This window comes from Pogona vitticeps, chromosome ZW-PAR (assembly GCF_051106095.1).
Source record: "Pogona vitticeps strain Pit_001003342236 chromosome ZW-PAR, PviZW2.1, whole genome shotgun sequence".
Taxonomy (NCBI): Eukaryota; Metazoa; Chordata; class Lepidosauria; order Squamata; family Agamidae; genus Pogona; species Pogona vitticeps.
The window spans coordinates 4,483,472-4,769,828 of NC_135800.1; the positions used below are offsets into that span (position 1 = coordinate 4,483,472).

The 286,357-nt window shown below is 43.0% G+C and overlaps 10 protein-coding genes and 2 long non-coding RNA genes across 24 annotated transcripts in view; 7 read left to right on the forward strand and 5 right to left on the reverse strand.

The window, feature by feature from the left end:
* The first annotated feature begins 4,917 nt into the window (after positions 1-4,917).
* Positions 4,918-24,210, forward strand: ZBTB34 (zinc finger and BTB domain containing 34). 3 transcript variants are annotated; one of them, XM_078382837.1, is made up of 3 exons: positions 4,918-5,067; positions 11,066-12,735; positions 13,362-24,210. In XM_078382837.1, the coding sequence occupies exon 3, from the start codon at positions 13,372-13,374 to the stop codon at positions 14,863-14,865; it is 1,494 nt and encodes a 497-aa protein (XP_078238963.1). In that variant the 5' UTR covers positions 4,918-5,067; positions 11,066-12,735; positions 13,362-13,371; the 3' UTR covers positions 14,866-24,210. The 3 variants fall into 3 exon arrangements, with proteins under 3 accessions (XP_078238963.1, XP_020656543.3, XP_020656549.3); XM_020800884.3 differs by having other exon boundaries at positions 11,066-11,156; XM_020800890.3 differs by lacking the exon at positions 11,066-12,735.
* Positions 15,538-27,123, reverse strand: LOC144585173 (uncharacterized). The gene is made up of 2 exons (XR_013539693.1): positions 24,905-27,123; positions 15,538-24,717 (listed from the first exon to the last, which is right to left on the reverse strand). It is a non-coding gene; the product is annotated as an uncharacterized LOC144585173 (long non-coding RNA).
* A 4,339-nt stretch (positions 27,124-31,462) lies between these two features.
* On the forward strand, positions 31,463-181,454 carry RALGPS1 (Ral GEF with PH domain and SH3 binding motif 1). 5 transcript variants are annotated; one of them, XM_072985169.2, is made up of 22 exons: positions 31,463-31,602; positions 52,643-52,723; positions 57,301-57,377; positions 57,641-57,767; positions 60,794-60,901; positions 61,425-61,475; positions 69,074-69,157; positions 70,518-70,607; positions 73,553-73,645; positions 88,498-88,624; positions 139,089-139,226; positions 140,037-140,130; positions 151,779-151,846; positions 167,714-167,840; positions 168,614-168,765; positions 170,200-170,251; positions 173,179-173,259; positions 174,948-175,053; positions 175,484-175,576; positions 175,796-175,901; positions 176,561-176,652; positions 177,321-178,153. In XM_072985169.2, exons 4-22 carry the CDS (start codon positions 57,711-57,713, stop codon positions 177,348-177,350), a joined length of 1,749 nt encoding a protein of 582 aa, XP_072841270.1. In that variant the 5' UTR covers positions 31,463-31,602; positions 52,643-52,723; positions 57,301-57,377; positions 57,641-57,710; the 3' UTR covers positions 177,351-178,153. The 5 variants fall into 5 exon arrangements, with proteins under 5 accessions (XP_072841270.1, XP_072841269.1, XP_072841271.1 ...); XM_072985168.2 differs by lacking the exon at positions 57,301-57,377; XM_072985170.2 differs by lacking the exons at positions 57,301-57,377; positions 173,179-173,259 and having other exon boundaries at positions 177,321-181,454.
* ANGPTL2 (angiopoietin like 2) lies at positions 93,536-113,461 on the reverse strand. Its single transcript, XM_020800903.3, has 5 exons — positions 112,972-113,461; positions 105,839-106,685; positions 97,615-97,808; positions 95,878-96,148; positions 93,536-95,240 (listed from the first exon to the last, which is right to left on the reverse strand). The coding sequence occupies exons 2-5, from the start codon at positions 106,638-106,640 to the stop codon at positions 95,041-95,043; spliced, it is 1,467 nt and encodes a 488-aa protein (XP_020656562.3). The 5' UTR covers positions 106,641-106,685; positions 112,972-113,461; the 3' UTR covers positions 93,536-95,040.
* LOC140702990 (uncharacterized) lies at positions 181,076-188,044 on the reverse strand. Of its 2 annotated transcripts, none has more exons than XR_013539695.1 (2): positions 187,788-188,044; positions 181,076-182,013 (listed from the first exon to the last, which is right to left on the reverse strand). It is a non-coding gene; the product is annotated as an uncharacterized LOC140702990 (long non-coding RNA). The 2 variants fall into 2 exon arrangements; XR_013539694.1 differs by lacking the exon at positions 187,788-188,044 and adding an exon at positions 185,800-185,934.
* LOC110082930 (beta-1,4-galactosyltransferase galt-1-like) lies at positions 185,724-192,613 on the forward strand. The gene is made up of 2 exons (XM_020800906.3): positions 185,724-186,312; positions 190,855-192,613. Exon 2 carries the CDS (start codon positions 190,914-190,916, stop codon positions 192,237-192,239), a length of 1,326 nt encoding a protein of 441 aa, XP_020656565.3. The 5' UTR covers positions 185,724-186,312; positions 190,855-190,913; the 3' UTR covers positions 192,240-192,613.
* Positions 192,614-196,932: 4,319 nt separating this feature from the next.
* Positions 196,933-200,243, forward strand: LOC110082929 (uncharacterized). Its single transcript, XM_072985179.2, has 2 exons — positions 196,933-197,013; positions 198,118-200,243. The coding sequence occupies exon 2, from the start codon at positions 198,156-198,158 to the stop codon at positions 199,500-199,502; it is 1,347 nt and encodes a 448-aa protein (XP_072841280.2). The 5' UTR covers positions 196,933-197,013; positions 198,118-198,155; the 3' UTR covers positions 199,503-200,243.
* A 2,043-nt stretch (positions 200,244-202,286) lies between these two features.
* Positions 202,287-205,784, forward strand: LOC110082931 (uncharacterized). Its single transcript, XM_020800908.3, has one exon. It carries the CDS (start codon positions 203,505-203,507, stop codon positions 204,810-204,812), a length of 1,308 nt encoding a protein of 435 aa, XP_020656567.3. The 5' UTR covers positions 202,287-203,504; the 3' UTR covers positions 204,813-205,784.
* Positions 205,785-206,410: 626 nt separating this feature from the next.
* On the forward strand, positions 206,411-213,489 carry LOC110082964 (uncharacterized). Its single transcript, XM_078382840.1, has 2 exons — positions 206,411-208,562; positions 208,707-213,489. The coding sequence occupies exon 2, from the start codon at positions 210,658-210,660 to the stop codon at positions 211,960-211,962; it is 1,305 nt and encodes a 434-aa protein (XP_078238966.1). The 5' UTR covers positions 206,411-208,562; positions 208,707-210,657; the 3' UTR covers positions 211,963-213,489.
* A 1,848-nt stretch (positions 213,490-215,337) lies between these two features.
* FBXW2 (F-box and WD repeat domain containing 2) lies at positions 215,338-223,796 on the reverse strand. Of its 3 annotated transcripts, none has more exons than XM_072985178.2 (8): positions 223,657-223,796; positions 222,421-222,526; positions 221,348-221,765; positions 219,924-220,118; positions 218,626-218,759; positions 217,640-217,726; positions 216,855-217,024; positions 215,338-216,211 (listed from the first exon to the last, which is right to left on the reverse strand). In XM_072985178.2, the coding sequence occupies exons 3-8, from the start codon at positions 221,553-221,555 to the stop codon at positions 215,923-215,925; spliced, it is 1,083 nt and encodes a 360-aa protein (XP_072841279.2). In that variant the 5' UTR covers positions 221,556-221,765; positions 222,421-222,526; positions 223,657-223,796; the 3' UTR covers positions 215,338-215,922. The 3 variants fall into 3 exon arrangements, with proteins under 3 accessions (XP_072841279.2, XP_072841277.2, XP_072841278.2); XM_072985176.2 differs by having other exon boundaries at positions 221,348-221,857; XM_072985177.2 differs by lacking the exon at positions 223,657-223,796 and adding an exon at positions 222,721-222,859 and having other exon boundaries at positions 221,348-221,857.
* Positions 223,797-223,976: 180 nt separating this feature from the next.
* Positions 223,977-238,192, forward strand: SLC2A8 (solute carrier family 2 member 8). Its single transcript, XM_072985174.2, has 11 exons — positions 223,977-224,110; positions 227,321-227,482; positions 230,312-230,474; positions 231,406-231,612; positions 232,265-232,364; positions 232,805-233,016; positions 233,356-233,502; positions 234,805-234,913; positions 235,379-235,555; positions 236,198-236,343; positions 236,802-238,192. Exons 2-11 carry the CDS (start codon positions 227,385-227,387, stop codon positions 236,940-236,942), a joined length of 1,500 nt encoding a protein of 499 aa, XP_072841275.2. The 5' UTR covers positions 223,977-224,110; positions 227,321-227,384; the 3' UTR covers positions 236,943-238,192.
* Positions 238,193-245,384: 7,192 nt separating this feature from the next.
* Positions 245,385-286,357, reverse strand: part of GARNL3 (GTPase activating Rap/RanGAP domain like 3) — a 71,471-nt gene continuing 30,498 nt past the window's right edge. For 3 of the 4 annotated variants that reach the window (XM_078382838.1, XM_072985079.2, XM_072985078.2), the window contains exons 3-29: positions 272,713-272,787; positions 272,207-272,306; positions 271,866-271,984; positions 271,069-271,133; positions 270,191-270,254; positions 268,935-268,961; positions 266,229-266,304; positions 264,390-264,488; positions 263,479-263,582; positions 262,537-262,645; positions 261,290-261,335; positions 260,360-260,466; positions 260,091-260,206; positions 259,763-259,867; positions 257,607-257,681; positions 256,871-256,982; positions 256,175-256,273; positions 255,456-255,569; positions 254,737-254,915; positions 254,013-254,171; positions 253,031-253,097; positions 252,258-252,365; positions 251,389-251,507; positions 249,683-249,818; positions 248,665-248,889; positions 248,020-248,131; positions 245,385-246,876 (exon numbers count right to left, since the gene is read on the reverse strand). In XM_078382838.1, the coding sequence (XP_078238964.1) occupies positions 246,723-246,876; positions 248,020-248,131; positions 248,665-248,889; positions 249,683-249,818; positions 251,389-251,507; positions 252,258-252,365; positions 253,031-253,097; positions 254,013-254,171; positions 254,737-254,915; positions 255,456-255,569; positions 256,175-256,273; positions 256,871-256,982; positions 257,607-257,681; positions 259,763-259,867; positions 260,091-260,206; positions 260,360-260,466; positions 261,290-261,335; positions 262,537-262,645; positions 263,479-263,582; positions 264,390-264,488; positions 266,229-266,304; positions 268,935-268,961; positions 270,191-270,254; positions 271,069-271,133; positions 271,866-271,984; positions 272,207-272,306; positions 272,713-272,787 (2,871 nt within the window). In that variant the 3' untranslated portion in view covers positions 245,385-246,722. The remainder of the gene's footprint in view (positions 246,877-248,019; positions 248,132-248,664; positions 248,890-249,682; positions 249,819-251,388; positions 251,508-252,257; positions 252,366-253,030; positions 253,098-254,012; positions 254,172-254,736; positions 254,916-255,455; positions 255,570-256,174; positions 256,274-256,870; positions 256,983-257,606; positions 257,682-259,762; positions 259,868-260,090; positions 260,207-260,359; positions 260,467-261,289; positions 261,336-262,536; positions 262,646-263,478; positions 263,583-264,389; positions 264,489-266,228; positions 266,305-268,934; positions 268,962-270,190; positions 270,255-271,068; positions 271,134-271,865; positions 271,985-272,206; positions 272,307-272,712; positions 272,788-286,357) is intronic. The other variant, XM_020800916.3, reaches the window with a different exon arrangement.

Sequence of the window (286,357 nt, forward strand, 5' to 3'; positions counted from 1 at the left end):
CTTATTCCCTCTTCCCCCTAAAACAAATGCGCCATCTAACAACAGTCCCTGGATGCGGATTATTGTCCACTCGCCATTTTGTTTTATCAGGTGGTGAATTCGTTAAGAGGGATAGGTGTGCGGTAAAAGACAAAAGGTTGAGAACCACTACTGTAGGTCACACTTGTATGTGTGTTTGTGTGTCTGTGTGCACGCTGTAACACACCAAAGTTTCGTTGACACAGGCTTGTGGATTTGATGATAAGTGGATTGTGAGTTGGGAATCCTCAAATATCTCGCTCAAAAGCCCAATGTCAGCCATTTGTGGCTCTCCTTAAGCTTCATCATCCTACCGTTTTGCCTCTGAGCCCAGTTCGCAGGAACTGGTACTAATATCTAGGGGTGCAGCCACTCAAAAGACTGCCTGTGGGTCTGATGACCTGACGCAGGATTGAAATCACAGGTAGGGACCGTTTTCCACATGTACCTCCTCTTCCCTCTGACACAGTAACCTACAGTTGATTTGGGAGCCTTTATTTTTGGGGGGGTCCCTAGTTATGGCACACATCCCCCAAAAAGGTGCCAGCATTTCTATTTTCTCAGGGCTAAGCAGTAAACGAACATCCTATATTTACCCAGCCATTTAAACAGATTTCAGTTCTTTAAAAAAGATTATTTGTCTTTCTCAAGGAGATACCTGCTGCTTTTTAATTTTTGTAGTGCTCTCTTGTATGGTTTATATGTGTCGATTGCCCTAAACCCTTAGATGAGGGTGGCGTACAAGTGTTTTAAACAAAAGAACAGTAGAGGCTAGAGAAAAGGCGTTGGAATTTAGACGTTTTGGGTGCTGGCAGTGAAGAATCAAATCACTGCGCAACAAAAAGTGGAGAGAAGTTTCACAGATAATCAAGGCGGGCGACTCTGAAACAATTAAAATGCATATTTCTTTAGTCGTTGAGCAAGATAATGGGGGGAAACCAGTTTCAAGCTCAAATTAATACAAGGAAAATACAATCCTATCCCAAATCCAGTCTCCTATTAGAGTGTGAACGACATGTAACTTAACCCTATAATCACACCAGATGGAATTTAATCTCTCCTTCTACCAGAGCATCCACATTCAGACATTTATTTTCAAAACATTTAAAAAAATTATCCATTCTCAACATCTTTGGCCTCCAGGCAGCTGTCACAACTGACATGTCTTGCTATGGACCTGAGAATGTTTGCTTTCCAAACACACATTGACTTAAAGCCGGTCATTTTGCTAAATCCCCAGAAAATTCAGTATTATCCATACAAACCTCCTCACCTTACTAGGCCATTTACAGATACTTGAACCCATTGATCCATTTGCTTTTCTGTGTGATTTTTTTCTTCCAAAGAAAGGAAGCAGCAGCAAATTATCTACCATTTTTAGTTAATAGCTACGGAATCCAGTGTACTTTGATCAAACCTGTGGGGAAAACCTAACATTGAACTGATGTGTAATAAATGTGAACGTTTAATACTTTGAGCGTGTCATACTTCATTGCGTTGCATTGCTATGTTGGTATAAACAAATCCAGAAGCAACATTGCAGATTTGTCCTTACGTTGCCAATGGAAGCTCGGTTTTCATCTCCTTGTTATCCTCCTTTTGAAAGCAAAAGCTTTATTTAGGATCACCTTTGAAAACTTGACGGCCCATCAAGGACAGAGTTTTACGAGGACATGCCAGTTCTATATCTCTTTATTCTTAAAGTCTTACTAGAACAGATGCCTCAAAGTTGCTTTGATTTTAATTGCATTGTGATACTTTAATGCTTTTATTTACTCTCTGATGTTGTTCTGTGCTATCAAGTTTGAATCGACTTACGAGTGACCTTAATCGGGCTTTCAAGGTAAGTGAGATAATTAAGGTTATGGTTTTTACCAGTTCCATCCTCCGGTGAGTTTCCATAGCCAAGTGGGGATTCAAACCTGTTGTCCGGAGTTCTAAGCTGTCACTCTGTCCACTACACCACACTGAGTATTGATGGTTTCTTGTGTTTAAGACTATTCTAAAGCTGCCTTGAATTCCAGTCCTGGGGAAATGGCAGCATATACCGTATTTTTCACACCATAAGACGCACTTTTTTCCCACAAAACAGGAGGGTGGAAAGTCTGTGCGTCTTATGGAGTGAAGAAAACAGATTATATTTTCCTGTTTTCTTCTAAAAATTTGGTGCGTCTTATGGAAAGGTGCGTCTTATGGAGTGAAAAATACGGTAAATAAATTGTAAAAATTATTAAAGAAAGAGGTGTCAAAGTTTGCAGGGAATCCCAACATTTACAGGATGAGTACGTATATAGCTAGTTGGGTGGCTGGCCAGACAGAATACTGAAGCAACGTAATGTGGATTATAAAAGGCTGGTGTTTGCTTTGCTTCCTATATTTTTAGAAATGCAGTGATGTAAATGGAAAGACTTTTGAGTGTTTCGTAAACACTCAGAAAGGAAATACAAACATAGCTGTAGAGAATATTGAAACCATAGAAACTTTCCTGTCATTTTACAACTGTAAGAACCTCATCTCCTTGAAGTTCTTGGATCTGATACATCAGAGATGTTAGGGTTTTCGCTCCATAAGACGCACCTTTCCATAAGACGCACCAATTTTTTAGGAGAAGAAAACAGGAAAATATAATCTGTTTCCTTTGCTCCATAAGACACACAGACTTTCCACCTCCCTGTTTTGTGGGGAAAAAAGTGTGTCTTATGGTGCAAAAAATACGGTAAGTAATATTGAGCAGTGTGAAAACCTTGCTTTACTCTCCATAATAAGGTATAGTCTAGTGGTATATATAGGGATATTTTATTTCACATTCTCTAACATAGGATTGTTGTGGCAGTGTTTATGTAAAGCCTACAGCTGCTAAATGGAAAGATTTCTGAGCCCATGGTAAGACATGCTGGTTTTAATCAGGATGCAGAATATATGATTGCCCTCTTCCAAAAGATAACAAAGAATTGACACAGCACAGGCCTGCAATGTAAACAGCGACAGGACGATTCATTTTTTAAGTCGTGATCTTACTAACCTCCATCTCCCATGAGAAACGAAGGAATCACGACGAGTTTGTGATTATAAGAATCCGACGCTCAGCTGAAACAGGTCGTAAACTCTGGACCTCAAAAGTGGAAGCCGTTTCAATTAGCGTTCCTTTTCACACAGGATAAGAGGGTTATAGATTAGATGTCTCAAATTTGCAACACATGCCGAACCGAGCTGTACGCCGGATAAACATTCAGGTTATGAGAGAAAGGAAAAGAGGTTTGCCTTGTATGTATGGGAAATATGCATGAAATAAGCTAAGCTACTCGTTATGGTTATTATTCTGATTACAGGAAATGTAGGTAGGCCAACAGAAAGGAAGGCATTGTCAAGTTGATTTAAATTTACTGTAGGATATCTGAATGTTCATTATTGACGGGTTCTCTCTCCTGCTCACGGGGAAACCCTGGGTTTCCTTTGGCCTATTATTCCCCCCCCCCCCAGAGCAGCCATTTTATCCCTCACTGTTGAGCAGATTTGGGGAACTTGGATGTGCTACCTTTCCATCCCACCAGCATTGGCCTGGAAAAAAAATTCTCTATGACTTATGTCCCATCCAGTAAGGCTGTGCAGGATGTGACCCATAGCCTGATTGATAGCAGCTGTATTTTCCCACGTTCACATCTGCTGAAAAGTGTTTATTCTCCAGCTGTAAGTTGCCATACAATCAACTCAATAAACTTAGAACCGCAGAGCTGGACGAGACCCTATGGATCATCAAGTCTAGCCCTCACAAGGCGGCACCGTGGGGAATCGAACTCCCAACCTAAGCCATGGAGATATCCAGTAGTTTGTTGACTATTATCTGGGTTATGGCTCCCTATAACCACCTCCTTTGCTTTCCAGTGTTCATCCTCAGCGGGCTAATTTCTTGCCTGCCCTGCCTCTGTGACATCACGAGGGCCCGCCCCCTCAGAGATGCCTCAGCCAATGGGAAGCCGCTGCCAACGCAAGAGACAGGAGGAAGAAGGGTCTCCGGAACAAATTAACAAGTGTGGCTTCAACCTGGAAAAGATGGGAGCAGGAAAAGAAAGAATGTTAAGGGGGAAAATCACAAAGAAGGGGATTGTTTGGAGATATTCAGAGATCGGCGTCTTATATTATGCAAGCCAAAAAGTAAGACTTTGAATTTCGAGATACAAATGAAGTAAAGGCATAAACTGAAAGCAGGACGCTTTTCTGGGAGAAATAAATTTTGTCTAATCATGCAAAATGCTAGCCATACAAAATATGCTAACCCACCCCCCAAGCAAGGGGCTGTTGTGGTGACTTAACCTTATGCTGGTGCCAGTATTTTTTTAAATTTTTTTTTATTTTTAATTAATTTTAAAGCAAAAAAAAATTGCAACAACAAAAATTCAAAAATACAAATAATAGTGCTGCTTAAGGCTACATTCTAACCTGCCAGTAATGTTACAGTACTGTGTTAACACACACACACAAATATATACGCTCATACATGTATATAAAAATGTATTTATTTATTTATTTATTTATTTATTTATTTATTTATTTATTTATTTATTTATTTATTTATTTATTTCCGCGATCCTCGCATTTCCCGCCCTCAGATCTGTCTTCCCTCTGAGGGCCAAAAGACACCTTTTTAACGGTCATTCCCACGCTGAGGGGCCGCGAGCGGCAGCACTGCGCCTGCGCGAAAGCCTCCGCCAGCGAAGGCGGAGAGGAAGAGTACCTTTGCCGCCCGGAGGCGAAAGTGGGCGGAGCAGTGAGAGGAGAAAGGGGGCGTGGCCCGCCGGGGAACTGGGCGCGGCTTCGCGCCTCGCCCTCTTTCGGCCTTTTTTTTTGTCTCCGCCCACCGCCCCGGTAGCGGAAGTGCCCCTCTTGAGGGAGGGAAGGAAGGAGGGAGTCAGTCGCTTCCGGGTGGTGCTGGCGGCGGGGGGCAGAGCGGCGACGCGGCGTCGGCCGGGGGGAAGGGTGGCCCCTCGGGCCCGCACCGAGCTCCCCCTCCGGCGGACCCGCCATGTGAGGAGACCCCCGACGCCCCCTCAGGTGCGAGCCGGGGTGGGGGTGGGGTCTTCCCTTAGCTTCTCCCGCTTCCCCCCCCCCCCCGAAAGGGCCAGGAGGGGCTGGGCGGGAGGCTTTCACCCTGCCCGGCTGAGGGGGTTTCCTTAATAGGGGGCCTGGGAAGAGTGGGGCGAAGGAGGGCCTGAGGTGGCCCTAGATAGGGGATCTATATAGGGCCCAGGGGGAGGGGGTGGGTGTTTGTGGGGATCCCCTCCCCCTCTCCGTGTGTCTGGATAGGGATTTTTTTTTTACTCTATTTTATAAGGTAGGTCGGGTTTTTTACGGCTGCGGGATTTCCCTCAGGAGTGGGGCTGGAGGGGTGCGAGTGAAGGAGGGTCTGAGGTGGCCCTAAATAGGGGATCTCCCTTTTGGAGACACCGGGGGGGTGGGAGGGATTGTGGAGGGTGTGGATGGACATCACTCTCCTTTTTCTTGAGAAGATGTTTTATTTCTTTGTTTTCTGGGGCCAACCCTATAAGGTGGGTCGGTTTGGGGGAGTTTGGGGTGAGTGAGGTGTTTTTATTTTATTTATTTATTTGTGGTGCCCCTTGGTAAGGATCGTCCAGAGAGGGTGGGAAACCTAACACAAATTTCCTGTCACACACTTGCTATTGAGGAGGGTTTTTGTGTTCCTGGTTTGAAGCCCTGCAACTCACTGGTTGACTCTTGAGTCAGCCACTTCCTGTTAGATTAACCTATTTGTGTGTGTGTGTGTGTGTGTTTGTTTTGTGAGGGGAAAGCGTCAGGGAGACAGATGTGCTGCCTTGAGCTCACAGAGGAAAGGTAGATTTAAAATACGAGTATGGGTTTATATTTATGTGACCTGCAAGAGAGTCACTGTGGTGAAGGGAATAGAGTGTCAGACTAGGAGACCTGGGTTCAAATCCTCCCTTGGCCATGGAACCTTGTGGGTGGAGCAACAATAAAGCCTCCCTTGAACATCTCCTTTATCTTAAAAGCCTCGTTAGAGTCACCGTTAAGTCAGAAATAATTTGCGGGTACGTAGTAATGCATGCAAGAGAGACCTATGGAACAGGTTGACCTGTAAGGCTGTGGGAGAAGGAATAGAATAGAATTTATTTATTATGGTCAGGCGACCAGCCCACGAAACATATCCATGGCTAAAACACACAAAATAATGTGGGAGAATGACATCTGAGGGGAGAAGAAGAAATGGAGCTGGCGCTAATTTTTGTTTTTATTTTTTGGGGGGGGGGGAAATCACTGCTTCTAGTGACATCATCGGCCTTATTCTGCAAAAATTGTTCCGCAACAGGACTCCAGTCACTGGGTGGTATATGAGCTCTGGATTTTGTCATGCTTGGTGCCTCAGGATACAAAGGAAGCCATTGTTAGATAGAGAGCTACAGTATGGATGGTATGTGGCGTCTATGTTAGGCTAGATCCTCTCTTTTTAAGTATTAGTGGTTATCATAGAACACAAACATGCTTGGTGTGTTCAGTCCGTAACATTTCTATCCTGTTTAAGTGTCTTGGTTGTTATCACCAGGGAAGATCCTCTGGACCACTGCTGCTGGTGGGATATTATGCTATCCTGATCACTGGGCTGTTTTGATATGAGGCAACATCCTTGATTTATATAGTGTAAGTTTTGCAACTTATTGGGAAGAGACTAAGTTCTACGGACATCATGCTCTCTAGTTGCAGGGCAACACCTAAAATATGGACTGAGCCTGGGGTAGGAAGGGTGTTACAGACATGCGGTGGTGCAAGCACGTGGTAGGTGTAAATCCCAGGGCAGGGTCTGCCAAAGGAATGAGCAAATGGGTTTGAGAAGCAGCTGGCAGCAGTGCAATTAATTTTGCTCCCTCTGGAGCTGACCTCACGTGCGTCCTCCTGCAATGTGTCTTGTGCTAAATCCCCCACTTTGCGCCTCGGTTCTGCTCTCCTGCCGAAACATTGAGCCTATAATTTCATTTTGTGTACTTAGTGTAATTTTAGGCTCTCAAGTGGGAAGGACGTTGTTTTGAAAAACAACACCCCATGTATAAATAGCAGGCCTTTGAGTGGGAGTCTGTCCGTTATTTTCATGACGTGCCCCAAGATGAGATTCCTCACTTTTATAGCAACCCAAAGTTTACAGTGCTTGCTTTTTTTGGTATTAGCAACATGCTTATGGCTCAGTTTCCTCAGACCATAATGTTTCATGGCATATCCTTCAGTGGTGCCCAGAATCAATAGGTCACACCAAGAAGCAGGTAAAAATTGCAGTCAGTCAATTTTGTGTGGTGTGTGTTTTTTTTCAACTGCTGAAGAGACACACACGTAATCCATGCTCTGAGATGACCAGTCTGTCTTTTATTATGCATATCTCCTTTTAATTTATAGCAGGTTGTATGCATTCCATAAATCCGGGGGGGGGGGGACTTCATTACCTGCCTTGACTTCATGTATCTATGGTAATAATTTGTTCCATATTGATAGCCTGAAAACAAGAAAGGGGGTAGAGACTGGTTGCACATCACTCTGCTTGGATGTCTGGAAGGGATTCTTTCTCCCAGGGATGGTGAAGCAAATGAATATTTAAATGTGTGTTGGTTTATGGGATGTGTGAGGAATGGCCCTTCAGATATTGTTGGAATACAACTCTCAACAGTCTTGAGACACCAACAACAACAATGAAGAGTGATCCTCTAGTTCAGTGGTCCTCAGATGTTCTTGGACTACAGTTCCCATAAATCCTGGGGAGCACAGCTAGCTGCGAAGTCTTCTGGGAGTTTTAGTCCAAGAACATCTGGGGGGAACCAGATGGGGGAATCACTGCCCTAGTTTATAGCCTCACTTTTGGGCTGAGGTGTTGGGGCCCAATAGATTATCTGGTTGCTAGATCAGAGCTGGGTCCAAAGGTAAAATAAAACCTACTGGTAGATGATATGCAGTGGAGGGTTGCTGACTTCTGAGAAATGTTTAACAGGGCAAAACTAAAAATACTCTTCCCTTTAGCGACTGTTTTACAGCTGAATCCAGCTGGTGGGCTTTACGGTTCTGGTATATACACCTTAGACAATATCTTAGAACTGCAGAGCTGGAAGGGACCCTGTAAATCATCAAGTCCACCCCTTGTCAAGGAGGCCCGGGGGGGGAATCAAACTCCCAACCTCTGCCTCCATAGACAGAGATTTAAACTACTGCGCTATACAGCAGTTCAGTATTTTTGCAAGTGATATTTGCTCATTGCTAAAAGGTGAGCTGTTAAATAAAATAAGGGTGCATCTGTTCAAGGCTGCCTTATCTGCTGTGTGTATTTTATTTGTTGATACTGTCTCTGCAAGACCAAAAGGAACTGTTTTAAGCACATCCTGCTTAATCTGAGAAGAAAAAAAAGGAACGTTTTTGTAGGAATAGGGTTGGCATAACCGTAGCATATACTGTTGTACATACGGTAAGATAGAATGAGGACTTTTCGAAATAACGGCTTGATTAATTTTGAGCTAAAGCTTCACAAACGAAGAGAAAGAGGGTTCAGTTGAATGCAGCAAGGTGCCTTAAATAATCTTTTGCCCCTATTGGTTTGGGGGCAGTGCTATGGTAAGGATTGTGGGCGTTGAATCTAAGACTTTGGACGGGAGCAAAGACTCGCTCTCCCGTGCCTTAAGGCTTAGGGGATAATTCTGTTCCAGTGTGAAACTTGGATTCGCAGAATCAGTTTTCAAGCAGTGACTTCATCACCTCTCATCTTTCCTTCCCCAAAAGGAAGAAGGACTTGTGAGGGTCATTTACATGGATTCAAATGGTTAACTGCAAGCTATGTGATAAACATAGCAAGTGAACTTACAGTGAGCAATCTGGAGCAAGCATTGACAAATGCCCACATTGCACTTGTGTGTTGTAACTCTCCTTGGACAGCGCTTGGAGAGAGCTTGGGTGGTGGGATCGCTGGCAGGACACAGAACTCGATGGAGTTTAGATGGAGGGATACCATGTGGGTCAGCCTGACAGATTCCCATCTCCTTTTTCAAACCACAAGTTAAAGGATAGTTGGGTTGGGCAAAGGATGCGCAGGATTTGGGGCAGCCAGATTCCAGATTGGGGAATGGACATACACACACAAGCATAAATCTTCAGGGGTCAAACAGCTGGGGGATGGTGGAGGTGGGGTGCAGTGAGGCTGAGCACCTTCTGCAGCTGCAGAATGCTGATTGACTAATGGTGGAAGTGGGATGGAAAGGGAAAAAGGATAGAATGTTCAGAGCATTGCACACTGCAACATTGTGTTGCAGTTCCTATTCTTCTGGTTTAATGACTTTCACAACATGTCAGACCAAAGAGTGTTAGCTTTTTAAATGGGCAAATTTTCATTTCTTTCTTTAAGGAGAGTAGACTTGGGGAACATTTGCCTCTTCCTGTCACTCTTCAAACAAACTACAAAGCGAAATGAGCTAATTATTTTATTTCTAATTATCTGGCTTGGAAAGCTTGAGCGCTTCTTAAGCCCTGTGGCCCTCGAGGGAGACTTCCACCCATACTTGACTCATTCTTGAGTTTTAAAATTGACACACCCGATTCTCCTACTCGGTTGAAGGTTTCATAATACTGCAGAACACCGCAAACAGCATAAATCCTTAATCCTCCCTGGCTTTGACTAAACTAGGAAATTATCTTTTCTTTTTTTATTTGGTCATAGTAATATCTAAAAATAAATTGGCTTTCAGTCTACCTCCTAAAATCTTTTCCTAAATGGTGGTGTTGATTTCGGCGTACAGGGTAGATTGTACAAGGGCGTAGAGGGCCATGTTTTTGGCCCCGGGTGCTGTCCGCTGATTGTACCAGTCTGTAAGTGGCCAAAACAGAGGAGAGGGAAATTAAACCATCCACTTCTAGTTTTATTATGGCAAGCTTCTAGGGAGTCCTGTGCCCTCACCCGTTCAAGAAATATTGCTCTGGGATATTTTTAGGCACTTTCAGGGAGGGGGCCGGGTGGGTGTTTTTTAGGGGGAGGTAGAAAGCTGGCTGGGAGCATGTAGGGAAGGTTTGCACACAGGTCTGGGGTACCTTGGGAGCCCATTGATGGCTCACGGGCTGCCTTTTATCTGTCGTACTATATGGAAGCTACTGTCATGAGGCTCTCCCGCCATCACAATCGCCCTACATTTCTGTTCCTACTCCTCTGTCGCATTGCATATTACAAAAAGAGAACAAATCCACCAAAAAAAAAAGCTTGCCTATTGATCATGTTCCGACAAAAAGAGAAAATGTGCATAACTTAACTCTTACTGCACAGCTTGCATTTCTGAGGCTTAAGTATGGCATGTCGATTTTTAAGAAAAGCGGTTGTTTGAGTGTAATAATTCAGCCTCTTCGCTATTACAGCGAGTACGAATAACTCTGGTCTTTGTGTGTCGACTGTGAAACTGTTGTATACCTCTGGGGATCATGTACATTTGCCTCTAATTCCTGGGCCGCCAGATGGTTCTGATACCGCATGGCCTTCAGTGGGGACAGGAGCTAACTCTGCAAGATGGTGTCTATGCATTCATCATGCAAATCTATTTGACTTGCGTTCTGGATTTCTCACCCTTTTTCCCCCCTCCTCCTCTCTCTGTGTGCATGAGGCCGATCCGTTTCTGTATGCCATATGGACTAACCATATAAGATATTTAAAAACCACTCTAATAAATGTATTCTCGGAGGCACTCTAATAAACATCGGAAGAAAAGCGATAAGACTTAGGCTCGCCCTGTTGCCTGGCGGGGCCAAAATGAAAGAAAATGTACTGAGCAACGAGGGATCACGCCGCTTTGTTCTTTCCCAAGGAGGTCCAACTTGGACACGACCGATTTAATTTTTCCATTAGTAAGAAAAAGCCATGTATTAGCACTAAAATTAGGCTTTATAACACCAGCTCTATGCTTCCTTGAGTTCAGACCTGCTGAAGAATAAATTTCTGACAGCTTAGTTAATCAGTTTGACAAGATGGCTGTGTTTTCACTGATATCCATAATCTTCTCTTTGCCATTTGTAGTGATTTTTGAGCTCTTTGCGCAGCCGAACGCGACGAAAAACTGCTCGGGTCGTCTAGCAGCCGAGAAACAGGTGAAGAGAGAGGACATCATGTAGGTGTTTTCTGTTCTGGCTGAAAAGAAAGCATTGTTGCTTATAAATGTGTATTTCTGTTCTGTTTTGTGGTTAGACCCTTCATGCAACCGTGTATATGAAATTCCTGCTTTTCCTGACACTCTTTCTTCCCCCCCCTTCAAGTCTTTTTGTTTACCTTGTTTTTAAGTTTCTGCCCCTTTATATGTGACCATGATTTCCAAATGTCAGATTCCGGGTCTCATAATGAGTTCTGACAGCGTCTGAAAACCAAAGGCTGGAAACCAGGATCTATGGGCAAAAAACTGGGTTTCCTAGTGCTCTTGGCCTGCCTCAGCCTGTTTGATTATACTGGTGCTGTCTCTGGCCTAGTTCTAACACTGTGCGTCTGTATCGTTATAGACCAGGGCTTCCCAACCTTGAGTCCCCAGATCTTCTTGGACTATAACTCCCAGAAATCATAGCCAGCACAGCTGGCGGTAAAGGCTTCTAGAACTGTAGTCCCAGAACATCTTGGGACTCAAGGTCGGGAACCACTGTTATAGATCAACCAAGCCAACAAGCTACATAGGGTGACTACAAGAGCCTTCAGAAACAGATGATATGTGTGATACCTCCCAGGTCAGGATCTGTGCTTTATTAGGGCAGTCAGTCAGAAGGAATCAAAGAAGGAAGGGAAAGAAATTGATCCACTTGTATCACTGACTGTTTATAATAGCCTTGCATCAGCTAGATTCCGCATCGATTTCAAGGTTCTAATGATTACATATAACCCTAAACGGTTTAAGACCTCGATACCTGTCAGAGCACCTTCTCCCACCTAGTTCTACCTGTGTCACTCGTTCTAGCCAGACTGGGCAGACTACAACTCCCAGTGTTCCCGAGCACTAGCTTGCTGCCTGGGACGTATAGGTGTTGGTGTCAAGAACACCTGGAATCCAACAGTAGGGAAGGCCATTTTCTAATATTCCAGAAAAGCAAACAGGATATTGGGGGGGAATAATGGAAGGTTAACAAAAATCCTCCCTATGGGGTTGTAGGAAAAGATATATTCAACGTTCGAGTGGAGAAATCCAGAGCTAGCAGCCAAATTCTGAAACCATTAGCGCTGGGTAGGAGAGAAGAGAAGTTTTATTCCTCTGGGGTTCTGAATCAGCAGCACAAGGCTACCTGTGCATACATACTGAAGTGTAAGGGTATACAACCATTTATGTCAGATATAATTCTTTCCAACAAGAAAAAGTTAAAATTACACTATCTAGTTTATAGCTCATTCTCTACGATTGCTATTTGACGTGCAATATCGTACACTGAGTGACATCTAGCAAGGTTCAGTAAGGAACAGTTGACAAGTCCTATCTCGGTGCCACAAAAGGAAGGAACCTCGGCGTGTTGCAAGACCTGGCCGTAATCTTCTGCCTGCTAATGTTGCATGACATGCTGGTTTACATCAGCATTACTTGGGGATCAGCAGTCTTGCTTAAGATATCCTTTCAAATTCTGTTTACTTGCAGGTTCAGCTCTGTGCGCTTATGCTTCCCCTGTGGCTTTCAGTGGCTTAATTCCAAATTTATTTGGATGAGAAGCTTAACTTAGCTGGTATGTTCAAGCGCTAGAATTTCTAGATCTGAAACAACGAACTCTTAATATTTTTCACACGCCATCCTTGCTATCTAATTCTAGATACTCACAAAGCAACGTGTTGTAGGTCAAGTCAACCTGATAACTGCCTTTGCACATGGAAGAGACCCAGTGTGCTGTTGTGCTTAGAGTGTTGGGACTAAGATTTTTTTTTGCAGATTCAGTTTCTAGTCCTTGTTGAGCCTAGGGACACTCCGTGACTCTCAAGCTCACCTCCTTCACGAGGTTGTTAGAAGCATAAATTGGAGAGGACAGATAGCCACGCTCCCCATCCTGAGCTCATTGTGGCCAAAGCGGGCTCTAAATGAAACGGAGAAAGATATTAATGATGCCACCTTCCCCTATTACTACAAGGGGGTTTACACTTCCAGATGTTTTCAAAAGCGGTTTTGCTGCCTGTAAAATAATTGTTCTCTATCCCTTACGTTTTCGTTCTCATCAACTTGCAGATCCTATGCGGTTCAAATGTCAAAGCTGCATTCGTGTCAAGGCACCGCTTGCTATTTTCGAAGCGGTGTCCTGTATTTTAAGTTCTGATGTATGTTAAAAAAAAAAAACTCCCACTTTTTTCTGCCCTGTTGCAGGTTAAGCTTTATGGCAGAAGTCATGGACAGCAGCAGTTTCATCCAGTTTGATGTTCCCGAGTACAGCAACACCGTCCTGAGCCAGCTGAACGAGCTTCGCCTGCAGGGGAAACTTTGTGATATCATTGTCCATATTCAGGGTCAGCCGTTCAGAGCTCACAAAGCCGTTCTAGCTGCCAGTTCTCCGTATTTCCGTGACCATTCGGCGTTGAGCACCATGAGCGGCCTCTCGATATCGGTCATCAAAAACCCCAGCGTCTTTGAGCAGCTGCTTTCTTTTTGTTACACTGGAAAGATGTCCTTGCAGCTAAAGGACGTGGTCAGTTTCTTAACGGCCGCGAGCTTCCTGCAAATGCAATGCATCATTGACAAGTGCACCCAGATACTGGAAAGCATCCACTCGAAGATCAGCGTCGGCGAGGTCGACTCCGTCACGGTCGGGGCCGACGACGCTCCCGAACACCACAACGGGGTGAAAGACGACAGCTATTTTGCCAACCCGGTGGAGATCTCCCCTCCTTACTGCTCTCAGGGGCGGCAGTCCGCTTCGGCCGGTGATCTGAGAATGGAGACGACGCCAACCAAGTCCCTGCGCAGACGTCTGCAGGAGGAAGGCCACTCGGACCGGGGAAGCAGCGGGAGCGTTTCGGAATACGAGGTTCAGATCGAAAGCGAGCACGACCAAGGGGACGTGGTCGTCCGAGAGAGCCCGGCTGCAGAGGTAAAAGTGAAGATGGAAAAGTCCGACCGGCCCAGCTGCTCCGATAGCTCTTCGCTTGGGGATGATGGCTACCACACGGAAATGGTGGACGGCGAACAAGTCGTGGCCGTGAATGTGGGCTCCTACAGCTCGGTCTTGCAGAACGCTTACTCGTATTCTCACGGCGCGTCCCAGGCTGCTGGGCTGTCCGAAACCTTTGAGAGCCTGAGGAACTCCAGCGGTTCGCGATCTATCCTGGGTTCGTTCAGAGGCCGTGGGCGTCAGAAACGGGTCTCCGCCAGCCACCTGCATAGCGATCTTCCGGGCCTCGTGCAAGGAGCCGACGCCGAAGCCGCCGGAGGTCACGCGGGGTACGAAAGCAGCCCGCGGGAGAGGAATTCAAGAGGCCACTGGTACGCGTACAGTGAAAGGCTAATCTGTATATACTGCGGGAAATCTTTCAACCAGAAAGGGAGCCTAGACCGGCACATGAGGTTACATATGGGGATCACCCCCTTTGTGTGCAAGTACTGTGGGAAAAAATACACCCGCAAGGACCAGCTGGAATACCACATCCGTGGCCACACAGACGACAAGCCTTTCCGCTGTGAGGTCTGTGGGAAGTGTTTTCCTTTTCAGGGCACCTTAAACCAGCACCTGAGGAAGAACCACCCGGGGGTGGCAGAAATACGAAGCCGGGTGGAGTCTCCAGAAAGAACAGAAGCCTATATGGAGCAGAGAGAAGATGATGCCTCAGCCCCGGAGACGCTGGATTACAGCATGGACGTGCACACCTCCGATTAAAAAGCTCCTCCGTGCGACCCGAGCAAAGCACACCGATCAATGCATTTCCTCCGTGTCCCTTTCTATCATTTTTATTTTTTTTGCAAGCGTTTGTAATAGCATTGTGATTTTTTTTCCCCAGGGAGGGCGGGAAGCGTTCATTATCATTTTTTGCAGATCTTGTGGGTGCTGTTTCTGGATAGAAGGCTGCTGCTTTGTTTTGAAGGAAGTAGGGTTAGTGTTGCTCTTGAAAGATGTTTATTATCAAGGGCAGAGTATTCTAGAAATGATGCACTTCGTGGTGGGGGGGCTGGCTCTGATGGTGGAAAAGGTGCTAAAATAAGACAGGTATTATTGGCAGATATACCAGGGCAAGAGTATTTCTCTCACACTGTCCTTTATGCATTGCAATCTTATTGCACGTATACTTTGGGAGTTGAGTCCCACTGAATTCAGTAGGATTTAAGGCCGAGACAGCGTGCTAGGATTGCGGCCGTAACCAAACAGAAGTTGTGTTAGGAGGTTATACACGCTTCCCAGTGACACACACACACACACACACCCTTTGTGTGTCATGCTAAGTGGTGGGTTTGGGTGGGGCTTTGTTTTCTTTTGTTTTTGAAGTAACTATTTTGATATCTTTGAATTTTATATAATATATATATTATATATAAACCTATATTAAATGCTCACTTTTTCTCTTCTGGTTGAGGGTGAATGTAGAAATACCTTAAGTGGAAAGAGGAAGGAAGAAGGCTTTTCTACAAGGCCTTCAGCTCGTAACCCTCTTTTTTAGGTTGGTGGGGGTGTTTCCCGAAGTTTTGCTGCTTTCTTTCATGTTCAGATCTTGTGACTCAAAGGGAACAGAGCTTATTTCGAAATAATTTCTGCTCCGTAACATACATAAGCCAAATGCCATAAACATATTAAGTTACAGTTGGGGAATCTCTTACGGAGTATTATTATTATTATTTTCCATTTTGTCTTTAGGACAAACTGGACAACGTGTGGTGCTGACCCCCCCCTTTTATTTTTTAATGAAAAACATATTGTCATACGCGCCATCCCGAAAGTAGCATTGTGGTTTAAAATGTTTTTATTTACCCTCAGAATCTCTACCTTCATATCGTACTGTAGAAACATACCAGGTAAATCTTACTTTAATCACTCTGAATATAGCAAAATCTACAATACTGTATTTCAGGACAGTGTTCCAGTGGATCTCGTCCAGAGAGCTCCTTTTCAGGTGCACAGTAACTTCATAGTTACCATTTTCCAGTGAAGCTGAAGCACTTGTGTTTTTACTTTTTGTAATGATACTATATGGGAATTATGAGCAATAATCTCCTATCATATTACAGAAGCATTTTGTTTTGTATCTTTGACTTCTCCATCATTTAGTGGGTTTTTTCAGTATTTTGTTGTTGTTAAAATGCCAACAAACACCTTCAAGCAGAACCATGTTTACTCTCCTCCGGATATTTGGTATTTTTCTAATGTGGTGCTAACTTTTTTTCTCTTCGGTCAGTATAGCACAGAAAATGTGAAATCTTAGCAGTAGGGGGAAAAAATCCCATATCTTTCCAGTTAAGCTTTTATTTGCCAGGACCAGACCTCAGAAAGCATGAACTGGCAAACGTTACTGTATAAAAACTCTACTTCCTGTCTTCTTATCTACCCCCCCCCCCTTGTTGTGTTCAAGCATATACTTAGATGATATATTTAGGCTTGTTGAATGTGATCGCTGGGATAGGAACTGTTGAGCGGGGCTAGCATTCGCTCGGTGAGAAAGATATAGTGGTACCTCACATAGCGATCGCTCCATTTTACGGCGAAATCGCTTAGCGACGCTGTTTTTGCGATCGCAAAAGCGATCGCTTTGCAATGGTCCCTATGGGTGAATTTCGCTTTGCGATGATCGCAGGGAAGTGATCATCGCAAAGCCCCCATTTTCGGCCAGCTGATCGGCGGTTTCAAAATGGCCGCCCGCTGTTTTCAGGCATGGATTCCTCGCTTTAGAGGCACCAAAATGGCGGTGCTATGGAGGATCTTCACTTAAAGGTGAGTTTTAACTCCATAGGAATGCATTAATCGCGTTTTAATGAGTTTCTATGGGCTTTTTCTTTTCGCTTAGCGATGCTATTGCTTAGCAGCGATTTTTTCGGAACTAATTAACATCGCTAAGTGAGGCACCACTGTACTCTGATGTGTTCTGGCTGTCTTGCCCCTGTCCAGTTTCAGCTCCTAGCGTGGATGATCTGAGTCTGGCTCTCGTGTAGCAACGACAGGAGTTCTTGGCTGGGTTGAGCAGACAGAGCAGTGCAAAAGTTTGGCATCAAAATGACAGCGATGCAGGAATGGGGATTCGGATTCTCTTTGCTTGGCTTTGTTAGGTTGGAGGTGGAACCTTGGGGAGCCCCAGCTTGTCTTCGGTCAGACATTGGGGCCAATTCCTCCCTCCGAGTCCCACACTGTTCCTACTCAAGCAGATTTTATTTTTCCCTCGCAAGAAGCAGGGCCGAGTGAAACAGAGCCCGGGAATCCATTGAAACCTCTGCCCGATGAGGATCGTGCGAATGTGTGGGTGTTTTGCTGACCTCTCGCCCGTTTATTTAGATATGTTTAAGCGACGACACTTTGAATCTGAGCCTTTGCTTTAATTATCGTGGGATTCCCTGAGATTCTCGCGACTGTGAATTTTGACCCGGAAGCACATCGCTTTTCCTCTGCGGGATGTCCTCAGCTTTCGTCAAAATCCTCATTCTCTTTTTATGGGGTTTTCCGGGTTTTTGAACACTGAAAACACAGCTGTGGTTCTACTGCAGACGGGTGATTAACCTAATGCGAACAAGAGCTTGCGAACCTCCTGGGATGCAGTCAGCTTGTACAATGAACAACCCACCCGTCCCCTAGTTTTCCTTTTTCCAAACCGTTGGTAAAAATGTACGCTTGTGTGTTTTTTTTTTTTTTTTGGAAGGCTTACGGCTTTGTTTGACATCTTGACGATTCTAGTCATCCTGAAAAATAGATGTTTGCCGTATATATAGACTGAGCTTTTCGTTACTGTGACAAAACTCCATCACGTTGCTCCATTTGCAGTAGTTTTTCGTGATCGATAGGGGTTTAGCTAAACTTCGGTGTGCAATCAGCCTTTTTCATCCTAAAACTGCCTAAGATTCTTTCTGCCTCCTCCAAGAGTCTCTGATAGTTATCTTTTCCGCTGCTAGAAGCTTGGAGACCGGGGTCCCAAGGCCCATCCATGCACAGGGCTCTATGCCTGCAGGAAGCCTTTTCCTGCCGCTGGTCTCCGCTGCAGCTGTTCGTTTCCTCTTCCGATCCGATCCTGGAGGCTCGGAGACCTGGCCAGGGTGGTGTGCAATGTAGCGTACAAGGGGCACAGGCAGGGCAGAATTGGTGATACAGTACTCTTCCATCATCATGCACTGGAGATTTTTTTGGGGGGGGTCCTTGCACATCAGTGTGCACCAAGGGGGGGGGAAGTTGCATCTCTTGTTGGTTTTACATTCTTTAACACACGTTAAGAGAGACGTGGGTTTTACTGAACTTTTGCTGAAGTAGTGAAACAATTTTGCTTGCATTTTGGAGACCCCCCCCCTCCCCAGAGTGCAGAGTTAAATTGGACCCTTTTCTGGTGGAGCTGTTCTGCAGTGCCTTTTCAGCTGCTTGGCTTTCTCCATAGTGGTATGAAGTCACGACAGAAGGGAGGGTCGATCAGCGTTGTGTTCCTTGGCTTCTTGCCCCTGCCTCAGTCTTAAAGATGATTTTAAAGATGGCTCTTCTTTAATCTGTAAACTTGTTTGAGCTGGTTTGAGTTTACCAAAGAGTGACTTATCCAAATTCCTACATCATTTTGATTGTACCAGGTTTCAGGTTCAAAACATTGCTACAGGACTGTTAAAACAGCCTACGAGTTAATCACTCTGAGGACATCGTCCTTGAGATGTGTGTGTGTGTGTTTTTTTAATTTCTATGTATGCTTACTTGTGTCAGTATTTTATTTATCCTTCCCTACTGCCTACTGGAGTTAAAAAAATTATCAAGCCATAATATAGTACTGTAAAAGATCAGAAAGCTTCATAGGAATGTGCAGGCAAGCTCAGGGGTCTACTCGGGAGAAACATCAGCATGCTTATCTTCGGTTTTTGTGAGATCGAAGCATACCTAAAGGCCAGTTCACACAAGGGCACAGTTCTCCTCAGGCACCCTTTGGAGGCTGGACAAGGATGTACATTGAAGAACTAAATTACATCGCCACCCAGCCTTGGCTGTATGCTGGTATCTCATCCCAGCAGCCTCAGAGGATCGAGAATGATGGACACGGGGAGTTTACTCCCATTTTCTATCACAGCCCCATGTCACATTCTCTGTCCCCCCCCCCCAAGATAGCCTTGAGCCGCGGCTTCATCACAAGCATTCCCGGACGAAAGAGCAGGCTTTGATGCTGCATTCAGAGTGCGCCCCATTCCGCAGAGTTAGCAACAGCAGAAGAAACGTCTTGTGCAATGATTAAACTGCAGTATTGCTATGAAGACTCTGCTCACAACCTGAGTTCAATGCAGCGTATAGCCTGCATAATTGAATTGGAAATTCAAGAGAGCCAGAGAGCTTTACACGCTATGGGGCGGTATATAAGCAGCCGGCTTGGCTTGGCTTGATCGGAGGAACTGCTTGGTGAGGTTGCCGACGGAAGTGCTTTGCCTTTGCAGCTGTTCATGTGAATGCACCCAAGTTTGGGTGAGGAACGGCTTGCCTAGAGGAGAGATTGTCTTGTGTGAAGTCAGCCTTACTCGTCTTCCTTGCCCTAGAGAGCTTCCAGGGGCGCGTTGCGCCAGAGACTGGCAAGACGATGCGCTTCAAATGGGGATGCCACAGCATCTAAAGTGTGCCTTCTCGTCATGGTTCCATGGTAATCTTACCCATTTGAAATTCATATCTAAGGTCTAACCAGGTCCAAAGCATGTGGCGAACCATTTTAAAAGAGTCATTTGGACGAGGACAGGGAGTGGGCCGGTGGTTTACAGGTTTGGGTTAAATACATTTCGCTGAACAATAAATGCAGACATTGGGGAAATTCAGTGAGATATATGACACATTGAGTTAAAATATGTGAAATTATACAGGCTGGTTCATAATTGAGTCTCTTGATCTACCTTTTCAGTTACAGAGACAATGTGAAAAAAAAAAAACCAACCAGTTACAGTCCTTTTTCCCCCCTTTAGATGTTTTAACCTATATATAAACTGTGAAGACAAAATTTTCTACTTTTTGCTAATGTTTGTGGTTTTAAGCAGCTGTTGGATTTTTTTTCTCTCCCCCTAACCAATTTATCTTCTCTACCCTTTTCTATTGAAGTTGTAAATAGAACTCAGAAAATAGCTTTGTAAATAAAGTGGGTTTTCTAACTAGCTAAGCGATAGAGCGCCTCACGGTTGGTTCTGCATTGGAGTGTGAATGCTTTTAGTGGCAGAAAGGATACTGTTTTCTTTCACTGTTTGGCAAATTTTACTGTAAGCTGAAATCAGAGTTGCTCATCTTAAGATGAAACATGTGGAATTTCCTTAGCTCCACCCTAGCCCTTCACCCGTGTGCTTTCCGGCATGAGACATTGCTTGACTGGTTGTGTCTTGGTTATTTAGAACTGTTGTTGGGCGTAATGGACCTGCTTGTGGTCACATCCACACACCATAATAAGCCATGGTTTGTGTTAACTTTGGTTTGCTGTTTCAGCTACCAGCTGCACAGCCAATGAAGAGAAACCATGGTTTATGCCTCCTCCTCAATTTCTGGTTTATTTATCTTCCTCCCCTTTTGTCCACCCTGTTTGTTAAGGTAGCATGTGGAGAAGCAAGGGACAGATGTGATCGGCTGTGGTTTAAACAAGCTAGTGTCCAGAAGCCAAACACTGGCTCAGATTGTGGGTTGTGCCTGGTTACCAGTGTTGGGTTTATTTTGTCACCAAACAGATTTCAAGAAGCCACGCTTTGAGTTGTCATGATGTCTGCAAATCATTGTTCTGAAATCAGGAGGTGCCGACCTGTACCTTCCTCGGTGAAAATCCTTATGTGTGGATAAGACTGATGATATTGACTGATATGACCACATTTTAGGCTACTTATTAGGCATGAGATTTGGGGGATTTGAGAACCACCACCACCCAGAGCTCTGCAGGAATTCCCTCAATCAGACTTAAATCAATAAGCCACTTAATGAATTCACCCTCTGTCAGCCTTTTTTTTTTTTTTTTTTTTTTTTTTTTGGTCCTGCAGAAAAGAGAAGGGGAAATGGGTGGATGGGTGGATGGGGCTAAACTCCATGGGAGTTGCAAGGTATTACGGCCGTGGTGATCTTTGTGCATTAGGCTCAGCACAGCAAAGGTATTAAAACTACCAAACTCATAATCCCTTGTAGCTCCCACCCACCCATTTCCCTGTCTTCTTTGCTGAAGTCTGAATTCATTAGCTATAAATGTAAAGCATTTGCCAGAATGTTGATTAAAGCCCCCAGAAGTCTCACTGGAGGGATGAATTCCTGTAGACCTCTGAGTAGTGGAATCCAGTTCTGCAAATTCCTTGGCCTCTTCCTCTGTGTCCCTCTCCCCTTAACAGTCTTTGTCAAATCAGTTTGAAAATTCAGGATTTAGAGTCACGGCTAAGCAGATGAGCTTTGCCATGGTTAAAGTGGAAAGGGAAGACAGAACAGAACAATTGAAGTTTAAGCTTTATTTTCACACCACTCAGCGTTGTGGATAGAGGCCAGGGAGCCACATGAAGGGCTAACATGAAGGCCATCAGCCGTCTCTGACTTTGAGTGTTCTCGGCCTGAACTGAATTTTCCGGACATCTCCTAAGGTTCCCGGGCTAGATAATAGGAACACATGCAAAGGACTTTCCTGTATTTCTGCATAGGACTAAATTGTTCTCTGAAGTAACTCTTATAGGCAAATGTACAAGAAAAATAGCAGACTTTTTTTTTTAATGCTAGGGCTGGGGAAAAGATGATGGAACTTAGCTTTACCTTTACAGAAATGTGTATAATTTGAAATAATGTGTGTTTAGTTTACTGTGACAACTTCTTTTTTTCTTTTTTCTTTTTTTTGTCATCATCTGAAGGGGGTTTCACATTGAAGCCACTGCAAAAGGGACTCAAATATGCAACGCCTAATGTATTTTGTAAAGGGACTTTTACCCTTGAATGGTGCTTTTAGACTGGTCAGGGTTATTTATTAAATTTTTATATATTTTAAAGTATTTGGGAATTGTGTAAAATCCTTTATATAAATATAAATATATATATATGAATCTATTTAGTTCATGAATTGTAAGCAACAGAAATACTCAGCAGCTGGACCGAAAAAGTTCAGTGAAGTCATTCAGAATGTTCAGAGTTCAGCCGTCATGCATCGCTTTTCCGCAAATGTTCTTGCAGGCGTTCTGAGGCACCCTGTTAACGCTCAGACACGGATGCAGTTCTAGGCCTGTTGGCAGAACAGTGCTCAATTAGCATCAGGGCTGAGAATGTTGTTTTCTGCCCTTTCTTAGAGGTACACTGTGAAGAATCAGGGAGAGCGTTTTTGTTTATGACCTGTTCTAAAGACGCGGAGCGTGACTGTCTTGCTACCGGCGTGCCATAGTGGTTTTCAAAACTCTGTCCTAGAGGTAGATCTTGGATTCCTTGGAAGCTTGTGCCAAAGTCTGTCACCCCCAAAACGTTTGCCATTTCCAGTGTGCCAACCTGAAACGAGAAAGAGGGGGTTACTGCCTGGCTCTTGGGGTTCATACGAGCTCCGTATAGATCCAAGCCAGCAACCTGGCTGAACTTCGAAGGGTGTTATAGAACAGAAGTGGGTGGATCTCAGGCTTAGGGTTCTAGTTCTTTTAACTTAAAGAAACCAACAACTTTCAGTCTGAGATGCCCCAAGAAGAGGCAGGAACGTATGGCCCCGGGGAAGAGGGGGGCAACTGCCTTAGACACGTGGTGCAGGAGGGGCGGTGGTGGGATCCCCTTGGCCGCCCCTCCTGAGCCTCTCCCCGTTCCATTCCCTTGAAGGACAGAGCTGTGTTTTCTGCTCCACAGCCTCTCTACCTTCTAGGTTGGTCTGCCGCCCTTGGGTCTGAGCGAGGGGGCCTTCTCTCCTTGCATGGGTTGACGTTTGCTTGCCAGTCCAGGGGCCGCTTCCATGCATGGAATGGAAGGAGATGCCATCTTGCCCACCCTGGCACCAGCAAATCTTCCTGGGCCAGCCCCGTGGGCACACCTGGGGTTTGTGTTTGGTGCCAGAATTGAGCTGTGATCCTTTGGCCAATCTCCTCTCTCAACCCCCTGCTTTGTTTCAAGCAGCCCAGTGCTTTTTTTGTTTGGGAGAGAGCATAGCCTTTTCAGAATTTTCAGGATTGCTATTCTTCTCCGGCTGGCTGGATAGCTCAGTGGTGTAGGTCTCTGGCCAGAGCTTTGATTCCCCATTGGGCCTCCTGTGTGTAGAGCCAACCTGGGTAGCCTTGAGCAAGCTGCGTAGTCCCAGGGCACCCCCGGAAAGAAGAAATGGGAAACCACTTCTGAGTCTTGTCTACCTAGAAAACCCTGAAAAGCGATGCTATAAGTCAGAATTAACCGGATGCCACATTATTATTTTCATTATTATGATCTAACGGAGTTGGGAGCATTTGTTGATCTACTGGAAATCACCATGTATCTCCCAGCAGAACTTGATCTGGCCACCTTTTCCCCCCTGACAAGCTTCAGAATCCAAGTCCGATAGGGGAAAACAAGCTTCAGGGGTTAGACAGATTGAAAACCACTGGCATGCTGAGAAATCGGTCTTTGGACTTTGCTGAAGGCTTGTTTACACATTGTTTGAGTGGAAGAGAAGCTCATGACTGGTGTGCATGACATAGCTGCATTTGCTTTACCAGAAAATTGTATTTTTAAGTCAACTTTCTATCGTTTCTGAATAGCCTTTGTTTTCCTCATAAATATTTGAACACTTTGAATGACTTACCTCAATGTCACTACCTTGCAATATTAAACCGGTAACCTCACAAACTCCACACTTCATCATCATATGAAGTAAATGAAGCTAGCTAAAGCGGATGCTGTTTAAAAGCAACTAACTTGCCATTAAGGATTATTTTATAGCATGAAATATTTTAGAATATTTATTCAAATGATATTTTACTCTTGTACTCAAAAATTTTTTTTTTTTGTTGTTTCTAGATTTTGTGACATGGATATTTCAGTGCTGCTTTATTTTATTCTGATGAATTTCTCGTTTCTTGCTTGTAAATTGCCTTTTTTATGGTATAAATAAAGTCAATGGGATTTGCTGTTTATAAATTAAAATGCTTCTAAGCACACTGTCTGTCTGTCTGCCTTCTGAGTTTGTTTGTTGATGGGACCTATATCAGTGGTTTGGCATCACTGCTCCTGACGTGGATTAAAATTAAACCATATGGATTGTAAAATTTGGAGTTCTTCAGAAGTTGAGTCCTAGCTTTCTGGAGGGGCACAGGTTCCTTATATTGAGGTCTTTGACCAGCTACATAGCATCCCAGGGAGGAAAACTCTAAGGCTGGTTGGATTTACTTCTGAATAAACACACACAGGATTGCAGTGTAAATGAAGGTCAACAGGGGGGAAATCCCGGCTGCTCAACACCTCTTTCCAATATTTAAAAAAACAAAAACAAAACACTATCTGTTGGTAGACTTACCAGATCTGAGAATTTGCCCTGGTTTTATGAAAACCTGGGTCCAGTGCTCTTCAACGTTTTTAGTAATGACTTGGATGAGGGATTGCCAGGAATACTTACCAGTGCCAAAAGTGAACCACAGAGTTGTCAAGCGGTCCTGCGACATTCTGGGCAAAAGAAGGAAAAAAGGAAACACATCTGGCTCAGAGACAAAACACACACAACGGCAAGTGTTGTTGCTGCCTTTTGTAAATTCACCAATGTCTGCAAACTCATGGATGCTGAGTAATCCCATGAACTGTAAACAGCATATCCGGAAATAAAACTTCATACAGAAACTGAGGCTGGACTTACCACAAAGTTATCAGTTAAGGCAGCAGAGTCCAAGGGATGGTTGCGGCGTAGGATAGAAATATGCCTCGTTTCCCCAGAATTCTGGAGCCACCTCAGATTTTCATGGGAGAGAATGGCTAAATATTTGCCAGGGTCTGTTCCCATCCCACCTTTGTCCTACAAGTGGCCTCTAAACACACCCAGTTCTAATTCTACCCCTTCGGGATTTTTTTCCCCTTCAAATCTGCATTCTTGCATACCCTGAAGTTTTTCCCAAAACCACCTAAGAGATCACTGTTGCCCAGGAATGATGGGGTTTTTTGGGGGATGAAGGGTTGGCCATATAAGAATCGGTACACACGTATCAACTTTAGAAGCTGTGATAGACACAATTTCCTTTAAAACTCTTGCAAGGTGACAGTCATGGCTTCGTTTGCATGGAACCCAGCTTAAATCCTTCCCCGCTGCCTTGGGATCCATTTAATTCTCTTCCCACATCTTAGCATATCTGGAGAAGGCTTCTGGACGTTTTAGTCCAAGAACATCTGGGGAACCTATTGGAACCAGTTTTATTTCTTGCCACCAGAGGGTGCAGGAACATAAAGAATTAGATTTTTGTTGTTTCGTCCTTAAGTCGTGTCCGACTCTTCATGACCCCACGGACCAGAGCATGCCAGGCCTTCCTGTCTTCCACCGCTTCCCGGAGTTGGGTCAAATTCATGTTGGTCGCTTCGATGACCCTGGTCAACCATCTCATCCTCTGTCGTCCCCTTCTCCTCTTGCCTTCACATTTTCCCAACATCGGGGTCTTTTCCAGGGAGTCTTCTCTTCCAGCTCTGCCGTTTTGATATGTTTTATTGTTTTAATAATCTTGCCTGCCATTCTTGGTCATAAGATCAGCAGCCTATTAAAGCAAAAAAAAAACCACAAAAAACCAGTGCGGCTAATACTCGGATTGGATTGCAAAGCTTCTGATGGAGAAAAGAGACCAACCCAAGACCCACCAAAGCCAGAACAATGGGTTATGTCACTAAAAATGGCTTTTACGATGTTGGATAGTAAATCCATGGCATGGCAATTCTGCAGTTTATATGGCTCTATCTTATATCCTATGAACCACTGTTATTCCTGTTCTCTAGCTTGTGAAATAAGACCCACATAACTCCAGCACAGGTTCAAACTGAGATATTTTTTTAAAAAAAAAACTTCTGATTTACACAGCTTATCACACTTCCTGTTTGTTTTATGATTAAAAAGATCGATGCTGACCTTCAACACAGGGAGTGGGGAAGCACATAACTCAACAGCTTCCAAAAGCATTCTAGACGAGGCCACCCATTCTCCCATTTGTGTGTGTGTGTGTGTGTGTGTATTTCTGATTCAAATTGTGTTGCTTTAAATGCAAGGAAAAAGCCATTTTTCTCGGTTTTTATTGTACTGGATTCTTTAGTTCAGTTACAAGATTCTGGTCCTGGCCAGGAATTCTTATGGACCTCAAGAGATCCTCTTTCAGTCTATTTATACCCAACAGTTACGTACGGACGACTAACCCCAATCGCTTGTGATGAGCTCCTATACAACCGTTCAATGCAGGTAACTAAACGACATGTCAACACATAAAATCCACTATTTTTCAAAAGGGGCTGGTTCCTCGACTGCTGATTAGATCAAGTCACGGCTCAGTTTTTATTGCAGTGAAACAGACACAGTTCTGTTTCTGTTTAAAAGTCTTGTTTTGAAATTCTCTTTTAAATTATTTTTCCACGGGTCTTGAGCAAGACATTTTCCTCTAGCATTTCTCCCCCTTGTGCTCCTGTTTTTGTTATTTCCAGTTTTATTCACTTTAGAGATGACTTCAACAGGGAGGTTTGCCTTAAATGACCTTTGCTTGCAACAGCTTTCAACTTTTCTGTGTGTTCCTCTTTTTCAATTCTTCTGTTGGCAGGATGACATGCCATGATGCTGTTTCTTCTGTGGACTCAATAAACCTTTTATTTATTTTATTTTATTTATATACCGCCCACTCTACCCAAAGGTCTGTGGGCGGCTTACAACAATTAAAATTCAATATAATAAAAGATAAAATAATTGAAATAAAATTAAAATTGCCATCATCAGGACCCACAGTTGATGTTATTTCAATTAAAAGGAACCATTTCCCACAAATTCTTGAGAGCAGGGCCCTCCAGCAAGCCTGCAGGTCATGTTTTTTGATTTTTTCTTACTTTTCCTTTTTATTTTTACTGCTGTTCTTGTTTCTTTTTTTCTGCCCTAAAGCTGGGCACCTGGAATGTACGGACAATGACCCCTGGCTTTCCTGACTACGGCTTTCCTAACGACCTGCAAGAAATAGACGATGTGCGCAAGACAGCTGTCATTGACATGGAACTGAGTAGACTGCAGATGGACATTGTTGCCCTGCAAGAGACAAGACTGCCAGACTCGGGATCTGTCAAAGAAAAAAACTTCTCATTCTTCTGGCAGGGAAAACCATCGAATGAGGCCAGGGAATATGGTGTTGGCTTTGCAGTCAGAAACACTCTCCTGAGATGCATTGTTCCACCCACTGTGGGGAGTGAAAGAATCCTGTCTCTGCAGCTCCACTCATCAGCAGGACCAGTAACCCTCATTAGTGCATATGCACCAACACTGTCATCCACTCCAGAAGTGAAAGACAAATTCTACGACGATCTGGCAGCTACTATCAAAAAAGTCCCTGAAAGAGAGTCACTGTTCATTCTTGGAGACTTTAATGCTAGAGTTGGTGCTGATCACAATTCTTGGCCCACTTGTCTAGGCCGTTTTGGCATTGGAAAGATGAACGAAAATGGCCAACGCTTACTGGAGTTTTGCTGTTACTATGGTCTCTGTGTCAGCAACACATTCTTTAATACGAAGCTGCAACACAGAGTTTCCTGGAGACATCCAAGATCCAAGCATTGGCATCAGCTCGATTTGATCCTCACTAGACGTTCTAGCCTTCCTAGTGTTACGATCACACGCAGCTACCAGAGTGCTGATTGCGATACTGATCACTCCCTGGTGTGTAGCAGAGTAAAACTGCGAACAAAGAAATTGTATCACATGAAAAAGGAAGGAAGACCACGTATTGACATCAACAAGACTCGCGATCAAAGAAAAGTGAAGGAATTTGCCCAAGCACTCGAGGAAACCCTTCCAGGTCCAGCTAATGTAAATGCACCTGAACGATGGGAACACTTCAAGAACACTGTCTACAACACCGCCTTGTCCACCTTCGGCAAGAAGACCAGAAAGATGGCTGACTGGTTCGAAGCCCATTCGGAGGAGTTAATGCCAGCCATTGAGGATAAGAGAAGAGCTCTAGCAGCATACAAAGCCTGTCCTAGCGAGTACAACCTGCAAGCTCTTCGAGCCGCTCGTAGCCAAGTCCAACAGGCTGCCAGGATATGCTCTAATGACTATTGGCTTCAGCTTTGCTCTCAGATACAGATAGCAGCGGACACAGGTAACATCAAAGGAATGTATGATGGTATCAAGCAGGCCTTAGGTCCATTACAGAAGAAATCTGCTCCCTTAAAGTCTACTACAGGTGTGATCATCCAGGACCGAGCACAGCAGATGGAACGCTGGGTGCAGCACTACTCCGAGCTATATTCCAGAAAGAATGTAGTAACCGAAGAAGCATTAAATAACATTGAGTGCCTGCCTGTCTTGGAAGAGCTGGACAGCGAACCAACCCTAGCAGAAATAAATGCGGCCTTGGATTCCCTCACCTCTGGCAAGGCACCTGGAAGGGACAACATCCCTGTTGAAGTGCTGAAATGCGGTAAGGAGATCATCATCACCGAACTGTATGAAATCTTTTGTCTCTGCTGGAGGGAAGGTGGAGTACCACAGGACATGAAGGACGCAAACATTGTCACGTTGTACAAGAACAAAGGCGACAGGGGTGACTGCAATAACTACCGTGGTATCTCTCTTCTTAGCGTTGTAGGGAAGCTGCTTGCCCGTGTTGTGCTGAAGAGGCTCCAGGTGCTTGCAGACAGAGTCTATCCGGAATCACATTGTGGATTTCGAGCAAATAGATCCACCACTGACATGGTATTCTCCCTCCGACAGTTGCAGGAGAAATGCAGGGAACAACAACAGCCACTCTTAGTGGCCTTCATAGACCTTACAAAAGCATTTGACTTGGTTAGCAGGGATGGCCTTTTCAAAATACTTCCCAAGATTGGATGTCCACCTCGTCTCCTTAACATCATCAGGTCCTTCCACGATGGAATGAAAGGCACTGTAGTTTTTGACGGCTCAACATCAGATCCCTTTGACATCCGAAGCGGAGTGAAACAGGGCTGTGTCCTCGCACCAACACTTTTTGGGATCTTTTTTGCTGTCATGCTGAAGCATGCCTTTGGAACTGCAACAGAAGGTGTCTATCTCCGGACTAGATCAGATGGAAAGCTCTTTAATCTCTCTAGATTGAGAGCGAAGACCAAAGTCCAACTGAAATGCATGAGGGACTTCCTCTTTGCAGATGATGCAGCCATTGTTGCCCACTCTGCTGAAGACCTCCAACAACTCATGAACCGTTTCAGCAAGGCCTGCCAAGACTTTGGACTAACAATCAGCCTGAAGAAAACACAAGTCATGGGCCAGGGTGTGGACTCACCTCCCTCTATTACCATCTCCACACAAGAATTGGAGGTTGTTCATGACTTTGTGTACCTTGGCTCAACCATCTCTGACACCCTCTCTCTAGATGTCGAGCTGGATAAACGCATTGGGAAAGCAGCCACCATGTTCTCTAGACTCACAAAGAGAGTATGGCTCAATAAGAAACTGACAACACATACCAAGATCCAGGTCTATAGAGCCTGTGTCCTGAGCACACTCCTGTACTGCAGCGAGTCCTGGACCCTTTGTGCCCGGCAGGAGAGGAAGCTGAACACCTTCCATATGCGTTGCCTACGACGGATTTTTGGTATCACCTGGCAGGACAGAGTTCCAAATAGAGTAGTCCTAGAACAAGCTGGAATTTTCAGCATGCATACATTACTGAAACAGCGACGTCTACGCTGGCTTGGGCACGTTGTGAGAATGGCTGATGGTCGGATTCCAAAGGATCTCCTATATGGAGAATTAGTGCAGGGAAATCGCCCCAGAGGGAGACCACAGCTGCGATACAAGGACATCTGCAAGCGGGATCTGAAGGCCTTAGGAATAGACCTCAACAGATGGGAAACTCTGACATCTGATCGTTCAGCCTGGAGGCAGGCAGTACATCACGGCCTCTCCCAATTTGAAGAGACCCTTGTCCAGCAGGCTGAGGCAAAGAGGAAGTCACAAAGGAAGCAAAACCAGGGAGCTGGACAGGGGACAGATTGGATTTGTCTCCAGTGTGGAAGGGATTGTCACTCTCGAATTGGCCTCCTCAGCCACACTAGACGCTGTTCCAAGTCCTCCATACAGAGCACGATACCATAGTCTTTCGAGACTGAAGGATGCCTACTACTGTTCTTGTTTGATTATTATGTATTTGTCTATGTTTTATTATTTGATTTTATATTTGGAAGCCGCCTAGAGTGGTCCGGCGGGCCAGATTGGCGGGGTATAAATTAAATAAATGAATAAATAAAATGTTCTGGGTGCCCCAAGAGATAACACTGAACTACGTTTGGGTTCCCAATGAGGACATTGGACAAAGGTTGTTTCCCTCAGATTTTATTGGAAGTTTAATAAATTGGATAATGAATGGCTGGAGGCCCTTGAAGGGAACTAGGAGTTTAAATTCTGCCCTACAATAGCCAGCTGTGGGAGCGTGGCGGTAGTTCAACGTTGTCTTCACAGCAGCTTGACAACTTTACGATTTTAAGGCTGCTGCTGCTTTGTTCTGCCATACGTGAGGACAGGTTTGCGTGTTTACATTGCGTGTTTACATGCGAGTACTAAAAAAAAAAAGAAACAAAATAGGAATCAATCTATTCTTGGCACTTGAGGTGGCTCAGTTTCGAAAACTTTTTTATAAAAAAAATACGTGTTTTTTTTTTTTTGGAGGGGGTGTCCCAAAATAAAAATAACGTCGATGAGGCATCGCCTCACGGGAGTGGGGGGGGGGCACCTGTCAACGGCCGCTAGCAAGCACGCGCGCCTCTGGCCTCCCTCCCTCCTTCTGCGCCTGCGCGCGGCGTTCCAACCTCCCTCCCTTCCTCCCGTCTCGCTCGTTCTCTTTTTTTTTTTCCCCTCAAGGTCTGCCGCCGCCTTCTGCGCATCCGAGCCTTCATTTGCCTATTCCCCGCCCCCCCCTCCGGGGCCCTCCGGCGGTTGGCGGCCTTGGCGGGCCATCGCGGGCGCCCATTGGCGCCCGGGCTTGTCCTTCTCCCTTTCTCCCCGCCCCCCTTTTTTCCCCTTCCTCCCTCGCTCGCTCGCTCGCTCGCGCGCGCCCCCTCTGGCGCTCCTTCGTCTCTCCCCCCTCAGAGCCGCCGCCGCCGCCGCCTCCTCCTCCTCAACCGCCAACCCGCCGACGCCGCAGCAGCTCCGTCCCTCCTTCCCTCCCTCCGCTTCGGCGGCCGGGCTCGGCCTTGTCGCGGCGGCGGCGGCGGAGGCGGCAGCGGCACCACCGGCACCGTCGAGGGAGGGGCTGGCCTGGAGGAGGCACCACGGGCGGGCCGGCCGGGCAGCGGCGGTGGCGGAGGCGGCGGCAGGTGGGGGGCCGCCCCGCCCCCCTGCTCCCTCAGCAGGTGAGGAGAAAAAAAAAAACCGTTGGCGCCCTCCCCCCCTTTTTTTTTTTAGTCAGCTCTCCCCCCTCACGAACACACACACATATCATCCCCTCCACACGTATTTATTCTCCCCCCCCTCAGAGGCAGCCCCAGACACCCCCCCCCAAAAAAAGGCGGGCGTGTGAATGGCACCGCGTTTTATGGCACTGCGCGCGCCTCGCCGTCGTCCCCCCCCTCCGTGCCCGCCTCGGCGCCCGCCTTCCCTCACAGCAGGCCTTGGGCTTTTTTCCCTCACAGAGAGGGCGAGGGGGGCGGGGGGGTCTCCCCTCCGGACCCCCCCAACACACACACACACACACACACACACAGGGGAGGGTCTCCCGTGTGTGTGTGTGTGTGGGGGGGGAAGAGACACCAGCTGGCCCTGGAGGGATCCCAGGGAAGGGGGAGCCGGGGCTTGTGGACGTGTCTCTCTCTCTCTCCCCTGGGAATAAGCACGCCCAGGGAGACCCAGGCCCGCACACACGCACACATGCGTGTATGCTGGTGTCTTATGGATAGGTGTGCACGCACACCTGTATGCAGAGGGCACGTGGGGGGGAGGGTGCATCAACGCGCGCCTGTTTTCAGAGGGAGCTCTAGGTGGGCGTTTGTATCCGTGTGAGAGACGCGTCCTCCAGTGTGTGTGTGTGTGTCTGAGCGTGAGCACATTATTATTATTATTATTATTATTATTATTATTATTATTATTATTATTATTATTATTATTATTATTATTATTATTATTATTATTATTATTATTATTATTATTATTATTATTGCTGCATATTTGTGTGCGTGTACACATACTTTTGGAAGAGTAAGTGAAGAAAGCGGGAGCCAGAATGTTTTGTTGAAATATTTATGTTTGAAAATATACAGTATCCGTCTTATAAGCAAATAAATGTATATACACATGCAATATTATCACGCTTATAAGTATATACATGTATATATATGTATCCACATATCTCTCTGTCTTCATATATGTATATAAATACATGTATACATGTCTTTCTGTATGTGTACATGTGTTTGTGTCTGTGTACATATATATACATACACATACATATATGTGTTATATGTGTATACACGTTATTTGTATATATATATATATGTATGTGTATATGTATATGTGTGTGTGTGTGTGTGTGTGTATATATATATATATATATATATATATATAGAGAGAGAGAGAGAGAGAGAGAGAGAGAGAGAGAGAGAGAGAGAGATTCATATATGTCTATATACACACAAGTACATAACAGATCTGTAGTTGGCTTAGATCATGCATGCATGCCCACATATTGATGTAGGTATATATAAGGGTATTCATGTGTACAACTGTAGGTTTGTAGGTATATGTGCATGCATATTTAAGTACATAAGTATTTTTAGACAGATGCAGGTGTTTCCAAATGTACATGTGGAGATGTATACACAAATATAAGTATATGTGTATATACACAGATAGATGCTGGTAGGTCTATACATTGGTATTTCCATACAGTATGTGGAAAAGAAAGCATACACGTGTGAAAGAAATTATACTCTTCTTACCAGGTGTCTGAGGAGATTTAGAATGTAAATGGTATATACATGTGAATAAATGTATGCATATTAGAAACATTTAAATGCAAATTAAGGACATGTTATATGTCTCTATGTATATGTATTTACATAAAGGCATATTTTTATTATATTTGTTTATTCACTTGAGACATGTGAAAGGTAGTTACAGAGATATATATAATTATATATGCACTTCTGTATGAAATATATATAAAACTGTCAAGGTGGTTAAGAAAGCTGTACTTGCACAGATGTACATGTCTGCATATACGGACACAGAACTACTGATTTTATTTTGAAGGTGCATATAAAATTAATAACTTCCCATGAGTTAGTCGCATTAGTCTTTAGCAGCCAGAAGAACAAAGAATCTTTAAAACCTTTAAGAGTAACATATTTTATTTATTTATTTAATACCCTCCTTTAGATGCACAAAGAACTGTATTCAAGCCATAGTTTTATATGCATGCCAGTTCTGGTTATGTTAGGTGGGACAGAAGGAAATGAAGTGCAGAAAAATAACAATTGTGTTATTCATATTGTTTACAAACTTTCAAACAGCTGGTGAACATAAACATCCTGACTATATAGTAGTGTGGTCAGTTTCACAAGTCAGTTATATCTGTGGTATTTAAAGGCATGGTTTCTGTTTTTAGGAGAGTGCCTGTTTTTGCTGTGATCAGAAATTATCTGTTTTGTCTCATTGTTCTGTTGGAGAAATCATTTAAGCAATATGCAGTAGGGTAGGCTAATCTGTGTGGATGAGCTGATCAATATATGTAATAAATTAAAAGCCCTTGTCAAGCCAGCAGGTGAGAGTTGAATCTCTTGATGTATTCTTGCTCAGCTGTTTTCCTTTGGAAGCTGTCCTTGGAGTTTTTCTGTTCAAGGATAGCCAGCCTGAGGTCAGAGGCAATTTTATATGGGCACACCTACCATTCAGGTTTAATATGTGTTTATACACATGTGGTTTGTTTACCGTTAGAGAAGTGATATATAAGAGCTGTTATTGTTGACTTGTGTTTGTTCTCAGGAGAATAATAAGAACATACTGTACAAGCAGCCTTGTTGGAGCAGACCAAAAAGCCGTCTAGCCGAAACATTTGCCTCCCAAAGTATGATGCCAGATGCATTTGGGAAGTCTGTAGTCTGGGTGTTAAGACAACATAGTTTGCCCTTCGGCTCCTTCCCTCCTGCCATTGTCTGTGAATATCTTTCTTCATGAATTCATCTAATTCTCCTTTCACACTATGAAGATAATTAACAAATGCCTAACATTTGGGTGGTACCTCAAAAGTGTTTTAAATTTTTTTTAGCTAAGTTTTCTCAGAATACATGAAGGGACAAAGGAATGCACACAGTCTCTCAACCCTTTCTGTACAGGTGAATCATCATTTTTTCAAGGAGGGTGTTCCCTATCCCATTAGTCACAGCCAATCTGTATCAGCTGCTGTCTGCTCCAAGTTGTGACACACAAGGAGAGACCACAGTTTGCATTTACAAAAAATGTCCCACTCTGTGGTACCTCAGCCATTAGAGCTTTGTTCCTCAGACCCAACCATTCACGTATACAGGTGGTTATTTCTGTGTCAAGAGATTGCCTTCCAACTTTTTACTCCCCAGCAGAAGAGATTATTTGTTTTCCAAACTGGTCAATGTCAGAGCGAAAATAGTAGACCCCCCCGCCCCATCCATTAGACACCTACTTGATCCTTTTTTGGCTGTTGCATAATGCAGAGCAACTGGTGAGATATGGATCCATGCCTCTCAAACAATTACGATTCTGTCATCAGTATTTCTTTAAAAGGCGGAGTTCAGGCATTGTACTATCATTTCTATTCAGCTGTGTGTCAGCTCCATTTTGATATATTTTTAATATCTTCCTGATGTTGTCCTGCTTATAATAAGTAGAGATTTAGTAAGAACTAGTAAGTCCTAATTTTTTAAAAAATCATCTTCACTTTCATATATTTTAAAGCTCTTTCATGATAGCTAAAGAAGAACTTTTTATAATAAATAACTAACAGTTTGCTTCCTGCCAAAGTACCTAAAAGTCTGTTGCCTGAAGTGACTGCCTCATAGCAAGGCTATTATTGTAACCTTTGTATCTCAGTCCTCTTTTCAGCCAAGAGATCAGCTCTTTTTAATTTGCTTTCCATATTTCAATTTTGCAGTAACAGCAGCAAAGCAGACTTTATCTCTTACGTAGAGCCCCAATGCTATTCATCCACCTGAATCAACTGAGTCAGACCAGGGAAATGTAGCCTTCCTGATTTTTTTAGCTTCCACTTTCACAAGCTGTGGCTAGTCTGGCTAATGGTGAGGGAAGCTGGTACTGTATAGTAGTTCTAGATTGAGGTTCTTCTCTTACTAATAATTTATTGATTTAAAATATTTTTAACCCACCTGTCTGGTTAGAAAGAACCAAGGCAACTTATATCATTAAAAGACAATATTTAAAAGCTAAAAGCAGTATTTATACAAATATTTTAAAATAATCTAACAAATACCAAACTAAAATGGTAAACAAAACCCACATCAAAAAACAGATTCAAAGCAACAAGGCACAACTATACATTGAATTGAAAAGAAACACTACAGAACAATCCTTCAAAGGGACACATCTGAGATAAAATATATACAGATGTTGGGCACTCATCTGAAAGAGTTAAATATTAGTGAAGGGTTCTTAAGTCATTACCAAGTGCGCAATGCTGCAATGATTGTGTCAGCTTTGGCGTTCTTATCCATAGTCTGATGTTCTTTTACCAACAAACCATTATCACTTTGTACAGAGCAAGACTTCGAAGAGAAAAAACCCACCTAAAAGCACTGACTATCAATCAGAGGTCAAGTCATTACCAAGTGTGAAATGCCACACGGACTCCAAATAATTTGCAACTTATGTCTACTATACCAGTCCCCAACCTTGTGCCTCCGGATGCTCCTGGACTTCAGCTCCCAGAAATCCTGGACAACAGAGGTGGTGGTGAAGGCTTTTGGGAGTTGTAGTCCAAGAACATCTGGAGGCCCAAAGTTGGGGACCACTGTACTATACTAACCAACTATTGTCACTCTGCCCTTCTGCATCCCCACCTGCTCATGGGGCCATGGATAAATGATCATCATACAGTCTCATTCTTATTTCTGAGGAAGTCAACTTTATCCATTAAAGCTCACATTAAAATTTAGCAGTTAGTCTTTAAGGTGCCACAATGCTTTTTGTCTCTCTTTTCTCCCTCGTCTGATATGTTTGCATAGACTAACACAGCTAGCACTTTGAAAAATTAAATGAATTCAGATTATTTTGGTTTCTGTCCGATTAGCTGTACCCTCCGATTGAGATCCCTGTGCCATGTAGTTACTTTAGATGCGAGTTAGAAGAAATCGCCACATCAGTCATCATCATCTTAGAACTGCAGAGCTGGAAGGAATCCTATGTACCATCAAGCCCAGCCCCTGTTGAGGAGGCACAGAGCAGGAATCAACCGTTGGCTCTGCAGCTAGAGAACATGCAGTGAATGGGTTGTTGTTGTTGTTTTTTTTGTCAGTTCTGGAGAACATAATATATCTGCTTAAAAGCTAGCCAAGATTGAACACTGGTGGAGGTTTTCTGTGTGAGAGAATAGTGAGTGCTATATCTGATGCATCTTCGATGTGCAAGGGGAGAAAAGTATGAAAAATACGTTCTGACACAACAATTTGCAGGCCTGGCTGGTTTTCTAGAGTGTTGCTGTATTGTGTGAATGAGGATCCATTGCAGCCTTGATATTTAAAAAAAATCTGGAGAAGAACAGATGTGCATAATCAATATTGGCTTGTAGGAGCATACTGTGTATCTGTGAGCAAGCTGTCTGAATTATCAATTAGTGTGATGTGAAAATCTTTCTGGAGTCACGTTTGTGTCTTAGTAGCTTGATTTGGAAAAGAGTTGATTTTAATGGAATTAACTTCTAAGAGTTTTGCAGCCCACGGGTCATTATGAGACTGCCAGAAATGTTAGACTTCCCCCCTTAAATGTGCAGAATATGCTTTGTAACCAATGATATCACTTACTGTAATGCAAGACCCATTGCACAAGTGGTTGCAGATTTTCAGTTGCTACAAAGGTGGTGTCCAGTATAGGTTTAACGGTGCAAGAGCACAAGCACAATAATGGAGATTTTCATTGTGTTCCGTTGGTTTTAGATGTGTATGAAAATGCACTATACATATATATACGGTACTCTAATCTTAGGCATTAATTCTTAACATATTTTGATAGAACTGGTGGGACTTGTTTCAAAGAAGTATGTTTAAAACTACGGTGCTTAAAAATGTTTCCTATCTGTTTACTCCCAAGGTAATTTTAATTTCATGTAGTATTTGTAAACAGTGTTGGGAAATTGTTTGGCATTTTAAAAAACCCAGTAAGATAGTATTTATAAACAGTGTTGTAAAAGAGGCTGAAAATATGTGCACAATTTCTGGAAAGTTAAGTTTAATAGAATTCATTAGGCCTGATATCTAAATTAACATGTTAAAACATGTTTGCACTCTTTTAGGTTTGGCAGCCTTACTTAACTGAAGTTAAAGTGGGTTGGAGCACCTGGGCTTTAAGAAAGGGGCTGAGAGTTTAAATGCCTCACTGACTGTTTATCTGTGTGACTGATGGGGTTGGTTACATGCTATACTTTCTAGGTGGCCATGGGCAAGTTTTGAATACTTTATATCTAGCAAAATGTGATGGTGGCAGTGTGTGGAACTCTGAATTTACTTGATGGGATGTAATTAATATAGTGATTGCAATTTACACTTAATGCATTTCATAATACCTTGCTTTTCATATTGTATACAGTATTGTATTTTCTGGCAAAAAAATTAACTCACCCGTAGCTAGTGATGTCATTTGTTGAATAATAATAATAATAATAATAATAATAATAATAATAATAATAATAATAATAATAATAATAATAATAATAATAATAATAATAATAATAATAAATAGTGGCTGCTTTGTGCTGGCAAGAACAAGTGTTTTGAACCTGCACTATGGCCATTTGAAGTTAGAGAAAGATGCTGGTAATAGCTGAAGTCCACTAGTAAGCCACACTTAGAGGAGGCCTATTGAATCAGTGGACTTAATGGTGGAATTGACACATCAAATGTTTTAAGATTCAATGGGGCATTGAAGCATGATCTCTAAAGTAATGTTCTAGTTATTATGGACAATATTAGTTAATATTAAGACTCCTGGATATATTAACAATCTTGACTATTGTTTTCACAATAAATCCTATTGTTACATTAAATTTTGTAGTTGGGTCAAAAAGTATTTAGTCAAGTTCTATAAAATGGGGTCTAGAATTTTAAAATTACTGTATTAGAATAGCAAAATAATAGCTTAATCCTCAACAGGTTTGATGCTAACAGTTCTAATTAGCTAACTGTTTTAAAAATTGGCCAAAATTCTGTTTTGTTTTGTTTTGTTTTGTTTTGTTTACATTGATATAAACTCAGTTGGCAGAGACAATGGTGACAAATGGCTGCAAGTTAAGAAATTAGGATAGGCTGACTTGCCACCAAGATGTAGGCTAATTTGAGTGCCCCAGAGGATGAAACTGACAAGATTTCTGCCAGAGACATTCATGCTCAACAATCATTAAGAGTTTTTTGGCATTGTATTCTGGGGTAGCTGAAACTGTCAGCTGTAGTGGCAGGTTGCAACTGATTAATAAAGGCCCTGGTTGTGTGGCTTGCATGCAGTCATTGTCTGTGACCTGCACCTTGTCAAACAGCTGGATTTGCAACTGAAATTTATGTGATTTCACTTACTGTGGAGTAAAATTCCATTAGGGTTGTGGCCCATATATATTTAAACAACGTCCATCCTGGATTTCAGTGTGGGAAATCATCGTATTCAAATCCAAATGCTTTTCCACTGCCAAATCCCACTAATGTTTTTGGAAGATGACTGTCTTCAGGGTTTACCAAATCCTCATTGTATGTCTTCTTACTTTGTGCTCTGTTTATGTGTAGTTAGGGAGGTGTTCTGTGAACGTCAAAGCTGGTTCCTGGATGTGTCTGTGTTTTTTGTATATTAATGTTAGCAGCCACAGAGCAAAAAGGTGTGTGTTGTGTCATGCTAGGCGCTTCCTTCTTCCTACAATGAAGGACTCAGATTCTCTTTCCTGTTTTCTGTGTTGGGTTCCCTATGAACTCTTTCTTGTGGTTTTCCTCTTTTATGTTAATGCGGCCCTGTCCTTTGCACACACACACACACACACACACACACACACACACACACCGGTTCTCCACCCACAGATAACTGGGGAATTGTGTTGCTTGAAATTGGGCTGCGGAAGTCTCATCCTTCCCAGCAAACCCTTAAGGAACACCAAGGATTCTCCATAAAGATGACTGTGCCACTCTAGAAGACTGTAGGAGTTCCATACAAATTTCCTTTAGTATATTTCACTATAGAAACACTGGAGTTTCCTAGTCCACTTGACCTGGAGACCTGTATTCTTTATTTAATCACTTTTTATTTCAAACTTTTATGCACAGCCTTATGTTCTGGAAGCAATTTTTCTAGGAAAAAAAGGTCACCAGAAAAGGACATTTTCCAATGGAAGCATCCACAAAGTGTAGAAATGCGCCTTAGCTTTAAATATTTGAGTATTGTCTATACAGGAATTATTTAATTTCATAAAATGCCTTGCATACAGATTTAAGAGTCTTGACTACACTGCTGCTAAAAATGATCCTTCTTGGCATCTTCCAGATTGCTTGGTGTTAATACATGTTAATTCCCAATTTTGATGCCTTTCAACAAACACCCATCCCGATAAATCTAGCATTTATTTTTAAAAATTAGATTTGTTTATTGATTGATTTCAGACTAAAGTAAATCTGGTCCTTGCCCATGCAATAATTGTCACTGCTTACGGATTTTCTAAAATTGCCGTGTTATTTAAAGTACCATATAGCTTTTGAGGAGGAGGCAGGTGTGTGGTTGATGGACAGAGTTTATGGCTTTGGGGTACCGTTTGGTCCCATCTAATGGAAATATTTTAAAGCAAAGTATTTTTGGTGCCAGCATCACAGTCATATCCACTGAAAACAGAATTATACTAGCAGCAAGCTGTGCATTGAACATGACTGTGCAAACCATATAGGTTTAGTGTTTGTCATAATGAATTTATCAGTCTTGGAAAATATATAATGCAGACATGGCTGTAGGCATGTTTATCATGACTGCTCTAAGGAGCTATCCAGCAGCTTGCCTTAATTTGCTTTCCCATTACAAAACCTTGCAGAAATGTGAGTATTTATTTATTTATTTTTCCAGCTTTTACCCCACCCATCTACATTCAACGAATCTAGAGTACGTTTTCCTTCTTACCCAAATTATCATTTGATTGGTAGACTTTTTCCCAGATCCTGTTTCAGTGTCTTGACTGGCTTTTTTTTTTTCTGTATAAAAAACCACAACTGGTCCCGTTCTTCAGCAGTTATCATTTAGCCTTATTTTTACTGCATCTTCCCCAGATTTTCAGTGTACCACTTGTCTGACTTACAGGAATGAAGACACCGCTTTCGCCCTTCTTCCATGGTCAGAATCCATTCTTTACAATGAAAGTAGACTAGATGCAGTTCATGTCGCTGTCAGTGATATAAATGGTAGGAGGTCTGATCCAGGCGGCTCCTGTTACAGTCCAGACCAGTCTCCTTGTGTTTGTTGTTTGCACTGGGAAACACTTCCTGTTCGTTCTAAGCTGTGCTTTCCCGTAATACAAACGGGAATGAAAAGGTGTAGGGATTAGGATTAAAGCATGAGGAGTATATGCATTTTCTTTCATGCTCCCATCTTGGCAGATTGCCTGGCCTTGACCTGCTAACATTGTGCACCAAGGGAAGATGTGATTAAGAGGAAATGCGGTTCAGGCTAATATATCAGGCCATGCCAAGGCAAAGGTTGAATGCACGGAGAGAGAGAGGTGTGATTTAGAATTTCCGAAGCGTTTTATGTATACTGTTATGGAATCGACTGTGCGAAACAAGGTTATTCTCTCCTATTGTTAAAAGGAGAACTTGAAACTATTCTGGGATATGTCCATTACATACATGTGCATCCATTTTACCAGGCCTTTGCATCATACATCTATCAGCTGCTATTGAAAATAGTGACTGTGTGTCTCATTCTCCCTCAAGATATAAGGGCTATATGGCACATCATAGGGCATGGTATTTTTTACCACGCTAACCCTAGTAAAAGTTAACCATAGGTAGAGGTAACTTGTATTTAATTTTAATCATAAATCAAAGGCATGCTGGTTGTGGAAGAAAGCAATTGGGAGCCTTTATTATGGCCTTGATTAGAAATATTTCAATATTCTTTGGCATATAATTACTACTGTCACAAATTACGGAATAAAACAGTAAAATAAGAATCAGGCTTGGGTACCGATTTTCAATAAAAATAGAGCCTGCGGTGCTGTAGAAATGTCAAATGTCAAATTCACACACGTATAGTACTGAGTGAAGCTAATACACTTAAACTTGAAACAGTAAATTAGAACCCATGTGAGGGATCAGGTGCAGGGGGCAGGATACTGGAAATACTGCATTTCTTCAACATAATTTCATTTGTCCCGTTATGGGTACTGCACCATTCAGTATAGACTTCATTTGAGAATATTAAATGTTCTTCAGGTCTTTCCAGTAAAACCTTTGATTAATTCAGTTTATCATCAAAGCATAAATATAAAGCAAATCCAGATGGACTTGTGATATGCTTCCTATGGCAAGATGAATTGCAAAACTATCTTAGTAATTTCTGCCTCCACAGCTAATTAACACTGGTATTTCAGCGAACAACAGCTTGTTTTATGTCTGTAGAAATATTGCAAAAATTAGTCTTAAACATAATTGTTTTCTTTTTACACATTCTGTTGATAATGGCACAATATTTTCCTTAATATTTTTTGTTACTAAGTGATGTTTTCTTATGTATACTAACTGAATTTGTTTCTTATAACATACATGACTGAAATCTGCAATATAATATCCAAAAGTTATGGATATGATCCCAAGGTATAAAAATGAGTCAGGATTTATTGGACGTTTCTTGTATAGAAGATTTTCTTGCCATGTTCTCAAGCAGGGTTTTTTAAGCTTTTAAATGGAGGGGAATAGAGGAACTGAAGATAACATACACACTGTGTAGGTTCTCTAAAAACAGTCTTAAAGAACTAGATCATTACAGCTTTTGTATTTTTAGTTTAGAATATATATTTGGAGAATGGAAGGGAAAAAAAAGACAAGCCCTGTTTTGCTTTATTGCTAGTAGCATGTCATTAATGATTATGCTGGAAAACTTGTATTAATTAATTATTTAATACATTACATACAATGTAATTGTAATATATTTACATACAGTGCAATTGATACACTTACATTCAGCCATATGAGTTGTCAACCTTGATTGTTTAGGCTTTAGAAATATATGTAGGCAGCTTGTGTGAAGTATATTTTATCAAAATTCATATTTCACTTTATAGTGGATTGTGAGGGAGTTTGTAGGATAGACATTGACTGGTTAATCTTGTTAGATTATCTCAATAGCATTCTTATTCTGCTGTAGCATGAAAGGTTTGAGTAACAGGTTAGTTACAAGATTTTGGAATTGGTCATAGAATTGGTCAGGCATGACAGGTGGGAAACAATACTTTTATAAGTTCTTTGGTTGTCATCAAACAATGCATGCATTGTCAGATAAATCAAACTGGTGTACAGTGTATCTTTGTTGCTGCAGATAGAAGATTCATTGTATGTTTGTTGATTTGCCTTGAAAAAGCTGATTGAATTTATCAAGAGTGAGTGGGCAACAGCTCTTGAAGATAGTCATAAAGCAGAATGGTTTTTAAAAAAATCATAGCCAAGCATAATTGATACCCACTTTTATTGATCAAGTAATTCAGAAATGTTTCCTGTTCCCATTAAAGAAAAAAAATCCTCTTTCTGTACTGCAGTGACAGAGTAACCCACACAACTCTTTGTATTGAAGATATGTATATTTGTTTCCTAGGTTAAGCGACAACCAAAATAGACTGACTTGATTTCTCTTTGCACCTCTTTTCAGTTCAGGAATAAGAGGGGAAATGTTGATGTGACTATAAAGGTTGCACTTCAAAATCAGGAGGGATGATTTTTGAGAAATACAGTAGAAACATATGCAGAAGGAAGAGGAAATTTGCCCCCTTGCCTTGATCTCCAAACAGCTAGGCAAAAAACATTAACCCCAACACACTCTCTCCCTTGAATTTTAATAATTATCATACTGAATGTATGTAAAATGTTTACATTGAATTATAAGAAACTGAGTTTTAAGCTGTTTACTTATGGCTACTCAGATTTTAGTTTGCCACAGGCAGATGCATTCTATGGGCAGCATGATTTTCTCCACTGTTGAATGAGTAGATTAAGGTTGTTTGCTTGAAGGATTTATATAATTGAATGAACATGTAGCCACCTGTGTACAGTACTTTTGAAAGGAAGAAGACATCTAAAGCGGTTCATTTTAGAGGGGCTGTCTTCAACATTGTCTCTCTCCCTGGCAGCTGTTCACTATGCTATTCATAGATCACCGCTGACACTAGCTGTACTGCTATCGTTGCCATAAATCTGCATTTTTCAAGCCATGTAAGGATCTGTAAATGTATTGGGTTTAATGAACTGCTCTTGCAGTTGTATCTTTAGATATTCCCTCCCAAAGCTCTATGAAAACTGAACAGGTGTGTGGTCATATTGTCTGTTTTTGATGTGCTCCACGGTGAGTCCTTGTACATTTTGAACAAATCCCAGGTAATTTGCTAACTTTTCAATTTCTTCAAAACCTTTGCATATATTTGAAATATCCACATCTAACAGTACGGTCGCAGTCTCCTCCAAAGAGATTTCGTCCCTTTGAATGATAATTGTATACCGGTTGGCCAGCTTATATTTTGCCCGATGAACAATATGGTTGCTTGCATAATGTTGGATGCCAGCCTTCTGCAGAAAGTCTTCCATTGTCACACTTCCTTTCTTGGTTTTTAAATCTATGTGTAAAAAATCTGCCAGATAAGTGATTATCTCTCTCTCTTCTACCATCTCAGCATATGTGGAACTAGATATTGCAGATGCATTTTCTGTGTCTTCTTCATTCAAATCCTGCTGCTGATTATTTTGGTCATTAACACATAACATTTCTGGGGCTTTCCTTTCTTGTGAGCTTCTGTAGATGGCGGCATTTTCTGTTCTGCTCTCGTACAGAGGTTCCCGTATTTCAGGAGCGGAACTGGCAGGATTTTCTTCAGCTGGTTGCTTCTGAGGTTCTAGTATAAGACTCCACTGTTGATTTCTTTTACTCAGCCACAGCTGAGCTGTTGCTAATTCATCTAAATCCGTGTCATAATAATGCTCCCTCTCAGTGACTATATCCAAGCATTTGGCACCAACAGTCAGCAATTTGACTTTACTGTCTTCTGTTACCCAGTACTTCTGATGAAGTTGAACTTGGGCGATTCGGGGGAGTTCTTGTGCTGTTTCCATATTCCTGCTGAGAAAAAGTATATACAAAGAGAAATATTCGTCTGTCGAGAGCCAATGAATAGAGTATTATATTAGTATTAAGGAGACCTGGGTTCAAATTTGTGTTTGGCTAAGGTAACTCTCATTGGAGTTGCAGTGGTAAACTACTCCTTGAATGTTTTGTATTAAAAAAAAACCCACACACAACCTACCCTGTTTCCCTGAAAATAAGACCTAACCTGAAAATAAGCCCTAGTTTGATTTTTCAGGATGCTTGTAATATAAGCCCTACCCCAAAAATAAGCCCCAGTTAAGTGAAACGCCGCCCTCCACCGTTGTGCAGCAACTAGAAGATGACATAACTGTAAAAGAAAACATCCCCTGAAAATAAGCCCTAATACATTTTTGGAGCAAAAATTAATATAAGACCCTGTCTTATTTTCGGGGAAACACGGTATTGGAATTTGTTTTATGTGAGAAGTGATAAAACAGCATATAATAATACATTTTACTGATTGTGCTTATCATACAAAGAATTACTTAACAACAATAAGAACAATCTTAGAACTGCTAGATAGCTCAGTGGTTTAGGTATCTGGTAGTTGGGAGTTCAATCACTCACTGTGCCTCCTTGACAGTGGCTGGACTTCCATATTTCATTTTTTTGTTACTTGAATATGCTGTTGTATTTTGCTCATCACTTACATGACCAGAAAAACTTCTTTGAGCCCTACCTTTCTCATATTTTTCTTATTAATGTTACAAAACAACAGTCAAGGGCAGAGTGAATCAGTGTTTCACATTCCTAGGTGTCTGATTTATTTGATTTATATCCTGCCGTTGTGCTACTGTGGGCCTCAAGACAAGTTACAGGATTGAAACAAGTAGGGATAGAAAGATACAGAACTTTATTCATGTTCAGTCAAAGCAACCGTTTACCTACGATTGAACAAACCAGAGTATTAAAACATTGATGATGTTTTAAATATCAAATTAAAAACAAATGAAATGACATTCATTACAGCACAACATGTTTAGTAAAAGCTTTTCTTTCAACAGCCAGTCAACTGATAAAATGAATGAACTGGCTTTGCAAGTCAGTGGAAGGACAGTAACGTGGCCAGCTTAGCCTCCCTTTGGAAAGGTTGCAGTGATAGGGAGCAAGTACTGAGGAGGTCCTCTTATCTTCTCACCAAACATGCCTGGCAAAAGTAGTGGGACTGAAAAAGGGCGCTAGGCAAAGAGCTCAGATCCCAAAAGTATAAAAGCACCATATGTTTATATAAAGGCACTATGAGATTGGCAATTATGTTTCCAGCTCCTTTTTTAAAAAGACTTCCAACACAGAGTTTGCATTTTTTATTGCTGACATTTTCATCAAGCAATCCACCATCACTTGATGGCACAGAATTACATTTACCGTTGTGATCCTCACTTCCACAGTGTGAAGAGATCCTTCTGGAATTCTGTATTGTCACTAGAGATGGGGTATTCATATTTGTATCCCTGGTGATATGAATATGAACCAGACTTTCCCCCCCCCCCGCCGCCCCAAACTGCCCAGTCCACTCATTATGCACAGTCATCATTGTTCACGTTGCACCAATTGCAGAAGTAGCCTGGCCAGCGCGTCCCACCTTCCTGAACTGCCAACCGCTCAGCAGCTGAGTGGACATGTCATCCTGCCTCCTCGCCGGAGTGGTGGGCAGTGTGGGAAGTGCCAGCCGAGCTACTTCTACGATTGTGCAGCATGAATGATGACAGCTGTGCACACCTGTGCAGCGAGCAATAAGTGGACCGGCTGGTTCTGGGGAGAGGGTCTGGTTTCCCCCGGGACTTGGCCTGCCAATATCTGTATTTGTACCCCCAGGGATATCTCATCTCTAATTGTCAATTAACTAAATAAGTTGCTGCTAGCAACATATTTGGCCAACACATTCAACCATAACTCCAGATTGTTTTAAGGAAAACATGCCAATCCCGTTCCGAGATCCCACACTTATCCCCTCTATTAAAAGAATGAGAATAACAAAAAATATTTTCATCTTTAAAGCGAATGGCATATCTTTTTAGTTTACTGTCCATCAAAGCTTAAAGCAGTAATAAATCAGTTTCCTCCTTGTTTTTATGCTCTTCCAACGGATTAATTCATGATCATTGTATAGTTCTGTTCATTCTGTCTTGCATTTAGCAAATTATGTTATCAATATTAACTTCCATTTAAATATATTTTAGTAGCCTACCTTATCATCTGTCCACCTTGCAGTGAAAGGGTGCACCAGATATTTAGGAAGTCCTTTTATTGATTTCTTGCAGGTATAAGCCTAACTTTTCTTGCCAGAAGGTCTCCTTGCTTCAAAGAAGCATACATAGATGCCTTATCCTGTTTATTTTTAGTTATCACTTGGGACTGCCATGGCAACAGTGGATGTGGCAACAGCTTGTACTTACTGTTTATAGATACCTGACACTTGACGTTGAGGTGCAGTATACAACATTTTCCCAAATACTTACTCTAGATTTCTTCGGAAGCAATCTAAGGCGAAGTATTTCAGTCTCTTTGGTATCACACAGGCACACTGAGAGAGAAAGAGGGAGGGCACACAGTTATTAATAATCACTGATCTTGCTAATTTAGAACTTCCCTGGACTAAGCTTTTATTATTTTTATGGATGTATTTGTAGAGCTCTAATAATTAGCCATTCAGACTTGATCATTTTTTGACAGTCATTCAGCCTTTCAAACTTTCAGCCTTTGTCCTTGTGAACCAAGGTAGAGGTTTTGCCCTATTCAGTTACTGATTGGCATCTTAGCTTGGAAGTAGCCTTGACAGTCAGTATCCTATCATTAGAGCTGTTTGAATAGACCCATTGATTCATTGGGGCTTATACTGTATAATGTTAGCTTACTATTCAGCAGTTAATCCAATGGAGATGCTCTAGCTGGAGCTAGTAATCGGATACTAACCTTAGAAATATATGTGGCAGTGGCTATAAATATACTGCATGTTGTTTTGCTTTCTCTTCCCCACTTCCATTTAATATGTACTCCAACTTAACCTCTGTCCCAGCACATACTATCATAGGGGCCGGGTAGGAGCAGGACAGTACAGTATATAACATTATGAATGCAAAACATGGTTGAGTTGCAGAACATCAAAGAGTTGTCACATTCACACCCCAAGCCAGCAATTACTAAAGTGCCGCTGTTTGTGATATGGGTAAGTTGCACCAGACATCAAGGGAGAGATGCATGGAAATAAACATACATCTGATAGAGTAGTTTTTGGTCTTGGTTTACTGCAGATTAAACTCACAACTAGAAGTGTTGTTTTATCCAATTAATTGAATAGACTTGGTTGATACATTGGAAAGAAGATTCCTATCTCCTGCCATATACAGTGTTAACTTCTGCTAGAGGAGTATGGAGGCTGGAGCCTTATGGAAATTAATAGTTTATGATGCATCTGCGGCCAGGCTCCATTGCCAACATTCTGTGAATGTATCCACCTTGATCGAGAGAATATGAGTGTGACTTTTTCAGGTGGCTGTTTGAGCAGTTGTTCCTAAAAGCAAACCTCCATGTTTGGTAGTTTTACTTCTAGCCATTGCTTCTAGGGATTGAGCTAGTTGTTAGCTTTGATCATTGCAAGCTTAAATGCATTTAGTTGTAAGTGGGCTTGTAGCTCTCAATTTTGGAAGTTTGCTTCTTTGTAAGAAAAAATACAAGATCTCCTAAGAAAGATACATTAAGGTTGTAAATAGAAGACATAGATAGCTTGGATCCCTTCTACAACTCCATCTTTGATTCAGGGTGATTCTGTAATAAAAGTCTTATTTAGAGGCAGCCTGTGTTTTGAATGAGACAGACTAGAAGTCCAGTTTGGTATGAAATTGGCGGTTGAAAATATCTGTTCTGACTCAAGCAGGATAACCATTTAAACTAAAGGATAAGTGAAATCCGCTTGTTTTCCTGCTAGGGCTATGCATGTGGCTGATGATCCTTTTTAGTGAATCAGGTCTGTTTTCAAAAAAGTTATTGACAATGATCAGCATCTAAACGGGATAGAGAACTGCATCTGGTATGGTTGCCTGAGGCTAGGACAATTAAACAAACACATGTGGAGTTGCTACCTCCTTTTCAAGCAGCAGGACACCATAAGGGTTCATAAACATTGACCCCAGAGAAAACATGTTGTGAAATATTCTCTTCTTACTTTGGCCAAAGTAGTTGGCCTCCTAGCAGAATTTTGAATGCTGGCTTGGAGGCAGGAGTTCGTTAGTTCAGTTTGGATGTTACAGGGAGGTGCTTTCAAACAGTTCATTTACATTAAGGTCTGAAGAGAACCTTGTTTCATTCTGACTTTTCATTTTAGAGGCATAATGTCTCATTATCATAGGCTGGTACTGTTGGAAAGTTAAAATGAGTGTGTGGAGGGAAATTGATTTCCCTGATGGAATAGATGGTGCTAAATGATAATACATCCGCTCATTGCCTGGAGGAGAAATTGGGATTTTCAGTTTCTAGGTATTCACAGGCATTGACATCCCATTTCTAGGAGCTTGAATAGTCAAGTGTTGGGGCTTTTTTGTGTCTTCATTTAAAAAGAAAAAAAAAGAAATCATAAAAATGTTTCCAGACTAAAGGGGAGTAAGTGCATGCACTTTTGGTAAACCAAGGAAGCCTAATGTTAATCTTAGTGTCTCCATATGTGACATCTTATATTTATAGCTTGCAGTATTGTTGTAATTAGTACCGCTGAGAAGCAGTATCCTGAGAACATTATAAGCCCAAACATACCCCCTATATTTGAGTTCTTGAAAGCTGATTCAGAAAGCCTTCACCCATGACTTTCTCCTTTAATTGCAAGCTGAAAAGCTTTGCACCTTGGATGATGACATATTATCCAGTTCACACTGAGTTTGTAAAGGCTCCTGTAGCAGCCATGAACTATTCACATGGTCATTTGTCCCTGTAAATTAATTTTCCAAGAAAAGTCTAACTGGAAGAGTTTATTCTGATTAATGAGTAACCATATTTAGTTTTACCATTATGTATGATAAGCTAGGGGATGTGGTGGTGCTGTGGGTTAAACTGCAGAAACCTTTGTGCTGCAAAGTCAGAAGACTGGCAGTCGTAAGATCGAATCCATGTGATGGAGGGAGCTCCCGTCGCTTGTCCCAGCTCCTGCCAACCTAGCAGTTCGAAAGAATGTAAAAATGCGAGTAGATAAATAGGCACCACCACGATGGGAAGGTAACAGCATTCCATGTCTAGTCGCTTTGGCCGTGTGACCACGGAAACTGTCCTTGGACAAATGCTGATTCTATGGCTTGGAAATGGAGATGAACGCCGTGCCATGGAGACGGGCACAACTGGACTGATATGTCAAGGGGAACCTTTACCTATGATAAGATAAGAGAAGATATTTCTCTGTGCTGTTGTTAGTTAACCCAATTAAGCGGTATTAGATGAAAAAGGTTTTAAGTCAAGGAGTTTGGTTTAACACCTATTTCTGGCTATAATTCATCATTTATCTTTTTGGAATGTCTTTTGGAGAAGAAATTGAATGACGTATTATTCAAAGCTGCATTTTTATAAACCATGAATCTATCTCTATCTCTAAACTTTTGTAATGTTTAAAATAACAGTTTTAAATAACAAAAATAACACTTTTTGTAACTATAACAGTTATGAAACTGATGGTTGGAGCATTTGTTTGGGTAGTATAGTAGTTCGCTGATGAACCACCCCATACGAGACTTATTTATTTCTGTAGTAGTCTTATTTATAGGCTGCCTTTTTCCCAACAAGAGGACGCAAGTCAGTTCACAGTACTTAAATTAAAAACATAAGATATATGTTGAAAACAATTAACTATAAAACTGATTAAAATGTAATTGAATAATTTAATACAGGTAAAACATTAAAAGCTATCTTAACTTCAAAAATAGCATCCAGGGACTCAGTTATGATTGTTGAAAGGTTTGCCTGAAAAGGTGGGTCTTCAGCTGTCAGTGGAAAGATAAAAGGACTTAAGGAGGGACTCACAGAACAAACCTGTGCTTGTTTATTGGGAAGTAAATCCCACTGTGGTCAATAACACTTAGTCCTAGGAAAGTATGTGTAAGATAATTGCCTCAAATAGCCTAATTATTTTCACTAATACCAAAGTCAGGTGGTGAATTCTGATGGGATTGAAGCCAAATAGGTCCAATAAGAAGAATAAAGAAGACACCAGCACACGAGTACGTGCATCTTCAGATGGACTGCCGGAACATCTAGACAAGATAATCTTTCAGACAGGAATTCATTCACCTACAAACCCCTCCTATCTTGCCAAGAATCAGTTTAGGATTATTAGTCTTCTCCCAAGCCCCCTTCTGCATCCAGGCAGTAATCCACAATCTGCATAATTCCACTTGCTTCAGATGTGACGCAAAAACAAGAGTTAGGTGCCATCAGTGTGCTGACGACACTCTGCTTTGTATCTCTTGATGACCACTCTAGTGGCTTCATGTAGATATTAAACTATGAGGATACGATAGGATGGTGTCCTGAGGCATCTGGTAGCACAAATGCCACCTTCTGAAACCTACCGTTCAATAAGAGCAGCATCACTGGTGTGTAATGCTCCCGGCACCCGACCTACTGAACCAATCTAAGGAGGATTTCAAGGTCAGAGGTCTCAAGAGCCATTGAGAAATCAAGCAAGATTGTACTCTCCCAATTATTTATTGACGCAGAGGATAAATAAGGCTGATTGAGACCCAGATGTAGGCCTCAAGCCTGTATTGAAGTGTGCTTGGGATCACCAGTACCATCCAAAAGTGTCTGCATTTGTAGCATCAAAATTCTCTTAAGGATCTTTTCCCAGAAGATTACGTATGCAATCAGACAGCAGTTATCAACAACCCGGGGATCTGGAGGGGAGTTACTTAAGAATGGTTGCACCATAGCCTCTTCCAGGGCAGCGGACAGCACTCCTACACATCAAGAAACATGCCCCACAGGCTGGACTCACCAAGACAAACCTCCTGGGCATGGTTTCATCCCCGCAAGAGGCAAGGATAAAGTGAGCCCATGGCAGGTCCATTGTTGCAAGGACTGTGTCTTCAGTCTCCATGGAACCAAGTCCAAACATTAGGGCTAGAGGTGATCTTGAACCATTTAGTTTGCCCTGCCACAAAGACTGTGCCAAGGTCACAGCCGCAGTGAGATGCCTTGGGCTCTGAAAGTTCCCGACCCCCATTTACCAGTAGGTGTTAATAATAATGCTTGACCATTCAGAAGAGCTCTTCTGGACGGCTGTATGAAGATGCAATCGACGCAGCAAAACAAGCCTCCTCTTGCTGTCCTCACTGCCACATAACAGGCACAATTACATGCTGCAACATGTGTTTGGTCAGCTTCACCGTGAGCTTCGTGCCACTCCCATTCCAGTCATCTTCCAACTTGTTTCGCTGCCTTTGTCTGTATACATCTTAGGTCCTCTTGGCATTTGTACAGAACAGGAGCTTTAGCTCTGTGACGATAGAGGCCAGCCAATTGCATCTGCCTTGTGGACTACCTAAATATTGCACACTACTGTGTGTATTGTGTCACTTGTGGTGTTTATTTGTTTCATGCTTGTTTTAATAAATGCTTTTGTTATTGTTATAACCAGTTCGAAATATTTTATCCTAAGCATACTTACTTAAATAAGTAACATAACAAAGCTGTATATATACATACAGTGGCAAGGAAAATAGTTTTACTGGTGGGGGAGTCCAGCATTAGAGCACTTCATGATGATTCTGTATTAAGAATGGTTGATTCTTATGCCTTGGAAGTTGGGGATATAAAAAGTGGATAAGAGCACTTATATGTTGCATCTTAATTTTTTTCCAGAAACATCCATTTTAAGAAATGTGCTGCAATGCCTCACTTGTCTTTGTCTGTCTTTAAAACTGGAAAAGAAATGCATTATGGGTAAGTTAATCTGCTTCCATTTTATTACAGAAAGGGAAACAAAAGTTTTGTAGAAGATTGACAGCATGGCAATGAGGGATGTATAGTATGTCACCGAACTAAATTCCTTGAGACCCAAAATGTGATTAGAATGTAAAAATCTGACTAAGATGTAACATACTAATATATTCTTCCTGCAAGAATGTTGGTTTTTATGTTCATTAGTCAAATCTGACAAGGTTTATAGGCTCATTGCATTGGAACAACCCTTGAGAAAGAGAACTAGTTGAATGTTTTGCATTTCAACTGCTGTGTAGCTGTGTAAGTCTGGAACAGCCTTTGGAGGACCACACTTAGGAAAACAACTGAAATTAAGCCTGACAGCTTTGAAGATGGGCGGCAATGTAGGGCAGCATGGGGGGAGGGAACCCTGGTTTGTGCTTTAGTATGAATGGATGCTCTTAATACTGGCCCTAGGCAATTGTTAAGTGTTCATTCATTCATTCATTCATTCATTCAATCTTTATTACGGTCATTGACCTAAGTGTAATGTCATTAAGGTAACAGTTGAGTTCCAGCATTTTTGTAGTTTGATCACTAGGCGGCACTGCTTAACAAGATATGATGTTAGTAAACTGTTTTGTACCTTGTGGCAATGGAAATTCTCATTTTGGGAAGTCAAGGGGAAATCTGCAGAGGCACTTTATGTGAGCAGGCTTTTAAATGTAAAATAGCTTTATTTCCCATATATAAATATTTACTTTTTTTCAAGGAGATGTTAAATTTTGAACAGCATTGGAAGAGGTTAGGGAAATAGCTCGTGTTCTTTTGAAAAAATCTTATTGGCATTGGGCATTGCATCAGAAATATTTCCAGTTGTCCAGGAAGATTGAGTCTTAGATATTGCATATTTTCATCATGCTGCTTTGTTGAACCAGAAAGCAATGTCTGACCTATGCAAGATCATCTGTTTTTCAGTTCTCCTTGAAGTCGCTGCTCTATAATTTTTTTTAAAAAGTGCTTAGGGTGACCTACTAGGGTTAACTTACAACAGCACAGAGAGATATCTTCTCATAGCTTATAGGTGTAAAGGTTCCCCTTGACATTTAGTCCACTTGTGTCCGATTCTAGGGTGCGGTGCTCATCCTCATTTCCAAGCTGTAGAGCCAGTGTTTGTCCGAAGATAGTTTCCGTGGTCACATGGCCAGCGCGACTAGACACGGAACGCTGTTACCTTCCCACCGTGGTGGTACCTATTTATCTACTTGCATTTTCATATTTTCGAACTGCTAGGTTGGCAGGAGCTGGGACAAGCGATGGGAGTTCCCTGCATTGCGTGGATTCAAACTCCTGATCTTACGATCTTACAACCCAGAGGCTTTGTGGTTTAACCCGCGGCACCACCACGTCCCATCTAACCCAGTGGTTACTCTGGGCAGTTAACAATGAATGAAAAAATAACAGAAAACAAGAACATAACAGTGCCAGCATAAAGTAAATAACAAATTAATTCGAAAAACCAATCAAGACATTTAAATCATGCAAACCATTATTAAAAGATTTAAAGAGGTGGCAACTAAGTGAAAGGCTAGTGCACTCAGATCTTAATTTGGCACATTTTGAAAGGCTTGACTAAGAATCATTCATGGCATATGCAGTCTCCATTTGTTTGGAGAGACTATCCAACCTATTTCATGTCAGGGTTCTGGAGCTGAAACCTTCTTTTGAAACAATCTGCTGAGTTTGAGGGAAAATTATATTGGTTCTTTTTCAACTGGTATACTCGTTAAGGCTTTAGTGATGCTTCCTTATATCATTTCCTTGGCTTACTTTTATCACTAAAAAGCCAGAACTGGAGTTGGATTAGGTACAAGGTCACATATGGAATTTTCTTTTACTTTCATGAGAGCATTATTTGCATCCTTACACACCAAAAATGCAGTCAGGAGGCGGACAGAGGAGAGTCAAGGGAGCACTTAAGGGGCCTGATATGAAAGCCATATTTTTAAGTTCTCCCAATTCACTAGCTCACTTGCAAGAGCTGTCTCATATATAGAGATAAATGTAATAAAAGTCCTCAATATATTTGTTTTCATCAGTTCTTACATTCCATTATATCTCTGCTGATGCCTTCAACTTCTTCAACCTGGTCACACCAAGTCATCTGAAGGTCTCCTGCTTTCTCGGTCTACTCTGCTGTTTCTCCCTTGCTGCCCTTTATGCCTGAAACAGCCTGCTAAAATGTATGCATGAGGTCATATCTTTCCTTAGCATCCACATTTTCCATGAATTCTTTGGCATAGCTTTCTAACTCCATGTTCTCCTGTAAGGAATGTGCCTAACTTTCCATTTGTCCAAGTACCAGTTCCCTTCTCATTCTCTGTTACCTCTCTTGTGCTGAATTTTAGTTCTCTATTTCAAAATTTGTATACTGACTTTCAGCATTAGTTTTCAGGGCAGTATAGAAAGTGCAAATATGTATTAAATGGGATGGGGGGGGAGAGAAGTAGGTTATAAATTCCCCAGGAAAGGAGGTTGCCATTTTATATTTTCTACTGGTAGTGGCATAAATATGGAGTAGAAATCCAGGTCACAAGTATACCAGTGATGTATATGTTAATTGTGTCAGTCTAAATAAAAATAGGGTGAGGAAATAGTATGAAAAAGAAGTTTTGCCAAGGCACAGACACTTGAGTTTTTTTAAACAGTTTTTTATTCACATGGCAAAACGAATATTTACATGCTGTGTAAATTTTGAAAGTTTAGAAATTGTATGGTCTCGTCGTCATGCATTTGATATCCAAATGGCAGATGTTCAGATTTTTAGCCCAGAGTCATTGTATACCATAGCATTATTTGGGAGATTGACACTGGGGAAAAGCTATAGACAGCTTACAATTAAAGCAACTCAATAGATAGTTATTGAGTGTCCAATAGAAAATATAATTCCATACACAGTATTCCAATAGTAGCACCTTCATAAATGTTGGAGGGAGAACAAAAGGTGGATGGAAAGGATGGAACGTGATGGAGCAGCGTGCAGGCATTTGAAAGGGTGGTATGGAACAGGACAGGAAAAAACATTGATGCATAGCAAGGATGCTAGAGGAGATCCGCATTAACTGTAGCAATGGATCAAAAAGGCGCCTTGGCGTCTAATTGAAGTTAGAGACTGAGGGCCAGAGGTAAGTCACTCCCCCCCCCCCCCCCCGGGACATGTATGGCTATTCTATTTAGAGAGGCAAGAGAAAGTCTGGGGGTGGATGGGGTGTGGAAAATAGAACATTGCAGACTTAGAAATGTTTCTTTCCCTGTCTTTATGCAAAAATATACAGAAGGTACAAAGGGAAATGAAGATGAAATTAAAAATGCCACACTAACCTGTAGCACAGAGAATGATTGAAAACTATGATTCTCATGACGTTTGTGTTTCTGCATGATAATCAGTATACTGTTATTTTAGGTGACCAGGTACATATGAAAAGGAACAGTCTTGTTACTAACTTTTATGGTATGACAGAACTAGTTTGGCAGGACTAAGATGATTTCTGGTTTTTTGTAGGGAAGCTAGGTTACTTCATCCTCCTTTTTTCATGATAAAGGTTCTATAAACAAGTGTCTTCCATCTTAACAATAGATCCCTAGGAAAGAGAAGTACTTGATCTCTCTCTGCCCTTCTGCTTCAAGGAAACAAAGATAATCGTATTAACTGTAGCCAGTTTAATATGAAAACACTTGTAAGCCATTAGAAAATATATTTTATCCTCTTGGTTGCCTTTTTATTTATGGACTTCTGGCATATTAGGCATGAGATGTCATTCATTCATTAATTGACTGTTGTCAGTGGCTAGAGTCTAAATGGATTTATGAACAGATGCTATTGGCTTCCCAACTGCAACAGCTGTGGCAAATGTGAGACATCTCTGGCATTTCACAGAACTGAGACTGTTGTTGCAACATGGCCATTAATGGTGAGCATCTTAATCTGCACAGCCAAAAAACAGTGAGATGCTATATCATTATGCAGAGTGTTGTTCAAGAGTTTGGATCGAGATAGGCTTCCAGTTGGTTGAAACAGCTGTCCCAAGAAAATCTATACATACTTGATGTGTTAAAATTATCTCTTGTCCAACTGTGAGTGCTCATTGCTGAAGATAATTTGTGGTGTGAAACAAAATTTAGGCATGGAGAGGAATAAAAGCTTGCTAAAGGATGACCCAGATAAATTTCGTCCCTGTCTTCCGGAAATCTAGTGATTAGGAAAGGATGTTAACAATCTGAGTGTTCAGCTAGCAGGGCCTTTCTTGAAAAGAGTGTCTTTCGTGGAATGTATAACTTCTATAAGATGAAGAAGGTTCAAACAGCCAACATTATATGGTTATTTGTGCACACTAGATTTGTAATAAGTGGAATATATTTTAGTTTGTGAGCAGTTTGTGCTAAATATCATTCTTCAAATTTTTTTTTTCCTGTATCATCATCCCCAAATGCAGACAATGTTCTGAAATCAGTAAACACTGAAAATGCAAAGTAATTTAAATATCGCAATGCCTGCTTAAAATGAGCCATCATACAAAAACGCAATATGTTGTTTGCAGAAAATGACCGAGCATTTTGCAACAACAAAGGAGAATCCACAATGATGGAAAAGGCCTCCTTCCATGAACAGATGAAGGTAAAAGAATTTGTTCAGCCAAATCTGAGGAATACAATGAGAAGCTGGTGGCCTCTAAATTAAGCGGTGTATCATTTTATTGGTCAAAATAGCTTTAAGTCCAGCGTGCATTGGCAATAAAGCATGGCTTTTTGGCAAACTTTGCAAATTATTTTCTTCATCTCTCCTCAGTAATGATTTTGTTGTTCCCTACTGGTAGCCTCTCTTCAGTCATTCAGAGTCTTCCTTGAACCCGTTTCTCATAAAATCTTTTTGCCTTGCAGCGGTTCTCTATTCATCCTGTTGCGTCACCAGTGGTGGCTGAGCTGAATTTTCCTGCATCCTAAAGAGAGTATGTATAAAAGGAATGGCCTCATGGCCAACGTGACAGTGACCTCCGCCACTCCAGAGGTACCCTTTTTGTCTTTGCTTTTATTGCTCCAACAGCAAACAGACATTTTGGCATTGCTGTTGTGATTTGTCTTTTCATCCACACTATTTAGTAAGTAGGATAATCCTTAACAGTTCCCACCTTTCTAGAAAATAGACTCTGGATGTCCACAACTCTTTCAAAAATACTTTAGAGACAAGACAGACAGACCCAAATGTTCATATACAGTACCCTCAAAGATGTATACATGTAGCTGCACCTCGGGCTTCATTTGGTGGAGCCAAATTATGCCAGTGACCACTTCCAGGGCACTGTCTGCCGAACTTGATGGGATAAATACAATGGCTAGAATCTTACTGAGTTGCTACTGAGCAGAAGGTCTTGCCTGCATTGTATGATGGGATCATGTTGCTTGCATAAAGAATGGTTTCTGTGAAGAGAACCTGCCCTTTGCTTACCAGTAGAAAAGCTTGCAGAGGTAGGCATGATCCTGCATTCTACACTAAAAGTGAATATTATATGAGCTCTATTCCAAAATGGATTCCTCTAGAAAAGAAGTGCTCTTCTTATCTGTTTCTATCAAAAAAAGAGAGAGGCCTCCTAAAGCTCTTTCACACTCCTCCATGGAAGGCATGGCTAGTGAAATCTCAACCATGCCGCTGAGCTTATCAGGAAGTTCCAGAATAGCTTATATGTTCAACATATATGAAAGACCTTGCACAATGATGCAGTAGGAACCTGTAGGCATCAAAGATTAGTCTTTAGGTCATTGTTGGTTAGTGATGAGACTGATTTCACACCTAGAAGCAATGTGCATAAGCCTGCCTCTAACCTTGTTAGAAAAAACAGGTGCTTTATTTATTTTTATTTTTTCGTAACTTGGGAGACAGCATTGTTTTGTTTGCAAGTCTTAGGTCTCAGGCACACAGCACTGAAATATTCCTTTCCCTTGAGCTATAACATTCTAAGAAGCTTTTGCCTTAACATGTGATCTGCTAGGAGCACACGTCAATGAGTTATTAAAAAGAGGCTTCCCCTAAAAAAATTGAAGATTGGATGGAAATGATGTTCTTAGTTACATAATACGAAAAGAACTAAAAACAAAACAAAACCTGGAGACAGAATTGTAGAGTTCCTCTAGGAAACAGACTCAGTGGGACAGTAAATCTGGTGTAATTTGAATCCCTGTTCTTTTTCTGCATGGTTATAATGGCTACTGCCCATGCTGCTTTGAAACTGAGTGGGATGCAAATTTCAAAAGCAAAAACATTAATAAATAAATGCTGTTGATTAGTCTGTTTATCAGCCTATATTTTTTGTTAGTCTGGCATAAAATGTGGGAGTGCTTTGATTTTTTTTTTAAGAATTAACATGGTTTTTGGTGTATGGCAATGTTCTTTGTGTTCTATATAATTTTAGGAAGTCTTGTTATAGATTCAGATGCCATGTTGTCTTAACCTCTTATTCTCTCCTGTAAAGAAAATACTATGCAGGGGCCCCATGATCACTTGGTGTCAAGTCCTGCAGGCCAGAATGTAATTTAGGAAAATCTACTGTTACTTTTACGTACTAGTTTACAGCTCTTAGTATTTTGCAGGTGGAAATAATTTACTTTTCATATTTTCTCAGGCTAACAGAGTAATCATATTCATGTTTACTCAGAAGTAAGTTCTACTATATTTAATAGTGCTCATGTACAACCAAGTGTGCATCCAGTTACAGTTTTAAGTAATTTTCTGCCTATTCAGCAGGAATACAGCTATACAGGTGAAATTTGGATAGTGAGTTTGGTTTAGCGGTCCAGCCCCATTCATATGGGTGTTGAAAAATAAAGTCACTCTACTGGAAACGTTAGAAATAGGTATGAAATCAAGACTGGCAGCCTTGTGGTCGGGATTTCAACCATGACTCAAAATTGAAAGAAACTCCTCACCTGCTTTCTTTGGCATTTTACATAATCACTGTATTGAGAAGTTACAGTAAATCTGTAATGCCCGGCTTGCAGAAACTAGCATGCTGACTTTTGAGAAACGTTGCCTTCATGACTAAGTCTCTAAGTTCAGATTCAGCAGATCTAAGGTACAATTTTTATTTTTGCCTTAATCCTCACCCCCCACCCCAGTGTGATTTGAATGGCTCACCATAAATACTAAACATACCAGGAATCTGAAGGAAAAGCTCAAACTGTGAAGGCTTTCCTCTTTAGTATGACAGAGAATGAGCTGTGTCATTTCCAGTATTTATTTGATTTTCTAAACTTGGTTCTCACAAGAGCTTCAGCTATTTACAGAATAGTCATAAGCATATTAATTCGATGTGCTTCTTACTTAGTAAGATTTCAGCCTTAGATTTCTGAACTGGGTCCAGTGGTTAAAGGGTTTTGATACCTTCTTCTAGCCTAACATCCCTTCTACTGCCTTTGCCAATAATCAGTCACTATTGCCCATCTGGTTACGTTTCCCTTCTCCTGTCATTATAATGATGAAGCAGGTTTCTCTCCCATCCCTTTCAGACCCTCTAGCTCTAAAACAAATATAGTGCCATGGAAACGCTATTGTGTAGGAAAAATAATAGAGGAGGGGCAGCAGTGTTATCACTCCTGTGCTTCTTAATTTAAAGGATAAGAATGGGCAGGTTGGATAGCGTCCTCATATGCCTTTGTTGCAACTGGAGAAAAGTGTGGCAACAATTAGCAGTGGAAGTGGGTAGGATCTTTTACTCTTCTGCTCATCTATTCAAAGAAGAAGACGAACTGTTAACAAACTTCTACTATAGCAGCTTATATGGGTGGTATAGCCTAAACTTTAAAGTGGAAAAATATCCATATATTTTTTCTTGTATTTGCCAATATCAGCACTGTGTTCCACATAAGAAGAACCAGCTTGAAAATCCTCTGTCTTTGTTGTCGTCACTGTTTTTGAATAGCAGAATCAGTAAAAATTAAGATAATTTTTAGGCTTACCTTTGCCTTTTAAAATTTATAAATGTCACCTTTAGCTGATGCATTTTTGTTTCCAAACAAATTCATTTCCCTCTCTTTCCATAGGGCAGTAGCAGTTCTGACTCTCTGGAAGGACGGAGTTCAGATTATGCCCATAAAAGCTATGATGCAGTTGTCTTTGATGTGTTGAAAGTGACACCAGAGGAATTTGCAGTAAGTAGCATTGCTGGTTTTAACTTAGTGTTGGATAATAATAGTATGATTACAGATATAGTTCTCAGTCATATTCCTGTAATAAATTGGCTTTCAACAAGTTTTATGAGGGCTTTTTGTGATTGTACACCAATAAATTAATTCCCAGTGTAGAGTTGCTGGGCAACTGCTGTCTGGTTTAGTAGAGCTTGCTCCTCTATCCTGTGTTCCAGCTGCAGCACTATATTCCAGGCATGCAAATTAAAATGCAGTTATAGAAACCCATAAGAATTTGGTAGAGGGGCACCTCACCCTTTTACTGAAGAAATGTCAGCAGTGTGCCATCCTTGGCTGCCCTTTCCTTTTTTTATCCATTAAAGCAGTTTTTATAAAGCCATAAAGGCAGGTTAGAAAGCTCTTGAAGGTCATGGTCTTACCACCTGGAGCGTGGGTAACATTTTAGTCTTTTGCCTCAACTGTAAATACCTTGGACAAGCTCAAGTGTCTGTAAATTTACAACTGTTTTTCTTTAACTTTTTTACAGAGTCAGATTACATTGATGGACGTGCCAGTATTTAAAGCTATACAGCCAGAGGTATGTACCATTAACTGTTGTTACCTGTAATACATGTTGGGGGGGAAAGAATGGCCAGTTGGGGAGCCATGGGTACAGTGGTGCCTCGCTTAACGAGGATAATCCGTTCCAGCGAAATCGCTGTAGAGCAAAATCCTCGTTAAGAGAAATAAAAAATCCCATTGAAACGCATTGAAAACCTGTTCAGTGCATTCCAATGGGCTGAATAACTCACCGTCCAGCGAAGATCCTTCATAGGGGTGGCCATTTTCGGTGCCTGTAAAATGAGGAATCCATCCAAAAACACAGCAGGGAGCCATTTTACACAGCGGGCGGCCATTTTGAAGCCGCCGATCAGCTGCTTTAAAAACATAGTCTAGTGAAAAATCGGTTCCCGAAGCAGGGAACCGATCGTCGGGAAGCGAATTTTGCCTATTAAAACATCGTTTAGCGGTTTCGTCATTTAACGAGGCAATTGTTAAGCGAGGCACCACTGTATTTCAAGAGAAAGGTGCTGTTATTACTGTACGCCACACTCTGTGGCTCGCGTTGCGTATCGGGATGCCTGCATCAAAAATGGTAGTTTTCACAGAAGCAGCTGTGCTAGTTTATTTAAGTATATCCAGACAAAACAAAAAACAAAATATGAAAAATGAAACATTGAGGCACCTGAAAAAACTAAGTGACTGTTACGTTTGAATGTGAACTTTCATGGATACATTGACTCCTTCAGAACATTTCAAAGCTCACATTGAAATATAACAAAGTATAAAGTGCCATACCATTTTTTTGCTTTTTTTATATATGGATATGTGTCACAGTGGTCATTTTACCATCTGAGGAAAGTGTGCTTCCTATTATTGTTGTGGATGGCGACATTTGCTATCTCTGTCTGTTTTTGTAGCTACAACTGCAATAACTGATTTATCCATTCTCATTGATGCAAGATTCCATCAAAACAGATGCTCTTCCCCATCTATGAAATGTGTTCTCATTTTCTTCGTGACGTCTAAAATAAACTGGAATGCAACCAGCACAGCCCTCAGGCCTCTTCCTAGCTACCCCATATGTTGAGAGGTCAAGGTACTTTTCATAAGGCAAAGATGGGAAATGCAAGAGAAACTTGGTCCCCCAAAAGAGAAGGAGAATAGAGAGCCTCAGCTTCCTTTCTTTTTTATCACTTCCTGGAAGGAAAAAAGTTGGCAGGAAGGGGAAGATGAAGGCTAGAGCTGCAAACACAAGCAGTACATTTTTTTTCTGTTCATGTTGTCAAACATGGACAAAGGGAGTGTTTATTTTGGTATCACTGTAGCGTACTCTTACTTAAAACGCCAACATTTTTGGCTTAAAGCTCTCTGTTTTTCAGCAAATGGCTCCAGGGGCAAAACTCCACTTCTTTCAGGATGAGGACAGAGTGTAACTTTCCATGGTAAAATGGTGCTGGGTGGAAGTCACCCTTTCCTGCCATCCCACAGTTTCATTCAGAGGAAAAGGGAATCCAAATTACAGAGGGAAAAGCTCTCCTGGTAGACGCCTGCAGAGGCCCAGAGCTCCTCTACTTGATTTCGTCTGACCACTCGAAGCATTGCAGTTCCGAGCAAGCAAGTTGTCCTTTTTTTAGGAGTTAAAATAATGAAAGCACAAGCCTTCTGTAGGAATCCATGTAGATCCTGAGTTAAAGGTTGGCAGACAGCAAGGAAAACATGAAGGTCTTGGAATGTTGTAATCTATAGCTGTCCTACTCCCTGATGTATATGTAGAGTGACTAATTTTGTCAGATGTCTACTAAATGCCGTCAGGGTTCCGATATATAATTGCTTACATCTGTACACAGAGCAAGTGTGAGGTGGGCCAGTGAGACTGTCGCTGACGACATTGCTAACACCATTCTTCCCCCCCCCACTGCCTCTTTTAATGTGCTGAAGTTGAATGAAGTTCCATTGATACACAAGGAGGATATGAGGAACTCTGCTAGCTTATGCAAAATCAGACCATTGATTCTTCTAGATTAGTATTGTTCTCATTGACAGATAGCAGCTACTGTTTCAGACAGTTTGTTACTACCTAAGGATGCCAGCAATTGAAGGAGGGACTTTCGGCATTTTTTTAACACGTGAACAATCCTCAGTGCTCTCTCCCCTCTCCTCCCCTTTTTACTTGTAGCTGTATAACTAATAAATACTTGCATGTTAAAATATGTTAAAATATGGGGAAAGAGGAAAAAAGCATATATGTCATACGTGACACTTCCAAGTTGTAGTTAAAATGCAGACTAGTATTGCCCTCCCTGCCTTAATTCCTTTTGCTCGTCATTTGCTTTCAGTGAGGCAGGTTCGATCAGGGACTTCGTGAATCAATGCTCTCTGGACATGTCGGGGCAGAACGTAAAATCCCAACCTCTTGGCACCCAAACCTGTTTATTCAGGCCCGGAGATGAAAACATCATCACTCTGATCTTAGCTTTCTCTTTTTCAAATTATCACGGCGAATGAAACGTACAACATACAAGTGCAGGAGGGCATGAACTTGGATTCTGAGAAATTGGAGCCACAATCCATCCATGGCTTTCCCACCCAAAAACCTGTTAGCAAATGGCAAACGCAACCTATCGTTTGGCTCGAGGGAAAGGAATAGTAATGTTGTCATTTATTGGTCCAAAGCCATCTTGCTGCTTTTCCACACGGCACTTGTGCCATGAAGTTTAAGGATAACTCAATGTGAGCAGCCCTCCGCGCCGTGCTTGACCTTTTCTGATGTCAGTTTTATCCAGTGCTGAATGTACAGGCATTCCAGAGGACAAAGCAAAGTGTTGGATGTTTTACAAACAATAATGAGTGCCGTATGTTTGTAGATATCAAGGCATTTTCTTTTAAAATAGGAAAATGAACCGCAGCAGGCCAGTCAAATTTGTGGTCTCTTGGGCCACGCAGAGCACACAGACTGCATTAACATCCCACTAGCTGCTTAATATACTCCCTGGTTTTTGCAACTGAAATATTAGCGGATTGTGTTGTACATCACTGCGTCACAGTTGAAGAGCCTGGGTAAAATATAGTCAAGGCTGTAGCAATATTAAGCTACTCTAACCAGTTGGCAGCTGACTGGGTAGCGCATTGAATCGGGTACCTGGCTGCCGAACCGAGCACGGTCTCAGGTTTCCCCCGAAGAAGGGAGAGGTAAATCACTGCTAGGCACGCTCAGCATAGAAAGTCCTGGGAAGGGTCCCCGTAAGTCAGAACTGATTTGACAACAGCCACTTCCTCTAACCAGTCTGCACTCCCCTCCTTCCTGGGTTTCCCCTTTTCCTGTTTCCCATCAACTTCTAGGAGCAAGAAAAGGCTTCTGGGTTCTAGGACCCATGGGAGTGGCGCAAAAAAGAATGTGTAAAGAGAGAAATGAATGCAGTTTGCCACAGTGGTTCTGGTGAAGTCCAGTAGCAGGTTTGGGGAATCATTTACTTTGATGCGCCCGGAAAAAAAAAGAAACACATGACAATTTCTTGAGTGAACTGTGTCTTGATTCCTTGCGCAATTGTTTAGTGTAATTTATAGATATAACGGAGCCTTTTAAGACAAATTTGTTTGAAATCCCAGATGTCTGGAGTGATGTTGGATGGAATATTTTACAGGAGAATTTTGAACTCCTTGCAAATTAGGTTATGTAATGGGACAGCTGGTTTTCACATATGCTATAGTGGTGCTGGCTGACACTTCTCTCCTTTTTTTAAAAAAAAAAGAAGTATATAACTCAGTCAGAAATGTGTTGGTACATTTACATAACGCCTTGAACGTTTTTTCCTTCTAAATAGAAAAGGGGCAGCATAGATGGATTTAACTTTTAAAAATACATGGCACGACATTGCAAAAACAAACCTTTCTGTAAATTCAGCTTCTTAATTTAACTTTTCAGTAACCTTCTAAGGGAAATGTACCAGGTTTAGTTCCTGTGTTGACTTTAAAACATGTGTGATTTGCACTCCATAAAAGAAATATTAACCAACAAATCAAGTTAGCTAGAACCAATTGAAAAATCAATGTATATGCAGCTGGACTCATTGGAAACTGTATGTGCAATGCAATTCTCCACATGTTTATTCAGAGGTGAGCCCCACTGAGTTCGGATGTGTTAAGGATTTAGTCTTTCTTAGTCAGTGTGAGGCCTTAAGCTCAGTCATTCACAAAAATATGACATTGTGGAATAGAAATGGCCTTAGAAATAAAAGTTCTTGATTATCTTTCCCCATATTAGAGTGCATCTTCAGGACAGAGTGAAAAAAAAGTCAAACTGGGGTTGGTATTGGGTTGCATTACTTTGGTACATCCTGAGATAACTAAATTAATAAGGTTACTGTTGGGGTGGCATTGTGAGTGTCTGTGTACACACACAATGATTTGTTTTCCTGATACTCTAGGTCTAAGTCAGGATTTTTGCCAGATGTTTTCAGTTTTGCTCATGTGTAAATAAGAATTTTTTTGTTGTCCCCTCCCACACCTTTCTGTCCTGTCTGGTAATGACCATATGGATATATATGTATCTTGTATTCTGTCACCATCAGCTGAGAAAGTTTTCTGCTGACAAGCACAAAACATATTGGAAGGTTAATGAGAATACCACATAATTCGGAAGTTCCCTTTTTCAGCACAAGACCCATGGAACATTGCCAGGTAGTAGTGGGAAAATGTGTTTGTCACAGAAGAGCTGTTCTGTTAAAATCTGCCACTACATAATCAAGCATAAACTTCAAATGGATTTGCCAGGCACAGATACTCTTATTTTCCTGGCTTGTACTTACTGGAATATTAATTGTTCCTGTTGATATTTACAGGCATATTTTTACGGTTTTTAAATCCTCGCTCCCTCCTCTTCCCTGTAGTCTGATTTCAGTTGTAATGTCAAATGCTGGGGAGATGTCACACAAGGTCCTGAATGCCATATGCCACATGAGCCCATGTTTTCCAGGCCCACCTTAGTCAACCAGATACGTGCTTATCGCGTGGGGGAGGCAGGAGACTTGACGGAAGAACTGATGCCATTAGTAACAGTAAATGTATGTTGGACACTTGAATCTAGAAGTGTGGGTGGAGACTGGAAACACTTTCTCGTGTTTCCAACATGTGGTCCTTTGGAGCCCCGCAGGACATTCTGCTTATCGCATGTGCACCCAGTTTTTTGGAGTGGATATCTACTTTTCTGGCTGGTTTTCCTGCCTTGGGCTACTCAGTGTCTGCTGAGCTTATGTTGGGATAACATCCCTAAGAGACTGTCTTGAAGTCCTGCGGTTATAAAAAGAACAGAAAAGAGTTATTTAGAGTGTGTGTGCTCTGGTTAACTCATTTCCTGAATGCTCTCTATACATAGTTGGTTAAGTCTGACTATAAATGCTATATAGATTTGTGGTAACCTGAGCTAGTAAATTGTAGAGTTGAGCTGTAGAATGTATTTGGAGAAGCAAGAAAAATAACAATGTGAAATTAGCCATCATTTTCCCCTCGGCAATAATAAAGGGACTGTTCCTGTTTTGAATTATGCCATTTTAAATGCATGGTTCTAGGTGTACTTCTACATCCAGTTTAAAACAAAGTCAATCAAATACATCTGAGACAGTTTTGTTTCTGTGTACGTAGTCTCCAGTGTTCTGCACAAAGGAGCCAAAAAGATGCATGATCCCCTCAGCTCTGCGGAGAGCCAAGCCTGCAGAAGGTCGTGGCTACCTTTCCTCAGTTAAGAAAGAGTCACAGACAGCAGTGGCTGAATCTGTTGATGGCTCTTTCCCCCTGCTTCTGCGGAGAAACAAGGTTTCTGAAACCATGCTTGATTTATTACCCAAGAGGTGAAGTGGGCATCTTCAGGCAGTAGCACTTTGCAAATCTCTTCTCACTTCCCTTTATTTGCATCAGAAATGCCACAGTTCAGTTAAGAAATGCATTAGCTATGTCAAGAAAGGATTTTCTGGAAGAAAGTGATAGATAAGAGGTGGAGGAATTATGGCTAGTGATCCTCCTATGGTTTTGTCAGAGTTTAAATTAATAAATACCAAACTAGTAGTGAACTCAGTAGAACTGTGTCCTCTTTGCTGGTCCCTGTCCATTGGCGTCTGAGGAACCAGAGAGTGCGTGTCTACAGCTAAAAAAAATGAGTTTGTAGTACATTTAGGATATGACAAATGTATTTTGTGGGTTGTAATACATGTTGGGACATCATGTCGCTGTTAATAACCTTGCCAACTGGACTGTAAAGTTGATGTTGTGTTGTGATGATGCCTCCCTAGAAACATTATTTCTTATATTTCTCAGGCAAGCCTTGTCAGTAGATTTCCATTTTGGAAGAATCTGGCAGCATCATAGAGAGCTATTGATGGTTAGTGATCGGTAATAGGCTTTCCACGCTACTGAGGCTGAATACAGACATTCATTACACTGCCATTACTGTAATACCACTGCCCGAAGTCAAATAAAACTTCTTTCCGAGGATTTCCTCCTCATCACCTGAGAAGCTTTAGATAGGCATTGAGACAGTGTTTGCTGATACTCCCTAGTTATACGGAAAATAATCTTCATTAAAAGATCTCTGTTGAAGAAAAAAACCTGGTGAAAATTCCATCCAGAGAAAATGAGTGATATTGAGCTTTACGCCTACTTTCTTTTTTCAGTTGGGGCAACTTACCCTACCCAAATCCCAGCAAATTTATTCTCATCAGACTCGCTGAATGGATTCCGTGAATTGTGCAGCAGGTCCTCTGCAGCACAGTATTTATCAAGCATGGTCTTCTCACAAGAGCTGTGATGACACACAGGACAACTATAGAAGAGTCATACCGGCTTTAGAGTAGCCTCATATAGAAAAGAAAGCACAGACTAATCACGGTAGAATTGAGGACCATTCAATATATCACCATATCTGACTCATAGCGACTCTATCAATGATCTCTCTCCAGAGTGTCTTCAGCTGTCCTATTCAGCTCTTGTAAACTCAGATCTGGGGCATCCTTTACAGAGCCAGTTTTCCTGCTGCAAAATTGGGTTTTCATACTTTCTCACTAGAAGAATTGAAGCATCTATTTCTTCTCACAGAACAGGATTCTGCTTATATAAAACATGGGAAACACATTTGTTTTACTTTTAAAATTAAGGGGAAAATAAATCAACACATTTTCTACTGGTTGTTGTGGGTTTTTCGGGTTCTTTGGCTGTGTTCTGAAGGTTGTTCTTCCTAACGTTTCGCCAGGCTCTGTGGACGGCATCTTAAGAGGACAGGAGTAGCACTCTGTGCTCTGTTGCAGTTTGTTTGGGAGTTGAGTATTTTCTATTGTTTGGCTTTGATCCTGCGGTTATAAAAAGAACAGAAAAGAGTTATTTAGAGTGGGACAAGACTATCATCAGTATGTGATTGGTTTGAAGAGTGGCATGTGGTTTACAATCCCTCCCCCCCCGTTCTACTCTACCTCTGTTTTCTATTCTCTGTGTCATAGGTTTGGCCTGTCATGAAATGTGTGTTGAAAACATCAGGTTTCTTTGCTAACATGTTTTCTTTATGGGCAGCTTTACTCTTTTGCTTTTTTAAAAAAATTATGTAAGAGAAATAATATAGTTTTTCAAATGGTACCCTGTTGTGTTTTCTAGGAATTAGCAAGCTGTGGATGGAATAAGAAAGAAAAACACATCCTTGCCCCTAATATTGTTGCCTTTACGAGAAGGTTTAATCAGGTAAAAATTCTAATTAAAGCTGATGAACAAACAGGGATCTGTCGAGGACTGAATTTGTAACTGCAGCATGCAACGGATTACTGTCAGAGCGGCATCTGATGGACTAACAAATGATCAAGGAGTTGTGATATATTTTGTTTCCTATAGCAGTGATGGGCAGATATCTGTCTCGCCAGGGTTTAAGACCTCTTTTGTCTTTTTGAATTCTAAGATGTACCAATCAGAGCTTAGCACCCAAGTCATTTACTTAGAATGAAAGATTTCCTAGCCAGGGATGAGTTTAGAGTGCCAGAAATAAATAGAGTTTACAGCTGTTCCCCATAAAACTCTGTTCCCAGCTTCTCCAAACTTTCTTTGTTTTGACATTGTAATTAAGGGCGGGGCGGGTAATTCTGTTGTCTTATCGTTGTCACTATTGTTAGACAACTGGAAGTCAGAAATCCTTAATGTTGCAGGAAGTCATCTAGAGACATGCCAGTAGATCCAGGTCAAGCTTCTGTCCACCCCACTTCCCCAGCTCATTGTGTGTTTCCATTTGGAGAAGAAACAGTTTCTCAGTTGTATTTGGCAGTTCTGTAGCAGTCAGCTAGCTACAAACCAGTGGAAGTAATTTTTCTGAAGCTGTGTTCCTATAATTAGTTAGTAATCTAGAAAATCAGTATCACCCTGTGTGATCAGTTTTGAAGCGGTAGCCCTGTTAAGTGTGTTCAAGCATGTCCATAAGAAACACAAAACAAAATCAATAAATGACATCATGGCACCTTAACATGAACTGCTATGTTTTAGTGTAAGTTTTGTAGAACATATCCAGTTCATCAGGCAGAGCAGTTACTGTTTAAGGTGCCACAACATCTTTTTTTTTCTTTTGTTTTGTGTGGTTTCTCGTTGAAGTATGTGATTACTTATTCTTTTGCTTTTTTAAATTTTTGATTGCCAGATTTTTTTTTGAAAGCTAACTAGTCGATGCCAGGAGCTTTTAAAAACACCAAGCTAATATCAATATTTGAGGTCTTACCATAGTTAAAAGCACCTAAGTTACTACACTATATAAAATGCAAAGAAAATTTATAAAATCTTCGTAAAATATATAGACATCTGGATAGTATGAACAATAATGCACCTGGCTTATTGTACCTTCACAATGGGGGTACTCAGCTTGTACACATAAAACAACTTGTTAAACACCTCACATTCCTCTGAACACCTATTAAGATTTCCATTAGTAGGATGTGACTTGATGACACTTAACACATTTTAATGAATTGTAGTCTGAATTGTAATCCACTTTATTTTCTTTGATGGATAAGAGTGAACCATGTTTCATTCATGAAACTAAAACTTATGCATGTATTATTTACAGGTCAGTTTCTGGGTTGTAAGAGAAATTTTAACAGCGCAGACCCTAAAAATAAGAGCAGAAATATTGAGCCATTTTGTGAAAATAGCAAAGGTAAGTTTTCTTACTTTTAAATACTGCTTTCTCAGCTTATTCTTTTTTTTACGCCTATTCTCCACATGTCTTATACTATTCAAAAGGAACCTATCCCCTGTACAAACCGGATCAGCACAGGTAGCTGAAAAAAATATGCTTGGATTTATAACCTATCCAGATTGTTCAGATAAACAATACTGCACTTGCTAAGTCAAAATGTATGATGTAAATCAATTAATAAGAGAAACGTATATTTGTGTCTTTGGATTATAACTCCCAGAATTTTCTCATCGAAATTCTGAGAATTGTCCAAAGAAGAAAAAAAGATATGCTTACCTCTATAAGTAGCTGTTCTAATCTATCAGTAGCATCTTAGTACAGTTTTTTTTAAAAAGTATAATTAAAGAAAAATTCATTTTTAAAGCCCAGGCTCTTGTGATAATGCTGTATCATTTAATATGTGAAACAGGGCTTTCAGAACATAGGAATATAGGACACTGATTCTCTCTCTGCCCCCACTTTCCAGTTTCCTCTTCCCTAAACGACCATTCTCAAAAAGCAATAAATCTGTAAGCATATTAAAGTTTCAAGGGATGTGGTAGCAGCCCCAAACACAGCATTTCAGAATTACATTCATGGTGAAAGAGCCTTCAAAAGCAGCTTCTTGTCCCAAAAAGTAGTTCAGAAACATGTGATGGGCATCATCTGAAGTGAGTCCTCCCTACAGCTGTTCAGTTTTGAACTACAATTTATGTTTACAGTAAAACATTTTGTTAAATTAAGGAGGCACTTTGGGGAACTGGCAAGAAATTGAGTTAATAACATGAGTAAACAGAAGTTTGGATGAGTTACATAGCAAGCATAATAAATTGCAGTACACCAATGAAAGTTACAAATCCTCTCCTGTCAGTTTTCCTTAGTCTCCCCCCTCTCCCAGTTTTCTTTTCTATGCACTCTCCTTCCACTGCAGTCATTCTTATTTCTTCTCACTTTCAGTCTTGTGTTTGCGGGTGTATCCTCAGGTCCGCTAGTTTCCTACTCCTCTGAATTTATCTCCTGCTTTCTCAAGCTTAGAATCATTCTTACATCCTTGCCACTGAAGGTTATTACCCAAATCAAGCAAAAGCAGACACTTGCCCTTTATGCTTCCCTTTGGCTAAATTGAGTTTGGAGAGGCCGGGGCAGAGAGAAAGCAGTGGGATGCGCAGAGAAGGGGAGAGGGCAGCCTCCCACCGCCATCCCTGATCTTGCCGGTAGAGACAAAAGAAAGGAGCCTCCTCCTTTTGTACCTTGTATTGTCCACACCCGGTGTGGGGGGCAGAGGAGGGTGTTTGCTTGGAGGGCACAAAGCAAATTAAAAAGAAAAGCTGGTGTGTGCACCCAAACTAGAGGCCTCCCCTACAGGATCTCTGTGTCTGTGTAAAAACAAAAGAGACTCTTGATTCTCTGGCCTGCTCATACCAACCCACACCAAAAAAAGAGTGGAAGCCCCTGACCGGGGTTCAAAAAGATGTGGTTTGGGGTACCCTGGGAGAAGATTGGGGCAAATTGGTCCACTTGTACGGAGGCCCGAAAAAAGAGCAGCCCAATCCAGCCCAGCAATGCAGCAAACTGGAGGCCAAATGCTTGTCTGGATATGTCCTCAGGTACGAAAATACAAAGATTCAAAAACTGCAAAGAAATAAAAAGATACAAAAGCGGTTTTGAATTTAGCAAGCAAGACAGTAACTCTTATATACTGTACATTTCTATACATTTGCCAAACAACAAAATCCGGCTGGTCTGCCTGTTTACTTTTTCTCTTTGTTAAGTAACTTGAGATATTTTAGGAAGTAACCGTGTTAAATATTGTTCCTTCTACTGACGGTGGCTGGCCCAAAGTCACGTGATGGATTTTGTATCTCCACGGGGCACAATTAATTCAGCAATCTGACTGTTTTTTGTTTGTCCATCCACCCATTCTTTCCATTCATTCCCAGTGTTTCTCCCAAAGAGCTCAAGTACTTGGCTCTATTCCTCCCCACTTTATACCCACAAAAACAAAATTTTTATTTTGTTACATTTATGAGTCTCTCTACAACAAAATGTCAGACCAACAAGCAATAAACCAAAAAAATTAAAACATGCAATCAAGTTAAATAGCAGAATCAGCCACACCTAAACTGTGTATTTAGCAAGGATAGAAAACAGTCTAGGTATTTAGGAGCAGCAGCAGGAGAGAAGTTCTACATTAGAGGGTATATTTATCTCAGTCCAGTACAGGAGTAACTTCTGTATAGTAAACGGTGTTAGAACACACAATCCTTCATTGTTGAAATCAGTTTTTACTTTTCTGTCCACCCTGCCTCCAGAATTAAAGGGTCTCTCTCCTATGTTAGCAGGATGAAGCTCTTCATAAAAGAGACTCTAGTATTTGTAAGACAAGGAAAAAAGGCATGAGATATATCACATAAAGCGTAAATACTTCACTGTGGTATTTATCTAACCTTGCTCATCACACTGTGCTCTGCCTGCTATTTTTGTAGCATTAGTGTGAGGCAATGAAGGCTGGAGATAATTCATTTTCGAGTGCTCATTGACCACACTGGGCAGCAGGCAAGCCTCCAGAATTCAGATACATTCCCAAATGTTATTGCTTCATATTTAGCTAGCAGTGTTTCTACTGCTCCAAAAAGGCATGATTATTTGAACTATGAAAGCTTAATTTTACGATTTGTTTACCTATTGCTAATACCATAAGCATTTAAAAGGTACAATGAGCGACAAGATAATCTGTCTACTTGGTTCTGGTCTTTACATCTTGTAGTTTCACATCACAGTGAGGCATTATTTTGAATGTTCTGTAATTTGCAGTATAAAGAGCAAGCCTCTGGAACATCTATTATTCTGTTGAATGAGCAGAGACATTCCGACCACATATGGAAAACTCATGGTTGTGTTTTTGGTCTTCCTTCCTCCCCCAGAAACTTCTAGAACTGAACAACCTTCATTCCCTCATGTCTGTGGTATCAGCTCTGCAAAGCGCACCAATTTTCAGGCTGACGAAAACCTGGGCTGTAAGTTAATGTGGACTGTATGTTCCCCTTTCCTTCTATCTTTGAAGTGCTCTACCTGGTTTGTAGGTGTTTTCCATAAATAACTTACTTTACATTTCCTTACATGATAACAGGGCCAGTATTCTGCCATACTCCCCTGGCCTGTGATAACCTTCCACTGAGTTTTTGGCAAAGAGGGAAGAAAGCCCCTTTGCTACGTTTTCTGTGCCTTTTGCTCATTCGTGGAAATTCATTTTCAAATCCTGTTCTCTGATGTAGGTAGCATCCGAGAGAACATGCATTATGACTTAATTACATTTTATTTCTACTATACACCAGTTAGGCACAAACCTGGCTACAACTGAGTTTTTTACAAATTCTCCACAGATATAAAGCCTCCCAGAGAATGCACAATCCTTGGAGTCAAGCTTTTTATCAAGAGAAAAGAATGAGAGATTAATGAGCAGTAATATTACAGATAATTGTGTGTGTGTTGCATTAACTGATCTGAAAGGCATACTTGCACTATTAAGTGGGCTCGCCTTGCCACGAGTCACACTGTGGCATTTGTGGGTCATGGTGGTTTGTAGGCAGCAGTGAAATGAGTAAATGCCCTTCCTGGGGTTTTGTGTCCAAAGCACTGTATAGTGGCCATCTCAGAACTGCTTTAATTTGGCTATAGCTTGTGGCCCCAGTTTCCATTATTACTAGCTGATTTCAGCTGCGTTTGAAACCACTTTGAATCATCACCACCTTCCTTTAATGCACCTTTAATAAGCGATATTGATTCATGGGAATGAGGGGAAGGCAAGCTTTGATAGTCATAATGCCTTTGGCAGCCGTCACTCACTTGTGGTCAAATTTTGGTGAGCAGGACCTAGAAAAAAGAAGAAAAAATGTTTTATAGGCCTAGAATTTGAAAGCACCACTAGAGATAACGGCCTGGAATCTGTGTGTGAAAATCAGTCTCGCGCTGATTTAGAGTGCACTATGGAAGCACATGAAGGGTGTGCTGAATTCTCCGACTGGGGGGAACTTTTTAAAAGAATAAATTCAAGTAGGAAGTTGTGAAGAAGCAGAAGGTTTGACGGTTTACTCCCACCCAACAGTCAGTTGCACTTTGAGTCCCCTACCCTGTTTTACAGAGAATTAACGGGACATGGGCTGAGTTCTGCTGTCTCGGGGCCGGTTGTGACCAATTCTTGCATTGAAATGTGGCGAAATTTTATTGGAAACTGTACAAATTTGGGAAAAGAACCAAATAGCTGCAAATGGAGAGAAGGATGCCTTCTCTTTTCCCACCACTTGTCCATTGTTCTCAGTATTTGGTTGCAAGCAATAAACAATATAAACTGGAGCAATCTTATTTATTTTATTTATTTAGTGAGTGTCATTTGTAGGCTGCCAAGGCTGAGGACTTGGTAATTCTGAGGTTGCTTGCGGAATCATATGAATAAATGGTTTATTTGTAGTACAGTTGCTGCTTACATTTTAGAATAGGATAGGTCATATTTTAATTGGTTAAGCCAATTTTTTTTCCTGCGTAGCCATTTATTGAAAGTACATTTGCATTTTAAGAAACCAAAATAATTCTCTTATTTTAGTGGAGTTCTTGTGGAAGTTTTGGCTTTGTTTGAAGGAATGTGTGCTCACTTTCCATGACATTTTCCACAAACATTATTCATGGGCTCTTAGTCCTGAAAAAAAATGAAGCAGGACTGTATCTTGTTACAAATTCTTTCTGCAGCTTTGCTATACCGTGCTCCGTAGATGGTGTGGAATGTGTCTTAAGCTGGTTCTATATTCTTTAGTAACATAAGCTATTCACCATCGTTTTCTTCCTCGGTATCGAATCATGGCATTATAAAAATACCTTTTGTAAGTGCTTTGCCTTTAAGGGCCCATTGGCCCTCCTCCCTGGATGAGCCCATTGCAAGGCATTCAGGTTCAGAAACTGAAACAAAACAACCTCAGCAAAAATCCACAATTTTTTTCAGTAAGGTTGAGCAGATCAAACATTGTTTTCCCAGTCAGAAGGCGGAGCAAGGATGCCCCTTAGGTCTGTGTCTGTCAAATGTTTGATGTCACTTCACTTTTGGAAATCTAGTCAGAAATTCTTTCTCTGCAGAAATTCCTTAGTGAGGTATCACAAACACGTCCCATGTGTGCGCATGTTGTGCATGAACAAGGTAGAGATCTTTCTGCCATAATATATAATAAGTGGATTATAAACTTCTTTGAGAGGTCATTCTCTTTGAACACCTGGCCTGCCCAACCAATTTTCTAAAAAATAGATTTTGTAGTAGGGTATGGTATGGGAGAGCCGAAAAAAGAAGTTTCAAGTCCCCATGGGCACCCTGAATTAAATTGTTTTTAAAAAATTATTAAAGGACAATAACAAATAACAAAACTAACTTAAAATACATATTCAGTAAAAACTATACACAATACAAATTAAACCTTCCCCACCTGTGCCCCCCTCTCCCTCGGGACTAGGTAACCAATAATATCATTTTACAGTTTTTCACCCCATTCCACTCCAAAAATACATTGATTCTGTTACATAACTGGCATTACACCAGCAAGCATACATAATAGGATTCTGGCCACAGTTTTCTGCATTGATTGCCCAAGAATAAAGTCCCCCCCAAATATATACCTCTCAAAAATTTCCTTTTGGGCCCTTGGAGATCTTTGTCACATGATGGATGTGACATCACATCAGTTCTGTTGGCCATCTCAGAGAAAATTTTCAGTAAGTCTATTTCACCTCAACAACAAAAGTTTGGCGGGATCCTAAAGACCGACAGATCTACTGTAGCATGAGTTTTCGCAGATTACAATCCATTTCTTCTTCTATTTAGTGCTTCACAGATCATCACAGTAGAACGTACCAGATACAGAACTTGATTTATTTATTTTTTCTTAATACAGCCAAAAAATAACATGTACTTTTCGGTTCTTTGCTAATGCTTGCTTTAGTTTAATTCATGTTTTAATAGATTTTGGGGAGAGAGGATATGTGTGTTAAGGTCTACAAATTAGAAAATAATAGTCCTTTTGCTATGTGTATATTTACTGTATAGAGTTTTGTTTTGTTTTATGTTTTTATTCCAAGTGATTTGTTCTGGATATTCCACTAAGCATATTTGTGCTTGCCCAGTAGCTACTCTTCTGTCAAATATGTTTAGATTTTTTTTTTTTGTATCCCCTTTCTGCGTTAAAGAGAGAGAAAAATGGAGGTAGCTGCAGGAGTTCCAAGCAATCACGAAAACAAGGGAGAGCCAATTACCTCTTGGAAAAGAACATTGTTGGTTTTGGACTGAAGTGCAAAATTCAGAAGTCTAGAGAAGTTTTTTAAAAATCCTTTTGAATGAATGTTTTAAAACGTGTAACCTGAAAGGAACAATTGTACTTTCAGAGAAAGCAAGTGTCCCCAAAAGGATTGTTCTTATGGAACAAAAACTGAATTATTGCTCTCTGCTTTGTGTGGAACAAATAATATATTATATTATGAATAATTCTAGAATCAAAACAACGTTTTGTACAAATGGAACACTTGGGAATTTCAGTTTTGTTGTTTTGAAATTGATCCAAGGCTATAACTAAGATGGCATAAGTGGGACTCCCCCCCCAATCAAAACTTAATGATTGGTGAAATCTAGGGTGCTTTTTTTTTAAGTATAAAATTTCTCTTTTTTCCTTCTTCTGCTCCTTTTGAAGCTAGCACCCACACACTTGCCACCCCCCTGAATTGTGGTGGGGCAATTTGCTAGTGGAGAATGGGCCGAAACATAGGACTTACTTATTTTACACAACAAGATCTCAAATAGCATGCAAGAATCTTCTGTCAGAAGGATAATGGTCTTCTTGTAGACAAGGATACTTGGGCAGACTTTGGGGGTCCAGCAGTGGTTTGAAATACGTAGTGATTTACAAAGCCTTGCTAAATTCATAGTTCCACAGTATTCAGTTGACAACATGTTGGGTGAACCCAAGAGTTCTTAAGGCTCACAGGAAGTTTAAGTACATTCTTGTTCTGTTTTGCTACTAACTAGAAAGGAGGTGTATTAAGAGAGAACCGGGAGCAATTCTATTTTTACTAATGGTTTATGCACATTTTATGTTTCTAAGTGCTTTCTCAGCAGAGGAAAAAAATATACTAGAACAAAGCTGTAGTGTCTAGTTATCAATGAGCTGAAATTGTGGCAGTGGGTTTTCTTGTTCTGAGAAAAGTAAAGTGAACATGCAAATCATGCTTGAAGCTGATGCAATGGCAGTTCACACATGTGAAAATTGCATTTAACCTCATGCATGGGGCAATGGGGAGAGAGTCCACAAATTCCTGCCACCTTTTAATTAGGCTCTTACAATTTTGAGCTTCCACTAAAAGGCATGTCCTGTAACTTTGGCTCCCTCTCTCTGTGCAAGTATTACCATTGTGTAAGCAAAAGATTTTTTTGTATTATTATTGCAGACTGTTCTTGGGTAGCGTAGCATTTATTCAGTAGATATGCTCCTTCACTACTGGATAGTGGGTCTTTCAGCGGAAGCTCAGGGGGATACTGCCCCTAAGTGCTTTAGTTGCTGAATAGTAAGGCTACCAAGTTCTACTCTTGAGTCATGTTGAACAGTGGTATAGGAAGAATCTGCTTATAATAACAATGTGGGGGAAAGCCCTGGGTCCACCAGAATTTTTTAAGTTTAAGCAGAGGAACTGCCTTGTCATTTCACTGCCCTCTCTATGGGTTAGAAGCAAAATGGTTCTCAAGAATGTGGTGCCCATGTCTGTAACTGCTCAGGAAAGAGCAGAGCTGTCTGTAGCTGAGTCAACAAGGTTTTGGCATTACAGTTAATTGGGTGGCTGGCCTCTAAAAAAAAAAAAGGTTGTGAATCAGTCTTTGGATATAGATGGGCCCTTTGTAAGAGCTGTCACCTGATAGCTTCCCCTTGACTGATTCGCTGAGATTTCCAGTTGAGCTCCATGAAGACACTGGAAAGGGAGAGTCGGAAATGTGGCCACTTTATAAGAGGAGAAGCTTCAGAATTCGCAGTTGATGAAGTAACAGAAGATGTTCTGTGGAGTCAAGCACCAGTAGCCAGTACCACAGAACTTCATATTTAAATAAGTAAAATAAGGCTATAGCTTAGTTGATTGAAAAAGAAACACTAATAAGAATGGGCAATTTGTGTTGGTACATACTTTCTCATTGCTTATTTCATTCCTGTCCCATCCTTCCTTTGAAAATCTGAGAGAAGCCTATAATAAGGCTCTGCTTTCCTTAAATACTGTAAGTATATCAGACGTTAACCTCTATAGACCTCTCCCACAGTCCCTTCTTACAGTGGGATTGGACAAGGCAACCGCATTTGTCAAAGAGAAGGGGTTTGACCTGGAGAGACAACGCAGTATTAGCGGTGCTCCCAACTTTCCCCAGTATATTGTAGCCCTGCCTGCCTGCCTCTCTCTCTCTCTGCTGGAGTTGCCAGTCCACTGCAGGGACTTTTCACTAGCTAGATGGCACACTCTTCCCTCAGAGGTTACCAGTGGGAGGTATAAAAATTCCCCTATGGCAGAGAGGGTTTGCCCCTGCAGTGATGGCACAGTAAAATCAACCACATACACGTCATGTTTCATTTCCGGTTCTATCATGAACTATGTATTAAGCTCATTCTCCATCTGCTTACCTGGTTTGCAGGCAGTCCTAAAATAGAGATCTTACATAAACTGCTTTTAGGCCTTAATCCTCAGATTACACTGAGTTGCACAAAACTCCTGACAGTGTATGCAAGATATGCAAAAATTTGACAGGTAATGATATTAAGCTATAATTTTTCTTTATCTCTTCTCCCACCCCCGCCCCCATATTAGAGTTGTGACTACTTTATCTGTCTCTGTCTGTCTGTCTGTCTGTCCTGTTGTATGTTTAATGCCTTTTGCTGGTCATGGACTGTAATAATAATAAACTTTATAATAGGGTTATCTCATTATGTTCCTACAACAACTCAAAGAGCAGCTGACCCAAAGTGACAAAATTTATGCCATAGTTGACAGTGGATTTGAATACTGCAGCCAGGCGAAACAAAAGCATTTACCGTATTTTTCGCACCATAAGACGCACTTTTTTCCCACAAAACAGGGGGGTGGAAAGTCTGTGCGTCTTATGGAGCGAAGAAAACAGATTATATTTTCCTGTTTTCTTCTCCTAAAATTTTGGTGCGTCTTATGGAAAGGTCCGTCTTATGGAGCGAAAAATACGGTAATATGCATTCTGCAATTGAGTAAGGTAGAGGGCTACCATCAATGCTTATGTGAGACAGAAGGCCTTCTCCAGGTTTTCTCTTCATCAGCAAGTCCTTGACATAAAAAGCAGATCTCAGACCAGAATGTCCCAACTCATTCTGTTAAATTTGGATTTACAAACCAGGCCCTATTTTAAATTCACTGCTCACAGTTAGTGTCTCAACCTCTTCTCCATCATGAGAACGTTAAAAATGAGGACTTCCTCATAGGATAAATGCGGATGAACAAGGCAGAAGTTGCAACGCTTTTTCTTTGCTTTTGATAAAAAGCCAAATTTATAGGGAAAGGAGCTTGTCATGTATTGGTATACGTTGGAAGCTGTTGAGTAAAACTGGCTATTTGAGCAAAAGCGTTGCTCAAGAGGCTGTTTTAATGAGGCAGTCCAAGTGAGAGTGAGTAATCCTCTGGCACAATTTCTTAATGCTGGGAAACGGAGAGGAATTGTGGGCGCTTCCATTTCATCCTTTTGGCAAGGACCTTTCGCATGGGACAGCTAGACTATATAGTGACTGGACCTGCCATTGCTGTCATCTCTTGGCTAGGACTCAAGATGCGTAGATGACTAATTGTTTCTGCACTAATCAAACACAAGTCATCTATATTTTCAGGTTTGCTTGCCACCTTCATGTGGGACATCCTTGAAAGTGTGTGTGTTTCGTCCTGTCCTAGGTCAGAGACGATGCAGGCTTATGTTGGTCATCCACAAAGCAGGATAACTTGTCCAGATCATTATCAGTATTCCTGGCATGTGTGTCACCTTGCCACTCATCCAGTATCTGTGATGGGTAGGATCTGGTGTAAGAGATCTGAGTCTGTGGGTGTATACGTTGCACCGAGAGGCTCCCTGGACAAGGAGGTTCTTCTTGGTACTTCTCGCATGTCTGTGCATTTGAACTTTACAGAGAACTGGCTTAAGAACAACATTTCTGAACTATCCAAGCCATGAATTTCGACGAAATATTGGGAGGAAAAGCCAAACCAGTTTGATAACAGCTTTTGGACGGAGTTTACAGCACAATGATGTCTTCCTTCAGCTAAATTTTGATCATCGGAAACATTCCATTCTTGTGACATAGAATATTTTTAAGAGCATGTGTGCTTCCAAGTATAATAAGAGGGAGTCTTTTCTTAACATCTGGAGTCCAGCTAATAATTGCCGTAATTATAAAGAAGAAAGAGTTAATAGCATATTCTGTACAACAGATGTGCTAACTTTTTGCATTAGAGTTTGTTTTAGAGTTTTGCTGTGAGATGTTCACATTTCTGGAAGTGAATAGAGGCATTTGTGTAGGTGAGCAGGAATGGTACAAGGTGGTATATGCTGTAGATTTAAATATTTACATCATTAATGTTACAGTCAGTTTGGCACCTGAAATCTGTGTGGGGCTAAGTGCCTATAACTTGAACCCTGTGCTGCTTCTATACTCGTTCCACATGCAGCCCCTTCTCTCCATATCTCCGAGACATACTTTCCTCTCGGGTTTCCAGGGCTGTTGCTGTATGCCTAAAACGTTGATCTACTCACTTTAACAAAATAAATTAATATAGCACGAATAAAAGCATCACCAGAAAGTGGCTTGTTCTGTCTTTATGGCAACATGTGTCTGGTTGAAATCTCTTTTACAGTATATATTTTGATTGCATTAAAGACAAATAAATTCTTAACTGTTTCTGATACCAGCAATCTTCCAACACAAGTTCTAAAACCTGTTTAAGGACTTACAGAGGATTAGTCGTGTGCTTCTGTGTACTTGAGCAAAAGCAACACAATGTTTTGGTGCTTTAAAGACTAAAAGGTTTTATTTGGAGTATGCTTTTGTAGTTTTTTAGCCCACTTCTTCATTAACTTAAGGTGTTCTTTTACACAAACATGGCACATTAATTTACTAACTAATTTAGCCACTAATTACTAATGTAAATAGTTTATGGTATCAGTTGAGGTATAGAGGAGTTGTTGGCAAGGTCGGTACAGTAGTTATATATGTATCTAAAATATATAAATATGTGTAAGAACTCAACAACTCCTCTGTCAAGGTTTTTCCAAATCCCTGAGGATCAGGTTAATTACTAAAAACATATACTTATAAGAGTAACTAACAAACAGAAGTATTTAAGCAAAACATTTCTGCTTCTACCTGCGTCAGTGGCTCTGGTAAAAGTATGCATACTTTTACTGAATAATTTACTGATTGCTTGAGTTTAATGGCTCAGGACATTCTGTATGCCTTGTGATAACTAGAGTCATGTTTCAGGCAGGAGACATAAAAAAATCTTGTGTTTTGTGCTGTTTCTGCAACATACAAATAATCTGTTTAGGGAAAAGCAATATTCTAGATTACAAGTCCCCTCCCATCTCAAGGAAGGTTACTGTCCCTACACTGAACCTAATCTTTGTGATTTATGGCTTCGTCATGCTTATAGAGGAAGAACAGCCGTGCCCAATTGGGTGCCCTCCAGATGTTCTGAACTGTAATTCCCATCAGCCTCAGGAGCAATGGTGAGAGATCAAAACATTTGGAGGGCATTGGGTCTCAGAGCAGCCTGTTGTATAGCTGTCCCATCTCAAACACACCATTTGATTTATTGATGCCTTCCAGAATTTAATAAGGGGTGTAGGCTAGACTTTTGCGTTCCTGTAGAGTTCACAAGGATCAATAGTCAGTGAAGGAGATACAAGCCAGATCGTAGAGGAAGAGTATTTTAGACATACTCCTGATTTTTTTTTCCTTTCCTTTTCTGGTATATGTTATTCCTTGATAAAGCGACCTTTGTGGTCTTTATTTGTGCTTGAGATGTTGCTCACAAATGCTCAGTGTTTTAAATGGTGGTAACACAGACTTAGCTGTTCCCAGTTTAGTCTGTTGCTCCTGCAGAGCTTGCTTGAAAAGTGGAACCGCTAATGTTTACTTCCCCCCTGTTGTTTTCTTCCTGCTTGGAGTCGCTTGCATTTCCATTGGCCAACTCCACAGCATTCTTGCTTCCAAGAGAATTGCAATTGAAGCGTCTGTGCTATAAATGAGGGAAGGCACGCCTTAAATTCTGCTTTTTTATAAATTTCAATAGTCCTCCAGCTCAGAACAATATTCTTTTTTTAAAATCGCAATAAAGTATCCAGTTAAAAATCAAGCTAAGCTGCATTTAAATGAATGTTAAAAGTATTCTTAAATTCTTTTATTTTTGCAATTCTTTGCTTGGTGGATGGATATGTGCTTCCAGTTATTGTTAGCCACCCAGAGTAGTGGTTCACCGCTCGATGGGTGGGATATAAATGAAGCAAACAATCTTAGAACTGCAGAGCTGGAAGGGACCCTATGGATCATCAAGTTCAACTCTTGTCAAGGGGGCACAGTGGAAAATGGAACTCCCAGCCTCTGACACTGTAGCCAGAGACCCAAACCACTGAGCTATCCAGCAGTTCAAGCAAGCAAGCAAGCTTGCTACCTAACTCAGTTTGATCAGACTGAAGTTCTAGGTAGTCTACCTTTCTGATTCCCAGAGTGACCAACTAGGTAGCTGCAGATTGGCCACAAGCAGGAGATGAGGGCAATAATTGTATTCCTCTGGTGTCCATCCACCCAGTTGACATAAAGAAGCATGTTGCCCCTGATTCTAGGTGTACTTATGTACCTATTGGTAACTTTACTCTTCCATGAACTTGTCTAAACAGCATTTCAAAGCCATGTAACCTCACGGGCATCGCCACATCTTGTTGAAACAAAACATCCTGGATGAATAAGGGTTATGGAACATGACCCAAAGGAGGTCGTCATCCTGACTGCTTCACTTTCCATTTTTTTCTATTCCAATATTATCTTTGTAAGCATTCCAAGGATGGGACTGGTTTGTAGTTCAAAGGAAGAGATCGTCTTGACGATCCAAGAGATGGGGTGAGAGAGATTCCCCACTCCGCCAGGATTCTGTGTAGTATAAAATCAGTATAAGAAGGTTAGCTCAAGTAGCGGGGAAAGAGGTAAGAAACAGAAAGCAGGGCAGAAGCCTAATTGTATTGGACTTCCTTCGAGGATTGCTTTGCTGCTGATGGTGGTTACTTTTCCTTTTTTGGCTGAAGTGGTAATATTTATTTTCCTTTGTCAAATTTTGTCTTATGTAATTCCACTCTTTCCTGAGATAATACGCCTGTGTCTTCTGTTTAATAGCAACCAGTGGTAAGAGGCACGTGCGCATATACACTCCCTGATCGCTACCACTTGTGAGCAGGGCTGCCAAAACCATAGTCCTCCCTTCTTTTCTCACATGTCTTTGAAGATGCACAAAATAATCCAAAAACATGTCAGCCAGTGGTTTCTAGGAAGGCTTTTCTGTGCAGCCCCTCTATTATCTCATTTTGGTGCACAGACATTTTCTCTTGGAAGTATTTACTGTATAACATTATTTAACAGTACAGAACAGAACATTTGACTTCAGCTAAACAAGAAAATATGTTACTAGCCCACAGATGCTTATGCCATAATGTGTTTGTTAGACTTCAAGGTGTCACCAACAAGCTTTGGCTGTCTTTGCACTTTTCATATGAAAACTGTCTCCTAAGCAAACCTTAAACAGTAAACCCCACCCCCCCAAGGATTCTGTCTAATTTACTTACGGTAACAAATGATGAGAACAGCATATTTTCTGCCCTAAGAATCTTTGGGCAAATGGTCCACAGACTTCTACTTATATTTAAACAGGCAATTTTGATTTACTTATTTGCAGTTAAACTTACTCAGTTTTGGGCGGTTTTATGGGAAATCCTGGTAAAATTGCATAACAGTCTAGCACATCAAGGAGCTCCAGCTGCCACATGAATAAACGACGCGGTAGCTTGTCTTCAACCACACAAGCATATCTGCTGCTCTCTTTAAAGGTCATTGGACTGCGGTCTCAAAACCTGCTGTTTCTTCTGTGTTTCTCTGTGACACAAGGGCTCCGTTGAGTTTGAAGCCATGCAGATTGGAGAGGAAATTAGCACAGGGTCCAGTGGTGGAGGCGCCAGAAGGGTGTGGAGGTAAACATGCACTCAAAATATAGATTACTTCCAACTGTTAGGGGTCCTCTCTGAGAATCCTGGGAATTTTACTGACATATTGAAGATCCTTGAAGGCACTGAGGACTGTGGTGCGGCTACAGTTGCAGGAGTTCTCTGAGAAGAGGGGATGGCTGCTAAAGGATGGGTTTGCCCTTCAGTGTGTGGGAGCCTCAGCTTCAGGATCTGTCCTTCCCTGAGTGCTCCCTGGAAGGACAGATCCTGAAGCTGAGGCTCCAGTCCTTTGGCCATCTCATGAGAAGAGAAGACTCCCTGGAAAAGACCCTGATGTTGGGAAAGTGTGAAGGCAGGAGGAGAAGGGGAGGACAGAGGACGAGATGGTTGGACAGTGTCACCGAAGCGACCAACATGACTTTGACCCAACTCCGGGAGGCAGTGGAAGATAGGAGGGCCTGGCGTGCTCTGGTCCATGGGGTCACGAAGAGCCGGACACGACTGAACGACTAAATGAACGAACGTGTGGGAGCCTGGGAAGTGAGCTGCTACCTCTTCCACACATGTTGTTTTGAGAATTAGTAGCTTTTAGAAGAAAGATACTGCCATAGACATATTCACGTTGGGTGGAAAATATGGTGTACTTCATCATTTTGGGAGAAAGAGTAGCTTACATAAGTTACTTTACATATTTGAGGCAATCTACTGCCTCGTAGAACTGTGCAGTATTCTGAGTTTCTTCCGTATGAAGATAGGGAAAACTTTGCATGTCCTGAGAATATCAGTACTTTTGCTTTTTTAAAGCCTCATTTTTTCTAAATTAAATACTGTAATTCTAACCATTTTAAAATGTCAAGCAAGTTGTTTTGTATTAGCAACTTCAACTTGTTGCCAGTGGTGCCGGGAAGAAATATTAAACCACAAACATTGTTTTCTTCCTAGCTCTGTTACATCCAAACTCATTAATTTTTTTTCACTTCATTTATGTGTATGCTGTTCCTTAACTAGGAGCACATGGAATGTTTCACATGCTTTTAGCACATGTGTAACCAAGTTCGGGGCTGAAAACAAAATAGCTTAAATAGTTTTGGAGACTCCGGTCATTATGAAAAGCTTAGATTGGCCATGTGTGTAATAGGCCAGGTCAGTTGCAGCTGCTTTCAAGGCATCTACGTTCTTAATTTCTGAAATTAAAGCTATCTAACAAAGGAAGCACATGAATTTTGCCCAGTTAAGGAGCCTCGTAGTGCAGTGGTTAAACTGCAGTTCTGCAGTGAAGACTCTGCTCGTGACCCGAGTTTGATCGTGGACTCAGGTACTGTAGCTGAGGTTGATTCGACCTTCCATCCTTCCAAGATCAGTAAATTGAGTACTCTGATCACTTTGGGGGGGGGGGGGGAAGCAATGTGTAGCCTGCATAAATAACTTGTGAACTGCCCAGAGAGTGTTTTAAGCATTATGGGGCAGTATATAAGCAGCACACTTTCCTTTTGCTTTGATCCAAATAATTTCTGTCACTATAAAATCTCTGTAGTCACATAAACAATATCCATAACTTGCAAGATGCATAAGATCCTACACCAGTTCCCTCACTTCCTTGCCCTTTTGCCAGGAATTCTCATAACACATAAATGCGTGTAATAACTCCCAGAGATGTAGATGCAATTTCTAGTCTCAAACCAGCCTGTGTAAAAGGGGAGGGGGGGAGAAAAAAGCTTTGTTTTAAAAGCAGATAGATAAATTTTCTCAAATCAATGTTGCCTTTCTCTTATCTGTGCTGTGTCGTCTAAGGACATATTGTTACATTACAAATGTAACATTGGCTTAAAACAAATGTCTAGTCTACGCTAAAGTCAACCCATTGATTCGATTGCTGGATGATGAGGTGGCCGGTGTGTGTGTATCCCATTGAATCAATAATTCTACCCTAGATGGGACTAACAGTTGAATCCAGGCTATTATTTCTAATGTAAAAGCTGTGGTAGCTTTATTGAGGCTCTTGGCATTTGGTAACTTTCCTTTCCTTTACCTGTGCTGGGAGGTTGTTTTCCTGTGTCGGGGTGGAATATTCTTAGTGTGTCGTGTTCAGAGGGAGGGTATCATTTGCAGTGTTTAAGTCAGGTGATGGATCAGCAAAAGATAGATCCATAATTCAGCTGGTAGCACTGCCTGGAAGAATGGTGACAAAGTTCAAAGATTGTGTTATAGTTGTATTATATAAAATAGCTGTAATTGGTGTACTTTTTGGCTCGGCAAAAGGTGGCTAGGTGTCTCGTATGTGAGAAGTGGGGCTCTGGCCCAGTGGACACAAGTTCAGGCCCCCATATCTCCTATTAAAAGGATTATACAAAAACGAGTGTCAGTCAGAGGAGACAACTCGGGGCTAGATGAGCACTCTCTCTGGCTTCGTTGTAAGGCACCAAGTGAAGCGTTGACCCTTTAGAAACTGGTGAAGAAGTACAGAATCTTGGGTGACACTGGAGTAAATTCATATTTTGGGATCAGCATCTGTCTGGGATGAGGTCATCTGAAGGGTCGACCTAGACAGAGCGGAGACTGAAGTATGCACAAGGCGGTGTAAGACAGGGTTCTGGAAAAGGAAAAGTGGTTCTGAATACAGGAGAATGCCAGCAGAAACACACTGTTTTGTGAGCTCAAGCCAAAGAATTCAGCTGGCATGTGCCATTATAGTAACATACGTGTAATACAAAACACACAACATTGAATTATGGATGAATAATGTGACTACATAAGATGTTGTTCTTTATATTTAACACGTTGTGAGAAGAGGAGATATCCCTACAGTTTTGCTCAAAATATTTAATGTAGTCACTAATACAGATGAGCACAAACCACACTATGACCCTGGAAAAACCCACAGATTCTAACCCATTTTGATGAAACGGAAGAAAGCACTGAACTTTTTTTCCCCCGACACATCGTTTTGCTTCGACCCCTCTCCCTCCTGCCCCCTTCACCTCACTGCCTGCTCCTTCTACCTCCTCTTCTTCTGCTGCTGCCATCTTCAGAGACAGTGGCCCTTCTGGGAGCTGGGCCTGCTATCTCTGAAGATGGTGGCAGTGGAGGAGAAAGAGGAGGAGGAGGCAGGAGGAACAAGTCAGGAGGCTGCTGGGAGTGGGCGATGCTCCCGTCACCCTTTCCCAGCTTCTGAGGAGCGTTCTGGTCCCGTCACTGCAGCAACAGGGACGGAGTGCCCACCAGGTAGGGAGGCAATGGGGGCAGGATGAAGGGGGCAAAGGTTCTTCCCCCCCCCCAGACACAAACCTGAAAAAAATGAATTGTGAACTGGTTAATTTTCCCCAGGGTTGTTCATTGTTCATGTATAGCCACAAACCACGAACCATCCCGATGCGTCATTTGCTGGTTCATGCCCATCTGTAGTCACTATATGAAGTGTAGTTATAGAGTTAAAGGCTGATGCTGTTGTGTTTTTGAATGTCCGTCCAATCCTTCCGCCTCTTAAACAAAACTTTCTTCTGCTGAAAAAGATTAATAGGCATGCTCTCTTGTATTCTCCCAGCTTCCTTTTTTCCAAGATTTTAATTCTTTTATTCGTATTTTCTTATTTAGTTGTTGAATCGCAAAGACAAGACTAACTTTGAGAAGCTAGACTACTTAATGTCTAAGGAAGATAACTATAAGAGGATGCGAGACTACATCCGATGCTTAAAGATGGTCCCCTGTATCCCTTATTTAGGTAAGTGTGAACATTGTCTACTTCTAGAACATCTCCTGAAAACAGTCTTCAACAAAATGTTTTGCTGTTCTGATTATCAAGTGAGCCCAGGGGCATGAAATCCAAACTACACGTTAAACCTGCATAGTTCAGTGAGCTAGTATTTTACTCTTTCCTCACATCTGTGCCATTGCCCTCCTGCCACATGACAAGAGAAAACCCACCATGTTCAGATCTGTGGGAAAGGCAAAAAAAACAAAAAGACCCCACAGAATAGGCCTGTTATCCTAACACAGAGGTTCTCTTGAGATATTGCTACTTCAGAGTTTTGCAAACACAGCCAAGAGTTAGCAGCTTTGACCTGATGGAAAATTCTTATTTGACATGCCTATGATAAATTCTGTTGATCAAACCCATCTTCCCATGGAAAAATGTTGTTGGGGTACAGTTTTGCCCCACCCCAGGCCTGCTTCATTCTTGGCTTAACACTCCAGATGAATGGAAGAAGCTTCCAAAGATCTTCAATGCAGGAAGGTTGTTTGGGGGGGGGGAAAGAACAGCACATTACTTAAAATGCAAAGTGAGTATAACGAACCAAAATATACTAGCCCTTTATAATACATTTCTGAGAAGTTTTTAATTTACTGTGTTACATTTTTATAATAATGTAATGTTACAGCATCGGACTATGATAGCTCTAGAGGTTCGTCCAAGCCAATGTCATGTATTTAAATGACTGTGGCATATTGATTTTAGAATGCCTTAGCTAGGGAAGCTTACTTTTGATGAAGCTTAAGATCATTTTCACTAAGTGGGACGTGGTGGCGCTGCGGGCTAAACCGCAGAAGCCTGTGCTGCAGGGTCAGAAGACCAAGCAGTCATAAGATCAAATCCACGCGACGGAGTAAGCTCCCGTCGCTTGTCCCAGCTCCCGCCAACCTAGCGGTTCGAAAGCATGCAAATGCAAGTAGATAAATAGGTACCACTTCGGTGGGAAGGTAACAGCGTTCCGTGTCTAAGTCGCACTGGCCATGTGACCATGGAAAGATTGTCTTTGGACAAACGCTGGCTCTATGGCTTGGAAACGGGGATGAGCACCGCCCCCTAGAGTCGAACACGACTGGACAAAAATTGTCAAGGGGAACCTTTACCTTTACCAAGATCATTTTCACTAAGTGCCTTAAGAAGACACTATTCTAGGCATGGAAAACTGTTTAATTCTTTGGGTTTTGGTTTTCTGTTTTAGTTGTTGTTTCTTATATCTAACTTGCTCAGATGAAGAAGATTTAATTATTAGGTTATAACGGTCTTTGCATACACATATAAACCAGCTGTGGTCAAACATTTGATTGATCTGTTAAAAGTCAAATAAGGCTCTAGGACAGTGGTTCCTAGATGGGACTAACAATAACCCTGGTGTTCTTGGACTGCAATTCCCAGAAACCCGGGGCAGCACAGCTAGTGGTGAAGGCATCTGGAAATCGCAGTCCAAGAATACCTGGGTTAACCAAGGCCGGGAGCCACTTCTCTAGGAGATTTGATAACCCCGGAATTCTCACTTTTCTTTCCTAATCTGCTATGGGGTCTACCCTGTCCTTTAAAACAGTGGTCCCCAACCTTGGGCCTCCAGATGTTCTTGGACTAGAACTGCCAGAAGCTTTCACCACCACTTCTGCTGGCCAGGATTTCTGGGAGTTGAAGTCCAAGAACATCTGGAGACCCAAGGTTGAGGACCACTGCTTTAAAAGGATAACCATTTTCTTCCCCTGTTGATCTGTTGAATATTTTCTCACATTCCATTTTTAAACATCTGTAAGAGTAAATCTTCCTTGTCAATGGTTGACGCAGTAATTTGTTTGAAGGATTTCTGTTTTTTTGTTTTTCATCATTGCTATACTAAATCTCATCTCAGCGAAGAAATTAGCCAAGAATAATGCAAGGCATTTCACGTGTTTATAGATTTACTGTCAGCTTTTGATTCAATAGATAATAATAGTTTGTTGACGGAATTGTTTGTCCTTGATGTAAATCCCAAGTATGTCTGGGTTTGAAACATTATCTTTAAAAAGAAACAAAGCATTGTATGTGTTATTTTGACAAATGTTACTGCTCCTCTGCTTGGAAAATCATTTGTGTTATGCACCGTTGGGGCATTGTGTTGCTGTTACAACAGACTAGAAAAATGTAAGCAAATACTCTCATGTTCACTGTAGCAGTTAGTTCTGATATTGCCCCTTGGAAATATTTTAAAAATACAAAATATCACAACAATAAGCAGATGGTACAGTTTTATTATCTTTGACCAATATGATTTTAGGAAGGCAGATGGACCTTCATCAGAAGGAACTGTTTAGTATTAAATACTTTAGATCTAAGGTAGTTCTACTTAGTAAACAGTCTCCTATATTCAACTCTTCAATTTCTGATGCAGCTGGTTAAATGATCTTTTCTCCTGTAGTCTTTCTGTACTTTTTAGCACGGCTTGTTGTTTTCTGATTTCAAAAATACCCACAAAGCAGTGAACTCATCGGTTCCAATACTTTCTCTTAACGGGTAATTGCTCCAGCATCAGTAAAGCTCGGGAATATAACCCTGTTTTGTTTCTCTGCTTCAGCAAACTCAATTGACTAGCAAGACCTTAGATCACACCAGTGTGGTAGGCAAGAAGCTAGCATATTTTATAATTTATTCCAAAGCTTGTTAACTGTGTGTGTTTTCAATGCAGTAGAGTTTGCTTTTTCTATCATCTTTTCCTCTGTGGATGCCATCCGTCTCATCCAAGATTTGCAAGCACGCAGCTAGCAAACGACTGCCAAGAGAAGTAACAATGGCATCGGGTAGTTTGCTGGGCTGGAGTGACATGCAATGGAAAAGGAACAGGGCTGGAATTAATGAAGCAGTATTCACATCAAAGGAATTGTGCATATTTCTGGGGTCTTCGTTGCCTGTAATTTTTATTGCAGATGAAGAAAGGGAGGGAGGGAAGCACTAGCTTCATATTCAAGATTATGAGGTTCAGTTTTAGTTGAAGACAGCACTATTTTTGTGGTTTGAGGAAGCAGCCGCCTTTGAGGGCTTCTTTAATGACTCCAGAATCTTTTCCAAGACCCATTACTTTTCATTCCTTTGGCCGTGCACCTAAATTATATCCTGCATTTTAGATTATCTGTTATTATTAAAATGCCTTTGTGGTAGACCTTATCACAGGCCATGTTTAGGTTATTGTGTGCAATTAGATACTCTTAAGACAAATGCAGAGAGGACCCATGCTTATCCAGCATGTAAAAATCTTTACACTGGATCCCTTGCATGCAGTGGTACAAACTCTAGATCACAAGAGAGTGCTTGTAGCGCTATGGGGCGGTATATAAGTCCCAAAAAAAAAAAAAAAAAAAAATTATGGAAAAAGATGTATCTGTCAGTTAAAATTGCTTTAAATGTTTTCTTACTGCTGTAGTTCTGGACGTATTTGAAAACCCTTGCACATTATGCTTTCACAGCTGCTGTATCAGGCAGTGGGATTTTGTAAGTGTTGTCATTGCACGCTGATATGGATTTCAGGTGTACTACATTAAAACTGGGAAACTAACTTTAAAAACGATATGCATCTTTCTCTTGCACTCAGAACAGAGTGCAAACAAATCACCCTTTCAGCTCAGCTAGCAAAAGCTCCCTGCATGAGCAGAAGATAAGGTGCTGACAATGTTTTCCTACAGATTTATTCCCTCGCTTGGAAAAAGGGTTTTCTCCAAGGAGTTCACCCAGAATCTGATTTAAGTCTCTGCTTACATACACGCGTCTCATGCCTTTCTCTGCCTTTTGGTGAGAAGGAGCTCCTTCTGTTACTGTTCTTGCAGCCCTTTGGGATCTTTGGATTGCAAAACTCTGATAGACTGTTGTACACTCTTGTGTTTTTTGGCAGAGTCTTTTTGGCTCCCGGCCTTCCTAGGAAGCAGCAAGGCAAAAAGAAAAAAAATCTTAATTCTTTATAACTCAGGATTTCCCTGGGGTGGAATTTTCGGACTGGAATACAGAGGGACAATGTTTGAAATTGCACTTTGATTTTTCAGAAGGCCTTCTACCACCTAGCATCTATGATTCCATCCTCTCTTTTTTCTGGAAAGAACACCTACTCTTCCCCCTCACCCAGTATACCCATACTAGTTGTCCTTTGCTGTGGTATGCACTGCTTATTGTGGAGGGCAGGGGAGGCAGGCAACCTTAACGTCTGCTGTTCCACCATGCATAATGAATAGACCCTGTCCTTGTCAACAGGGACCAAAATCGTCACCACACCTAGTGCCCAACTTATTCCTCATCCTAACCTTTGTTTAAAGACCATTCATCAATAGCAAAGTAATGAAGCTGTGGTCCCATTCATCTTGAAGGGCACCCCTCCAATGCAGTCCATCCTCCCATCTCTGAGATCATGCGGCCTTTATGTAGCATTTAATCATTAGCATTTTCTTTCTTTGTGTAGTCTTTTTGTGCTTACTTTCAAATGCTGCCCTGCTGTTTCCCTCTGTCTCTAGCACTGCTTCTTTCTTTAACAATTTTTCTTAGATAGCTAACTTGACATAGACTGAAAATCTTGTTAAACTGATTCTTATCACGCCATTACTTCTCAGTAATGCTCTGTGTTGTGAGACAGCTTTTCCACCTAACATCCATTTATGCTTTTATTCTATTCCAGTGGTTCTTCAACCTTGAATAACCTAGTTCTTGGACTGCAATTCCCATAAGTCTTCACCAGCAGCTCTGCTGGATGGGGTTTCTGCGAGCTGCAGTTCATAAGCACTGGAATTATCCAAAGTTGGGGACCACTGTCTTATTTAAACATTTCCTGAGATCAGATTTTACCAATCTGATTTTTAAGTACGTACTTTCTAAAACTGTTATAATGATGATAGAAGAACGATAAACACATCATAATAAGATTTGTTGCATTTATTACATTTTTGCATTATTATAAGAGTAATCTGATAATATATTAAAACCCCTACTTTTATTTATATACAAGACATGCTACATCAGACTCTAAAACATTAATGCACATTGTACATTAGGAAAAAAAATACTGAGGTAATAAAAGTTTAAAAATTTATGGTTTTCACTGTTCTTATAATGTGCTAAAATAATCTATTCTGGAAATTTACCTCAGCAGAATACTAGAATTCAGGAATTCAAGTTTCTGCAGTGGGAGTTATTTATAAATATGATTGTATAATTCTCTTTTATAATGATATTTGGCAATAATAGTGAAATACAACAAGTATAGCTCTGGTTTCCAGATAGTCTCTCTCCCAAAGATCACAATCTAGTGGCTACAGGTATTTTAAATAAGTTCTGTATCTGTATCCATCATTTGCCTGCAAAAGTTGGATAGCTCTTTTTGTTGTTGCAGTGACAGTGGAGAAGGTAATGCCAAAATAACTCTTAAGCTATCATTTATGTGAAGATGGGTATTTGTGTCAGTTACAGAATGTGCATTGAACAAGTAAAACCCAGATCGGCTGGTCTGTTAACAGATGTAGACAGCAGTGGAGGTATCTATCAGGACTGTTGGTTGGTCTCATATGAAATGATATCTCATTCTAATAATGCCTTGCTCCTCGTGGAAAATAGGGTTCTGCTTGTGGTCACTTTCCAACAGACACTAAGATCAATAGCAGACACTAGTGACAGCTTGTAATTAGAGCTGAAAATATGTTAATGTTGCGGAGGTAACCAAGGCTGTCTTTCCATGTTTGTGAAATCGGAGCTCAGAGGAATCCTGTGCTTAAGGCCTGAAGACCAGTCACCAAATGAAACAAGTTAATTTGTGTAATGGCAATGGTGGGAGAAGCTTCTGCTGAGACACTCAGATGCTCACATTAGTAAAGAGTTTCCCCTCTTCCAATCATGGAGTATCTCTAATGTCTGTTTCTGGCCTAAGTCTTCTCAATAGCGATCAGAGATTAAATTAAGCAAGGGGGCTCTAAACATTATCTGTCCTGACTACATACTTTCAAAGGATATACTTTCCTGTGTCAAATGAATTTATTATTATTAAAAAAGTCTCACTGTACAGTTTTGAATATGTTCAGTATTTGAGAATATATATATTTATATATATATATATAAAACGTACAAAAATATTTATATGATGTGGCAGTATTCTTAGCATCTCATTTTTCCACAGTCCATTTTAGCTGGTAACTCCAAAAGAAAGGAAGGAAAGAAGGAAGGTCTTTTGGTGCAAAAAAGTGGCATTCTGAAATGCTTCTTGTTCTTTTCAGTTCTGGAACCATTTTTGAAAAATACAATGTACAAGTCCTCCAATTAAGAGCAATCAATGTACAGTATGATACATTCTTTGCTGCTGAAACAACTGTTCTGGATCACACATGCAGCTGTTGCTGCTTCTTTGTTCAATCTGATGAGACAACCATGGTCTTTCAGTGGAATGTGTTGGGGTTAGGTCTGATCATCATGACAACTTTCTTCAAGGAATATGAACCCCCCCGGAATTCAGCCCAATAGACACCGTCTTGATAACGACTTCGGTAGTGTCCTCCTCGGTACCAGACACCATTGAGGTTCGAGTGTGCACATGCGTTGTACCACCATCCTCCTTTTTGATAGTGAGCACAGTTACCTGGAACAGAAATGAGGGTATCACTCTGGGAATAAATGAATGAGATAGGCTAATACTGCATGCATCAAAGGGTACATTTTTCCATGTGGAAGAATCTTGCTCCTCGGGTCTCACCTCATCCGCAAGTCTTCAGGGGCAATAAAGGAACCTCAGGTTTAGTGGCAACTAGAAATAACAACCGTAGTACCAGTTGTTTATTTCCCCAGTAACAGCATGGTTGGCTCCTTACACTACTTAACAAACTTTCCGAGATGTTCTGACAAACCTTTGCATCAGAATCTTAAGTCTGTCAGGCAAAAGAGCTATCTCAGTTGCTCTTGTCTAACAATATATTTTTCCCCATGGCTTCCCAAAATTCCTGGTTTGTCATCCGGTTTTGCTTAACCCACTTTCTGGTCTACATTCCCATTCCTGGAAAGGTGGAAGCAAAGTGTGAATGAGCTGTTAGCAGAATGCCTTCCAAAGTCTGTTGGGTCTGTTTAATAATTGGTTTTTGGTTGTACCTTGAGCATGTCCTCAACATCTTTAGTAATTCTATCTTTTAGTTTATAACATTTTATTTTTATGTCGTATCACCAAAATCACAAACGTTTTCTGTGTTCTCATAAAATTCATAAGTTGTTTTTTTTAACTGTACCTGTGTATGCATCGTGATCTCTGTCCAGTGTAGTAAACTGTTTCCCATTATGCCATGTGAAAGAATCTCCAGCGTTACCATTGTATCGGCCCAGTCGCAGCTTATAGTACTCGCTTTCTGGCTCCACGCGGAAACTCGCGTATTCAGCGAACACTTTCCGGCCTGACCAATCTTCCATGGTTATCAGCAGTTTGTAGTTTCCTTGATTTGTCAGCCAATAAATGTTTTCTAAGCCTAACCAGTACTCTCCATCAATGTTACCGAATCCTTGCTGTAGAGGGAGGGGGGAAAATGATGTTAATTCTCTGTGCTGATTTGACAGAACACTTAGATGATAAACTTGGCTGTAGTGCGAAAGTGTTTTCATGTAAGTGCATTTCAGAGAACTTTCTGGGATACACAATCATCCTTCAGAATCTAGTCATAAGCCACCTCATTGGTTTGTTTGCCTTCTAACTCTGAGCTCTTGGCCAGAAAAGGGGTTTTTCATTCTCCAAAAGATGTTGGGAAAGCTATTAAGTAACTGTCTGCTTTCTTGAAGTTCGATGTTTACCCCTTTGAGTTCATGCCCGGATCTTCTCCCACTTACAAATCTGTCAAGTAAAAAGAAAATTGGTTCTCTCTTTTGCCCACGGAAATCTAAGTTCATACTTACCTTAAAAGCACTAGAGTCTCTTTCCTCTGACCTTGATCATGTTGGTATGGGAGCCGCATATATGGAACCAAGGCCAGTGTTCTTTCCCTCTCAAACACTGCCCATACAGAAGAGCAGGTATGATATGAGAAGTAAGGGACCATGGTATTGCTGCCACACTAGAGCAAACGTACCCATGCACACCATCATTACTCACATTCTCCTGGAGGAGAATGGAAATGAAGTCATTGGAGAAGGAAATGAATTTTTGAGTTTGAACCCTACTTCCAAGAGTATCCAACAAGAACTTCCAGCTTTCAGGGGCTTTTCCAAACGAATTTTGTGTAAATCCACTGAAAGTAAAACAGACCAGCTTTCCTAGATCTTTCACATGTTCTAAAAAACACACACAAACACACACAGACACACAGACACACACACACACACACACACACACACACACACACACACACACACACACACACAACTACAACTAGAAAGGGAAGTTTCTCTTGCTTCTCTTCCAGATAAATCTGGCTGTCAGCCAGAACCCAGTGTCCATGCAAAATGTCTCCGCCAACCCTTCTTGTCTTAATTACCTGCCTTCCTGTTGTGCTACCAGACTCCAGCTACAGGATCCACCCCTACTTTAATTTGTCCTGTTCTGTCCTTTTCTGTTCACTCCCCTTTTGGATCAAAATACTGCCTAGACCTTGAATTGCCTGGTTATTTGTTTTGTCTAAATTCCAGCTTAAAAAAACCCCATAGTTCTGGTCTGTGGTCCCTGCCATGCCAGGGCTGAAGTCACTCTGAATTCCAGCCACCTAGGAGATTCCAGCTTTAAAGTCCAAACCAAACTATGTAGTTAGGAGGCCTCTGGGCAAGGTGGATTGTGTTCTGCTACCTCTGACAACAATTACTGTTCCAACAAATCTGGTACTCCTGATTTGCTTAAGACCTACCGAGATATAACCTTTCAGTCTTCATGGATGTAGCCAAGTACTATAACAACAACTTCACACACCTTCTGCAGATCAGCTTCCAAAACATGACTCCAGAGGCTGTTCTTCAGGATGCAAACACAAAATTCATTTGTCTTTTACCTTGTAAGTCTCCCAGTTCCTGAAAAAGTTGACCGATCCGTCCAAACGTCTCTGGATGACCGTCCAGCCACCAGGATCGTGTCTTTGATCACACCAGACTTGCATCAACCGGTTCGTATTTTCAGGTTTGACAAGGTAGATGGAGCTGGTGTCATGGCCATCTTCCAAAGCTTGCAGGCAGTCTCTCCAAGGACCTGGTGGAAGCAAAGACATCATCCCTGTCATTGATACGCATTGTACAGATTTCTGCTTTAGCTCTGCTATTAAAGAAATTTGTTTTCTTGGAGCAGTGCCATGCTCAAAGGGAAAGTAACCTTCATTTTTCTTAGTACTTTCCCCCCCCCCCTAAAAATTTGTTTTGAGGTAGGGAAGGGAAAGAAAATGCATCATCCACTTAATGAGTCAGATTAAAGCAACTGGTAGTTTTTACAGCACTTGCCTATCAGCAGTCTGTAGTTCCGTGCCTTTCAGTATATTAGGCATGACTGTCTATATAACTGTGTTGTACAGAACAAGGCTTATTATGGTGGTACTGATTAAAACCATGCAAGTAACTTGGACTTTTAACCAGTCTTAGAGGGCAGTTACACCCATATTTGAATCTAGTTTAGCATGCTTTAAATCGCTTTCCAAAAAACTGACTACATGATGCACATGGAAGTGTGGATATTTATTTGTTTATTTGTTTGTTTGCCTTGGAAGTGTGGCATTTTGTTTGGCCTGGGAAGTATGTTTTTGGTTGGAAAATGAGGTATTTTAGTCTTCCATCAGAGGGTTGTTTATTTTACAATGGGATGTCAAATCAATTTAGTTTTAATTGCTTTGGCATGCATAACCTCTGTTGGTGTAAATTGTGTCTGTGGGGTTTGCCACTCATTGGTGCCTTCCGTGCTCCTTCTCTCCCCCACCCCCATGTGTGTCTTCTTACGTGGAAGCCTTGGAAGTTCCCATGTAGCCAAAATGTTTGGTCAGTTCCAGGGCTTGGCATCTCCTTCCTTTGTAAGCCTGGTCAATTTCAACCCTTTTTCAATGTATGTTACATCTGCCATTCTGTTTTAGTGTTATTTCAGATTTAAACAAAATAACACCACAGCAACAGTGGCTAGTGGCTGTGAGAGGCAGCAAGTGTGAAGGCGGGCAGGCACAGGACAAAGCCTCAAATGCAATTATTCTAAAAGTTCATGTAAGTCCCTTAACTGATCTACAACACAGTTTAAAAATGGCTTACAATTTTCCCCCAAGAGGATTCACACTCCAATCCAAAATAAAAATAAAAATAAAACATGTGATTACCAAGTGACTTTATACCAAATTTGAAAATCCTGATCCCTCACCTGATTTATTTCAATAGTATAACTGTGCTCTTTGTGTGTTCATAAAGTTTATATTGCAATATTATAGTCAGCCATTGATTGTGGCATTGGGTGGACTATCTTACTGGGCAAATACATGTGGGCCATTTGGAATTTAGGCATAGAAAACTGCAATGGCAGCAACGACCATACGTATCATCAGTACAGATATCCTTCCTACCTGCACCATGTTTAGGCCCCAAGGATTTTCAGGTAACGACAAGATGGCAATTATAAGAGGCAGAACAAAAAGGTAAAGTTGGTATCAATTATATGATGGCTCCTTTTTTAAGGTCAATTTAATGGTATTAGAATGCAATAATGACCATTGCTTTGGATGAAGAGCTTTAGGATCAGATTCACAGTGTATATATACTCTCCAATCCCACCCCCTCCCAGACGAGAAATCACCCAAAGGTTGTCAAGAGTTGTCTTTGGCATCCTGTACTACAAGGAGGTTTCACAGCTCCACTGCTTGCCAAGAACAACATTGGCATGGGGATTAATCATGGAGGCAGCTGTCTTGCAAGACAGCCACAAACATGTTCACTTTGCTTTCAGAAAAAGAACTAGAGTTAATCTTGACCATCCTATCCAGCATCTGGTTGCTTTTTCAGTAGTTTGAAGAAACTGAACAGGTTTTGTAGTCCTCAGTGAGAGCTGACTGCCAAAACCTGGGGTCTAAAGAACAACTGGTCCCATCTCTGTCTGAGTCCAACAGGAATGTAATGGATCAGTGCTACAAAAATTAATTACAAAAATTATTCTGTGGAATAATGAACAGGTCTGTCATTTCAAAGAAAATTTCCATGCAGTGGGAACTGCTTTAAAAAAAAAAGTGAATTGATTCATCAGTTATAAGTAAATGCAAAATAGAAGTAAATAGTTTAAAAATGTGGGGGCACCTTAAACACAAAACTTTTATATTTTTTTTAATGTAAACTTTTGTGGATTCATCAAGCTTTCACCCTGGAGAATATAAAGACTATTTAGTCATCTTTCTCCATGCATGGCATAGATATTAAAATGAATTCTGCCTTGGCTGTAAAAACAGATGCCGTTTTCCACTACGGTTAGTAAAAGCCATGCATATGTCTGTATTTCAGTGTTCACAGCAATTTGTATTTAGTTTCTTGTTGTTTTTAAACCCATTTTTTATTTGAGATGGGACTGGTAGTAAAGGTGTAAAGTACTGCTTCAGTGTTCCCCCCCCCCCCCCACAGCTACATTCATGAAATGTTCCACCAAGAACATTAGTCAGTACCCACAATAGTGGCCCTTGTTTTAATTTCTTTTCTCAAATTCAAATCCTCTTCAAGGGTTTGGTGGGGTGGGAGAGATTTATCGACTTGCGCAGTGACTTGATGAATGGGGATAAAGAACGAAGCTGCTCTTTGCAACTGATTTCTTGGAAGCTGTTCAGAAGCTGAACGTACAGAGGGTGCTAAAAACACCACATTCTGGCAAAGTCTCCACTTGTCATGTCTTAAAGATTAGCATTGCTTTTTTATTGGTGCACCGCACATTATAGATACAAGGCAAAGTGTTTTGGTAGTATGCCTTTGATAGTATTTGTATGAAATGTAAAAAAAAAAGGTGGTTATCATCTCAACTACAGTTCTAAGATGCAGTGCAAAGGACACTGTGAAAACAGAACACTTAAATTCTAGTTACAGGTGATGGTGGGACGTGTATAAAAAGCACAAGGGGGCTTTTGTTTGTTTGTGTGAAGAAGAGAAAAACAGATAGACCGAGGAGTCGGGCAGTATTATTCTCAAACAGAATCCCTGCGCTGTTGCCCCCCCTCCAGTCCTGATGAATGTGTGAGGGGTTTTTGTTTTACCAACTCATTGTAAAATTTTGTGCTGATTATCTGAATTAAACACTCAAGAGTCGCGATGCTCTTCTGTTAGTTACATGGCTTCAGAGAAGTAGCCGAGGGGCTTTCTAGTGTCTGATACATTTCCAGCACAGCCCTGAGAGCCAAGGAAGTTTTCCATTACTGAATAAAGGAAAATGCAGCGTTGTATATATTCAGATCCAAGTGATCAAGAGTGGGAGGTAGGCTTCCCTAAGGAGGTGCAGGGAAGTTGGAGGAGCAACAGTTTATTCTTGGTTCTTAGCGGAGGCATCTGTACTCATAAAGGGGAGAGTTGTTTGTCTAGCTGCAAGAATGCAGCTTGCAGGAGAGATGGCCCTGCAGCCGCTTCCAAACCAAAAGCAGGAGCACAGTTCTTACGTTGAGGAAGGCTTCAGTAGTTTTCCTAACACCGTGGAAATGTTACTGTGCTTAAGTCTTGAAACCTTGCCTTAAAGAAAGGGTGGTAAACCCTTTTCCTGTCATGGGCCATTGATCAATGGGAGGGACCATCCCGGGGCTACCAACCTGCCCAATGATGGCTACTTTTGACCATATGGAAAGGCTAGCTGGCAGCAACTCCTCTCTGAGCCTTCCAACGTGGAATTACGGAATGGGTCAGCTGCCAGATCAGGCAGGAAGCTGCTCAGCACCAGACAGAATCTCTCTAGAGGAAGGAGGCTTTTAAAAGTAGGGAAGCAGGTCATTTGTCAGCTGGCCTGATCTGCACTTTCAGAGTTCTCTTAGCATCTCAACTAAGGGTCCTGTGAGTTCAGCATCCCCTTGGGGCTGGGTGAAATTAAGCAAGAAGCCAGAACCTTAGATTTCCCAGACCTTTTATGCTCAAAGGCAAAAAAGAGTGAGAGAAGCAAATACAATTTGTAGCAAGAGTTCACTATCTAGTTCCCTCTTCTGAAAAATGTAATTAACATGTAAGCACTTGGGCCATAAATGACAAGATGAACAGTATGGGTTTTGAAATAATTCTGTTTTTCATATAATATAACATACAGCCTCCTGTAAATGCACTCTTAAAAGAGATGTATCTCACAATTTAGCATATTGTTGCAACCATCGGTTTGCTTCCAAAAAAAAAAAATTAATAACAGAAGAAAATATATTAATGCTGGCCCACTAACTTGCTTTGATGCAAGCTCTACTGAAGAACATCTGGCAGTATAGTCATAATGTTCTTGGGAAGTGCAATTAGGTTACAGTAAAGAATTAAGGAAACGTGGTGAATAAGAGTCAGGGATCTGATGGCACTCAAAAGACCAACAGGTATTAGTTGGCATAAGATTTCATGGACTGCAGCTGAGATATATGGTGAATAAGGAAGATACAGGCAGTAGCATATAGACTCACTCTAGGAGGGCAGAAAAGATTACCATGAGGATGTTCCATTGAAAGCTGCCGCTTTGATGAATGAAGCTTACAAACAGGTTGATTTCTCAAAGTTCCTTTGGTTCAGTGGCAAGCTACACAAACCTTATGCACACACTCATAATATTTTGGTCCTCATGATTTGCTCATATTCATACACAGGACTCTCAGCCCCGCACATCAGATTTGTCCTAATGGACCTTTTAAAAAAGACCTACCCAGCAGCTTATTTTCTCTTGTGTTCCTATGTTCCATGACAAAATAAGACCTTTTAGCCAAAACACAAGGTTTTAATCCTATTGTCAGAAAATAGTTTTACAGGCCAAGAATCATGTCTCTTGACTTACGACACTACAGAGATGGCTCATATATTTTTGCAATGTGGTTTTTGAGCATATTTCTCTCCGACAGTGCTGTCTGCCGTCTGGGACGCCTGACCACTTGGCTTCCAGACTCCCTTTTATTTTGGTTGCAAGACATTGTCCCTGTGGGCTTTGAAAAAAATTATATCGATTGTGTTTTAGTTTCTTTCCGTATTTGTAAAGAAGTTGAAACTGGCCGTGACATAGTCTGTGAAATTTTGCCTGAACTGTAAAGGTTTCTGTTACATTTTTATGGTATATTACACAAGCCATAAAAGAACAGAATCTGGGTATCATTAAAATCCAACACGTTCTGTATATAAACAATTTAGCCCAGTTCTACATTATTGCAGTGCTGTGTTTGCAGCTTGGCATAGTAGCAGATACAGTGTTAAGGTTTTAAAAACTATTCAAATGTGCTTTGCAGTTGGGGATTTTTTTAAAAAAGCGAAACACAGTATATTTTATTATGTATATTTTGCCTTTCTTCCATGATGTAACTTAAGGGAGTTCACATATTAGTTCCTATCCAGCCGCTCACTAGACTGGGAACTGTTTAAATTGTGCTCTGGGACTTTTTAATCTCAATTTCTCGTACGTATGCTGCTGCCTTGGCCCCAGGGTAAGTTGCAATCTAAAAATGCACATAAATGATATACTCTGAGGGCCTGTTTTTCCAAACACTGCATGGCTGCACATTTAGTAGTACTATGAGAATGAGCTTAGAGATCTCTTAGGCTTTCGTGCTCCCTCCTCCCCTCTCATTCTCTAGTTTCAGTTTTGCTTTCCTATTTTCAAATTTACCCAATCTGGGAAATACAGTTAGGTTTGTTCAGGGAAACTAGCCAGGATAATTATGGTTTAAAATTGGCTTATTTTCCTAAACCATAGTTAACTAGATGTGGATGTAATGGCCTATACTGCGTTTTAGAGCTTCGCCAGCATGATGGAAATAGTATCACTGACACTGGCAGATTGCCGCTAATTGAAGAGTCTCTTCTGTGGTTTTGGGGTGCACACTTCTCACGTGCAATGAGGTGAGGTCACATGCACCCAGCTCTCTAATTAGGGACAGTCTGCCACAGCTGATGATATTAGTCCTGTTGCATAGGCAGATATATGCAGCAGAATACTGTCCATGGAGCAATTTGAGTTAGCGGAACATGGAAACAAAAACGTCTGGTCTCCTCATGAGTATAACTGAGGTAGGGGAGCACGCAGACCCAAAGTCCTAGTTTAGCCTTTTTGTACGGCATCAGGGCAGTGCTGAAAAAAAGCCCCAGTCTTACTGAGTTCAAGCGGGCTTGGTGTGTAATGCCACTGCCATGTTTGAATTCGCTCTCCGTTGGTTGTCAATCATTTGTCTTTCTGGTGGCTTGCCAGTAACTTGTCTCCCTATGTGGCTGGAATTCAGAAAACCCAGAGCTTTCCTCAGGGTGCCCTTTATGACATGGATCTTTTCACAACATTGACTGTGACCAGCCTTCCTCAGTTGCTCCAGATGTAATCCAGCATTTCTCCCCTTCGCCCCTAGCCATCATGGCCATGTGGTTAGGAAAGCGGAGAGCTGTAGTACATGTGGAGAGGTACCAGATTAGAGGACAACTGAGGCCTGTTTGTTAGGTCCTAAAACCCTAACATAGAGCGTAGGGACCACACCGTGGTTTCTGTGCTTGCAAATGCACGGGCTTCCTGCCCTTTTCCAGATTGATTGCAGGAAGCTGAGTAACTCCAGCTGCTCGTGTGTCACTTCTTCCATGCGGCTGTGGCTGTGGAATTACTCTCTGTGGGAGACATCACCATGAAGGAACCAGGCCTTTTGAAACCTCAGACTCTTATGTGTTTTATGGTGCTCAATTTTGACTTTATGGGAGACTGAGCTTCATACCAAGAGGCTTGCCAAGACAAGAAGACAAATGTCTGTATTACGTCTGATAGCTAGAGATGGCAAGCAGGGAGCCATTAAGACCAATAAATTTTGCATCCGGAAATTTAATGACACATTGCCACAGACTATGCTTGGTTTCATGGATTAAAACTCCTCTTTTTATCTGCCATGAAAAAAAAAATCACTTATTAAATCTTGCTGCCAATCTCCATTCTAATTCAGGCTTTCAATCAGCCCATAGGTTCATAAGCCCTTCTTTGTAGCTTATGGGCCATGACAAAGCCTAGCAGGCAATGGGGATAAAAAGGGACAGCCGTTGTCCTTGGCGTCATCGTGATTTCAGTACCATACTGTACATATGTAACAAACAGTTATGGTCGGAGACTTTGCACTGTTAAATGTTCAGCGAATGATTCTAAGTAACACAATGCTGTTTCGATCAAGGTTACCTTTTTACCACTAACCTATTCATTTAGTAGTAACGACTCCGGCAGAAAACGGAACCTCATGGATGTGGACATACAGCCTGCCCTTTTACTTCTTTCAGTGAGATCCACAGCAGACTCCAAGTGACTAATGTACTAAGAACAGTAAACAGTTATGACTGTTTTCGTGCAATTTACTTATTTCAGTCCATCTGCAGACTTACCGGCTACATTCCTCTGCCAGGTTTTGGAACTTCTTGTTTCTCTCTCTCCCTTAAAGTTTTCAACCATCTGGCCTGACAAAGAGTTTCTGAGAACTCAGGAGTCCAAACACTTTTATGGCATTTCTGTTCATGCCAGTGAATTAATATGTCATGGACCCATAATATTAAGCATTATCCAGTTCTAACTGATGCTGTGGAAGTGATAGATAAGGTAGACCAGGATTCCCAAATACACAGGGAAACATCCCTTTATAAATTTAGAAAAAGAAAAGAGAGGCTCCCACATACCTTGAGAGGACCGTTTTGTATAGTAGGCGTTGAAAGTATAGGAAGAACAGAAAAGAAGGAAAGGAAGCCATCCAGCACCTACTCACTCATTAATCGAGTGATGATCAGCAACTGGTTTTCTGGAGGAGGAAGGATTAAGAGCCACAGTCCTGTAAGCTTTTGACAATTCTGGCCCCTTTCAAAACAAGAGAGCAAGAATTTCCTCTCGTAGCCCCAGATCTCAGCAGTTTCACACTATTAAAACTGTGTCAGATTGCCAAACAGTTTATCCTCCCTGCTGAGCACACATATACTTCCTTACAGGCTCTCTCGCCCTTTTTGGATGAGCATTTACCTCTTTCTGAAGTCTTGAAACTCTGCCAGAACTTGTTTTCTGTAGAATGAGATCCACAGTTTCTTGCAGCTTACCCCCAGATATTAAGATCGGTCAAGAAATCTGCTTACCTGACGGTTTGTCCGTGGAAGTTGGAATACTGGTGAGCGGTGGCATCGTTGGGAGAGTGGGTGGCAGAACCTTTAAATTCTGGTCACTCTGAATCTCATTGGTAGAGATTTGGTTAATTATACGATTGTACGTGGGAGGTTGGTAGACCCGGTTTGGTGGCTGGGGCGGTTGGAGGACAGGTTTAGTGGACGGTGTTCTTTGGCAGTGCTCCTCCAGCTGAGCAATGATGATAGACTGATTGTTGGCGATGGATACCAAATGTTGATACTTGTGTTCTAGGTCTTTGTATTTGTTTGCAAGCTGCAACATGTCAGCCGTTTGATTCAGTATCTTATTTTCCAATTGGGAAAGTTCTAAAGCGTTGTCCCGCTTTCGGATGATTTCATGCAGCAGCTGCATGTACAGTTGCGTGACCCGCGAGTTCATGTTCCGGCTCTCTTTTCGTAAGAGCTTCACCTCGTTCACAATTCCTCCGTCCACCTCCACCAGCTGCTGAAGAGTTTCTATTTGCCTCTTTTGCTTTAAGAGTTCATTATTCAGCAGTTCGAGTTCCTGTTTATTTACCCTGTTTTCAAGTACAACCTCAGGTTCTTTAGAATTAACACAAATAGCACCTGTCACTTTCTGCTGAGGTACTATGAAGGTATAGGTGCACTTATCTTGCATGTCGGTGGAGCGTTTATACCTGTTTGTATAAATGAATTCTTGCTCCTCTCCCTCGTCACCGGTTTGCACATCTTGTGTCTTGCTGGCACGCAGTCCCACAGCAGCCATTAGCAACAATCCGAGAACTGCCTTCATGATCCTTTTATTCTTGAAGAGTTTTGTATGAATGAACTTGTTGATCTGTTTTAACACATAGAATGTATATAAAATAGTAAATAGTCAGTAGTAAGTCAAAGCAAGTGAAGAACAACTGTGATTTTCTGTATATAGTGCATATGTTTGAAATGCAGGAACTAATTCCTATAAAATGTCCTCAAGTGTAAAATTGGTGTTTTTAGCAGCTTGGATTGCTTGCCCAGAAAACAGATTCTAGATAATGAAGTTTTCTAAGTTGAAAGTACGGTATCGCCCAAGAATCACAGAACAAATTGTTCCATTAAGAAAGAAAGGAAAAAAAAAACAGAAATAATTGATTCATGGCTATTTGCACAAATGTTCTTGGATATCAGATCTGGTTTTTTTTGTTGCTGCTGACCTATGCTTGCTTTTCATTTCTTGAATTTTGCTTTCAGCTTAGTCTACAACATAGTCTGGAAACTTAGTGCCCATTTGGCTTCATCCCTATCATTGCAATTGCTTAGCCTCTCATTAGTGGTGTGCAGTTGAGTAGATTATTGGCTATGAAATGAAACACAGTATGTGTTAATGTTTGCAGTGGCAATCTAGAGGAAGGAGGAGTGTGGTGGGGGGAGAACTTTAGCTGCTATAGGCTCAGATCCAGAAAGACAAGTTTGACATAAGCCTGTTTCTTCCCTTTCACGGGAAAAATAAACCTATATTTGCTGTCTCCATGTGATTCTAGCTGCTTTAGAAAATGGGCTGCCATTCCTGTTTTAGAAGTTAGTAATTATCATGCCCACATCTGTGCTGTGATGACCGTGTACATCAGTGGTCCCCAGCTTCGGGTCCCCCAACGTTCTTGGACTGCAGCTCCCAGAAATCGTGGCCAGCACAGTTAATGGTGAAGGCTTCTGGGAGTTGCAGCCCAAGAACCAAAGTGAGAACTTTCTCATCTTCATAGCTAATGGTTCTTTCAGTTCAGGAACGAGGAAGGAGAGTGTCGCCAGCTCACCTCCGCAAGTGTTCTACATTGGTAGGAGGCAGGGGCTCAGATGAACCGAGAAAGGGGAGGAGGAGAACTCCTTATTTCATCAGTTGCAGGACAGAATAGAACAGCCCCATATAATCTCTCTCACCTCGTTAATTCTCGTGTAATCAATGGAAGGGAGGGAGAACAATCAAGGCAAAACTCAAAACACTCTCTGCCCCCAAACCTCAGCCTTGTCAGAAATCACTCTTACTCTCATTTAACAGATGAAACACAAGACAGGCATTTGGGACAGGGTCCATGTCATTTTTTAAAAAATACCTGCTGCTACTCTTTAATGCTACTCATTAAATCATACTTCAATGCTGCACAGTATGTTTGAAATTCTTTTCTTTTTTTAATATGAAATGTGTTGCTAACCATCTGCTTTGTGTTGGACAAAACTATAGTAAAGAGGTGGGTATGCAAGTGTAAAAGATAGTAACATATTTAAAGGGAGAGAGGGAGGTGTCATACTGGTTTATATTGTTTGCTTTGCTATTCTGTGGCACATTGTGGCAGTTTTTAATTCAATATTATGGGGCGAAGGGATGTTTTAAAATATTTCTAATTATACTATACTACTAGAGTTCTTCCAGTTATTTCCTTACTGAGCAGAGCTGTTTTTTAAAATATCTTCAAAAGTATAGAACTAATTGTGATTTCTGTTCTGTAAATTAAACTCATACACTTTTTTCTTTAAGATACATATTTCAGTGTTTGGGGTTTTTTTTCTCTTGACATGCCTGTCCTTGTGGAATTTGCACTTTGGCATGTTTGTGGATCTCCAAGGACACTGCAAAAGGATTAATTTGTCTCAGTTCTGCCCCTTCTCCATCACTTGAGCAAGAACATGGCTGTTCTTAAAGTGAAGGAAAGTGCGATACAGTGGAACACTCCTGTTTTCTAGTGTTCATGATGGTCAGCTCCCAAAGATGAAAGCCAGTCGAAGTGGGAAGGGTTTACAGCAGTTCAGGAAGGTACTTGGGCCTTGCCAGGCCTTTTGGGTAAGATGAATGCAACACATCCTCTTTTTTTGAGCTGAGGCTACAGTCTGATAAGACTCTTTTTGCCAAAGGAAGGGGGAACTGCCTGCTCCAAACAACCTTTGGTAGCCTTTAAAAGCAGCATCATTCCAAACCTTGAAATTGGAAACATAAATTTAAACTCCCTTAGACAGCTTTAACTTGCACCGCCAGCATTTGCGCAGCAGGTCACACTTGGTGACCCCCTGGCAGACTTCCAGCCCTCCTCCTTTACACAGTTGAACTATTCTTGAAAATGCCTGCAACGTTATAGTTGTTAAAAAGATGGGGGGGCTTTGCTCGCTTCAATATCTAGCTTTCAGGTCTTTTCCCTCCCTGCACCAGCCCGTGTTTACCATGAATGGAATCTCAGTTTTTCTGTAGAAATTCCTCTTTGTCTCACCATTTCGAGAGTAGGAGGATGAAGTATCGGCTGGAGGATGAAGTATCAACAAATACTCATGCTGTAAGAAAACTTTCTCCACCAAGGAGAAGAAAAAAGGATACGGATAGATAAAAAAAGGAGAAGGCAAAATATGAGTACCTGCAGCAGACCTATTGTAGGGTCAAACTAGAGGATGCATGCAACTGGAGTATCTTAACTGGTGAAAGATGCCCTAGCTTGTGCTTTGCCTCACCTCTGCTTCTTGCATTCCAGCCTGCTTTTTTGTGATTAATCACTGGAAGATAAACAAGGTTTGATTTGCAAGTCTGACTGGGGAGATCCCTGGCTAATCCCGGGCAATAGGTATCTCATCCAGTTCTTGCATAGATTTCACTTAGCAGGGAGTTCACAGGTAGATCCATAGGTTTGCTAGGAGATTATTTATGTGTATCTCCCAGAGTAGGACTCTCTTACACATATATATATTTTTGAATCCAAAAGAAGGAAGCCAAGGGTTGCAAGAGAAGTATATTTGATCACTGAGTTTTATCTGCCAGTTTGGACAAATTCTTTTGCTCTGTGTTTCAGGAAAGAATCCTGAGCATGCTAAAATCAGGATGCAGAGCTCCTGCAGAGACTGTGGGGAGTGAGGTGTCATCTTGAGTGCCTATTTTTGGCTTTTTAGAAGGTTGGCCAAAGGGGAAGAGGTGGTAACAGATCTTATTGTATTTGCCCTTTCAACATTTGCTTGATGAATATTGCCTGGGGGGGCCACTTGTAAATGTTCCTATCTTCTGATAAAGAAAAGGAAACAAACTTCCAAAGAAAATACAATACAGTTTTCCCTTCTTTTTTTTCTTTCTGTTCCTGAAATTGAAAAACAAAACTAAATATTTTTCTTGGCATCGCAAGTTATAAGTGAAGACAAAAAGTTTCACTATAGGGATTATCTTGTTGCACTACAATGCTTTTTATGTTCACTAAGAATGTTCTACTCTGAATTAAATTAGAGCATGTTCAGGGTTTTTGTAATATTGCAAATTAAATTTTCAAAAGTAGCCATCATATCATAAGCAAGAGCTACTCTTGTTCTGTTTGGCCCTCCCTATATTGTGATAATCTGAAGACCTCATGGACTATATATCTGTAGAATAATGAAAGCTGGAATGCATCAGTGTGATAAAGTACAGAAAGAGTTGAGATAGAGCCATTGCAAAAGTTTTCCCATTCCAAGAAGCTGGATCGTACAACTTAGGGTAACATCCCAGAATCCTTTTTGTTCATGCTGGAGCACACATTATATATTGTATAGGGAACAAGGGTGCTTCTGGAGAAGAGGGCAACAGTTTATGAAAATTTTACTTTTACGATTCAAAATCAAAGATTTCAAGTGAGAGAAGAATTATACTTCATTTGCATATAGTGGCTGAAATCAGTTGGAAATCGCAGCTAGTTGGCGTATTGAATCAGTGGAACTTACAGAGCAGTTGACTCACCAAATCTACCTTGATTCAGTGGGCCTAGTCCAGTTATGGATTTCAGCCATTGGCTGTGAATGCATGTCCCTTCAGCCCATTATTGAATGGGCCTCTAAGGATGTATCTGGTGACACACACCCTATGGGACTGTTTTCAGATGAGCTTCTAAGGAGCAAGAATAAGAGCTTTCTTTTGCCACAGCCTGGCTAAAGCCAGACAATTAGACTTGCAAAGTATCTGAGTAAGACATATGCATCAAAAGGTTTCCACACATTCCGGAACAACTAGTAATGTGATAAAATATACTTCAGTTGGGGATTTTGGAAATGCAGCTTTGGTGAATTGCCAATTCGTGTCACCCAATCCACAGGACAAGATTTTACAACTTTTTGCCTCTATTGCCTTTCCCCTCCCCTTAGGGTCACTAAGGAAGAAAGAGTATCTCATTTCCTGCCCACTCCAAGGGGGGGGACATATATTTTCTCTCCCCCCCTCCTTTTTCCATGGACATCCCATTAGAGTTAGTTTTTCTTCCTAAGCAAAAATAAAACCAATGAGCTTGCCACAGTAATCTTCCATGAACGTTGCCATGGAAGACGATTGTGCAAAGATCCTATGCTGGATCATAGCCACTTTGGCACAGGAGTTACTTCATAGTAAGGGATTGTTGCTTTGTGCATGCACAGAAGTCTCTTCTAATAATTTTTCATGTATCTGGACTTCACATTGGCTTCTGAGATAGAGCTGTAGTCATCATGCCCTCTACCTTTAACTTGGTTAAATTTAATGTGATGCTATTGTACAACTTGCTCATTCAGGGGTTTGAACTTCTGCATCAGATGGTGATTGTTAAGTGTTATTTACAATCCTACCAGGATTTTTTTTCAAAGAATAAAGCAGACCATCCATTGAGGGGAATTTTTATAACCATCCGTATTGTAGGAAGTTCAACAGGTGTTACTTCTCTGCATTCCCATGTGTTTGCATGAGGGGCTGAGAGCTGGACAAGAGACAGTTCCACCGGGCCACGTTCAAGGTGGAAATTTCTGCAGAAAGTGTGGACATCATCCCCTTGAGACAGCACAGCAATAGTTGAACAAACCCATTTTGAGCTTTTGTACAGAACAAATAGACAACCTCTCAGATTTTTTTAAAAAATAAATTGTGTTGCAAGCAAAGCCATATATTCTTCATCTGAGCTGCTGAAAACAAGGCCCTTCCACCAGCCCCCTTTCACTCTTTTCTTTGTTGCTCAGTTCCTATGAAGCAGATAGCAGTTCTGATATTCCTATGCGGTTTAAACTGCGGGACAACCCAGCCCCCTTCATGGGGCTTGAAAAAACCTCCCATTTAATTTTCCAATTGCTTGGGATGGCTTGGGGGAGGAGAGCAAGGTGCCCAATGGACAGGGACCCTTAATTAATTCTATGAGGGCTTTTGTTGTACAAGGTCAACAGATGCCTGCAGAAGGCTTCAAAGGATAGACTTCACCTATCTCAAACTTCCAGTCCTCCTTCAAGATTGTTAAAAATCCCTGTAATCCCTCTAAAACTTTTATTTCTGAATATAAATTTACCAGATAGCATCTTTTTGTTAAACATCTTCTTAGAAAATTGAACCCAAAGGTAATTTGTTTTTACTCTCCCTGAACAGTGGCCTCACCTTTTTGCTTTCCAGCCAACCCCTACCAAAAGATGTTTATCATTTTCTCTCTTTTTTTGTTCCATGTGTTAAAAGTTTTGCAAAATAAGAGCTATTCAATCATATCTTTCTTGCTTAGTATTTCACACTTGGCATCTACCACCAAAAAAAGGAGAGCTTGCTGCAAGGAATACTTCCCAAATATCCAGCTTTGTTTGGTTCAGTCTCTTTTTTTAAAAAAAGAAGCTTTCACTTAAACATGCAAACACCGTGACATTCTAGGAGCTGTTACTTAGAGGAGCTTTCCGTATCTTCTAATCTGATCAGTGTGTCAGAGGAAAGTAAACGCCAGCTTCCTGGGTTTGTAATACAATAGTCTTTTGAAAGAAGTGGCACAAAGTATAGAGGATTTTGCTGTGTCGTATTCAGAGGGAAATATTCTTTTGCTCATTAATGTTCAATATTGTGTTAGAAAGGAACAATTTTAAAAATAAAAATAGTTACATCTTCAGCAGTTCAGCCTTTTAGAAAGCTTGCAAGCCTACTTTTGAAATTGAAAAATATCGAGAAATAAAACTAGTTACATTCCAAAAAATTTATGCATTCATTTTGATTAGAATCCTAGGATTTACAAGCTCTCATACGAGTTGGGGATTTCAAGAACAACTTAATTCAAAAGTTACTACTCTCATCAAAAGGCTGACTTTGTTTTCTAAATATCTTTATTTAAAACTTGGCAGGCCAACAGTGAACATGCACAATTAAAATGTGAGGCTTTACATTTTCTTACCCTGCTTCTGTTGGACTTCTTTCTTCAACCTTCAGGCTTGATTTTTTTAAAAATAATAATAATAATAATCAAAGATACACTGACTGGCTCATCCACAGCATTTGTGACATCACTGATACCAGGATGATATTCATCTGCCTTGAGTGCTGCCTGGCTTCTGTAACATGGAAAAGTCCGTGCATTTGGCACTGGTCTTGCAAGGACAACCACATAAGGCTACTGCGGTCCTGTGATTTCCTTACTGTTTAAACTCCCGTCCCTTTAACTCGATTGCTGACTCTGAGCCGGGCGGCCCTCATGCTATAGACACCGCGGGACAATAGGCTGCAGCAGCGGCTTGCTTTTCAGGAACTCCCGGGTCTTCTGTGTTTCAGTCCTGAAGCGTTCAATCCATCATTTCAAGCCGATTTGAAACAGCCCTATTTGAAGTTCTGCTCCTTTGTGGTGGATTTTCATGCTGTAAGCAGGGAGGAGGGAGGTAGTCAAGCATGCGGGGAAGCAGACAAGTTCTGGTTGGATAGCTTGCACTTCCCCCTCCCACAAGAGGAAGGGATCCACCAGCAAGAGACACGTTTGGGGCCTCCCCTTCGCCACCGAAGAGTAGAGGGGCCGGCTGAGTCCAAACTTTTTACCCAGTGATGTCAGCAGCTCAGCAGAGAAATCCAGTGTGCCGCAGCCGTCTGCCTTCCTGGTCTTTGTCAGAGCGCTGAAAAACTCTCGACTGGCTTAAGAGGGGAACGCTTTGTCCACTTCTTGTTGCTGCTGTTCAAAGCTGGGTGTAATTTTATGTCTGGGACTGAGGGGCACATTTTAAGCTGCGACTCCCTGCTCAGATTGGGTTCAGGGTGGTTTTGTTTTGTTTTTGCTTTTGGTACACATAATTGTTGAGTGTCCCTTTTCGCAAAAATGTGTGGCACTTGTATTGTAACAACTAAAGTTACTGGTTAATTATAGTTGTCGTTTCTCAAAACTGGACAGATCTCATTGTGTGTGTTCCCTATCACCATCTGTCGTCCCCCTGCGTTCCCTCCCTCTGCCTCCCCATACCTGCTTATTGCCTTGCAGGTTTCTGCATGGGTCTAAGTGGACTTCTCTTTCAAGGAAGATAACAGGAGAGCCACCCCAGCAATCCACTAGATGAGCTTTAACTATTTTCAGCCACCTGCAATTGTGCTTTTATCTAAGGAAGCTGACTTTCAGCACTTGCATGATGGTGAAATCATATTTATAACATATTTCAATCCTATCTTATTTCCTGGATTTAGCACAGGTTAAAAATTATTTGTTTTGTATCTTGCCATTAGGATTTTTGGTCTTCACTGACAACTAAGACTAAATCAACACAACGTTTTTGACTCTTCCCGAAATCCACTGGCTTTTATCATATGTCAGACTGCATGCCTGTGAGTGTGTTCTGTCTTGCAGATTCTGGGACAAATTTCAAATTTCTAAATAGTTTCCACACCTTGTGCACTGACATTAACCTTAGGCATGGAACTGTGTCGGCAATGGTACTCAACACACATTTGTCATCTGGGGGCCGAGTGGGGAGCATAGTTCTGGAAGAAACCGTTTTGATTTCATTAAAGAAAAAAATAAGGCTGAGATTAGAGGTCTGTGCACTTGTGTTACCTGGGGGGGGTAGGTGGGAGGGTTCAGTTGTTTCTTGAGGTAAACCACCTCCCTTTTCATCCTCCGGTCCAAGTAATGACATCGCATTCATAGGTTCCAAAACATCAACATTTATTTCGGTAAGGTCTAAAAACCCTATTAATAGTAACTGGAATTTCTATCTTCTCTTTTTCACCCTGAGGAAGGGGTTGAAATCTTGGTTCATAAAAGGATTGTCAGTGTGAGTTTCAAACTGTCCAAACCTGGGATTCAGGTACGTGTCCTTTAGTGTCGGTGCTGATGGAGTTGACAGCGCAAGAACATTGGGTCTCCAAGGGCGATCTCATGTTCTTGTGTTCCGACTCTGATGAGTCTCACAGGTCAATGTCTCGTTATATCCCATTATTCCCATCTCACCCTTTCTTGTCTCTTCTGGTTTGGCAATTTGCTTCTATTAACCAGAGCCAACTTTATGTCTTTCTCCAAGTCTGGAATGTGATTTAGATGCAGTAAGATGAGAAGTTTCTAGTGTCAGCTTATTAGCTATTATTAACTTATATAATTAATTGTAAACAAATACAGAGCATAATCACCACCACTATCATCATTTAGATGTTACCTGGATTGTGATCAAAGGGATTTTCCTCCAGGTATAGGTTGAGGCAGGACTGTGTTTACAGCATCCTCAGAAACATTCAGACACTCATACTTTCTTCCAGCTAGAACAAGAACCAAAGTTCCTAAATCACTAGCAAGGATCTGCAATCCTGCATACAAAACGTACAATACAGAATGCATATTATCACATTTTGCTTTGGTCTGTTTCTTTCAATTTCCTTCTTGTGCAAGCTGGTTTCCAAGGAAAAGAATAATAAGCTTGAAACCAACCAATGTTGCAATACAGTTCTATTTACTGCCCCTCCAAGGTAATAAATCTGGAATTACTACCAGCTGAGGTTAAAGGTTTTATGTGTCCTTTAATGATGCTCCTTGGCTAATGAAGTAGACTGGCTGCTTCTCATGGTCCAAGAGGACAGTCAGGTTTTCAGTTTGTGGCAGCTGACAAACAGAACTGGATTCTTCCACTTACAGGAAATAGATTATACTGTGGTCTCCTTCAGTTAGAACAATAGGATGGATAAGAGCCATTGTACTGGGTGGTACTTAAAGATGACTTTTGTTAAGACAAATCCATTGCACTATAATTTGCTTTCATTTGGGATATAGTTGAGAAAGAAAACTCCCTATGAATGCTTCATTGAGAATAAATCTCCTTCAAGAGAAATTCCCTTTTGCTATAATATTGAAACAGCACAGTGTGGAATATCTAATCTGCAGATATGGAGGGTTTCAGCTGGCCTTTACCTAACCTTCCCCAATTGGCCAACATAAAGTAGTTTTGCAGTTCCTTGGTTGGTTAATAATGGGAGACTATTTTAAGTTTTAGGAGGCAATTCATCGTTGCTCATTTATAGTACTGTAGTCCTTTCCCCCCCTTTAACACTTTCCATTGCAGTCATTTTAGGAAAGGCATCTGTCCATGCTGAGTTTAACACCACATGGACTGATTTATTGAACCCACTGATGAGGGATAATGAACTGTGTTTGGTATTCGTTCTGGATTCATATCTGTGGTGTTTGTGTGAAAACTGTGGTGTAAATTCTCTTTAAAATGTGTAGTGAATTTTAAGGCATCAAGGGCCTGAACCCATTTGATAGTTCCAACTAGAGAAGGCCGATAAGAACTTCGTAATGAGGGTGAAAGAGGAGAGCGCAAAAATGGTCTGAAGCTCAACATTAAAAAAAAACCCTAAGATCGTGGCCACTGGTCCCAGCACCTCCTGGCAAATAGAAGGAGAAGATATGGAGGCAGTGACAGATTTTACTTTCCTGGGCTCCATGACCACAGCAGATGGTGACAGCAGCCACGAAATTAAAAGACGCCTGCTTCTTGGGAGGAAAGCGATGACAAACCTAGACAACATCTTAAAAAAGAGAGACATCACCTTGCCAACAAAGGTCCACATAGTCAAAGCTATGGTTTTTCCTGTAGCTGAACCATAAAGAAGGCTGACCGCAGAAGAATTGATGCTTTTGAATTATGGTGCTGGAGGAGACTCTTGAGAGTCCCCTGGACTGCAAGGAGAACAAACCTATCCATTCTGAAGGAAATCAACCCTGAGTGCTCACTGAAGGACAGATCCTGAAGCTGAGGCTCCAATCCTTTGGCCATCTCATGAGAAGAGAAGACTCCCTGGAAAAGACCCTGATGTTGGGAAAGTGTGAGGGCAAGAGGAGAAGGGGACGACAGAGGACAAGATGGCTGGACAGGGTCACCGAAGTGACCAACATGAATTTGACCCAACTCCGGGAGGCAGTGGAAGACAGGAGGTCCTGGCGTGCTGTGGTCCATGGGGTCACAAAGAGTCGGACATGACTTAATGACTAAACAACAGAAGTTAGAATGCATGTAAGCCATTATTTTGCTCTACCGGTTCCAGTAAATTAATTCTAATTTTTTGAGGCTTAGACTAGGAGAAAGGTTAACCAGCCAATCCCCCCCCCCCCACAGACAATACATTTTAAAGTACTTCTTTGCTTTTAGAAATGACTAGGCTTTCTGGAGTTCATGCAGCTGTTCCAAAGCGAAATTTCAGCTAAACAGATGAAGTAACTTTCAGTTGTTGATGCACAGATTAAAATACACAAACTAATTTCAGTTCTCTGTTTATATGAAACATTCTTTTTACGTCGCCTAATATCAAGCACAGAGAGATTATGATAGTGACTGTGAAGCATAATCATTTCTACAACTTTTCTGATGCCAAAACACACACACATACACCAGTGAATCAGTGCATTATGTTTGCTTAACAGTAAGGCTGACAAGATTCTTTGAACACAGTAATTCCCAGAAAGGAGGAGAAGGAAATAGTATGTGTTTCTCACAAAATCTATCTAGAGGTAGGAATATAACACAATGAAGGTAGTAGACCTAGTACATGACGGCTGTCACACAACAATTCAACCAATTTGCCCACTTGTTCTTAGGCTGTGTTTCGATTTTGTATGCTCAGATCCTTTTACTTTCAACAGCAATGAAAAGGGGCAATTGGCTTGTGTCAACAATGGGTTATGAAGTATAAGCAGGTAATGAAAATGCACTTTAAACACATCATTTGTTTCCTAATTTAACACTGAACGTATCTAACATCCCCAAAAAGGACTTTTCTGTCTTTACACTTTATCTTGTGCCTTCCCCCCTCCCCAAGAATAATTTCTTCTAAAATAATTTTCTCTAGTAAATCGTTTGATGAAGGAAATACCAACGAACACTTCTACTCTCAAAGCGTTAACCTGTTTGTTCAGTGACACCTTTTTTGAAACCATTTTACTTGTGATAGCAAACGACTTATCATTGGACCTGTTTCTGAAAGTTCCATCAGGGATCCTGTCTTGTAAGAAAGATAAAAAACTGAGTAGAAAAACGTGGTTGATTATACAAGCTTTTAAGGCATTATAATAAAATGGATGACTGCCCCATATTTCCTTCTGTGTTAATAAATCCATAGCCATAAAGTGTGAGAATCTAGATGTAAAGACACAGATGCAATTAGCCATGTTTTGAATTTCAAATGTCAAGTTAAGAATTCCTACTTAAATAACATTTATTTTAAAGCGTTTTGAGAAGTAATTATACCTTCTTTTTAATTAGAGTAGCATCAGATGCTTTGATAGCACAGTTGATGCATGCTGTTAACACTGTTTAAATTGACTGAACAAATAATGTACGAAGGGATTTTCTCAAGACCAGAAAACCTCAAGAGCAAAAATTGCATTTTTTTTTTTCTTAGCTTGGCTTTTTCCAGTGGCCAACCACCTACTGCGCTTTCCTTCTCAAGTGGAGGTTGGTTTGTTTAAATTGGACACTCCTGTCTTGGATTATACTAATATGACTCTTTGAAAATGGAGTGACTACACTTCGGTTTCCTGACTGGGCTTGATCTTAATTTAAGAATAATAATGTGTAACTGTCACAGCCACTACAGTTCCAGCTTTTTCCTAGTTTGTACCCTAAAGGCCTCTCCCTATCCTCCAGGGAGATCAAGTTTGGGAATGACATTCCCAGAACCGGTTGTGTGTGTGTGGGAAGAGTGTTGTATTCCCTCTAGCTTGTTCACCTAGCAATAAGACGGGAGTAACAGCCACTGAGGAAGAAGGTGGGTGTAGTTAAAGGTGGCGCAGTGGTTAAAATGCTGTACTGCAGCTAAAAACTGTGCTCATGACCTGGGGTTCAAATCCCAGGTAGCCGGCTCAAGGTTGACTCAGCCTTCCATCCTTCCGAGGTCGGTAAAATGAGTACCCAGCTTGCTGGGGGGGCAATGTGTAGCCTGTATAATTAAAAATTGTAAACCACCCGGAGAGTGCTTGTAGCGCTATGGGGCGGTATATAAGTCCAATAAATAAATAAATAAATAGTTATTATGGCAGCCCTCTACCTTGATGCATAAGGCAAGTCATAGATCTCAGCCTCTACTGGCAGCACAGCATATTTTATGTCAAAATGTATAGATCATTCAGAACAGAGTATCATCGCCTTTCAAGTATGCAGCTCTGTAATACAGAAAATATGCACCTTGGCTAGCTGAGATTCAGACCTCACATTTTGTTCTAGAATCCGTTGTTATTGGCATCCCAACCTGTTGTAAGATTGGTGGGGATTAGAGGACGCGGGGGTGGGGGTGGGGAGAGACACAAGTGTTCAACATGTGTTCTTTCTTTCCGCCTTCATGCTTGTAAGTTCTCTTTGAAAGAAGGAACTCTCCTGGCCTTGGAGAAACCTAATCTAGACCCAGAAGATTGGGAAAAGATTGTTTTTAAGTACAGACTGCCTTAGTTGGCCGTTGGGAAGTAGACAGGTAGGGTCATGACAGCTCTGCTATGGGGTTTTTCAGGTCTGTTCTATCTCTTCCATGAAATCTCCAGCGAGTGAGATTATCCGGGGATGGTGGGTTGAGATGCCATCAATATTCAGATGACACCCAGCTTTATTGAATGCAGGTGAGAGGCATTCTTTGGCCTTCTGTAATACATTCACATTTCAAATGCTGAAGAAGAGTTGATTGCTCAGCAGTCTCTTGTGTAACTAGCTGCGCTTCCTCAAAAGTCTCTGTGGTTTTGGCACTGGAAAGACCCATCAGAAATTTGTGGCTACCTAAAACCAAGCTCACACATTAGTGCATGTGAGCAAATGCTTGGAACTCGCAGCGCCAAGCTGCACATAAAATATCGTGGAAAGAATGTGCCGTGACCAGAAAACACTTTTTAACAAACAGTCCATTTTAGCTTGCTGTTTGGAGTTTGCTTTATACCCGGAGTTCTCTTGCCTCTCATTTCACTGAAAGTTTGTCTGCCGTTGGGTCTAAAACCATGGCTTGAAATACAAATTTTTATTATACATCAGTATTTACAAAATCCTTGTATGCACTTGTATTTAAATTCAGAAGCTGAATATAACAGCAGTGAGGACATAATGGATTTGAAGGTGCTGCATACTCGCGGCTACCTCTGGAGTGCATTATTGAACAAAGAAGAAATTACATTCCTGCCATGTTTGTAAAAGGCTCAGTTCTCTCATTCTATGACAATGTCCTATTTGTTGTCCTTTTTTTAAAAAAAGTACATTCCTTATCAAGCATTGAATTCTGAGTCGAAAAGTGTCTTTGAAGAGTCAAAATCTTTCCCTCTACTATCACCACAACCCTGAACCTTTCCTCCTTCAAACACCTTTGGATTCACCCGTGGTCGCTTCCCCACACAATGGCCTGGGTGGGGAAATACTTTTATATTCTGTTACCTTCTTTAGTTCAAATGTTCTTCTGCCAGTAGAGATGTATACGTCTCAGGATCTAAGCCCAGAGTATCTCATGGATGAGCTGGCTTTTTCTCTTTTCTAGTTTTCCTTTCCCCAGTTTTGAACAAAAGTACAAAGCAATAGCTTTTTACATGTAACATTTTTGGTTTTTACTGGGAGGAACAAGAAAGTGGATGTTGTCTTTTCTTCAGAGGGTGAAAATGAGAAATGGAAGCACATAGTTTCCCCCTCAAATTTGGAAACTGCCGTTTGGGAGAAAATGTTTTCAATTTTCTTGCAATCTTATGTTTCATCTAAGAATTTGCCAGGATTTTATATAGTTCCACTTAGAATAGCAAAATCTTTATATATACAGCACAATACTGGGTTTAGCGTCTGTAAAACAAATAACACTATAGTCTTCAACAAGCACTGTGCTACACCATTTTAAACCCATACCAAAATAAAACAGATGGTTTGTCCTCAAAGTTAAGTTGATAATATATTCAGAAGCCCGTTTGTGTTTAGCTAACCTTTTGTCATCAAACATCTCTCCTCCTTTCCAATTTCAAAAAAATCAGAACCAGACAAAATGTGTTAAGAGATTCTTTTTACAAGGTTCTTTGCCAACTTCTTCTTTCAGGTATGCTTTGCCAGAGTGAGTGTTTCTGAGATCTTGGCACTGAGATGAGAACTTTTGTACAGTATCTAACCTGTCATTTTGGCACAGAAGGAAGAAAACTTTTTTTTACAGTTAACTAACCCGAGGACTTGTTTAACATCTCGCAGTACCTGGTGATTATTCTGGGCAGTAGTCTAGGAGAAGTACTGTGTGGTTTGTGAAATGCAAAAAGTTAGTCCAAACTACACATTACACTGCAAACAAGTGTGATGTAACCCTAGTGCTTCTTATAGGTTCTCAAGTAAGGCAAATACATGTTTTGGAACCTTCAGAGAGAAGAGCAGAGAACAGGAAGGAAAATGTGAATTGCTCCATTGTCAGTTTTTTCTGTTCCAAACAGTTCAGAAACGTGGTTTTGTGATTAAAGCAGAGGGTGAAAAGAGAAGATACACATGTATATCATAATCTGTGATGTGTTTCATAAACTGCTGCTGACCAAGTGAGTGTATGCCAGTGGAGTTCTGTCAGCAAGAGGGGAAACAGAATTGCATTTAAAAAAGGATTGCTGTCCTGTTCTCATCAGTTCCTGACTTAATATCAATGGGAAGCCCGCTATGAGAGTATTTGTACCGTCCTATTTTTCCCACTTGCAAGTGGTATTCAGTTATCACTTATATATCTGTTGTGGTTGATAATCATAGTCATGTTGAGTTCTCTTGCAATCCCATCACTGCTTCTTAGGTGAATTTTAACTGTATACTGAATTTTAACTGTATACTGTTTAAAGAAGTCCTTTTGCCTGATCTGAATCCCCCCCACTGTTCAGATTGCTAGGGTAATAGGATAAGACGGAAACTCCCTCTACTTCCTCCATACACAATTCTATCTATTCTACCATGTCATTCCACCCCTTCCCTTTTTCTTTTTGTCCCTAATGTTTCTCCTTCTTTGTAGTGAAAAGGCTAAAACTTCTTGATAATTTTGATTGCACTTCCTTTTGCTGGTTTCGAATACATTAAATTTCCCAGGCACATGGTGCTTCAATGGTCACGGTACGGTGTTTTATATATATGGAACAGTATAAGAAGTCCACTGGGCAAAATGAAATCATGGCAGGCTCCTTCAGCAGAGCCATACTTGTTGCACAGGGCTGTCAGCACCATGACTGCAAACATTTTGTCTGGCAAAGAGAAGTAATCTGAATTTACCCCAGTTTTGTGAAGCTTAATAAAGAGCCTGGTTTAAGCAATTTGCTGTACAAGACTTTGGCGGTTTGCACATCAACCCTATCACTTACCTGAGATGAGTTGATAACCTGTTATGTGTATTGATCACAAAGCCACCTGTGTATCATTTTGCAGCTTTCAGGAAGCCTTTTGTCTCTTGGTGAACCTTTCTGCCTTGAAATCCTGGCATTTGTAGTGGGTAGGAGAAGAGGTCTGACTACATTTCTCTTTCTCAGCTGGAAAGAGCTGCCTCAATACATCAAAAGTCCCTAACCCCCATGAGAGTTCTCACCCGCAGCGTGAGAAGGGCATGACAATGTGTTATCTTATTTATTCTATTTATTTCTTGAACTTTTGTACTGCCCAGTTAGTGCAAATCACTGCTCTGGGCAGCTAACAGTCAACCAGCGCAAATAGTACGTTATCACAGTAACAAAGGAAATTTAATAAAGTAATCAGATCAGTAAACAACATAGTACTAAAAAAAATCAATCGGCATAAACAATAAATGGAGAGGAAACACAATTCAGAATCATTTATGAGAGGATGAAAAAGTTCAGTAAAGAGCATCATCTTCAGCAACCTCTTAAAGGTTGGGAGGGCCAGGCACAACTCAACTGGAAGCCCATTCAAGAGGAGGGGTGCCACAACCAAGAAGTCCTGATTTCTAGGGGAAGTCTTTCTAGCCTCCCTCACGACGATAGTCCGTAGGTGCATAGCCTGCAACGATCTGGTGGCACAGGTCAGTGTTCTTGGGGAAAGGCATTCTGACAGGTAATGAGGACCCAAAATGTGGAGGGCTTCATAAGTTAAACCCCAAGCCTTGAACCTGACCCGGAACATCACAGGTAACTGGTACAGGTGAGTCAGAACTGGGGAGCTGTGGTCAAATTTACTCACACTCAATACCAGTCTTTTGCCATTATTGCCTGATGGTTTGGATCCTCTTCTCCCCTCCCCTCCCCCCCCCCCCGGTCAATCAGCAAGCACAAAAAGGCTGGCCGGCCGATGAAAAAGATGTTTTAAAAACCCACCTTTGGGAGAAAATCAATTTTGCAAGCACAACGGTTCTTGTTCAGAGCGGTTGGATTGCTCACTCTCTTGCACGCAAGGAGAAATTGTTTTTGCTTCTCACACACGAGCAAGGTAAACAAGGCTCTACCTCTCCAGCTGTATAACAAGTCAGTATTTGCAGAAATCTTACCTATTGGGACTCTCTGTTGTTTTTTACGAACTGTGTTTTTCAGGCATGCCAGCAAGCTGTGAGCTGTCCTGCTTTCTTATTCGCAGAAATTTGGTGTTTGTGTGTGTATTCAAATGACACTGTTTGCTATGTGGAGCCTTCTGTTTTTTCCCCCATTCCCTTTTCTCTTCTTCATCAGAATAAAAATCCATGAAAGAAGGAAGATTTAAAAAAAATGAAAATATATGTGCAGTGCTTTAGAAACCCTTGGTCTGAAAGCACCCAAGATGGTGTGCCAAATCCTGTAAGCACAATGTAGAGGCAGCATAGTACGTAGTTAACTGCTGTACCGGTGAGTGTGTTGCAGCCCCTTTGCTTTGGTTTCGTTCAGTGTTACAGCCAAGCTACGCATCAGGAATGCCATGTTAGCAGAACCTACTGCTTCAGATTGCCAACAGGGATCTACCATTTTTAGGTTGTATCATCTGAAAAAGCAAAGCAAAACTTTCCTACGTATGGAAGACTAGCATTCAAAACTCGTCCCTGGTAGGGGGGAAAAAAGCAATTTCTATTTTTGTTTATTTTCAATCTAGGCATTTTGAGGGCTTGCAGATTCAAACTGTTGGCATGTGATGACTCTTCCTAAGTTCCTAAGATACTGTCCTCTTTGTAGTAAGCTGTTTGTAAGAAAGTTTTGCCACGGGCAGAACCAGCTGTCCTTGGGTGAGCCTGCTGTGTCGTGCTAATAGTCATATTGTAGGAACAGTAGAATCCACAAATTTTGCATTCTTTTACAAAGGATAACAGTGTGCAGCCGTGTTGTGGCTGATATTTTTCATAGAAGCCAAGTGGACATTCGGCAACATCCGCTGCAAAGGGTGGTTTCCCTCTAACTGGGAATCCCTCTTGTGTGCTAATGTTACTTAAGAATATTTTGTTGATGTTTCTCTGAAGTACAGCTGCCTGAAATCTGAACTTTGAAGTTCACTTGATAGTTGTTAATTTGAGGTGGGTCGGTTAAACTTCTTCTATCAGATAGTTGATTTTCACAGCACTTGGAGGGGGAAATCTCTGTTTTTACATGTTGAACATGAGTCATTATTATGAAATGGAACACTTGCTTCAGGGAACTGGACCTTAGAATGTAACATACTTTTGTTCCTTTTCTGTGCTTCAAGATTGCCATATGAGCTTTGCTTTCAAACAGAACGACAACTGTTGGGAATGGCACTTAATTTTAATATTGTGGAGACTTTCCAGCCTTCATATTAATGTGTGAATTCACTGCTTTTTGCTATTGAAAGTATCATATGAATTCTTTTTTTCTCTTCTAACACTTCATTACCATGATCTACATCAGATGCTAGCTGTCTCTTAACTCATTTTGTTGATCATATTACCCACTCCATTAAAGAAATTCTGATTAACTGTACACATTTGAATCCTTTGCTAGAATTAAAATTCCATTCCTAGGGCATCATAGTTGACAGTGTTCTGGCCTTTGCTGACACTGGTTTGGATCAGGGAGACAAATGGTGAAGGGATCCAGTGGAAGATCTTAAGATTTGGTCAAGCTTGTACAGTATAGAAGTTGGCATTCCTTTCCATTTCACTTCACAAAGAATTCTAAACATTGCTTACAAGTTTCTGATATTTTTAGGCTTTTCTTTGATTTTAAAGCAATATGGTATCCTTTCTAATTGTAAAATGTACTTTACAAATTTCCATTTGCTGGTGTAGTTTTTCTAATACACACAACATCTGTCCTATTAATGGCCTTTCTTCCCGGAAATGTGTCTGTCGGCCCAGAGCAACAAGGCAAGAGAAAGGTTGTCAAATTTCAATGCAGCTTTTCTTCACATGGGCATATTCTTAACTCCAAATTCATTATCTGCAAGTGCTTAAGTAAGAAAGCACTTTATTTTAAACTCAACACATAGAGTTTCAAAGGAAGTTGCAAAGTTAGATTTCTAAAAATAGAGAATTCTCTTATCTCTCCCTTATATGGCTCCTCTAATTACTACTTGCTGCTCTGCCCCCAAAAGGTTCTTCTGATCTCATATCCAAAAGATCTCAGCAGCTGAAGTAATTCTATGTATTTATTGGAAATCATGAGCTTAAATGTAAAGACCTCATCTCATAAAATGTTTACTTTTAGCCCTGTAATTTTCCATACTCATATTGCATTTCTAATTCAGTAGTGGCCAGAGGCTGCAGCAGAGCAAGCCACATTCAGAAAGAACTGAATGAAAAAGAAAAGAAAAAAATTAGCTTGGTATTACTTTGATTGTGATGGTTCTGCTAGTAAGGCTCTGAACATTTACACTGGCAATTATATCAGAAGAAATTGTAGCCTCTGTGATTTCCTATGGGGATGCCATGATAGGTGAACCAAGTTTAAATTCATAGCGTAAGTCTGCTATGTACCAATTTTACAGCCTGATGGATTTTGTGATATCAGAAAGTTGAGCTGAAATGTCTTTATATGGGACACATCTTTGCAAAGGTACCTTCATAAGCCATGGGACTCGAGACATTATTATATGGCCCTCAGTCTTCTTGTCAAGATTTTCATGGAAGTATCATGCCTTTTTCATAATACACATTCAACTCCATTACACTCCTATTAATAGAGCCATCTATTCCTGAAGGCCAGTGTGGTGTCGTGGATTGGGTGATGAACTAGAATTCAGGAAACCTGGATTCAAGTGCCCACTTGGACAAATAAACTGTCTGGTAGCACTGGTAAAACCACTCTTTAAATATATCACATACCTTGAAAACTCTGTCAAGGTCCACTGTAAGTCAGATGTGACTTGATGACATAGAACACAAACATCTCTGATCAAAACAATCTAAGAACCATGCTCAATGGATTTGCTTTTGTTGACCAGATTTGAGGTTGGTGCATCTCCCCAAGGTATGTATTTCAAACATTCCTCTACAGCAGCCATTCTCAATCTTGGGTAACCCAGATAATCTTGGACCGCAACTCCCAGAAGTCTTCACCACTACCTTTGCTGGCGGGGGTTTCTTGGAATTGCAGTCCAAGAACACCTGGGTTACCCAAGGTTGAGAACCACTGCTCTGAATCATATAAGGCAGTGGTCCCCAACCTTGGGCCTCCAGCTGTTCTTGGACTTCATCTCCCAGAAATCCTGGCCAACAGAGGTGGAGGTGAAGGCTTCTGGGAGTTATAGTCCAAGAACATCTGGAGGTCCACGGTTGGGGACCACTGATATATAAGGAATCTATAACAGTTGTGTTGAGAACACCCTCTGAAATGATCATGAAACCATTTCAAGTCACAGACAGGAAACTAACAGAAATACTTGATTTCCTGTAGTTATATTTCAGGTACATGTAAATGCCTTGGAAATTGGTCAATAAAGCTTTTGGGAGTCAGTGTCTCATAACTGTTCTCAGGTTTCAAAGATGTATATCTCTACCTGAAATGTGCCTTTAGAACAGAGATCAGAAGAAAGCCAGTATGTGGTGGCCCTTAGATAAAGTGTGTTTAGCATTTCTGCTTTATAAACAGGTATCCTTTTGACTAAAATGCATAGGAGAAATTATTCACAAGAGAACAACTCTTTAGATTCCAATAAGTGTTCTGAAAATCACTAAAGCAATATATTATTTTGAAATACAGGAATATTATCTTCCTTTTTAATTTAATATTTACATATGTACAGTAGTTCTTCCCTTTACCACTACTGGCTTCTAGTTGGATGGCATCGGATTAAAGCATGAAATCTGGTCGTAATTTCTTTTGCACGTTCCTCTGACTGATTCCATTCATTTGACCACTGGGGTGGCATTATATATTACATGTCACACATTCTTGGTGGCTTGGCAATAATCCATCCTCAGTTTGCCATTAAAATACCCCAAAGGCCTACCAAGACTAACCAGTCTGTTGATTCATCTCAGCAGAAAAGTTTTCCCCGCCCCTTCATTCATGGAAAACTTCATCCAAATTTCTGCAAACCAGCAAAACCACAGACTTTTTGGCTTCTTTTTCTGACTCTGAGCTAACCTTTTGAAAATGGTGCCTCTGGTTTTGCAGTCTGCTGAGGCAGGGTTTTTTGGGGGGTTGACCAGTGAACGATAAATTGATAAGTTGCTCTTTCTTGGTGTCCTGTGTTTGATTTAGTACACTGCAACATTGTCAGTTGATGTGGAAAAGGTTTTAATGTATAAAATCTATTAGAGCCAAAACATATTTTTGTCTTCTCTGGTTTTCCTATCAAAGCACTGTAATTACTTCTCTCTTAGAATAAAATAAAGGATGGTAGTAGTGAAGTTGGAAGGTTATTATCCTTCTATGTTGCCGTGCTGGAATATGCTGATTATCATGGCAGTGCAAGGATAGTGGGTGCTTCCAGGCAGTAATGACGGGTGGGTTTTGTTGTTGTTTTTCTTGGGAGCAGTATTGCAGATTTGGTCAAATTTGTGCCAATTGCATGTAATCGAGTCCTCGCATCTTAACAAAAAAAGTTAGTTAAGACAAGCTGGAATATTCTAGATGAGGCTAGCAAGCTGATTCAGGAAGGAAGTAATGGAGTGTGGAGGAAGAGAACGAAGGTAATGAAGGTGAGCTTGAGGCAGAAGAGGCACTCAGCAGTCTCCTGTAACTGGAAGATAGAGAGGATCCAGCGATCATTCCCAGCAGCTAGCTGCCTTTCCTGGCCTCCAGTTCTTCCTGTTGCTTCAAGAGGTCTGTCCCCCACCCCACCCCACCCCACCCACCCCGTATGTTTGGTCTTCATTTGCTAAATCAGGATGGAGAATTTGGTCCTCTAGATGTTTTGGACTTGAACTCCAGGCACCTCAGCCGAGATGGTCAAAAATAAAGGACCATGTGCCATTCCCACCAGGAAGGCTTTCTCACCTCACATAGTTTGCTTTGTTTAGGGACTGGTCTGCAGCCCATAAACACATTCTTCCTTTATATCTAGGCCTGGTTCCTCAGACATGAAGGACTTCCTCAGTCATCTTTCTTCACTGCTAAGATGGTTTCCACTCTAAAGATAGATTATTTCTAAAATATAGCTTGGTCTGATGTTGAACGTTTGAACCAAAGATTATTGAAGCAAAAAGTGGTTTTCTCATTACTCTGCAATGCACAAGGCAGTGCAAGAATATTAGAACATCTAACAGAGATTTATAATTCTAGACATTGTTTAATCTGATTTTGGACAGAAGGCTGTGCTATGAAATCTGGGTGTCCCAGATTTCCTTACTTGCACCTGGAGGAGGAAATCTTTCAGAGACTGCTCAGCGCCATACCCACCTTTGCACACATCACATACGTTTAAAAGAAATAACACACGACTCTGGTTTCTCCCTTAAAATAAGGTCTGATAGTACAGGAATAATTGTTTGAGGTTATGTGGTTAAATGTGAGATCATACTGAAGCCGCAATTTGAGCCATGCCTGTGCTTTTTTAACCACTACTTTTGCTGTCTTTTCTTTAATGTTTGTCTTTTATATACGGTTGTTATGGTAATAATATGAATTCTTGCATAACCAGCACCTCAAGGGACCAGTTAGTTTCTTGTGAATGTTTGGGCCATAGTATTAAATAATTACTATGGGGAGCAAGAGTGGTGGCCGGGCTGAGTTTCTGACTGGCAGAGGCCACTGTCACCAGGGGGAATAACTGTTTATTTACACCAAGGGGGCAGGCTTTGAACCGACCACATCACATGATAACTATCAGGCATTTATGTTGGCAACATCCTGAGGGTGCTTAATTCTTGGTGGAAAATGTGTGATCAGCTTTCCTGGATACTGTCGCCTCATGAGCTAGAAGCCTCACAGAATGTGTCTAAAAGTTTCTGGACTGATGGTGGAAAACAGGAAGTGTAGAGGTGTCTGATAGGTTGAGCTCTTTCTATTGTAGCATTGACTAAAAGGCAATACTGCTTCATACAGAAGAGTCCACCCTTACATTCTTATGGGTTCACAGATGGTAGTTGTAAAATGAGTCATCAAAGTCAAACTTCGAGTGGCTCAATGTTCAACGGGGGTTTGATTCCTGGAAAAATTTCCATGCCTTATAAATGAATGCTCTGCTGTCTTCTTTTTCATACCTCCTCTGGCTTGCTGGGTGTTTCTCTCTGGCCTCCTCTTGTCTTCTCACTTCTGCCTCACTCCTCCTTTCCCTTCCTTGCTGGGCACTCCCCTCTACGTTCTGCTGGCTTCTCCACCCTTCTTCTGCTCTCTGACTTGGTTGCTGGGAACTTTTCTGCTGTCTTTTCTCCTCCCCCTCCCCCCCCGCCACACCTTGGCTGTTTTGCTGTCATGATTAGTGATGCAAACACACCAGTTTACAGTGCTGGTCACAGTGGTCACAAAAGTGAGATTCGGATGCTAGGAGGAGGCATTAGCTAATATTGGACTGGCTGCAACAATGAGGAGTTGTAAAGCGATCAAGGGGTATCCTATACCCTTTCTATTCCTGAAAAGTGCTGTGGAGTAACTTGGGGTATGTGTGTATGTGTGAATCTGTATAACCAGGGTTGCGCTCCTTTCTGTAATAGAGAGCAGCTCCCCTCTCTGCAGATGCTGCTAGAGTTTTCTGAAGCCAGCTGAACTACTTCTGATCTCTTGTTTATCAGCAGGAATGTTTCCAGCAAAAGGCTTTGCGGCATCTGAAGTATACTCTTCTCAATCTATGGCCGAAAGATCACTGACTCTTCTCTGGCAAAAGACGAAGGGCATTGCCTGAGTCACCAAATTTCTTTCCTTTCTCAGGCACATCAGACTTATTAGGGAGGGAGAGAAAACAGCAAATTGTGTCCTGGTGTACCCTTCCTGTTGAGAGTTGCCTTTCCCAGAAATTCTCCTGTTGTTCAGTTTAGCAGCCACCGACTCCCTTCTACCAAGTTCTTCCTCCTTCTCTGCACTCTTTATTACTCCCTGCTGGTTAATTGAATGGCAGGGTGTTGGGAGCACAAGCGCTTCCTTCCCCCAGGTGTTGATTTGCCTAGGTTTGGAATACACTAATGAATGCTGCTTAGCTGCCCACGTATCCCCAGCTAGGAGTCTGGATGAAATAACAAAGGAGAAGTGTTTTGTGTGGATGGAAAATATTTCTGCCTATGCAAGCAGCTGCCTGTGAGCTCACTTTCTGGACAGCATCCGGATGGCTTCTCCTCTTAGGGAGCTTCTCGTCCTACCACCACCCCCCTTCTTTGCACAGTAGCATGATGGAAGAGCCGGGGGTTTGGGAAACTAACCCTCAGCATGCTTTCTTTGGCACCCCGTTGTCCTTGGTTTTGCCTGTTGCAAAAGACACATATCAAGCAATCCTGCCCTTTCTAAGGATTGTTAGGAAATGTGCTCTATTTCAGAACATTCTCTTTCGACAAACTATGAACCGTTAGCTCTTTAAATCCACAAGGCGCAGGGATTTTAGCTGGAAAACTAGAATAGATGGTCGTCTTGCATAAAGACGATGACTTTTTCTTAAAGTTTTTATTTGTCTCATTTTAAGAGCGATCCTAGAATAACTTCCTTACTGTAAGCCCACCCCCTCTACATAAGCAGAGATTTAAACCCAGGTTTCCTCTGTCAAAGCCACTGGACATCAGTGACTGATGCCAGAATCCCCACATTTTACTTCTGGCTGACTGCTTGAAAGAAATGAGGTCTTGATGGGCATAAAGTTCATGAAAAATAGGTTTTGGGACTATACCGATTAAGATACACACAGATGATTGGAGGCCACCATCTTTATCCTGTCAGGTCTTTGACAGCCATGTTCTTCCTGGCTTTGCAGCTAGCAAAGCCTAGAAGAAGATCTTCTGATACAGAAATGCTGAGTTTATAGGATTAACACAGTTTATTATTTTGACACAGGAAGGAAGAAACAAAAATGGTTTGATACACATGTTTTTTAAGTTTAAGTTTTTTAATTAATTAATTACGTTTTTAAATATTTGATGTAATATCCTTTACGTATAAGGATACAGTTGGAAAAGAAACTTAAAATCCTTGACTCCCCTAGGCAGGTATTCCCACCTCTGCGTTCCAGAGGGAAAGGCTGCTAATAGACAGTGTTGGCCACAGCAGCATTTCCCCACTGGCTGTGCTTTGGTTCAGCATCCGAGTGCAGCAGATGTGGGAGCTGTAAGCACAGACGTCACCACCGTGGGGCCCTCCTGAGCGAAAGGAAAGGAATTCCCTTTGCTGTCCAGATCTGCCTGATTAAACTACCCTTCCTTGTTTTCTCCCTCTTCCACTGCTAGGCTACTCCTCATCTTCAGTGCCCTGCCTTTCTAGAACAGAAACAGTGCCTCTTTTCTAAAGACCCACGCCAACAGCTTATCTCTCCCAGAAGAGCTACTACTGTACAGCTCACTTTTTCTGCTTTGTCTGCTGCCATTAACATGTTTATAGTTCTCCCTTCCCCCCCAGCAAGTCATGGCCACAGGGCCAACATTCTTCGCTCTGTGTTCATATTGTCTTTTCTAGGGTCTGTTTTTACATGTTACCCAAAGTAGGGTGGGTGTTCCTGCTTCTGTACAGCTCTGAAAACAAAACAAAGCTTCTAAGGTTGGTCACCTTTACTTCAGCCTTCCAGAAAGTACTGTTTTTCTTTTCCAGTGTCTCACATTTTCCGGTGGTGGTGGTGGTGGTGGTCATTGTCGTCGTCGTCGTCGTAGTAGTAGTAATAATTAAAGGCCAGTGTCATTGTTAAATTACTAAACAGATCAACGATGCAAGTACTAATCTGAGTTAAGAAAAGAAATGGTTGTATTTGTTTTTTTCATTTGGAAGCACGACAGTTAAGGCAAGGTTTATTTGAAAGTACACAAAACGTTCACAAAGGCTAGATAGAGTTCAATCCAAGTCCCTGTTTCCACAGGTGTGTAGCAAGATGAGATAAAACAAAATGGAAACAAATTGAGAAAAAAAACTTTCTTGGTCAAAAACATTGCTTCTCTAAATATCTTTTCAGTTAGTAGTGAAGTAAGTGCCATAAGGTATCTTGTTGCACCTGCCCTCCACTCTTGAAGCCTGGATTTTGGAACAGATACTGTAGGTATAGATTTTCCTTGGGAAGTGGGGGGAAATCAGTGCATTCAGAATGTAGTCTTGGATACCACGGACTGCTAGGAAGACAAATAAATGGATTCTGGATCAAATCAGGCCTGAGCTCTCAGTGGAAATTAGAATGACGAAGCCGAGACTTTGGACATACCATGGGAAGACAAAACTCAGCCAGAAGAGAGAATTATGCTAGGAAAAGTCGAAGATAGTAGGGGGAAAAGACTTAACGTGAGATTTGTTTGCACGTCCTGGGCAGGTTTGTTCATGACAGCACCTTTGTTGGAGCTTATTATTATTCACAGGGTCATCATTGAGTCAGAGGCAACATGATGGAACTTTAAAAAACAACCTATAGGTTTTGTGTTTTTTTTTAAAAAATATTTTATTCTGGTCCTGCTTTCTTGCTCAACAGTTTTTGGCTGGTTGTTCCCTTACTGTAACCTTTGTATTACCCTCATGCAACATTTGCCTACTGACAGGATGCAGGCATTAGTTCTTATAGTGTAAGGTACCCAATGAGCTTTGAAAACATCTGTTCCTTCCATCATCCTGTACGATTGAGGAGAATGAACAACTCCAGGTTTGTGGGAGGACAACAAAGATATAAACAAGAGGCCAAGGGAAAAGAAGGGGAGAGGGACCAAGCAAGAGGACTTTCCCCGAGAGGGGAGTGTTTCTAACTGATAGGAAAAGTTCTTCTCCACATGGGTTTTTTAAATTATCAAAGACACATGCAGAGCACACACAGAAACAAGCCTATTTGACTCTTTCTGTAAACTTGATCTAACGCTGCAGCTCTAAGCACGTTTGTGGGGAGGATGTTGAATGTGACTCAACCATACGAAGGGAACAGACTTCCAAGAACTTTTGAGTGTATGGCATTTTGCACAGTTTTCCAGAGCCTTCAGTATCTCTGGTGAACCGCCTGGCTTTCCTTCAGTTCCCTTTGCTACTTGCTAAATTACATCACTGTAGGCTGAAGAAGACAATCCAAAAATCTGAATGCTGAAGAATGCAGGAGGACATTTTGTCTGCAGTAATTTCTCTCCTCACTTTTCCAGATGGAATGATTACAATTAAAAGAACAACAATCTGAAATCCAAAATATTGGGTTCTGCTTAGTTTGCATTCAAGCAGATTATAGTGCAATAAATACTCACTCCGGAAAAATCTTAAGTCTTATTTTTCATGTGCATTTTGGCATTACGTTACAATAGTATGTTAATTTCCAGTGCTGAATGCAAACTTTAACCATATTATCTGGGTGGATTTTTGCTCCAGATGTGCCCTATTCAATATTTTCTGATGGCCTGTCTCTTCTCTCAGGGAGACAGAAATCTACATTTGACTCTGACAGCTGTTGTTCCTGTTATTTTAGTCTTTGGAATTTATCAAGAAGGTTTGATGTGATAAAACCACACGAGTGCAGCTTTAGAAGCCAGCGCTCTTCATTTCTGAAATCTTAAAGAGTGTGCTTTCCAAGGCAGGGCAAGAAAACATGGAAAAAATGTCATTTTAATCATAAATGCATTCTCTCTCCAACAAGAAAAAGACAGAAAGAAAATGGAAAGTTTAATGTGGAAATGTGGCAGTTTTGTCTAATAGGCTACAGGTTATTTCCTGTATGCTGGAGTTTTCTCTTCATATGCTGTGCAGTGGGCAAATCCAGAGTAAAAAAGTACATAAAATGTGCACTTACTGGTGCATATCTAGATTACATTTGGAAATAATTACTGTGATATAGGTACAATACCATAGTGTGGAAAATTGTGAACAGGTGGCTTCTACAGCTGATCCTGGGTCCTTTTTCAAGGAGAAAGACAGGATAGAAATATTTTAAACAAAATAAATAATAATAAATAAACTTCCTAGAGTTCCCTTCTTGGGACTTTTTCTCTTAAAACTGGACTTGAGTTGGTCGGTCCTTCAAGTAGAGCAGTGGTTCTCAACCTACTGGTCCTACAGATGTTAACTTCCAACAGAAATCCCAACAACTGGCCACGCTGACTGGAGCTTTGAGGAATGGAAATCAAAAGCATAGGAAGGCGAAATCTCTAGCTAATGACGAAAAGAATGGTAGTCATGACCATTCACATGTGGCCGAACATGTTAAGGTATTAATTATTTAAAATTATTCTAGCATACCCTGCTTGGTCGGCCAGAAGCTCACAGTATATACTGAGAACAATCAAAAGTTTCATTATAATGCAATTAAAGTTGCAAGCATGCAATAATATAGTCGTATTGGTGAGGGAAGAAAAGCCCAAGGTTCTCTAAAAAGGAAAGTTGTTAGAATCTTTGCAAAAGTCAATAGAGAGTCAGCCAGGCCAGATTTCCATGGAGAGGGGCGTGAAAACACCTTCACATCTAAAAATGAGGAGTTACCATCTTCCTTATAACAAGATTTTGCGATTCTGCCTGTGTTGTTAAGCTTGTTCCTGGCAGGAATGTGATAGACTTGGAGCATTCAGCAGCTGCCCTGGCATTTCATCCCTTGAGAGTTTAGGTTTTCTGAACATGGCCTTTGACAGCAGCTGCCTCTGAGCATTTGCTGACCCTCCAGTTACAAAGGCTGTTCATATAGCTATGCCGTTGCCAATGTATTATGTTCCGTAAGAACTGACTTTGCTAGAAAAAGCCAGCAAGTGAAATGGGCTGTATATGTAATAGTCAGCACCTTGAAATCGATGCGGAAGCGAATAAGTAACCAGTGTAAGGTGGCTAGGATGGGGGAAATAGGATCATTTGAAGCTTCCGCGTCATTCGTAGTTATATATATTAGTTATATTACCAGAAATAGTTATGAAACTTATAAATGACAGCATTTTACAACATTGTTTTACAGTACATTTCTCAGCATCTATAAGACTAAATAGAGAACACCGCACTCCAAAAATCCAAAGCAGATGTGAGTTGTGTGGTTCTTAATAAAATAAATAAAGATGTAGAGGAATTATTTAACAAAGCTTGGGGAAAAAATCCTGAAATATGGGTTTCAGTTTTAGATTATATAATAGGATTTCCTACACAAACTTTACACCCTATAATCATTTTCCGTTGGGCAAATCCGCAGTGCTGGTGTGGGCAAAGAGTGGAAACTACATGGAGTATTTTCCTGGACAGTTCAGGAAAGGGCTAGATTTGGTTGTGCTGGGATGAATCAGAGGCTCTCGACAGTCCTTGTAACCTTAGCTGCCTGTGTTTCTGCAGAGAGCACTTTTTAGCATCGCATGAGCTGGCTACAATCATGGAAAATGACCCAAATGAGTCAGGAGTCAAACCAGGTTGGGACTTCCAGTGGGCAATCCAGACTTTTTTTTCTTTCCATTACATTCTTTCCAAGTACCGTCCTTCCCCCCCCCCCTCCGGCCACCTTCTCATTAATAGTTAGATGGTAGGGACTCTTGGTTTCTTTTCAGAGGCACCCCGTTGCTATCAACATTCATTAGTTTAACTCGTCTTTCTTCCCTAGAATTATTCTTTTATGGGAACAGTATGATTTTGAATGAAAAAAAAAAATATCCAACCACAAGGATTAGAGATACTGGGCTTCAAATGTCAATTCCAGATTTCCATTTGAATGGCCAGAGAGCCTGACTCCAAAGCAATGTGGGAGTCTGGGTGGGATTTTCCTACACTGGGATGCCTGCAAACCTTTGAAAACATGTCTAGTCCATGTGACAGAAAAAGAAAATGCAACAACAACAAAAAAAAAAAACGGAGTTCTTACTGCTTTCCAAGCATGTAGCTCCTGTTTCCTCAGATTATACCCTAGAGCAGCCTTCTCCAATGTGGCTGAATGATGATGATGATGATGATGATGATGATGATGATGATGATGATGATGATGATGATGATGATGATGATGATGATGATGATGATGATCCAGTACATCTGAGGGCACTAGGTGGAGGAAAGCAGCTGTAGAAGCCACGCCTGCAATTTAAGAAGTTTGTGGGGCGTTGCAATGTTATGAGTTAGAATCAAGAACTGCAGAACCGGAAAGGAATTGAATTCCCAACTTCTGGCTTCTCAGCCAGAGACCTAAGCCATCCAGTGGTTCTATGGAAATGGGATTCCTCCGCCCCTCCCATTTATTCCTTCTTCTTCTTTTTTCCTAAATAGAAAACCCCTTTCTTCAATATCATATCAAGAACTGCTGTCAAATAAAATCAAAGTGCTGTCAATCAGTAACACTGTAACTCCATACACTCTTTGCCCCCCCCAAAAGCCAGGAATTTGCATAAAATGAAGTCACACCCAGGGATATTCATTATGAAAGAGTGAATAGTATCATGACAACTGGAAACACAAGACAAAACACTCAGAAAAAGCCACGGTAGTAAATAGAAAGCACAGATGTAGCTCAAAGCGCTGTTTATCTATAATGCAACCAGCCTCACTGCACTTATTCCCTATACTTTTATCAAATGTGCCCTACCTCTGAATCATATGTGTGCGGTTGCGGCTGGGATGACAACACTGAAATGCTCTAAATATCCTCTTGCTTGAGTGTTTTCCTTCTCTGTTTCCCTGCCCCATGCTAATCTGTCATATGTGAGAGTAAAACTTGACCTATCCACCCATTCACTTTTCTGAACTAAAAAAAGGTTGTTGGTTGTTGTATATGTTTTTTGGGATGTCTGGCCGTGTTCTTGAGGTTTTTCTTCCTAACATTTCGCCAGTCTCCGTGGCTGGCATCTTCAGAGGACAGGAGTTAGAACTCTGTCTTTAAAAAAAAGGTCCCTCGTGTACACAGGCACTTTGACAGATGATGCCATCACTCCCACTCTGAAATAATTTTACGGCACCACTCCTTCTCTGCGCCTCTGCCAGGGATGTCTCTTGACTTCTCACTGAACTTCCAAAGATGACATGAACACAGAAGAGCTGATTTCCTTTTGTCACCTTGTGTGACTTCTGAGGGTGGGGACCGTTGGGTGTGGGCAGCAGAATGAGTGGGTTAGTGTCTGAAGAAGAAGAAGAAGGCAGCCCTCAGACTGCTGTTTATCCTCCATCCAGAGTCAGACATCTTTCCCACTGACTTACATGGTGACCTGTATTCAGTCAGTGATCCTTCGCCATCTGCTCCACAGAATTTGGTCCTCCTGGCCATTTGATACAACGCTACAGTACTACCAGTGGATTTTTGCACCATTTCAGACTCAGGATAACTCAAATGAAGCTGCTTCAGTTGCAACTAAATACACAAGAGCAGAATTTTCTTATACTTACAACACTCTTCTGGTGGTGACACTATCAAAGTACCAATAATCCTGACCTCTGAGCCATTCCCAACTGTTTCGTTATGTTTACCAAAACCTCTAGTGTGAGTTGAACATCCACCCACACTTCCCACCTATTTTTCTGGTTCACTACATAATTAGTATGTTGCCATGCCATGTGCATAACCATGGTACAGTCCTTGTAAAAGAAAACTTTTGAAAACCACATTCATGTGACAAATAATCTCTTTATTTCTTCTGCTGAGCAGTCTGCATTTGCCCAGAATTGTCCAAACAAGATTAAATCTTGACTTTTATTTCTATATTTAGCTTCCAGGTGGGTCCCTTGTGAATAAACATAACCATAAGTCAGTCCTCTGCTACAGTATATCATATGTTTTTCCTTGGAAACTTTCACTAGTAGACCCTATGAGACACAGGTAGTCTTGTCGCTTCCAGCAATCTGTATGTATTGGTTCTGACTTTTGTTACGCCTTACAATAAACCCAATATTATGTTTGTCAATCATTTCTGAGCAAGAGTGCACAAATGACTAATGCATTCCCCAGCAATGTGCGGCTTCTATTGAGTCATGAACTTAATAAATGTCTTGACTAGTACAGGAAAGCGAAAAATGAAACCTCAGCATGATTGTTAAGCACTAAATGAGATCTGCAAACAATCACTATGCCCTGAATTACTTGGTGGTTTTTATGAGATGATGCCAAGAATCAGATTGTGATGATAAACATAAAGAACAATCTGGTTGCGAAAAGAGAAGCCAAATTCATTTGGAATTTGTTTTAAGGGTGGTAATAGGACACAAGGGAAAGTGTACAACAGCCTCCCCCAATTCACTTTTAAAATGAGGTGGTTTGAAATTGAATTAAAGGGAGAAGATGCGTTACAAAGGGAGCACCTGGGTGAACCCATTATTTGTTTTGCTTCAGTTTCCTCTGGGCCACCGAAGACATAACATGACTGATCTCTTGACCAGGGTGAGCATTTAATGTCAGCAGGGCCTGCAGTCCCCACTCCCTTTTCCTCTTCAGTCTCAACGCTTGGCTCTAAAGTGTGCATAAGAAAATACACTGGTCCAAAAAAAAAGAGGCAGTTCCTGATTATGGCCAGTTTTCTGTATCCAGAGGAGAGGAAAGTACGTTCAGTGTCAGTGAGCACAATGAGAATCCTGGAGACATTCTTGATTTTTTTTAACTTCTCATTTTGCTTTGGAGTGAACTGATTTGTGTGGATTGTGGCTAGTTCTTGTTGTGGTGAAGATTGCCTGTGTTTTTATGAAGCTCCTGATTTTGTCTCTCCCTTTAATTTCAGGGATTTACCTGCTGGATCTAATCTACATTGATTCAGCATATCCTGCTTCAGGCAGCATTATGGAGAACGAACAAAGATCCAATCAGATGAACAATATCCTCCGAATCATTGCTGATTTGCAAGTCTCCTGTAGCTACGGTGGGCAATTTTCCCTTTCACCAGCATCACATTAATATAGTAAATCAGTAGCAGATGTCTCGCGCGCGCGAAGGGTGGCCTTCAGGGATAATGTAGATCAGGAAGGTCTGTGGTACTAAACCACTTACCCTCTGCTTTTTGCATAATTTCTACTTTAATGCCAAATTAAGCAATTACGCTATTATGAGTTTCTTCTACTGGCCCAATTTAGGCTTGTACATACCTAAATACATGTTGTCTGTGGGTAGATTCCTTCCACATGTGCTCATTAAGTAGTGAGATTCCATTTCAGATGTTCACTTTGTGTTGCATTCTGTTTTTCAGAAATGTGATTCCTTTTGTGCCATGTTATCTGCTCCACCAGATCAATCTTTATACTTAAAAGAGTTATAAAAAAGAATTAGAATAACTGGTGGAGGTGGTGCTATATAATAATAAAAAAATAAACTGGAGTTGTAAGCCTATCCTGAGGATGTCCAACCGTCTCAGAGGTCTTCTGCTGACGGTGTTCCTGTTGGCCGCAGTTATTTGCCTTTAAATGTGATCAAAAGAAATTGCATTTAAAAAACAATGACTTGTCCATACCCAGTATGGTCAAAGAGAGAACACCTAGGCTTTGACTGTTGGCATGTGTTATGAAATCGGAATCTTAGTCTTTTTTTCGGTGAGGAATCTTTAATTTCCTTTTGGAATAGATAGTGGGAGGGAGGAAATATGGAAGCTTGTGGCTGGAACAAAGGAAGAACTGCTTTTTCTTCCTTGACAGTTTGGGATTTATATCTCCTGTTGCTGTTTTTTTTTAAAATACAGATCACCTTATAACGTTACCCCATGTGCAAAAATACTTAAAGTCTGTCCGATACATTGAAGAGCTCCAGAAGTTTGTGGAAGATGACAACTACAAGTAAGTGCAGTCTCTCCCTTTGTCCTAGCTGATTTCATGGAAAATGCAGTCTTGCTGTAGATTTGAATAAAAGTTGTGTGGGTTTTTTAAAAAAAGTACTCTTGGCAGAAATAGTTAGTAAATCCAAAAATATATATATAAGCAGTGATGATATTGTCAGGGGTCTGAGTGAAACCCCAGATGGATCTTGCCTGTAAGACCTAACCTCATTTCTTTAAAAAGAGGCTCTTTTATAAAGAATTAAAAACCAGATAAGCCTGCTTGGCTGTTTTATGGCATGGCAGCTTGATGCAATTAAATAGAGAAATACCTTTTCTATGAGGTACACAAACTAGATTCAGAAGACCATTTACCCCCCCCACCCACCCACTATGTTTTGTTTCAAGACTTATGCCTCATTACTGATTTAAGAAACTATTGGGTTTTAAATGGTTCATCGTCTGGTGCCTGATGTGAGCTAGTATTCAACTGAGCAAAAAAAAAAAAGGATTGTCCTCTGATTGTTGCCTTCTAGTTGAACACATATATAGTGGAGTTTTTTTTTTCCAAAAGAAGGGTCATATTCCCTTAGTTCAGAAAGAAGCATGTGCACTTGAGCAGAAGAAGATGAGGAAATCTGTCATCTCAGGAGTACTGCCATGGCCCAAGTAAGGAATTAATGTAGATATGATTATTTAATGTGGAAACCATGGTCATAGACATTACTCCAGTGACTGTAGGGATTCATCAGAGAAATATGGTGGCTGGTATAGGTCTCTGGCTGTGGGGCCAGAGGTTGGGAGCTTGATTCCCCCCACTGCACCTCCCAAGAGAAGAGCCAGCCTGGATATCCTTGGGCAACCTGCACAGTCCTGGGACAGCCCCAGAGAAAGGGAATGGTAAACCACTTCTGAGTATTCTCTACCAAAAAAAAAAAAAACCCTTTTGGCAACTACAGTGTTTCATGTTTTTGTCTAGGGAAGTATAAATGAGATTTAAAAGAAGCACAGCACACATCACCAGATGACTGCAAATGAGTGGCTAATTCAAGAGAATTCACACCTGGTGCTGAGAAAATGAGATATTTCTAGTTCTTAGGTGTTCTGCAAGTTGCATCCTTAAAATATCCAGACTTAGTCCTTACTTAGTCCTTATTTAAATGTCACATTAAGCTAGGAATCATGGCATAATAAATCAAAATGTAAAGTGGAAGCCCATTTGCTTCCGGTTTGCATGAATGGATAAATAAATAAATAAATAAATAGGAAGGGATCATTGTTACATTTGAACCCAAGATATTGGGCTCAGTACATTTCAACATCCTGAGGCTCCAAGACTTTGGCCATCTCATGAGAAGAGAAGACTCCCTGGAAAAGACCCTGATGTTGGGAAAGTGTGAAGGCAAGAGGAGAAGGAGATGACAGAGGACGAGATAGTTGGACAGGGTCATCGGAGCGACCAACATGAATTTGACCCAACTCCGGGAGGCAGTGGAAGATAGGAGGGCCTGGCATGCTGTGGTCCGTGGGGTCACGAAGAGTCGGACACGACTAAACAACAACAACAACAACAACAACAACAACAACAACAACAACAACAACAACAACAACAACAACAACAACAACAACACTTCAGCAATCCAAGATAGGAAGCCAGCTTTAAGCCTAGTTCAAAGGTGGCCTGTGAATTATAGCTTTCACAGACACATATAACTGTAATCTTGAATTTGAAAGTAAAGCAAAACATTCTTCCTGGTTTGTCCACTTACACAAAAGGAAGAGACAATGAGCGACTGGGCTACAGGCATAAGTGTGCCAGCCGTTCCCAGTGTGTGTTTTCAAGACAGGGCTCCTTCTTTTACATGATGTCCAAAGGCAAGTGCAATGAGTCTTCGCTAGTGGTCTGAGCCTGACCTCCCAGCTGTTCTGAGCGACAGGCATGTGACCAGGCTGGACCCTCCATCAGGCCCCTTAGTCTTGCCTCCCCTCCTATCCCTCAAGACCGTGGTCATCTTTGTTTCGCTGAAGCACTACATGTAACGTTTTGGAAAAAATAAATGGATATACTTGCTTTTAGAAAGTACAGAGGGGAGAGAGAGAGGGAGAGGTGTGCTCATGTTATCACTGTTCTCAACCCAATGGCGTTCATTCCACAGCCAGCATTCTCCTGTCAAGCTGTGAACTAGTAAAAACGTGCAGAGCAAGAGTTGCCGGAGTTTGATCTGGATAACCCAAATGTGTATTAGCCAACTCTGCAACAGAGCTAATAAGCTACTGTGCAATTCTTCAGTCTTACTTCCATTCTTCTTCTAGAATTTGAACCGACATGGCCTCAAATTCGCCAGAGCAAATTTCTGCTGAGGGAAACATCCTCCGCCATCTGCCCCTGTTTCATAGTTTTGGTCAGCAGCTAGAATAAGCAAAATCACGGCTGGTCTTTTTGCTGCTGAAAATCCTCTTTGTTTATCTTAATTGATGTGTTTATTTTTTTGGATCAAATTGAAAGCAGGCCTAGGAACAATGATGTTTTCATACCAGAATCCTGCTTAATGTATCATACTGTCTTCCCTATGAAAAAAAAAAGAAACCAACTCTTGTCTGCAATTTTTTTTTTCAATGCAGCTTATCACTTAAAAAAAATGAGCTTGGGGTTTTTATCACCCTACTCGTGGCAGGATGTGCGTGTATAAATGTGTATATAAGGTCTTACTGCCTTTTTTCCCCCATCTGCTCTATAGATTACCTAAACAAAAGAGTATGTGGTTTTGTGCTGTAAAAAGATAGACTGCAAATGCTTAAATGTTGGAATGAGTTTGGATTTGACATTCACATCCATGTCCAAATGACACATTGTGTTAAGAAATGAGAAGACTTTGGAATCTTTGCTGGGCTGAGGAACTTCCCACAAGACATTATAAAAACAGCAATTAGTTGATACAAGATGACTCTTTCAGAGCAGAAGAATATACTCCATCACTGTCCCATACATGCATGCATGGGTATATGTGCACAGCACCCTCCCATCTCTCTTTTCCTCTACATATCCCAGACGATCTTAAGATGTATATAGTTCACCCACCTTTATAAACTTTCCCTAGGGAGGTACAGTTTCCCTCCAGTGTGGATCTAACACCTAGTTCATTGTGGGCTTTGTATGGTTTGTTTTTCCTGGTTTTAAAATATTTGTAGTTAAAAATATTAAGTACTGTAACTTTCTTAGTCTTCAATTTAATGGTCCTATTATTCCCGTTAGTAAGGTTCAACTGACAAGATATTTTTGATGAAATCTGTGTTTTGCTGCTACTGCTCTTATTGAGAACTTTTTTGTTTTCAAAGGTGTTTCTTGGAAACATGGGAAACCTTCTCTGTAACAACACTTAGAAATGAATAGCTTTCAGTACGTCTCTCTTGTCTGTGTGTGTGTGTGTGTGAGAAGAGTGATCGTTCCTAGGCTGAATGCCAGAGACTTAACCACATTGCCTAATTTAATTCTTGGACAGGGTTTCACATTCATGCAATGATGTTAAGATTATATATACAGTAGTTTTTCATTAGCTTGAATATTCTGTGCGGAACGGAACAAAACAAAGGGTTTCTCTAAATATTTAAAGCCATGACGTAATCCTTGGACGTGCTACAGATGAGTAATTTCATCTTTTTTCCCCCCCTTCTGAAAACAGTTTGTAATCTCCACAGAGGCATTGCTAGCAACAGTGAGCTGTATTTACATACATTTTGACAGAGGTCATCCAGTGTTCTTCCTTTCGATCTGAATGTCCGTTTCTTGACTAAATGCTCTCATTTGTCCAGCAACTATATTAAACCTCAAGCACCCAGTAAGAAGGTAACAGGAATCCAAAAGGAGGAACAAAAGGGGAAGGGAAACAGAGCAGAGTTTTAACAGCAACATGAGACTGAACTTTTGAGGTATTTCATTGGAAGAAAAATTCAGCCCCCTACACAGTGATGTGTGCCGGCTGAGCAAGGTGATCAGGGAATGGCATCCAGACTGTGTCCTGCATTGGGTTTCTTTCCTGTCTCTGTCCTGAGTCCGATGGTATGGTGTGTTTTTTCGGCATTCGACAAAAACTCTTCCCCCTGAATAACTCAGTCTGCAGACTGTTTGGTTTTCTCCTCATTGCTGGTGCTGTGCCAGAAAGATGCATTAGCCCTGTAGAGGTAGCAAGCAGACACAGGCCTTATAGGGGGAAAAAAGCCTCCCGTCGCTCTTCTAATTGAAACATAAGCATTAGGTAGATTCAAGAGGAGCTCCTTCTTATCCTTGGCAGAATGTTAAGACTCCACTCTGTAGAACAGAAATCCATGGCAGGAAATTACACTGGAAACCTCCTCCAGCTTTTGTCTCTTTGAACTCAAAAGTTATATTTATTGATTAGTAAAAATAGTATTGATTAATGAAGTGTATACCCACTTGCATACAGATATGTGTGTGCGCACACACACACACAGTCCAACCTTTGAAAATGGTTTCAGCTACAGACAAAAAAGGTTCTGAAGCGTGAGACAGGAGCCATGAGGCTTGCAGTCCCATCCTTCTGGATGGTTGGCAACCATTCATATTATCCAGAGGCCCATTTTGCTGCCAGCAGGCCTTATGCAATATGGGATGAGGGCAAGACTTGGCAGGCTGCACATTTGTGCAGACGGGGCCTCGTCTTCACCAAGTCATGCATAATTTTGCAGGGCAGCTTTAAGTACATTTCGGAAATGCTGCTGGAGCCTGTGGTTTGCCCTTGTTTTCAGGGTGTGCTTTCTTACTGGTTTTCTCTCCTAATACACAGCACCCTACTCAGATTCTAAATGTAGCTCATCCGCCCTGCCCGGAAAGCTTCTGTTTCTGTGTTTCCACCTTAACTGTCCCCTGAACAGCTGCAAAACGAATTATCCGCTACTGCCTATGTAAGCAATACAAGTCCTGAAATCGTGCTGACCTTGGAACATTCATTTCTTTCCATTTCTTCAGTTTTTCAAGTTCCAGACTGGATTCCTCTTTTCCCCAGGTTTCAAATACAGACAAACCTCCGTCCCTGTAATTGACAACTTCGGATTGGCAAAGCCCAGGGAGCTGTCTCCTTCCTGACTGCTTTCCCAGCAGTGTGGATCTGCTACAGCTTTCCCACAAAGTTGCTTTGAGTTTGTCTTAGTTACAGAAACAAGCATGCTATAGAGGTCAGGGGATGCAGCATCCCCCCCCCCCGTCTTTAGTCCTCCATCGGAAAGAGAGCACGCTACAGTCATGGAGGTACCAACAGGGGAACAGCCGAAGTGACATACCTGGCCCTTGGGGAGACTAAGCAGCCGCCAGCCTCCTCTCCCAGGCTTGCTGTGTGGCTATGAAGAATGTGCAACCCCCATCTCTCTTTAGCTATAATGCATTCAGGACCTGCACTTCTCAAATCCTTGAAAATCTGTCCTGCAGAGGAGGGGCAGGATCTGTTCTCGATCATCCCAGTGTGCACTTCTCAAATCCTTGAAAATCTGTCCTGCAGAGGAGGGGCAGGATCTGTTCTCGATCATCCCAGTGTGCAAAATGCACAACAATGGGCTCAAGCTACAGGAATCCAGGTTTTGGATGAATGTCAGGAAAAAAACTTCCTGTTAGAGCAGTATGACAGTGGGACCAGTGACCTTGAGAGGTGGCGAGAACTCTGACGCTGGAGGCCTTCAAGAGAAAATTGGATCGCCCTCTGTCAGATGTGGCGTGACTGGGATTCCTGCACTGTGCAGGGGGTTGCACTCAATGGACTTAAGAGTCCCCTTCCAACTACATTACGATATTTTTCCATGTGTAAGATGGTACTTTTGTCTAATAACTTTATACTAAAAATTGAGGGTCATCTTATACACGGAGGAGAGAACAAGAAGAAGTGGAGGGGAAAGGGGATCAAAGCAATCGTGCAGCCACGGGAATGCTTTGATCCCTTTCCCTCTCGTTTTGCTATGCCCCGCAGGACTTAGCAAGTGGAGGGGAAAGCAGGGATCAAAGCGATCCAGCAGCATTTTGATCCCTTTCCCCCTCCACTTGCTAATCCCCGCTTAGATTTCTTAATTTTGGGTTAGAAAAGTGGGGCGGCATCTTATACATGGGGGGGGCATCTCATACACGGAATAATAGGGTATTCTATGAGTGCATGTACCACCCCCAGCATTTCCTACCATTGCCGCATCCCTCTTTCAGTCTTTTGGACTGACACCATGTCTTTATCTTCCTCTTAAAAATCATTGCTAAATTTAGAGTTAGGAACTGTGATAGAATGAGGAAACCCAGATTATTTTTAAAGGAATGGAAAGTATCAAGGAAGTAGGTATGAGTTGGGAAGAAAAGCCCTGAGGACCCTGTCTAGCTGTCCACCCTTTCTACTTATTGTTGTTTCATAAAGAGCAAGCTGTGCCCACAGTGGAATTGTCTCCCCCCCCCCAGGAGCTAATTTATGCTTAGTTATATTTAGACTTCCATTAGTCACACTAGTCCCAGAAAGCTCTTTCGGCACTTCCAGTCAGAAGCCATGTGAAATCATTGCCCTTTGGGTGATTTAATTGGTTGCAGATGCAGAATGGCTAGGAATTAGCCACTGTATATGACAAGGAGAGTAATTAGAAGCCTCCAGTCTCCCGGCTTCACATCAGATTATTTCTCCCACTGCTCGTTGTGCTTTCTGAGATGGTAGCGAATGGCTTCATTACTTCATTGAAGGGCGTGATCTTTTTCTTCTCATTGCTTCCTTACAGAAGCAGGATAGCTACACCAGCATATGTAGCCCTGATATTCCTTCTCAAGTCTCAAGGCCTCTGTTTTCCCCTTATTAAACCTCCACTCTAAAGGACTCATCTGCACACAGCAAGGGAAATTCATAAATCCTTCCTTATGTAGCCTTGCCCTTCTTTCTTTTTCCCCCAAACCAGTTGCTTTTGGGTTGTGTGTGGGTCTTTTTTTAGCACATCAAGGGACTTGAAAAGGAAATAAATCCCTGAAAATAAAGACAGCTAACAGTGAGAACCACAGACATGAATTGGCATCAAATAGGTCTCAAGTTGACCATGTCCCTTCTTTACATGCTGTAAAACTGGAATTTATAAACAATTAAGAAAGTTTCTGTGAAAGTCTGCATGCGTGGTGGTGCTGCGGTCCGGGTGGACAGAATCCGTGCAGATGTTGTCAGAATCAATTGGTTTTTAATTGCCAGTGGTTTTTAATTGCCAGTGATGCACAGTACATTTTCTTTTCTATTCAGTAACTGAAAAATTAAGCAAGAGCTTTTTTTTTTTTCTATTCAATAACCGAAAAGAGCAAAGCGAGAGACTTTAGGAGAAACTTGGGAACTCCATCTTGATTATACATTCAAATATTCACAACAGCACACACGTCCCGTCTCTTTAATCTGCTTCGCTGGAATTATCAAGGATATGCCCCAGCCAAAGATTAGCACGTTTTAATGTGTTGAACTTTAAGCACACAAATGAGAGGCAGACAGATCGTGTGCCAGAGGGTAGCGTGCCATGCTTCCTCACCAGGGCAGCCGTCTGGGAACTGAATGCTACTTCCTCGGCTCTGAAAGTTCAAGTGAGAGGAATGCCAACCCAAACATCAGATGGTTTCTCTATAGGTTTCCCTAGGTTTATAGATATATGTATTAAGCATATCTGCTTGCAGAAGTCCTTTCTGGACTTTACTCCGAAACATTCAGATTCCTAAGCGTTTGTACAGAAATGGAACTTGCAAGAGGAATTGCTAAGATTCAGAGGCTGCTGTTGGAGGTCCATCCGATTTCGGCTCGACTCTTTGCCAGACCATGCAGCTAAATTATAATGTAGCAGTCATTCAACGGTGATGCCTGAGGCGAAAGATATGCCCACCTATGAAGGTCATGCCACAAACCCAAATGTCCTTTCCCTGGCAGGCGTCTCGGGAGACCATGGGGGAGCTACAGCTGTGCACCCACCTCTTCAAATGTTAAACCATGCAAAAGGATTTTCTCCCACCTGCCATAACAAATAAGTTCCTCCTCTCCATATCTACCAACGTCTCCCAGGCAGCAGACCTGAGCAGTGAGCGTCGGAGAGCTTCAGGATCAACCTGGCGTCCCTCCTCACCCACTTTGTGGTCCGACTTTGAACAAAGGCATTGTCTCTGCCAAATGTTTCACTGATGAGCAAAGAGAATGACTGGTAACAGTCATTCAGGTCCTTTGGTTACAAATAGTCAGGGTTACAGAACAAAACAAAATGGAAGATTCCCGAGAAGATAAGGCGGAGCGGGAGAGCTGATTGGCACAGAAACGGGCAGAGGAAAGAACTTGCTGATGGCAGCCGTTCCTGACTCGGGGGGGGGGGGGGGTTCATTCCTCAGCTGCTTTTCCCTCATGCCTTTGCAATCAGATGAGCCAGCGAGGACAGACAGTGTGAGATGCTAAGATCAAACCAGCAGGCCTGTGTTCAGACGTGGATTCTCAACTGTACTGTGGAGGAAACAGCAAATATGCAGGCAGGTAGCCTCTGTTCAGCTTGGGGAAGCAGGGAGACAGCTGGTGATAGTATAGGATCTTGAAGGGACCATACATGTTTCCTGGTGGTTAGAGAGCTGCGTAACATGGCATGTAGCTTCATATTGGCTACACTGACCGGCAGCAATGCATGCCTCCAGGAATGCAGGAGAGGGGTCTTTGTAGTCCAGTCAGGAACACGTGGTTTCCAACAGCCCGTTTCCTTCCTCACGCCAACCGTTGCTTTGATCTTCTGGGATTTCAGGGAGGAACCAAAGGAAGGACCCTTTTTCATGAGAGCTCTTGGAGCACATATGTATGCTTTCCCTTATCCCCCCACACAGATCTTTGCAGAAATATATGCTCGTTAGGGAAGCTGTGTCACCTCTGAGCAGACTTCACTTGCCTTCCATCCCTTCACCACAAAGCCAAGACTGGTTGGTGGTTTAATGCAACCGTCCTATCCCAGGGTGCTGTACGAAAGAGGAAGAAAACATACCAGGATGGAAACGGAATTAAAGCGCTAGCTGTGGATTCCCTTTTGGAAAAACTGAACACTCATTAATTCCAAGTGGGTTTTTTCCCCTTTAATAAAATGCATGGAGATACCCATAGAGAAGCAGTCCTTTTGACCCCCAAATGGTGCAGCTCCAAGCTATGAGTTCCCTCAGGCCAGTACATGAGCTATTACATGAAGTGGATCTGGAGCAAAGGAAAAAATGCATCATGTATAATAAGCTCCATAAATCTTAGATAACACCCTGAAACAGTACAATGGTCCAAGATCAGCCAGGAGCCTGTTCCAACAGAAGGCCTGAAAATAAACCCATAAAACCATTCCATAAAGCAAACAGCTATCCCTTCTGGATAAATAAACATCTGGAATAGTATGGAAAACGCCAGCCTCTGGAGCCAAAGGAGGTTAAAAGAGGACCTGCATGGCAATGAATTGACAATCACTGGAACGCTTGCGCAGGCGGTGAAGGAAGGTCCTTTTACAGGGACAGGATGCTGAGAACACTGTTGGATTTATCTATAGACATTTGGCAGACTGTCCCAAGGATGATCATTTAATTACAGCAAGTTTTAAAATGTGCATTGGGAACAAGGGTCCTCTCCAAAACCAATTGTAACCACATCAGAGGCGGCATGCCGTGGGCTTGTGTCTTTTGTAACCTCCACAACATTGCTTGCTTTTCACAAGAAGCATGTTACCTTATTTCTGGATGCTGAAATCTGACTACGGGGAATTTACAGCTACATCTCTCCATGAAAAGGAGTGCTTCGTTTACACTAGCCATTTAAGAGCAAAAGTCTATAAGCGTGAGAGGGTTCAATGTAAAACAGTGTGGCAGTTGCACCTTTCATCAGAATGTCTTACTCCTTTCTTTACGGAAATGAACCCATCTCAGATGGGGATTTATGAAGAGATTCAGGGTACAGTCGTCCAGGAAGGACTTCTGTACTAAAACACACTGGATCGCATCTACTGTACTCTCACGCATCTTTTGAGACTTGGGTGCTAGAACTTGCTTGCAAACAGCGCTCTTCCTTTTTTGCATTGACTTTTCATCCAGTGGTAGGTTGCCTTGGCTCCTTAAGTTAATGGTTAAGGATCTAATGCTTTTGTACACTGTCATTAGAAGAAGTCCTATTAGACACGTTGGGCTCCCTTGTAACTAAATAAATATACACATGCTTGTGCCAGAACAGCATGCGTTGATCCCCCGCAAACTCTTGTGCAAGAGAGGCATTGTGGGGTTCTATTTCCAACTGGAATATTTTAATCTGCCTTATAGTGTGTATATAGGGAATTTAGTGTGTCATTATTGTGTCATATTTCTATTTTGTGCATTGCCTTGAGACAATTTTGTTTTTAGCTTGGAAGTATTAAAATATCTCAAACAAATTAATAATAATATCTAGCCACATCTTATTTCTCTATGAATTCTGTATGAAGAACACGGCGACTGAGACATATTAGAATACTTTCGAGGGCCTGGGGAGAATTCCTGGTTACGGCTAGGTTTCAAGACATTAAAGTTATTTACTGCTGATCGTGAGGAAAAAATGCATTTTCGCAGATTCCACCTCAGTAGAGATGCACGTATAGGTTGTGCTTTTGGGGCCAGGCCATCTGAACTGCCAGGTTACAATGCACGCTTTGTTCTTGTGGGTTCCCCTTCTCATCTTTCGCTGCCTGCACAGGACCCCACCTCTCGCATCCCCCTGGTTAAAATAACTTTCTTCTGAGAGTGCAGATTTACAGCCCACTTCTGGAAAGCTATAAACCCGGCATCTTAATCCAGTGGCGCAGAGGAGAACTTGCGTCAAGAATGCCCCATCCAGAGACTCTCTGGCTGCACACCTCAGGCCCTCTTGTTGGTTTGGCAAAACCACACACAGCCCTCATTCTGTTCAGGGCAAGACCCGTTTCCGCTCCTGTGCATCCATTACCAAGAGGCAACAAGCCTCTCCTTGGAGGCACACTGGTGTTCTGTAGGCATTTCAGCCAACGGCCCCAATTGACCTCCGCGTCTTGGGTAGCGGAGGCACAGAAAGACAAAAGAAGGGGCTCTTTCCCCATAAACAGCAGGAACAAAAAAAAGCCAATCCACCGCTGCCCTTTTCTGTGGTCAGGAAGCCTTGGGGAGAGTCTGTTCCCATCAGTCAGGCTCAGTCAGAAGGCCACCTGAGACAGGAGTGGGGGAAAAAAGTGGGCCCTGATCCCACCCCCACCCCCGTCGTTGCCTGCTGTCAAATCCTGCCACTCCAGCTCTCCCCTCCATTCTCCTTTTGCCTCTGGTTTGCAATTTTGGGCCTCTCGCCCTTCAGATGCACCAGCTGATGGTCCCTTACCCTGTAGCCAAGGCTTCATGGCAAACAGAAAGGGCTGCTGTGTTCCCCCCCCCCCATTTGTGCCTTAATGTGTAACAACGGCCATGGAAAGGTATGCATCCTCTGGCAGGGGGAAACCTCTGTTGGGCTTCGCACATCAACGGTATAATCCTTCCAGGATAGCCTTTGTATCCAAAGAGTCTAAGAAAACGTCCCAGCTGAGCTTAGGTTTCCTGCTTTCAGCTGATACAGTGCGAAATAACAAGCTTATCCTTTGTGCTTTCAGTTGAGCTGTTTTAATTCCTGACATGTCACAATTTCTGTTTTCCAGATTATCCTTAAGAATCGAACCAGGAAACAGTTCTCCGCGACTGGTATCTTCAAAGGAAGATCTTGCAGGTACAAAACAAAGTTTATTGCCGATGCTAAAGCTTTACAACATGGCATTACTTAATCCTGAAATTCCACAGACTTTCTGCTCAACATTTTCCAACCTGGAGACCACCCCAGTGGTTCTTTTTTGCAAAGTCACGACCCACACCTAGGCCTGTTTGTTTTGTTTCTGACAGCTCATCTCGGAGACTGAGACACTATTTTAGATTTGTAGCTAAGGGTCAGATTCCACAGGGTCCACTGGGACTTACTGAAACTGCTGGGCCAGTTCAATAGCGTTCATTGCTATTGTGCTGGGCCCATGGCCTTTCACCAGCCCTTGCTACAATTTGAGGATGAAACGGACAAAGAGGAAACCCAAATCCTATACTGAGAATCCCCTCCTTCTCTCCATCTCTCTTGTTCTCTATTCACCATGTTCAGAACTGGAGTTTATATATCTGGACATGGTGAATACAGGGCAAGAGAGATGGAGATATATATTTACCACAGTGAGCTAGCCGCACAGCATGTAGCCCACCTCAGTCCCCTGAAAATTCAACCTGGAGATGCTAGAAGTCAACATTTTGTTTTGTTCTGGAGAAGCTGGGGAAACATGTATAACAATCCTCCATGGATAAATAGGCAAGAATTCTGGACCGTATGTTAGCAGTTTGTACAGACAATTTCATCTGTTTGGTTTTGGTGGAGGAAAAGAATAACATCTCTTCATTTATAACAACTGTAGCAGCACCAGCAGTTGAGTTATAGGTATGTTCAAAAACAATAACATGTTTATAATGTAGTCTGATTTCATACCAGATAGTCAGTCCATGAACAGGTTGCTTTAAAAACCATACTGCAGAATTCATTCTTCTGTGAGATGGGTGGCAAATTTTTATGTCAAGATGATAAAAACATTGGATCAGGTTTAGAGCTATTTATAACATTTGTGTATGTGTTGCTGGCATAAGAGAAATCAGATATAGCCTTTCTGTTTTCTTGCTCCAGGAAAAGTGTTTACCTGCCTCATCTTAAAAAAAAGAAGTTAACTTGGGGAGAAAATATTAAACAAACAGCAGTTTTTATTTCAAATTGAATCCCTTGTTTGCAGAAACTTGGGAGATGACAAGGAATACATGCATGACAGGATGCTTAAGAGAAGCCTATTTATCTAACAAAGATAAAAATTAGTGAATCAACATTTCAGGGACTTGACGAAAGAATATTTTGCTTTAAAGGCGTTTGCACAAAGCGAAGTAGGCTCGAAGCACACTCGTTCCAAAGATGCAAACACACACCCAGCAGCTCAACAGGGCAGTGTGCAGAGTTCTTGTCTGTTGTTCTGTGTTCATCTCCAGCAACGCAATGTTGTGTTAACCTACCCTTACGCCTTTTCTTATTTTTAGCAACTCCATAAAAAAAAATTGACCTGCTGCACATGCATCTCTAAATGATTGGCAACTTTGTTTATATATTTATTTATTTTATATTGTTTATTTTAATGTGAAAGATATGTTTCTAGCTTTAACCTTGGTGCTGTTGCAGGCCATAGCACCAAAATACACAAAACCTGAACGTAATGTTGCTTGGGAAAAAAGTGAAGCAAACTTCTGAGCCCTTTATACAAGTTTCAGCTTCATCTTGGCGCCTGAGCCTTGTAAAGATCCTCTTGTGCAATCTGATAAGTTTAAACTGGGCTTTCAATCCAGTCTTTGTCTCTTTCTCTCTCTGTGTGTGTCTGTGTCTCTCCCTCTTGCTCTCTCGCACCCATATAAGCACACTTATGCACACCACAAGCACCCTTCCTCAAATCTCCATGTGTTTGTCAGCCTGTGGGCTTGGCCAGAGCCATCTGGCACGAAGGCCAGGCCATCTGGCCAGGCCCACCTCCTCCCTAACCCCAGCCACCACCGTGGAAATTGCCAGAGACCACCAGTCCTCCTGGGTGGCGGGGTGTTGCTTCAAAGCCTCTTTCACTGTCTGTCCTACTGTAGCCTGGACTCTACAAGGTGTTCAAAAACCCCCACAAAACCGCTGGTGTATAAAGGAGCACAACCATGGGAGAGAAGCTGAATGCTCTCTGTGAATTAGTCGGCTCAGTGCACTTAGATTTTGATGTAGCCTTCCATGTTTTTTTTATCACCACCCCCAAGAATTCAGAAAGAAAAGATGTCTCCCTTGATAATGCTTCTGTCACTCCTGTAGATAGTTAAATTCTGCTTACCTTCGAGGGTCTGTCTAGACAGACCTTGCATGAAAAATTAACCATGTTCTCATTGATTTACTCTGAAGTGTAAATGTAGCCATTCCAGTGTGGAAGTATTCACACCACTGTAGCTTAATTAAGCAAACTTTAGTAGTACTGATTGATATGTGCTTAGCAAATGTCCATTCATGCTAGGGGGCACTTTTTGAACCCAGTGCCCGAGGGCATGCAAGCAGTTTCTACTTCTGAACTATTCTGTTATAGCAGTCAAGCTGATGGCATCCCATTCCGTTAGAGCTTCCATAACTTGGTGGGTTTACACAATATAGTCTGTTATCTGAGTTGTGCAGAAGCACAAATGTCCCTCTTGTGTTCCGTACTTAAAAATACAACAGGCAGAAAGAGGTTTGTGTTTTTTTAAAAAAAAAAACCCTCCTATTTTACTGTACTTTGAATATGTGGGCATGGGCTACGTAGTGGAAGATACCTTTCGGTTGTGGAATTGTGCATTATTATAGAGGAAATGGACATGCAGGGGAAAAAGTATCTTAGAATAGGTGGCTGTAGATGACATATCTGGAGAACTGTAGTCTGGTTTTAATTGGTGGCGATGTTTCCTGAGAATATTCCTCGTTGCTCATGACTGGGCGTCTTGCATTCCCAAGAAGCACTACCATCAAAGTGAGTGTGAGAATCATCAGGATTTAACCAAGCTGTCTCGGCACACATATTTTGTCTGCAGTATGGAGATGAACCAACCAGCCTTATTAGGTTGTGGTTGGAGATGGGCACTTTGTATTTGTATCTGAAGGATGTGAGTACGAACCACAGCACCACGCATGCTGTGGACACCCCCCCCCCAATTCCCTCCCCCAGAACTGGCCGGCCCGTTGGGGGTTGTCAGGAAAGGGCCAGCCGGGCTCCATTCCTGCTGACTTCATTGTGAGTACTTGCTCCGTCTTTTTGAGCAGTGTAGGCCGGAGGGTCCCGATGACACTGCGCTCGCTCCTGTGACACGCGTGACAAAAAAGAATGCAGTGTGCACAAAGTCTCTAATTCCCTAATTCAGAAATTTGGTTTGGAATATGAGAGGTAGTATAAATATGGCTTCTGCACCAGACTAAACAAATCAGGACATGCAAGCGGATATTGTAGCCATTATCCTGAAGGCAGCCTCTGCTCCAAATTCTCCCTGATGTGCCAGTTATGTGTTTGGCCAGGCTGACAGGAACAAGCCATTAAAAGGGCCAATGTGAGATATGGATGAGGATTTCTCTCGACACTTGAGAGATTTTTGTATCATTTTTGTCTAGTCGCTTAATGGAAACCATCTGAGCACATGTCTTTGCAAGGAGAGGTAACTGAGTTGAGAAAATGTCTCCATAATTACAATTTAAATTGTGATGCGTTGGAAACTAACATGCACTGTGGATACACACATGGATGGAAGTAAGAAAAAATTACAAACACTCCATCAAAGACCTTGAGTACAAAGGCTTATGGTAGATTTGTGGCACTGGTGCATAAATGTTTGTAAATGGCCCACTCTGTCCTCTTGCGAAAAGGCAGAGTGGGCCATTTCAAATGTTGCCACTGGTATTGTTCACTTATGTAATTGAACACTTGTAAATTAGGTAAGATCTGCTTTGATTTGGATTCCTGATGGCCTTAGAGGTCCCTTCCAGCTCCATGATTCTATGATTCCATGTAACAAACTCACTGTTCAGGTTCTAAACGAGTGCAAATTGAATAGAAACTCATTTCCTGCTGAGGGGTAGCCTTCATCATATGTAACAAAAACAAGAGAAAAGGGAAAGTCCTCTACTACCTTTCAGGCTAACAGATTTCAGTGCCAACTGCCATGGATCATGAAAGGAAATGGACTCTTAATTTACCAAAACACACAATTCCACCCAGTGTTGGTTTTCTTTTTATCTGATTTTGTCATATTTTCTGATCGGTTTTGGTCTAGCTGTTTCCTTTGGCTGATGCAAGGGCTCTTTCCAGTCAGCCGCAGAGCGTTTTTTGCAAGACAGAGGCACTCCCCCATCAATTGCAACAGGGTGATTTAAAAAATTATGCTGATCCATACTCCTGTATACAGATGGGTTTGTTTTTCCTAGGCAGAGATGCGGAAGTCCCTCTGATCAGGTGGTAAATCCTATCTTGTAGGCGCTTCTGCTAACGATTCGCCCATTATATGGCTGCTAATCTGTAACAATGAGTAGATATGAGGGCGAAACCCTTTGGTTTTCCTTGTTTGAAGACTGCAAGCATCCTCCTCTGAGGCTGGAAACAATTGCCAGGAGAAGATAATCAGTGGGTTGCAAGAAGGAGTGGCTGTCTCTTCTCTTCTCTTGTGCTTGGGACAAGAATCCTGATCAGCTGCCCCCTCACTCCCAGCGGCTGGTTTCATAAAAAAGATTGAGAGAGAGAGCGATCAGTCTTCAACAAGGAGCTTGAGCCTTGGCTTGTAGATCTAGTTTCATATGGCCAATTCCCACATGCATTGTAGAAAGGGTTTTTAAAAAAAGCTTTAAATGAAACGTGTAAACAACAGGGAGAAATACTTCAGTTCTTTAACATCACCATCTCCAGAATCACTAGCCTTTGGGAAAAAGTAAAGTTCTTTGTGATCTCTGTGAATGCACACTAATGGGTTTAATCTGTGCGTGCGCAGAGGTCTCCGGAATATTCTGGAGCTCAAACTTGCAGATTAAACCCATTGGTGTGAATTCACAAATGACCACTCGAAGAACCAGAGTTACAGCTAAGTAACCTCTCTATTCCTCTGCACATACTGTATAGGTCCAGACCGTCGTGTGTGGCAGAATTAAATCCAACTGAGTGGCTCCCTAAGAAAGGCTTCTACTCAACACATCTTGAGTTTAGTAATTTCAGCTTCACAGTTTTTCGGTAGCACCTGTTCGGGTCTGGCTCGGGGCTCTCCTCTTCTGTTTCCCCTTTTACATAATAGCTCTATTTAGTTAGCGTGGCCTTTGAGAACGCCCCCGTAGCTCCCTTCTCGCATTAGATTTTTCCATCTAAGGCTGGCTGTAGCCGGCAGTTTTGACAGACTTACAACCGACTGTTGGTCCCTGCCCAGCTGGAAGGCTCTCATCTGCTGCCAGCAAGACAATGAATGGCATCGGTTTTCGGCGTGCGCGCATGTGCACGCTTCGTGCCCACTAAGTGACCAGCATTTCTGGTACTATAAAAAAAATACTGTTAAACGTGAATTTAGGAGTGAACCTTTGTGAAGATTAAATGCATTCCTGAAGCAGGCTGGTGCTTTAAGCGGAATTGCTGATGTGGTGCAATACGGAGGCCAGCTAATTGCACTGAAAGGATTCAGCCAACAGTTGACCCAGGAACAAAACCCTTCAAATTGCTTATACATTCTGTACTTGGAGCTGAAGCAGGCATTAGTTGTTAAGGGGTTCCATATTCTCTTTCCAAATTGATGCCGAAATCTTCTGTGCCATGGGTCTTGTATCTGCTGACGGTTAGGGTGGGTAAAGGGAAATATTTGCTCCCCACCCAACCCCCAGATTCCTTATTGCCTCTATGCTTTGGATTATAGATGTGTAACATGGTGTCAACATATTCCCCTTGCAGCAGTGATCTCGCTGTGCGTGTCTCTGTCCAGGGCCAGCCAACCTAGTCTTCCAAATGACAGTACATATGAGTATTGAGGGCCCTTGGTAGCTCTTCCCATCCCTTCAGGGCCACTCCAGTGTGAGGATGATTGGCCAGAGTGGAAAATGGCAACAGTGAGGCACGAAGAGATAGAACTGTGGATACTGGATTGCCTGTGTCGTACCTCAAAAGCTACCCCACTGCTCTTCTCCCGTTGTGGAACCCCATCTTCAGGGTCGAATTAAGCTGATTCTACTCAACCTACTGGCTTGTTTGGTGTGATCATGTTTGTATTGACATCGGGTGGGACCGAAATGTTGGTTCTTTGGATCTAAAAGAACGACGTGGTCGTATCTGGGCTCGCTAGCCTTCAGGACCCAGCGAAGATTCCAGCAAAGGGAGATAGACGGGGAGATGTCTGTGTAGCATTATAAGCTGCCACATTACATAAGCGCCTTTTCTTGAGCTGTGTCGATAAGCTCAGTAACCTTTGAGTGAAGGCCCATCTGCTATTTGTCTGATGCTTGGAAAATTAAGAGCTTTGCTTTAATCCTCATTACGTACTTCAGCAAACCCAGCCTTCATGCTAACAAGTATAACTTCATGGAAACACAAGTTTTCTTTCGCAGAGAATCCTCTCTGCCTTCTTGAGCTTCAGGGAAACCGGCTTTATTTCCAACATTCCTGATTCCGAAAGGTTGGCGTGAACCAACAGCCAGACTCTTTTGGTCAGCAAACTTTCCATAAATCAGACCAGGGGATGGACAGGGAACAAAAGCACTTCTCACAGCAAAGTGTCATTATTTTTCTAAACCGGTTCCTGCTGCCACCTTCCATTCGAAATCATGACCACGTCTTGCAGCATAAGAAAGCCTCTTCATGCCGAATGAGCAACGTCCAGAGTTTCCCCCAATTAGTTAAGATTCCAGAAGTCACAGCACCCTTGAGGGGGGGGGGCATCCATCGCTCTGTCGCAGAAGTTGGCAGGCCGGGAGAGAATTTGTGGCTGGACAGCGTTTAAAACATTTCAGCTGTGTTCACATTTTCCAATCAAGTGTCTGTAATGAAAAAAGCCATCTGTGTTCCTGTAACGTAGACTAAAAGATGTCCAATACAAAATGCCCCAGCCAGCAGACAGATTGTTTTGGAACATACACTTCCATAATTTTTTCCCAGCAAATGCTTTAATGTAATACAGAGCAGAAATTGTATACGTTCCCAGCATCTGATGGCCCTTAAATGAAAAGGAGTGTCAAAGAATCGTCCTAAGAGCTAGAAGCTTGGCCTTAGGTTTCCAGCACCTTTCTGTGTTCTGAGCATCCAGGGAAAAAAATATTATATTTAAATTGTTGTAAGCCGCCCAAAGACCTTTGGATAGTGTGGGCAGCATATAAGTTAAAATAAAATTAAATAAATAAATAAATAAATAAATAAATAAATAAATAAATAAATAAATAAATAAATAAATAAATAAATAAATAAATAAATACTGGACTTTGTCACGCTCCCTGGTGGCACATGATTATTATTTAAAAGTTGAGGGACAATACTTAAAAGAGAAACCCCCTCACTTATTTGTTCCTCAGAAGTAATTTGAAAGAAGTCCCTTTTCATAACTTTATCTCACCATAAACACTAAAACCAGGGTGTCAGCATGCTCCCCTTCCCGAGCCTTACATGCGCTCCCAGAGGTGTCCAGCCGCTACTGACACTGCTTTTATTTGGATAACTTTTAAACAAGCAATTGTAATAGGAGTTACAAATTAAGTGCAGGCGTAAAGAAGACTCTGCCTTCCCTTCCCAGAGATTTTACCCATCCAGGGATAGCCTGGTCCATATGAGGAGAGAATGTCTGAGGTGGTGGACAGAGACAGTCGTCTGCTCTCAGAAGAAAAGAGGATTGATGGGTTGTGTGTATGTGTGTTTACGCATATGTGATCCCGGGCCCCAAGGCCAAAAATTGCTGAGTGTGTATCCTTGATGTAGTTTTAGGCTACTTTTAGAGATTTCATACAGCAACAACTAAAAGAAAATATGCTAAGATGCATTATCAAAGTATAATAAAGAAATTATGAGATAACAGCTTAGGAAGGTAGGCATCAACCATAATATGAACACCCCATGAGACACACTGGCAGCATTCACACATTAGTGCTAAGCCAGTTTTGCATATTATGGTATGAGCAGGGAAAAAAGCTGCCTCCACGTAGCCAAAAGGAGGAAGAAAGCAGCATTTAGTTTCACATTTCCTACTTCCTGGCTTGTTACATTGTGACAAAGATTAAAAAACACATCCTAACCAGTTGGTAAAACATGCCAACAATAAACCCAGGATTGTTTTGATAGCTTGTTTAACAAACTGGAGTTCGTTTGAAACCACGATTCTCATTTGCATAGAGGTTCTGGATTAGGCAAAGGGAAGCTAAATGCTAGCTAGCCAAGACAGGATGTATGCAAGCCGAGTGTTTTGTGCAGGTTCGCAGACACTCGGGAACAGACAGCAAAATCTTGACTTCACATTCTGTGCAAATGTAGCAACAAGCACAAAAAAATGGTGAGGAAGCAGCAGGCAAGTTTGTAAGGCCCATTTGCAAAGCTTCATTTTTTGTGTGTTTGTCCGGCATGCCCAGGATTGGTCCTGTAAAGTAAACCACCGGAAACATCTCTGGAGAAGATGGTTGGGAATTCTTCATTTTCTCTTACTGTTACATTCGAAGTTTCTGGTCTTTTCAAGGCAACAAGCCGCGCTGCCCTCATAAGCCGATCCTTTTGTTGTTTGGATTTCTCCAGACTAAACTCTGTGAAACCACATCACTGTCGAGGCCCCATAATGCTTCCCGACAAGAGAATTCTTGCTTCCATTTACCCCACTGTGAATGCAGAAGAGCAAGCCCCTCGAGTCAGAGGAATTGCATTACTGTAATGAGGTGGAAATTGACCCAGTCATGCTCAATATGTCTGGCCTGGAAAGGAGCTTGCTATGTACACATTGTGTTAGATTGAGAAGACGAGTTAAATAAGAGTTAAGGAAAGGTGAGATGGGGGGGGGAAGACTGCATTTGGAAACAGAGCGTCAGATACAAAGATGTTTGTGCATCTGTGCGCCTTCGGCCAGCCGGGGTATTGCACCGGTGACGTAATCGAGATGGAACTTCCTTCATTTTGGATTCAGAGGAGAGCCTCATTTTCCATGTAAACAATTAGTCTGACATTTAGTTATGCAGCTTGTTTTAGGTGTAGCCATGGCTACCAGTAAATAGCTTTGTTCTGAGTGTTTTAGTAACCAATCATTTACTGCAAGCCAGAAGCGCCTAATTCTTTCATGCCCTTCGTTTTGTTCTCCTGGCTTTGATAGCTTCTTTTCTAGTAGTCAACAAGGAACTGGCAGCAGAAGGCCTGAAGTCGCCCCCTTCTCCCCTCTGCCAGGAACTGAGGCTTCTCTAAAACTTTGCTGTTTCCATTTCAATATGAGCTCCTAATCCTCCCCTTCCTCCTTGTCCCCTTTGGTTAGTTGTCAAGTGCCATCAAGTTGCTCCAAACTTGTGATGACCCTAATAATCATGGTTTTCAAGTATGTTGTTGAATGAGTAGTTTAATTCATTGCCACCCAGGGAGTTTCTGTGGCTGAGCAAGAGATTTGATCCCAGGTGTCCTCAGTCGTGGTCCAGCACTCGCTCTCCTCCACCACACGGATCGGGTTTATTTGTTTCAGAGTACTGTATTGTTTTTACCTGCCTACTGTTGCTCTTAGTCAGAAAGAAACAACAGGATGAAATGGCAGAGAGTCAGTCACCCAAAACGAAGTACTGTAGATACCAAATACCGTCCTCACACAAACTATTCTCTGTAATGTATGTATTCTTGAAACCTGGACCCCCGACTGGTTTTTGAATTGAGGATAAATATGGGCTTCAGCGTTTGAAGTGCCCAGATGACATACAACGTTTTCACCAGGTGGACATATAGCTGGGTATTCATGTCGCAAGAATTGCGTCTTGGAAATTATTGTAAAGCACAGAAATTTAAATCAGGCACGCTTAAAGTTCTTGTAAGGAGCTTCTAATGAAGACTAAACAGAGGACATCCTTTCAACTCTTAAGTGTGCCACAGACTTTAGGAGGAAAAGGGCAAGATAGTCTCATCGCAAGGGACTGATGCAAGACTGAACCATCCATACTTAAGCAGAAGAGCATTTCATAACATTTTGCTGTCTGTGTTGCCTGGTTTCTACAGCGACACCATTACAGTCTGCTTCATTCTCTGAAGTGTCTATGGGAGAAAATCAACATCGCTCCCGAAAAACAAGGCCGCCTATCATCGGGGGTCTCCTGGGACGATGCCTTATCAGAGATCAGAGAAGACGAAAAGGCAGAGGCCGCTCTCGTTGACACTGCCCGTCCCGTGCTTTTCCTGGGAGAACAATCGGAGCACTGAATGTGCTAAACTAGCTGTACAGGATAGTTTGCCAGCATGGCGTTATCTACACACAGAGGAGAGACAACACATGAAGTGTTGTTTACATCCCTGTGTGAACGTATCTTTTCCCCTCTTGTTCATTGTAAAAGATGAAAAAAAGTTGGCTTAGCTTTCACCGCTAAACAAAGATGGAAGGCCCCCTTCAACAGCTACTGCCCCTGCGTGTTGCCTGAAGGCAGGAGGATATTGCCTTCCCGTCCCCTTGCGTCACATGCTGGGAGTTGCAGTGCTTTGCCTTTCCCTCTTCCTTTGGGTCCCCATGTTCAGGACAGAACATTCCCACCTCACCTAACCCATTCTGTCGCGCTGAAGCTCACTTTGACCAGAACAGAAAAGTGTCTTTTAAAGACAGGTGATGGTACAAATCTTTGAAACGTATGCGATAAGCCCATAGGTAACAACATATATAGTTAGGCTGCTTAATAAATGCCTACTTTATACAATCAGCGAGGCCCCTCCTAGTGCCTGCTAAAAGAAAATTAAAAAGGGTGCTTTTGACTTGACTTCTCTAGGATCCTGCATGAAAAGTCATTAAAGGCACAAGAACAGGCTGTTTTCTTTTTTTCTGGTCAGTTATTCTCTGGGCAAAGTAAATTTTCCTATGGGAGCAAAACTAGGAGGGACGTTGACACTGGGAAGGAAATGCCTTCTGTAAACAAATGATGATTTATCTTGTTGGGATTATGACTAGGGACACGGCCGGGCTTTGTTGTGCTCCAGTCCACTTCTAAAAAAGCTCAGAACTTCTGAAATCCAGGATTTGAGCAGAATCCCTTTTCAAACTTAACATGATGGAAGAGCTGCAGAAAAGAGTGGCTGCTTGGCTAGATTACCATCATCCACTCTAAAGAAGTAAGACATGGTGGAGAAAAGACATGTTTCTAACTAGTTTATTAGGAAGGAGTTTATTTTGAGCGCCCTGCCTCCATGGCCTCGTACAGCTCGGGATCTCCATGTCTGTGTTCCCTATCAAAAGAGGTTCACCCAGTTTTTGAAGCATGTTAATTAAAAGCACTGTATTTGGCTCACAGGCTGAAACAATATCATCTCAGCACTGCCTGCTGATTCCTTGGTCATTTATTTTCTTTCTCATTCACAGCCCCTGCCCCATTAAAGAGGAAAATTGTGGTTGAACTGTGTATAAATGGCTAAATGCACTATTAATCTTTCCCTCTATTTGATCTCTGCCAGGCAGCAGATGTAACTTGCAAATTTCCTCCATACTGAATATGTTAGCAGGCATTTAATGTAACACTGCAATAAGGAGTATTATTAGCTTGCAGTAGCCAGAGCTAAAAGCTTAATTCTCCTTGTAACATGCTTTCCGTTTTCTTCTGTTTGAAGGATCTCTTTAGTGTCTTTTCTAGGTGATCCTCATAGTCAGGGCCACAAACAGATTACCCAGCCCAACAACGAGTTATGCAGTTCCTCTTTCAGCTTCCCTCCCCCTTCCGAAATAAACTGTGTTAGCTTCTGTTTTGTTTTATTAGGACAAAACTGGTTTCATTCTCGAGGTGCAATGTTCTAATAAAGGATTGCATAAGTTGTGATTCCTTTATAACACTTGAATGATTATTCATGGAAAATTATGCAAAGGGGGAAAAAAAACAGTGAGATCCGTTGGGATATTAAAGCTAGTCAACTTTTCCAAATGTTTCTGCCACAGCTTTCTAAACAGCACTCGTCAGCTTCTGCGGCGCTTCCCTCAAACTTCCCAGTATAAGCAGCTTGTAATAATGTTTTAATACCTTTTATACATTATTTTTGTTCGTGTGTCGGCGTTGTCTTGACAGTCACGAGGAGGACTAATGAAAACCAAGCTTGGAAAATTATGTGAGGTGCCACTCGTTCCACTGGTGGTGGTGGTGGTGGGGGGTTTGTAAGGATGTTAACGGTGATGGTATGCACCAGAATGGACAGGGTGGAGGAGTATGAAACAGGAGGGGCACTTGGTAGCAGCTGACATTGCTTAGAGAGGGGATAAGGAGCCAACATGACTTGATCTCAAATGTATTTATTTATTTAAAGCATTTGACTCCCCCACCCCACCCCCATTGCTTGGACAAAAAAAAATCTCCCAGAAGCTGCTTCCCTATGGAAATAGAGGCAAGGCAGTCCCTGCCCATCAACTGAACAGTCTCAAATACATGATTCAAAAAAAAAAAAAGGAAAAGGAAAAGGCATGCAAAGGGCAGAGGAGGAACAAGCAAGCACCATTTTATCTTAAAATGACATTGTTCTTCTTATCATAATTAACTTGAATGGCAACCGTTTCAGGAACAGCCCATGGACGCTGGCCTTACAACACAGATCTGCTTCCTATTTCCTTTTACCACAGCCCGAGAGAACATATTTAGCAGATGAAACTTCGTAATCTAGTCTGCTCCAAAGAGAAGCTGCTTCTAGAGATGTGTGTCAATGCAGAGGTTACACAATACACTCTTTTAAGTTTTATATCTCAGATGAGAAGCATCCTGCTATGGTTGAGCAACTGATTTTGTAGTCCACAACTGGATTAATTTCTCAAATGGACACTGATTGGGGGGTGGGGGGAGGCGAAGGGAAACATTTTATTTACAAGACCAGTGCAAATGTTTCGGTGTGATGACAAGCCCAGCAACACATACCGTCCAACCTCTCGTATAAAGTCATCAGTGGTTGCAAGTGGAAATTGGGGCTGTTCTCTGTGTATTAAGAGGCAGAAGAGCTCCATGGCCCTTAAGGCAGAACTGTCTATAAATACTTACCACGGCTATCGTTGAGTTATGTTTTCACTACAGTGGGCATTTGTGACGTTTTCCTTGTGTATAGTCTAAACTGCATGCAAATAATCTTCATTACTTTGTAGAAAACTTGCATCTTAAATGTTCTGGAGTGAGCACTTTATGCTGGACCAGACTCACAAAGTAGCTTTAGATCACAGTAGGTTTTGGAGGTGTCTTGCAGTCTCTCGTTTCTGCATATGTACAGGACGTATTATATATAAAAAAGACTTTGTCAGACATTTCTTGTTAGCCTTGGGGAAGAGCAAAACCAGAATAATGTTGTACTCCGTCTCTGCGTTCAGCAGAGGAAAAGCTTTCCTTTGTTCTTGGCGTATTATTCTAAGGAATAGCAATAGAAACTAAGTTTTGTTTTTACAAATAACCACATTCCCATCATTCATCACTCATTTTTTTGATAGTTTTTCCTTTCCTCATCCCCCCTCCACAGTACAGCTTTGGTGTGAATACTGAAGCCATTATCATCAAACCTTCCCAGCTGAGAAATCAAAATTTAAACCGATTGTGGGTGAGGATCATCATGGCAAGATTGAAATATAGATCCTCCAAGGGTTTCTCTACTGCAGAAGGATCTTGGTTTCCCCTCCTGGCTGACTCACTCTGTGCACGAGGCTGGGGAAAGACAGGACCAACTGCACGTTGAGAGAAAGTGGTTCGTTTTCAAAATTCCATGAAAAAACTCTTAAGAAAGAGCTTCTCTTGTAGCAACCACCAACGGGTGGTTCTGGTTAAAGCCCTGGACAAGAGCTTTATTATTTTTTTTTAAATGTGCTTGGCCTTTTAATATAAGGCTTTCAAAGGAACTACATAATGCCAACGTGACTCACCCCATTAAGAGTGTGAATTGTCAAACGCTATTGGTAGAGCAGGGCAGGAAACCCAGGAGCCTCCTCCTTCCGTCACATGGATGTGTGTGTGAATGAAAGAGAACACACATCACTTTCTGACCAGTGAGAGGGCCATGTGAGACACCTCGGAGCTTATATACAGTATTCCCCTTTACCTCTAGATCCAGAAGCCAGTTTTGCCTCTTCCATTCCAAGCGCCTGCCTTTCTTCGGTTTCCATGTTAGGGGTTTGCCCTTATTTGGCCTTCCCTTGAGAGCACGGATAGCAAAAGCTGAAGTTTAGGATCAAGAAAAGTAGCCACACAAATAGGTTTCTGCTAGAAATGGACACCTTTTTTCTGGGTTGTCACTCCATGGTGAAGACGGGGCCATAGGATAAAGGGGCCATGTCTGTTGCAGTGTAATCTTTCACAACTTGCCAGCCAATCCCATTTGGTAGATACCTAGATCTGGGCTGAAAGGGTTGCTGCTCCTTTTCTTACGTACTAAAGCTGCGTTAAAATTAATAGTTATGAAACACATTTGCACATCTTAGGGCGGCTGGAATGGTTTCATTGGCACTTTCCTGTCTGCTCTCTGTTTTCATCCAATGTTCTGATGTTAATTTTAGACGGGGATGCCCACAGATGTGTTCTAACCATTTCCAAGGTAGAGACAGCTGTCTGTGACATTAAGAAATTCAGACAGAGCAAATATTTAAATAATAAAGAAACAAACCCAAAATGTGTTAAAGATTTGCTGATTACAGATGTGTTGATTCACTGTGTATACAGTTTTCTGGGAAGGCTTAGCATGAATTAACTTAGCAGCACAGGTGTAAGTAATCATGATAGATAATTAATTACCTTTGTTTAGGTTTCATCCTCCTCATCCAGCCACCCTTTTTTTTAAATACGGAAGTGATTTCTCTAATGGATACACATAATGTTTCCTTTCAGGGTGACCAAGGAAACTTGGTTGTGCCTTGGAGCCTAGGTAGCTTCTCATATCCTAAAATCCATTTAAGCAAGCAACCCTCTTGTACCTTTTTTATTTTTTTAAGCATTAAGGCTCAAGTGCCAATGTGTTGTGGGAGCGGGGCCCTCTTTCCATCCCTTTGCACAGTACTGCCCATTTGTCCGGAGGAGCTATTGCCTCAACTGAGACCATCTTGCTTTCGTCTGGTAGAAACTCCCAAGCCACCAACAGCTAATACTGTTTCAATTTCTGTGCGTCTCTGTCTCTGTCTCACTCTCTTACACACACACGCACGCACATATACGGAACTGGTGTCATTCAGTCTAAGGAGAGCGCTGAAACACTGGCTCGTGCTATTCATTTTTTTGTTGTTGTTGCCTAGCGTGTGTACCGGTTAAAAAATGTGTAGGCTGTTGGCACCAAGACCTTCTCAACACTCCAGAGTTGACATCTGTCTGGCTCCAATTTACACGAAACATTCTTATATTTGCCTTAGATACTCATGCTACGAGTCAATATGTACGAACTGTTTACAGGCAAAGAGAGCCGCAAATCAAACTCAAAGCATATGTCAGACATTGATGATTACACCCAACGCATTCTTCTGGCTCTCCACGACTGGCGAGTCACTGTCATTACACAGCCAGGATTCTTTTGTGTGTGTGTGTGTGTGCTCGTGAGACGTTGTCGTCCAGACAATGTTCAAGAATAGTTTTTTGAAACCAACTGCTATTTTGATTTAATTGAATAGATTCATAATCGGAATGGATGGTGTAATTCCAGTAGGCGGAGAAGTAGTGTTCAAGGAGGCACCTGCTGTTTATGATTATGGACACTCCTCCTGAAGCAGATGTTGCCTTCTTCTTCCGCGTAATGTGTCTCTCTAGGGTTATGAGAGCTCTTCCAGGAACGGAGGAGCACCTGCCTCCTGGCAATGTCTTTTCTCAGCCTTAGTTTAGCATTAATTGGTGTCTATTTTATAGGTCCATCAGAAGTGTCAGCCGCTGTGAGGTTCAACAGGAGACCCACCTGTCCTGATGCCTCCGTGGCAGCCAGCCTGCCAACTCCTCCTGTACCCCGACACAGGAAGAGTCACAGCCTGGGAAACAAGTGGGTGTTCCAATCTGCATCAGACCTGACCATTTATTTAGGCATCGTTCAGTCGTAATCTGACAGTTGATGACTCGTTGAAATAGCAACATCCTTCTCAGTCCTGCCCGCCGCCCACTTTTCCGAGTCTCGTAGCGCTTCTTGTTTCTAGTAAAATGCCTGTTTCAGAACCTCCTTGTCTGATCTTACAGGGCTTACACTCCATGCCTCTTATCTCCATCCTCTGTGGGTGATGGATATTTGGGCATAAATCACCAGAGGAAAGCTCCGTTAGGTTAAGGGCCCACGTAACAGGCCAAGTAATTTGCCGTCCTGCCTAATCTGTGCTTGCTGAAATATGTCGGACAGGAAGTCTGCAACACAGACGAGGGCTTCTGCTTCTCAGATCAGAGTTCTTGTTCTACTTCTTGTTAGAAATGTGGATGGACTAAGGCAGACAGAGCCCATACCGCTCGTCTCTCGCCATCTTACAGAATCAAGAGCTTAGTTGTGGTGGTCAAACCAAGCAACAGTGGTAGGAGCATAAGAGGAAGGACGTAAATCTCTAAAATCCCAAAACCCAGTTCTTGTATAGCTCATCAGGTAATCTTGCTCTGAACGAAGGAGCGTAAGAAAGGATCCCATTTAGCTACCATCCACTTGAAGACATGCTGACGTTTACGATCATCATACAGTGAGATGATGTCCATGTGGAAAGAAAAACAGGGAATGAATAGATGTTATCAGATTACATAAGAACCTTTTGCCTTTTTTTTTCTTTTCCAATTTTCCAGTATGATGTGTCAGTTCAGTGTAGTTGAAAGTAAAAGCGCAACGTTCCCAACAGAGAAACCGCGCCACCTGCTGGATGACAGTGTGCTAGAATCCCACAGTCCTGTCAGAAACCACACATTAAATTCTGTTTTCACCAATGGTATTTCCATAGGTAAGTATTCAATGGCTCGGATAAAAGGGTGTTGCTTGTCGGTCTCTTGCACTTTTGAAGTTCAGAGAGGCACCCAGAAATTTGGAAAAGGCCAATTAATTGACTTGATCAAGAGTAGAAAGAAACATATTGTGAAAGGGACCTCAGGTGCATTTTTTTTTCCTTTCTTAGACACCTGCACGACACATAATCTCTGCGGCAAATTTATATCAAACGCACTTGCAGATTGTTAGCCTTTTACGAAGAAGTAACTCTAGTTTTCTTAGAATGTGGCAGCTGTCTGTATGGGGAGGATTCGGTCACTGTGTGGTTCTGTCAGCACAAAATGAAGAGAAACTTGTTGAAAAGCCTCAGGGTGTGAGGGGCATCACTTTAGAAAGCAGGTGAATGGAAACCCACTTGGAGAAACAAGTGAGGAGGTTGTCTGGAAAACAGCCGAAAACACAGCTTTGGCTACAGATCACGGGTGTCAGGGTAGGGGAAAAGGTTAGGAAGATCACAGATGTTTTGAGTAGAAAATAAGAATTCTGGGAGACCCGCAGCAGCCAAAAATACAAGATTTTCTCATTTAGAGGTTGGTATACAATGGCGTGAACCTCCGTTTGCAAGAAATTGCTTTAATGGATGCATGATGCACTGTGGTTGTCAGTAACCTGAATGTGGGAAACTGTCCTTTATCAGCTACCCTAACCGGTCACACAAAGCTATTCTCTAGCAATGGAAACCAAGCTGAGAAGGGTTTAGCCTTCCAAGATGTAGGTATCATCCTAACTATGATGGCTGTTACTTTAACTGCACACCCAAACAAAAGAAAATCTGAACAAAAAAGTTTGAGAAAGAAAATGCATTTAAATTGATGTGTTTACAATTTTAAATTCCATTTCAGTAAATTTAGCGAAAAAGGTTTGGTTGTGTGTTGTTGTTTTTTTAAAGTCTCGATCTCATAACATATGAGTAGAGGCAAGGCATCAGGTTGGTTTCTCATAGCACTAAACGGTCGCTTGCTTAATATTTCCTGTTCTTTGTTCATGATTTAACGGAAAATCAACCATTCCTTTGCCGTCTTGTCCTTTCACCTTTGGCTGTTGTGATTATATCTCAGCACAAAAGTGCAATTCTGGTCTGTTGACTGGAATAAATGATGTGTATACACAAAAGTTGTATGTTAATGAGATGGTATTATAGAGAGACCACTTTTATGTTCTGTGCGCCAATGAGGAAAAACTGGAGCACACATTTGGTAATATTTCACACATAGAAAACCAGCGTTGGTGAGGACACCACCTTCTTAGCAGGAACACAGGAGCGAGTTCTAGCATCCCTTTTCACACTGGGCTCTTACATCTGGCTTCCATGGTGTGCTCTCTGCATGGACTCTCCTCGCCCGGTTTATCTGCTCCGTTGACATCACGGTGTCCTCCTTTTCTCTTTTAGGAAGCAGTGAAAGCTCAGAATTTAGTGAGGAGCCTTCTTCGGGACTTGAAAGGTGAGTGCCCGCTCTGCCAACGCACTGTGACCTTTAGTGGATTGTAACACAGCCCCATTGCTATATTTCAGCACAGTTTACGTGTAAAAACAGTCTTTAGGAGCCAAGTTTCAATTACAGGATAATAATAATAATAATAAAAACAGTTGCTGCTTTAAGTCATTGATCTGGTGATGCAGTGATATGAAGAAGAATATGGCCATCTTTATGAGATACCTAAGTATGAGTGTAAACCCAGTGTGCCCTTATATACTGGGTGTGTGAGTTTGTGCCTGTGTTCCTTAGACTCTGTGCTTCATACAGCTGTTCAGAAAGTTGTTTCTTGTCACCAGACGTGCCCAGCAACAAATGTAGATTTTTTAATACCATTGAGCTTTAGAACAAACACTCCCCAATCCATCTTAACCAGGTAGCATGACATCCAGTTCAGTTTTGTCTTTAAGCGAAAATCCACATGCTAAGTTTGTTTGCCTACAACACCATCTTTAGAAAGGCACCAACAGATTGGGATTTCAGATATATCCTAATTGGTGCTCCCTGACTCTTCACTCATTTATTTATTCCATATTGCGGTATACGATCTGGGACCTTCCAGGTTCGCTTGACTAGTCTTGATCATCTCTCCAAGCTTTGCCTTGCCTTGTGTACTGGAAATGTCATGTACAGAAAAGCATCCTCATTAAGCTAATAAAGTTCTGCCGCGTTGAACAGTTACATTCCTATGAACATGTTTCTGCCTCTACTTAATAGACACTATCTAGAGTAGAATGGGGCAATCCATTGATCAATTCAAACTTTGCACATCTCAGTGCATAGCCATTGGTCTTGAACTTTGTCATGCAGCTGTCGGGGGGGGGAAGTGTAGTTAAACGATTGACAAATCATTCAGGAAATACTCAGTTTTATCTTAAGAGGACACTTCTGCTGTCTCGTTCTGAACCTCTGAGGTCATGAAAAGCCGTCAAGGGTTCACAGCAAAGTCTGTGGTTCTGGTGTCTTGCCAGGCCTTTACTTCATGGTGATCACTTTTATGAGAGGGCTTGCCTTGCCCATTGTTATCTGCTCCCTGCAGAGTCCAGTATAACTTGCAAGCCAGAGGGCTGAACGTTGCTATCAAAAGGTTCCACCTCACAGACCCTGTAATTCTAGACACACCTTATGTCCAGACTCAACGAGACAGCGTTGCCAAAGACACCTTACGCTTCCCAACAGAGTACGGCCACTTGGCCTTCTAAAAGAACGGGCCGATAGACTACTTGAGTTCAGGGTTTTGCTGCAAGGCTGTCCAGCCCTTGTTACCTTGGCACACAGTATTTATGCCAAAACCAAAACCTTGTCGGCTCAGGATAATTGCAGTCCAGGATGTGTGGTTCTCCTCCGTGTGACGTTGCAGACCGTGGTGGTGAATACCCGTGGGCTATCAAAGTCTGTGTTCTTCGCTATAAAGCATTTTTTCTTGTAACAGTCTTAGAACAGAAAGATCTCTCTCTTCAGACAGGCAGTCCCTTAGTGATTGGTCGTCTAGGAAGGGGTTTAAATGGAGAGCGTGCCTTGTTGCTTTAAATGTGGTTTTGGTGTTGATTTTGTTTACCATTTTTAGTGTGGTATTTGTTTGATCCTTTTTAAGTATTTGTCTATGTACTGTTTTTAGCTTTTAAATATTATCTTTCAATGATTTCAGCTGCCCTGGGTCCTTTTTAAGGAGAAAAATGGGACAAAAATATTTTAAACAAACAAAGCAGGTTGCAGTTACGTTAATCCAGGTTAAATGCTACCAGATTCAAGCTGATTTTTCTCCTCTCAGAAAGGATGTTATTTTTCATCCATACTGCTCCTCCTCATCTTTCTCCACTTATGACCCTCAAAGGTGATGGTTTTGTGACGGAGGCAGACAGGCCCCTTAGCTACTCTACAAGGGGCAGCTTATTCTCTGGTTTCTTCTGCTGAGGAGTTCTTAACCTCACCCTGGGGAAAAAAAACGAACAGCATTTTCAGTGTGCAACTGCTTGCTATCAGTTGTAGCCAGTTAGTTCGGCCTGAGAGAATATTCCTCATGGTCAAACTTCAAAGCACTCTGTGTGCTTCCTGAACAGCTACGTATCTCATTCAGCTAATGTAATGTATTTGACTTTATCAAGTATGTTTGAACTAAGTAGTCCAGAGTTTTTATCACAAGTAAATTGCAGGGAGAATCATGTGGGAGATACTCAGGGACAGACTTTTACACTTCAAACACCACTGTCTGCTGGACAAAGTATTAGGTTAAAGACAGTTCTATCGATTACTTCAATGTAGGTACATTTTTTCCTCAAAAAGAGATGTGCCCCGGCTTAGACCTGCTTGGGAGCAACCAGATCTGATCTGATAGTAATCATTTTGATGCCATCTGTGTTTATTCGGTGTTGATGAAAATAAGCCCTCTGTACCTAGTTAGGTGCAGTCTCTTCGTCCTTGCTTCTCACGCCCCACAGCTGACCCCCCCAACTGCAAATAGGTTCCAAGCCTTTCAGTTTGTTCTTTGGCGGTTGCTTTATTTCTCATGATTTTTCACGAGGGCGATGCAAAACCCTGCACTGTGGCATTCCTAAAAGCTCTGAGGTTTCCACGGCCTTTCTTCAGAGCGTGCACGCACCTCAGCAATAAAAGGAAGAGAACTATAGACGTAGAGTCAGAAGCAGCTTCACGGATTTCCTTTTGTCATTTCTTTTAACTGCCTGATGTGCACCATTTTCGTTTGCTCACTACTGCCTGCTTCGCCCGTAGGTTTTAAGGACTAACTCACAAGCAGTGAAACAATTCACTCAAGAGCACCTGTCCCATCAGACTCAATGTGTAACCCACACCAGCTTGTATGTTTTGTTTTTGTTGAATGTTACCACAATTATATGCATGGTAAGAAAAGAACTCACTTGTAAATTTATAAACAGGGGTCGGTTATACGCCACACTGGGGCCCAACTGGCGGGTACCAATTCGGAATTCTCCCAGAAGTCGGAGCTGTGTCTACAGGTACAATTAGCTGCCGGTGGTGGGTCTCTTTTCTCTCTGGACCATGATATGACTTCCTGCTTCCAACCTCTCGTCCTCTGGGCTAATTAAGAAAGCTTTGTATCCAGCAGCACTAATTTCTTTTCTTCCATCTTCACACTTTCCTTTCATGCTAGTAAGAGCTGCCAGCAGTAGGGAGGCTGTTTAGTTTTCCATTCATCTATGCTTCTGCCTCACCAGAAGCATGATTTTTACCCATGTTTTTGTGCCACCCTGCATATAAACATGCTTCATTATTAGTAACTGGCCATTGTTCTTCTTTGTTATGCTGAGAAATGCAGACTAATTGAGGGCACTCCATCCAGCCAGACTTTAAATTTTTAGGAAAAAAAGTCTATTTCAGTGCGTTGATTTTGGCATATGCTTAACTCGACACCCCGTGGTTATTTATGGCTATTTTAAAGTAATGCACTTATTTCCGTAAGGATAGGGCTTCGAATCTCAGCTCATTTAGCAAGGTATGTATATTTATTTTCTTATTTCCCTTTCTATACCCCGCCCCATTAGTGTTGTCATTCGCTCGGCGGTTGACAAGAGGTATACTTTCTTAAATAAGAACAAATAGAAGAAAAACATACCTTTCCGTGGCAGTGATGAAACAAATAGTAGCCTTGTGGTGAATACAAATAGTATTGGACTAAATAGCTGTAAAACGCAGATATTTATGAGACTTTGGTGGGGAGGTGTAAATAGAGGCGAAGCATCTTATAGTTGTTCTCACGAGTTGGTCTAAGAAGAAGAGGTTAGTTCTTCCTGGCACATCTTCTCATGGCTTCTGCTGCTTCTTTGCCTCCTTATGACTAAACTCTTTTGCTAGGATTACTTTTTTTTGGATGCCTTGGGAAAACCCTGAAAAAAATGAAGTGAATCCCCTGGATAGGAAAATACGCTTCATCTTCTCAATGATCTTGATCTCAAACACATATCCCATTTCAATCCTTATTTTGCTCGTATTTCATCCCATTTCTGTGCCCTTTTTAAAGTACACACCACTCAAAATCTTGTTATTTGCATTGGCTAGGATACTAATATTTTTGATGGAACAGAATCAGTGCATTGTTTATTTAATCAAAGTGTAGTTTCCTCCCTCCTGAAGCTGAGAACCACTTTCTGCACTCTGACTGGGCACTAGGCCCACTTTCTAAGAGCCCACGACACACTTGGTAGGTTTTGTTGCGCTCCCACAGACACAAAAGCTGGGGCACCTGGAGTCATGCAAGAGAGATGGGTGAACATGCCTCCTTATACTTTGCTTTTGTCACTCACAGTGACTCCACCAATATCTGTAAGGGGAGATCCTGGAATATCTTCTGTCGTATGAAAAAAAAAATACACTTCAAGTCCCTTGTAGCTATTATTTTGGTTAACGTGTTCAAGTGTTCCTTGTAACTGAAGATGAGGGTTCTTGCGGTAATCACGCCATGACAGTTTTAGTAAAGATCTGTTGTCAGGCATTTTTGTTTTTAATAATGATCACAGACTACAGCACCTATTTAAACAAAAGGAAAAATTAACTCTTGAGGAGCCATGGTTAGAAAAAGGTTGGAAGCACAAACCGAGGCCTGAAAAAAGCCACTGCTGATTTTGCACACTTTAATCGTGGGTGTATCTGCCTGTTCTCACCGTCGTGTTGGCATTTGTTGTTTCAGCCCAACGGGCGCCTGCAGCTGCACTTCAGGGAGTTCCACTGGAGTTGTTACCATGGAAGGGCCTTTGAAAAGGAAGACATTACTGAAGGAAGGCAGGAAGCCTACCGTAAGTCATTTTGCGACCATGGCCGTGCTTTCCCCTACTGTGGCACCTGTAAGATAAACTGTTATATTTCAGTGTGAGCTTTTATATGTCTGAAGAAGGGGATGCAAACCATGAAAGCTCACGCTGAAATATAACAATGTTTAAGGTGCCTTTTTTATTTCAATTTATTTGTTCTGTTTTCGTCTGGATACACTTGCATGGATGATCAGAGCTCACTCTTCGAAAACACTAAGGATAAGATCCTTAGTAATAACTGCGTCGTTTCACCTTGTTTTGGGAGTTGAAAGCAAAACGGGGTTGGATTTTGGCCAGAGCGTGATCTTGCGTCTTAGCAGCCTATCTCCAGAGAGTTGGCCATAAACATCTTGAGCTTTCGCCATAGTGTTCAGTTTCAGTCCGTGTACAAACAGACTTGTATTTCTCTTTCCAGCTTTCCTCATGGACTAGATACTGGGTCACCCTTTCAGGATCTACTCTGATTTATTTTGGAGCAAAGTCATTAAGAGGCGCTGAAAGAAAGCATGTAAGCAAATAACGTGATTGACTCTGTAGCTCAACCACTGGTATGTCCAGTCTTGGGGGATGGCGCATGTCAACAGCAATAGTGCCCTTCCCTGCGTTTGCGCAGAGGAATTATTTTGCTGGTCCCTTTACAAATATATATATATTAAACCCCCCCCCCCCCCAGAATGGCAGCACAACCAAACTTATCATTATACTTGTTTGTTCTTTTCTCTTCTAGTATAAATCTACTCCAGGGAAAAAAGTTTCCATTGTAGGCTGGATGGTAGCATTACCGGATGATCCTGAACACCCAGATATTTTTCAGCTAAATAACCCAGATAAAGGTAGGCATTTTAAAAATCCATGTCTTTCCCATGTGCTGGGAAATTCTGCATTTGTCTTATTTTTTGTTATAATAGAAAGTCTTGCAGCAGAAGCTTTGGGGGAATAGGGTCCATTCTGTCAGATGGAAGAAGTTGGTAGGTGTATCTACACAAGGCAACAAGAACATGGGCTGTTTTTAATAATTTGCCTTCAAAAAAAAGTTAAATTGGAAAATGACACCATGGGGCAAGCATCCATGGAGATCTGCTGGACTTTGTTTTGCAGAAAGGGAGCGGGCCTTTCCCCCTTTCACTGAGCATATGTGTGATTTTTTACACAATATCCTCCTGAACGCTCTGCCACTATCTTGCTGCCTCTTCAACCCAGTGATATAAAACCATCATACTGAATGTTTCAGGTGCCTCTTCAGCACCAGCCCCATAAGGCTGAGCCAAGGAGAAGTCAGCTGGCTAAACTCTAAAGTTTAGATAGTTTTTTTTTCCTTCTTTGTTATTAGTGCCACACTTCTTTTGAACATTGTGCTCTGGTGATGTCGGTCTAACCATCTTCCAGCACTCATCTGTAATTCCCAAAGCTCATCCTATGGCCAAATAAAACTTTAGCTTCTTAAAATTGGCCTTTTTGTTCCTTGCTGTTATTTTATTATTCTGTTTCGCAGGTAATGTTTACAAGTTTCAGACTGGTTCAAGATTTCATGCAATACTGTGGCACAAACATTTGGATGACGCCTGCAGAAGCAACCGGCCTCAGGTAAGATCTTTGTATTCGGTTCCAGCGGGGATGTAAAAGCCTTTTACTAACTGCAGTAGATTCAGTGCAAAACTACCTGGCAGAATTTGACTGGGTGTATGATTGAGTCTGGATTTTGAAAATTTCCTCAAATTTGTGGTGTTTGCAAACTGCTGGGTATGTCAAATTGAGCATGTTAAATTAACTGCTGAATTAACATGCTGAATGAATAAATGAATAAAAAGGCCTGGATTTTCAACCTTTCTGGCCTTTGCCAGACTAAGGAATCAGGTCAGTTTCTAAGTTAAACAAAGATAAGGAAAGCAGTGAGCTTAGGGGTTTTTTTTGTTATGGCACACCCAATCTGTATCCGCTTAGCCACGCTGCTAGGGCAACCACCCATGCTGCTAAAGTGCCTCCTGGTCCTTCAGAATATAAGTCCCTTTCACACTTATATTCTTGTGCAGCTCAAGCCCATATTGGGCTTGTGAGAGAAAGTGTGTGAAAACATAACAATGAAACACAGGAAGGAATGTGGCAAACAGTAGCTGCTCTCACATCAGCAAATGTGGGGTTTTCTGTGATTTTTGCAGACCTAGCAAACACAAGATTATATCTCTGGATTTCTGGGCAACTCAAGTAGAATCATTCATTGTTGCTGATGGTTTTCCTTTGCTTGGCTTTGCTAGGTACCTGCAAACCTTATGTCATTCGAGTAACATGCTCCAGTATGTGGTGTAACTTCCAAGTGCCAAACTGCAGATGGGAAACGGATCCCACAGGAGAGCGGAGGAAGGAGACTCCAGCGTGAGCCAGCTGTCCATAACAGCAACTTCAGCACTTTTCTACATAACTTGAAAGTAATTATGACACAGCTTCTAAAAGCAGAACGTGAATGTTGTCCTTAGGACAGGATCTAACCCAGTGCACTGATGAGAAAGATGATTTAGACTGGTTGAAGAAACAACCTGCTCGCCGCAGGATCCTTGAGACCTTGACTTTAGCTTTGTGGTCACAGACGGCTGTGGATTTCTGTTCTGCCACAAACTGTGCATCACATCTTCTGCAGATTCTTTTTTTCTTTCCCCCGTTTTTTTTAAACTGCTCTTTTTATTGTTGAGCTGCTGTATGTGACTGAAGAACATTTAGCCCATGTTGGGTTTTCAATTATTTCTAATGCACAAAACGATTGACAGTGTTAACTTGCTGCAAAAGGTGTCAATTAGAATAGGACATTGTGGAACAACATTTTTATAACCTGAAGTGCACTGAGTTGCTTGGCAATGTGGCTGCCTCAGATTTTATATCAAACCTAGGGACAAAACTGATGTTCGTACTTGATCTATTTAGGAAATGTGTATTTTGGCACAAGATAAACCACTTGTTAATTTAGTGTTTGTTTCTTGTAATTGGCTGTGCTATTTTCTGTTTAAGTATCTAGAAGTGCCCAGGCAAACGAAGGGTCTGTAGCTGCTGAAATTCACTTGGTGTTATGAGGCTCCTCCTGGGTTCCTTCATCCCACAAGAAATATCTGCCTTAAATTATTTTGTTTGTTGTTCTTTTAACGGTGGGTGCTGTTCCTCAAAAGCATCTTGCTGCGCGCAAACGTCACGGGCCCTCGGAGCTGCTTTTGGGCCTCCCGGCTCACAGAGCCTCCGCTTGAGCAGAAGAGGTGAAAGGAGCGCTTTCCTGCTGAAGGGAGAGGAAGTTGGCCACTTTCTTAAGCCCTTCCCAGGCTCGTTTACTTGAACGGGAATTCAGTAAACAAGAAACGACGGAATCACCTTCCTTTTTCATCATCTTCCCGTATCTGAACCGTGGCCCTTGACCAAGTGAGCGTGCAGCCACTGCCTGTAAGCCAGAGAGCAGCTGAACCATCCTTTCAATGCAAGGCAGGAAGCTACCAATGACCGGTGATTGGAAAAGCCTCACATTGGGAGGGATGCTATGATAAGCATATGATCAGAATGGCTCTTAAGGATGGTCTTTGAAATATATTTCTGTTTTCATTTTTTCCCTTTAATGTAAAATGTCTTGATGGCTGCTGGTGATAATATGGAGGTCGATCAACTGCCATGTTGTTATGCCGGTGTCATAGTTCTGATGGTGAAACAAGCTTGTGGAGGTGGCTGTGATTGTATTCTGTCAGGCCAGTGTTCCCCCAGTGGTCTTTCTGCTCTACCAGATTGGTCGTACGTCAGCTGTGGACATCATAACAGTGAAGTGGTGAGAATGGAACAGGAAACAAAAGGACTCCACGCTAGGTCGACGAACCAGGTTTTCCGTTCAACCATCACTGTCCGTTAGAGTGTGATTTCAAATAGCGCTCTTCTGCAGAGAGATGCTTGCAATTTACACAATAAGGTTTGTCCTTGAGTATGACTGTCCTCTTTGGATTCACCATCAAAAGTCAGAGAGACTTTGTAAAGCACTCACAACATCCCGACATCTTCTTTAGAACACAGGAAAAAAATAACCATATGTGGCCTCACCCTTACCAGCTGATGCTGAAAACCCAATACCATCCCTTTTGAACTAGGAAAGTAACATTGGGTCGCCATCTGTCCCCCTGCTTTGGCATATCTTGGATTTTAAACAGAGCAATACAGGACATTATGTAGAAGAACACTATGATTCCTTTTACCATTGTATTAAATCAAAGCCTCTCATCCATTGGCACCAGTTTATCCTGTTCAGGCTGTAAGGATGCCAGAAAGGCAAGGAGCACCTGCCTACCTGAGAAACAGTTAAGAGAGAGAGAGAGAAGACTAGGCCTTCTTATGCTGCCAAAGACCTATTGCCACACAAAGGGAATCGTGATGTAATGACTGAGTGATTGTCAAAAACACAATGCGGTGGACGTTAACTGGTGTTCTGATGGTGGAAGAGAACACCCTGTAGAGTCATTTAAGCCCTTAGTTACTTAGAGATCGTAAGCTAGAGCACAAAGTTCCAGGCCCTCTACCCACAAGTATTTTGGATAAAACAAATGTAAACTACCTGCAAGTGAGTTTTAAGACATGGGGATTCATCTTGTTACCTACGTTTTCATCATTAACGAGGTCTGTACTGGTATATATTAGAAAGGCGAACTAAAATGATTGTTGCAGCAGTCATAAGGCCTGGGTTGTCGAAGCCAAAAGAATGGTCTGATCGTCGTCGTTTAATGTCTGGGACTGCAGAAGCAGCTACCAACCGTAAACAGCAGGAATACCAATGAGGGTGGCAAGTCCTATAGAGTCCCACAGGACTTCCTCCTGAGTAACCTTAACTAACATTTCACCTGTCACACACTTTCACAAGAAGTGCTTGTAAAAAAAAAAAATCCCTATTTTACATTTAATTTTGCTTTACAGAGAAACAAGGAAAGGATATCTAGAGCTTAAAAAGCAGCTACCGTGTCTCAAGAAAAGCATGCCTCCCAAACTCACCAGCCCTCCAATGATTTACATCAGTCTCCTCGGCCAAAAGAAAAATTGGACTAGAAATCAGCAGGGGCCTTGATAATGACATTATATGAATGAAAAGAATACTTGTCATGGTAACACCCAAGTGGAGAGGATTTCTCCTTGTGTAATGAATGGAATTTGCATGCATCTGCAGAGGGAAGGAAATGTCTCTTGAAATTAAGCTACTTGAACGTCCCTCTGCAAATCTGCATATGGAATGTTCTGGGTGCTGTTGATTTTTTTTTTAAGAACTGGTGAAGCAACTAGCTGACTGTGAATCTGTTGTACAGACAGTATTGCATCCAATGGACACGGAAGAGTTGTATAATAATAGCTTGCGTGAAAATGAAATAACATGGTGCAGTACTTCAGCAATACAGGCAGCCTGGCTGCGCAGTGTTTTTGAGAAGATGAAATAAATAAGTGATATAACAGTATATGAAAATTGTTACTAGCATAATCCACGGTTCAGTGGTTCTTTGTCCTATAAAGCATGAAGGTCTACTTAGCTACTGATTTCTTTAAGTGCACCTTTTTACAATGAAATAATAAAGCAATGCATATCGGTACAGTACTACTTAAAATATCCTCTTATGTCAGAGGGTACCCCAAGTTGGCAACCTGATCCAGGGCTCACACCCACGGAGCTGGTGTACTCACAAGCAGCTCAGGTGATTTTATGGTAGACACTGGCCCCGTTTGCCAGCTTCCTCCTATGAAATTTATCGGGGGGCACAGGTAAGAGAGGATCACCCTACAGTGCACACCCGTAATCTTGCACCTGGGAGAGATCCTTGGATCAGAATGCTCGTCTGCTGTGAGAAGTGCACAAAGCTAGATATGTATTTTTTTTGTTTCACATTTTATACAAAGGGTTCCTGTCAAGTTCTTTTCAGGATCACCATTACCTGTAGCTACATTGAGGCAATATTATTTATTATTAATTTATTAGCGTGTGTGTAATTCAAAAGTAAACTTAGTGCCAAAATGCATGTTCTTCCAATTAGAACTCAGTCAAGGCATAGAGAATAGTATTCAATTATCGACCCATCTGTCACATTGTGATGTAAACCAGTTTCTATATTTCAATTTGTTTCTTGTGAGAACTGTTGCACTACTTTGTTTTACTTTTACTTTTTAGCTGTATTCCAGCAGCCCACTGCATGCCATTTGTGTAAGGCCTCTTTCTAAAAACTCTTGTGAATTGTCTCACTCATTATAACCACTAAAAATTTTGACCCTTGTGTGGGAGTCTTTTAGGTTTTTTGGCAAAGTATTTTGTTACCTCAGTCTTCTATCAGGTTGCTGTATTTTTCAGCTTGTTACATTGATAATAACTGTTTCACTAATTAAAAAAACTTTAATGTAAAAAATTGTACCAGTTTCTGTGATATGTTTTTGGAACGGGGGAAACAACAGAATCTGCTTCTAAACTTCTACCCAGTGCTGTGGAACCACCGTTCAATCCTAGACCCGCTTGCTTTCAGAGGTTTAATCCAGCAAGTTCCTGGCCCAGCTATTCCTTTTATCTTTGCCGTTACTGCCCTCCTCTAAGCATAGAGACATTTGACAATGGAGCAAGCAGAAACGAACAGTGTTATCTCCCCTGGAACTCTACCCCTCAGTCGCCCAAGCCGCTAAACAGAGGGAAAACAGATGGATGGCTGTGGTAGAGACCTTGGACCTGTTTGGCAAGTCCATCTTTTTTTTTTTTTTTACAAGAATGATCCACATTTGAAATCTATTCAAAATCATTAAGAGTGCAAACCTTCTGCGTTCAAAAATAACCTAGTCCTTCTGAATGTGAATTGTATGTTTGAAATTGTATAGAAGGTACAGTACCGACAAAAGCCTGCCAGGTCCCAGGAATGGTGTTCGTTTTTCCCCCGAGGGTCTGACGAAGTGAAGGAATTCCTTGAAGGTCTGACCAGGCTGGAAGGAGAAAATGTTAAAGTGGTCAAACAAATGCTTCCAAGAATGCTAAAGCAGAGTGCACAAACAAGCCACATGCTTACAGAATGTAAATACAGTAGGGCCCCGTATCTGCGGGACCAGTATCCACTGGTCCACTTTTCCATGCATAAGACATAAATACATAGGCATCCTTCAGTCTCGAGAGACTATGGTAACATGCTCTGAATCAAGGAGTGTCCTCTCCAGAGCATGAAGCCCGGGTAAGGTAATATGGAGGATAGACTGTTACCCAAGCAGCACATCCCCCCTCTCCACATTGCTGAAATGGTCCAATGGAAAGGCAAGAGCCAATACGACTGGTTCCAGCAACGTCGCAGGAGTTGGCAGAACGACACATGCTGCCTTCGGGACTCCAGCTCCGGATTTTGCCTCGAGGTTAACTCCTGAAGCCTTTTCCATGAGTGGATATAGCCACAAGGCAGTGGAGGTTATACACTCCCATGTATAAGACACACAGCCCTCACTTTTCTAACCCAACATTAAGAAATCTTATCTTAACTGAGTATTCAGCCTCTGGGCTCAGAACACTCAGACATTATGAATCCCTGTTGCATCTGAGCACTGCCCATAGGCTCCACCTCCAACAAGGTGTGTTCCAGTTGGTTTGTTCAGCATCAGCTGACATCAGTTACATAAGGCTCGTGATTGGAGGAAGCTAAGTCTCCTGACTGTAGGAAGCTAAGCCTCCTGATTGAAGGCAACCTGTTTGCAGAGGCAAGGTATAGGCTGTTTTGTTCTCTCCTCAGCTTACTTCCGTGTATAAGACAACTCTCAATTTTTAGTCTAAAGATTTTAGACAAAAGTATCATCATATACGGAATAATACGGTATCTCTTGCCTGAAAATACTAATTAAAAAACCCCAGAAATACAGTACATATTTATATGTATTTCCAGGGTGTATTTACCAGAACTGACCACTAGAGGGAGCCACAGACCATGTGGCATACTTTCTCCTACCTGGGAAGCATCGGGGGGGGGGGGGCGGCGGCTTGGATCTGATACCTGAGGATATCATGGTTCTATTGTATATCAGAGGACAGAAGGTCACTGACATCTCCTCTAGTACTCTCAGGGATGGGAAGGTTAGGGCAAATCATTCTAACAGATCCCCATCTCTGCTGCTTAGAAAGAAGAAGCTAAAGCAATAGGGAGATGATGTTGTCCATGTATTCCATCTAACTGTGAAAGATAAGGACCACGTCTCTCGGGTCAGAAAGTCTGATGCCCAAGCACCCCCCTTAAGACTCCTATAGACCAGTGGTCCCTAACCTTTCCCAAACCGCAGACCGGTTTGTGGGGGGGGGGAGGGTGTCTGTGTGCAGGGGGTGGGGCACCCCTGCGTTCATGGGTGGGCAGGGTGCACATGTGAGTGGGCGGGGCAAGCTCATGCTTGCATGAGCGGGTGGGTGGGGCACCTGTGCGTGCGGGTGGGCGGGCCGTGGGGGGAGTACATGCGGGGGGCGAGATCTGACTCCATGGCCCGGTCCTGCCAAGGCCACAGTCTGGTTAGGGACGCCTGCCAGAGACCTTTAGGAAGACTCGGAAGCCTGGGTTATTACTGCTGGCATTTGTTCCCTTTGAGGGTTAATAGAATAAAACCTGATAAGCATTATTTCTGGTCCTAACCAAATTCATCTATGGAATGAATCATTGCACCACTGTTGCAATGATTCAAAACAACAAAAGCTTGTCTATTTCTCCATGCTTTATTCATTTACATTGCTTCTGTATTCCATGTGCATAAAATAAAAATCCAAAAAGTAACCATTCGAAATGGATTGCAACCGTTCTTACAGTCCAAACTCCAGGAGTATAAAAGGTGCAATAAAAGTATTAATAAAGAATGTTTTAATTACAATATAATAATGCAGGAGCTTATGGCCTGAAAGGGCACAATCAAAAGCAGGAAATATATCTCTGAAATATCAAAGCTCTTAAAAGTAAAAGAAAACAAATACCTTTCTAAGCCTTTAAGCATATTATTACAAGGATGCATGCCAGCCATGTGCCCCTATGGAGGGAAACCCCTGATCTCTGTATTGCCAGCTTCTGGAAATAAAACCTGCTACTACTACACCGCTATGTGCCTGCTACCCTTTCATGTCTGGCACCCAGTATATGTGGTGTTGGTGTTGGTGTCTGGTGTGTGTGTGGCATAACATGTTGCCTATATTTCTCTCTCTCTTTTCTCCCTATTTTATATTTCTCTCAGTTGTTTACATTTCTTTCCAATAATAAATAACTGTTTTTTTTCTCTGTGTAGCAAATTGCTGGTCTCTATAAATTGTCAGAAAACTTTCAATGGAGATTTTTATTGTTTTTTATTAAAGAGGCGAACCCATAAGGAATCAAATTTCTGGTCTTATAGTTTGTGTTGGCCCCTTGGACCTGGTATAACAGCTAACCAATCCCACAGTAATTTACTTGGGTAATGTTTTACTGGGGTGGGACGTGGTGGCGCTGCGAGCTAAACCGCAGAAGCCTGTGCTGCAGGGTCAGAAGACCAAGCAATCGTAAGATCGAACCCACGGGACGGAGTGAGCTCCCGTCGCTTGTCCCAGCTCCCGCCAGCCTAGCAGTTCGAAAGCATGCAAATGCAAGTAGATAAATAGGGACCACCTCGGTGGGAAGGTAAACAGCATTCCGTGTCTAAGTCGCACTGGCCATGTGACCACGGAAACTGTCTTCGGACAAACGCTGGCTCTATGGCTTGGAAACGGGGATGAGCACCGCGCCCTAGAGTCGGACACGACTGGACAAAAATTGTCAAGGGGAACCTTTACCTTTACTGTACCTTTTTAATGTTTTACTGGGTAAGCAAATACAATAAGCCTCAAGTGCTTGTGAATTAATTTGGTGAATCAGTTTGCTGTTTCCTCATTTAAGGACTCTGGGAATTTTTTTCTCTCTCAAGTTTATGTTTTTCTTTCCAATTGCAACATATTTCTTTATCATTTCTTTACACCCTCACTAAAGTATTGGCCAATTACGAAAGAGGTTCTGTGAAAAGCAAAGTTATTTTGCATTGGCCTTGTTTTCAGTCTTGGCTGGATTCTTTCATGGTGACTGTTTAGTATACAGCTGTTCAAATCTCATTTTAAAAGCACAATGTATGTTCAGGATTGCACCTGTTACAGCCCCCTTTATTATTTTAGGACTCTTTGCACACAAAGTCTTGACGTGTGAGGAAAAAAAACTTGGCCATCCTATTTCACTGCAAGAAATTAGTGAACCTAAATGCTTGGAAGTACATTATAAGTCCCACGTTATCTGTAGCCATGTGTGTATGTGTGTGATGTTACATCATTGAAACAATGCAATGAGTGAGAATGAGGTTATTTCATTGGCATAAAAAATAACATTTACTGGGTGAAATCCTGTTGCTTAATATAGCAAGTCGCAGCTAGCAACTTATTAATCTTAACATAGTATTTTTAAAAAATAATAATTAAAATGAGTAATACAGCAAAGTGCTTTTATAACACTCCAAGAACTTACAACAAAGAATTACTTTTTTAAAAAATGCTGTAATGAGTTATAAGAACAAACTGTTTTTTATAGTGGTAAGTATCTTTCCAAACATTAGGGAGTGCATAGGAATTCAAACCCAGGCTTTAAGAATAAAAGCTCTAAGCCTTTATAGATCTATTGGATAGTGGGAACTCTGGGTTTTAAAAAAAGGGCTGGAACAGGAAGTCTTCTAAATAATTAATGTGAGAAATTTATAATGCAAATCTCTTACTGCATAGCTTTCATGCTTCTCTCCACTGGTCTGCATGCAAGGCAGCTGATTTTCTGCCAACGCTTCCTGAACAATCTCTTGTGTGTCAACATTGGAGAAGCTTTATTCTTTGCATCAGGTCTTAAGATCTTTTCCGACTCCAGTGCAAGAAAGAGAGGGAGAGAAGCCAAAAGGTCATACGCAATAGCAACAAGCAAGTAATGACAGCCACTCCTGTTCTTTAAAGCCTACCGATAAAACTGCAGCTTTCAGTCTAGCCTATGTATGTTTTTCACTTGTTTATCTTTAGCTGCTGGGACAAACTGAGCTACCTTGTGGTCTACTTATTTTCTGCTTCCTCCACCAACGTCACTCGTTTCCTGCATGATACACAGGCAACCCAGACAATAGAGATGTTCACATTTCCCGACTGGGGCGAGCTTTGGCTGGTATTAGCTGTTTTTTGTACCATCACAGAACTTCAGTGAAATTCTCTTTTCATCAGTCTCTCTGAGGAATAGAAGCACTTCTCATGTGAGTACATGGATGTTGCCATTATTTCGGTTGTAATTCTGAGTTTATTTCCAGTTTTAGTATTTTGAAAGACAGTCACTTGTTAGCTCTATGAACTCAGGAACAGAAACCTATCTCTTGCAGTTCAAAATCAGCTTTTGGATTAACTTCGTCATTCTATATCCCAACTGAAACAACTTATTTTTCTCTTCTATTTCCTATCCTTAGTTGCCCTCTTTCTATCTATCTATCTTTAGATCAGGAGTTCACCATGCAGGGACCTGCATTTTGCTTGAATGACTCTGCAAAATATCGTATTGACTGTTTGTGCCACATAATAAACATAATTAAAAGCACAGCCCTTTAGATATATATTTTAAATTGCTCCAAACCATTACAAGAACATTTGTGCAGGCCTCTTAATATAGTTTGCCCCCCAAATAGAGTCATCCTGGGTTATTTCACCGATTGTTTATGGCCCTACACATGTGAACCGATTACAGTCAGGGGGCACTCATGTTAGAATTAACACTGCCTTTGTTTTGTAGCCGCAGAAATATTCTAGCAAATAAGGGTGTGAAAGTAACATGGCTGGCATTTCTAGAGAGCAAAGTATTCTCCAGCTCAGATTAAGTTCTGATCGAAAGAAGCCAGGGCAGAGAATGATGCAGTGTAAACACGGCAATTTAACACCTGCTTTGCCTCTTTGGCTCACTAGCGAGTGTATCGTTTAATAAAAAGAATAAGAAATGCATCTCTTGCTTAAAAAGCCAAAAGAGGGCACAGGATTTGAGCGTGCTAATCTATACCTATATACAGTATAATGTATTCATATTGGAAATAAGTGCTGTCGCAGAAAGAGAAACACAGTTTCTCACCACAGTCATGATGCGTGCGAATGATTCACAGTCTGCTGTTTGCACGCTGAATGCAACATCAAACCTCTTCTCTCCTTTTTATATTTCCGCTTGCCTAAGGGACGAGACTTTATACAGGTTTCAGGAGCAAAGCGCCCTGTGTTACAAGCTTGCATCACGCCCAGAAAAGTAACAGTTTGGCAAAGATCCTCAAAATATTGTTGCACGTTGCACTCCCTCTTCAATCAAATAATTTACAATAAAGAAAAGCTTAGTACAGTACTTGTTTTTCTTATTTGATTAACACCCTTTGGGTATAATTCAGCTTTCCAGGCTACACTCCAGTCACCCCCACCAACAGTTTTTGCACAAGCAGCTCCCAGTTAAAAACCTGGAAGGAAAGAAGAGCAAAAACCTACTGACAGTTAAAACTAGATAACGGTTTTAGAAGAGGTGTTTTCTCAAGTGACAAAACACGGTTTTCCTCACCTAACTGCTCTGCATTAAACATGGTTTACTTCTCCATTGGTCACAATAAAGAAGGGATTAATTTGCTACTGCAATTTCTAAGGCATACACCTGCAAAGAAATCCCATTCCAAGAGCGAAAATATGTGACTCAAAGGGAAAAAGTGTTCACCTTAATATCTAATTTGATCCTCAACATCAGACTGTGTCTCACCCAGGATCCTTGTTCTTCAAACTGTTTGATGGCAGACCGTTTTAGCACTCAGACAGAAACAGAATTATAATTTATAAGAAAAATTAATAATCTTGTCTGCCAGAAGTGCTAATCCTTCACCAAAGCAAAAAAGAAAAAATTCACACAGAAGGAGAAGATTTGAAAATCTGGGGAAGTGTAAGTCCTTGTACGACAGAGCAAAAGTTAACATCCTTGAATACAGTACTGACGACCAATGTGTGAGCAAATGAGAAAGGTGGAGCAGGGGAGGGGATTAAATAAGGCATGTCTGGAATATGGAATACTGCAACATTTTGTTGCTGATTCCACTGGTGCAGAATCAGCATAGTCCTTACATGTTTGTGGCAGCTGGGTGTGTTCTACAGACTGATTTTACCAATTTTACCAAGTCTTCTACAAATAGTTCCTTTTTGCCAATACCTTTCTCTTTTTTAAAAATGCTAGGTGTAAATAATTCATCCATCAGATTTCAATAAAGTGTAGTTCTTATTTAAAACAATTTTTGTAACCACTGGTTATGTGAAATGGATCTTTGTACAGCCTGCCTGGTAATTGGGGTGAAAACAGTGGCGTGACCCACGGGCCTGTTTTGGCACTCCACTCTACAGCTGCTTGGGCGAGGTTGCAAGGAAATGGTTTTTAAATTTGAAACCGAAAGGAGGAACGGGTGGAGGGAAGGGGGAGAGCATGACAAAAATAAATGTACTGTAAAATCTTCCTGAGGCTGCAAAGATACATTGTTACAAGATTAGTATTAAATGATTTAGGTAGGACATATTCCTTCAGTGCAGTTCATAGTTAATAAAATATAACTGAATAATGTAAAAAAAAAAAAACTAGAGATAACCAAATCAGCATATCAATCAACATACCAGAGGGGGGAAAATCATATACTGTAAATATAACAGCAGTGAGAAAAATACGTATGAAAACAGCAGTAACATATAAAAGAATTACAACACCTGAAGTCATTAAAAAGTCGTTACGGGAGAACAAACATCCTGAACACTGAAGCACATCTAATAAGGAAACTGTGAGCCACTCTGTGATTATACGAATGATTGCAAATACTGTATACTAATAAATAGATAAAAGACCCTACATAGGACTATTTCAACATTTCCTGTTATTGATGGAAATTAACAGTGCTGTAATTTTTTAAGGGAAGCCCATATGTAAAATAAAGAAATACAGCATACAGTGCACTACTCCTCTAAATACATCCAGCCCACTTGAAATTTCCAGGTTTTTTTTAAAAAAATATTTTTATTGTTTCTACAGATAAATCTTTGAATACATGAAGCTACTGTCCGCTTTATTAGAAAGATCAGTTCAGCTGTACATACTGATGGGTTCCCACTGGGAACGCAAATTAAATCTATTATACACTGGCTTCAGCCTTTCACCAGCTGAACTTCTCTGTTGTTGATTAATAAACAAGTTGTTTATTAATCAAGGTCTTTTGTCTAGGCTAGATTTATTTACACTAGCATTTTGCTCCACACATTCTGTAACCCATAAATGTCTTCCAGTTATGTCAACTACTGGTATGTATTAAAATAAAATACTTTGTTTTGCATTTCTCACATTAACACTGAATGTTAAGTGTGTTAATTAAGGAATTTATTAATTATGTACAGCTACTTATGTTAGCCAGAGGAGGTTGTAAGTAAGCTTATTTCATCCCCATATCAATATCTTTGTCATTTCAACCAAATAATTACGAAAGAGTACTGTAATCCCAGTGGGAAATGGGTGATTAAAGCCTCAAAACCAGATTTAAAAGAATTTGGCACCCCAAATAGTTTTCAGTTCATTATTACGGTCACCTAGATTAAGATTCATGAGGGCTAAGGCAGATGCAATGTAGGGAACTCCCACAAGACCTCACAGATTTGTGTACAAAACTTAAGAGGCTATTATCAGATTTCTCACACATACAACTCACGTGCAAGAAATCTGCCATATACCTCCTCCTTGCCCTGAAAATAAGAAACAGAGACAGACTGGCAAAGGTTTTCTTATAGACAAGTTAGCAGCAACTGGAGCATGTATTTATTAAACTACCAAATTAGTAATTAGAGCACTTCCCTTGTTTTAATGGGTGCAAAATAATTCAGTGTCTAAATAACATTCATGAATGCAAGTGTAGTCATCAACTACATTATAACGTAATTGCTTTGCAAGTGTATTATTCTCCACTGAGAACACAATCGTTCAGCCTGCCTTGCCCAATCACTGGATTCCAGGTAGCTTCTAATAATCTTAAATATATTAACGTTTGTACTCAATGTGCAAGAAACAGATCAATGAGTCCATGAGCAACTTCAAACTAAACTTCAGACTTAAGACCTACTTAGAAAACTGCTACTCAGAAAATAGTGAAAGGTGTCCATGTGTCATCACATGTGATTTTCTACCTTTCTGTATCTTGCATCTGACGTGCTTTGCTTTGTGATCAGTCACTGGAAAGTAAGTAGGGGCCTGAACTGCAACCTGCAGGAGGAAAAGTATGTTAACTGAAGGAAAAGTGCCTTCCTCTTCATACCTAGCTTGTTCTTCGTTCCTCTGGCCACCACCCATCTAATCATGACAAGGGCTAACTGGCCTGGGCCAATAATTTACTTACCTCCTTCTCATGCCATTTGAAAATAAAGAAATATTTTTGTCAAGTTTTCTTACCAATATAATAAATGGTCCGTCTTCTAGCCTCTCAAGGATAAATTTTAAAAATACTTTAGAATAAAGGAGAATTAAAATAACTATGGTACAATTGTCTGACAGTAAGGATTATTGCTGCCGACTCACTGCTACTGTGTTTTTTTCTGTACAGTATATCTTTAAACCACATCTAGCCATCCCTCCAAACTAGCTTGCAAAGCTATCCCTTGGGTATCAGGTGGGGTGGGAGTCAGGTGCCTAAGAACTCTCAATGAAACAGTAACTCATCTTCTCAAACAAGTGATGATTTCATTCCATTGTCCTTTTCCTTTCTGTTTTGCAGGCTAACTGAAATGGAATAACAAACGGACAGGTCAGCAAAAGTATTGTGTGCAGGTGGCAATGTTAATTCATTGGAAACCACTGGTTGCTGGAACCTCCTTCTTTGTCATCTTTATCTTATCTTTTGCATCGTATTATTGGAAGAGAAGCACACCATGGTATAAAATATATGGAACATCCAAATCTTACGACCGCTTCTGCAGAGGCCCGCTTGCCAGAGACACGATCACACGACTCAAAGACAAACACAGCTTCATCATAGCCCCCTATTTTGACAACCGGAACGGGATTCTCATCCGCATTATTAGTATTATTCATCATGAAAAGGTTAAGGATATTCATTGCTTGCTCTGCTGCCAAAACAGTGGGAACGTTACCATCGTGAAGGCGAAGATCGACATTCACAAAGACCGGTTTGGATTCCCTTATGGCACTGCCGATCTCCTTTGTGGGGAACCACCAAACTGCACTCCACAGTACATGTCAATTTGGCCGTCTCGTGAATCCGACTTTGCCCTAATACCACTTTTTGAGATAAAAAACCGCAACGCGGAAAGCTCTTCTCTAGAATTCACCGTCTGCATCTCCACCATGTTTGGAGACTATAACAACATCTTGCAGTTCATACAGAGCATTGAGATGTATAAAATACTTGGAGCACAGAAAGTTATTATTTATAAGACCAAGTGTAGCCAATTAATGGAAAAAGTCCTAAGATATTACGTCTCTGAAGGGACCATTGAAATTGTTCCCTGGCCCATTGATCTGTACCTTAAGCCTTCCTCTTACTGGCATCATTCCATGGATGCCAAAGACATTGGGTACTATGGGCAAATCGCAGCCCTGAATGACTGCATCTACCACAATATGTACAGAAGCAAATATGTGTTGCTAATTGATGCTGACGAAATTATCCTTCCTGTTAAGGATGCCGATTGGAAATCTCTAATGCAACGGCTTCAAAAGAAAAATCCAGGGACTGGAGTGTTCTTGTTTGAAAACCACGTCTTCCGTAACAATGTCTTCGACTTGAACGGTCCATTCAACTTCTCATCTTGGAGCGGCGTGCCTGGCGTGAATGTATTTCGGCACATCTTCAAAGAACCAAACAGGAAAGGTGACTTCAATAACAAGAAGATGGTTGTTGACCCAAGAAAAGTGATTCAGACATCTGTCCATTCTGTTCTCAACATGTACGGAGATACCGTGGAAGTCCCCAGCGACATCGCGTTTCTCTTCCACTGCAGGATACCGGAACGTAAAGATCTGACGGATGAATCCTTGATTCGAGACCCAATCCTTTGGAAATACAACACATCTTTGATTGCGAATATTAACCATGTTCTACATGAATCCCATATTTTACAATCTCATGCCAAACTGTGATGGATGCCAGTAGTAAAGGCCGAGAAAATATAATAAATACAGATTTGTACATGAAACGTACAGCTACAATGCCCTGTATGGTTGAAAATATCAAAACAGGTTGGAAATATTCGACAAAGAGAGGTGGAGGTCCCTCAAAGGGTATAATTTTTTTTTTTAAGATACTTTGGTAAATAATGTCTCACCTGTGGATTTCTCACTTTACTGAAATGATTCTGGCCCTAAGCAAGTGTCTTCATTTGATGATAAGGATGAAGCTGAAAAGTCAGATGGAGACTATTTAGACATTGCACCCTCAACTGTGGAAGTAATTCTCTCATGAAGCTTAACTGATTACCATATTCCAGTGAATAAAAATGGTTTCCATGTTTTCAGATCTTTGGTTTGAACCTTCCCCCCCCCCAAACACACACACACACCTTTGGTAGTTCCCTAAGGTTATTTTGTTTAGTTCTAGTTCTTAACCCTCCTTTTGTTATTGTTGCATTTTATATTTTAGAGTTATTGCCCTGTAATTAACACAGGCAGACCACAACCTAAGGGACATTTACTACAAAGACTCATTAAACTCACTGATAGATAGTCCTCTGTTTTAAAGTATCCTATAGATAAATACTCCAACTCTAATTTTAAAACAAACAACCCCAAGAAGGGTCAGTGGAGGCACTGATGCTGTGCATCAATAATTGGTACCTTGACAAAAAGCTGAAGAGGCATAGCTCTGGGCTGTCTAAATCATACTTGTTTCCAAATATTCATTTTTTTACAGACAAATGCTATTCAAGTTTGTAATCAGTATTTTGCCCGTACATAAGAGACCCTCCAACATAAGCTGCACTGGAGGCCCATTTGGTTTGAAATACTGTATAAGATAAATATCCAGAAAAAACAACTTAAATTTCATCACTCTTAATCCAGGCTCCATTGAACAGGCTGGATTCAGCTTTCTGGTGGAAGTTACAGATAAAATGCCTATCTGGAGCCACCACCAGTCTATTGCAAACTGAAGCACACATCAAAAAACCGAATTAGGTCTCCTTGGACTCATACAATTGCACTCCTTTTGAAAGCCATTTGAAATGCAACGTGGGAACCAAATTTTCTACAAGTAAGTAAAAAAGGCAGGGCCAGGAGCAGCCCATGGTAAGTAGACAGTCCTACCCAGTTTTGATCACAACTCCCAACTCCTATTTAAATTTAATTCAGGTTGCAAAGTCTGAAGTGAACCCAGAGCCACTCCCAGCCAACGGAAGAGCTGGACAGATTAAAAGTCTGATTCACTTGAAAGCAGGTTCAAATAACACATCTATAAGCAACAAAGTAACAATATAGGGAAGCTCCATGAATATGTACGGTAACTTTAAAAAAAACATCCAATTACTGTCGCTAATCTGTTTCATGTATAACATTTCCCTGTTTTGAGTACAAAGGGCCAAAATGGATGAAACTGCCAAGAAGCAAAGCTCCCTTAAAAGATAGAAATTTCGCGATTTGTTCTAACATGAGCTTGCCCCGCTTTGCTAATTAGCTTGGTTTTACTTCAGTTTCTTCTGAATGTATGAGACAGGTGTTCCTGAGAGCAGAGTTAGTTTCTCAGCCCTAATTAGCCACGAAAACCATCAGATGCCCTTGATCTCTCATTACCTCTCAGCCTGACCCACTTTGCAGGATTGTTGTGAAGCGGCGTGCAATAGTGACTAGGGCTGGAGTAGGACTGGGAAGATCCGAGTTCAAATTCCCACTTGGGCACTGGCTAGCCTTGAGCCAAGATCCTGCTGCCACCAGCCCAACAAAGAGGAGACCCTTTCAATCACTTGTTGCAAACTCTTATATAACTATAATTAGAGATGGGCATGAAGTGCCTGTGGCACCAACAATTTGCGATGACACAGCACGAGGCACTCCGTGCCATATATACTACAATTAGTTTCACTTATGTAACTGAATATTTACATAAATTTTAACTGCCAACACTGTCAATGATGTTGGGTCTGTGGTCTGCTCTTGTGGGAAACTAGGAAAAGGCTACTGGCCCACCTTACAGGGTTGCTGTCGGGATTATAGAAGAAGAGGGAAGAACCACCTACACACCACCTTAAGCTCACTGGAACAGCGGCAGAATAGAAATGCAATAATTATTCTTTATAATTAATAATTATCATACGAACGAGGCCACTGCCAGAGGCAGCAGATTTTGGGTGTCACCAAAGCACAGCCAAGTACTGTTTAAATAGTAAAATCAATTATTCTTTATAAGAATAATTGGTGTTGGTAGATCAGAACGGCCAGAGCTGGAAGGGATCACGGAGTCCAAGTCCTGTCAAGGAGGTCCCGTGGGGGGAATCGAACTCCCAACTTCTCTTGCCGTTCTTGTGGGGTGGCTTTAAAAAAATCTATGATTTGACAGGAATTATAATAAAAAATATTACAAATTATGACTCAGCCGTAGTCATGCGGACATAGGTAATAACTTGCCATAATAGTAATAGTATTACTAATGACTAAAATTCGTAATAATAAAGAGTATGTCTTCTTGATTCATTTGTCAATTATAATTATAATTATTATTACTGCTGTTATTGACCTGTAATTACCCCTCTTCTACACTAGGGGGCGTCAAGACTCCAAGAGCCATTAGCCACAGCCAGCACAAATGGCAGGGGATGCTGGGACATGTAGTCCAACAAAAAAAAAAACCATCCCCAGGCTTTCCACGTTATTCCCCCCCCCCCGCCTTCTCCCGAGTAAGCCTCTCAAGGAACTCCCTGGGAGCAGCTTCTGAGGTCAACGCACTCAGGATCTTGGGATTTAAAAAGTGAGGCAGGGCAGGTTTATTCCGAAATAAAGCCCAGGGGCCTGGGGGGAGGGCGAGGGGTGCGGATTTATTCCTAAATAAAGGCAGCCGGGATTAACAACCCAAAGCATTGCCGCGGCAGCCCCTCAATTCACCTCAGGAAGCTGCTGTTATTTTGCTTTTCCCCGCCCCGGTTTTTTTTCCCGGCCTCACAACTTTCACAGGATTTCGTCTTTCTTCTCAACACGTTTGTGATGCACAAACACAACTTTACACACACACACCATGCACACCAGTGGCGAAGAAAGGGAGGCGGCACAAAAAGCGCGGGATTTTGAGTGTCCCGAAAAGAAGGGCGAAACGGCGCCCTCCCCACAGAAAGCCCCGCCCTCCAAAAAATAATAAAATTCCCCTCAGGCGCCTCACGGAGGCGACCGTTGCCCCCTTTTTCCCGCCTTTTTTGAGGGGGAGGGGCCGCAAGCGTTAGAAATTCGAGCCTGAGAGATACAGTACATAATATACTGTATATATACACACATTATATACCTATACATTTAAAAAGAGGCCAACCTTTCTCCTCCCTCAAGTTTTATAGTCGTGCCATCTTGTGGGGCGTGAGGTGGAGAACTTTCCTTTCCTCATTCCGAGGTGAAGCCGCCAAAAATGAATAAAAAAATTGTTGAAGGGACTTAGATTTTAAAAAAAATCTTGATTAGATTGAAATATCCCCATAATCTTGGTGTTGTTTGTTTTTTAATTGAGGCGGGGAGAGGCTGAACCTATAGAGCCCGAACCATCTCAATTCTGAGAGGGGTGGCCCCCCATATAAATAAGGGGGAAGCTCTGTGTGTGTGTGTGTGTGTGTACCTACATAATATGGGGGGGCTATTTTAAAAGGGAGATTTTCCCTCATATTTTATATTCAGGGGGTTGGGAGTAATAGGAAGAACCCATAGATTGCACCCCCTATTAATGAGGGAGACAGGGGCACCCCTAATCATGGGAGGAAAGACTATAAAACAACTATCTTAGGAGAATTGAGGAGCATGCTTTTAAGGGGGAGGAAAGGAAAATTTTCCCCACATTTTGTATTTTTTTTGAGGTGAGAGGCCAGGGAGAACTCACAGAGCCCAAGAGAAATTGGGGGCCGGTGGCACCCATTTAGAAAGGAGAGGAATCCTCCATGAAGAAGAGCTGGAAGGGTAGTTTGAAACAATAACCACCATATTTGTATAAATTTGGACCTTAGAGGGTAGAAAGTGGGAACAAATCGGATAAGGTTGGAATGGTAGCAGGTATGGGGAGTCTTGGGACTAGGAATATTTCCAAGTTGCGGACCCAATCCTTCAGGGAGAGTAGAACCCCTTCAAGGTTGGGTAGAGTTTCCTCTAATTGGCCCAATGATCCTCCTAAAAGTGGGATGTATGTCTTAATTTAGATTCAGTTTCCATGTATTGGCCCTCATCCAGGCCATTGATGCTAGGCACAGCACTCAATGTCCCCCATTACAGCATCATCTGCAAACGAAGCAAAAGATAGTGCTGCATGTCTGTCTGTCTCTTATTCTTATTAAAATAGGCACAGTCAATTCTATTCAAACTTCTTCTCTACCTCTGAAACTCTTGAAAAGGGCTGCTCAAGGTCAGAATGGACTTGACGGCATATTATTGTTATTATTTTAAAAATACCAGGCACCGTCTATCAAAATTATAAAAAAAATTGACTGGTATTATATAATGGATACAGTTTTTAATCAAAAACCCTAAGTCTCTGTTAAATATTGATGTGGTGTGTATGCTATGCTGCTCCTAATATTGCTGTGTTTTGTAGCTGTGGTGGCATTATTTCTGGAAATTGCAACTGCTTATAATACTGCGCAAAGTTCTTTTATTACTGTATTATTACTGTATTATTATTATTATTCTCAGCATTGCCAGTGCTTGGGGGTGATTTTAGGAATCAAGTTCTAAAAATCTGCAGGTGAGATGACACGTTTACAAAATCACATATGTATTTTAATTCTTATTACTACATTTACTTTTGTTCTTGGTTATCAGAGCTGGGAAAGCATATTTACACATATTTAATGTGTGTGTGTGTGTGTGTGTGTGTGTGCGCGCGCGCTTACAGTGACCTTTGTAGGGCTTTCAAAGTAAGTGAGATATTTAAGGAGTGGTTTTACCAGTTCCACAAGGCCAGGGAGTTTCCATGGCCAATTGGGGATTCAAACCCGGTTTTCCGGAGTCTTAGTCCTTCACTCTATCCATTACACCAGCGGTCCCCAACCTTGGGCCTCCAGATGTTCTTGGACTACAACTCCCAGAAGCCTTCACCACAACCTCTGCTGGGAGTTGAACTCCAAGAACATCTGGAGGCCCAAGGTTGGAGATCACTGCATTACACCATGCAAGGAATCCTATTTACAAGACAGACGCAGTAATTTGATTATAGAGGTGAGATAATTTGTCCTTTTCAAGGAGAAAGGAGTGCATCCTGCATCATGGATGAGAACTGATATAGAAATTAGAACTGATATAGAACTTATTTATAGGGGTTGGAAAGCTTATCCCTACCCCTGCTTAACAAACAAGAGGGCATCCCATATTAATAGGAGCAGTAAAAAACCTCTGACGTGGAAATAGAAGTAATTTGTTTATCATACATATCTAGAGAAAGAAGTTTCATATGTGGGGAAGGAAAATGATCACACATGTCCCCATATATGGTGGTCAGAAGGGACTTTTGTCCCTTATGAATGAGGATGTGGGTCCAAAATAGGGAACTAACATAATAAAAACTGAAAGAAGTGACTCTTTTCTATCTAAGATCCATTAACAGAGTGGAAGGGCATACAGGTAGGAAAAGAACCAGTACCGCCTCTAGTTCTGAAATGAGTTGAAAGGGAACAATTACCGTAATTAGGAATTAGTTATTTTTTAACAAATAATTTTCCCAGTGAAAAGAAATTAAGTATACAAGTCTAATTGCCTAATTGCTCAAGATTTATTGGCCTTAAAGTAGTCTGTGGTTTTTAGATAGCTGAGTCGTAAAATACACTTATTTTACCTTTTCTTTGCATTTTAGGAAACAACCACTTTGGTTGCAACAACAGAAGCAGAACAATGCCTCGTTGTAGAAAAAGGAGCATTTTTGTCATAAGCCCTTTTCTTATCGTTCTTTTCGTTCTCTGTTTCGAACTGCACTATTGGGTCATGCAACCCTCTAACAAAGTGAAATGGCCAACTAACCCCTGTCCACATAAGGTTGTGACCGATACCATCACAGCTTTAAAATATAGCCACACTTTCATCGTTTCCTCCTATCAGGATAACCGGGAGCAAAACTTAACCCGTGTGATCGCGATAGTGAACTATAAGAAGGTACAGGATCTTTACTGCTGGTTTTGCTGCAGCCATAACAGGCGTATCTCCATAATAAGGGCTGCCGTAGACATTCACTCAGAGAGATTTGAACTCCCTTTTGGATCAGCAGACATAGTGTGCCTGGAACCTCAAAACTGCTCTCCCAATTATGTGTCGGTTCATTCCTCCTCAAAAGGAAACATTGAGGAATTACCGCAATTTGAAATCAGGAACCGTGTGCACAGCACACAGTTTTCTGCTGAATTTACGGTCTGTCTCTCTGTCATGGTTGAAAACCACAGCAACGTCTTACAGTTCCTACAAAGCATGGAAATGTATAAAATCCTTGGCGCCCAGAAAGTGGTGATCTACATGAGCAGCTACAACCAATCAGTGGAAGAATTCCTGAAATTTTACGTAGCAGAAGGCACCGTTGAGATTATACCTTGGCCAATTACTTCATATATTAAGTTTTCTTCATTCTGGTATTCTTCCCCACAATGGCACAATGGAAAAACAACGGTCTTAAACGACTGCATCTATCGCAATATGTATAGGAGCAGATATGTGGTTCTTAATGACATTGATGAAATTATCTTACCTACTAAACATCTGAATTGGAAAACAATGATGAACAGCCTCGAGAATCAAAACCCAGAAACAGGGATCTACTTTTTTGAAAGTCATTTCTTCCCCCAGAGTGTGCTTTCTTCTATAGACAGGTTCAATGTTCCATTATGGAAAACAGTCCCAGGAGTTAATATACTGCAGCATATTTACAAAGTGCCTAACAGAATATGGCTCAATAACCCAAGAAAAATGATTGTTAATCCGAGGAAAGTAATCCAAACCTCCATCCACTCCGTTCTCAAGGGTTATGGTAGAACAATGGAAGTCCCCAAAGATATTGCAATCCTCTACACCTGCAGAGCCCACAACAGAAAAGACATCTCTGACGGATATCTCATTAGAGACCCAGCAATCTGGCGCTTCAATGCTTCTTTGATTAACAATGTTAATGAAATGCTTACCAAAAAAATGTTTTACAAGAGTTTCAAATTCACTTGGAAGACATTAATCAAAACCATTGCAAGTATCTTAAAATAGAAAGTTCTACTCTTGCTGGATTAAACAACAACCAGTCATTTCAGGAGGTTGTAGACAAGTGGGCACTTCAGATTTTCTCACATCATGAAAACAACAGATAATATACAGTACGTATTCATGCCAGTTTTTACTGGTTGATGGATTACGACATTGAAACCTGACTTTTCCATCAGCAACCTCCAGCATAGCTCACACATTTTCGCAAACTCATAGGCATCACAGATAAAAACAAGTTATCACGGTGTTAAGTGCCCTGGATGAAATGCATGACCTTTTGTAAAAGTATATTTGTTCAACATGCATTGTGTTGTAACCGTGATTCTTATCTGTTTCTTATATGTTTTTCTGCCTCTACAGAACAGTTTGCAGGATTTGCCCCATTCTTGATTTTGGACACAACTCCAGATACATGTATGATTATGCATGTATATATAAAATAAATATCAATCAATGATATTGTTCTAAACACCATTGAGTCAGTAAACTCATGTACATGTACTTCCTCACCACAGAACTGTTAACGTTGTCTGTTGTGAAAGTTCATTATGGATTAATTCCATTTCACTTTATAGCTTCCTCATTTTAACGCAAGGAGATACCATGTTTATATAGAAAGAGCATGTTTTTAGAAAGAAACACAAATGTTAAGAGTTTTGTTAGAATTTAATTCTACAATTACAAATGGTTAAGACTAAATCTTGGATGTTGAATAAAGCTGTTCTTAGCAATATGTTTGCTGCAGCAAGTTTGTGTTCCTGTGTTCAATTTGCGTTGACAGTTAACTGGTATAGATTTGTGGTTTTTGGACTACAATTCATGAAATTCCCAGGTAGTGTGGCTGCACATGGAATTCTGTGGCTAGCTAAAAAAACCCACAGATCCCCCATACCTTTGTTGATTGGTATCACATGGCTGTTGAGGCATATACACATCACCAAAGCCCACATGTTTTTTTAGACCATTAAGAGTTCATAGAGGATTCACTTCAAGCCTGTGTTGCAGTTACTGTTTTTAGAATAGATAAGCAACAGAGCAGAGAGGACACAAAATCTTGTTGCTGGTACTGGGGGATGTAAGAGAGCAATAAAAATAAAATAACATTTACAAGGGTGATTTCCAGCAACAAAATGGGTCCTGCAACAACAACAAAAAAGCCATCCTAACGTAAATGACTCCTGGAACATCCTTCTTTCAGAGCTAGGCATTGTAGGTGAGGTGTTCCCAGAAAATGGTAGAGGTGATAACTTCCCCAGGATACTTCTACAGGACCTTCCCCAAAGGACGTACAGAACCATTTGCAAGCTGGTGGGAAAGCCACAAACCAACCACAGCAAAAAAGAAGTAGTTGGTGCTTTTTCAGAGCTAAGCACCAAGGGGGAAAAAAAACAGCTCAAGGAAGTCCCATCGTTTACCACTCTTAACTTATTCAAGAATAATTTGTTGGGAATTGTTTAAAACTGCATGAAGGTATGTTTAATAAAGGCCTCAAAACCTTCAAGAGATATTCTGTAGTTCATAAAAGACAACAAACAATTTTCTTACAACACAGTCCATTACAGACCTCTGTGATCTCCTTCACAAACATATTGTGATGGCTTTTCAAATGTACGTATTATTTAAGTACACACTGTCATTCCGTTCATCCATTTCTTTAAAAACTAGGGACTCTGATTCAAATTTGCAAGCCTACTTAGATGTTTTCATTCAAGAGAAAACCATCTAAAATCCACTCCCTGGAAATCTCTGCCAGCCTCAGGCTCAAACACTACACCACTGAAACTCTTGACTACTTATTTCTGTGGGGAAAACAAGAGGAAGTCAAGAAAAAAAAAACTGTAGCTGATTTTCTTACCTTAAATCTGCAGCAATATGTACTTCCTTTTTCTGAAACAAACCTGGGAGAAAATGGGGGAAACCTGTTTTCTTCCTATAAACATTCAAGTGGCTACAGGTGTGGTAAGCTTTCTTAAAGGGGAAACCAATATTCTGCATTATTTGTGCCATTTCTTTTATTCTTAAGTCGTTCCTCAGACAGTGACCCAAAATCTCCAGTTAATAGCATATATTCAGGAACCCTGTTTAGGCCTTTTAGGAGAAGGCATTTCAAAATCTACAATATCACCCTTCTGCGGAAAAGCATCTTTTGCCATTTTTTTTTCTCTCCCCTCCTTTTTTTCTTCTTCTTCAGAGGAAGGCTTATAAAAACATCCTGCAACTTTTGGCTAAATAAAAAATATGGAAAAGGAGCCAAATAAGTCAAAGGGAGGGCAGGAAGAACTGGGTCAATCTTTCAACTCTTCCTCCAGTTATTCTCATAAAGAAGTTGGTCTATTATGGGCCTTTTAAAGCTGTTGCTATAGCACTGGGGCCTGATAGAAGGATGGCCCCCTGCCCTCTTGTTTGTTGTTGTTTTGTCAAAAGGCTATCAGAGGCCAGTACTCAGCATCCTCTTCCCGAAGCAAACGCTCCAGAGAGGTACTCATATTGATCTTTTCTCAGAAAACCCAACAAGAATCACATTGCACCAGAATGACCCAGCCCCAGTACATATGGAGAATAGACAGATCCTCAGCTGGTGGCAAATAAAATGTCAAAACTACAGCATGATGCTGAGTCTAAATTCCACATATTTGATTTGCACTAACCTGCAAGAACAAGCCTATCCGTTTTGAAGGAAATCAACCCTGAGTGCTCACTGGAAGGACAGATCCTGAAGCTGAGGCTCCAGTACTTTGGCCATCTCATGAGAAGAGAAGATTCCTTGGAAAAGACCCTGATGTTGGGAAAGTGTGAAGGCAAGAGGAGAAGGGGACGACAGAGGACGAGATGGCTGGACAGGGTCACCAAAGTGAATTTGACAACATGAATTTGACTCAACTCCGGGAGGCAGTGGAAGACAGGAGGGTCTGGCGTGCTCTGGTCCATGGGGTCACGAAGAGTCGGACACGACTAAACGACTAAACAACAACAACCAGCCAGTATTTAGGCAGCAAACCGCTTGTGAAAGTTAAGTCTATTTTATATGTCAAACAGCTATTGGTATGACCCAACATAACATGTTCTGAATACAAAGGGAACATATATTTTAGTCTCCTACCGGAAGCTGATTGATCAATAACTTAGGTAATTAATTTACTTACTACATGCTATCCAGTTGATTCCAGGGTGCTCGAGTGCTTGAGCATGGTTTACCATTTTGGCTCTGCTAAATTCTTTAAAACAAAAAAATTAGATGAAAATAACCAAAATTGAACATTCCCAGCACATAAAGAAACATACAAGTTCATGAGTTAAAAAGCCAGCAAGGGACTTATCACATCCACATGCAACTCCCCATTAAATTCCAATAATTTCAAATATGTAAATAAGTGTGTGCTTAAGTTACACCTCTGTGATTTGTCAGCCAATGGTCACATACAATTTCCTTAAAGCAGTTTCCAGTTGCTATCTATTAGTTTCTTTACTACATTACTTTCCAGAGGGAAAAATTAGAGGCTGACAAATTAAACCAGACTATTTGGTTATAATATGTAAAGGGTAGTTTTAAATATAATAAAATATTTTGATCTGAATGAGTTATTTATTTCATACTTTATTAGTGAATATAAATGTAAGCCATATTTATCAGCAACAGTGTTAGCATATGTTAACTGGGATTGCATCCTAATCAAGTCAACGGGGTTTTCTTCTGATCACACACATATAGGATTGCTCTATTATTTCCTTATTCCCTCCTTCTTCCACTTGAATAAACTGTATAGCGTGCTACAGCTTTTTAACATGTTGGCATCTTTTTGAAACATGCTGGCTTATTTTGGTATTTCACTGCGAAAAAAAACAACCGATTGCAACCATTCTGACATGTTTGAGAGGGTCTAACATGCCAACTTTAGGGTCATCAAAAGAGGTAACGGAGTAAAGCTGAAGTATTTGTTCTCTAATATGTTCTCTCTATTTGTGGTCTTCTAGGCAGCAGTAAATTATCCCACTGAAGACATCACCATGCAGCAGCCCAGGCGGCCGTCCTCTTTCAAAATGTCATACTTGAAGGTTGCAATTTCCATCACCATTTTGACTTCTATAGTGACCTTTTCCTACCTCCAGAAAAAAACCACCAGTACTCCCCAGAAAATGTTCTGCAAAGGAATTTCTGCTACTGGTAGTATCACACCCTTAGAAGATAACAAAACTTTCATTATTGCTGCCTATGCAGACAAACGACAGAACGGGAGAAGCATTGTCCGGCTGATTGGAATAGTTCACTACAGAGATGTCCAGCACCTTTACTGCTGGTTTTGCTGCCCATCTCGTAAGAAAATACGCATCTCCGAAGCGGAAATCGATGTCCATTCGGATCGGTTCGATTTCCCGTATGGCACCACAGACCTGTGTTGCTCAGAACCCGAAGACTGTGCACCAAACTATGTATCAGTGCACTGGAGCCGTCACGGAAAGATTGACCAAATGCCCCAGTTTGAAATAAAAAACCGTGACACGGAGAGTTTGCTGATGGAATTCACGGTCTGTATCTCCACCATGTTTGGAGGGTTCAACAACGTCCTTCAGCTGGTGCAGAGCATAGAGATGTATAAAATTCTCGGGGCGAAGAAAGTGGTCATCTACAAGAACAGCTGCAGTCAACTGGTGGAAAAAGTGTTGGAGTTTTATGTCACAGAAGGGACCGTGGAAGTCATCCCTTGGCCAATTCAATCATACCTTAGCGTTTCTCCTTACTGGCATCATAAAAGGGCCGGCAAAGACATTGGGTACTACGGACAAATTACAGCCCTTAATGACTGCCTCTATCGCAACATGTACAAGAGCAAGTACGTCCTGCTGAATGACATCGATGAAATTATCCTGCCCGTGAAATATCCAGATTGGGGAACCATGATGCGGGACCTTCAGAGGGAAAACCCCCACAGTGCGGTGTTTCTCTTCGAGAACCATATCTTCCCCAATTCCGTTTTCATGCCAAATGATCTTTTCAACACCTCGTCTTGGAATGCGGTTCCTGGGATTAACATATTGCAGCATGTCCTGAGGGAACCTTGGAGGTACACGGTCTTCAATCTACAGAAAATGATTGTAGATCCAAGGAGAGTGATCCAGACCTCGGTCCACACTGTCCTCAAGTCGTATGGGAGCAGCTTTTATGTCGGGAGCGATGTGGCTTTGATATACCATTGCAGAGCTCCCCACCGACCAAATCTGCCGAGAGAATCTTTGATTGAGGACAAAACCCTCTGGAGATACAACAAGTCATTGATCGGGAACGTCAACAGAGTTCTACAGCATACAGTGTTATAAGCCAAAAAAAGGGAAAAGACCAAATATATAATGTTCAAACAAAGACACTAAAGATCTGCTCAGCTCGTTAGCCAGAATCGGCGAAGTTCTTGTTGGACCTTGGCCATCATATACAACATGCAGAAAGATGTTTCCACGTGAGGTGCTTGTTACACCAATTCTCTGCTTTGTATGTAGATGACGGTTCACTGCAATGATGGGGCAATTCCCACTCGGACTTTTTGTCTGTTTGTTTTCTTCTTGTTCCCCAATTCCTAAACTTTGGAGTGCTTGCAAAAGGCATGGAGGAGACGGGACAACATACTGAAACGATTCCTTCATACAGTCTTCTGTTGTTCTGTAACGATAACCCGCCTTCTTATTATGCAAGAATTACTTAACGTATCTACTTAACGCAGATGGACGTAGCCAAAGAGTAGAACTCGGAGAGGAAACAAAATGAGTTAATACAGTACAGAGACAATGGCCACTGCTTTTCATGGGATATTCAACAAAATGGAACATCTGTATCTCAAGATAAAGAAGACAACACAACATGTCATTCTCACATCCAAGGAGTCCTTGGGGAGAACTTTATAGACAATTAATTAATATACAGACTCTCCCTAATACTGAAATGCTAATATGTTCTTGTTGTTAATTTCCTCCCAAAGATTAGATGTCATCACAGTTGTTTTAACTTTGGATGCAATGTCTCGAAATAGTAATTACTCTTGTCCATGTTCCAACAGTGGCAGTTATTTAAACCATTCAGAACTGTTATTGTATTGTTACTCGTTAAATTTGCTATTGTGCTGTATTAAAACTGTTCAAAACTGTTACTTAAAAGTTTTATTCAAACTGAGGAATGTGTGGATAGGAAAGATCAACCCAAAATGCAATTCAGCAAAAGTTTTGTCTGCTGATTGTTTAATGTCTCATTTTGGATTGAATCAATTTAGATCAATAAACCCATTTTTTTAAAAAAAGAAATAATTAGAATACAAATCTATACGTTGATGCACATCTTATGTGAGAGCTGAGGTGGCATAGAGGATAGAGTGACAGGTTGGGATAAAGGAGACCAGGGTTCAAATCCCCACTCAACCACAGGAAGTCATGAGTAGGTGGTGGTGGATGGCGCTAATAAAATGGCTCCTTAAATATCTCACATACCTTAAAAATCCTATTTGGTCCCCTTAAATAAGCTGTGAGTTGGCATCACCTAACAATAACCTCCTCCTGTATTTTCCATCTGTCAACTAATTTTGTTAGTGATAGGTATGTATCAATAATTCGTAACTTGGAAATCAGAAACAACAGTAACAGTACATTTGAAAATGGGTGTATTTGTCCTTTCTCGGAAACAAAGACAAGCTTTACATACTGTGTTTCCTCGAAAATAAGATAAGGTTTTATATTAATTTTTGCTCCAAAAATGCATTAGGGCTGATTTTCAGGGGATGTTTTATTATTTTCATGTACAACAATCTACAGTACATTTATTCAAATACAATTCTGTCATCTTCTTCTAGTTGCTGCACAAGGGTGGAGGGCGGGGATTCACTTAACTGGGGCTTATTTTTGGGGAAGTTTTATATGTCAAGCATCCTGAAATATCATACTAAGGCTTATTTTCAGGTTAGGTCTTATTTTCGGGAAAACAGGGTATAAAACTATTAATTATGCCATTAATCCCTTTAGATTATCAGAGTATTCTTAGAGTAATATCTGCTCTGCTCTGACTGCAGAAGGCCTCTGGCTCCCCAGTTTTTTTAGCTGGCAATTGGAAGTATTTTTTCTGGAGTCCTTTTGTGAGTGTGGAGCTCACATCCTCAGAAAGGTGGGAGGCACTGTGATTTTTTTTTTTTTTGAGTCGGCACACCAAATGTGCCACTGAACAACAATGGATGGGATGTCCAGCAACCGAATACCCTTTCAGCTGGAGCAAGTCCACTTGCACAAATCCGTCCTTAAGAATTTGTCATGGGCATTGGGTCTCACACGCTGGTTTCGTGACATGGCGTACAACCTCAGTTGCCTCCTTCAACTTTACGAGCAACTATAGAGATTTACACCCAATGGATGTACATTGTTGCGTTGCAACCCACAGAGATACCCCAGTTTGAGGGTTTGTTTGTTTTTTCCTGAGGTTGTGAAAGGAATTCCACACTGAAACCCAGGACAAGTTAAGACTGGCTTGGCATTTTGTGCTTGTAAGCGCCAACGAGATCCCAATCTAGGTTTTGGTGATGGAGTGACTGTCAAACCTGCATCCGGAATGTGTTAATTGTTCCTGACTCCCATGGAGCTAAGTAGGGTGGAGCAGGGTGGATCTATGCGTCAGTACAGGATACACCCTTGGCATGCGACGCTGATTGATTTCCAGAGGAAGTGGAGTTTGGGTTTACACTAGTGAAGCCAAAATGCTCAAATCAAGACCAGATATACTCTTTGACCTGCTCCACTCAACAGTTCGCCAACTGTATTTTTTTTCCTGAACTGACTAACGTTTCTGTGTTAGCCTTCAAGGGCAGCCTCAAATACAACACGGTGTAGCAATCTATCCTTTTTGAAGTTGACACTTTTATTTCCACGATTTGATGCAACACCACTAAGCAACGGTACCTTGTTTTAACCACGCATCAATCTGCTCATTATCATCCGACTCATGACAAAACCTAACCACTGAGTCAGGACATTCCAGGGCAACACATTGATGAGATAAGGAAGGAAGAAAACCTGGTTTCTATTGAGGGCAACCAGTTCAATTTTGGTTTTGGCAGAGCTTATTTCTCTCCTGGTGGGTTTATAACCCAGAAGCTCTGAGTCACTTTTCTCACTCTAGTCTTTCCATCTCTCTCTCTCTCTCTGCCGTCAACATTCCCATCAGCTGCAGACATTCAGCCAGATCTCCCTTCGGAATTAGGCGGTCATGTGCTTTTGTCCTAAACTGCCTGAACCTGTCTTTCCAGAAAGCTTGAAACTTAATACCATGCGGGTGCTCCTGTCGGAAAGAGTATGGATACTCCATGGTGCCTTCAAGACTTCTCAAATCTTCTCATTATTCAACTTTCTTTGCCTGTTCTGCTTTTTTAACGGATGCCTAACCATATTCATGGGTCAAAATTCCAAACAGTCAACCATTCGCTGGAAAAAGGGAGATGTAACTTCAAACAAAATAAGTCTTCAAGGAATTATGTTGGAAGAGTGACGTCTCATCCGCCGTGGTTTTCTTGGATTCTGTATTTTTCAAACAAGCTTGTTCTTGGGGGTTTTTTTTGCTTCTTGTTCCCCACCCTAAAGTGGGGGAAGCGATGTGGAAAAGAAACCGAAACATTTCACAAGGGTCCTGAGTTACCGGATAGCAGGTATTGTGTTCTGTTCTTAGTTCAAGAAAATAAACAGACTATGAAAAAATCCGAGAGTTAATTTTGCTTAAATTTGCAACAATTCTAAGAACGTGTGTACAGGGCCAAAACACCAGGGTTTTAAAGAAGGTATTCAGTCTGTTTAGGTGATGTGTTGGCCTGTTTTCATTTCATTTTATTTTATTTATCGATTTATACCCTGCCCATCTAGACCAATAGTCTACTCTGAGCGGCAAACTTTTACTTTTGCTGAATGTTGGTTGTTTTACTGAACTTTTATTGATTTATATACAATTATTTATCTGCTGCTACCTGCTCTGTGGATTTGTATGTTATTACTCCTTTACAGTATTTTTTTTTTAAAAAATTGGGTCATAATTCTGCATGTTTGATGCTCTAGGTCAGTGGTTCTTAACCTTTATTACTCAGATGTTTTTGGACTGCAACTCCCAGAAGCCTTCACCATCAGCTCTGCTGGCTGGGGTTTCTGGGAGCTGCAGTTCAAAAACACCTGAGTAACAAAGGTTAAGAACCACTGCTCTAGGTCGATAAAACGATAAAATCGTTGCTCTAGAACGATAAAAGCAAAAAAATAATTCTTTTAAATTAAAATAAAACGTGACAGCATGTTATACCTACTAAGATGCCTCACGTTGGTACATGACGTGAGAAGTGGAATTCAGTGCTCCTAGCAAATCCCCCCCGTCGGGGCCGTCCCGAGAGATCTTGCCGCCTGAAGTAAAGGGTAAGACGGCACCCCTCTTGTATGAGCCCCCCAGCTCTTTCTGCCTTACAGCAGGGTCAGCCTCCTATAAGGGGACGACACAATCATCCTTAAGGCTCATGTGATAGACAGACAAGATCCACACATCCTCAACCCTGAGTAAGATCTCATTTTATACCAGTACAAAACACTTCTACATACTGACCTTCCACGTCTTTTAAGTAACTAGAGAACTTAAATGGGTATCGTTGTACCAAAAAATGACTCTTACTAGGTTTGAATCTTATTGTTTCTTAAGTTGTTGTAAAAAGGAATCCATCACAGGCATTACTGATTAAATGTTTAGGCATTTTAGAACACATCTTATTTTAAACTCGGATTTTTTAGAATGTATTTTCTACTGTTTGAAATGGCTATGTTGTATTCTATTTTATAATTGATTTTTTTAATGATTCTTTTTGCGCTACTTTTGTGTTATGAATTGCCCAGAGTGGCTACAAGCCAGATGGGCAGTATATCAGTTGAATAAATAGAAATAAATAAAGTGTTCTATTTGTAATTAGTTCATTTCAAGCCTCGGGTGGTCTTTCTTCCTGTAATGTTGTACGTACAGCTTCGGTCCACCCCATAAGAATGAACGGTAGCCATCGACTCTTGCGAAAAAAGATGACATTTTGTAAATGTTGGTGGGAATAAAGGTGGCCACTTGAGCCGGAAATAGACAATCGCCCTTCAAATAGAGGATTCCTTTCTTTTCCGTAGGAAATCCCTCCCACTTTATGCCAAACATAGCTTGTGGAAAAGTATTCAAGTGGGCAGGATGGTTAGTTATCTTTTGGTGTCACCTTTCCTAAAGAGATGTCTGGGGACGCAGGACAACAGCCTTAAAACGCACAACGATACCAATTCTTTAAATCTTCCATTGGCAGGAAGGTTTGATTCTACGACCCTTCCAGACTTGAGTTAGTAAGAATACTCATGTACCGTCAAGTCAATTCTGACTTACAGAGTTTTTTCACAGTTTCCCAGGTAAAGAATACACAAAAGTGGTTTAACATTCTGGGATTGCTCTGGCACTGTGCAGCTTACCCAAGGCTACACGAGCTGGCTCTACGTACAGGAGGCCCAGTGGTGGAACTGAACTCCCAACCTCTGGCTCCACAACCAGATACCTAAACCATTGAGGTATCTAACCACTAGACTCATTTTAGCAGCTGGCAAATAATCTCAGAATGATAGTAATTTTAGAAGGAGGAAATCACACTGAACGGCCCATTCAAAATAAATGGGTCCTACTTGGATGAAGTCGTCCATGATAGAAAAATGCCACATCGTGGGTTAACAGATTGGGTCTCATCTGTAGAGTTGTCCTTGCTCTGTATCGTGTGTTAGATACGGCTTGAAATCCTCTCGCACCACACCGCTTGTGCACTGGTAGTGATGTCAGCAGCAAAAGCAAACTCCTGCTGATCAAAGGCCACACTTCTGGCTATCTTGGGGTACACACAACATTGTCACATTTGTACAAGTTGCATGCATCCCGAAATCCCCTTTAACCAGCGACAATTTGCCGCCAATGATGTCACCAGTGAAGAGCATGCAGAGCTACGCAATAGGATTTCAGCCAATATGCATGACCAAATTTACCTATCATAAAAAATGAATGACAGCTGTTCTCTGTGCCCGAGGCTGACCTGACTCCATTTCCTTGTGTCTGTTCACAGGTTCATTAACGGAACACATGCCAGGGTGAAGCCCAAGTTGGAACACGATGATCTGCTTCAAAAGAAAAACCTATTTAGCCGCAGGAATGTGCCTGGTGGCTTTTGTTTCTGTGCTGAAGCTTTTTTACTCCCAAACAGGGAAAAAACCTTTCTTGCTCAAAACAGGGATCCTGAAAAGGGATGGCGTCTGCAATGGTGACATCGCCAATAAATCCATCTCGAGTTTAGGAAACAACAGGATTTTGGTGATTGCCGCATACTTTGACAACAGGGTAAAGAATCTGACTCGGGTTCTTGGAATCGTACATCACACGGAGGTCGGAGAGCAGTATTGTTGGTTCTGCTGTCCGGACAGCAATGAAATATACGTCTCCAAAGCAGTGATAGATGTCCATTCGGACCGATTTGGATTCCCATATGCGGCAGCGGACTTTATCTGCGTAGAACCTGCCAACTGTCACCCTCGCTACGTAGCGCTGCACCCGTTTCCGAAAGGAGAAGCCGGCCGGTTGCAACGCTTTGAGATTAAAAACCGCAGGCTCGAGAAATCCCCCGTGGAATTCACGGTGTGCATTTCTACGATGTTCGGTGGCTATAACAACGTGCTTCAGTTTGTGCAAAGTATGGAAATGTACACCATCCTTGGGATGCAGAAGGTTATGATCTACAGGAACAACTGCAGCCAGCAAATGGAAAAAGTCCTGGATTATTACGTGGCCCAAGGGACAGTTGAGGTCATTCCTTGGCCCATCACATCCTACCTCAACGTTTCAAGGAAATGGAATTTCCCAGGGGACACAACACAAATTGGATACTATGGACAAATTGCGGCCTTAAATGACTGCATCTATCGGAATATGTACAGGAGCAAGTACGTATTGCTGAATGACGTGGATGAAATTATCCTGCCCGTCGAATACACAAACTGGCAGACCCTGATGGAGAGCCTTCAGGAGCAAAATCCAGGAAGCGGCATTTTCCTTTTTGAGAACCACATCTTTCCTAAGACCATTTTTACCCCTTCGCCTGTCGACGTCCCGTCCTGGAAGGCCGTTCCCGGAGTCAACATACTGCAGCATGTTCTCCGGGAACCAGATAGGAAAGAGGTCATCAATCCACGGAAAATGATCGTCAATCCCAGGAAAGTCATCCAGACATCCGTCCACTCGGTCCTCCAGGCATTCGGAGACAGCGTGGAAGTCCCAATGGAGACTGCTCTGGTTTATCACTGCCGGACCCCTTTACAACCTCGTTTGCCCAGGGAATCTTTAATTCGGGACACAACACTCTGGAGGTATCATTCAGCACTGATCAGCAGGGTTAATCAGGTGCTACGGGAAATAATGCTGTGACTTCCAACGCAATGAGCTCAAGAAAATGAGACTGTTTTCTCTCTTTGGATGCTAACTCAAGAAAAGGCTTGGGAAGGTCAGAGACAGGATGGGAGTACCTGCACACATAGAGGAGTAGCAAGCAAATCCAGCACAGTTTTGCTGTTTAAGCTAGGAGGGAGAAAAACAACAAACACATCCTATTGTGTTTTTTCTCGCTCATCTGAGATATAAAACGGGAGTTAGAAGAACCACATATTTGTCTTGCTTTGGCAAAAGTTATGCGCACATGAAAAAATTTATCAGCAACCCAGTGGCCCCTGTTTTAACATCTCATTTCTGACAGTGGCCAGGATGCTCAGGGGTCACAGACCACAAGCTGGTGTTGTGATCACACTGTATTTTGTGTCAAAATGGAAATGTCGGCATTTCACCTACAGCCACAGCTAGGGGAAGAGTCAAAAAATTATTTTATGATTCTACAATAATCTCTCTCCCTAGCGCCTGTTAAAGATCGCAGCTAAAGCTTACGAAGGAATATGGAAACTGGGATGGGCGTGTGAGAGACTTATTTAGGCAATGGTTATAAAGATGTTATGAGATCAGGGTGCTGGGGCAAAGCCAGATCTAACAAAATATTCCAATGTAATGCGATATGAAGTTGGGAAAAGAATGGGTTTAAAAGTGGGTTAGTCGACAAAAGACCTCAAACTAAACCTTACAACGGTCTGTCTCTACTGCCTTTGTCAAGAGTCCCAGGGACATCTAAAATCAAGATTCCTTTCATTCTCTCCAGATGCAAGGAGTTCCACAGTTCAAGACTGTTCTGCTTGGTGAAAAACACTTGTTTGTTTGCTGTTAAACTACACTGTCTTGAATACTACATTCCTTGAGTGATAATATCCAGGAGGACCCATTGTCTTAGTTGTGTTTTTCCCCCCAATGTTGTGTAAAACCCCAGAAGAGAGCTGTTTTAGAAATCTGATCTTGGGGGCGGGGGGAAGCAATTTGATTTGGACATGTGACCTAAGAAGTTCTGAAAATGGGATTTTAAAAAATTAACACATTAGCAAGAAAATTAACATGTCAGCTGTTCCAGATTCTGGCATTCCAAAATCCTCACTTTCTATCCTATGATGGTAGTTTTAAGTCTCTGCATTTGAGGAGAACCAACTGGATAGGACCTCTCCAGAGTTTCAGAAAAGAACTTCTCCCAGCCCTAACTGGAGAGGTTAGGATTCGAAACAGGTGCTCTGTGTTTCCTTCCTAAGCAGAAGCTAGTGACAAGGTTGGTGATGAATTCGCTCCGGGCTTTAATCCGAACTTTTCATGAGATGCTCAAGATGCAGAACTCAAGGTTCCGCACCTTGGAAAGCTCTTGGAAAGTTCGGACTTGTGAAATTCAGACTAAAACCCGGCCCGACAAAATCAGAGTAACAGATTCAGCTGGGATATGGGGCCAAATCCAATCCATCACATCACCCAAACATATTAGTAGATATTCACTGTTGCAACAGAAGACTTAAGAATTATTTCATATCAACAAAAGATCCCGGAGAGCAGAGCACTTAATGACAAATAGATTCCATGTAATTGCATCTTCAGCAATACAGCCGTGCTTAATTATTTACCAGCTTGATTTATTTTGTCCTTTAAAAAAAAAAAAGGTACATCTAGTATCAAACAGAATGGGCAGAGTGTCCAGGAAGCCAGGAAATCACCATCCAAGTCTGATATCATGTTGGAATAAATCCAATATTTATGCCTAAGTCTGAACAGCACTCCCTGAGCTTTTTCTCATTTGCCTCCAGAGAGTCCCAACTGTACAGAAAAGAACAGCAGGGGTGGGCAGGATTCGCACCAGGTTATTTTGCCGATGAGCCCTTCAGAACATTTTGAATTGGCAGAAGCCAACCTAGGGAGACCTATTTTGCCTCCCCACGCAGCCCGTGGGGAGTGTGTCACAAAGCAGCGATGGACAAACTCAGTTTTCAAAGCCCCCTTGGCTACCAACCTCCGTGGATGACCTTAAACCAGTCATTTGTGCTTGGATTTGGTCTATCTCCCTGGGGAGGAGAAAAGGGAGCAGAGCGAAATCACATCTGCTCCTCTTAATATGTCAGAGGATGAACAGGATTTGGGGGTTGGCGTTGTGGAAAACTAATTAGTAAATTAGTCTGACCTGATCAAAGTAACTTCCCGGCGAATCACTTCATCAAGGATGATCTCTGGAGGGTCTATTTAAAAGGAAACAGATAAACAATCATTAGCATACAATGAAGGAATCCAACCCCCTCCCCTTTTATATCGCCTGTGTTGCATTCTAAATTATCCACATTTACAGCTTGACTCATCACAGACACATTCCTCCAGAACTTGGGAGAATTTCTTTTTGAAAACTACAACTTCCAGAATCCCCCAGCCACCCTGGCCAATGGAACTAGAGTCCATCAAGACTGGCATCCATTGATCGAGTCCATGCATAGCGCTAGATTCTCACTCCCACCGGACAGTCCTGCCATTTTTAACTCCGCTTCAGCTGAAAAACAACAACAGCTGAATTCTGGGCGTGCAAACACAGAAATACTGGGCAGCGTTGTCCCCAGAGAGGCTCAAGACACAACCCCCAAAGTGTTCAGTCAACCGCACATTAAACCAGGTAGATTGTTTTATTAATATGGTTGCGCAATCTTTGATAGCAAGCATCGAATGAAGAGCCAGCCATTTCGGCTTCAGCTCCCCTCTCAAAAATAAACCCACAGAACCTCGGGGGGCAGGAAAGCTCTCCATTTCACTGCTATATGTGTTGCTTCTGCGTCGAAACCTCAAACTCTTCCTGACAAATTTTGAAACAAGACATTCTTCTGTGAAGGAATACTTTGACACACTTGATTTAGGGCGTCCTCTGTCTTGATTATTCCAACAGAAGCCTCAATCTGCCTGTAGTTGCGGGAGAAGACCACAGAGAGACTGAGCCGTCCGCTCGCCGGACGAGTCCATTACAAAGGCTATCGTTCTAACCTGGCCCAAGAGTTTGCTGTATATTTGGCAGAGCATCCTACGTTTTTCTTTTTTTAAACTTCCCCTGCTGGCTTCCATGAGATCAAGGGTGGATTTCCCAGGCTTCTGCTCCCTGTCCAGCAGAACCGAACGCCTTTCCTGGAATTCTGTCAAATCCCGAATGCCATATCCACTCTATGATCCCGTCAATAAAACACTACACAAATATCTGTGTGATCTCTTGCATCAAGGGGAGATTTACGTGGGGAAGGGTGGGAGAAAAATGTGTGTACAGAAAAGGTCCTCTCCCAAGTGTACGGAGCATAGAGGATGTGTGTGTGTGTGAGAGAGAGAAAGAAATGGAATGAGACAAGAGCAGAGAAGGAACACCAGCCCTAAAGAAACCAGCACAGTCCATTTTAATAGTGATCAAACTATTTCAAAACAGCTGTGAATATGTTCTTTTTAAAAAAGAGAGAAAGAAAATAGATTAATAACCACCTCCTCCCGGTTCCCTTTCCAGCAAGCCATTTTAGCGGGAGGGCGAGAGAAGACGTTTGAGATCTCCTTTCTTCTGAACGGACTCTCCAAAAGAAAAATCCCAAACCCGCCCTGGAGCACTATGGTTGACGACATGTTGTTTGAACACAGACACCACGAGATAGTGCTGGAGGCTTCTAGTGTGTTGGGGATGCATCAGGTTGAAAAGAACAAACAGCTGTCCTGTCCCCCCCACCCACCAATCTGCTGCCGTTCCCGCACCTCCCCTCTCTCTCACCAAAGGACCTAGAAAAAATGAAAACAATAAAATATTTGTGCACTGCATGATACGATCCCTTAAGATGTACAGCTTTGGTTCATGCAAATTTCTTTTGCACCCGAGCCATCGTTGGCAGTCTCAGAGATGCGTCTTTCTTTCGGTTCTTTTTTTTTTTTAAAAAAAGCTACATCGCATCCTCCTCCCATCTCTCATTCTCTGCATCAGCCGTGCTCCTTCCACAAAACCAGATGGATACTGTGGTCCGGCATGCTGGTAGCGAAAACCAAGCCCATGTCGTTCTGACCGTCCAAGCCGTTGAGCCACGACATTTCTCCAGCCAGGAAGCTCGACCCCCTCTTGGACTTCCTGTACTCCGGGAGCGGCCAACGGCTGATCAGTTTCTCGGTCCTCAAGTCCATGATGTACAGGTAGTGGTTATCAAACAGGAGGGCAAAGATGTCGCCGAATCCCAGCAAGGACAGGTTTGCAAATTCGGGGGGTTTGATAACCCTGCAGTAGAAAGAGAGGCGGAGAAAGGGAAGAGATGAGAAGCAAAAATAAAATCTGGAGAACAAGTTCATTAAAAAAAAAAACCTTTCAGATATGGTGCCTGGTCGTCCTAGAAATTTGCGCCATCGAAATTTATTCTGGATGTTAGATCTTCCTATTGTGTCTGACAAGCAAGAACCTGATAAGCAAAGGGGAACGACGTATGTTTGAAGGCACCAGGTTCGTGGGGCAGGGGGAACAGAGCTTCAGCAGGAAGGGGGGGTGTTAGTGGACTACAACTCCCATCTGCCCTGGGCAGCACAGTTAACGGCAAGGGGATGATGAGATCTGCAACCCAACATCTGGAAGGCCATGCCCCTGCCTACAAATTCCTTATCCAAACTGTGGAGACATCTTTGGCTATGCCTCCTAAATTTGTCAAAAGGCTTTCTAGTGGCCACCGCCCCTTCTATTTTCCCTCCCCTCCTCTTTGAAGCTCACAAACACCTCTTGAGCAACGACAACAACAACAACAACAAAAACCCAAAAGACCTAAAGAGCCTGAGGTTCAATTTTCTTGGAGGACTGAACAGCAGCAACCAATTCAGCGACTTCTACAGAGAAATACGGATTTTTATCTTCAGCCTCCCGTTCAGAGCGTCACCTGAGGATATCGAAACTGGCGAAGTCCCACTGGTATAGCCCAATGGCCGAACTGCAGACGACGTACTTCCCGTCAAAGTGGAGGCGGGGCTGGAGGGAGATGCTGTGATCCTCGGAGACCGTCAAGGTCTTCAAGCATTTGCAGTTGATTTCCCTTCCAATCGGCCAGATCTGGGAAGAAATAAAAAAACAGAACAAGAGATGAGGGACCTGGGAAGCCTTGAGACCACCCTGGGTCTCCAGAGGTTCTTGGACTGCAACTCCCAGACATCTTGGCCAGCACATCTGGCGGTGAAGGCTTCTGGGAGTTTGAGTCCAAGAATCACTGGGGAACCACAGCTTTAACAAGATGAGAGGTACACATACTTTGCTAAAATTTTCTCTACCTTCCAAACCTTTAATTGCTCCTTGACTGAAAGCATTTACAGAATCACAGAATCATTGAGATGGACGGGACCTCTAAGGTCATTGAGTCCAACCCCCTGCTCAAGGCAGGAACCCAAATCAAAGCAGATCTGGCTGATGATGGTCCAGTTTTCCCTTGAAGGCCTCCAGCGTTGGAGGGCTCACTACCTCCCGAGGTCACAGATTCCATGGTCGCACTGCTCTAACAGTTGAGAAGTTTTTTTCTGATATTCCGCTGAAACCTGGCTTCCTCTAGCTTGAGCCCATTATTATGTGGCCCAGCACTCTGGGATGATCAAGAACAGATCCTGCCCCTCCTCTGTAGGACTAACATGAGACTATGGCCTCCTTGAGACATCGTAGTCTCGAGCCCATACGTACCTTGATTTCGTATTTATCTGCGCTTAAAAGGATGTAATCCCCGGGGCTGTGCATCAGAGATTTGACTTTGCATTTCTGCAAAACCACCTGCAATAAGGATGGAAGGGTGGATTAAGACAGGCCCGTGAGACAAATCGTCCTGTGGGTTGCTCGGAGGCATGGCACGTCATCGTCAGATACATCCAAACAGCCTACTTAGCTATTCTACTCTGACACGTGATTAAAATCAAGCCAAGGAGAACAGGAGAGGCATGCTTCATCTCCACCCTCAAACCCAAGCTCTTTATTTGACCTTGGCATCACCCTCTCCATCCTTCTCCACAAAACAGCATGTGAATGTCTGCAGCATAAAGCTTTGTCTCGCTCCTGTAGGACCGCCGTGCAGTTTAGAGACTCCTCCTCTTCCGGCGTTCTCAGGCAGGCAGGAAATCTGCGCAAAAGATTCTGGAAGCTGTTGGCCCAGCCACCCCGAGCGGGTCTGACTCCATCTAACGCTGCTTCAACGGTGTATATTTCAGAATGGGATCTATCCTTTTTCCAATCGACTTCTCCTGCCTGCTTCTAATTCAACCAACGCATGCGCATCTGAAGCAGCTGCCAATGGCTCTCTTGTTTACCCCCTTCTGGTTTCTCTTCCTCATCCTCCTTCATTTGTTCTGTCTGTGTCAAATTTTGGACTGGAAGACCACTGAGGCCAGAACCCGCCCTCTTGTAACATGCACAGTGCTTGCACAAAAGACTAAATATTGATTTACTTATTTATATTGTTTATACACCGCCTTTCCCCACATCGGAGACCCACATCAGTTCACAACAGATAAAACTATAAAACACAGTTTGGGTTATTCACCATAATACAGTTCATCTATTATGTACCCCTAGCTCTTCTGCAACACAGAGCAGTCCAAGCCGTTAGCAAGACAAGACACAGAGTAATTTGCAACCAGCAGATCACGGCCAGGGGAAAGGGAACTTGCCCGGCTTACCTTTGTGACCCATTCTGTGTGTCCGGTTAGCGTATTCAGACACACTCCCGTGGACAAGGCCCAGACTTTCACAGTGAAATCTGCTGAGCCGCTGACCAAGAGGTCCAGATCGTCACTGTAATCCACGCTAAAAACTGTAGAAAGAGACAGAAAAGGAGCTTTGGGGGGGAAAAGACTGGTGGAGCATCTCTCCATTTCCTTTAATGGCAATATTGTAAGCTGCCTTGGGTCCTCTTAAAGACAAAAACGGGGTACAATATATATTAAGTCTCCCTTTCTTTGTTTGTATCAGAGCTGTGCACCGTGTAAAATGATGGGCCTATATGAAACATAGGGAAAATTAAAAATGAATGAAAATGTCAAGACCATTAAGACTATTTTTGACCAGAAGCAGTCAGAGCTTCTGGTCAAAAAGCCGCCTAGAGTGGTCTTTTTGACCAGATGGGCGGGGTATAAACCAAATAAATAAATGAATGAATGAATGAATGAATGAATGAATGAATGAATGAATGAATGAATGAATGAATGAATGAAAGAAAGAAAGAAAGAAAGAAAGAAAGAAGAAGAAATGTGCGCAGAAACTTTTCCTTGATTTCAGCCATCGTCCAGGGAGTTGGGTGACTATGAAGTGAGTGGGCTTCTTGATGTGGAATGAATGAATGAATGAATGAATGAATGAATGAATGAATGAATGAATGAATGAATGAAACTAGACTCAACAGCACGAGTAAACCTACAATTCTTTAACATGTGCATTGTGGGAATATGTATCCATGTACGTATACAAGGAGTGCTTCAGTCACCCCACAGTTGTCTCCCTGTGGCTTCTCTAAAATGTGAGCATTCCTTGCCCCATCATGGGCCAAATACAGGTTTTGAAGCCAGGATAGGCAGCTTGTGGCCCGCCAGGCTCTGCCCGGCTGCAACATTGACCAGCTGTGGCCGCTGCAGGAGGAAGGGATGATGAGAAGAGCTGTTGTCAGGCACCCGAAAGGCCACGAGTCACCTCATCATGGCATGAAAGGAAAAGCGGGTGGCCACGGTTGAGGAAAGGGAGGCGGCTGGGAGGGGCGGTTCACAGCCCCACAGCAGCTGTTGGAAAGCCTATTTGCAAATGGGCTGAGACTGATGGGAACTGAAGTCCAACAACATCTGGAAGGACTAGAGGATCCTTAGGGATGAAGCTGTTTGCCATGAAAAGTAGGGACGTTGTGGGACTAAAGATGAGCCTCATCTGGGCATCGCTCGACGGAGCCCAAAAGGTTTCCACCCTTTCCTTTAGGGAGTCCCCAACCCACCTGCTCCCGTGTGGCCTCGGAAGTGCTGGGTTTTGGCCCCCGAACTCCACTCCCAGCAGGCAACCGTGTTGTCGAAAGAGCCCGTCACGAGCTTCTGCTCGTCGAACTTCACCGCGGCGCAGGTGTGGGTCTGGATCCCGTAGATGCACTGCCCGGTGCTCACATCCCACAGCTTGGCAGACAAGTCGTCCGAACCTGCGGCCGAGGAGGAAGTAAAGATGGAGGCGGTCAACAGGTGGGGCGTGGGACAGCTGCAAGGCCAAACCTGACCCACAGACCAGCGGCATTCCAAGATCGGCGTTCATGTTACATCTGGCCTAAAACTGCCCACCTAAGGGGCTCCTCTGCGTTAAATCTCTCCATGTCCCTCTGCTAACAGCCAAAACAATGCATTTTTACATGATGTAAACCTGTACCGTTCCCAGTATTCCACACAGGAGGGTGTCTGTGGTGTTTCTGTAGGAGTTCACAGTTGCAGGCTTGTCTCCCTCTGATCAAGAGGACTGCCCAGATCAGGGGCTGATGCAGAGATGCAGCCGGCAACCCTCCCCAAAGGTTGGGCATTTGGGTCCCTCCTAACTAACGGCCAACTGGACCATCCAACCTCATGGGGCAAACAAGGAACATGTCCCCCACCCCCCGCCGGCAGCCTGAATGGTGAGGAAGAAGAGGGTGGGGAAGAAGAATCAGAAAGAACAGAGACCATTTCAAGGAGTACTGGCGTTTTTCTGCTGCTGCAAAATAAGAGGGTTTTTAATCAATGCACGAATGCACTAGTTCCCAACCTTCAGATGTTTAATTCACAAAGCCTTTCCAGGGCTTTGCAGGTAGAGAGTACTCAAAAGTGGTCGGCCCGTCTCTTCTTCTAGGGCCACCCAGGGACGATGCAGCTTGCCCCAGGCTACGCAGGCTGGCTTTTCTCTCAGGAGGCCCAGTGTGTGTGTGTGTGGGGAGGAGGGAGAATCAAACTCCAAAACCGCTGGCTCTCCAGCCAGAGACCTCAACCACTAAGCTACCCCCTCCCGCTTCAGGTGGGGATTCGATTTCTAGAAGACCCAACTACCGTGGAACAGCCAGGGGTTCTGACAGCTAAGAGCAGCCGGTGGGCTAAAGGATGAAAATCACAAAGGCAAGAAAAGCTGATTTTGGGGGAAGGTGTCAGAATTCTGCCCCTGGTCTCATTCTCCCAACAGATGAGACTCAGGGGGAAAAACAGCTTGCTAGGCAGCAAAAATGCGACTGCAAACCAGATTACCTTATGCATGCAACTCAAGAACTCTACCCCTGAACTCTTTCAGAACCTCAGTCGGACTCCTTTCCAAGTCCTAACTCAGCACGGCCCTCTTGAGCTTCTGGAACCAGAAGGGCCTCACTCTGCTCCCTGAGGTCGTCCCAGGGACGGATCTCCAGACGTTGGCTCCTACCTGTACAGAGAAGTCCATCTTTGTAGTAAAGTGCATACACCCTGGCGCTGTGCCCGATCAGGGACGAGGTCTCAAAGGCTTCGTGGTCCTCCAGCTGCTTCATCCTTAAGATGGCCTTCAAGTAGACTTTCTTCCAGTGCAACGCATCCTGGACCGCGTCGTCGATCTGCCAGCCCAGGTTCTTACACGCCGTCTGCCAGACTTCCATGCAGGCACTGATGACCTTGTTCCATTGTTTCGAGACGAGGCAACACGTGAGTAAGGTCTGAGGGTCGAGCCATTTTAACAAATAGAAGCTGAGTTCCAGCGGGAGCAGTTTGAGGAAATCCCGCTTGAGGAGCGTTTCCAGGTGACTGGAGAGATGCCTCAGCTGGGCCGCCCCGCTCAAGCCGATCAGATGGTCCAGCGTCTCATTTTTCTGCAAGTCCGTCAGAGAGAGAAACGTAACAGAAATACGATCAAGCCATGCTTCAAAGTCCTTTCTCTCCATAAGGTTATGGACACATTTACCTGCGGTGCATCAAAACACAGCATTAGTTCCAGGCAGAATCAAACATCAACAGCATTTATATTATTATTTTTTTAAAATCAATACAATTGCAGTTACCACTCTGTCCTGTGGTGGTAACGGGACCTGGCAGGGCAAATATTTAAAACCAAAAACAGACAACGAGAAAGCTCTGTAGTTCAGTACAAAAAATCCTGAGGTCTTTTTGGAAACCTAGGAATCTCCCTCCAGCTATGGAATAACACAAGTTGCTAGTCCTCATGTTCACTGGGATTTTCAACTTTAAAGAAACTCTGTAGAATTCAGCAGCTAAAACACATGCCTGAACTGATTTTTCACAGTGTGCCACCTGCACAAAATGCTTATTGCTGCGGGACATAGTAATGAGATTTATGGAGTAGGGGGACATTTAGACTAATCTGTCCTCTTTATAAGTGGGTGAAAGACTTCATTTTGCAGCAGAAGAAATGGACAAAGTGGAACACTGGCTCTTTTCCACTTGACCTGCCCATACAAACTGTTCTCTGGGTATCAGAACCAGGTGGGGAAAAAAGAACACACTTACCTTAAATAATGGTCTGTGTTCGAATGCTGCTCAGCAGGTAACTGCCAGTGTCCGTCTTGCTCCTTAGAACCCAAGAGGGGTTGCAATTCCTCTGTGGCCATTTCTCCTGTAACAAAAACACAGGAGACAGGCTGAAGGCACTTCAGATCATAGAATCATAGAAAAGTGAAGTTGGAAGGGGGCCGACAAGACTATCAAGTCCAACCCCCTGCTCAACGCAGGAATACAATCAAAGCAGATCTGCCAGATAATTACTGTATCTAAGTTTCTCTTGAATGCCCCCAGTGTTGGAGCACTCACCAACTCCCGAGGTAACTGGTCCCGCTGTCGTACTGCTCTAACAGTTAGGAAGTTTTTCCTGCTATTCAACCGAAATCTGGCTTCCTTTAACTTGAGCCCATTGTTGCGTGTCCTGCACTCTGGGATGATCGAGATCAGATCTTGCCCCTTCTCTGTAGGACAGCCTTTCAAATATTTGAAAAGTACTATCCTATCACCGTTCCGCACTGTCCTTTCTTATTGATCCCAACTCACTCAACCATACGAGAGCTTGATTAATTGTGTGCTGTCATTTCTGACTTTTGGTGACCCTTTCCAGGGTTTCCCAGGTAGAGAAGACTCAGAACTGGTTTTTCCCTTCCCTACTTCTGAGTCTGTGCAGCTGGCCCAAGGCCACCCAGGATGGCTTTTCTCCCAGGAGGCAACACAGTGGGGGGAACTGAACTCCCAAAACTCGAGTCACCCTTCCTGAGCCACGACACTCACTAGGAGACGCTTGGCAAGCCCCTCTCCCCTCGGCCTGATCTACCTCGCAGGGCTGTGGTGCAGAAAACGTAGGCAGGAGAGAAGCCAGATGTACAGTATTTATGCCACCCAAGCCAAGGGAGTAAAAACAAAACATGAAACCAAGCAATGTCACGCCCCCTCTTCTCCCCACCACGCACAAACCCAGGCTACCTCCACTCTCCTCGAGCCCGACCTGTTTTACTTCTGCCTGAAGGCCTCCCTTCATTCCCAAACACCTCCTCCATCAGACCCCCCCACCTTCCCTGCCTCCAAGGCCCGCCCCCTTCCTCTAGGGGTCGTCTCCATGGCAACCCAAAGAGGTCCTGCCCCCTCTCCCCGCTCTGACCCCCTCCACCGACGCCCCTCCCGGCAATGGTCGCCCCCCCCCTTTGCTTCCCCTCTTTTGGGGGCCCCTACCGCCCCCTGTCCGTGCTGGGGGGGGTGTCTCACCTGCTGCCTCCAGGTCCCAGCAAAAAGCTCTACCGCAGGCACTTCCGGCGCCAGCACCTGACGTCACTTCCGGGCCCCTTCCTTCCGCTCTCTCGCTCTCCTTCTCCCTTCCCCGCCACCACTTCCTCACCTTTCCGGAAGCGCCCTCTTTCCCCCGAGGTTTATAGAGATAGAAAAAAAGTAGAGCGTTCTCATCCTTGTAGGTTAACTTTAGGAAATCCCCCTCTGTGGGGGTCCATTTTAACCAACGCACCTTTGGGTCCGTTCTTGTTTTTCGGTCCGTGCGGGAACTGTAGCTGTATTTTTTAGTTCCTCTCTGCAGCTGTTTCGGGAGGTTTCTTTTGGGGCGGAGAAAAAGCAGAGTCTGGGATTTAAAAGAGGTTTTTAAAGAGCGGAGAAAGACGAATTCGTGGCGGTTGAGAAGCCCTCCGGGATTTGCTCGTGTTATCTCGAGGTAGTCATTCATTTTCTCCCCTAACTTTTGGTTATTTTACATTTTTTCCCTAGCTGTTTGCTAAGGCTAGCTCAGTTTGGCTGCTAATCGTCTGAGTGGTAACAGTTGTTTTTGTGTGTGTGTGTTTCCTAGCAGTGTGAGGGCAAAAGCCAGGAATTCACCCCTACCACCTCAAAATTAAATATCTCATTCGGGTTGGGAAAGGTTAGATTGAGATAGAATACCAAGGAAGATGATGATGGCCATTGTTTTGGATTTTAACAAGTGAATTTTGGCCATATTATGACATTTATTTATTTATTTATTTTTATTCTATTTATACCCCGCCTATCTGGTCATTGCAACCACTCTAGGCGGCTTACAACATAAAAATACATAACAAGTATTAGAAAAAAATTATTACACAATTAAAGAATTCTGCAAGATGGAGAGCATACAGAATAAATCAAATAGAGAGAATCGGTGATTCAGTGGGGAAAGCAATAATGTATTTCCGAGCAATAATGCTCGGAAAAGTTGATGGCAGTGGGAGGAGAGGAACGCTGAGGGTGAGGTGGATTGACTCAGTAAGGGAACCACAGACTTTTGGTTGCAAGACTTGGACAGGGTGGTTCGTGATTAAGAGTTTTTAAAGATTAGCGATTCATCAGGTTGATGTAACAGCATCTTGGAAGCACAAGAAGCTGTTGAGAACTTTAGAAGCCATTTGAAATATGGATTAATCGGTGAATTTTGAGGATTGTTTGAACTGGAAGTGGAAGCAGTGAGGAAATACTAAGGAGAATGAATGGAGATTTAAAAAAAAATAACTCCAAAAAGACGAGAACTTGGAATCATTCAGCCACGTAATGCAGAATGGAAAATCTAGCTAGTTACAGCTCATCGTTCTGAGTGGAATAATTGAGCAAAAACAAACAGGCAGGGGGAGGATTTTGTTTGAAAAGGTTCGGGAGGAACGGCTTGGATGTGATGCAACATCACGTGGGTCGAGAGCTGCGAGATCTTACTTGGAAGGGGTGTGATGTTATCTGCTGTTGGTGAGTCAAATTGCTGTTGACTCACCGCTTATAGCACTACTAGTGAGTAAACAGGGATCTCGCTGGAGATAGTGGCCAGATCGATGTTTGTGTGTCCTTGTCCGTCCCAGAAAACATGGGGCCTTCCAAGCTTAAAAAAAAAATAGTATGTCTAATAATTTGTCTGTGTTGCCACGTCAGTTCAGGCTCTGCAAGGTTTTCTAGGTAGCGAGTGCTCAGAAATGAGGTTTAACCTTCCCTTCTTCTGGGGTGCCCTGGGACTATTGTCCAGCTTGCCCAAGGCTACCTAGACTGGCTCTTCTATGGGGAGGCCCAGTGGGGAATTGAAACTCCCAAACTCTGGCTCCACAGACAGGTCCCTAAATCACTGAACAAGCCCACCAGCCTTGGTCTAGAACAACCCCAGATGTTCTTGGACTACAACTCCCAGAAATCCTGGCCAGCACAGCTAGTAGTGAAGGCTTCTGGGAGTTTTAGTCCCTAAATGCCTGGGGACCCTGGATGGGGGGGGCACTGGTCCAGAATCTTAAAAAGCTGATATTCCCCCTAGCATCAGAGTGTACAGTATTTATACAATTTCTGCAATATGACTTAACTACCTAGTCAATGGTAGTGAAATTGGCACAGTGTATTTTATGGCACCGGGAGATAAATCATCTTATTTACACAAGCGGTATAAAAGCTACTGCTGAATGAACTTTGTTAACATTTAAACCACCACGAGGCTGTCTCAGCTCCTAAGAATTTCTGTGGGGTTTAGAGGTGCAATGGAGGTACCGTTCAGAGAATTCTTGAATACTAAGAGCTGGATCAAATGGTGCTCTTTTTAGGGCATTTCCTCAGCCGCAGCTGGGCATCCAGAACGCCCACGGCATGCACAAAGGGAAAAGGAATCTTCCTAATAAGGTTTATTATAGATGATCCCGGGAATGATCCAGTGTGGCAGGGGCGGGTGCTAATTTTCTGCCCTAAGATTCTCTGAGGGGCAAACACTTTGCTAAGAATGCACCCCCCCCCAAAAAAACTTTGCAAATATGCCAGTGGCTAGAAAGCCATCTCCAGTTCCGAAAAAGGTGTGATTCAGAATGAATTGTGTGTGTGTGTTTGTGTTAAATGGGGCATAACGCATTTAAAACATAAATCATCCTGGGGGGGGGATCTAGGAGCAACAATTCAGTTTTTTCCCCCGCCTTGAAGCTACAGAACTGCGAACCTGCAAGCATTAGAGAAAGGCAAATAGTCTTAATATACCGTATTTTTCGCTCCATAAGACGCACCTTTCCATAAGACGCACCAATTTTTAGGAGAAGAAAACAGGAAAATATAATCTGTTTTCTTCGCTCCATAAGACGCACAGACTTTCCACCCCCCTGTTTTGTGGGGAAAAAGTGCGTCTTATGGTGGGAAAATAAGGGGTATTACCTGTTCTGTTCTGGTTAATTTCACTGACAGCAAAATTCTCCAGTCCCCATGACCGCCGCAATCGTAATTCAACTACTTTTCCAAGATCTGGGCTCTACATCCACATTCTGCAAACAGTATCCTTTTGTCAAACTCTTATCAAATTCCCTCCCTGTTCCCGTTGTCTTTGTGCTTTTTTTTTTTTGCCACACACGAAAAATCCAGAAACCCACTAGCTTTACCCCCAAAAGGAAGCATTTCACCCCCTTGGCGGTTCGAGTTTTCTCTTATCTGTATTGCTTCCAGCTTGACAATGCTAATTAATTTTTTTGATAAGCTACTGCCGACGCCGCTCCATATATGGGGAAGCCGTAGGACTGAATGAGGTCATGAGACCCTTGTTCTCTTTTCCCCCTTCTGCTTTATGAGGGGCGTGCAGGCGCTTACCTGTGTGTCTCTTTCAATTTAAACACTAACAGCGCATCAAACTCAACCCATCCTTACTTCTTAGGAACCTTTTCACTGCCCCCCCCCCCAAATCAAACAATTGGGATCTTTGTTTCTGGTTACACCCCCCCCCCCTTAATACTATTACGTCTTTGTGTTTATTCTTGAATTCTCCAGCTGATTTTTCTTTAAATGTTTCCTTTTGAAAGTGAAGCCTACCGCTGGAGGCTGAAGCTGCTCCAGTGTCTGAGGTCATGAGACTTGGTTTTGCATCTTCCTGTTTTCTGATTTTCCTTTTTTCTTTCCTTATTAAAATTGTGCTCAGGTCTTAGAACTAAATCGACTCAGTGATAAGCACTGAAGCAGGATTACTCTCCTTCTGGAGGAAGATGGCTTCTGAGGAGTCCAGGCCTCTTTTGAGCCCCACTGGGGGGGAGGCAGAATTGCCTAGCAGCGAGAGACGCTCCCAAGTGGAAGATTATCTCAGGTATGTATAGGTGTATGCATGTTTTTCTTCAAAGGGTTTCCTGGCGGTGGTGGGTGCTGAATTCTCTGTATGTGTAAAGAAGATCTGCAGAGTTTTGGGATTACACTGGTTTGTTTGCTTCACCGACTTTTCAGCCAACAACCTTGCGAGGTAGCCTAGGCAGAGAGGAAGTGAGTGCCTCTAAGACTAGGAGTTTGAACCTGGAACTTATCCAGTCTTAATCTGGCACTCTAAGTAGCCTTTCTCAACCTCAGATCCCTAAATATTGCTCAACTACAAGCCTTAACATCTTCGTTGACTCTGCTGCTGGGAGATGATGGGATACGTAGTCAAGTAGTATCTTGAGAACGCTTGTCGGCAACGGCTGCTCTGAATGATGCTGACAGAAGCACAGACATGGCAGTGAGGCAGAATCGGAGGCTGATTAGAGGGGCAACAGGCACCCTCCTTTGTGACTGAATATTTTAAGACTCCCGGGAAGGTCAGCTACATATTCTCAGGGTACGTGGCCTCTTTATCGTTGTCCTCTGCCAGGTACAGAGAACCTTTAATGCTCCAAATGTTTTTGGAGGAAAGAGCTCCTGCCATTCTTTACCGTTGGCCATGTCAGCGGGTGTTGAGGAATGTTGTCGATTAAAATGCCTTAAGACCCATGATAAGCTTGCTCCATGTCATCAAAAGAAACAGCGAGGGGTCTTCTTTGGTTAAAAAAGTAATTATGTTGGTTCAATAGGAATCTGCATAGGCAGACCTTGGACTTTGGAAAGTCTCTCAGCCCCACCCCATCTTGGTATTGGGGGCAGAGAGGCAGAGAGGGATGGCTTCTTATTCTTGCTTACCCGTAAACCCCGCCGTGGGCTGGTTGCTGACTCCTGACTGTAATCTACCTTGCAGGCTTGTTGTGAGGCTCTACCGGAAGGCCTGGCATTGGTGCCTAGAGCTTCTTGAATGAACAGCTGGATTGCACCAAAAATGTGTTGTTGTTTTTTTAAATCAATGCATAATAAATCAAGACTTTGACACCCTCATTGGCACATAAGATCTGGAAAGCGTTAAGATCCATAATTAAGGTTTATTGGCCTTCTCGGGACTTTTAATGAACTGGGCCTTCTCTCCAGCTCCTCCCTTACCCATTTCGGTTTCTCAATAAACATTTTGAGAGGACGATCTTGTTAGCGTTCCGACCGCATGCACTCTCTTGAGCCAACTATCTCTGGACCAAGAAGGTTTGGGTTTTTTGCCCGATCCGGGATAAACAGAAAGAGAACGTGGCCTTTGCGTTATTTCTCAGAAGCCAAACAGCCCCTGTCCCGGTGCTTTTTGCCCTGCAGCTGCATCCAGCTGTTTGCAGAAGAACAAGACGGGCTTTATTTTCATGGAGAGCCCTGATGCAATCCAGAGAGCCCGGTTAAGAGTCTCCGAGGCCCTCGGAACTCAGTTGCTCTCCTCTGCAGATTATATTGCCATTTCCCCCCGCTCCTCAAATATTTATTTTTGCTTGTTGTGTTTATAGCCGCCCTTGCCTCCGGTGAGCTCAAATCCAGCTCTCCTGAGTACCCACGATCATTCTCACAACGGTCCTGCGAGGTAGGACAGACTGAGAAAGGGGGGGAAGCATGACCAGCCTGAGACCCCCAGTGAGTTTCAAAACTTCGTAGGGTCTCGAAGACAGATCTCCTCCCACCTCAGTCCTGCCCTCTAACCCTTTCATGTCTGGGCCTCCAGATGGCTTGTACTCTTGTACTCCTCGTTTCCCCTTGGTCGAGATCACGCGTCCTTGTATAAACAAGCGGTGTTTCGACCCAGAAGTGAGTCCTGGTTAATTATTGAATCGGCTTTACAAAGCAGGGACAATTTCAAGATAACAGCCCCAACAGATCGGCGTTCTCCTGGCCCCATTTTCCTTATACCACCACCCCTTCCAGCATCTTGTTGTTGTGCGTCCTTAAGGAGGTGTCCCTTTCTGCCACTTGACCTTCTGGACAGCTCGGTGGTTTAAGTCTCTGGTTGCAGAGGCTGGGAATTCGATTCCTCCCCTGGGCCTCCCAAACGGGGGCTGGTCCCTCTTCCAGCTCTGCAGTTCTAAGATTTTATTATTTACCAACCTGATACCCTCCCGATGTGGACTACAACGCCCAGTGTCCCCAGCTAGCATGGCCAAGATCAGAACCGGAAGGCCCCATCTTAGGGATGTGTGTCTTTAACAGCAAGCAAGAAAAACCGAGCCCTTACCTGCCTCGCCCATGGTCGCCTGCGCTGGCCCAAGGCTGTCTGATCCATCAACGTTGAACGGATCATCACTTTCTAGCATCTGAGATAGAGGACGTCCCTGTTGCTGTCTAGACAGGGCAAAGAGTATGTTATTTTTGGACTACGATGCCCAGAAGCCTGCCATCGCCAGCCCAGTTACAGGATGATGGGAGCCGAAGTCTCCCCTTCCCCCATGAAAGTTTCACGTTTTACCCCCTGGTTAAAAAAATTGGATGTCAACAATGGGGACTTTCCAGAAGCTGAACACGGGCAGAATATAAACCTCTGTATATTTAAAATATTCAAGTATTTTTTTTCAGCAAAGTGACTTCAAAAGTACCTTAAGGGGAGAGAGATGGCTGAGAGCGTGTTACAGGATACTGGTCCCTCTGCTCCTGTGGTTATGCTCATGATCTGAAACTAAAAGATGTTTATTTACTTGTTTGAATTATTTATTTTTAGGTTGCCTTTCCCTCCCCCTCCCCCCGATAAGTAAGCCTAGGTGGGGGGAGTCTTAGTCTCCCTGCAGTGTTGTGTTGCCAACTATTTTTTTAAAAATTGATTTTGCTTCTTTCACAGAAAGGTTCAAAACCGGAACCTCTACCTGGCCACGTTTGCGGCCGTCCTGGGGCCCCTAAGCTTCGGGTTCGCCCTGGGCTACAGCTCGCCAGCTATTCCGAGCCTAAAGAGAAGCAACAACCCGGAATTAAGGCTGGATGATAGCCAAGCCTCGTGGTTTGGGGTAAGCCACCGCTGGCATCGACAATAGGGAGGAGAGGGGAAGTGTGGTTGGGCATATGGAACCGTCAAAAGAATCAGGTGCTGGAGAGTCTTCGGAATAGGAGTGAACTTTACCTGTAATAAAGCATTAAGCCAAGGGTGGGGAAACTCTGGCGCTTCCCAAGAGTGCAGCCCCCGCTTCTTCTTGGCATCATGGCTTGGTGCTTTTATGGATTTTTCTCCATTCTCAAATGGTTGCAATGTCTCTCCTAATATTACTGGTAGGTAAGGTTCCCCTTGACATTTAGTCCAGTTGTTTCCGACTAGGGTGCGGTGCTCATCCCCGTCTCCAAGCCATACAGCCAGCGTTTTGTCCGTAGATGGTTTCTGTGGTCGCGTGGCCAGGGTGACTAGACATAGAATGCCGTGACCTTCCCACCGAGGTGGTCCCTGTTTATGGGCTTGCATTTTTACATGCTTTCCAACGGCTACGTTGGCAGGAGCTGGGACAAGCAACGGGAGCTCCCTCCGTTGCGTGGATTCGATCTTACAACAGCTGGGCTTCTGACCTTGCAGCACAGAGGCTTCTGCGGCTTAACCCACAGCACCACCACGTCCCATAGTTATTGGTATTAAGTGCTTTAAGCTGACATCATGTCAATCCTCGCAGCTCTGATCCTGAAATGCAGTGCCTCTCAACAACGTATCTGAACTTTATTTTAGCCTTCCAACTGGGAGGGGGTTGGCCACCCTCGTTCTATTGGCGTTTGCAAGCAAAACCGACAGGTCTCTGCCCCAAGGAGTTTGCAGTTTCTGCCAGATTGCCAGTCCGCAGGGGTCTGTGGGAGGTATTTTGAATCTCCGGTTTCCCCCAATCTCTCCCTCTTAGTAGCTGCTTTCTTGTGGACCGTTCCTTCCTTGATGCCCTCTTTTCTTTTCATTTTGGGGCCCAGTCTATAGTAACTCTGGGGGCTGCAGCTGGCGGGATTCTGGGCGGATACGTCGTGGACAAAGTCGGCCGGAAGCTTAGCCTGATGTTCTGCGCGGTCCCGTACGTTCTAGGATTCTCGGTCATCATTTCTGCTCAGAATGTCTGGATGCTTTACGTGGGCCGGCTGCTGAGCGGCTTGGCCAGTGGCGTCACGTCCTTAGTCGTCCCGGTAAGTGACTTCCTGTCCTGGCTAGTAGTGAAATATCGGGGCAGAATGATGGGGCTTTCACTACCTGATCCTTTTGATTCAGGGCTAGACCACTTACAGATGTTACTGGGCTTCACTCTTACTAAGCACAGCCCCTGTTCTTCGGAGGCGGAGGGCCGTAAGTGGCGCACCTGTTTTTGAGTCGCACTGCTTACTGGCCTTTGAAGCAAAAACCTCCTGCGTGCAAAGCTAAGGCTCTGCAGCTGAGCTTTGAGCTCTCCCCACGTGGAAGCTGAGCTTAAATCCCGCGGATCGTCCCAGGCCTAGGAAACCCCATGGAACAACACAGCTTCAAGGAAAAAATGGGTTTTTAATGTCTTCTTATGTTAAATCTTGCCAATAAAAATACCCGAGCATGCACAGAACACAAAGGTGTGCAGTGGGAGGGTTCGAATTCTGTGCTCGGGAGCTCCAGCACATGATCTTGAACCCCAGGAGAGAATTCTCAGCTCTTCTGCAAACTACAGTTCCCAGGATTCCACTGTGACCCTTAAAGTGGCGTCGGGCTGCTATGTCTAGGTAGCGTAGATGCAGCCTTAAGAGTCAATTTTAAAAAAAGATTATTTTTTTGTGTGTGTGCCTCAATGGATGGTTCGAACTCTCTGTGCATCAGGTATACATTTCTGAAATCGCTCACTCCAAAGTTCGCGGGAGGCTGGGGTCCTGCGTCCAACTCATGGTGGTGACGGGCATCTTGGGAGCCTACATGGCAGGTACGTAGGATGCTTGTGGTCTTTGGGATGCTCTGTTTCTCTGGAACAGCGATTCTCAGCCTTTGGCCCTCCATATGTTGGGGGTGGGGGTGGTTTTCAACTCCCTAACCCCCTGCTGTGATGACCAACGGTCAAGGATCTGGAGAGCTGGATGGGCTCTGGTGGTGCCCTCTTTCGCTTGAAGACCTCTAAATGAAAGTTGGCTGCCCATGAAGGATGCTGTTCTTCTTGAGAGGCTGGTTGGTGCCCGGCCATCTGTTTCAGGCTCCGACTCGTGGTGCATCGTGGCTCCTGGCCACCATTCTGGGATCTGAGAGTCATCATCTAGAACTCCTGGAGGTCCCAAAACATGCCCAACCTCCTTGATGATTGCTTTTGAATACCAGGTTGGACTTCAAGGTCAAACGGTTTGTTTGTTCTAATGTGTTCCTCCCTCCCAGGCATGGCGTTGGGGTGGCGCTGGCTGGCGGTCTTCTGCTCCCTCCCGCCGTGCTTCATGCTGGGGCTCATGGCGTTCATGCCGGAGACGCCCCGTTACCTGCTGAGTCGCAACCAGCCGGGGGAAGCGATGGAGGCGCTCCAGTTCCTGCGGGGCCCCCTGGTGGACCACGGATGGGAATGCAGGGAGATCGAGGCCAATGCCGACGAACAGGTCAACAACGCGTGTTTGTTCATCACTGTCGTTGTTTATTTACACTTTCGTCCCCATTTCTGGCCACGCGCGCAAGGCGATGTATGCGGTTTCCCCCACCCTATCCAAATTGGGATGCAGCAATGACCAACGTAAATCCTGGCCCTTTCTTCTCCACATATCTCTTGGCAACCTCCCTGGACGTGAGCAGGGATCGGGGCTGTCCCAGTGAGAAAACTCAGTGAAAAGAGGCCCCCCCTCCCTTGTTTCCCAAAGAGGGGCCGGGTGGAATCCAGGAAGCAGAGCTACCCTATGAAGGACTACTGCTCATTCTTAAAATGTTGGGGTTTCTCTCTCCAGGAGACGCTGAGCATTGCCGAATTCAAGAACCCGGCCATTTACAAGCCCTTCTTCATCGGCATCACCATGATGTTCTTCCAGCAGGTCTCTGGAATCAACGCCATAATGTTCTACGCGGAAACCATATTTGAAGTGGCCAACTTCAAGGTATGCTGCTGGCGGCAGATGGTCTTTTTCTGGTCCTCCTCTCTGAGAGGGGTCTGACTTACAGACCCCATCATCCCCAGGGGTGAAAGGCTTGGAGTTAAGAGAGGTCTGGAGGGTCTTATTGCAGAGAAGACCGGTCAGTTCTCTTGAACCCTCTGCTTTTCTCCTTCCTCGCTCTGATGCTTGAGCGTTCCACTACGCAGACCTGGCGGCAAGTATAAATCTCACTGATTTAGTGGTGACCGGCTGTGCGTGTTTTGTGCTCAAATGACGTTCACAAAATCCTGCCTTCTTCCATTCGGAGGAAGCTGGCAAAAGTTAGCGAAAGGTCTGGAAACTGAATCCTTGAGGGAACATGATCATGTTTAGCCTAGAGACAGTTTAGATGGAAGCGATGGGAAATCCTGTTTTCTCTCTTGCTCCAGAACGGAGGGCTTTGAGCCAGTGGGTTCTAATTCCAAGAAAGAGGTTTTTGACTAAACATTACGCAAGTCTTCCTGAGAGTACAGGCTGTTCGGCAACGAAACAGGCGACAGTGGAAGGCGGCAGACTGTCACGTGTTAAGAGATTCCCAGGCAGAAAAAAAAAACACGTGCCTTTCAGGGAAGATGATTAGGGTGGATTTCCTGCATTCGCTGGGGGCTGGACCTTGGAGATCCCTTCCAAGTCTGTGATTTCATAAGAGAGAAAGATTATAATAATATTCTGTCCTTCGCTTTGGACAGGAACTGAGAAACAACACCGCTACACCATGTGCGTTTGCTTAACTTCCACTGTGTCGTTAGTTTTTAATTTTAATCTGATGGGGCTCCCATGGAATGCAGTGGGAAGCCCCATCAGATGACTGCATGCAGTGGGAATGATTTCAGAATTTAAAAAAGCCACCCCCCCAAAAAAAAAAACCTGAAACAACATTAAAGCACTCTCTGGGCAGTTTACAATTTAATTTTACAGGGTACACATTGCCCTCCCAGTGAGTTGGGTACTTTACTTTCTTTGCAAGGATGGAAGGCCAGGTCCCCCTTAAGCCGGCTGCCAGAATCCACTGGGATCAAATGCTGGCCGTGAGCAGAGTGTTGACAGCAACACTACAGCTTAACTACTGCACCACGAGGCTCCTTATCTTTGTGTAGAATAAACCGATAATGAAGTTCCATTTAATGTTTACCTGGGAGCGCGCACGGAAACAGAATTAAACATGAACATTGGTTTAAAACATTGGTTTTTGTATGGTTTTCCCCAGGAGTTCAAAAAACACTTCATGGACTTCCTTCTCCTGTTCTGTTGCTGTTTGCTTTTCAGGACAGTGGCGCTGCATCGGTCATCGTGGGGTCCGTCCAGGTCGTTTTTACAGCAACCGCGGCTCTGGTGATTGATAAAACGGGGAGGAGAATCCTTCTGATCATCTCAGGTATGGCTGAAAACTGGCCGTCTGGTACAAAGCATGTGATTCGGGGCCTCACTTAACATGCAGATCTTAAGAATAGTGGAAATATACTTAGCAAATTTACACTTTCTGAATGGATCCGCACGACGCAGTTCAGTTACGCTTTATCATCGGCACTTTTTCTGAATCTTGTCTTGCAGCTCTCCGTCCAAAAACACCATGTATAAAACTGTATATTATAGGAGGAAGACCCACAAAGTTATAATTTCTTTTTTTAAAAAAAACAAGTCATGGATGAAAGCAGAGGTGGGGTGAAGTGAATGGAAGACTGGGCAAACGGAGAATGCGATCAAAATTGTTAGGTTCAGTTACCCATCTTTTTGAGTTTTTCAAAACAATGCTAACAGGAGTGTTCATTTTCACTTGTGTGTAGGTGAATATCTGTCTGTGTCAATCTCTCTCACACACACCCTCTCTCTTCTTTCTCAGGATTCATCATGGCGGCCAGCGCTGCGGTGTTTGGAATGTATTTCAAAATGGCACTCCCAAATTTCGGCAATACCTCCCACAATAACCTCCAGAACTCCCCTCTGGGCATTGCGTTCGCGGGCGAGGAACACAACCTGGCGTGGCTCGCGGTGTTGAGTCTGTGTTTCTTCATCATGGGTTAGTGAAGTCCTAAGTCACAGAACAGGGCGTGAAAAAAGACGCTGTCCATAGGCCCACTCCTCTTGAACCTCTCTGATTCAATTTTGTTCTATGTGGTTTCCTCAATTTGTGCAAAACGTATGTGCACAAAAGCTGGAACTAGTCGTAAGTAGTGATGAAGCAGAAGGAGAGTCCTTCCTTCTTTCCATTCCCTTTCCTTCCTTCCTTCCTTCCTTCCTTCCTTCCTTCCTTCCTTCCTTCCTTCCTTCCTTCTTTCCTTCCTCATTAGATCCTTCTTTCCTCAGCTCCTTCCTTCCCTCCCTCCATCACCAGATCCTTCCTTCCTTCCTTCCTTCCTTCCTTCCTTCCTTCCTTCCTTCCTTCCTTCCTTCCTTCCTTCCTTCCTTCCTTCCTTCCTTCCTTCCTTCCTTCCTTCCTTCCTTCCTTCCTTCCTTCCTTCCTTCCTTCCTTCCTTCCTCATCTTCCTCTCCCCTTCCCTCCCCATCTTTCTGGGACGGATCCCATTTATCAAAGCTTTAAATGCCTACCCCTTCCGAGAAGCATCTGAAACTAGTTCCCCCTCCCCATGGCCATGCCATCTTGTCCTTTCGCATGCCTGTGTCCAATTGGTTAACTATCCTCTCTTCCTGCAACCCACAGGCTTCGCCTTGGGCTGGGGCCCGATCCCTTGGCTAGTGATGTCGGAAATATTTCCCCTCCGAGCCCGAGGTGTGGCCAGCGGCGCCTGCGTCTTAACGAATTGGCTGATGGCCTTTCTGGTCACCAAAGAATTTCATGACCTCATGGTGAGCACGGGTTTTTGGCGGTGTGGTTGGTTGGAAAACGTTTTCGCCCTTGCTCGAAAGGAGGGAGGTGGGAGCAAAGAGGGGCAGGGCTCTCCTTCCTTGGCGATTTCTTTTTGAGACCACGGTGTTGCACTTGATGTTTGTCTGGTTACTGTTGGACGTTATCATTCCATTGCCAAATTCTTTGGGAGGAAGACCTCCATGTTTTATATGGATGTGAAAACACGGTTCTACCTTCCGAAGCAGAGGCAAGGATGAAAACTATATAACCCCTGTAGTGGCTTTGGTGTGCTTTGGCCAGATGCAGTGGAGCGGGATCAGGAGACAGGCATCTTGTGGTCCCGTGTGCTCCCAGAGGCATCTGGTGGGGCTGGACTAGTTGGGCCCTTGCCCTGATCCAGCAAAGCTCTTCTGACGTTGCCTCAGTTTCCTAATCCGAGGCTCTCTTTCACGTGTAGGTCCTCCTCACGCCTTACGGTACTTTCTGGCTCTTCTCTGCCACATGTCTCCTGAACGTCCTCTTCACGATCTTCTTCGTTCCCGAAACAAGGGGGAAAAGCCTGGAAGAGATCGAGGCTTCCTTTCAGAGACCACGTTAGGTGCTGACCATGTGCTGGACAGTCCCCTTGTCCCTGGGATTTCATCAAGGCCACAACGCTAGCTGCCCAGGACTAGATTTCCCATGAACAAGGAGCCCGATGCAAATGAGCCACATGTCTTGGCCAAGCTTCCGTCTCATCCCTGTGATCAAGAAAGATAAGGGGCGATGAGAGGTGGGTGTGGGGGGGCAGGTGCGTGGGAACACACACACACACACACACACAACCCGGAGCATTACAGGATTCCACCCCGAGTTTTGGCTCTCAGGGGCTGACGACTCTATTCCTGCATATCCGCTTTCGGCTGTAACAGTTACTCGCATGAGGCTGAGTTATTAGTTTGGTCTACTTCTTTTTCAATGGCTCTGCACAACCACTTAAAATGAGACGCCCGTGTTGCCAAGAAAAAGGGGTTGTGTGTCGGAGAAGGCATTGCAGTTGCGGGTTGGATGCAGGGCAGGGAAAACCTTACTTGATTGCTGCTGATTATTTTGAGGACTGAATGTTTGCCCGTTTATTTTTTTTCCGAAACTGACGTCACTCGAAACCCTCCTGGAGAGAAATGGACCGAGCACAGCACAGATGCTTCGAGGGACTCCGGTTTGTCTCAAGCGGCTGCTCGTCGCAGGTTTTATTCCCCCTTGTCCAGTTTTGAACGCACGATCCAGAGTGGCGTATTTGCTGAAAAAGGCAGCTGGAAAAGTTGCTTCGGAAGTGAACGGACTTAATTGCGGGACAGTGGACTTAAAAGCGATGGCCACACGGGTGAGGCACTAGGGGGCGTTTTCAGGCTGTTGCACCAGCGAGGAACATAAGCTGTGTGCCAGGGGCCAAAATCAAGTTGGTGTAACTCAGGGTCAAGCTGCCCCAACTTAGTCCTTGGCTCATACTTGGAATACTCTTCACTCTTTTACAGAAATACATGCCTCGTGCATTGCAAATGACCATATCAGGATCGTCCCGGCTTGTATGGAAGAAGGCTGCTTTAGGGAGGAGTCATTTTCCCCTCTCCTAAGTCGAGAGATAAGCCTTCAGAAACATGATCACCCGTCTCCAGCTGTACCACCCAGAATCCTTTTTTTTAAATGGCTGCTAGCTCGATTCTGTGTTGTGCAGAGGAATGAGAAACAGTTGACAGCTTGCTTTTGGTTTTCCTAACAGGGAATTAAAAATAAACCCTAACACAGTATAGAGGTAGTTTAATTCCTTGTCCAGGTCCTTGTGCTATTTTTCAACTAGAATATAACCCACCCCTAATCCTTTAAAACATACACCTGGGGGCCAAATCTGAAATGCAATCCACCCTTATCCCGCTTGGAATGGTGCTGTTTTGTCTACTACGACTTTGTCACAGGGGCGTACTGATTTAATGCGAGAACGGAGACGTTTTCGTTCCATCCGGATCATGTCAGTGTCGTTTGGAGGCAGCGATTTTTTTTTTTTATTGTGGGGATGTGGGTTTCCGAAAGGTCAGTTTGCTGCCGCCATAGAACTCGTAAGGTTTTGCGTGGGGATGAGCGATGTTGCCTCTTATTTCTGGGTCTGCATTACCTGTAGGTCTCTGCCCCAAAGGGCCACCATGCAGGGGGGAAAAAAGGTCAAGAGCTTATGCAGATCAGAAGCGCTATCTGAGCCAGTGTCTTCCTTATAATTAACAGTATTAATGTTCTTCGTGTTTTGGAGAGTAAGATTTTATGAAACCATATTCTTCCTCTGAGCAATAAACTTTAGTTATCTGAATGGGGAAATCGTGTTTCAAAACTTCAGCTGTTTTGTTTTCATATAGTTAACATCCAAGGGGGGGGGAATCAGCAAAAAGTCTGATGGCAACTTAAAGACCATGAAGACTGACTTGATGTATGCTTTCACAGACTGCTTTGAAAGATGCAGATGTTTCCCGCATTGACAGATGTGTTTGCCAGCTCCCCACCTCAGAAGTAGGGGGTTGTACTGGCCCCGCAGAACTACAACATCTATCCTTAGTCTTTCCATAGTGAGAAATACTAGTTTTCATTGCAGTGGATAATCTGACAGCCCCTCCCTTGTCTTTTTAATCCAGCAATGAGAACAGGGGTGTCCTTTGGCCATCATGGGTCAGGAGATCAAAATGTCATTTAAATCCAGCAGCTGTCTCCACACCTTGTGGCCTTGAGGTCTGCAAGTTAATTAGGGTTTCTTAATTGCGGGGTTTATTTGTTTGTTTGTTTTATTTCTAGGCCGCCTTTCCCCTAAGAAGGAAGGCCGCTCACGATATTTAAAAGGATAGAATTAAAAACATAGTAAGTTAAAGTTTTAAAAAAACTATACACTCATTAAAGTACAACTGAAAAATTAAAAGCAAGTAAGCATACATGGAAAACTTATCTCTACCTTAAAAAAAGACACTCAGGGACTCAATCACGATTGTTAAAAGCCTGCCTGAAAAGATGGATCTTCAGCTGTTGGCAAACGGATCAAAGGGAGGGTCTCCCCGGCGAGGCCGAGAGAGATTCTCCGTCCCACTCATTCCCTCCATGCGTGCATTGACTCATTCTCTTCCCTGCCAGGCTGAGCTTCATTAGGATTCATCTCTTCTCGTATTTCCTGTGATCCTTTGGAGGCTTGTATGATCGGCCTGGATGGGAGGCCACAGATGTGTCCCATCGGCTACACCCACCTGGTTTATGTTCACAAAGGCTTTGTCCGTTTTGATCTTTTTAACATACTTTTTTTTCCTGAACCCTTTTTTCCCCTTCCTTGCTGAACCTGACCTGACTTCATTCTCCAGGGGAAGGAGCGAGGGCATGGGGGAAAAAAAGAGTTTTCTGCACAAATGACACACCCTACGGTCTCTAATATCATAGAATGACGGGGTTGAGAGGGGGCCCTTAAGGCCATCCAATCCAATGCCCTGCTCCAGATCAATGCAAATCTGACAGGCGGCTGTCCAATTTAGGGTGGAAGTGCTCACCACTTACAGAGGCGATGGTTTCCATTGTCGTACTGCTCTAACAGTTGAGAAGTTTTTCCTGATATTCAGCCTATATCTGGCTTCCTCTTGAGCCCATTATTGTGTGTCCTGCCCTCTGGGATGACTGAGAACAGATCCTGCCCTTCCTCTGTAGGAATACCTTTCAAGTACTTGAAAAGTGTTATTGTATCTCCCCCCAATCTTCTCTTTCTCAAGGCGAAACCTTCCGTCTTTCCTCCTAGGGCTTGGTTTCTAGTCCCCTGATCCTCCTTGTCGCCCTCCTCTGAACCTGCTCCGGCTTGTCAGCGTCCTTCTTAAAAGTGTGGTATCCAGAACTGGACACAGCACTCCGGATGAGGCCTAGGAGGAGGAGGAGGTATGACATGTAAGGCTCGATCTGTAAGTTTTCTGGTGGAAAAGCCACGTCTCCATCACTCAAATGAGGAAGAACAGCAGAAGTGCAGTTGCAATTGGAAGTAAATCACAGTGAGTGGAACAGGAAATATTTGTGTGAGAAACAGCCATAGCAGCATCTAGAGAAAGCCAACCACAGCCCACTTGAGATGGACGTCGGTCCTTCCCAAAATAAGTTTGTGTGTCTGTTTGCCTTCCACCACGACCACCCCATTTCAGAGTCCTTTTCGTTACCTCTGATTGAGGGAAGAGAGAGAGGGCCTCCGCCGATCCCTGTACCATTTCAGCAGTGCCCACGCAAACCCATGGGGAGAAAAGGGGGAAATCAAATGTCATAAATATTTATTACATACCAAGGAAGAAGAAGCAATAAAGAACCTACAGTCCATTTTACAGCTGCAGTCTATGGAACTTGGTTAGAACAGATTTTTTTTTGTTTTGCCATTATATTCACATCTTGAATCTCTTTTTCTTTACAAGCTACATTTTGAAAACACACAAAAAAAAGAGAGAGAGGAAAAAGAATAGTACATTATTACTGTAGCATTTAAAAACAATGGCAAATACAATCGAGTTTTTAAGACACTTGGTGGTATAATTTAAACTTTTGAGACTCACAAAGAGGGTAAGCCACAACCCAACAGTACAGAATCATTGAAAAGTACAAAACCCCACTAAGGTAACAGTCGAGAGGCACAATCCAGCAACTGTTAGCCATGACTACAACTTGCACACCTCGGCCAGGAAGAAGCCCGGCGAGATCCGGGGGGACTTCATGCACAATAAACCTGTGGAGAACAGGTTTTTGTCCACAACGCATGGGCCTCAACAGAAATAAAGGGTAGATTCTTCTGTAGGCATAAAATTGGCCTGCTGTATATTTTTCTTGTCCACAATGTCAATGGCTGTCAAACTCTTTCGGGAGGACGTTATTAGGACTTGCAAGCTGACCCTCGATTCTCCCCAATGTCTGACCCCAGTTATGGTCTCCCAACAACCAATGGTGAGCCATTAAAAGGGGCCCTTTCTGGACTGGGCTCGGCTGCGACTCCTAGGCAATGCAGTCGAAGGTGAGGAACGCTGAACAAGTGCAGCGAGATCCGAAGCCTTGTATGATGCCCACTCTTGGAATAGGGCAGATGTAAAATGCTGCACAACACGCACCCTCAACGCAACCAGAGAGCTCACTCATACTTTGGAGATCTGGGTTCAAATCCTGGCTCAGCTAGAGGAACTCACTGGGCAGACCTACTCATGAATCTGTTGCGTACCTCAAGAACCCTGTTAGGGTCGGCGTACGTCAGAAGTAACCGGACGACGCCATCCCGGCAACGCCCGGTGAGCGCCGAAGCAGAGGATGACTGCAGATTTACAAAGAAGGAAAGCCCCACCGACTTCACCGCCAAACCCAGAGAACTGGGTGTCTGGGAATGATGCTTTCCAGCCCCGGTCTTTCTAACCTGTTGGGAGCGACTTCGCCTGACGACTAACTCATGCTGGATTGCGCTCAAGGGCTTTTTAAGGAAAAAAACAAGCAACCAGGGTTGACAACGAACCGTTTTGTATAAACATCGGCATTGGAGATGCCTTCTGTCTGGCAAGAGAAATACTTAATAAATATCAAGAAGTCAGACCTGAAGAAAAGAGGGGGCCCATACCCCTTGTTGGGGTGGGGGGGGGAAGAGAGGAAGGGATAAGACTTCTCACGGTGGACACACAGCAATGCCATGAGAAAACGCAGACATTCGTAGCTGTCAAAAGGGACGAACATGCAACAATCACGTGGAATGGGACACGGATGGGGACTCGGGGGGGGGTTGATGGGATGCTACAACGGCGGCAGAGATCTTTGCGCCCAAAGACCCCCACCTCAAAAGAGGTGAACTTCGCCCTGTATTTCTGGACAAAGCTTACGGCTTTGTTCGAAGGGGGGGGGCTGCGTCATGTTTGAGTTTTTTTTCGGGACCGATTCTGAATTTTGCTACAGTGGGTGTTCCGGGAAGCAACCGCTGGGAATGGAAAAAGAGTCTGTCCCGGGCACCTATCATACACTTTTCCAGACGGTCCCTTCAGAAAGGAAGACGGGACAAGGAAAAAAGGAACAGACCTTCTGCCCTAAGGGTAAACCTGCCTGCGAGATAACGGAGGAGTGGCCTGAAACACAGAAAGGCAGTTATCTCCGTAGGAAGAGCAATGTACAGCAAAAGTCCAGTTAAGAGGCCATTGTCAACATCAGCAGCCAATGAAGTCATCTTCTCCTGAATGTACACAACAAAGGGGAGAAATGATATAATAATAACCACCACCTTTGAACAGCAGAGCTGGAAGGGACCCTATAGATCATCAAGTCCACACACTGTCTAGGTAGCCTGGTGGGGAATCGAACTCCCAACCTCTGACTCCCTAGCCAGAAGCATAAACCACTGGGGGCTGGGTGAGTATTCTATCTTGCTAAATTGTGAACGTAGGAGAATACTTCTGCAGGTTCTGTTTTTTTGAAACCTGGCTGCCAAGGTCATAATCGTTGCATGCAACGCCTGTAGCTATGTAGACCGCTCTACGCCCTCCCTTCAAGGTAGGCACCCATCACCCCTTGCCTGGTTTGATGAGCAAAAGCCCCTTGCCTTCGCTGGATGAGCGAAGAGGCTGCTGCAGGAATCAGCGGACGTGGCCAAAGCACGACAGCCATGATCCAAATGACCCACGTTCATAAATTTTTTAAACATTTCATCGCTGGCTAGGGGCGACGGGTATTGGACTGAGGCAAGAGCCCTTGAGGGAAAGGGGTATATTTACCTCTTACCCCCGTGTCAGGCCCCTAATTTAAAACTGTTCTCCCCATTCTAGCTGCAGTTTGGTACCCCCCCAAAAAACAGCTGCTGCTGCTGTGCAGAGATAATCTGCACGGCCCCCCAAATCCACCTCTGCAAATCGACAGCGCAAAGAGAGACGGGTCCAAATCATGACCATCATCCCCGCTGTGGCTCAGATACATAGACGATTCTTGTGATCTGTTCGGCCCCTCTTGTTGTCACACCTTCCTTGGACCCCCCCCCCCCGGCAAACCTGCTTGGGAGAGGTCTGAGAATATTCGGTCCAGCGGGACACCTTTCATCGGTTTCCTCTCCTGAGACAAACAGATAGGTAAGGTTGCCTCGCCATCTGCTCGGCCCTGCGGGTCCCCGACCATCGCTGAGATGGCAGGCAAGGCCAGCGTGGGTGCGTCTTTCTTAACAGGCCAGAAGCTTCTGGGGTCCCATGCAAGGATTCGTGACATGGGTCTCAAACGTCTCCTCTGGAAAGAGTATTTATAGCGAGTTTGTGGACAGACCCTAGTTTATACCTACTAGGATACAGTGGTCAAACAAAACGTCACAAGCACAAGGGGAAAAAAAAAACACAATCGTATCTCATGGATTCTCCAAATACATGAGAATCCGGCTTAGTAGACACCCACTGGTGTCCTGTATTCTCTAATCGCGACAGCCACCCAAAGCCAGAAGACCCGCGGCCCTCGGTCGGCCCCCCAAAAAGTCACAGGATTGTCGATGGCCGGCCTCCGACCAGCCTGGTTTCCAGGCCAATAAAGTCTCTCGCCATGGACGGAAAAGGAACAGTGCATTTTTTGAAAAGCCAAAAGAAACATATTCTTAGGTGTGAGCTCAAACAGCCGGGGAGCATCTCAAGAAGTGGGGAACGCTACCCCTGGAGCTCTCCGGGCCACCAGCTCTGCACCTCACCCAAGTTTTTTCACCCACCTGATGCCTCTATCATTCTATGCCAACGCACAGCTCCTATCACACACACACACCCCTGTTCCTCACTCAGCCCCTTCCTTGCTTTACGGGCCGCGAGCGAAGCCCCAGGGTCGAGATGTGACAGGGACCGTTCCCCCGGCATCCTCCATGACTCCCCTCCCTCTACATCCCTCCCCAGCAATGAGCGCCGCTTTCTCAACCCCCACCGCTCTGAATCTATCCCTTTGGCTCTGCTGCTCGCCTGGCCTTTAAATCGGGTGGGTTATGGATCGTGGTGGCTTGTTGGCCCAGTAGCCCTTTTGCCCAAGGAGAGAGGCCCCTGGTTCTGACAAGCACCAGTGCCAGGGACTGTATGCAAAGATTTCGAATAGCAGGCTGATTTTGAGATGCATTCGTGTCCTGTTCTTTCTCTCCCCCCCAAAAAAACAAGCCCAGCATCACCCAGGCTGAACGGTCAGCCTCTCTTGCCTTGTGGCTCGGGCTCAGCTGGGGCTGCCGAGCGTAAAGGTGGGACTGTTGAGCGAACGGACATCGGTTGTCCGAAATCCAACAGCGCTGGAGGGAACATCAGAACAGATCGTTCTCTAGAACCATCTCCCCTGGATAGTTTAAGTGCTCCCGTCTTAGCTGGCTTAAAAATAAGGCAATTGTGGAACAGAAGGCCAGAGGAAGTGGACTCATGGAGTATCGGTGGGCAGAGGAGGTAGCCGAAAAGAAGGTGGAAACGGGGATCTTACGAGGAAAGGTTGCGGGCTGCGCCTCCCTCCTCAGTCCAATCCCTTCTCAGAGCCACCCCCTTCTAGTCTCAAAGCAAAGACTGCCTTCCCTTTTAAAAAGGACTGATCCTGCTACCCTCGTGAGAGCTAGGAGCACGGCCTAGGTTTTAAACGGACCTATATTGCTTCGTTCATTGATCAGAGAGTGGAAAAACAAAGACTAACAGAAGACCCTCTGGAAATGGATGACGTCGCCAGCAGGAAAAGAGGTTAAGCTACTTGGATCTGTGCAAGTTAGAAGAAATCAGAAACCTTACTCTCTGCAGCCTGGCAAGAAAGAAACATTCCGCACCCGAATTGGGGAATGGCCAAAAGCATTTAAGTGTGACACCTCCCAAGGGGTTGGGATCATCCGCCTCGCAGCTGGAGCGCTAGCATCTAAGTATACCTACAAACTCCCCACAATGTCATGTTTAAACATTCTTCTCTGAGAGAGGTGGATAGAGATGGGTGGACAGGAAAGAAATCTTTGGGAAAGCTTAAAGTAGTTTGAGAGAGAGAACATGCATGCAAAAGACTCAGCACAAGGTTCTGTTTGTTTGGGGGGTTTTTTTGCCTCTGGTTCAATAGGTTTGGCAGGCTCCTGAAAGACACCAACCTGAAAGACCCATTTAGCCGAGAGGAAGCTAAATAAGCATCTATACCATGGGAGCAGGATTGTCTGTTTCAAAATATCCTCACCCTCTGCATAAAGTACTGCTTGGCTGAAGACATCCTTGCTGGGTTCCACAACTCAACGTCTTAGCAGTCATCTGATAAGAACTGGGGAAAAAACCCCAGAATCAATGAATTTTTTTAAAAAAACAATCATGTGACCAAGAACAAAGGAGCTCAGCAAAAGCTGTGAATTTTTTCTTTTTTTTGGCTTGCCGCTTTTTATGGGCTGGTGCATACGTGTGAGAGAGGCGGGAGAAACCATGGCTTTCCAGCCGTGCTAGGTTTCGGGGTTGGGTAGGGAGGGGTGGCCATGAAAACGGGAGACGAGTTTTCACTTTAAAAACAGAGTGTGTGATCCACTCTATACAGGGCACAGATCTGGGTGTGTGAGAGAGAAACAAAGGTTCGATTGGTTTCAAAGGCTTTAAATTTAAGGAAACGTCTGCTAGGTATGTGCTAGAAGAGCCCCCACCACACCTACCCACCCACCCTTTCCCAAGGAGGAAGCATGAGATCCGTGTTCCTCCAAACGCCTTCCTGAACAAAAAAGTAGGAAGAGGAACAAGGACATAGTATCCGCCCTTTACCAAAAAAGGGCTCCGTCCGAACTCAAAGATGGGAGGCAAAAAAAAAGAGCTGTATGGAACCGAAATCCATTTTTTGGGGGGGGGTGTCCGATTAAAAACAGGTCAACAGCCCTTATTCCCTGCCTCTCCTGCCTCTTTAAGAGAGCATAGCCGCCAGCTTCCTTCCACAAGCATCGTGGGCAAGATGCAGCCCTTCCTCTGAGCCATTCTGTCGGCCGTTGACTTTGCAAGGAACCGCTCGAATTTCAAGTTTTTTTTTTAAAGTCTTGCACAAGATGGACTCACATGCAAAAGGATGGGGATTGCACTAAGTAAAACTAATTCTGTCAGCGACGAGCCGGTGGCAGCTCTGCTACTTAAGAAGAAGAACACCAAGCATACGCCCCCCCCCAAAAAAAACCCTCCTGGTTCCCCTCCCTCCACAAGTTAAAAATACTGGGCATGCCAAAACCGGATGGGGCTCTACTTGCCACTTCCAAAATGAACAGAAAGTGCAGTTTGAGGCCCCTGTAATGTTTAAAGAGTCATACAAAATTGAGGGCGGTGAGGGGAGAGAGAAAAGGTTGGGGGGGCAGCCCAGAGAGGTGGGCGTAGGTGTCGACGTGTGTTACGTGGCTGCTGCGTCTCCCGCCCGTCTTTCATTTCAAGTCAATGATGTCTTCATCAAAGGAAGCCCCGAGTTGAAAGGGGCTGCCAGAAGGGGGGCTCTCGTCCCGGGTGGCCGTGTCGGGGTCCGAACTGGTGGAGAAGTGCCGGTCTTCGGATGCGCTGTCGAAGGAGCTCGCGACGAGCCTGCAGAGAAACAGGAAAGAGAAGTGAACCTGGGGGTGTACAAACCCGATTGTGGTGGGGCATCGTGCGTACCCCTTCTAATCATTAAGCCCAGGAGAAGCGCAACCCTCCAGATAAGACTACAACGCCCAACATTCTGGGCGGCTGGGGTTGATGGGCACTGTAGCCCATCGGGGAAGGGCAGACGTTCAGCTAAAATAGGCTGGCAATTCTTGGCATCACTCTTTGGGCTGACCCCCCCCCATGCGAGGGGGTCTTGAGAAACTCTCCCAAATTGAATTTGATCTTCATGTCAAGAGGTGGGTCTCGACGCTTGATCTAACACTTAAGAGAGAAACAGGAAAGACTAAACTCCTTTCCTCCTCTCTATGTTTTTGCCTCTGTCGCTACAAACAGGCCTGTGGGGTCTGAGTGAGTGACTTGGGATTGGAGGGGAGAGGGTCAATCATCATCATTTCCTCAGAGCTGCAAAGTGGGAAGGGACCTTACAGATCATGGAGCCCACCCCGACAGGGAGGCACAGCGCAGATTTGAGCTCCCAACTGCCACCCCTTGTACAAAGGAAAGCAAATTGCACAAGGAAGGTGGCTTCAGCGCCACGTCCTGCTTCAGTTCTAGGTACAAGAGAGATATAGGAATACAGTGGTGCCTCGCTTGACGATTACCTCATTAGACAAGGAAATCACTTGATGATTAGTTTTTTGCGATCACTATTGCGATCGCTAAACGATGACTGAATGGGCTTTTTCGCTTAACGTTGATCGGTTCCCTGCTTCAGGAACCGATTTTTCGCTTAACGACGATGAAAAACAGCTGATGGTCAGGTTTCAAAATGGCCGCCCGCTGTGCTAAATGGCTCCCCACTGTGCTTTAGGACAGATTCCTCGCATTACAAGCGCCGGAAAATGGCCGCCCTATGGAGGATCTTCGCTGGACGCTGAGGTATTTCGCCTATTGGAACGCACTGAACCGGTTTTCAATACATTTCAATGGGCTTTTTCGTTTCGCTTGACGAGGATTTCGCTTAACGATTTGAACGGAACGAATTATCCTTGTCAAGCAAGGTACCACTGTACTTATCAGAAGCCCCTCCACCCCCTTCCGGCTACTTCCCAGAAATACAGCACCAATCTGCGTGGGCACCTGTCACTGCTCGTCGACCGTACGGCTCCCTGCTTGGAATCCGATGGTTTCAGAGGGGGTTTCTTCTGTTTTTGTCCTCCTTCTGACTTGGGAACAGACTCCTCTAAGAGGCCTGGGTGAGGAAGGAATGAGATCCTCTGGGTCATCAGAATAAAGAAGACAGGACTGTCTCATTTCTAAAGGAAAGTTCACACCTTGCCCCTTGCCGTTCTGACCCAAAGGTGGCTACCACCGATAAACGCTCAAGAATAACATGCATGGGGGTCAGAAATCCTGCTCACCTAGAGTGACCTAGAACAGCAAGGGTGACCTAGAACACTACCCTTCCTCTCCAAGCTGGAATTTTGGAGAGGATAAAGATTGCTCACATATTTTCACCACCAAGCTGTTCTCCTTCATCAAAAAATGAAATAACCTTTTATCTTCATGGTTCTAAAAAGGGGGCCAAATTAAATCACAACCTAAGCAGCTGCCTTACGGAGCTACTGTCTTTCAGTTAAAGATAAGATGCTAGTCCTCATCATTGTGAATTTCGTTGTATGTGTATATACTTACAATGACAATAAATTATTATTATTATTATCGTTCCGAACAAAGAGCACAAAAACCTGTGCTGGATTCAAGAGACATCACACACACACACACCCTTGCCGGCTTTACCAAGTAACTCCTTGCGTGTGCGGCTCGCGATTTCCTTGATCTCGATGCGCGACAATGGGAGGGAAGGTGTGATGGGGATGGAGGCGCCACCAGCAGACGTTGGAGTGCCAATCACTTTGGAGACCAAGGGGGATTTGAGCGGCCGCTCAATGCTCCTGCCAACCAGGTTGCTGAGGGGGATTTTGTACAGATGTTTGCACAGAGCTTCACCTGAAACGACAAGAAGCAAATAATCATAGAAAGGGCTTCTGTTTCCTGTGACTGTTGACCCCTGAATTTTTAAATCTGAAAAGGGGGGGCAGAACCAAAGAAAGCTGGAGAGAGCCCAACCATGGGGGGGGGGAGAGAAATCCTCAAGGATGTTTTTTAACAAAAAGGGAAGATGTATTCTTATAAAAAAGCCCAGGACTGATAAATATTTGCACAGGGCTGTTGGAGGGGGGGAAAATGCAAGGAAGTTAACAAACCTGGGAGGATTTAAGATCAATGCAGTAATGATTCATTTATGGAATGTTTCACATTTATCGTTTTAATTATTCACTGTATTTAAATCAGTTTTACAGTTTGCTTTTTAAAAAATGTGTAACCAATTTGTGCTTTTGATTCTGCTCTTTTTAATACTGCGAGCGGCTTTGAGTCCCTTTATCGGGAGGGAGAAAAGCAGCTTATGAATGAGATAGATAGACAGACAGGAAAATAAATGAAGGCACAAATAAAATTGGAGTCTGTTAAAAAAAGGAATACAGCAAACCAAGGACAAGCAAGACATTATTTTATACAGACCACAAAACAATGTGGAACTTAGGAGTGACCAGGTTTCAATATACATCTGCATTTATTAATGGACTATTTTCTATCTGTATTCCCCGGCTGAAATGCATGGACCTTCTTTATAAGAATTATACTCTTGCAATGGAAAGTTTGCAGACCACTGGCTCCCCCCCCTCTGTTGGCTGCAAAAGCAAACACCCACCTCAGAGCCCCTTCCCTCCATCCCCTTTACCTTCGGTGGCAGAAGGCGAGAAGACGGGGATTTCGTGAACCGGCGTCGTCTGCGGGGAACTGGGCGACGTGGTTTCCTTGGAGCTGCTGTTCGAAGGTTCGCTCACCGGCGTGGCCGCTTTGAAGTAGATGTCTGACTGGAAGGAGGAAAAGGTTGGATGAGCAAAAAAGGGAATTTTCAGGGCTAAAGCCATAAAATCCCACTTCTCACTCACCACTGCAGACAGACGGGAAAAACATACAATATTAACATTTCTGAACCTAATGTGGGGACTTTGGAAGCTAGAAAAGGCTACACATCCATGCAGCTAAGCCAGAGGTGCTAAGGACTCAAACACAGAGATCACCCAAGCCAACATCTGGAGTTCACCTCCCACATCTGGGACTCTGAGTCACGCTGGCTCCATCTAGCTATCATATCTCATTTTGGCCTCCCTAACATGTGGATCTGGCCCGCGGGCTTCTGGAAAGCACCTTCCAGCCAGCTCCTAGTGTTACTACCGTATTTTTCTCACCATAAGACGCACTTTCCCCCCACAAAACAGGGTGGGTGGGAAGTCTGTGTGTCTTATGGAGTGAAGAAAACAGATTATATTTTCCTGTTTTCTTCTCCTAAAAAACATGGTGCGTCTTATGGAAAGGTGCGTCTTATGGAGCGAAAACAGGTTCTTAAAATCTTGTCAAGGGAAATTAGGAATAAGATTATAAATGCAGTCATCAAATCATAGGCCCGGTTTAGAGGAACAGCTTTAAAACCCCTTATTCTAATCCTGAGTAATTAGTAAGGCTGGTAATCTCCGCCTATCAGCAGTTCACCCCCCCCTCAAACTATTTAATATTATTTATTTATTATTTAAAATATTTTACTCTGCCTTTCTTCTTAGAAAAGGACCCAAGGTGGCTTACCACAATAAAAAGACAATATTTCAAGTTGAAAATAAGGAATATAGATAACGGTGGTTGACATCATTGAAAGACAATATTTAAAGCTAAAAACATTCAGTATAGAAATATTTAAAAAGAAACAACAAAATATCCCACTTAGAAACAGGAAACGCAAGCGAGACTAAAGAAAGCATCAAAGCAGTGAGGCAAAAACAATCCATCTAAAAAGATCAAGCTAGGCAGCCAGTCCTAGATTTATTTATTTAAGGTGTTCTTGGATTTCTCAGACGGTGGTTTTCTCTTCCACAGATGTAACCAAGGAACTTAAGAAAAAAGCCTGCAATTCCTGTATGTGTTTTGTTCCTGTATGTGTTTTGAAAACGGCCGGGGAAGGTATGGCTCTCCTGATTCCCCCCAGAGGCACCATCGTAACTGAGAGGCCTGGATTCAAATCCTGCCATGGCCACAAAATTCAGGAGCTTGGGCCAGCTCTCATCCTTCAGGCTGGCCTGAAGGAGGGCTGTTGTAAGAATAAAAGAATGGGAAGGAGTGCCATACACGCCGACCCGAGTTTGCTGTGTGTATGTGTGTGTGTGTGGGGGGGGAATGGGATAGAAATGTAAGAATAATGAAACAAACTCTCATTGAGCTTTCTCACTGGCCATAGTGGGCTAAGGCATGACGGATGGCCACAATACAGAGGTTACAGGCTTAAAAGCAGTGTAGCCCCGATGCACACGAGGAGTAAGTGACGGCGCTCCTCTGCGACCAGCCACGCTGTGAATTTCTTCCCTCCTCCTCCGCCACTCGCCCCCCCCTTACCCTCGACGCCACGAGCTGGAGAGCAGGGACCACGGCCGTATGGACGAGGTTTCCGTTCACTACTAGCCGGATCTCGATGGAATCGGTGGTGAACGCCAAGATGTAAGGGAAGGCGCAAACTGGAAAAGCACAAACCGAGGGTGGAACAAGCAACGCTCAAGGCAGGGACCCAAAGCAAAGCAGATCGGACAGAGGGCGGTGGCCCCAACTTTCCCTTGAATGCTTCCCGCGTGGGAGCGCTCACCACCACCTCCCTAGGACGTGGGTTCCACTGTTGTACCGCTCTAACAGTTAGGAAAATTTTCTTGATATTTCCTGTCGCTTGAGCCCATTATTTGGTGTCCTGCACTCTGCGGTGGTCAAGAACAGATCCTGCCCCTCCTCTGTAGGACTGCCTTTCCAGTCTTTGAAGAGTGTGATACTATCTCTGTCTTCTTTTCTCAAGGCTAAACATCCCTGGTTTGTTTGCTCTTTCCTCCTAGGGCTTGGGGTTCTTGGACTGAAACTCTCTGAAGCTCTGGCATGAATATAGATGCTGCCATCTGCTGAAACAGATCTTTGGATCACTAGCCCAGCAGCATCAGCACCGACTAGAAAACTCTAGGTTTTTTTCCTAAACCACCTTCTTGGGCAGGTAAGCTCTGGAAACCGAGGGATTTTCCCCCAAGAGCCACATGCATTAAACCTGAAAAAAAATTTTTATATATAATGATATAAGTTTAAAAGGGTCAGGGGGGGATATTTGATGAAAGCAGTCAGGGAGGTGTTCCTGCCCCCCCCCCAAAAAAACACGTTGCCCTGCTGTGCTCACCCATCTCTATCCCTCCCCAGCGCTCTCTGAGAGAAGGCCCGGCGGCTTGTGCACTTACCGATCGCATACGGAACTTGGTTCCAGCTGAAGTGGAAGTCAGAGGCTGAAGGTTGGATCAGGAAGGAGCCTCCGTTGAAAGGGCACACTTTGCGATAGTAGCAAACATCTGTAAGAGAAGAGGTTTCCTTTTCTGAGAAAGAGCAACACAGACTTGGGATTCCAGATCGAAGGGCAGGCAGAGAAAAAAAAGAACAGACGGCATCAAGGGGGCTGACAATTTGACCGGCTTCGCCCGTGACCTTTTTGGCAATAAAAAGAGGTGGCACCTTCTTCCCCTCCAGATCCCGGGAAAGGCTTCGGACCCTTTGCTTCTGAGCATGGAGGTGCAGAGGGAACCAGCGGAACCATCAGCCTTAAAAAGCGATTCCTTTCCATCCGCCTTTCCTAAGGGCCTTTCCCCCTCCAGGGTCCAAATCCTCTCCCCTGCCCCCGGTTGAAAAGGGGCACCAAAAGGAGGGGAGGGTTGGGTCCGATCATCTGCCTTGTGGAGGTTCACTAAAACAATCAGATCTGGCACCGGCTCAAAAGGAGTGCAGAGTGGAAGGACCCTTGATTTTCCGTCCTCTCCCCCCCCCCTGCCACTGCATTGGATTATTCCCCAGGGTCCTTTCCAGCCGTGCAGTTCAAAGGTTACTGCTGTGGATCATTTCCTCCCTGGCCTCGTCCATCCCAGGCAAGCCTTCGTCCAATTCAACAGCAACCCCTCGAGGTGAAGCACAAGACAAGAACCCCTCTGGCTCATCAAAGGCCGCGTGAGACGGTAATACTCACAGTTATAGCACAAGAGGAGGCCAGCCTCTCCGTCTTCATACACATCAATAGCTGCAACGAAATTAACCTGCAATGATAACGGGCAAGGGTAGTGGGCGGGCTGGAGGCTGAGCTGTCTGCACACTCTTTTGAGAACAATTCAATGTCCGTCACACCGGGCGCCAGGGGAACATGTTCCCTCCGCCTTGGCCATTCTCCCGCTTGGCCCCATTCATGCCACCTATTTCAGGGACCGGCCGCTAGTTTTGTATGTGCTTTACATCGACTGTTCATTTGCACACGCAATGGCCACAGCTGAACGTGGAACCAGGCTTGCTGACAAGAGCTGTTTCTGCAAACACGCGGGCAAACAGGGGTGGCTTTTCCCACGTCTACGGCATCCACGGAACAGCTTCTGCTAAATAAAAGTTGCAGAAGTCTTGACGGGGCCCCAGGGCCCGGCTGTTTTGTTGCTGCTGTGACAGCAACGGCTTTGCCCTACTAAGGGTCTCCGCGCTGGCCCAATGATTTCCTAAAATTTGGCCCACGAATCCTCCGCAGCCAGCACTTCCGGCACTTTCCCATTTCTCTGCAGAGGCCGTTGGGGAGTCTGGGGAAAAAGTTTTCCCAGGACACCCGAATCCACAGGTAGAAAACAGAGTCCCTTCGGAACTCCATTTCCCACGGCTCCTTGCTCCGGGGGATGCTACCCACATAAGGTGCTAGAGAATGGACAAGAGTTTCAAATTATGTTTTGAGCTCGTTCCCACTGATCTCAACGCACGTGTCCACACAAAAGGGCCCCAAGAGAAGTTTACTTGGGTTGATAAGTCCTGAGATTTCGGACTGCCTTTCTAACAGGTGAATTCCCTCAAAACCCTCTGCTTGCTGCTGCCAGTAATCACAGGGCAGACCTCACTGGACCCTTTTAAGGCAACCTTGAGACTGCCTGTTTGCAAGAAGGACAGCCGCTTTCGCCGACGGCTTGGCGGCAAACACCTACCCTGCTTGATTCGACATTATGCAGCCGGTAGGATTCACCCGTGCTCTCGTTGATCAGATCGAACTGGTGCCGGTAGGCAACGCAGATCAGGTTGTCGTTCTCTCCCGTGGGGCCGTCCACCAGGGTCATGACGACCGGAGGGTCCGACAGGCAGATCTCCTACAGCCCAGAAGGCGGGATGAGATCGATCAGAGGCGGCAGAAGGACACAGAGGCACTGTGGCTCGGGGATAAATCCCATGGCATGGCAGGCAGAAGACCAACCTCCACCGCCCCCCCCCCTTGCAGAACGTAGAAAGGATGACTTAAATCGCACCACGGCCTCTCTGAGCCCCTCCAAGAAATTCTGATTCTCTTCCTTAGAAACCGCCCTCCAAAAACCTTCTTAAACACACAGACCTTGATTGGTTTTTGGAAGCTAAGCAAGATCAGGCTGGGTTCGTTCTTGGATGGGAGACCAGAAAGAAACAGCAGATAGGGCTAGGGAAGGATCTCCAGATAAGGCTAGGGAAGGATATCCAGATGATAGGGCTAGGGAAGGATCTCCAGACAATGGGGCTAGGGAAGGATCCTATCGCAAACCCTGGTGAACCGTTGCTGCTCATCAGACTTGACAATACTGGTTGAGAGGGACCAATCGTCGGATGCTGCACAAGGCCGCCTCCTCCGCAAGCCCCTTCCAAGAAGCAGTGGTCCAGCGCCAGCGTTCTGCCTCAAAAACCTACCCTGATGTACTGGAATTCCTCCACAGGAGATTCCGAATGAGGCGACGTCGAGGGGGCCCCGCCGTTCAGCCCTTCCCACTGCCAGAACTTCCGGGTGATGAGGAGGAGCTTGTTCCGGATGGCCGCCACAATTCGCAGCTCGCTCGCGTGGTGGGTGTTGATGGCATACAAATGGCAGCCTGGGCGGCAAGAGATTAATTAGCAGGCGTCAAGCACCTCTTGTGGAGATACGCCCAGAAGAAAACACTGGCTCGGTAGGGACGAGGAAAGAGGAAGGGGGGGGCAAGGAACCCTTTCTGCCTGCCCTGGACTGATAAAAAGACGGCAGCTACGCAATTAGAAAGTGATAAAATGTTCACCCTCCAAAGAGGCCATTTTTCAATGCGGCCGCCCTTACAATCCTGGGAGATCTATGGTTCTCTCCTGATGGCCACCACTGAACACCACCAAGCTGATTTTGCAAAATTGTGTCACAGGGAAAACCCGTGTCGGTTCACTGTGGAAGCAGCGCCGTGTCGAACGGTCCAGCCGCTGTCTTTCCTCCTTCTCTCTTTCTTTTGCAACAGCTGAACGCAGGCCCCAGGGACCCCAGGGCACTGACAAGGTGGTGGACACCACGTCTTCCTCTTAGAACTGGGTCAGGGCAGCTCCAGAAACACCAAGCGCCCCCCCGGCCATCCCTTCCCAGCGGTGACCCCCCCCCCCGGGTCCCACAGCACCTTTCGTCTTCTCCAGCTTGTTGTCTCGACAGTCGCATTTGCCCTTCACCTGCTGGGCTTCGATGCCTTTCCGCACAGCGCTGAGCCGGAAGACGAGAAGGCGGGCGTCCTTCCCTGCCAAGCGAGAGGCAAGCATGAGAGGAACCCCTGCACAATTGACACCCAGTAGTACCAATAATGGCCATTTCAATTGAATTTAAAATTCATCGTTTTGCTATTGCAATTGCGATCGCAAAAACATCATCGTTAAGCGGATTCGTCATAATGTGGGGTAATCGTTAAGCGGGGCACGACTATATTATTGCTACCATTTAAGGAACTTGCAAAAAAATATTACTGGAGGGGCACTCTTATGGAGGATTCCTGTTTGTTGGTTGGTTGGTTTACCCTGCCTTTTCTCCTTTAAAAAGGACCCAAGGGGGTTTACAACATTAAAAGACAGGATGGAGAGCAGCTAATGACAGTGAGAGTACAATACCAAAAGGCTCAAATAAACCACACTAAAAAAATTGGGTTAAAAAAAAAGTAACACCAAAAGACATTCAAAGCAATAAAGTTCAGCAATCCATCTTTTAAAAACAAAAAAAACAAAACACCATTCAGGCAACTGAGGGAAAGCTCAAACTACGGTGACACTTCTTTTAACCTTTTCATTACAGACTTGCACACGAGATGTGTGACTCTATTCCTCGCTCCCACATTTTCACGGCCCTCCTTACCTTTATCTGCTCTCGTGATCAGAAGGTCCAGAGTCTCCAGAATGTGCATCTGTTTGATGAGTAAAGTTTTATCAAACACTGGGATGGGAGGGTGTCCATCTGGAAGGAGGGGGGAAAAAACAACCAAACCCAACTGCTGTCAGCATGACACCTAAGCAGATGATATTTCTTCTCAGTTCTCCGGAACATATGCGGAATCACTGAGAAGACAGCACGTCAGTTTGAGCTGGCATTTTTAAGAAACCCCACAAAGCCAGTTCTGCTTCATCAGAGGATTTCTTTATTTTAAGAAGGTTTTGAGAGTAAATATCCTATGGGATCCCACCGCTTATGCTTCACTTGCTAGGAAAGCTAGCATCTCAGTGAGAAAAGTGCTGGCTTCATTTTGTTCCTGCTATGCTAGATTTCTACATGCAGAGAAACTCCCCCCACCCAAGGAAGCAGTCGAATTTGGGCTCCGATCCACATTTTGATGCGGCGCAGACCTAGAAAACCTGCACCATTGGACTTTCCTCTCTGCATAGCGCTGCTCTGACACAGAAACGTACAAAGCGATGCATAAAAATCAAGAAGGCCTGTCTTGGGAGAAGAATAAGCTACAATCAGTGCAGCATCTTTGGTCCAGATGGCTGTAGAAGATGAAGAGGGTGAGAGGATCGATTCCGCAGTATTACAAACGGAGATTAGTTTACTCACCGTCTAAGAGCAGGACGCCAACGTCTGTCGAAACAAGCAAGGACTGGCCCCAAGAATCTGCACAGATGACCTTGTGGGGGAAATTGCTGCAGAAGCACTGGGACTCCCAGGGCTGAAAAAGAGGAGATCTCCGTAGGTTAGTGACTACACAGGAGAATCTGCAAGGGACTGGTTCCAACCCTCCCCCCATGGAAGCGGAGAAACATGGATGATAGTGAACACTATTTTAATAGTGAATGCTATGCACAAGCATGGTCTCTGGCTCCACCTGGTGGCCAGTTCTGAAGAAGACATTGTGGAAATGTATTTCCGGCCTGAATGTTAAACATAGCATGGTCTCTGGCTCCCTCCGGTGGCCAGTTCTGGTAACTTCTACTTTAGAAATATATATTTCTGGAATGTTTATTTTAATATTTTCAGACTGTGGATAAATGACTCCGCAGATTCGGATCATTGTGGATAAGGGGCCCCTACTGTATAAGGAAAGAGAGATCTTTTCAGGGAAGATGGGGCTAAGATCTAGAGTTGCAAGGCAAATCTAGAGATTGCTTTGATACGCAGGAGGGGAAACAGAGTTCCCCCAACATTTTTAATGGGGAAACTGAAATAAGGCCATGCGGCGGCTGTGCTAAATAAAATTCCGCAGCATCAGCCGAAAAGAAAGGAAAATCTGAAAGCGAACTCACCCCCTCTCCTCGCCTGGCTACACAGCTTCATGCGACAGCAACAGACTCACCTCCTTTTTACAGAGGCTGGTAGTCGCTAGAATGGCCGGAGCATCCCCTCGGACAATGGTTTTGAGTTTGAGGGCCTTTAAAAGCAACAAGCACATGAGAGAGAACAGGTCACGCAGGTACAGACAGAAAGAATTAAGTTGCTGGTCCGTCCTCCCTTGTCTTACCTAGGCTATTCTTCCCCATCCATCCCAGCCGCTATGGTTACAGCAAAGGCTGCGCATCAGTGCAGTGCTTTGCAAGCTTCCTCTACTATCTGGTGATAGACTGCTCCTTAACAGGGGTGCTCTTATGAGCGGTAGTGACCAAGTGAAGCTACTGCCCGGTCTATATCCTCCGTACGTTACTGCAGCTCCCAGTAGCCATCATGACATGTGCAAATGATTATGTCTGAATGATAAAAAGGTCTCTCTCACATTCTCCTGGGTATGTACAGGAGGCTAGGAGTAAATCCTGCACTATAGGAAAGCCACGGACACTCCCCGTAGCTTTGCAAGCCACTTTGAAAAGTCCAAAACACGGCAGGCAGCTGTGCCAAACCGTTTCAACAAAGCGGTTCTTGAATTCTAAATCCCAGGGGCAGTTCTTTTGTAAAGCTAGTGACTCTTGACTGCTCATTCAAAGTCAAACCAGCCTAGAACACTTTGCATGATAGGGACAAGCTCACTACAATATGGTTTTGCCAGGGGGAAAAAAATTCCATTTCCTGCCCATTTCTGTGAGGGATGCAGCTAAGCTCAGAAGGAGTAAAAAAAGAAGAATGCAGAAGAGACAGCAGGTGTCATTATTGCCCCCTGCTAATTAAAATCCCTGGTGCTTTACTGTTGCAAATCTCGCCTGCTTTACACCACTGGATATGCAGACCCACAAGGCTAACAGAGAACCAATAAAGGGCATGCAACCATGAACCCCTTCCATCTCAGAAAATAAACAGCCGCTGTTCATGAACTGGGTGTGATACAGTCACGTTGTTAAGAGTGCTCTATGAGTCGGTCACACAAAATTCAGTCGTGTTGCTCACAAAAATTTTGGGCCTGTAAAGATAGCCTGCAGCCCTAAGACCTTGCCGCCCCCTTTGTGACAATCAAGAAGCTTTAAACCAGCACCTCTGAAGGCTGGGAGGAAGGATAAGTCATTCCAAAGGGCCTAACGTCCGATTTTCTGTTTGATCCCCACACACTGCAGTTTTTCTGCGCTTCCCCAAATGAGGTTCTGGTGAGCTTGTCTGAGTCTCCTAATTCCTTCTGTTCCAAATTGATTTCCCTTACATCTGATCCCTTGCTAACAGCCCTTGTACGCAACACGAGCTAAGAACGCTCCCTGTGGAATTCCACTCCACTGTACACCCGGCCCTTGTTTCTCCTGTGCGCCTGATGTAACGGCGCTTTTTCTCAAATGATCAGTGCCTTGATCTCTTTTCTTTTCTTTTTTTTCTTCCAGGGATTGAGGGGGAGGGAAGTGTTTGGGGCTGGCCAAGGATGGAGCGCAATTTAGAAGAGCAGGATCTGTGAAATGAAAAGACACTGGATTTCACAAAGGGCTGATGCAAACCGAACCGAAGCTGAAAGACTCCCACTGATAAATGGGTGAACGGGGGTCAGAGGTTATTGATGATTTTCCTTATTTATTGCTTTTAATGTGTACACTGCCCCATTTGTGCAGAAACAAACTATTCTGGGCGGTTTACAGGGGAGTTAACACCAACCCCGGAACAACACACTAGACGGCAGACGAGAGCAAAGGTTAGTCTAACAGCTTAAATAATCCGGCAGCGCTGAACCAATTTTCAAACTGAAGTGCAGCAAGACCAAAGTCGATGGGAAAGGCCTCCCTAAAAAGCAGTGCTTTTCATTGCCTCCTCAAAGAATACAGGGCAGGGGCCAGGCGGAACTCCTCTGGGAGCTGATTCCATAACCTCGGAGCCACCACCAAGAAGGTTCTACCTCTGATAGATGACTAGTTGAAATCAAGAGAATACAAGAGCAAAAAAATTATCAAGCCCACCCCTTTCCTTTTTTTTTCTCTGCCAGTTTATTTTCTCTCATTTCCCCCCTTCTCTCTTGTAACCCCCTCAAAAAGGGGATCACTCTTTTTTGGGAAAGCCACGTCGGCCTCCCGAAAAGTCCACTTCGTGCATCCGTGGACGTATCCACCGCACCTGGCCACGGCGGACAAACTCAGCTTGGCGAGCCTCTTCTTTTTTCCGGGCCGACTTGGGGGATTCGGGTAAGACGTCGCTGAAGGATCTCCGGTTGAGCATGTTCTAAACAAAGACCGGGACAACAACAAAAAAGCCACACTGAGTTTGAATAAAGACGCTCTCTTGCTGAACTACAACGTCCAGACTTCTCCAGGCAGTGCCTGGCGGTTTTTTCCCCTCCAGGATGAACCAGGCCTGATCCTGCTCAGCTTCCAAAATCAGATGACGTGGCAGGCGTTCATGGCGTCAAGGGGTCCCAGGCTCCCCGATCGCCAGGCGGGCTTACCTTGTGCATGTCGGGCATGAGGTCCTGGTATAAGGAGCGAATCAACATGTCCAGCGTGCGCTGGCGCTTCTGAGCAAAGGTAGGGGTTTCCAGCGTCGCCTTCTCCCCATTGATTACTGAAACGCGACAAAACAAGGAAAAAGGGGTCACGGACACTCAGCCTGGGCTTATTCGTGCCATCTTATGGCCTGCTTGCTTACTCTGAAGTTAAGGTCCCCTGTACTGAAGCCAAGGGTCTCTTGGGTCTGAAAATGGGGACCCTCACTCACATTTCACCAGCAGAAAGTCCCTGAATTCATGGTGGTCTGTAAATACTGGCGGGGATGGAAGGGGCGGTCCAAAGAGAGGCACGCTTTCTTCTGAGAAGATTTTCAGCCTAGCGGAAGGGAGGAATCAAATTATTTTAGGAGACAGGTTGGGTCTTCTTCCAAAACACCCACCGCTGGATCAATACAGTGACAATAAATGATGATACACGATGCTCAACTGTTGATAAGACTCCAAACAGAAGGAGATCCGTGGACACAAAGGGATTTACTACAATGTTGACGAGGGACAAAAGGTCTGCTCTCCTTGAGGATTAGCAATAAGACACTTAAGGAACCAGGCTTCTTGTAGCTAAGCTGGAACTTCTAAAACCAGTTCTCAACCCTTGGTTTCCCAGATGTTCTTGGACTACAACTCCCATAAATCCTGGCCAGCACAGCTGGTGGTAAAGGCTTCCGGTGTTTTAGTCCAAGAACATCTGGGGACCCAAGGTTGGGAACCGCTATTCTCAAAGGAGAGGTGGTGGGCTAAAGGTTTGATCCAGAAATTCAGTTCCCTAATTTCACGGTTGGTGGGAGACTCTCAATTCCTGGCTGTCAGTTAAATACACACTGTAAATTTCCAGAATCACACTTCCTGTTTCCCTATAATAGGCTCATATCAAAATAAAACTGACAAGGGAACCCATTGATATACCTCCCACATGAACATGTTAGGAAAGTCCATAAAGTTGCGATTTCTACACTTGGGGATGAATTACTCAACTTAATCCTCCCCCCCTTTTTAAATAAACTTTTTTTTGTGCTTTTGGAGTCCTGAATTTCCTCCTTTGCCACCTGGATGTACGTTCAGTTATCACACAATATGTTGATATTACAACTCGCCACATCAAGTTAACAGAATGAACGGTTTCATGTGCCGTTAACACCCACCTGTAACTATCCGTTTGCTTATTATATCTCACTAAGGCAAAAATATCTACAGCATCTGTTAAGGAACTCAAGATGTTTACTCCCATCTGCCTTTTGAAAGGTCTACCCTTTCCCCCTCAGTTTAATTTTTAAAAAAGAAAAAAAAAAAGAGCAATAAACAGCAAAGTGTGGCATTTCTTGTTAAGAGTTTAAAATATAGAAAATTTTTAGGTGGTAATGCAGACATAATGCCCATCAACAATTTGCTGTGATTCGCCCACTGAAGTACAATAAAATTGTGGTTTATAGCACAAAGCATAATGTCTGCACAGAGACCAAAGACTGTGAATACCACACCACTATGTGTTGTAAAACACACACCATGTATAATGTTGAAAAAGCTGCCTGATTCAATAGAAGACAATGACAATTCAGTGCCCTTAAGTTGCTTCCAACTCTCCCGGGCATAAAGGGTGGGTTTGCCAGTCCCTCCTTCTGTCTTCTGGCTTCAGGTGGTCCAACCCACTGAGCTATGGGTGGTTTTTAATTTTAAAAAAAAAACACCACACACACACACACACACACAAAACCCAACATTTTACAAGGCGCTAACAATCAGTCGACTTCAAAATAAGCAAAACCATGCTTTTCAACCCCGTGCGTATGGGACTAGTTTCATTTTCTTTATATATTGTCTCTCCCCATCTCTCCAAAAACGCATTGACTCTTCTCCTGGGGTATGTCCATTCTCTTTCTGAAACACACGTATCAAAAATGAATTCCACGTTTCTTTAAAATCATCGCATTTTGATCAACCTCTTCTGATTTTAGTTTCACAGGTTAATTTATCATCGATTGCTATATTCCAGATTTCTTTATACCATTCCTTTGTATTAACTGGGTTATTACTTGCCCCATTCCTTGCAAATACAAACCTTGCCACAGTACCCATTATAATTATTAAATCTTTTTCTTCTCTCTTCCATTGATTATTTACTAACCCTATTCAAACAGGCAATCATCAGGGACTTTTTGTACATCTGCGTGTTATTTCCGTAATGAACTTGAAAATCATGAACCATCCCTTTTTCCTTATTTTGCAGCCCACCCCATACACAAATACATCTCTTTTCCTTTCCTGCATCTCCAACACGACGATGGTAATGTTTTGGTTTAATGTATTCCACTTCACCGGTTAAAGGAAACGGTCTGTTAAACTGCTTCGGATGCTTTAAACCCAAACAAGGAAGGAGATAAGGAAAGGATACGTGTGAAGTGAGAGCGGATCATGGATGGCTTAAAGGCTGGAGACGACTCTTCGCCTTCCTGGAACACGATAGTGACGATATCATTCCCGATGTGTCGCTTTCTTTCCACCTGTCCGAAAAGGAAAAGGCTGTGGGGAAAAAGGCCCGAGGCAACCCCACCTTCCACATCGAGGCTGTGGAAATGTCACGCTTTGCTTGCCCCTAGCTTCAACAAAGACATGGTCCTGCCAGGTCCACAAAGCTACTAGTTCTTAGGAAGCCCCTCTCAATTTTTGGGGCTTGAAATCAGCATGCCCGCCGTTCCCACCCACGAGCCCTAACTCTGACCCTCTGTGGCAATGGAGCAGACGTGTTTCCCGTCTCCTGCGTGGCCGTCCTTTGGTATCAGAAGATGGCTACTGGAACATTTAACAACTGTAGCATAGATGGATCTTTGGGACCAAGGACTCTTGGTGTCTGGTAAACAACATTTATATCTGGACCGGCTAATATATCTTCCCCAAATCTCATCTTCTCTAAATATCACCAGCTCTTTCCATCCTTCCTCAAGATTGTCCTTCCAGACCCCTCCATCATCCTCTTTGCCCTCTTCTGTTCCACTCTAGTTTGTCCATCGAATATAGTGTCCAGTAACCAACACTCTACTTTAGATGCAACCTTATACGTTGACATTTCTAAGGAAACCTTAGAATCATCAACCTCATCATCATCTTTGAACTGCAGAGCTGGAAGAGACCCAATGGATCATCCAATCCAGCTCTTGTCAAGGAGGCCCAGTAGGGAATCAAACTCCCAACTTCAGGCTTTGAGCTATCCAGCAGTTTTGAGCTAAACCACTGAGCTATCCAGCAGTTTTCTGCAAGGTTTCTCCTTCTCCCCCACCCCCTTCTTGGAAGGCGGCTTGCGGTCTATGAAGAAAAATCAATACAGCCAACCACATACCTGTTGTTTATTCTCTTTCGAATATGGAAGCATGGTCGAAACATGAAACATTATCTCATGCCCTTGGTAGACGGTGTACATGGAATGGATGCCAGTGGTGTCATCTGGAGAAGAAAGCGATAAGAGGGAAGTAACCTCGATGAGACTCATTTATTAATGGCCAAATATTGTCATCAGGGCAGGACAGAGCCCTACGGTCCTGATACGCAGAAGAAGGAGGATCCCAACAACAAAGCATTTTGGAGGAAGTGAAAAGAACTTACAACGGCCACTGTTATCCCACCAAAACTCCTTCTGATCCATGATTAAAACTCACAATGATGGAGAACCGAGCAAAAACCAGCGGCCCAAAGATTAAGCAAATACACGATGGATAAAAACCGCTGGCGATTAAATGCTTCTGACAGTGAAGTCAAATCAAACCCAGCTTTAAACGTTGCCTAAAAGGCAGCAGGCAAAGGCAACTGCTGAAGGTCATTACATTCTAGGGGCCACCACAAAAAAACACCCCGTCTCTCAACGGCCACCCAATCTGCCTTGCTCAAGTAGGCGACACCGAGGTAAGGCCTCCAAGATTTAGATAAATGGTTAGGTCCCGGTAGGCAGGAGTAGTCTTTCAGACCTATCTCAGCCCAAAACCATTTAGGAAATTAGAAGTAAAGCAAAACAATGCTTTGAATCGCACCCAGAACCCATTCCGATAACTTGTTGAATCTGAAAACAAACAGCATCTTTGCAAAAAACAAAACAAAACCTAAACAATGCATAGGATGAAACAGAAGTGTAAATAGGACACTCGGGTGGCACAAACCAGGACGACAACACAGAATATTTCCATGCAAAATTGGTTCTGGATCACCTAGCATGCAGGACTCTGGGAACAACTGCTATCGCCTTCAATGAAACCTTACTTTTCGTGTCTAGTCCTCCTCTGTAGCCAGTCCAGCCCTTCAATGTAATGGTGTCTCCCAAGAGACTCAAGAATTTCTGAAAGCTCTCACTGCCCATTTCTGCAGAAAAAAAAGGGGAAAAAAGATGGAAATAACTGAGGGGGAGAACCAGAAGGAGAAAGAAAGTTCAAGGACCACTGGTTTCCTTAACAGGCAAGATCATTTAGTCACCAAAAGCTAAAGTGGGTGGCCAACCTTTCACCATCCAGATGTTCTGAACTGTGACGAACAGCCTGGGGCTAAGCGAACGGAAGTCCCAAACAACCAGATGACCAGATTCCCAACCCTTCTGTTCAATGCAGTAATCTTAGAACGGCAGAGCTGGATGGGACCCTAGGGGTCATCAAGTCCAGCCTCATCAAGAAGGCACAGCGGGGGAATCGAACTCCCAACCTTTGGCTCTCTGCAGCCGAAGACCTAAAACCAAGATTCTTTGTTTCAGCAGGCTGCTTCTGTCTTGGCTGAAGACTGCTGTGCTCAAAAGACTTCCCCTTGAGAATAAGATAAGCTTAGGATGACCAGGGGGAGGTCAAGGTGAGGCTTCCTCTGATATTTTTCTTTCGCTTTGCCTGCTCAGAACGCAAATATATCAGGTTGGCTCTGCTTGCAGTCATCCAAACACAGAACCGTTCCCCAGCGCCTGACGCTGAAATATTTCTAGTCATCGTTTGGAGACGGAGAAAGAAAACAAAAATACACGGAAATGATCTGTACCAACAGCTGTTGGAGGGATTTTTTTAAAAAATGTCGAGAAAGAGCAGAATTCTCAAGAAACCTGCCAGCTTTTCTTTTTTTAATCAACTATTTGGGACAGTGTTGCTATTAAAACAAGTCAACATGCAAGGAAGCCTGTTTATAAAAAGGAAATGTAACCAAAAAAAAAAAAAAAGGTGGAAAAGTCCATTTGGCAGATGTGGCTTTACCGTCATCGTGAATCGTGGCGCCATCCATGTTTATGCAGCATTTTATAAAGTCATGCAATTGCGAAAGAGAGAGAGAGAAGCTTTGCTCGAACTTTTGATAGTTAAGAGGCCAGAACATTGGGCTGCCCTTGGTGAGGTCGGATCGGCTGTCTCTTTTCCCATTCTCTACACCAGCGGCTTCCAACGTTGGGTCTCCAGATGTTCTTGGACTAAAATTCCCAGAAGCCTTCCCCACTAGCTGTGCCGGCCAGGATTTCTGGGAGTTGTAAACCAAGAACATCTGGGGACCCAAAAAAAGCTGCCTGGACTGGTAATGAAGTCATCAGTACCCAGAAGTGTCAGCGAACATTGGGGTAAAGAGCTGACCACGTGACACTTATTCTCTCCATAGCGCTCTGTGCCGTCTCCCAACATCTGCTGCCTGAGGCCACTGTCTCATTTTGCCTTGGGGCAGAGTCTCTCTTGATGGCCTGTAACTTGCGATATGGTATCCTAGATTTTTTTGGATATAAGTGAGGGGGATCAGAAACGGCAACTTCTAAGGCCCGATGAGTGGACTTCCCATCGTCTCCCAGAGCCGTCACATAGGCACCAGAAAGAGCAACTGATCATGTGATGAAATGCCCTTCCTTTCTAAGGGCAAAAAACCCGGATGCTACCTGTTCCCCTCCCCTCCCACAAGGCGGGAGCAGGGGTAGAGATGATGGTCACTGTACACTAAAGTACAAGGTTGTTGGGAGGCTGGTCTAAATTTCAGCTTCACCCAGAATAGCTGCCCTGCCCTCTTCCAGAACTCCCTGGTTCCAAACAACAAAGCGACAGCGTTCCCACTGCACAATCGCAACGGAGAAATCGCAATCAAGCCATTAAGTCTCACCATTGCTGAACATCTCGTCGTCTGTTAGCTGCCCATCTTTGGCGTAGAGAATCCCAAACTTAAAATTGACGGAGCCCTGAGGGGAGGAGGAATGAAGGACACGTGAGGAAAAAGTCAGACCGGTCCCCTTGAGAGAATACAGCGGGATGCTCATATACGTGGGTTCAGTATCCGCTGACTGACTTATCCGCGGTCTGAAAATATTAAAAGAAAAATCCTCTCTCTCTCTATATATATATATAGAGAGAGAGAGAGGATTTTTCTTTTAATATTTTCAGGATAATATATCCTGAATATATAGAATTTTAATATATAGGATTTTTAGATCTCTAGCTTTTAGATCTCTAGCTTTAGATCTTCCCTAGAGGGAGCCAGTGTCCATGCTTTGTACAGTATTCGCTATTGAAATAGCGTTAGCTAGAATCCACATTTTTTAGCATCCGTGGGGAGGGGGCCCTTGAAACCGATCCCCCGTGGATATGCGGATCCTACTATAAAGCAGATTTTTACAAGCCAGATTGATAAGAACATCTAACAAGTTGCTCTTTACGTATCACAGCTTATTGGAATACACCTTATTGGAAGCCGCCCAGAGTGGTCGACCAGACCAGATGGACGGGATATAAATCAAATAAATAAATAAATAAATAAGCTTTATTCTCCTCCTGCTTTCTAACTCATTGATACAGGACCATGTCTACTAAAATCTGAACAACTGAAGAGTGGCAGGATATTACATTTCCAAGCATATTTCGTATCCTGAGATCGCCATACAGAATTAAAAGGGGTTGGGGGTGGTGGTGGTGCTGTGCAGCCATATATATTTTTTATTTTAATTTACATTTTTGTCTTGCTTTTCCTCCCACAAGCTCATGGTTCTGCTTCTTCTTACTTCCCCTCACAACTAAAATGCTACCAGCTAGGTGAGGCTGTTTGGGCTCCTGGTCATCCAGGGATGTCCACCTCTGAGTGGAGACTTGAACACAGATCATCCAGGGCCACCACCGTTTGGCATGGAGCAGATACGGCTATCTGTCGTTCCCTTCTAAAGCTAGAGATCTAAAAATACGCAGATCCCTTCACCACCAACAGGAACATCACCCACTCCAGACATCATGTCGTGCCTATAAAGACCTGTTGGTATTATTGTTCCAGGAGACGGCAGGAGCCCAATTATGGCTCCCGGTCCTTGGACTTGGACTTCCCACTCTGTTTCAGAGACACGGATGGCTCCCGGGAGTAATTCCAGCCTCCTCCACAGCAGCCTCATTCTGATTTACGTTCTCACCCAGAGAGTGAGAGTGAGCCCATGGCGGTCTTAAACAAGACGGATGGATCCCTGAATTTCGGAAGGGTCCACAGTCCCATTGAAAAGATATATGGGGGGGAGGCTAGAGAATTTAATCAAGGCCAAAGCTTTCTCCATCCATCTCTCACCCCATGGGTCTGCCTACCTACCAACTTGAGCTCTGGATTATCATGAGATTAATCACCGTAAGAGCAGACAGAAGGGCTCCAGATAGGTAGCAGAACCAGAACGGGTTGCCCGAGACTGCCTTTTTTCCCTGGCCAAAACTGTAGCTGCTGAAAATGACACCTCATGCTTGTGTCCTTCTTGCTATCTGAAGGTGTACAAATAGTTCAATACGCCCACCCCTTTCCAAACCTAACCTATTGCTAGAAGGGACAGGAGATACTCAGAAGGCAGTGACTTGACGGGGTAAGCATTCTTATAGCCCCGTAGCGGAGAAGTAGTGGACGTAGGCAAAGAGCCTTCAGCAGCATCCTTCAAAGGCATCTTTTAGAGGAAAGGAGACCTCAACAAGTATGTCACTCTGAAGAGGGAAGACCGGTCCCCTTGCACATCTGCACAGTGGCATTACTGGGAACCAATTCCATAGTTCCCCACTGCGATGGGCACTCGTGTGCCAGCGACGCAGCAGAGGGCTTGCGTCCACCTCAGAAGCATCCCACCAAAGCATCATGAGCCAGTTCGGGGCTGCTATGCTCTGCCTGTTCCCTCCTTCATCCTCACTGGGGAGTTTTAAAATCTGAATTGGGATTGGTTGTTGTTTTGAGTACGACAAGCCACGTGTTGTTGTTATGTGGCGTCAAAACTCTTGTAACTTTTGGTGAACTTAACAAGGGTTTCAAGGTCTGTGAGATTTTGAAGGAGTGGTTGACATCTTGTGGTGCAGTGGTTAGAGTGTAGTATTACACTCTAACCACCTCTCACAGTGAGCATTCGATCCCAGCAGATTCTGACAACCGGCTCAAGGTTAATTCTCCCTTTTATCCTTCTGGGGAACCCAACCTGCCAGGGAGGGGGCAATGTGTAGACTGTATAATTAAATTATAAACTGCCCACAGAGTGCTTTAAGCATTATGGGGTGGTATATAAGCAGCATACTTTTTTTCCTGCCACTCCCCTAGTGAATTTCCATGGCCGAACAAGGATTTGAAACTGGCTCTCCTGTGTCATAGGTCTGACACGCTATCCATGGGACATCCACAGAGATATATTTTAACACTATGACATATTTAATTGCATCATGTTGTGAGCTGCCTCTTAGCCTCAATACTGGGAGAAAGATGGGATATAAAAAGAACGAGCCTACGAAATCTAAGAAGACATCTTTGCAAATCAAAACAATTATTTTGTTAGACAGGCTTTTTGGAAAACGAGAAGATTGCTCTGCACATTACCTCTTGCTCTTCAAGAACCAATAAATCCTGGCAGGAGAAAGAAAGAGACAAATATTTAGCTCGAAAACTCTTTTGGAAGCTAATGATCCTAGCTGTTATTTGATCATTGGCCAAGTGCATCAGCAACCAAAAGCATTTGTTCTGTAGCTCTCTAGGGGATCCTCCCACAGGCACACTCTTGTGGATGGCTATACCAACACCTGAAAGGGGAGATCAGGTGTATAAAGAGCAGCGAACGCTCTCTCACGAATGTATGTTGTATGTTAATCCATGGAACTGCATGGATCCTAGAGTTGTAGCAAAAGACAGAAGCAGGTTCTGCACGTTTGAAGACCATGTACAACCTGTTCTACGTAAGTCATTCTGTTAATACAGGAAGGAAACTGAAGGCTAAGTCCAATTGTTAGTCCCAAATAAAACAGATCTGTTGAAAGAACTGCAGCTGTTAAATCACTGTGGCATCTCCAGTATCAGGTCCAGCCATTACTCTCCAAATTTAAATGCTCACACGCATTTCAATTAAATGAATGGTACTGTATAAAGGGTTGGACATAACTTAACGACTAAACAACAACTGTATAAAGAAGTACAGAATGTTGCTATTAATGATAAACTGACTTGGGATATTAAAAGGGGGTTGGCAAACAAAAATACCTTTAGAGATATTTGGGGAGTGTCTACAGACTAAGTATTAATTAATGGGAAGGGTCATCTACCATCAAATGAATTAATGCAGTTTTGGAAGGGAAATGCAAGAGCTGAGATATCCCTGGCAAATGACCATGAAGCCTCTTCTTCAACGCCTTTGATGAAAACCTTCAAACTTTGTTTCGGAACTCCAGGTCCCATCAGCCCCAGCCAGCCTGGTCCATAGGAAGGTCTGATGGCGACAGGAGTAGCTCATCAACATTCAGAGGATGGGAAATTCCCCAAAACTGGCGTAGGCAACTAATTCTATCATCCTGCTGCCCTTGAGGTCAAGAAATGTCTCCTAGTGTTCAAATCCAATCCTGCAAGATACGCCCATTAGAGTTTCTATGACAGAAGTCCATTAGATCCTGTTCTGCCCTCTGGGGCAGCAGAGAAAACATCTATGCCCTCTATTTTGTGCCAGCTCCCCGGGGATTCGCAGAATGTGACCGTGTCCCTCCAGGCCATGCCGAGCTGAGTGCCCGCAACCTTTTTAAACTTCCCATACCATTGAATGTCCAACAGCTCTACAATCCGATCTGCCATGTTGGCTTTCGGCAGCTTACCTTTTGAATTTCGGGGTGAAGAATTTCTCTTGGGCCTTTCTCAAATTTGTCAAGGTTCATGGCACTGAAAAAACAACCCAAACTGGAATCTCATGGCTAATTCTTCATAGGAATTCTATTCACTGGTGCATTTTTTTAACAACGAACATAGATATGGAATTGTTTCAACCATTGCTTTACAGCGACAGCACGATAAACCACAGAATCATTATGCTAAACCACCATTTAGTGTGATGGGGACAAGCTTCAGAAGCCCTTGGATTCTGATGCTGTTTATTTCCTCCTCCTCTGCATGGTTTTGCTACTGTTCTTGCTTAACCACCGCTTAGCTTGTTGTCCCAACTGTGGTTAAAGTTAACTACACTTGGTTTCAAAACAAGCCAGCTTGAAATAAGACTTAAATCTTAAGCAGGTTTTCCTGGTTTGGATGACACAGCAAAAGCTTTCATCTCCTAACAGAAAGGAAAGATAATGAGGCTACATTTCATTTTATCATGAGAAATGTCCCAAGCTTATCGTGGCTTATCCTCGTCACAGTAAACTATAATTTATTCATAGGGAGCACACTGATTTTTTGAAAAAATAAACTTTAGATATTACTGTTTCTAGTATGGTTTTTGTGAACTGTCCTATGTATATTTTTCACTGAAAGGGGAGGGTAGGAATTTACAAAAAGACAGCAACAGATCAGCACTGCTAAAAACTATATAGAAAATGAAGCATTATTTATTATATAATTGTTTGGCTTATTTCTCCTAAAAATCCCAACATAACTTCTTCTTCTTCTTCTTATCGTCATCATCATCCTGACCGGGTATAGACTTAGCTCAGCAGAGTTAGTCTTAAAGAACATGATGAAAAATATGAACATTCCATACCTTAAGATAGATTTCACAGATAAAGTTTTCGTAGGACTGTAAGGGAGGCATATTTTCTGAGTACCCTGCAAGAGAATTAAGTTAAGAGAGTTGTCGTAATGCATTAGACAGTTTTACAACTTGTTCTTAATTCTAACAAAAACACAAATGTATATATATAGGACATTATTTAATAAACTTGTGCTGATTCTAGCCTGGATTCTGAATATTGACACACACTTCAGATGTTTGGATAAACTTGGGTGTGTGTGATTTCACTCTACTATCTCTGAAAGTCCCTGTATTCTCAAAAATAGCAAGATTAGAACAAAATCCTAAACCATGGTGTGGCAGTTTAGAGGCAATGCTGTATTACGCTTGGTCTCAATCAGTGGTTCCCAACCTTTGATCATCCAGGTGTTCTTGGACTCCAGTTCCCAGAAGCCTTTGCTGCCAGCTGTGCTGGCTGGGGTGTCTTGGAATCGCAATCCAAGATCACCTGGGTGACCCAAGGTGGGTAATCACAGGTCTAAACTGTAGTATAGAAACTAAGTTAATCGCAGTTTGTCCCATGATATTGACTCAGCTGTCACAACAATCCATGGTTTAGCTCCGCATGCCATGGTTTATCTGAACCACTTCTAGGTGGTTTCAACAGAAGGATTACATTGTACGAGACACACAACGGAAGTGCTGGCTGTTTTTCTCTCCTGGGCTTTTTAGCTTGGTGCCTTCCACCGTCCGCCATGAAATATCAAAATGTGAACTTTTAAAAAACAATCAGAGAAAAGAGAGAAGGCAAAATTTTTGTCCCTTACTGTTTTTCTCCAGAGGATTGATCGATATTGAGGAACACGCTGATTATTTTGGTCAGAGAGCACGACAGACAGAAAGAAGGGGTTCTTTTCTGCATCTGTTCCTACATAGTTTTGGTGAACTGGGAAGGAAAACCAGTATTGGTTAGAAGACATACCACCACCCACAGACCCCGTCTTACAGCCCTGTCACCGACAGGTTCCCCCAACATTAATGATCACACTTGCATTTATCCTGCAACATCAATAACACCAACAGCATCCCATTTAATGGTCGTCTACCACCATTTCTGGACATGCAAAGAGAAGAGGCGTGTGTAGACCCGGCCAAAGCAGCCACTGACCTTTTCCGAGGAAATACTTAAAGTACCATCTGGTGTGGTATTCAGGATTCTCCAAATGGACGTCCGTTCGGTGCCACGTCCCGGGGGCGTAATCTGCATTCTGGAACGGGAAGAAGAAAGTAGGAAGACAAGGAAGCCCCCGGGAAGAAGACAGACACGGAAGGGGTGAATCTGCATGAAACCCACATCAGGTCGGGAGAAAAGGGAGTACATAACATTGTAAGGCAGAACGGGCAACGACCCCTGGCAGTCCTAAACTCATGGCCTGCTCTTCCACAACGATGGCCAACTTGAATCACAGCACGGCCTCTGAGCCCAAAGATCTCCTCTCTCCCTTTTATAACTATCTCCTTCTTCCCCGAGGAGATAAAAGCAAAGGGCTTTTTCAGGAACTAAGAGACAAAGGGCTCTTTTAATGCCTTTTGCTCCAGTGGAGATCAAGGCCACTGGGAACTTGGGCGAGGGAAGGAAAAAAAAGGTTTCGGACGGAGCCTTCCTCATCCTACCTCATCCACCGAGCCGTTTTCCACTCGGAACCGGCCAGCTCTTTGGATCGCTCCATCGGCATCGCTGGAAATGAGCTGCAAAGCAAGAGGAAAAAGTCATGTCGGAAACGTCGGTTTTGGCACTTCCTTCTAAAACAACCGATTCGCTTGTACTCTTTTTTTTAAAGATAGAAATCTTTGGATGTCGCTTAACGACAGCTGTTCTGCCTTGTTCTTCTCCTTCGAATCCCATAACCCTCCTGGCCTCAAGAGAGCGAGAGCATCTGTTTATTTATATACCAGAGATGTTGGCAAGTCTTCACTTCCAAGTCCTGAGTCCTAAACCTCAAAATTGAGACTCAAGTCATCTGCCCCCCCCCCCCAGTTGCAGAGCAAACGATTCGAGACTTGGACTTGAGGTTTGGGAGTCAAGACTTGGACCCAAAGCCTTGGACTGCGTATGCGCTACCCAGCACATGAACAGAGACAGCAGGCTGACTTCCCTTCCCAGAGAAGGCTCCCGGCTCTGCACATGCATCAGCCTATGAGCTGGGTGTCAGGGGCATGAGCGGAAGCAGGAGCCGGCTGCTAGAAGGGGATCTGAATGCCTCTAACATTGATGGCAGCCTCTGGAGCAGTTAGGCAGACCCATAATCCCTAATAGGGACTGGAAACGTGACTTGGGAAAAAATGGTCCTGAGTTGCATGTTGAGTCTGAGTCTATTTTTAAAAGACTTTTGTTGAGTCACTGGTGTGACTTAAAGTCGGACTTGACAATGACTTGAGACTCAAGTCTTGCATATCCCCAGCATATCAATAAACAGATTTTTGCAAGAAACTGTGATCACAAGGGGGCCTTCGCGGTACCAACAACGCAGCCTTAAGCCAACTGAAGTTCACTTAAAACTTATCACAAATTTAAATTAGCAAGACACCTACCCGTAATTTACCTAGCAATATCCAGTATCAATAACACTAGTTACATTAGGCAGCATCTGACTGAACAGGTCACATGAAGCCCAACTAACAAGTTGCTCAAGATCCAAACAAATCAGTCAATCAAAAAGAAAAGCACATTTCAAATCGTACACTCTCAAGAAGTAAAAAAGAGAACTCCGGTTACTAGGGTCTCATATAACAAGCCAAGAAAGGGGAACCTTGTTCCCCATAGCAGACACCAAGTCAATTTGAGTGACACCTGTCTTAAGCCTTTTGAGTATTTCCATCTTTTTGATTTTGTTCAGCTAGCTATCTTTTTTGGGCCCAATCCACACACTGACCCCATCCTGTGGATTCCCGGTCCCAAATAAACGGTCTGCCTTTAACAAAAACATAAGCCAGTGTGACACAGAGGATAAAGCATCAGAGTGGGGCTCAGTGAAGATTTGCGTGCACATGGCCCTGAAACTCACTGGACGATCTTGGGCCAGATATCTGCTCAACCTGGCCCACCCCAAAGGGTTGTTGTGAGGACAGAATGGAGAGGAGGAAAACCACAGCATGACTGAAGGAGCCAATGATCTCACGGGAAGGGAAGCAGGCTATGCGTGGGAATGGAGAGGGGTGGGAGGTAATGAAAGCAATCCAAAGCTGGAATGATGTTTGCTGGCCCTGCACAAGACTGTCTGCCTTTCTCCTCAAGTAACTGGGGACCTGCATGGCCCTCTCTGTTCTGAATCACTCGAGGTGACACTGAAGCAAGCGGTGCGAGTTACATTTGCTTCCTCGGCCGCTGCCAAATCGGCAATTAAGTGCTGGCACCGAAGAAAGGGAGGAAAACAGATTCATTCCAAAGGCGCATTGATTTACACGAGCGCAGAATGGTCATGGGGAAAAAATTAAGCGCTGGTCAGGAACCGGGGCCCCAAAACTGGAAGGTTACGACGACAACGATGTTGGCTCAGAGTGCGCTGGCACTAATGAGACATAAAACATCGTTTCGTGACCAAGACTGGAGAAGGAGGAGGAAAGAGGCGTCAATGGAGATGGACCTGCAAACTTCCAGACGTGACGGGAGGAGGTGGAATTGGCTTCTTCCTGCTTGTCCTTCTGCCAAGAGGCAAAGACACTTTTTTTATTCAGGCTTCGGAGCTGGTCTGTCATTGACAGGGACCTAACTGGTTTGGAACTGGGTCTCTCTTTCTTATTAGATTTTCACTGTGCTTTTAATTGATCGGCTTCAAGCGTCTGCTTCAATCAAGATGTTGTTCTTACGTTTCTGGGCCTGCTTTGAGCACTCTTGCTAGTAGAGAGGTAGGACAATTTAATCAGCTGTTTCAAGAAATATACAGCGGGGCAGAGGGGGGGAGTATATGCAAAGAATCTCCACCTACTCCAGGAACACCCTCCCCAGCCTAGTAGGTGGCCGGTGGTCTCAAACCCTAAGTGTCCTGGATCTAAACATTTCAGTTGGCCTGTCGCAGCCGAAGCCAGCAGGTTGAGAGAAAAGCAGCATATAAATATTTTAAATAAATAAATACATAACTCTGCTAGGGAATGGTCATGTTGGCTGGGAGATTCTAAGCGCTATTATTTAAGATCTACAAGAGATATTCTGTGGCCAAGGCAGACAGGATCCAGCCAGGTTGCTTCTAGTGCAGTAGGCTAAGCCAAAGCGTTTGGTCTAAGCGATGCAACGGTGAAGCACAGGATTCTGGCGAAATCCATTTAAACACCAGAATCAGCTGGGCAGGGAGTCACCAAGTGGATTACCATTTTTTAGTGGGGGAGGCAGGGATATTTGTGCCCCCAACGAACAGTTTGTTTGCTTTTTAAGTAACTTTGGAAAAGCTGGGGAGTCTTGTAAGTCTGACCAAAGGAAACTGCTGTTCTCGAAGGCTTCAAGGCAATCTTTCTCTCTCTTTTTTTATTTCAGGGAAGGGAGATGGGGACCTGGTCCCCCCCCCGAAACAGCCTTGACGGTCCACACGATTCCCATCCTCCTGCAGGAAAGAATGGTTGGGTTCAAGAAAACAGGGTCCTTCCAGTCTGGCCGCTTTCAGCACCTTGGACAGCGGACTCGAGGTGGCCCTTGCCTGGTGCATTCTCTCAGGGAGAGAAGGAGAGAGCTGTTGTCCTAGCAAGAGACTTGGGGATGATGGAAGCAAGGAAGCCTAGAGTTTTCTCCCCTATGTTGGAGGCTAGCTTGAGGGCCCTCGACTGCTCTCTTGGGGCTGATGCACACAGGAGATGTTTCATGGGAATCTCTTCCAAAGGACGGGCTTGACAGGAAGGTCATGTCTGCAAGCTTAGACATGAGTTCCATAGCGGCTAAGAGTCCTCTTTAAAGTGGGATGATTCACTGGCCTCTTAATCCTCCTTGCAGTACTCCTTGAGACTTGCCTAGGCCTAGTTCTGCCCAAGCTTCCTGTTCAGAAAGAAAGCTCCCAGCTAGCACTGGGGCAGGAACAGGAAGTCTTGGCAGAGCTAGGCCTAGCTAAATCTTAAAGCCTTTTCGATCAGGCCTCTATTCCAGGCGAGCTGCATTTAGGTTTCTGTAATAGTCTGTCTATTAGGTAGAACATCCAGAATGGAAAATTATGGGATTTGTAGTCTAGGAAATAAAATACAAATCACATGCTGAATGAAAACTCTTTACCTGGGAAATCCCCTGCTTTATCACACCATTGTCAAGCAGCAATTTTTTTAAGAATAAAAGATTGCAATTTAAAAGATTTTACTATTCCTGAGAAGTTGTTTTGTGGTTCACTATTGCCGTTCTCTGGGCTCGAATTACGAGTGATTTCTAACCGCACAGGCCAAAACAAAACTTTCGAAAGCTCACCACCATCACGTCTCGAAAACAATTTCATGCAAGAAATAATTGAACCAGGAAAAAAAAGAGAATAAAACAAAGGATGTCTAATCAAATATATGTCAAAGGGAGTTAGATAAACAAGAGAGGGAGAAAAGACAGAAGGGCTGGTCTCTCCATAGACGGACGCCAACTAATGACTCCAATAAAAGCTTAATGAGGTATATGAAATCAGACGTGGTTTCAAGGATATCAAATTGTCAAAGTCAAATTATTCATGGGAGAACGTAAGCAAGACAGGCTGATTCACATCCATTTGCAGAGGCCTGCATTAGTGCTAATGCACTAATGCGAAATCCTTAAAGCAAATTAATTAGCTAACCTTAAAACATTAAGCGAAATTACTAAATTTGTTCAGTTTAGCCACTAATAACAAAGCTAACCGTTAAACCAGGAAATTAAGCAAAATCCTTTAAAAAATGGCTGGGAAACGGCCAGGCTTTCCATCCAAAATTGCCACACACACCCCATAAAAAAACTGAAGACAAAGTGTTTACCGTTGCTGGAAATAATTTAATCCTGCTGCTGGTGTTTGGCTTTTGAATTCATGGTTGAAAAGTTCTAACAAATGATAGTTACGGTTTTACACATGTTATTTTTCCAGAGTTCTGATGGAGAGAAAGTTTTCCTCTCTTGCTGGGCCAAGGTCTAGGAAATCGCGTGGCAGGACAGGACGGCATGAAGTCACGGGTGTTGGGGGTTCAGCCAAGAACACCAAGTTCAAGACTCGGTAAAATAATGAGGACCGTATATACCATATGGGCTATGCCCTCTGTGCCTGTTTGGCTACCCGTGAGGGAGGGGGCCACAAAGCTGATGCAGGATGGTTACACTAGAGATGGGCATGAACCAGTTTGTCCCAGTTCAAACTGGAGCAAACTGGTTTGTGCCCATCTCTATGGTACACTTATTGGCAGCCTGGTCTTCAGCCATCATCTGGACAACGTATGAAAATACACACACACCTCCTTGAACACCAGAAGCTGCTCTACACAGAGTCAATCCTTTGACAGATCTAGCTCAGCGCTGCGTTCCCGCCATGGACGCGGTCCTCGAGGACCCCCAACAAAGCCTTCGTATCGCGAGCATACATCCCATTATGCTGATGAATCAGTGGCTTCACTCTAAAAGAGAAATACCTCCTGATCCGGAAAGTGAGCCTGTAGACCCAGATAAGTGGAGAACAGACCTAGATTCAAACTCAACGTCCAACCTGACGAACGGTCTGTCCTTTAAGAGATTTTAACTGTTGCCTCAGTAATCAGAGTCTCATTTTTAGGTGTGCGTGCATGCGCACACATTCACAGAAGAGCACGCTCTTTTCCATGTCTCTTTAATAGTCGTTGTCTTCCAAAAAAGCAATACTGGGAGGAAAACATTGGGGGCTTGCCAAGAAATTCTGTTAATGTTTGGATGCAAATTCGCAGCCTGTCGTTGCGGTTGGCTGGTCTCTAAGCCTTCTCCCCCCGGCCGTCAATCTTCTCCCCAGACACTGCTTGTCCAGACTCCTGTTCCCACATGCTTGACGTGATCGGAGAGACTATCAGGCTTTGGAAGTCTTCTTGTTTTGCTTAAACAGCCAACAGTTGCTAATTAAATACAGTCTTGGTCGCCTCTGCCAAATTACAAGGGCTGCTTGGAAAAGTTAGCGTCGCAGGCCACCGTTCCCGGAAGGCTCTGCCCATCCCGGCTAGAGGGATTCTGGGAGTTGTAGCCCAAAAGGTTAACTTTTTCAAGCTCTGAGAACAGAGAGTCAAGCATTTCTAGTCCATTTAAAAGTGTCTGAAGAATTCACCAGTGCTTCATCCATGATGGGCTATAATTTGATAAGGCCACATCCTCTGGGGTCAAGACTTCTTGAGCGCTCGACAAAGATAAGGAGGGAAAGCATAGCTGTTGAGAGAACCATTGCTCCTCACGCATAGAAAACACGGATCTGCCAGACTTGTCGGACCCAAGAAGCACACTGCTGATGCCATCTTCATCTCCCACACCATGCCGTGGAAGGACATGACCGGTCAAGGACTCTTGAAAAAGAGAGAGTTCCTTGGTGGTGTGGAAGGTCAACCACCAGAGCTGACCAGCCACCTCTGATCACACCTCTCTCTTCCATGTAACAATTCTTGCTTGGGGGGTCCTGACAGAACGTGCATCTCCTCTTCTGGCTCAGCCTTCCTGGCGCCACTTCTGACAAGCCGGTAAGTGCCCCTTAGCGCGCGCAACTTCCTCTTGAGCCAAGGGCTGTGATGGACCGAACCAAAAAAGGCATGGGAACCAAGGAGGAGCGCTGCTGTCCCATTCAAAAATGTGAAAAACAGGCCCCATGCTATGCCTGGCTGGCCATTTCGCTAGTCTTATTGACACTATTCAGCCTTTCGGATACACATCCTGTTTGCCTGGCTTATATTCTACCCTCCCCGTGGCTGTTCCTTTGACAGGCATGGCTGGTTATTAAATGCTGAGCTCCTATTCCTTTGGAACAATCTATTCCTTAGGAGAAACCCACTGAATCAAACCGAATTGTCAGCTGAGTGTGTATTTTGCCAACCGGCTGCCCGGATGCCTGGGGATATTTACAGGAAGGGCTCAAATGTTTTAAGCCAGGCCCTTCTGTTCACTCGTGTATCTTTTCCCTACCCTGGTTCCAAAAGTTGAACTCCTTCTTTAAAGGCTTACATACTGGGAGTAAGAGTTCAAATATGATGATGAAATGCATGAAACAACATCACAGATTCACATTTTCAAACATGGCCTCCTGCAAATCAAGGGCTACGTAACACCACCACCCCACACATCTTCTTCACCTAGTCAAATTCAATAGGAACACCTATTCTTGACCCACAGAACTCGTTCAGCACCAGAGACTTGACAACAGGTGGATTTGCATCCATGGGTTTTCCAGAGCTAAGCACTCAAAAAAGCATGGATGTAGCAGAATCACAACAGTTTCGCCTTCCTCTCTTTCAAGCTTTTTAAAATCTCCTCGCTCTACATAGAAAAAACTGCTAATGATGGCAAGTTCTTTCTCGCACTGAAAAACAACAACCCCAACCAAATGAAATTCTCACCGATCTTTGGTATGTGTTTCAGCACATGTCCTATCTCAAAGCCCCTGGCCCTCCTCGATTCTTACTTATAGCTTCTAGTCGACATTATAATAACATCGTTATTGTCACGAAACAGAAGCCACACAACAGGGTCAACGCTGAAAACGATGCACACGGTCCACCCATCGCCTGCAGAATCTGAAACCATCTGGCAAGGGGATGGTCCCAATGCTCGTATGTTTTGAAAAAGGATTGAAATTAGTAGCGCCTCTTGAATTAGGAAAAAATGCTTTAATTAAAAAAAAAAACAAAATCTACCAATTCCAAATAAATTATGGGGGAGGCAGGTTGGAATGAAGGCATGAGATATTTTTGTTTTCAAAGAAGAAGGGGGCACAGGTTACAAACCCCCGAGGAGCACTATGTCGGGAAATGTAGATCATAATGGTGCTGGATTCTCTCTGTTGCAATGGCATTGTGCCAGATCTGTGCGCAAAGAAATGTCACTCGTCCGCAAAAAGGCCACATTAAAAACCCCATCCAGTGTCTGGTTTATATTAGCTCTGTCCTACTCTGTACTGGAAATTGCATTATGCTTCAACGTCTCCAGGCTCGGAGATGTGCCGTGCCTTTGAGAGCCGCAAGAACAGGCTGCACATCAACAGAATTCAGTCTGGTTTTAGTTACACAGGCCGTTTTGAGAGGGCACCGTTCGTCGGGCTTCGATCAACCTGGCTCCGTCCAAAGACGGCTGTCGTTAGCAGGAGGATCAAGAGGAAGATCAGTATAATTTCTAAAGCTAATTGCGGCTAAGTGATGAGGTGTACATTGGTTGGGCACCTGATTGGGCATATGCCCTGACACCTTGTCAATTAGCCACAATTAGCCACAGCAAGTTGTGCAAACTTTACATGAACACCAATAGGATTCGGGTCTCTTGAGTATCAATTCGGAAAGGCAGCAACTGCTGTGAGACTCCAGCGAGCAAAAGTCAAGGGATGGGCTTGTCAAGACCTCCATGGCTGTTGCACAGAGAAAAGTGTGAGAGAGAGACCTTTATCCGGCTTCTGTATACTTCAGAATAGATCTGATAGGCAATGCCAACTTGGTTGGCCACTGATCCCCTGCTCAAATTCAAAAATGGACCCTGGTGGGGAAACAGTTGCCGAGCAGGATATGACAACCGGGTAATTAACAGGATAAATTAGGGTAGGCCTTTTGAGCCAACTGGAAATTGCTGTATAGTTTGCTGATACATTGCTTGCTTGATACATTCACTGTCCATCCTTCCTCAGAGTAGGATAAAGACTTGAGAGGTGTCTAAAATCAGCAACCCACCGCAGGCTCGCTTGACTTCAGAACGAATCATCCTGGAACGTCAGAGCTGGAAGGGACCCTATGGATCGTGGAGTCCTGACCCTGTCAAGGAGGCCCAGTCGGGAATCGAACTCCCAACCTCTGGCTCTGCAGCCAGAGGCCTAAACCACTGAGCTACTGAGCATGTGCACAGCATCCCCTTCCCCTTCTGGGTTCCCAGGAGAGCCAGGTGGGTTCACTGGGACCGCCGAATCCAAGCCAGAAAAGGAGCATGTGGTATGCCCACATGCGCTAAAATCTCCTTTGGAGATACTGGGAGTTTAAAAGCAAAGATGGGGTGGACCTAATGGAGGACGCATAGGGTCCTTTCCAGTTCTGAAGGGCTAAGATGATGATTATGATGATGGTGATAAAGTCAGCCCTTTCTTTTTCTCTCTCTCTCTCTCTTCCTTCTCCCTCTCCCTCCCTTTCCACCATCTGCTCCCCTCTTTGGTGACCTCAAGTCTCTCCCCCCCTCTCTGCCAACCCTGATTCCTACTCCCCCATCATCTTCTCTCACTCAGGGATCAGCCCCTCTTTCTTTCCCTCCCCATCACTCTCCCCTCTCTCTCTTAACACCAACCTTTTCTCTCTCCATCTCTCAGCCTCTCTCTCTCTCTCTGACGTGCCCTTTCCTCTCTTTTTAGAAACCCTCTTCTTTTCCCCCTATTTCTTCCAATCCTTTCTTTTCTCGATTTCCCACTCGTCCCCATTGTCTTTTTCTCTCGGCTGAACGCCTTCGCACCAAATGTTGTCCTTTAAGTCTGTTTGTTTTATTAAAAGACGTCACTGCTTTCAGATCACAGCCATGGACCCGGCCCCTCCGGATTAAGGGAGCCATTTCCAAGACATCCCACAGCTTGATTTATTGGCGTATCTGGAGACAGGAGCAGACTCTTTGGGGGGTGATGTCCACAGCTGTCACAAAACCCGTCCGCTATCGAGTCAGGAACAAGCAAGGGTGGCTTTCCAGATGCTGTGCAGTGTAATTCCCGTTATCCATCCAGACGGGTTAGATTGATTGGGGATGATGGGAGCTATCGAGGCTTCCACGCTGATGCTCAAGGCTGATTAGTGCCCGCTGAGATCTCAAATACCCACTTACTGATGGATCTCGTCCCTTTCGAGAGCAGGAGAAACAGTTCCAACGCCTGCAGTTCCTCACCTTGCACTTTAAAAAGAAATGTAGATAAGGAGGGAGGCCGACATAAGACTAACCGACTCCGAAGCGGCTACAACAAGCGTGCACTTCATATCTAAATGAACAAGTTGCTAGCCCTCATGGGCTACCTGGAGTGAGCATGAAAATTTATAAGGAAGAATCTGAAAGGAACTTCTGGCGGGTTGCTAGCAGTGTAAAATGGTGCCGTTATACACATGTGCAATTTCAAGAAATGGATCAACTTCAGCCATCTGGTTCCTTTCTGTTTTGTTTTTTTCCTAACAGTGCAAAAACACTTTACAGATCCTTTTAGAAAACAACCATCAATCAGGCTTATATCACATACTGACAATCTGCACTGACATTCCATTTGCCAATATTCGTATCTCAGGGGACTTTACAACAACCCTGCAATGTAGACCAGAGGCCAGACTGGTCCTTTCCCAATTAAACTGTGCTTCCATACCAGTTAGAGTTACCATTTCCCCCATGTACACAGAGCCATTCAGACAAACCCTCTATCTTTTGCTTAGCAGGATAAAATAACAGCAGCAGCGTGTGGAAGACGGACATAAATTGGCTCAGAAAAAAAAAAGGATTGATTCACCCTATTCTAGCAGTACGCTCCTGATCCCAAACCTCACCACTGAATGGCTGTTTTTTGTTTTAAAAAGAGAGAGAAAGCTGGTGGTCCAAACCACAAATTTCCCACAATTTTCCCTTCCAGCTCTGACCCTTGCTTGGCAGCTGACTGTAACTCCCAAGCCACATTTTCAATAGGAATATGAAATCCAGTGAAATGCTGCATCAAAGATGCAGTGGGAAAGGACAGTGAGGACACTAGCTAAAGCATCTGGAGAGCAAAAAATAAAATAAAATAAAATAAAAAAATCCCTCCGTACTTTCCACACTTTTCATTTATGCTAGCACCATCTAATCTTTAGATGAGAGCCAATCTGGTGCAGTGGAGAGAGAAACAGACTGCAATTCAGGAGACCTGGGTTCAAATCTGCAGAAAGGCACCAGCACGGGGCAACAGTCAATTGCTCCTTATACATCTCACATACCTCCAACCTGATTGGAATCATCCTAAGTCATAAGTTACTTGATAGTTCACAAGAAGAACGGATCTACTCTTAGGCATGGCAGTTCTGCCAATGCTTGTGGGCAAACATACAAGATCCTGTTAACCAGTCGTGGCAGAAACCGAACCTGTGACCTTATGCAAACAAGGCCAGTGATCTTCTAATGAACAAAGGCCCTGTTTTGACAGATAACCAGAAACAAACAAGGTGGTACCAATTACTAGGTTACCATGCTATTGGGGAAAGAAACACCCAAGTTATCCAGCAGGTAAAAAAATTATGCTTTTATCGATTGTATTTAAGTTGCTCCAGGAGCCTTTCTGAAAGAGAAGCAGAGGAAAAATATTTATAGTAACAACAAAAATTTCCAAAACTATGGTTTGATCAACAAAGTATTAAACTTGGATCTCCGTTTAGGGCTGTAAATTACCCTCTCTGCCAAAAGTGCAGGTTGGCAAGTTTTCTGGGCCACCTGTTTGCTGCGGCAGAAATAGGTGAAGTATAGCCCTCTGGATCCTGATTCAACTACAATGCCCATAAGCCCTGGCCAGTGGGGAGACAGACCGAGAGGTGCAGTTTAACAACACCTGGAGGCCTGTGCTTCGCTCAACCCGGCTGTCAGTAGCTAATAAAGGGTCATCTTAGGAGACAAGCATTTGTCCCAGGATGTGACGTGCGTTTACTCAAGAGCAAGTGCTACCAACCGAATCAGGGGCCAAGGATCACTGCCTCCCACAGCTCTTGGCCAAGGTAAACATTCCAGTCAAGTTCTCATTTAAATCTTGCATGCTAATGCTTGCATTTAAAATCCCCCAAAGTTCATCCCGCACAATTAAGTGCCACGTCAGTGAATAAATTAGCTCCTTTAAAACCTGAAGGGCAATAAAATTAAAAGCATCGCCAAAAAAAGCAAGGCGCAGAAAGAACAGAACGTACCATCAACAAAAAAAAGAAGAAGAAAAGAAAAAGAAAAAGAAAGAGGGGAACTGCTGAATTTCAATTGATATACCCAACGCACAAGACAAGCTTATCTTGATTGATGGTCTTTGACTTCCCTTGCCTTGTGTGTTGAATTAGTGACAACAAGCGTACCAGTAATAGCAACAAATCTATGACTGGCTCAACAACATTCAATAAGAAGATGAGGAAACCCCTCAGAAAACTGAGCCATAATACGTACATCCTAAGGCAGTGAGGTGGTTAGAACACAGGCATGGAATTTGTTACACTCCTGATATCATAGGATTTCGGCTGGGGGTTGGGGAAAAATTGATGGAGCAAAGGTTGAGAGATCAACCATAGTCCATATCTTGATAGGCTTGAACACTGCACTGAAAACAACAGAATGAAACTTAACAGGGATAAGTGCAGAGTTCTACACCTAGGGGTTAAAAAACCCAAATGCACAGTTACAAGACGGGGGGATACTTGGCTCAGTAATATTATGAGTGAGAAGGATCTTGGAATTGTTGTAGACTAAAAGCTGAATGTGAGCCAACAGTGTGATGGGGCTGCAAAAAAGGCAAATGCTATTTTAGGATGCTTTAACAGAAGTACAGTCTCCAAATCCCATGACGGACTAGTTCCCCTCTGTTCAGCACTAATTAGGCCTCATCTAGAGTACTGTGTCCAGTTCTTGAAGAAGGATGCTGACAAATTGGAACAAGTTCAGAGGAGAGAAACAAGGATGATCATGGGACTGGAAACTAAGTCCTAGGAGAAAAAAACTGAAAGAACTGGGCATATTTAGCCTTGAGAAAAGAAGACAGAGGGGAGATAGGATAGTGCTTTTTGAATATTTGAAAAGTAGTCCTACGAAGGAGGGGCAGGATCAGTTCTCAAGCATTCCAGAGTGCAGGACACAGTTCTAATAGGCTCAGGCGACAGGAAGCCAGATTTTGGCTGAAAATCAGGAAAAGCTTCCTAGCTGTTCGTGCAGTACAAGAACAGAACCCTTGAGATGGTGAGCACTCCATCGCTGGAGGCCTTCGAGAGAAAACTGGGCCACGGTCCGTTCGATCTGCTTCGACTCAGATTCTTGCAATGAGCAGGGGGATGGGGGGGGGTCAATGGCCGCATAGGCCACTTCCAACTCAATTGTTCTATGATTCTATATCGCTATCAGTGTAAGGAGATATCCAGCTCCCTTGCGCTTGGAAAATGGGGCTGTACTCTGGAGCATACTATTAAAGGGTGGGAGCAATCTTGAAGGTCTTCTCATCAGATAGCATCTACTATTACACCTGAATGTTCAATCAAAATCCTCCTTGATATCCTTCTCTGAATACCAACCCTACATCTTCTCATCCACAGGCTTAACCCTTCTTCCCCAAAAAAGGAAACTGGGGGTGGGGTGGGAGGGCTCATCCTGGGCCTCCCAAGGCAGACGGACTACAAAGCCCACTACAACCCCCTATCGGCTATACATGGCTTGAGATGCTGGGATGAAGAACGCCGACCGGTCCAACCTGGAGAGAGAAATTACAGCAGTTTTGGCCGCCTGGAGGCAAAGGGGAAAAGAGAACGTTGTTCCTTGAAATATCTCTGGCTGAATATTCTCCAGACTACTAACAATAAGAAGGAAGAAGGCCAAGGCTAAATGAGCCGCCACTGATCTTTGTCCCTCATTTTAAAATGCTGGCCAAGTTCCTCTTGAGCTGGTCACCAGTTGAGTGTTTTTCCCCACCCCTCTTTCCCATGGCTGTGTAGCAACCTTTCCGAGCCCTATCCAGGATCTTGATTCTTGGCTGCAAAGAATAATACCCTTTCCACGCTCCCAAACAAAAGAGCGATTCTCCGCTCAGGATCATAATAAATCCCGAGCCGGGTTTCATTTCCTCCTTTCGGAGGATTCAATAAATACCTGCAGGTTGAACTGGCGGCGTTAATGCAGCCTTCGTCCCCACCCCAAACAGCCGAGTGATGTCACCCCCGTGGCTTGCCTTTTCCCGGCGCCCTTAAAAACGTCCTGATGCCGAGAAATGCTAGCAAATCCAGCCTAGCGCATAAAATATCGCCATCAGGTTATGGTGTGCGAGTGTGCGCCGCATGTAGAGTCGAGCTCGTGTGACCCAGCCGGAGCCTACGAGCCTCGGGAACGAAGACAAATCAGAAATACAATCAAATTTTCGCCCGTTTAGCTCAGACTCTGGTTCCTGGCATAGCTCAGTAGACAGGAGTGGCATTTTAAAACAATATGTTT

Bases quoted from the DNA above. Each gene is read 5' to 3' on its own strand.
- RALGPS1 (XM_072985169.2), top strand. From the start codon at position 57,711: ATGTATAAAAGGAATGGCCTCATGGCCAACGTGACAGTGACCTCCGCC. The intron at 73,646-88,497 runs GTAAGTTAATGT...TTTCTTATTTAG, and splicing joins GGCTGACGAAAACCTGGGCT to TTGTTGAATCGCAAAGACAA. The intron at 175,054-175,483 runs GTAAGTCATTTT...TTCTCTTTCCAG, and splicing joins AGGAAGGCAGGAAGCCTACC to CTTTCCTCATGGACTAGATA.
- ANGPTL2 (XM_020800903.3), bottom strand. From the start codon at position 106,640: ATGAAGGCAGTTCTCGGATTGTTGCTAATGGCTGCTGTGGGACTGCGT. The intron at 96,149-97,614 runs GTAAAAGACAAA...CTCCCTCTACAG, and splicing joins GGAACTGGGAGACTTACAAG to CAAGGATTCGGTAACATTGA. The intron at 95,241-95,877 runs GTACAGTTAAAA...TTTCTGTTCCAG, and splicing joins AGATCACGATGCATACACAG to GTAACTGTGCTCACTATCAA.
- LOC110082930 (XM_020800906.3), top strand. From the start codon at position 190,914: ATGTTAATTCATTGGAAACCACTGGTTGCTGGAACCTCCTTCTTTGTC.
- LOC110082929 (XM_072985179.2), top strand. From the start codon at position 198,156: ATGCCTCGTTGTAGAAAAAGGAGCATTTTTGTCATAAGCCCTTTTCTT.
- LOC110082931 (XM_020800908.3), top strand. From the start codon at position 203,505: ATGCAGCAGCCCAGGCGGCCGTCCTCTTTCAAAATGTCATACTTGAAG.
- LOC110082964 (XM_078382840.1), top strand. From the start codon at position 210,658: ATGATCTGCTTCAAAAGAAAAACCTATTTAGCCGCAGGAATGTGCCTG.
- FBXW2 (XM_072985176.2), bottom strand. From the start codon at position 221,837: ATGGAGAGAAAGGACTTTGAAGCATGGCTTGATCGTATTTCTGTTACG. The intron at 217,025-217,639 runs GTACGTATGGGC...ATTTCTTCCCAG, and splicing joins CAGATAAATACGAAATCAAG to ATCTGGCCGATTGGAAGGGA. The intron at 216,212-216,854 runs GTGACGCTCTGA...TTTCTACTGCAG, and splicing joins GCCAGTTTCGATATCCTCAG to GGTTATCAAACCCCCCGAAT.
- SLC2A8 (XM_072985174.2), top strand. From the start codon at position 227,385: ATGGCTTCTGAGGAGTCCAGGCCTCTTTTGAGCCCCACTGGGGGGGAG. The intron at 227,483-230,311 runs GTATGTATAGGT...CTTCTTTCACAG, and splicing joins CAAGTGGAAGATTATCTCAG to AAAGGTTCAAAACCGGAACC. The intron at 236,344-236,801 runs GTGAGCACGGGT...TTTCACGTGTAG, and splicing joins AAGAATTTCATGACCTCATG to GTCCTCCTCACGCCTTACGG.